General features: G+C 36.5%; 3 protein-coding genes and 2 pseudogenes across 7 annotated transcripts; 3 read left to right on the top strand and 2 right to left on the bottom strand.

Annotated features, from left to right (window-relative positions):
• Positions 1-14,157: 14,157 nt before the first annotated feature.
• LOC113181186 (meiosis-specific protein MEI4 pseudogene) lies at positions 14,158-15,251 on the bottom strand (annotated as a pseudogene).
• A 58,574-nt stretch (positions 15,252-73,825) lies between these two features.
• Lgr5 (leucine rich repeat containing G protein-coupled receptor 5) lies at positions 73,826-196,859 on the top strand. Of its 3 annotated transcripts, XM_026386656.2 has the most exons (18): positions 73,826-74,037; positions 128,223-128,294; positions 143,942-144,013; positions 154,775-154,846; positions 170,168-170,383; positions 172,534-172,605; positions 175,373-175,441; positions 176,859-176,930; positions 180,527-180,598; positions 180,872-180,940; positions 181,070-181,141; positions 184,659-184,724; positions 185,689-185,760; positions 190,428-190,499; positions 191,300-191,425; positions 192,549-192,694; positions 194,320-194,403; positions 195,772-196,859. In XM_026386656.2, the coding sequence occupies exons 1-18, from the start codon at positions 73,826-73,828 to the stop codon at positions 196,857-196,859; spliced, it is 2,724 nt and encodes a 907-aa protein (XP_026242441.1). The 3 variants fall into 3 exon arrangements, with proteins under 3 accessions (XP_026242441.1, XP_026242443.1, XP_026242442.1); XM_026386658.2 differs by lacking the exon at positions 170,168-170,383; XM_026386657.2 differs by lacking the exon at positions 176,859-176,930.
• LOC113181212 (securin pseudogene) lies at positions 145,872-146,889 on the top strand (annotated as a pseudogene).
• A 20,766-nt stretch (positions 196,860-217,625) lies between the features above and the next one.
• Zfc3h1 (zinc finger C3H1-type containing) lies at positions 217,626-266,738 on the bottom strand. 3 transcript variants are annotated; one of them, XM_026386624.2, is made up of 35 exons: positions 265,886-266,738; positions 260,678-261,094; positions 255,096-255,160; positions 252,034-252,232; positions 251,593-251,816; positions 249,751-249,874; positions 247,589-247,686; positions 245,324-245,533; positions 244,965-245,129; positions 244,317-244,454; positions 243,622-243,743; positions 243,098-243,247; positions 240,777-240,951; positions 240,457-240,588; positions 239,545-240,087; positions 239,339-239,448; positions 238,390-238,521; positions 238,176-238,297; positions 236,767-236,868; positions 236,403-236,522; positions 234,544-234,727; positions 232,927-233,113; positions 230,867-231,055; positions 230,032-230,269; positions 227,076-227,181; positions 226,793-226,991; positions 226,163-226,257; positions 223,031-223,141; positions 222,655-222,759; positions 222,376-222,541; positions 221,188-221,288; positions 219,673-219,774; positions 218,977-219,016; positions 218,642-218,704; positions 217,626-218,512 (listed from the first exon to the last, which is right to left on the bottom strand). In XM_026386624.2, the coding sequence occupies exons 1-35, from the start codon at positions 266,481-266,483 to the stop codon at positions 218,375-218,377; spliced, it is 5,970 nt and encodes a 1,989-aa protein (XP_026242409.2). In that variant the 5' UTR covers positions 266,484-266,738; the 3' UTR covers positions 217,626-218,374. The 3 variants fall into 3 exon arrangements, with proteins under 3 accessions (XP_026242409.2, XP_026242410.2, XP_077654573.1); XM_026386625.2 differs by having other exon boundaries at positions 252,034-252,229; XM_077798447.1 differs by lacking the exon at positions 223,031-223,141.
• A 71-nt stretch (positions 266,739-266,809) lies between these two features.
• Positions 266,810-281,236, top strand: Thap2 (THAP domain containing 2). Its single transcript, XM_026386601.2, has 3 exons — positions 266,810-267,401; positions 274,027-274,222; positions 276,404-281,236. Exons 1-3 carry the CDS (start codon positions 267,331-267,333, stop codon positions 276,791-276,793), a joined length of 657 nt encoding a protein of 218 aa, XP_026242386.1. The 5' UTR covers positions 266,810-267,330; the 3' UTR covers positions 276,794-281,236.
• The last annotated feature ends 226 nt before the right edge of the window (positions 281,237-281,462 follow it).

Below are 281,462 nucleotides of genomic sequence, written 5' to 3'. Positions count from 1 at the left end.
TTCTCCCTGGCAACCCCTCTTCTTCACAGCCCAGAGTCAGACACAAGGCCTCTCATGTGGCTCAAGGTTACAGTGGCCATACTGGTGATTCTAAAATTAGGAGTTTAATGATACAAAATTGGCACTAGGCCTCTGTCCTTGAGTTCTATCTCACAAAATGAGAATCTTTGGTTTTCTGAGTTGAAACAGCTTCTAAGAGGGTAGTGGTCTGGCTGTGACATCAGTCATTCCCACTGGACAAATACAGATGTTGCCATTTAGGTTAGCAACATTTTTTTCTCAGTTTAATCTTCCCCCAAAAAAGAAACTATAAGCCCACCATTAGAAAGGAGTATACTTTGGTATTTGTTCTGCCTGGTTGAACATTAAGCCACATCCTTTCAGCCAGTTCCCCTTATAATGAATCTACAGCATAATCCCTTGGTATTGATGGCTGTCTGTTCATAGACTACATTGTAATCACTAAAGGAAGATAACTATCCCATACAAGGATCAATACATGATCTTGGACTTATTAACATGGTTTTATAAATTGAGCTAGACTGCAAAAGATTTTCCCTATTTAAAATCAGTATTTCTTTAGTGACTATTATATACATATGGCACTGAAATTTTTGTAAATGTATGAGTTTATTTGTTTGTGCCTCTTCTTTGATTTTTTATCTTAGATTTACTGCTCCAAAAAGAATCTAGACCATAGTCAGATTTTTTTTTCTGCAAAGGGTCATATGATAAGTATTTTAGGCTGTGAAGACCTTGCAATCTTTGCACAACTACTTGCTTTGTTAATGTAGTGTAAAAGCAGCCCTAGACAATATGTAATCAAGTGTGGCTGGGTCGTAATAAAACTTGACTTACAAAAATAGATAATAAGTCAGATTTGATCCAAAGGTTACAGTTTACTGACCCCTGACATAAATCAAAGTGTTAATGAAAGCAGGAAAATATCTGTTCCTGTACCTCTAGCACCTAGCACACAGTGTGCATTCAAATATGTTGACAGAAGAATAAAAATAAACTTTCAAAGAACCAAAAAACTATTCTGGATCAATCATAATAATAAATGCATAATGTTGCACACCTGTCAGCATAGTACAAAGTAACTTGTCAGCAGGGGACATTTGCTGATGACTGGAACTGAAATTTATTTTATACCAAAAACCAATCTCTGCCTTTTATTCTTGATTTATCACTGGATGGTCTTTGTTTCAAAAATCATTAAAAGATGCATTACATTTAGGCTGTGGCCCTGCATATATTTGTTCTTTTATAATGTATTCCAAGTAGAAACAAGAATATTGAAGGGCTGTTTCTTTTGCAAGTGTTCACACTCACATGTTGTTTTAATTTTTCAGTTTCATCAAGGCAGGTAGGCTGCCATCTGGTTGATTTTTGACAGCTCTCAGTATCTCAGTGATTTTAGCTAAAACTTTGGCAAATTTTTTTTTCTTTCTTTCTTTCTTTTTTTTTTTTAATGAAGGCAACCAATGTTTTGACAAAATTTGACCTTGTGTCCCTAGAGAAATTATTGAGTTGTTAGAACTTGTTTTCAGACCAACTTTTCCCAGAAAGGATTCATATCTTCACTTCCCTTTCAGGAATTCTCTCTTTTCAGTCAGCTGTCACAGCTCTAAAGGGAGAGTTTTTAACTTTCAATGTGAAATAAACAACATGGCATTGCAAATCATCTTTCCAAAATATTAAGCATAATATTATCTTCTTAAAGGTCATAATACTTCTTAAAAGGCATTTTAACTACATACCCTACCATAAAAATGATACCTAGATGCCAAAATAAAGCAAATAAGAATTAACATCTTCCAAAATAAATTATTTTTCCTCTAGTTAAGTAGAAAAATGTTGGATTTAAAGGTTTTCAGCCAAAATTTCTTGTAAGCAGAGACTATACGATTTCTTAACCAAAAATCTGGGTTTTCATGAGAGAAAAATGTACCTGACTCACAATCCTTTTTCTAAAATATCTTCTCTTCAAAAATTTTTTATCCAGATGCTTCATGAAGAGGAAAACTAGCATCATTCTTAAAAAAGTAAAAAAACAATCCTGCATTCCAACCCAGACAGATCTGACTATTGGAAACACCTGGTCAGATTGTAAAGCATACAGATAAGTAGGCCCAAGTCAGGATCAGGCAGGGGACTAGGTGGGTTTTCATAGGGGCACTCTCCAGGTGTCCCTGGTGGCATTTCAGATTTTGGAACGTTTGCACCAGAGGACTCTTTACCCGAAAGATTGCTATATCTGGACAGGGCCTCAATGAGATCAAAAAAGACTCCAGATTCCTTTCCTTAGCAGTGGGCAGATTCTCTTTTGGTCCTTTTGATCTTCATCAAAAATGAGATGCCAGCCACAAAACTTTATTTGCTCCTGCTGTAAGCCCAGCATCTGTCTTAACAGCCACATACCCTCTTTCATTGTCTACCTTTCCCAGTCTCTGAAAACAGAGATGATGTTCAACACAAAGAAGTGTACTTTTCATAAAGCCACAAAATAAAATGTCTGTTTCTGGTTCCAATGTAACATAAAACCATGTGTCAGTTTAAACATCTCATGCCTTGATTATACACATCAGCATGTGAAAACATTTCTGGAACCTAAGTGTGGAATTCACTGCAACAATGTGTGATTCTACCACACTTGTGACCTTCAGATGGATAAGCACTACTGATCAAATTAAAGCAAAACAATAAATGCTTACTGAGTGTTGGTATGAGCCAGGCACTAAGGAGATAAACAAAAACTTATTTTAGCAAGTGATTTCAGTGTCATGATTGATTCATTTGCTCATTAAATTTCTCAACAAGTAGAAAAGTTCCCCCAAGGAAATAGTATTTTAGTGAAGTATACTATTTAGATGAGGGTAAAGGTTGGTTGCTCTTTTCCATATTGCTGAGATTGTAAAGCTCTTTTTTTATTGTTGCAGATTCAATAAAACTGCATCCTGTTTTCATATTGAATATGGCTGATCTTATGTATTTTGATAATTAAATCAAGTTTCCAACAAGAACTATTTATTTTCTCTATGGAAAGCTTAGGAGCCTGTAATCTTCTTTTCCCCAGGCTCCTAGGCTCAGCTTATGGGAGAGTCCATTCATACAGAAAGAGATGAGTTGGAGAGTTAACACACCTGTTCTGAAGGTGTGACCAAGGCTGAAACTATGGCAGCAGCAATGAGGAACAGGTAGGGAGTCACTGGAGAAAAGGGAGAAATAATTTCTTTCTTGTGGAGAGTTGTGATTCCCTATCTACCAAGAGAGAAACATTGAAGTTGTGTCTCTGGTGTGACAGAGACAGGGAACAAAGATCAAAATATAAGCACATTGCCTCAGGGCCAAAGGCCTTCATGTGAGATATTGAACAGGTAGCAGAAAATAACATTCCTGGTTGAATTGTGGTTGATTCTGCCAGTGATCAGATGGTTACTCTGTTCTCAGAGAGATTTGTTCATGCTTCTGTGGTCCGGTACAGACCTGGTTGGGTTGACTCTGCTGATCTTGGCTGGTGGTTGAAGCTTTGGCTGCAACAACTGAGCTGACTCAGCACTGCTATTGTGGTCTCAGCCTCCAGCAGACTCATTCTTAGGGCAGGGGCAAAGTGAAGTGAGGGAGTGAAAACTCACCAAGCCTCCTGAGGCCTGGCTGAGTACTTCGCACAGCTCCGCTTTCATACATTTTATTGACCAAAGTCAGTTAAAATTCTCTTTCTCTGAGAAAAAGAAAATCAGATATCCTTAACATTTTAGAACTGAATGGAATTTTTGTAGTTGTGTTCTCAACTCTTTTCACTTACCAGAACCTAAAGCATAGAATGTAATACCTCAAACTCTAATAGCTAATCGTTATAAAGCCAAGAGAAAAATAAAGATTTTCCAAGTTTTAGAACCATGCCGTTCCATCATATCATGCCAATGGTACCCTGCAGAGTTCAAGCTCTTTAAATAGTGTGTATAATAGCTAATGACATCATCCCATCTACAAGTGAGAAGGCTGGCTCGTGGGCCACTTCCCAGCAACAGCTCACCACAGAGAAGGTTGACAATTGCTACTGGAAAGCCGGTCACTCCCACCATAGGTCATTTTTGTTTTGATTTTGGTGGGGTATTCTGTTGGTTTGGTTTGGTTTTTTTGAGAGGGAAGGGAAATTGGCTTTTTCCCACCCCCCCCCCTACTATATTGAAAAAAAAAAAAATACCTGACTACAGCTCTAGTTGGTGACTCTGAGTATAAAACAACAATTAAAAAGTGTTGTTTCTAATATTTTTATTCAAACCTTGGATTGATTACAAAGAAATCTTTCTGAAGCTAGATTCCCTCATAACTCTTTATTCAAACAAATTACTTTTACATTTTGTTTCTTGGAGCTACTTCCTAGCTAAAACCACCTGTGTGAATATTTTTGTACATGAAGTTGAGCCTTCAGGGGGCTCATTCATTCATTCGGTGACTATCCATGAAGAATCTAACATGTTCCAAGACACACACTATTACTCAGGAAAAAATACAAGAGAAGCTCTCTCAGGTCACTGGAGGGAGAAGCTGAGAAATTAATCGAAACTGAGATTCTAGGGAGTAATTAAAAGAACAAATTAAAACACTCTGTCCCAGAATTTCATATTTGACACCCAAAACCATTAAAGGGTCTGAACTATCCAGCATAGCCAAGCATAAACTGCAGGGAGAAGGGCAGAGTAAGAAACTGCAACTGCGAATTAACAAGACTGACTCGTAGTCCTTCCAAATGCACATCTGACAATATTCTATGATCAAATACTGACTCAAGATGGGAAACTGAATGAACCAGAACTTTTTTTTTTTTTTTTTTTGGACTGGTGATCAAACCCAGAGCCTCTCACATACTAGGCAAGTGCAAGCACTCTACCACTGGGCCACATCTCCAACCCCGTGATGAGAAAATAATGGAGTTTTAGAGAGAACACGGGTTTTACTGGTGTCTTGAATTTGAAGTTACTGTAGATACAAAAATCTATCTAAATGTGAGAGAAGTTACATACCTACAAGCAATTAAATGCAGCCTAAATTCAATTTTCTTCTATTTTTCAAATTTGTCTTCTTAAACTCATGTGCATGGAGAAAGGAGAAAGAAAAAAGAAAAAAAGGTAGCTATATCATGGGGTCCTTATATTAGATTTAACAAAATTGACTTCTTTTCAGGGGTTCTAACTGCATAGTGCCAATCAGGCCAGTTTTTAATAACAAAATCACCCGACCTAGTCTTACTTCAGATGCGGAAGCGGCAGAGGACATTTTTTTAAATACTTACCAAAAAGCAAACTGTCTTTTCGGAACCTCCTTTTCCTCAAAAACAAAACAAACCAGAGTATCAGTTTAAAGCAAACCTGGCTTCATTTGAGGTCTGGTGTGAAAGCCATCAATGTGGTAGTTCTGCTCTATTTAATCTCTTGATATTTACACTCTAAATTCAATTGTACATTGTTTTCAATTGTTCAAACCCACGTACCAGAAGCAAGACCCAAGGTGAGGAGGCAAACAACCCACATTAGTGAAATGTTTAAGTAAGCCTCGTTTAAACTTTTATTCTACTGTGGCAGCAAAGTTTTCATTGTTTTATAGTATGATCATTAATTATAGCAGGAAACATTTGAGTAATGCTGACAACACGTTGGACACTATCCCAAATGCCTTACGCATAGTCAATCTTCACAACAACCTGGAAGGTCAGGACTCTAATGATCACATGTTAAAGGGCACAAGTATGTTCAGTAACTTGCAAAGGGTTCCATGGCTAATGAGGGGCAAAGGTAGAATGTAAGCCCAAGTGGTCTGCTTTGGGGACTTGTTCTCACAGCCCGGATGCCCATTTCCTATCCATCTTACAAATACGATTTCTCTTTTGCTGTTCTTTGTATTTGAAGATTTGCCTATAACTGAATCCCCCTGGAGCTTAAGATATGAACCCCCTTATGTATACAGTATACTAATCCAAACTGCCCTGGCCAAACCAATCCAGATGCCAGCCAGGAGTCACAGGTTCCCATCTTTGCTAAGCTTCTAATTTAAAAAAAAACAATGACTGCTGAGAGTTAATGGAATTTATCTGCTGGGAAGGAAGTATGAATGATAAAGGAGAACAGAGCGAACTTCCCCTCACAGCTGTCTCCTTCCTTCTTTTCTGTAGCACCAAGGAGTCAATGACTGCCTGTCAGAAAAAGGTAAAGAGGGGTGACAAAGCTGTGTGGCTGCCATGCTAGCAATGTCACACTGAGAATATATATTCATCCCCATTTCACAGAGAGAATCTGGCTCAGAGGACAACCTGCCCAAAATGGAGTAGGAGTTGAAGCCCATCTCTGGTTAACTCCAAAGGCCATGCTCTTTCCACACTGGGAAGGAGCAGGGTCAGAAGGAAAGAAGATGGTCTCCTGATGATATCTGCACATCTCATGGAAACCAAACTTCCCTAATGTAAAAATGATATGAGTGGTTTTCCATTTTGTTTTCTGACTGGCAATATGTTGAGAAGTGGCTTCATGAAGTAATCTCTAGGCAACATAAATTCAGCAAACATCAGAATAACAGCCACATGCTTTGTTAACTGCCTTTGTTGACCTGGAATTTGTTTTTTTTTTTTTAAGCATGTCTCAATATGACCATATATACCTGACTGACCAATATTCTCATTTTAAATAAATTCACTCAAAATAGTCACTTAACATTTAAAAATGGCTATGTGTATTATCTCTACATTAATATTTAATAAGAAAGAGAAGCATTCATAAGAATAAATAAGTAAAAAGCATCAAGGGTTTCTTTTTCGAATATGGGGAATTGAACCCAGCAGCATTCTACCCCTGAGCTACATCCTCAGCCCTTTTATATTTTTATTTTGAAACAGGGTCTCACCAAGTTTCCCAGGCTGACCTTGAACTTACAAACCTACCACCTCCAAATCTAGAGTCACTGGGAATACAGGCACACACCACAGTATCTAGCTTAAAAGCACCAATTTTTAAATTCAATGAAAAGTCTGCATAAGATTGTTTTGAAAATAAATTGGATAATACATTTAAAGGGTGCTTAACACAATGTCTGGCAGGTTACAAATGACCAATAAGTGGTAGAGATTGTTATTAGAAAAACACCATAAAACTCAAATATTTAAAAAAAAATCAAAGCACTACTGACCACAAATACATTGCTATTTAAATTTTTTCATAATATTTTAAACAATTTAAATTATAAGTATTAACTATTTCATGTAGATAGCAAAGTAATACACTTGCTACTTTTCCCCTTGTTTTTATATATTAAATATTTTTATATGTTAAGTATTTTTTTAAAAACTTTTGTTGCCTGTATCTATAACACAAGTGTTTTTATTTATCATTAAAAATTAATTAGTCAGATTCTAAAAGTAATAGCAAGTAATTCTAACTGGTCTCAGAATAACATGGTGTCACTTTCTGCTTTTTTTTTTTCCTGAAAAAGGTTTCACTATGTTACCCAGGTTGGCTTCAATCTTGAATCCTCCTGCCTCAGCCTCCCAACCAGCAGGCATTACAGGCATTACCATACCCAGATTTTAATTTTCTGCATTTAAAAATAATAGCTTTCAAAGGTTCTGAAGACATCTTTTTACCGCATTTTTTGTTTCTTTGTTTTCCAAGGCTATGAGCATGCAGAAGATGCTGATTTTTAAAAAGTGAAGTTCTGGATCTATTTGTAAACAAACTTATTCTTTTAATGCAATCATTGGAATCATAAGAATTACAGTGACTCCATACACCCATCAAAACCATAGCAATTTGTGGGCTGTCTAAACCACCCTGGAGGGGAAGAAAACAAGATTCTGTTGCATTTGTGACCTCTAGAGGCCAACATGAACGTGATATATTTTATTCATTCAACAGTGCCTCCAAATACAGTGTTCAGGAGTTGGGGATTTATAGGCATTAGAAAACTGAGCAAACTCAACAGAAGAGAAGTTCCATTTGAGGAGGATATGTTGCCTTGAACCAACAACCACAAACCACAAATAGAAGTTTTAAATAATAATTTGAACAAAACTCAGACATTTGGAGAGTCCTAATGGAAAATGAAAGCCTTGTCAACCTCACAGTGGAGACATCCAGACTAATTACTTACGGTGAGAAATCATCATGCGATGAATACAGTGGAATGCACTCTCTGGGTCCTGGAGTCAAAACTCAGTTTCAATACTTGCTAGTTACATGTGTTCTGGAAAAATTGTTCACCAATCTGAGCCTCACTGTACTCATCTATAAATCAAATAAGCATAATAAAACCCACCTCGAAGTGCTTTGGGTAGCTTAAAGGAGATAACATAGATTATAGATGTATTTTGAAAATTGCCAAGTATTAAATCAGTGATACATGTTTTATTAAGATAGTATTTATTCAGATGTTTCCTTTTACCTATAAATTATATGCTTTTTCACCACACTGATTAAACCAAAACAAAATATTGGTCTAATAAATTATTCTTTAAATTATAAAGAATTTTGAAGTAGGCGTGTTCTCCTCTCTCTGCATTGTACTCTTGCACATCATCATCCTTCCTAACACTAGCTGGAATCAAGCATGGAGCAGCAGTGACTTTGCTGCCCAATTAGATTTATTATTTTTTATCTTAAAGATGTAAATAATGATACAACCTTGAACTATTAGGATATTTCTTCCCTTCTCAACATGTTCAGAAATGGTACCCACCTACCTCCCCTCATACACTGCTTGTGCTCAGCATCTTTCTTCAAGGGCTAAATTTTCTAAACTACCTTCTTTTACAGTGGGAGCAAAGTCTGATTATTTCAGTTTGCACATTCATACAGTCTATCTACCGTATAGAAAAGATCTAATAGAATACGGATAACTAGTTGCTGCAAAGTCTCCTTGTCCCTTGTTTTTTTCCCATAAGGCAAAATCCTAATCAGGGACCTCTCTTTAGCATTTAACAAAACTATTCACTCTCTGCCCTTGACTTTTGGACACCACTAAACCACTTTCTTCATATTTCTTAGGTGACTCCATCTCAATTTTCCTGTCTAAATCTTCTTTGGCTCACACTCTAAATACTCTTGTCACTTTCTTCCAAGTTAATATGTTAGCTGAGGCAAAAGAAGCCAGTCATAGAACAAATGCCTCTTGATTCCCCTTCATGAATTATCTAAAATAATCAAACTCATAGAAATAGGATGGAACTGTGGTCCCAGGAGCTGAGAGGAAAGGGAGGTAGAGAGTGGCTGTTCAATGGGTATAAAGTTCAGTTATACAAGAAGAGTAAGTTCTATAGATCTGCTGTCTGACAAGGAGCCTGCAGTCTCCACAATTAAATAAATAAATAAATAAAATATTAACAGAATCACAATACATTTAACTCACCCCACCCTACTCCCAACTTCCCAGGGAACTGAGTAAAATCATGACATTTTTAAATATAATTAATTAATTTAGCAAACATTATTAAATGTCTATAATATCCCAATACCATGCTAGTTACAAGTGATACAATGATGAACAGCACAGACTCAGTACCTGACCTCGTGGATTTTATATTTTTGTAAGGATATAAAGAGAAACAGCCAAAGAAATACCCAAGACAACTATACATGGCATAAAAGGAAAAAAAGAAGATTATGAGACTGAGCAGCCATCAACAAGTTTTTTTCCGAAAAGGGCCACAGCAAATATTTTAATCTTTGCAGACCATGTAGTCTCTATTGCAACTAGTTAACTCTGCTATTAAAGGACAAAAGCAGTGATAGGCAATACATAAATCAGTGGTTGTGGCTTGGTTCCAGTAAAATTTTATTTTATTTTTTTTATTGGTTGTTCACAACATTACAAAGCTCTTGACATATCATATTTCATACATTAGATTGAAGTGGGTTATGAACTCCCAATTTTACCCCAAATGCAGATTGCAGAATCACGTCGTTTACACATCCACAATTTAAAAATAAGCAATGGGCCAGATTTAGCCTGAGGGCCACAGTTTGCCAACCCTTGAAATAGAGAAAAATTGGAGTTGGTCAGTTTAGATATAAAGGTCCAAGAATGCATCTCAAAAAGGAGGCATTTGAGCTGAGATCTGAAAGAAAGAAAGAGCCATACTACTTCCCTGAGCCCACTGACCCTTGAACTGGCAAAAGCAAACACATATGTTTTATTCTTTTGTAGTTTGGATCTGAAAGATTCAAATGATAACCCACACAATCTAGAAAGTCCATAGCTTCATAATGCTAGACAGACACCAACCTCTGCATCCCTAGTGTGGAAATTCACAAACAAAGAGAAAAGTCACTCAATTTATGGAAAAATTTAATAGTTTAAGCCAGGGATATGGACCAATCTGACAAATTAGATAAAAATTCCACTTTATACAGACTAAGTGAAAGTAGAAAAAAGAATTACAGAGTCCTTTATCTGTATTTTAAACAAGAATTGAAAATACATTGAATCTATGTAAAGATTATTTTGTATCAAAAATCTTTATTATCATAGAAGCATCATATTTTACAACAGACTACTATAGAAAATTGAATTGACTTCTTTGTTGGAAAAAAATGCAAAGTATAGGATATGAAGAAGTATAACTTATATATAGCAGCAATTCTATACAGAAAGAGCATATAAAGCAATAATCACCAGAAATTATACAAATTTTTCCTTTTAGTCTTGTTTCTTCAATCAAGCTAAATTCATGGAGAGTATCAAGTTTGAGGTCAAGCTAAATTCATGTAGAAAGAAACATACCTAGGCTTTTAGTGATGACACTGCTGAATTTAAAGGCCGTGGGCAGGGTGAACTATGTTTATCTAAATTAGGAAAGGGAAGAGGGGCAGGAAAGAACAGATAATACACAAAGAGAAAAATGTTCAGTAACAGAGTTCTCCTGAACAATACTAAATGTTTACAAGCTCAAAGATTGTGATCAAGAGATTCTGTGTTCATTTAAGTTATCATTCATATCCAAGGGCAAAAAAAATCTGCTCAGATTCAAAAAGTGCACCACTTCTATAAACTAATTATTCTAAGTATTACTCTAACCAACTAAGAGTTGAACCAATAAATGAAAAAGCATGCCGGGAACTGTGGCATATGCCTATAATTCCAGTGGCTGGGGAGGCTGAGGTAGGAAGATCTCAAGTTCAAAGCCAGTCTCAACAAAAGTGAGGTGATAAGCAACTCAGTAAGATCCTGTCTCTAAATAAAATACAAAATAGGGCTGGAAAAGTGGTTCAGTGGTCGAAGGCCCGAGTTCAATCTCCAGTAAATTCTGTGCGCACCCCCCCCCCCCGCAAAAAAAAGAAAAAGCACCACACACACAATTGAACAACTGATAGGTTCAGAATATGGCTACCTTATCTCCTTTCCCACAAGCTCTTAAGCCATATGGCTTTGCTGTCCCCTATTGAAGAGTCTATTTCTCCACATTCTTTTTTTTTTTTTTTTTAATTCTCATCTCAGTAGGTTCTTTTCTAAGGCACGGTCATCCTAAAAATTGTTTTACCTCTCCAAAGGGCATGTCCTTTCCCTCTCTGTCAACCAAATGAGATTCTCATATAATCAGAGAGTTGGCATATGCAACCAGTAGCTCTCAAATTATGACAAATTACATGTGATATGGTTTAAATTCAGCACAACTCTGGAACACTATTATTATAAGTTCCACATTTCATACCAAATGGATCATATTATAGCAATAAGCTGCTTTTTTAATTTTTTAATTTGAATTTTTAACTAACAATAATTATACATATTATGGGGCATAGTATGGCATTGGATGTATAGTATGTGTAATGGTCCGGTCAGGGTAATTGGCATATACATTGCCACAAGCGTTTGTTATTTCTTTGACTTGGGAACATTCAGAATCCTCTCTGCTATCTACTTTGAGAAACACAGTTAATTGTTATCAAACACAGTTGTTCCACTGCGCTATGTAACCCCCGAGATAGGAGGCTGAGGCAAGAGGATCACAAGTTCAAAGCCAGACTCAGTAAATTAGCAACACCCTAACCAACTTAGCCAGACCCTGTCTCAAAATTAAAAGGTTGATAATATGGCAGTGGCTAAGCCCCTGGGTTTAATCCCCAGTACCAAGAAGAAGAAGATGAAGAAGAAAAATTACTTCTAAAATAAATAAATAAATAAACAAATAAATAAATAAATAAATAAATAAATAAAGCCCTTCTAGTCAACTGCAAGCTGCTCTTGTTTGATAATGATGCCAGAAGGCGTTTGTACTCACTGAAAAACCTAACTGGTCATGTCCTTAAATTTAAAACTTAATCTCATAAAAATTACTCTCCTCAACACATGTATCACAGAACATCAATCTGATTCAATTAGATACTCCAAGAGTAAAAGAAGACTTTGTTCAATAAGTTCAAAAACTTCTTCACAAACAAAACTGAAAAGGTCCCTCTCATCCGTACCTCCTTGTTCCTCTGTGCAAGATTTCTTCTGGAGATATAGCCAGCCACAGAAGTGCCGAATCAATGGGTTTGTAGATATGCAGCTTCCCTAAAAATCTTCAAGAGGCCTCCAGAATGGCTTCACCAGCATGTACTCCATCCCGCAGCGAGGAAGGGTTCCTGGTCTCCAAGGCCTTGATGGTACTTGACATGATACAACTTTTTACCCGTTACCATTCCCATATGCAAAGTTTTTATCTGCAGTTATCCAAATTGTTTCCCTTCACATGCTTTTTTGATTTTTCTCTTTGAATTTTCTCTTCATATTCTTTGATAATTCTTCTATTGAAATCCCTGAGTTTTTCTGATTATTGGTTTGTAGGATTTCCTTATATGTTAAATTTTTATTGGTTGTTCACATCCCAAATATTTTTCCCAGGCTATTTATAATGTCCCACACAAGACAGAAATGTTTAATTCTAATGTCATAAATTCCACTTATTTTTGTCTTTATGTTCTGTGTTTTTTATCACCTTATTTAAGAAATCTTTTCTAACCCTGTTGTTGAAAAGATATTCTCCAATACTTTTATAATTGTTTTATCATTTCATTTTTATTTCTAGATCTTCATTCAAATGGGAAGTCGTTTTTGTAGGTGGTGTGAGTTTGAGAACTGTTTTTTTCCTCCAAATATTTTGCCAATTTTCACAATAATGTTTATTAAATAATTTATCAAGTCTTCAGTCATCTTCCAGGAATTGGCCAAGTTCCTATAAACACATGAATTTCTTTAAGATTGTGTCCTATTTTAGATTCTATTGTGATATCTATTTGGCATTTTTAGTATCTGTATCACACTGATTTACTATTCTTAGTAATATATCTTAGTATCTGGTAAGATGTTTACCCATTTTGTTCTTTTTATTAAAGAATTCTTTTAGATATTTGTGGACTTATGTGTGACCAATTCACTTCCATTGCACTTTTTTTTGGAAAATTCAACCAACATTTTTAATAAGTATAATTCTGGATAAATGCTAAAATTTGTAGAAGTATCCCTAATGACTTAATTATATATAACTGAATTACATTTAAACAGTCATAGGAATTTTGTAATATATTCAATTAAGAATCAAAACAAGTATTTGTTGAGAACAAGCACTGAACATTTTAGAGAACTAATTAATACTTTCAAAAAGACTTGATGAATATGTTGTTATATAAAATTAAAGGCCACAAGGTTTCCAAACGTTAAATCCCTCTAAGATGACACCCAATGATGTAAGTGCAGTTGCATAAGAAATATGTTTTAAAGATTGCATTTATAGCTAATTATTTTAAACACACTGTATTGATAAAGTCACAAAACTGTGATCTCCTTCATTACCTTTTAGCATCTATTACATGAAAATCTTTCACAATTTAAATATCTGTTATGAGATAAACAATGAATGGTCCATTTTAGAGAATAATAGACCTAGACTACATTGAATGACATAAGATAAAATCACATGGGAAGGAGGACAGCATCCTCCACTGAAACAGACTAATGTCATATATATATATATATATATATATATACATGACTCATAATCTGTTTATACAATTTTAGACTAAATAAAAACTTTAAGTTGAATTAATTTTTAGAGATCAATCTAAAAGCACTCATTTAAAATATTCTTGAAAATGTTTAAGCTCAAGATATTCTGATACCTGTAAATAGTTAAGGAAGTGAGTTATTTTCAACAGTTTCTATCTCTGCTGCGTTCAAGAGTATGCCCAATCTCCATAAATAAAAAGCAAACAGAGGAAATGCATCAGAGAGTTGGAAGATATTCCATCATGTTTCTAAAGAAATCTCTTAACTCTTGGTCATCATGCCTTGATTAGCAGGGTGCTCTTTGGTTTCCTTTTGAAGAAGCTGCCCTACAACCCAGAACAAGGAAAAATATTTCCATAGCATGTCACATTGGAATTGTCTTGCATGTCATTAATGGACCCCAGATCATCAGCAAAGCTGTTTACTTCTGCTAAAAGTAGAGATATAATAGATTTTCTCAACAAGCTACAATTTTCTAGGGTTATCAGACTCTGAGAGACGTAATACTGCACCTGAAACTGGTTTATTTGGTTATTCCCTCAAAAAACCTGTAGTAGTACTTTCTCAAATTCTTCCAACTTCTTGGAACACTTTTTAAAACTATCATTAGATAAGTTATAATTACTGATCCATTTAGGTAAAGTACCAATAGCTTCTATCCAAAAGCTTGAAAAATGAAGTTTGGGATTACAATAACAAGTGGTCAAGTCATCCAGCAACTGACAAGTAGAATCAGAGACTGTGGAAGAGTCTTTTTTTTCCAAGTGGGTTAGTCTGTTTTCACACCACCGGATTCTGCCAAGTTCTTCCGTTCAAGCAGACACTGCAAGAACTGCCTGTATGAAGACAAAGGAGTTTCTGGGGTAACACGAGGTATTTTCACAAGAGGTAGTAGCAGGAAAAGTGGGGCTGCACAGCTCTCCACAAAATACTGAGACAGCTCAAAGGTTCAGTTCTCTGCTCATTTGATAAATCACATCCAGAATCTTCCATCAGAGTTGATATATTTTCAGAACTTCTAGGTTTGTGAGCCAGCACCTAGGAAGATAAATTTCCACTCTTAAATGATCCTGAACAAGGCTTCAACTCTGGTTCTCCATTTCGATTCCTGCTCAGACACCAGCCTTGCAAGATGCTCTCTGTATTCTCTACTTTTGATCAACTACTAAATCCAGAGCCAGTTTTGAAGTTCTCTAATACCACTCTTGAATATCCATCTTGGCTTTTGTCCCCCAAGAAATCCACACACCTGTGGGACAGTGTTTCAGAGAATCCAGCCAAATGTACTCTCAATTCAGTCTGGACTTTTTATTTTAATTACTTTTAATGTTGTTGTTGATGATGCTGTACTGGGGATTGAACCCAGAGAGACTCAAAACACTGAGACACACCTCCAGCCCTTTTTTATTTTTATTTTGAGACTGGTCTCTCTAAATTGCTGAGGCTGGCCTGGAACTTGGAATCCTCCTGCCTCAGTCTCCTGAGTCGCTGGGATTACAGGCTTGCACCATTGCACCTGGCTATTTTTTTTTTTCTAATTTAGGAAGAATTTATGTCTTTTTAATGTTAAATCTTCCTTCCACGAGCTGGAATCTCTCTCTCCCTCTCTACCTACCTAATTAGGTCTTCTTTTGGGAGGGAGGGGGTAACCACGAATTGAACTCAGGGACACTCTTATGTCCTTCAACAACATTTTAAAATGTTCCCCACAAAAGTTTTTTAATTTTTAGAAAAGTTTCTAAAAATTGTATAGATCTTGTTTTTGCTATCATAAACCCAATACTGTGGTTTATTGCTTTTTTAATTGGCTACTGATATAAAAAAAAATCTCTATTGATTTTTTAATTTCTTGATTTGCATTCAGCAACTTGCCAACTCTTTTTAACTTTAATAGTTTGTTGGTTCTCTTGTACTCTCTACAAAGTAATTAAATCCCCTGTACATACTGACAGTTTTGTCTCTTCCCTTAGAGTCATATCCCTATTTCTTTTCTCATATTTCATTGGCCAGGACATTGTGTCCCTTGTCAAACAAAAGGGATCATTGCAAGTATCATTGTTTGTTACTGACCTTAAAGGGAAGGCTTCTAGAATTTCTTCTTTCCGAATGATGTTTGAACATTTTTACCAGATCTGCCACTTGGGCAATACAATGTCTAATGGTGTGTTTATTAATAAAGAAATTGAAAACCTCACTTTGAGAGACAGAATTTCTTGCCAATAGAACACTGAGCTCCAAGCTAAACTAAAAACCGGAGCACATTTTCCCAACTTAAAATAGTTTTAATTGTGCTTTTACCTCCCAGTTTTTCTCGTTTCCTTTTGCCAAATTTTGATCAGGGGAATAGAGTATAACAGTACTAGTAGCCATGTGAAAAAGGGATCAAAACTATTTATGGTTAGAGCTATAGATGAACAAATTCTATACATGCTGTTATAATTAATGTAACCTAGTTTTCATTTTTACATATTTTTAACATTATATTTTAAGAACAAATCAGTGTTTGAATCCTCTACCTAGAATGAACTAGTTATGTGATTTTAGACAAATTGTTTAATTTTTTTAAATATTTTTAGTTTTAAATGGACACAATATCTTTATTTTATTTGCTTATTTTTTATGTGGTGCTGAGGATGGAACCCAGTGTCTCACACATACAAGAAAGGAGTTCCACCCATGAGCCACAACCGTAGCCCCACATTATTTGATCTTAAATTCACTTCCTCTTATAAAATGTGCATTATATACATTCGGTTCATAGGGTTGTTGTAATATGAATAACAATAATAATACAAGATTTTTGTGAGAATTATATGATCTCAAGATTACAACAATTAAATGATGCCTGGCATTACCTATTAGTATTGCATAAACATTTTATTTGAATCTTAACAAAAATTCTACAGGCAGACAGGGCCTACATGAGTCTGTATTTTTCTACTCACTGTATAAGTGGGAAAAAATAAATTCAGATACAGAGCTAATATGCAGTAGATATACAACAGCACCCTAACTTGTTGAAATACTTTCATACAGATGAGTAAATAGTCATTGCCTAAGCACCTCAAGTACCAATTCTCCAGCTTCTCTGAAATCCAGAGACCTCTTCATGATCCAGAAACTAAAATGCTAACTCCTGACTGGCAGTAGAAGTTGAGGACAGACCACTTAGTAACCATGAGCTCCTGATTATTAAATATTTTGAATACCACATTTGTTTATTGTAAATATCAGGCCTAAAATTTAAATCCAGGTCTTCATGACACCAAGTTCTTATTAGCATAATGAAACAATTAAGGAGGAAAACAATGGACAATAGTTGCATGCATAGGGTTTTTTCTCTTTTTTATTTTTGATTTATATATGATAGTGGAATGCTTTACAATTCATATTACACATATAAAGCACACTTTTTCATATCTCTGGTTGTATACAAAGTATATTCACACCAATTTCTTTCCTCATACATGAACTTTGGATAATGATGTCTATCACATTCCAACATCATTTCTAACCCCATGCCCCCTGCCTTCCCTTCCCACCGCTCTGCCCTATCTAGAGTTGTCTATTCCTCCCACGCTCCTCCTCCCTACCTCACTATGAATCAGCCTCCTTATATCAGAGAAAACATTCGGCATTTGTTTTTGGGGGACTGGCTAACTTCACTTAGCATTACCTTCTCTAACTCCATCCATTTACCTGAAAATGCCATGATTTTATTCTCTTTTATTGCTGATTAATATTCCATTGTGTATATATATATATATCACTTTTTTTATCCATTCATCTATTGAAGGGCATCTAGGTTGGCTTCACAGTTTAGCTATTGTGAATTGTGCTGCTATAAACATTAATGTGGCTGTGTCCCTGTAGTATGCTGTTTTTAAGTCCTTTGGGTATAGATGGATGAGTGGGATAGCTGGGTCAAATGGTGGTTCCATTCCCAATTTTCCAAAAATATCTCCATACTGCTTTCCTTATTGGCTGCACCAATTTGCAGTCCCACCAGCAGTGTATAAGTATACCTTTTTCCTCACATCCTCACCAACACTTATTGTTATTTGTATTCATAATAGCTGCCATTCTGACTGGAATGAGATGAAATTAGAGTGATTTTGATTTGCATTTGCAATGCATAGGTTTGTTTTTTAAAAAAATACACGACAACAGTGGAATGCATTACAATCCTTATTACACATATAGAGCACAATTTTTCGTAACTGTGTATATAAAGTCTGTTCATGCCAATTTATGCCATTATACATGTACTCTTTTTGTATTACAATTCTTTATACACATATATAACACAATTTTTCATATCTCTGTTTGTATATGAGGTACGTTGGCACCAAATTCAAATCTTCATACATATATTTTGTATAATGATTACCATCACATTCCACCATCCTTGCTTCCCTTTCCCTTCCCTTTCCCTTCCACCCCTCTTCCCTATCTAGAATTAATCTAATCCTCCCATGCTCTCCCTCCCCTACCCCACTTTGAGTCACCCCCCTTATATCATAGGTTTTTATTAAGTAAAAAATGTGAGACAGTCCTCAAGAGGGAAGAGAATCTCTAGAGTGTCTTGCAATGAATGGAATTAATTGGCCAAATGAGAAGTTTTAAAAGTTCAATATAATAAAGACTGAGCACTAATTAAAAAATGCATTTTCTTTATATGTTTTATAGCAAAATTAATGTTTTACCATAAAATTGAAGTTGTCATTGCTTTTATAGTTCCTATTATATGGAAGCCTTGGAAATATCTGCAAAGGCTGTCGGGATGACGGTAACAACCACTGTTTTGTTGTAGGTTATAATTTTGAAAAGTGTCATATTTTCAGCAGGAAATTTAAGAGAAATTGTATAATTCAAAGTAAGATAAAAGCATATTACCATCTATTAAATCTCCAGTATTAAAAGTTATAAATTACTTGTAAGATAAAATAGCTAGTGTTAATTGAGAGGCCCTCAAGCAAATAATATACAGATAAATAATAATAGGTCACCTTGAATTTGGGTTTCAAAAGTCTATAAATTTGTAATTTGGGATACAGGATTTTTTTCTTACTGTAAAAATTTTCTACTTTTTTTTCTAATTACTGGCAAACATGTCATCTCTCACTTGAAATTGTAACCACTTTGAAATAAAGTCATTGGTCATATTATTTGTATTTTCTCAGAAGAACTAGCACTCGTTAATGGCAGGTATTGATTATAAAATAATGGACAGATAAATTAAATGACAGACAAACTAGCAAAAATAAATTGATTAGTGATGATAAGATTTCTAGGCTAGCCCAATTCACTTCCCCAATTAAACTCAATAAACATTTATTGATCCTCTACTCTGGGCTAAGTACTTGAACCCTGTAAAACTACAAGACCTACAGTGTTTGTACCAATTAATCTAATCTGAAGTCATAGTGAGTCTTTTCTGAGTTATTTTGAGTACTCATATCTCTGAAGTAGAAAAGCATGTCCTTATTTGATAGTTAATATTTTCCTGAAAGGAAGACCCTTTCCATATTTCCAAATGTGGAAAGCTACTCTTCAAGAAACAAACACAAACTCTCTAAAAACTAAGGGGGAAAAGATACAAAAACCCTTATCGGTAAATAATACGTAAATTTGATGGTGCTTAGTTTACTGTTCAAATCTTTATCTGATTACAATAAAAGATTGCTTCTCATCATGCAGTATTTTAAAATAGAGGGAAAGCTCTTCCAGGGAATTCAATGTCCTCTTGACCTACCTCTACATGTTAGTTTAAAATAACAGTCATTTGCCAGCCAATTCAGCCATGAACTGTGACTAGGACCACAACACCCCGTGATTGGCCATCTGAAATGCTGCTGATAAATCTTCCATTAGAACAGGTTACACTGCCATCATTAACAAGTCATCAGTCAATCTGCTGAAAGTCATTTTCTATATCATTTCCTCTCGGAAGGCATGAGGGTCACATAGCACCATTGTATTAAACGTCCCTGGGAAATCTGAAAAATGTTGAAGGTGAAGAGTTGGACATGGTGTATTATTTCCAATTTACAGGATATTTTGAATCTTACACAATCAGACTAGCACACATGGCATTCTCATCATTAGCATCAGAAGTTCCATAAATGCACCATGCGAAGTAGAAGGTTTTACAGTTGCAATTTGCTTACAGACATCAAAAAGAAATTTCATGGAGAGGGGTCGTGGCTTATCGGTAAAGCGTTCATCCAGCACATGCGAGGCCCTGGGTTCGATCCTCAGCACCACATAAAAATAAACAAATTAAAAAAAGTGTAAAAAATTTTTAAAAAAGAAATTACATGGTAGTTATCTAATTCACTTTTTTTTTTTTTTCTCATTAGAAAGCCACTGTAATCCCCAGTGGCTTGGCAGGCAGAGGCAGGAGGATTGTGAGTTCAAAGCCACCTCAGTGAGACCCTGTCTCTAAATAAAATACAAAATAGGGCTAGGGGATGTGGCTCAGGGGTCGAGGGCCCCTGAGTTCAATCCCTGGTACAAAAAAAAAAAAAAGAAAGAAAGAAAGTCAAAGCCAGTAAACAAATGCAAGCAAGATACAAATAAATATTGCTGACAATTGCTATCAAGATCAACTCAGAATAACTGATATCACTTGGCTGACTGTTAATGGGCTATTTTAGTGAAAATTAGCCTATTACTAGCTTATCTGAGTGTCTCTTTTGAGCTTATTCCAGTTAAAGCTTAATTTTTAGGTGATATTTGAAGATAAACTCCCTAACTTTTCTAAAAATTGAGAGATGTCTACATATGTGGATTGTTGGTTCATGTGGAATTATAGGACATTTTTAAAAAATCCCTATTTGATGCTGTATGGATTTGAAATATTTTTCTTGGGTTTCAATTTCTATAATCTGTTTCCTGTGAAGCTAACCATGGCCAGTTTTCTTATGAAAGAGAATCAGTTTCAGGGAGTGACAAAGCCCAAAATATCAAATTTAAGTCCAAAATAAGCAGTCATCATAAAAGAATAATTGATTAATAGATCTTGGTCATTTTGAAATTATTAGCATGCAATTTGCTGACCACTTCTCTAATAGCCACCAGTTCATGACTTGGATTCCTGGAAAATATTATTAATGCAGCTGTTCATGAACCTTTTAAGAACCATAAAAAATATATTTTATGAAAAAATAAATATTTAACATTATCATAATGTCACATAAAATTTCGAGGTGTCTTCCAGGACAGAATATGTTACTGATTTTTCTCCTGTTGAGCAGATTGCTCCTTCTAGGTCTGTTTTGCCAGTTCTATCTCAACTTCCTGATCTCCTAGCACTTAATTGAAGTGTTGCAGAACATACCTTTAGACTCTCTGTAGACACTGATCAAATAAACTTTAATGACTTTAAATGTCATCTAAATGCTGACAATGCTGAAACTTAGACAACTCTCCTAAATTCCAAAGCCATATATCCACTTGCTTCCTCAGTATCTTCATTTGAATATATTAATAAACATCTCAAGATTTACATATGCAAAACTAAGGTCCTTGGGTCTAACCCTCCCTCTCCCCTGCAGCCTACTCCTCTGCAGTCTTCCCCATCTCAATTAATGGCATTCAGACCAAAAATCTTGAGGTCATCTTTACTTCCTCTCTTTCTCCAACAGACAGCATGCAATGTATTAGAAATGCTTGCTGGCTCTACCTTCAAAAATAGTGGAATGCCACTGGCAATGGAAAGGGTAGACACGCACACATACACACACACACACTCACACACACACACTTAGAAAAGTTTCATCAATGGTACTTTAGCCAAAGAAGCCAGACACAAGAGAGTATGCAAAGTGTAACTCCATTTGCATGAAGTTTGTGAACTGGCTAACATAATTTATGATGACAGAGATTAGAATAATCATACCCTCTAGGGAGTTACTAAGGGCATTGACTAAAAACACACAAAGGAAAGTTGGGAGAATCAAAACATTCTATACTTTTATTTCAGCGGGTGTTCACAAGGACACATACATATATTAAAATTCATCAAACGGTTCACTCAAATTTTATTGCTTATATATCATACCTCAAATATCTATAGAACATGTAGAGCTGGTGTCTTCAAAAGGTAAAAAAAAAAAGTGGAAGTATTCCATAATACAATAGGCTCTTTGAAAAGATTAAGATGTAATTCACATGCTACCCAGTGATCTAAGCAAAAGTCAAAAGTTAGCATAGGATAATTTAAGACAGGCCCGTGGGAAGCCTATTGTCCAGTGGAGTGAACCCCAAGACATATAGAGGAGATCATGAGATTCTTGAAAAGGTTACACCAACAGAACTAGTTTGAACTGAAAGAGGTTGATAAATAAAAGAAGGCTGTTATCTCTTAAAATTCTACAGGTAGGAAACAAACTGTTTAAACAACTCAGCTGCAAGTACATGCTAATCTTCATGAACAAGTAAGTTGACCTCAAAAACAAAGCCACAAATCCAGAGAGTGGAGCCAAAAACCATAGAGTATTATTCCTAGGAGTCTAGAAAACACAATACCATTCATTCATCTGGATTTCAAAAATGCTTGAAAACGGTTACTTCTTTCTCCTTTCATTTACTCTCTTTAAAAAAAAAATTATTTTTCAAGTGTAGATGGACACAACACAATGCCTTTATTTTTATGTGGTGCTGAGGATTGAACCCAGGTCCCGCCCATGCTAGGTGAGCACTCTACTGCTGAGCCACAATCCCAGCCCCAACTCTCTCTTTTGTCTTAAGCTCTTATTCTATGCCTGTCCCATCACTGCATTTCAGGAGTGCTGACTCGTTTCTTGAGTTTCACAAGGTCACAGGAAAGGCTTTAGTAGCTGACTGGAGCAAGACATTTGTCAGTATGGAGGATGAGTGAATGATTTAGATGAGATCTTTTGTTGCTGAAATGGGTTGAGATTTTTGAGATGTTGGAGAACGCACTTGAGATCAGGTGAATGCATTTTGTATGTAGGACAGATGTGAAACTTTGGAAGATGCTGGGGGTACTAAGTTAGGTAAAATAATGCTCCCCAAGGTTGTTCACATGCGAATTCCTGAAACCTATGAATATATCACTCTGCCTGCCAAAAAAGACTTTTAGTATGTTTCAATTAAGTGTCTTAAGATGTGGAGATTATCCAAGATTATTATCCAGGTAGGTTCTAGTAATAAGTAAGAGGGTCTTTATAAGTAGAAGAAGGACAGGAGGGAGACAGAAGCAGGAATAGAAACAGAAACAGAGAGAGAGCAATTTGATGATGGAAAAATAAGCCAAGAGCCAAGGAGTAAAGATGGCCTCTGGAAGCTAGAAAAGACTAGATGCTTCCAGAATGCAATTCTATGACCTCAATTTTGGCCCAGTAGGACTTCAACCGACAGAACCCTTAAGACAATTAATTTGTGTTGTTTTAAAGTAGTAAGTTTGTTATACATTACAGCATTACAGAATATTACTCTCCTGCATCTTATTTTCAATGTAACAGCGCAGTAATCCTTTATAAAACATATGTCGGATCACATCAGTTCTTTTGTAAAATCCTCCAGTCTCAAAGCTGCTTCCTTCTTGCACAGAGGAAAAAGTCAAAGGCCTCATCTCCATCTGCAGACACGTCTCTTCCTCGCACTACTCACAATACCTTTCCTTCGCTTCACCTCCTATGTTCACTCTCCCCTCCTCAGTGCACCCCAGCCACGTGCTTTAGGCTCCTTCCCACCTCCAGACCTCTGCCCTTGATATATAACTAAAATATTTGGCCCTAGAAAAACAGCTTTCTTTCTCTATTCTCTCAGGTCTTTGCTCAAATGTCACATTCTACGTTATGATTTCCCTAGCTTTATTTAGAGTGGGGTATTCCCTGCTCTAGCCTCTCATACTCACAAGTCTCCTTTCTACCTTTACTATTTGGGTTTCTTTTTTATGGCACAAATCATCTCCCAATTTGCTCTAATTTTCTTATTTTGTTCATTATCTTCCTTCTCCCAAAAGAATTAGAGCTCTCTCAGAATCAAAACACCACCCAGAATATAACAGACACTCAAGAAATGAGTGTGACATAAATGAAGTTAATATATTACCTTTAGCCACTGTTATGAATTTCGCTAATCTCCTTCTCTGCAGAACCAATCTTATATTGATTATAGAAATGTTTCTTCCCCCAGCCAAGGTCTACATATGGAATAACCACTAAATATATATTTATGGCATTTTATGCTCTTTTTTTTTTTTGGTACCATGCAATTGAACTCAGGGGTGCTTAATCACTGAGCCACATCTCCAGTACTTTTTTGTATTTTATTTAGAGACAGGGTCTTGCTGAGTTGCTTAGCACCTTACCATTGCTGAGGCTGGCTTTGAACTAGCAATCCTCCTACCTCAGCCTCCTGAACTGCTGGGATTACAGGCATGTGCCACCAAGTCCAGCTCATTTTTATGCTTTTTAATTGTAGTAAAATATTACTAATGTAAAACTTACCAACTTAATCATTTTTAAGCGTGCAGATCAGTGATATTAATTATATTGACACTGTTGTGTAATCTTCACCACCATCCATTTCCATAATCATTTTACCTTTCCCACCAGAAACTTACTCTCCATTCTCTCCTCTTATTCCCACCCCCTAACTCCTGGCAGCCACCAATCAATCTACTTTCTGTCTCTATGAATTTGACTACTTTCAATACCTTATAGAAGTGCTATCATACTGAGAGGGGTCAGACAGATGTGAAGGGTGTTAACATGAGGGTGGAGGGAATAATTCTATAAAAGTGCCCACTGTACTGACCCCACATGCTTTATTTTCTTTATATTTATTTTTTAATTATTTATTATGATTTGTTATACATGATGGCAGAATGCAATTCATTTCATATTACACATATAGAGCACATGTTTCAAGTCACTGAATCCACACAAAGTATTTTCACACCATTCGTGTCTTCATACATGCACTTAGGATCATAATGTCTAACTCATTCCACTGTCATTCCTACTCCCTTGCCCCCTCTCTTCATCTCCCTCCCATGTGCCCTATCTAAAGTTCCTCCATTCCTCCCATGCTCCCCCTTCCATCAACATTATGAGTCAGTATCCTCATATCAAAGAAAACATTTGGTCTTTTGTTCTCCAACTCCATTCATTTACCTGCAAATGTCATGGTTTTATTCTCTTTTAATCGCATGCTTTATTTTCCAAGAAGCAATTCACCTGCACCCCTGTCTGGCTTAAAAGGACAAAATATGTCACATTCCTCAGCAAACTACCTGTTATCTGCAAGGAAATGCAGGCAGGAAATAATGATAAGAGGAACCCAGTTTAGTTGAAGGGAGTGCAATCTCAGGATCATTTGGTGATTCTATGTTTAATTTTGTTTAAGAATCATGCTGTTTTCCACAGAGGCTGTCCCGCTCCAATTAACAATGCACAATAATTCCAACTTATCTATATCCTATTACTTTCTATTTTTTTAATAGCCACCCTAAACAGGCTTAGAATGTCTTTGATCTGCATTTCTCTAATAATTATTGATGACAAGCATCTGCTCATGTGCTTATTGGCTATTTTTATATCTTCCTTGAAGAAAAGCCCTTTGCCATTTCTTAATCCAACTTTTCTGTTGAGTTTTATGATTTATTCATATATTCTGGATATCAATTCTTATTAGACACATGATTTGCAAACATTTTCCCCCATCTAATGGGCCAATCTTTTACTCTGTTGATAGTGTCCTTTGATGCGCAAAAGTTTTTAATTTTGATAAAGTTCAACTTATTTTTTTTATTGCTTGTGCCTTTGGTATTGAATCCAATAAATCATTGCCAAACCTAATATCATGAAGTTTTCTCTGTTTTCCTCTAAAAACTTTATAGATTTAGCTCTTATACTCAGGCCTTTGATCCACTTCAAGCTAATTTTTGTATGTGGTATCAGGTAAAAGTCCAACTTCTTTCATTTGCATGTGGATAGCCAACCTTCTTAGCACTATGTAAAAAGACCAAGCTTGGGGTTGGGGTTGAGCGCTTGCCTAGCATGTGTGAGGCACTGACAATATATATGTATGTATATGTGTGTGTGTGTGTCACATATAAATAAATTAAAAATAAAGGTACATCAACAACTAAAAAATATTAAAAATAAAAGATCGAGCTTTTCCCACTGAATGATCTTGGCACTCTATTTATGGCATTTTAGTTAACTGACCTCTTAATGAATTCTGCTGTATAAAAATCTTATATAATGAAATCATGGTTCCTTACATGGAATAATAAATTCATTTCTTATTTGGGGTGGATACAAGCCATGCACCTTTGTGAACAGAACAGAAAATCACAACCCTTTCTTTTTCACTCTCTCACTTCTATAGGATTTGACTTTTAAAAGTTCAGCACACTTCATTATGTGTTACCTATACCCATAAGATGTAAATAGTGTTGAAAAATGTAAGAAAGTTGAACAAATGCTTAAAGAAATAAAACCTAGAGAGGAAAAGATTTCAGTGTGTTAGATTCCTAATATTAGTTACTTTTGGCCCCTGAAGGTCAATCCACTCATTTGGGTTTTTTTCCTTATATCTCCTTGGCTTCCACCATCTACCCCTCCCCCACTTCATCCTATAACTTCAAGAGATCCCATTAGCCCTGTGGATTGTAAATCAATACATTTTATTCACTTAGCTACCTAAAGGGAAGCAGAGGACTCATAAAAATAATACTTTGTGTATTTATTTAAAGACAAAGTTAGAACCTTATTATTTGTAATTTTTAATTTCAATTCAATATTTATGTGTGATTTGGCCAAAAACATAGATAAAAGGAATGACTATAATAGTAATACATTAACAGCCATAGAAGTAAAGGAAACTAACATGATTGAATTTTTATAAGGTACTAAGGACTTAATTTTAAATTTCATTTAATTCTCAGAATAACCATGTAAGATGGGTACTATTATTATCCCATTTTAGAATTGAAGAGATGGAGCCTTGGAGAATTTTTCATGACCACCCAGGTCACAGAATGAATTTAAAAGGCTGTCTTTTTAAATTTTTTTTTATCTATGCATAGAATTATGTTTAGTAGTAGGATTCATTGTGACATATTGATACACACCCATAATTTGATCAGTTTCATTCCCTTTCCAACCCCCTTTCCTTTCCTGTGATCCCCTTCCTCTGCCCTACTGGTCTCCCTTCTATTTTCATGAGATCCTTTGTTCCTTTTTTCTCATTAGCTTCCACATATGAGGGAAAAAAAAACAGCCTTTGACTTTTTGATTTTGGTTTATTTCACTTAACATGATGCTTTCCAGTTCTACCCACTTTCCTACAAATGACATAATTTCATTCTTCTTTATGGCTGAACAAAACTCCACTGTGTGTGTGTGTAATATTTTCTTTATCCACTCATTTGTTGGGCCATCTCAGCTGGTTTTATAGTTTGACTATTATGAGTCATGCTGCTATAAACATAGATGTGCATCAAAAAATGGTATAGCAGGGTTGTATGGTAGTTTCATTCCTAGTCTTTTGAGCAACCACCATACTGATTTCCAAATTCATATTCTTCCATATGAATTTTAGGACTATTGAAAAAGATAGTCTTAAATTTCCATAGTGGAAATTTACATTTCCACCAACAGTGCCAAAGTATCCCTTTACCCCCACATTCTTGCCAGCATTTATTGTTACTTATATTGTTGATGACCATTCTAACTGGAGTGAAATGAAATCTCAGTGTAGGTTTGATTTGTATTTCCCTGATTGCTAAAGATGTTCAGCATTTTGTCACATATCTGCTGGCTATTTTTATTTTTTCTTTTGAGATATGTTTGTCTAGTTTCTTTGCTCATTTATTGATTGGATTATTTTGTTTCTTGGTGTTGAGTTTTTTGAGTTCTTTATATATTATGGAGATTAATCTTCTGTTGTAAGACTAGTTAGCAAAGATCTTCTCCCATCCTGAAGGTTTCCTTTTCATACTTTTGTTTCCTTTGCTGTGTAAAAATTTTTTAATTTGAATGCCATCTCATTTATTAATTCTTGGTATTATTCCCTGAGCTTTAGGAGTCTTATTCAGGAAGTCATTGCCTGTGCCTATATGTTGAAGCATTGCCCCTATGTTTTCTTCTAGCAGTTGCAAAGCTTCTGTTCTAATTCCTCAGTCTTTGATACATTTGGGGCTGACTTTTGTGCAGGGTGAGCAATGGATCTAGTTTTATTCTTCTTCATATGGGTATCCAATTTCCTCTGCACTATTTGTTTAAAAAGGTGTCTTTTGTCCAACATATGTTTGTGATGCCTTTGTCAAGGATCAGATGTCTGTATCTGTGTGGGTTTGTCTTTGTGTCTTCTATCCTGTTCCATTGGTCTACATATCTTTATTTATTCCAGTACCATGATGTTTTTATTACTATAGCTCTGGAGTATGATTTCAAGTCAGGTATTGTGAGGCCTCCAGCATCACTCTTTTTGCTCAGAATTGCTTTGAATATTCTGGGTCTTTATTCTTCCATATGAATTTTAGGACTATTGAAAAATATAGTCTTAAATCCAAAGCATGTGCTTTTAACACCTACACCAGTATTTCAATTGTGTTAATTAGTCAGTTACAACTTGCACATGTTTGAAATAATTGGTATATAATGTGTAATTCTGTATTACTATTTCTTTATATTTTTCTTTAAAATCAATACTTCTCTTTTAAAAATATTTGCTTTCAAAGGTATGAAAGAGAATTAGAAAAAGGTTTTTTATTTATATATGACAGTGGAATGCATTACAATTCTTATTACACATACAGAGCACAATTTTTCATATCTCTGGTTGCATACAAAGTATATTCACACCAATTTGTGTCTTCATATATGTACTTTGGATAATAATGATCATCACATTCCATCATCATTTGTAACCCCATGCCCCCTCCCTTCCCCTCCAACTCCTCTACCCTACCTAGTTCGTCTATTCTTCGCATACACCCTCCCCTTATCCCACTATGAATCAGCCTCTTTATATCAAAGAAAACATTTGTCATTTGGTTTGGGGGGATTGGCTCACTTCACTTAGCATTATCTTCTCTAACTCGGCCTGCAAATGCCATGATTTTATTCTCTTTTATTGCTGAGTAATATTCCATATATGCCACATTTTTTTATCCATTCATCTATTGAAGGGCATCTAGGTTGGTTCCACAGTTTAGCTATATTAGTGATAAATACTCAGAAAGGGAAACGAGGAAAACTCCCCCGTTTATAATAGCCTAAAAAAACAAAACAAACAAACAAACAAAAAAAAAAAAACCTTGGGAATCAACTTAACGAAAGAGGTGAAAGATCTATATAATGAAAATTACAGAACCCTAAAGAAAGAAGTTTAAGAAGATCTTAGAAGATGGAAAGATCTACCTTGCTCTTGATAGGTAGAATTAATATTATCAAAATGACCATGCTTCCAAAAGCAGTATACAGATTTAATGTAATTCTGATCAAAATTCCAATGACATTCCTCAGAAGAAAGGTCTTTAATGCTATATAAATAAACTTCCAAGACTCTAAAACCTGTTTACCCTCTTTAAAATTAGATATTCAAAGTATAAGAAAAATATTACAAATGTAATTAACACGAAACACCATATGGTCTTCAGAAAAACTAAATGAGCATTCGAAAGGTGTGTTTTACCCACTATCTGATTTAATGTTCCTTAAAGGCTATAATCATGTCAAAAAGATGAGAAATCATTTCGTGTCCCTTCATGGTACCTGCTCCTCATCATGGGAAACATGTTACCCTACATTGTGCCCATGTGTGCTATCACACCAACAGCAAGCCAGTTTGGGACAACTGCATAAATGATCCATCTACAGCAGACAAAATCCTCATGTTTGCTTTAAACCTGCAATGGTTAAGGTAATAGTCTGGTGGAGGGAAGAAATAAGAGGTGGAAAAACAGGTAAAATAGTAGGTTTAGGACTCTTTAGGAAGAAAACGGAATTAAGAATTCAGACACAATATTGTAATGAATATAAAACCATGATAAGAAACAGATTTTTAACAAACAGATCCTACAAGTGGATAATTTATTTTTAAACATAATTTAGTACTAGCAATAAATACTTAAGAATATTCACCCTACAAACTGACCTAGTTTCAAGACTTAGAAATACACAGCTCCTCTCACACCTACCCTGAGAAACTTCAGTGTTCACCCTCAGATGCTTCACCAAGAAGTCTGTAGTCTCTTTGCCTGTTCTCCCTATAAATATGGCAAGTATACTGAGAACCTGTAAGTGGAATTAAGTCTGCTGTCTAGAAAAACTTTGCATTTTATATTTAAAATTTGTCTTGTTTAATTTCCACTATAAACATAAATCAACTTCATCAAGTAGTATTTTAAGTACCCCTATATATTGCAGTCTATGACAAAAAAAATCCCTGCAGTGGAAATAATATTGATATCAACATGGATAAACCTATACTAATAGAAAAATGATACTAGGTAATCCTATAATTTTTTCTAATAGTTAAATGATTATGATAACTCACAAGCAGGATCATCAGAAATGAATAAAAAACATAATTCAATTTAACTAAACTTAGAAGAGGCACTTACTTGAAACAGATGAGCCAATGAAGAGTTGGATACATTTAACATGACTAGAAAGTATAATATTTGGAGAACTATTCACCAGGTAGCTATCTTGGATGAAAAGAAGAAGGTCCCAAGAGGATAAGGAAGCCTATACATAGATTCGGAAGACAACGTCAACATTGGAGCCAACCTGAGACAAAGGTAGAACCCCCACGTAGCCACTAGGAATTTACCACATAGTTTTAGCAGCAGCCAAATGACCTTCTTTCCGGAGGCCATGAAACATGGTACTCCTGACTGAAGACGGAAGCCAGAGAAGGCACCAGATCTGTCCTAAAGGACGTCGTCTGCATGGTGTCCTCTAGTGGCCAAAGTCTATCACTGCATGTTAAAAATAGAAACCTTACTCCATAAACTCAAGAATCAGCTCTCCGATCAGCAGCTGATACTGGGTAGTCAATCTGGAGATTATTTCTCAAGTTTCTGCACTGTTTTCCACTTATATTTATATCAATGGACAAAGCAATTATACCTGAAAGCATTCTGATTTAGTGGTCAAAAGGAGGTGGTACAGCTTAAATAGCCTATGACAGTAACATCTTGCTGTGCCCTTCTCTGGCTTTCAGACTGGGTTGCTTTCATGAATGAATTAGCCTTTCTTTTTCTCATCTGACATATCTTTAAAATGGGCAACAACTTGATAAAAGTAATAATAATTTTTTTACATCATAAGATCACTTCATAGTAATCCTATGAGATGATAAATATCATTAACTAAACTTGAAGCCACCCTAACTCAGAATCTTTTTCTTCAGTTAAGGCCATTTTTGGTGTACGTTTTCTGTTATTTGCAGTGATCACCATCCTACTGATACTCTGACTACTATAAATGAGTGTTTTAAATAACATTTGTAATCCTGCCATAAGCTGGACTTTAGGATTTTAAAGTTATCCAAGTATATACATTATCCAAATCAATAATTATGCCCCTGAGAAAACCAAGGTCAATGGAGCTTAAATGCCAGGCCACGCAGCTGGCAGAGCTGGGACTGCTAACACCCAATATCCCTGACTCAGTCCTGCGCCCTTTTGTCACAGAGCTCTTTCATTCCTCTTCTCAGTCTGTAAGAGTCATTACAAATCATACCCCAGTCCAGGGAAACCCAGAAGCCAACTGCTTCCTCAACACCTTTTACACACCTACCAATTAATCACTTTTAGGGGGAGGAATGGTTAACACCAGTGCTGAAATTATAATGAAAAGATATTGGAAGAACCATCAAGAAAGCAAAAGATCAGTGAGTTCAATGCACAATTGAAGTATTGCTTATCAGAGACTGATGCACAAAAAAAAAAAAAAAAAAAGAAAAAGAAAAAGAAAAGATGCAAACAAATGGAGGAACCATTTTATCTCCCTAACCAACTGATGAGACTGCCTCCACCTACTTTCCTGTCTTCATCCAGGCCTGTGGTCAGGCTCACTAGCCCTGTTACTAGTCCTTTGACACCACTCTGAGTTCCCTCTAACTTGTCTCCTGCTTGTCTTTCCTTTGGGGGATATAATTTTAACAGCATCACCATTTATACCATGGTTAAACCCAAAATCTAGAGTCTCCTTATCTTTCTTTAATACCCCATACCCAAACCACTAGCAAATTCTGTTGGATTTATCTTCAGAATACATTCCAAATCCAGTCACCTCTCACCAACTACACAGCTATATCTTTGTTCCATTCCTTCATAAACCTTCTCTCTGCTAACAACTACAATGGCCTCCTAACTCACAGGAGGCACTTTTAACTGTTATACCTAAAAACATGCTAGACAATGTCACTGCTGTGTCCAAACTCTCCAACAGCTATTGTCACGTTCAAAATAAAATTTAAGCTCCTTACCTGGGCTCAGGAGCCCACCTTAACGCCTTTTCCATCTCCTTGCTCATTTCCCTCTACACTGACCCACCTCCTTACTGCTACTTGAAAATGGGATGCTTGCTCCAGGTTAGGGCTTTTGCCAGTGCAATTTCCTCTGCTAAACAGCTTTGTCCTTCAAGTTTTCCAATAGGTGGCTTTCATTTCACTCAGATCTCAGTCCAAATGTCACCTGTCAGAGAAGTGTTCCCTAATTTATCTAAATTAGAATCCTCATCTTGCTTTATTTTCTCTCAAAGAATTTATCATGATCTTAAATCAAGTTACCTATTTCTTAGCATATTTATTGTTTGTCCCTTGCACTAGAATATAAGCTTTGTGGTGTCACAAACTTATTTTGTTTGTGACGTTTCTCCCCTAGAACGGGGCATAGCACAGTATCAATAAATATTAATAAAATGAATTCATGACTCCATATGTCCTCTGAAGTTCGGTATAATGCTCAGTGTTTTCCATTTGGAAACATAATTCATGCACTGATTAACTATTTTTAGATACATCATCACAATTTGTGATTCTATCCCTTTCACTTTAAGGACTGAAAGGTATTGCTCACTTGCTGAATGTTAAATTAGTCTAATGGTGGAAATTGCTTCTCAGCCATCTCCAACATTTCTTCTATAGAAAATTAGGTCTGAAAAATATTTTGGCCTTCACAGATTGCCGTCACCACATTTGAGATCAACTTAGAGGGTTGAAGGCTGGAGCCAAAATTTGGTTCTAAGAAAAACAATGTGCTTTCAGTTAGTATGGCTATGTGGCCGTAGGATGGGTGAGCCTCCAGGATGTCTGCACTGCTCAGCTTGCCTTGCCATCTACTGTTAAATATGGCCCCCAGAAGATACTGAAGAAATTATTCTATTGCCGGTCCAAACCTCAGAACCATCTAATAAAGTGTGGTATGGGTGTCAAACTAAAATGTAAGATTGAATTAAGGCCTGTGGGCATCATAATATGGTCCTATTCAACCATCTTAAGCAAAAATCTTTTAATGGGAATATCCTTGCAGGTGCACAAAAAGTGATTCACTTTCTGCACCATTGCATCTCCACAATGCAGAATCTCACATGCCTCACTCATGGTTCCATTGATATTTCCTTTCAGGAGTCACTGCCTTAGTAGAACACATTTCCTGGCTGAAGGCACATCCAACATCCAACACAAGGCATAAAATAATCAGTCTTATAGAAAACGTATGAAACAAAGAATTTTTAAAAAACTCCTTTTGAAGTCTCCAGTAATGAAAAATGTGTCATTTATTTCTACCGCACCTTTCTTAAAACTATTTATGGTTGTTGTTTAACGTAGAAAAAGTAACTGGCAATTACTGAGCCGTTATTGTGCGTCAAATACTCTATATAGGTGACTTCATTTGATTTAATTCTTACAACAACGACTTCCAGACAGGTATCAATGCCATTTTACAACACAAAGCAAGCTGAGAGATCTCAAGAGGCCTGCTCTCCAAACCTCTATATCTCCCAAACTTCCCCACCTCAGTCGATATCACCACCTTCTCAAGCTAAAAACCTGCACATGTCATCCCTGACACTTACACAAGCCTTCATTCCATTGTACCCACCAGCCTAAACATCCATCATTATTACCTGGACTATTGCAAGAGCCTCCTAACTCATCTCTCTGCTTTCATGCTTGCCCACTCCATTCTCTAACCCAGCAACTAAAGTGATCTCTAGGAAAAAATAAGCCATAAAACAAGACAAACAAAAGTTGGCTTAAACATTTCAGTGATTCTCCACCATAATTAAAATGGGACCCAAATTATATTACCCTATTCACAAAACTCACTTCATGCCCTTCTCTCCATTCTCTTTAACCATCAGGACTATCTTGAATGCTCTAACTTTGTAACTCCTTGATGGTTCTGACTCTGGAACTTTCTCCACGCAGATCTTTACCTGGAAAGTTCACGTTCGTTCTGTTCTCAGCTGGGATCTCACCTCCTGCTATGGTTTGGATATGGTTGGAGTGTTTCCCTCGATGTTTCCTGTGTTGAAATGCAATCCCCAATGTGAGGGATTAAGAAGGTGGAAGCTTAATCTGACTGTGGTGTTCAGAGGTGAGGCGATTTAGAGCGAATTAGGTTCAGAAAGTCTTCAGGGTGAAGACTCCATAATAAAATACCAGTTACTTTATAAAAATAGAGACAAAAAGAAACACACACACACACACACACACACACACACACACCTGTCTCTTGCCATATGATGCCCTGTGCTGACTCATGAAGGCCATCACTAGATGTGGCCACTCAACCTTGGATCTCCAGAACTGTGATGTGAGATAAAGAAACTTTTTCTTTTATAAAGTTTCTCACTTCAAGGATTTTGTTATAGTCATTAAAAAACGAACTAAACACCTCCTTGGGTGGTCTTTTCTAATAGCATAAAGCAGCCCTACACTCATCTCCCAAGGCAGTCCCTGCAACTTTATCAGTACACAATAAACGTTAGATGAAAACTGCCTATGCTTTCATCATTTGTTGCAGAGCCAAGATTAAAATTCAGGCATCCATCCAAAAAAAGTTCTGTGCTATTCTTTATTTTCTTTTAAGACACAGAGAGAAGAGAGAGATAGAGAGAATTTTTTTAAATATTTACTTTTGAGTTTTCGGTGGCCACAACATCTTTATTTTTTACTTTTATGTGGTTCTGAGGATCGAACCCAGTGCCCTGCGCATGCCAGGCGAACACATTACCGCTTGAGCCAATCCCCAGCCCTCTGTGCTATTCTTAATTCTATATAACTTTATCTTGGAATATTATAAGTTGTAAAATTTACTATTCACTTTACATATATAAGACCTTCCTTAGATTAAAATTATACCTACTCTTCAAGGCTTGTTTTATTTTCACAATGGTGTTTTTCTTCATACCCAATCAAGTTCAATCACTCCTTCCTATTAATATTAACATCTCTATTATAGTTTATTTTTGAAAATTTGCTTACTTTGTTTTTTTTTTTCAATCTAACTCTCCAAATAGACTATAAGTTGTTTGAATATAGGGGTCATATCTGACTCTTGTTGTTTCACCCAGTGCCTTTTGGATTACCTTGAACATAGAAGCTATTCAACAAATTCTTGCTGAATTAAATTATTTTCGCTCTGTACAAAAGTCTCATTGATTTCTGTTTCATAATATTAATAAAAATCACTCAAGAAAGCAAAACAACCTGTTTATTGACAATAATGATATTTTCAGGAAGTTTGTTGGAATGATTAAGGTTCAAGCTCACTAGTCCACACATTCTAGAATGAATTCCATGGGGAATAAATTGTATCTCACTGACTCAGAACCTATAAATATTTTTCAAGTAATATCGACACAGGATGTTGAATTCCAAAAACTTTTGAAAACCACTAGTCTTTCACATTCCTCCCCAAATGTCACACAGTGTAAAACTGATGGATCTTTTGTGACCTGATGACATTTGTCTCCATTCCTAAATTCATTATAATGGAAATGCGGTCTTCTATCATCCTGCTACAGTTGGTATAAATTCACTAGATACTTTTTAAAAATATTTTGGGAACACACAGTCATGCAAACCAATGTCTGCCTGTCCCAGCAGGGGATAGTAAAAGACTTTTCAAACACCAGATGGGATTTAACAGTGTTAGTAAAACAGAAAATGCTCCAAGAGTGCTAGGTCACTTTGTGAACAATTCAAAGCAAATATATTTGTTTCCATTATACATACTTTTCTTTCTTAAGAAATTATAAAGCTTTCCAATAAAAGTTTTATCATCACCCTCTGATGTTTGATTTCTCTTAATATTAAACTATCATTATTTACCCTTTTGGATGCTATGCATTGATTGTGTGTGTGTGTGTGTGTGTGTGTGTGTGTGTGTGTGTGTGTGTCTACGCTAGCTTTCTAATTTTACCACAGGTCTAGAACATATCAAGTTCTAAATCAGCCTTCACCTGAATTACAACATGTTGAATGTTCACCAGAAATCTAAAGTAGAAATATTCTGTCCAATGTGACTCTTTAGTTTGTCATATTTCACTTTAACCTTGTTCACAATTGTTCACATTTTGACATACATTTTATAAAATGGTAATTGATAATAACAAAATGGGACCTAAAAACACATTATTATCTGTTTGTTTTAAAAAACTGATTTTCTTGGAATCCTCTGGGAATATAAAATTATGATCATGAGCTAGAGTCAATTTTCTATTCAAAGTATGTAGAAGTGTATTTACACGTTTAACCCTTTTCCCCAAAAAACATATGACTTATACAATTGAATTGTATTGTTTGTTTTGTACAAGTAACAAGCTTCCAGTTTAGGGACAAGAAGAGGAAAGTGTCTGCAAATGCTTTCACCCTATTTTTTACTCAGATTAACATTAGAAAGAGGTTCTTTGCCTCAGTGCATGCCAACTCCTAGTAAATGGTTACGAAAGAATGTAGTTGAAAGTCATCCTGAGATTAAATTGTAGCTGCATTTAATATGTTAAGTATATAATCCACAAACAAACAATAGGGCAATTTAATTAAAAAAAAAAGCGTTCTTGTATCCTAGGCATGTCTGTGAACAGAATTGCTCATTTTCCTTCTTCTGCATTATACTACTTATCTTAGATAAGGAAGCAGTTCAGAGCAAGAGAAGGCAATAACAGTAATCAGAGGCTGTTAATACCTGTTAACTGACCTGATGACAGACCCCAAGCCAAAGTTGTCAAGATTCTGGGTTTGCTCAGATACAGAATCAAGAAAGGGTCTCTGCTCTGGGCACGGTGGTACATGACTGTAATCCCAGGAGCTCAGGAGGCTGACAGGGGGATTGTGAGTTCAAAGCCAGCCTCAGCAAAAGCAAGGAGCTAAGCAACCCAGTGAGACCCTGTCTCTAAATAAAATATGAAATAGGCCTGGGGATGAGGCTCAGTGGTCAAGTGTCCTTGAGATCAATCCCTGGCAACCCCTGCCCCGACCCCTCGCCAACCCCCACCTACCGCCCTACCCCCACTCCCACCCCCTCCCCCACCTAAAAAAGAAAGGGTCTCTATTCACTGTATCTTCATTCTCAAAGAGCATGAACATCACAAAAAAAAATCAAAACGAATGATGCCATTCTCCTACTTAAATTCTTCAGTGGCTCTCCTCTGACCTCAGGAGAAAGTCCAAACTCCAGAATACTGCCCAAAGCCCTTTGTGAGATGGACTTACTGAATGCTCCAGCTTCATCTCTCCTCCAGTCCCCTTTCACTTTGCAGCTGGGCAGCAACAAGCAATTCCCAAAATCATGTGTCGCCTTCAAACCGCAACACCCTCCCCTCACTTTTTCCTGACATTGTTGCCTATACCATAACTCAAGCTGCTCCTTAGAGTTCAGCTCCCCACCCCCAGGGGAAATCCTATAGCCTCAAAGTTCTGGGGGGATAGAAGTGCCTCCTGCAGGGATGGCTTACCTGTCTCTGCTACTGGTCTGTATTTAGTCCTCATAAACCCAGTGAAGTAAGACTTATGACATTTTACAGATTAAGAAACCAAGATAGGGGCTAGAGATATAGCTCAGCTGGTAGAGGGTTTGCCTCACATGCACAAAGCCCTGGATTCAATCCCCAGCACCACAAAAAAAAAAAAAAAGGAAAAAAAGAAACCAAGACTCAGAGAGAAACATACTTGAAGTCACATAATTAGTAGTAGAAGAAGAAATTAAAACCATGTACCTTCCTTTAACCATCACACTGTAGCCACCCAAAGTGGTGGCATTAATCCAAACCATTGTACACTCTTACAAAAGAGATTTTATATACTTATTAAAAAATACATACTATGGCTCAACACATATTGGCCCTCATGAACATCATTAATATTATTAGCATACTACTGTTTGGTCAGTTCACTTCTTTCAAGGCAAAACTTCAGGAATTTCTGCCAAACCCAGAATCTTTCTGAACAATGAGATCAGTCAGAGGTGGTATTTTTTTTTTCAAACTACTTCCCCTCTTTTCTTTCCCCAGAAATCTTTAAGACTAACCTGTATCATGCTTCCAAAACAGACAAAATGGGATCCCTCTCAAAGGAAATTCCTTTTCACCTCCATTCACCAGTAATTATTCCTTGGTTATTGAGGGCTACATTAAAGTCTAAAAAGAGTATGTGTATAGTGCCGTTATTCTATCACTGTTTTAGCATGATACTCATCTTGATCCTTTTGGTTTGACTTAGGCCCATTATATGTGAGGCCAAGGTAGAATGGATCTTTACAAAACTCTTTATTTCTTCAGGGATGTGAAACTGAATCTTATCCCAATGGCAGCGGCATCTATTTAAAGACAATCTGATTTTGTAGGAACTTAAATGGAAAACAATGAAAACAGGAACTGTCTGCTATTAAATATGTTTCCTGAAACCCAAGCTCAGTAAATTGAGTCCTCTTGATTTTGCTGTTGTTCCACCTTGGGGAGCCTTGTTTAAATCAACAGGGTTTTGTGAGTGGAGATCAATAGCAGGATTTTAGGTTTCACAGAGAAAGAAAGTTTTCCAAGAGAAGAATCAACCAGTGCACAGCAAGCACACAGTCTTAATAGCAAATACACTTAGAACTCTGAAAAACTGTGTTAGTTTACTGAATCCAGGACTCATTCCCCCACACTGAAAACTAAGTGCAAGATTTAACATAACCTGGAATTTTCTTTGCAAGGTGGTCCAAATTTTGAAATACCTCTTGCATTACAGGTCCAAAGAGCCTGCATGAAATAATAAAATAAAATCTCTGGTTATCATCTTATCCACAGTAGCAAAATGGAGTTGCAGTTTACAACTTTAAATTTCCCCAAGAGTAAATTTAACATATTTAGTCATTTAAAAAATTCCAATTTATAAATGGCTATACAACTTTCTGAATTGGCTCCCATACTGGCGATTCAGTTTCTTGATTTAGAATGCAGTTTCATTTTATAAGTGAAAGAAGAGTATGACACTAGACACTGAGCCAAATTAGAACTCCTAGATATAGGAAAAGTAAGATTCAACATCATAAACACAGGGCTGGGAATTTGATGATGTGGGAAGCAAACAGAAAGGAATAGAGCATCTAACTAAGGGGATGGTAGTCTGGAAGAGGACACAACAGAAGGGGAATCTCCATCCATCCCATATCATTCCTTTCTAATCTCACCCCCCCCCACTGCAAGTACAAGCCAACAATGAATGACCCTCAAAGGATTAGGCTCTCTCCATCTACTCTCACCTTGTGATCCTAGAAGCAGCTCAAGGAGCTACAAGAGAACACAGGAAACCAAATGAAATCAGGGAAACAATATATGAACAAAACGAGCTCAACAACTAGATAGAAACAATTAAAAAAATTCTGAAACTGAGGAATATAATGAGCCTATCTGAAAAAAATTTCACAAAGAGTTTCCACAGCAGACACCCAGAGGAACAAAAATGAAAAAATTAAATAGTAAAAGAGTGAAGAAAGACAAACAGATTTGTGAGACACCACTAGATCTGCCTTAAAGGAAATGCTAAAGGAAGGTCTTTAAGTGGGAATGAAAGAACACTAATGAACAAAATGATAATGTGTGTATAAAACTCATTACAAAGGTAAGAATGTCATCAAATTCAGAATGCTCCAATACTGTGATTTAAAAGTTAAAATACAAGGTAGTAAAATAACTATAGCTTACAAATTATAGCAATAATTTGTAAGTGAAAACACAATAAAGAAAATTCAGTCATTTGAATTATGACATCAATAATATAAAATGATGAAGGAGAAGAAGATAAAATATACAGCTTTGAGCAATCCTTGGCAAGAAAAGTGAAGCAGGAGGCACCAAGAGGCACCAAAATACCAGACTTTTAAACTATACTCCGGAGAAAAAGTAACAAAAATAGCATGGTATTGGCACAAAAATAGACATGTAGACCAATGATACAGAATAGAAGACACAAAGACCAATTTACATAAATACTGTTATCTATACTAGATAAAGATGCCAAAAACAAACATTAGAGAAAGGATAGCCTCTTCAACCAATGGTACTGGGAAAACTGGAAATCCATACATAGCAAAATAAATTAAACCTCTATATTACACCATTCATAAAATTAAACTCAAAGTGGATCAAGAACCTAGGAATTAGACCAGAGACCCTGAACCTAATAAAAGAAAGAGTAGGTCCAAATCTTTATCATGTCAGATTATGCCCCAACTTCATTAACAAGACTCCTAAACTCAAGAAATAAAATCAAGAATCAATTAAGGGGATGGATTAAAACTATAAAGCTTCTTCTCAGCAAAAGAAATAATCACTGAGGTGAAGAGAGAGCCTACAGTATGGGAATAAATTTTTACCATACACAAATCAGATAGAGCACTAATCTCCAGGATAGATAAAGAACTAAAAAAAACTTAATACCAAAAAAAAACCATTCAATAAATTGGCTAAGGAACTGAACAGATACTTCTCAGAAGATATATAAGCAATCAACAAATATATATGAAAAAGTGTTCAACATCTTTAGGAGATTACATACATGCAAATCAAAAGTACTCTAAGATTTCATCTCACCCCAATTAGAATGGCAGTTATCAAGAATACAAGCAATAATAATTGTTGGAGAGGATGTGGGGGTGGGGGGAGGGGTACACTCATACATTGTTGGTGGGACTGCAAATTGGTGCAACCACTTTGGAAAGCAGAGTGGCAATTCCTCAGAAAACTTGGAATGGAACCACCATTTGACCCAGCTATCCCACTCCTCAGTCTATACACAAAGGACTTAAAATCAGCATACTATAGTGACACAGCCACACTAATGTTGAATTCACAATAGCTAAACTGTGGAACCAACCTAATGCTCACAAATAGATGAATGGATTAAGAAAATGTGGTATATAAACACAATGGAATATTACTCAGCATTAAAAGAGAATAAAATTATGGCATTTGCAGATAAATGAATGAGTTGGAGAATATTATGCTAGGTGAAGTAAGCCAATTCCAAAAAACTAAAGGCCAAATGTTTTCTCTGATTAGTGGATGTTAACCTATAATGGGGGAGGTAGAATGGAGGAACTTTGGATTGGGCAAAAGGTAGAATGGGAGAGGTTATGAGGGTATGAAAGATGGTGGAATGAGATGGACATCATTACCCTAGGTACATGTATGATTGCACAAATTGTGCATCTCTACACTGTGTGCAACCAGAGAATTGAAATGTTGCACTCCATTTGTGTACAATGAATTGAAATGCATTCTGCTGTCATGTACAACTAAGTAAAACAAATAAAAATATAATAAAGTGAAAAAATATAAAAATTATTATAAGATAGAGTCCCAAATACTAAGGCATGGCTAATACTTCATATGTAGTAAATAGAATTTCAATGCCACACATAGTGGACACTGGTTGCCTAATAATAAATTAAAAACAAAATAAATTAAATTAAATGGAACTTCAAAACTGTGTATATATACCACAGTTTCTTGATTCATTCATCTATTCCTTCCCCTTTTTAAAACTTAAAACTTTGTTTATAATCTTTCTTGTCACATAATGAAAGAATTCTTCTAACATATTTGTAAATAATTTTTATCCTTATTAAATAATACTAAAATAAATTCACTTTAATTTTAATTTCTCACCCAAAAAATTAAAAAGTAAAGTTTACAGCTTTGAGTGTAGTTAAGTTGCCTATGGAAGCCTTATGGTAACTATAAAGATAAAACCTGTAATAAATAGGAAAAAAAGATTTAAAAAATGTAATCAAAGAATACCACTATTTTTAAAAATCAAGGGCTTCCATGAGATGGCAGACCAGAGGAAGGCAGCATTCTGTGTTTCTCTGTGATCCAGAAATCACCTAGTCAGAGTACTGCAGCTCTGAGAGTGTTAGAGGGCCCCTATACAGCTGCTCTCTGGAGAAATCACCAGCGCTGTAACCCTGTGCAGGGCTCCGGACCTCAGTGTTCCAGTAGGACCCTGGCATTCAAGCAGGACCCAAAGCCTGAAGTTCCAGTTCATGCAAGACTCAACAAGCACCTTAGCCCAATCACCTATCAACACATCTGCAGACTGCCAAGACTTCGCTCAGCTCCCATGCAGGTCACTCAGCTGCTACCTACCCACAGCACAACACTATCACCTGGCTCCCCCAACCTCACCAGACACCCCAGCGCTAAAAGCAGACCGCCGCCATTTTGGCTCAACATTCTCGCCATATTAGGTAGGGGCAGTTCCCAGATTGGATCTCCAGGGCCAGTGGATTTTCGCAGAAATCACCAGGGCTGTGACCACCAGTGAAGAAATCAGAGCCTCTGGGCTCTAGCAAGACTCCAGACTCCAGACCCAAAGCCTGCAGTTCTAGCTCACACACGGCTTACAAGCAGCTTAGCAGAAACACCTATCAGCACATCTAAAGAGCTCCAGACTGCACACCGCTCCCATACAGGTTACTCAGCTGCTACCTACCCACAGCACAAGGCCATCACCCAGCTCCCCCCATATCACCAGACACCCAGGTGCTAGAAACAGATCAACTCCATCTTGGAAAACCTTCCTCGCCATTTTGTGGTGGGCGTGGCTATCAGATCAGATCGCCATTTGAGCAGGTACCTGATTTCCAAATCTACCCCCTCCCCAATGGCGTTAACTCGGCCACAGTGGCCACCCAACACAAGATCAGCTCTCAGTTGGACAGGAGTGCAGTGCGAACAGGGCGCCACCCAGCTGGTATGAGCCTGGAGGTGAGAGGTCCCACAGTTGGGACCTGATAAATAAGAGAGGGGAGGGGACTAAAGTCTGGAGCATAACAGACAGGTCAAGATTCAAGAAATCTCCAGGCAAGAGAGAGAGATGATACTAGGGCCTAAAATCAGACAAGTGGTCACAAAAAAAGACCCGTGAGGCTCAATTTCCCTGCTGGGACTGACTGGTGGGCAACACTCCCACTTCCAGATGTTCCACACCAGGTCCAGTCTTCACACCTTGGTTACCTACACCATCCTGAGGGCAGAGACACCTACTGGATAAGACAACCCCACCTACTGGATGAGAAGAGAAAGAAATGGATCTCTAAAAGTGCTTTTTTTCTTTTCTTCTTTCTCTTCTACCCTTCTATCCTATGGCCCTCACATCCCCAACATATGTAAAACCAAGAACTTGCATGAAATAGGACTTTGAGGACTGAGTCACCTGAATAATAAAATATAGAGGAATTGCATAAGCCCTTTTTTTCTTTTTTTCCATTTTTTCTTCTTATTATTTCTTTTTTCTTTTTTTCTTTCTTTTTATTCTTTTTTCTTTCTTTCCTTTTTTTTCTTTCTTCTTCCTTCATCCTCCAAATTATACTATTTTAACATCCTGTATTTTTCTAAAAACATATGTGTGTTTGTTTTATGTACTCTACTGTCTTCCCACATAATTGTCTACCCCAAATTACCTCCTATCTGTTCTCCTGCTACTAACCCTCTTTGCTAGATTTCTCCTTCATATTTCCTAAGCTATATTAACTCTATACCCTCACATCTTCTCCCTTCAACATATCATCCTACGCCTGAACCCCAGTTCATTGTCCACTGCCAGAAACTGTAAACCTTTTTATGAAACTACTGATTATATTTTAAATAATAATTGAATCCAACATTTCTGGACATTGAGACTAAACTGTAAATGTCTTAATAACAACAATTTGTTCATAGGTGATGTATTGTTGATATTGGGATCTGTTAACATTGTCCTTCCCCACAAAGGAGAGATTTTGGACTCCTACAAGAGCACGACAAGTCTATAAGGTAACAATAATACTAACACACCAGATCCACAGAACTGGAAAGGAAGACACATAAGCAACATGAAAAGACAAGGGAAGAAAGTACCACAAACAAATCAAGACAACACATCATTAGAAGAATTGGCAGCTACAGCAGAAAAAATGACAGATAAAGATTTCAGGATATACATGGTTAAAATGTTTTGGGATCTCAAAGAAGACATAAGAGACAGTTACAGGCAGTGAAAGATCACTTCGACAATGAGCTACATAAACAAATACAAGAAGCAAAATATCACCTCAACAGGAAGATAGGTTCTAAAACAAACAAACAGAAATCCTTGAAATGAAAGAAATAATAAACCAAATTAAAAACTCAAATGAGAGCATCACCAACAGAGGAGACCACTTAGAAGATAGGACATCAGACAATGAAGATCACATAAATCATCTTGAAAAGAACATAGACCACACAGCAAAAATGATAAGAAACCATGAACAAGGTAGGCGGAACTGTGACCACCAACAGAACAGGCTCAGTGGCCTGTGGAGGGGCAGAGCTGCCAACCATGCCTGCAAAGTAGGCGGACCTGCGACCCACCAGCAGAGTAGGCCCAGCAACCTGTGGAGTGGCAGAGCCGCCCCACGCGCCTGCAAGGTAGGCGGAACTGCGACCCACCGGCAGATCAGGCCCAGCGGCCTGCTGAGGTGCAGAGCCGCCCCCTCCCCTGCGCCTGCAAGGTAGGCGGAACTGTGACCACCAACAGAACAGGCCCAGTGGCCCTCGGAGGGACAGAGCTGCCAACCACGCCTGCAAGGTAGGCGGACCCAACGGCAGAATAGGCCCAGGAACCTGCAGAGGGGCAGAGCCTCCCCACTTGCCTGCAAGGTAGGTGGACCTGCGACCCACCAACAGAACAGTCCCAGTGGCCTGCAGAAGGGCAGAGCCGCCTCCCGCGCCTGCAAGGTAGGTGGACCTGCAACCCACCGGCAGAACAGGCCCAGGGGCCTTCAGAGGGACAGAGCCGCTGCCCACGCCTGCAAAGGAGGCGGAACTGCTACCACCGTCAGGACAGGCCCAGCGGCCCGCAGAGGGGCAGAGCCGCCGCCCGCGCCTGCAAGGTAGGCGCACCTGCTACCAACCGGCAGAACAGGCCCAGCGGCCTGCTGGTGTGGTAGGCACATTGCCCCAATTGGAGGAGGAGCAGAGCCCCTGCCCGCGCCTGCGAGGGAGACTTTGCAACTATACAAGAGTAATACAAATATATAGGGGGAAAATTCAATAACACAACAGTTTCAGCAAGCAGAAAGAAACGCGAACAGTATGAAGAGACAAGGAAAGAAAGGACCACAAGCAATGCAGGTCAACTCAACATTAGAAGAGGTAATATCTGCAGCAGATGGAATGTCAGATAAAGAATTCAGGATATACATGCTTCAGATGATCTGGAGTCTCAAGGAAGACATTAGACAGCAAAATCAGACAATGAAAGATCACTTCAACAATGAATTACATAAACAAATCCAGGAAGCAAAAGATCAACTATACAGGGAGATAGAGGTTATAAAAAACAAACAAACAGAAATCCTACAATTGCAGGAAGCAATAAACCAACTTAAAAACTCAATTGAGAATACTACCAGCAGAGTAGAACACTTAGAAGATAGAACATCAGATAATGAAGACAAAGTATTTCAACTTGAAAAGAACATAGACAGCTCAGCAAGACTGTTAAGAAACCATGAGCAGAACATCCAAGAAATATAGGATAACATAAAGAGACCAAACTTAAGAGTCATTGGGATACAGGAAGGTATAGAGGTCCAAACCAAAGGAATGAGCAATCTATTCAATGAAATAATTCGAGAAAACTTCCCAGACTTGAAGAACGAGACAGAATCCCAAATCCTAGAAGCCTACAGGATGCCGAATGTGCAAAATCATAAGAGATTCACACCTAGACACATTATAATGAAGATGCCCAACATACAGAATAAGGAGAGAATTTTAAAAGCTACAAGAGAAAGGAAGCAGATTACATTTAGGGGTAAACCAATCAGGATAATAGCTGATCTCTCAACACAGACTTTGAAAGCTAGAAGATCCTGGAATAACATATTTCAAACACTGAAAGAAAATGGGTTCCAACCAAGAATTGTGTATCCAGCAAAATTAAGCTTCAGGATGGAAGATGAAATTAAAACCTTCCACGATAAACAAAAGTTAAAAGAATTTGCAGCTAGAAAACCATCTCTCCAAAAAATCCTCGGCAAAACATTACAGGAAGAGGAAATGGAAAATAACAATGAAAACCAACAGTGGGAGGTAGGACAGTAAAGGGGGGAAAATAATCAAAGAGGAAAACAAACCATGTTCAGTATCATAAATAAACAAATATGCCTGGAAGAACAACCCATATCTCAATAATAACCCTAAATGTTAATGGCTTAAACTCACCAATTAAGAGACACAGGCTAGTAGAATGGATCACAAAACATGACCCAACAATATGCTGCCTACAGGAGACACATTTGATAGGAAAAGACATACATAGACTGAAGGTGAAAGGTTGGGAAAAATCATATCACTCATATGGACTGCGGAAACAAGCAGGAGTGTCCATACTCATATCAAATAAAATCGATTTCAAGCCAAAGTTAATCAAAAGGGATAAAGAGGGACACTACATACTGCTCAAGGGAACCATACACCAACAAGACATAACAATCATAAATATATATGCCCCAAACAACGGTGCAGCTATGTTCATCAAACAAACTCTTCTCAAGTTCAAGAGTCTAATAGACCACCATACAATAATCATGGGAGACTTCAACACACCTCTCTCACCACTGGACAGATCTTCTAAACAAAAGTTGAATAAGGAAACTATAGAACTCAATAACATAATTAATAACCTAGACTTAATTGACATATATAGAATATACCACCCAACATCAAGCAGTTACACTTTTTTCTCAGCAGCACATGGATCCTTCTCAAAAATAGATCATATACTATGTCACAGGGCAACTCTTAGACAATACAAAGGGGTAGAGATAATACCATGCATCTTATCTGATCATAATGGAATGAAACTGAAAATCAACGATAAAAGAAGGAAGGAAAAATCATGCATCACTGGGAGAATGAACAATAGGTTACTGAATGATCAATGGGTTTTAGAAGACATCAAGGAGGAAATTAAAAAACTCTTAGAGATAAATGAAAACACAGACACAACATATCGGAATCTATGGGACACATTGAAAGCATTTCTAAGAGGAAAATTCATTCCTTGGAGTTCATTCCTTAAAAAAAGAAAAAACCAACAAATAAATGATTTCATACTTCATCTCAAAATCCTAGAGAAAGAAGAGCAAAACAACAGCAAAAGAAGTAGAAGGCAAGAAATAATTAAAATCAGAGCTGCTGAAATTAATGAAATCAAAACAAAAGAAACAATTGAAAAAGATTGATAAAACTAAAAGTTGGTTCTTTGAAAAAATAAATAAGATCGACAGACCCTTAGCCATGCTAACGAAGAGAAGAAGAGAGAGAACTCAAATTACTAGCATACAGGATGAAAAATGCAATATCACAACAGACACCTCAGAAATACAGAAGATAATCAGAAATTATTTTGAATCCTTATACTCCAATAAAATAGAAGATAGTGAAGGCATCGATAAATTTCTTAAGTCATATGATCTGCCCAGATTGAGTCAGGAGGATATAGACAACCTAAACAGACCAATATCAATTGAGGAAATAGAAGAAACCATCAAAAGATTACCAACTAAGAAAAGCCCAGGACCGGAAGGGTATACAGCAGAGTTTTACAAAACCTTTAAAGAGGAACTAATACCAATACTTTTCAAGCTATTTCAGGAAATAGAAAAAGAGGGAGAACTTCCAAATTCATTCTACTAGGCCAACATCACCCTGATTCCTAAATCAGACAAAGACACTTCAAAGAAAGAAAACTACAGACCTATATCTCTAATGAACCTAGATGCAAAAATCCTCAATAAAATTCTGGTGAATCGGATACAAAAACATCAAAAAAATTGTGCACCATGATCAAGTAGGATTCATCCCTGGGATGCAAGGCTGGTTCAATATACGGAAATCAATAAATGTTATTCACCACATCAATAGACTTAAAAATAAGAACCATATGATCATCTCCATAGATGCGGGAAAAGCATTCAACAAAGTACAGCATCCCTTTATGTTCAAAACTCTAGAAAAACTAGGGATAACAGGAACATACCTCAACATTGTAAAAGCAATCTATGCTAAGCCTCAGGCTAGCATCATTCTGAATGGAGAAAAATTGAAGGCATTCCCTCTAAAATCTGGAACAAGACAGGGATGCCCTCTCTCACCACTTCTGTTCAACATAGTTCTCGAAACACTGGCCAGAGCAATTAGACAGATGAAAGAAATTAAAGGCATAAAAATAGGAAAAGAAGAACTTAAATTATCACTATTTGCAGATGACATGATTCTATACCTAGCAGACCCAAAAGGGTCTACAAAGAAACTATTAGAGCTAATAAATGAATTCAGCAAAGTGGCAGGATATAAAATCAACACGCATAAATCAAAGGCATTCCTGTATATCAGCGACAAATCCTCTGAAATAGAAATGAGGACAACTACTCCATTCACAATATCCTCCAAAATAACAAAATACTTGGGAATCAACCTAACAAAAGAGGTGAAAGACTTATACAATGAAAACTACAGAACCCCAAAGAGAGAAATTGAAGAAGATCTTAGAAGATGGAAAAATATACCCTGTTCATGGATAGGCAGAACTAACATTATCAAAATGGCGATATTACCAAAAGTTCTCTATAGGTTTAATGCAATGCCAATCAAAATCCCATCAGCATTTCTTGTAGAAATAGATAAAGCAATCATGAAAAACAAAAGACCCAGAATAGCAAAAACAATGCTAAGCAGGAAGTGTGAATCAGGTGGTAACGCGATACCAGACTTCAAACTATACTACAGAGCAATAGTAACAAAAACAGCATGGTACTGGTACCAAAACAGGCGGGTGGACCAATGGTACAGAATAGAGGACACAGAAACCAACCCACAAAACTACAACTTTCTTATATTTGATAAAGGGGCTAAAAACATGCAATGGAGGAAGGATAGCATCTTCAACAAACGGTGCTGGGAAAACTGGAAATCCATATGCAACAAAATGAAACTGAATCCCTTTCTCTCGCCATGCACAAAAGTTAACTCAAAATGGATTAAGGAGCTTGATATCAAATCAGAGACACGGCATCTGATAGAAGAAAAAGTTGGCTACGACCTACATACTGTGGGGTCGGGCTCCAAATTCCTCAATAGGACACCCATAGCACAAGAGTTAATATTTAGAATCAACAAATGGGACTTACTCAAACTAAAAAGTTTTTTCTCAGCAAAAGAAACAATAAGAGAGGTAAATAGGGAGCCTACATCATGGGAACAAATCTTTACTCCTCACACTTCAGATAGAGCCCTAATATCCAGAGTATATAAAGAACTCAAAAAATTAGACAATAAAATAGCAAATAACCCAATCAACAAATGGGCCAAGGACCTGAACAGACACTTCTCAGAGGAGGACATACAATCAATAACAAGTACATGAAAAAATGCTCACCATCTCTAGCAGTCAGAGAAATGAAAATCAAAACCACCCTAAGATACCATCTCACTCTAGTAAGATTGGCAACCATTATGAAGTCAAACAACAACAAGTGCTGGCGAGGATGTGGGGATAAGGGTACACTTGTACATTGTTGGTAGGACTGCAAATTGGTGCAGCCAATTTGGAAAGCAGTATGGAGATTTCTTGGAAAGCTGGGAATGGAACCACCATTTGACCCAGCTATTCCCCTTCTCGGTCTATTCCCTAAAGACCTAAAAAGAGCATGCTACAGGGAATGCTACATCGATGTTCATAGCAGCACAATTCACAATAGCAAGACTGTGGAAGCAACCTAGATGCCCTTCAATAGACGAATGGATAAAAAAAAAACGTGGCATTTTTACACAATGGAGTATTACTCTGCCTTAAAAAATGACAAAATCATAGAATTTGGAGGGAAATGGATGGCATTAGAGCAGATTATGCTAAGTGAAGCTAGCCAATCCCTAAAAAACAAATGCCAAATGTCTTCTTTGATATAAGGAGAGTAACTAAGAACAGAGTAGGGAAGAAGAGCATGAGAAGAAGACTAACATTAAACAGGGATGAGAGGTGGGAGGGAAAGGGAGAGAGAAGGGAAATTGCATGGAAATGAAAGGAGATCCTCGGGGTTATACAAAATTACATACAAGAGGAAGTGAGGGGAAAGGGAAAAATAATACATAGGGGAGAAATCAATTACAGTAGAGGGGATAGAGAGAGAAGAGGGGAAGGGAGGGGAGGGGAGGGGGGATAGTAGAGGATAGGAAAGGCAGCAGAATACAACAGACATGAGTATGTCAATATGTAAATCAATGGAAGTGTAACTGATGTGATTCTGCAATCTGTATATGGGGTAAAAATGGGAGTTCATAACCCACTTGAACCAAAGTGTGAAATATGATATATCAAGAACTATGTAATGTTTTGAACAACCAATAAAAAAAGAAAAAAAAGAAGTAGAAATGTGAATAAAAAAAAGAAACCATGAACAGAACATTCTTATGTTATCCCATATTTCTTAATATGGGATAGCATAAAAAGACTAAATTTAAGAGTTTTGGGGATAGAGGAAGGCACAGAGGTCCAAACCAAAGGAATGAACAATATATTCAATGAAATAGTATCAGAAAACTTTCTAAACTTGAAGAATGAATTGGAAATCCAAATTCAAGAAGCCTACAGGATGACGAATGTACAAAATCACAACAGACCCACACCAAGGCACATTATAATGAAAGTGCCCAACATACAGAATAAGGAGAGAATTTTAAAAGCCACAAGAGAAAGGAATCAGATTATATATAAAGGAAAACCAGTTAGGATAATGGCAGATTTTTCAATACAGACCCTGAAAGCTAGAAGATCCTGGAACAACATATATCAAGCTCTGAAAGATAATGAATGCCAACCAAGAATCTTGTATCCAGCAAAATTAAGCCTTAGATTTGAAAATGAAATAAAAACCTTCCATGATAAACAAAAATTGAAAGAATTTATAGTTAGAAAACCAGCACTAAAAAACATCCTTGGCAAAATATTTCATGAAGAGGAATTGAAAAACAGCAATGAAAATTAGCAGAGGGAGGTAGTACACTAAAGGAAAAACTAATCAAAGAGGAAAAACAAGTCAAGTAAAGCATCAAAAATAAACAAATATGGCTGGAAATACAAACCATGTCTCAGTAGTAACCCTAAATGTTAAAAATCATCAAATTACAAAGGAAGCCAGGCACAGTGGCTCACTCCTATAATTCCAGCTACTCAGGAGGCTGAGGCAGGACGATCACAAGTTCAAGGTCAATCTCAGCAACTAAGTTAGGCCCTGTCTTATAAGATAAAAAGTACTAGTGAAGTTGTTCAGTGGTAAAGGGCCCCTGGGTTTAATCCTTAGTACCTAAAAGAGAAAATAAAGAAAACCACAAGATAATAAAAGAGGAAAAGAAGATAGGAACTACAGAGCACTCAATAATTTCACAAAATGGCAATAAGAAATCCTCACCTGTCAATAATCTCTTAATATAAGTGGTTAAAATTCTCCAAAAACAGCACAATGGAATTGGCTTTTCAAATTCAACAATATGCTGTATAGAAGTTAGTTTTAAGGACACACAATCTGATCATGAAGGGATGAAAAAAAAGTTATTCCATACAAATAATAAGCAAAAGCAATCAGGAATGCCTATATTTATACTAGACAAAATAGACCTGAAGTCCAAAACTGTTATAAAAGACAAGTAAGGACACTAGAGAACGGGGTCCATTTACTAAGATGATATAGTTATAAATGTGTGTGTTTCCAACAAAGGAACACCAAAATATATAAAGCAAATATTAACAGAGCTAAAGTGAAATCGAAAACTATACAGTAATAGTAGGAAACTTGAATACCCTACTTTCAACAATAGCTGTATCATCCAGAATGAAAATCAATAAGGAAACAGAAAACTTTAACAACACCATGGGCCAAATGGACCTAACAGACCTAGAACATTCCATCCAACAGCAGTAGAACACACATTCTCCTCAAGTACCCATGTAACATTCTCTAAGATAGACATATATTAGGCCACAAAACAGTCTTATCAAATTTAAGAGAACTGAAGTTCCATCAAATACTACTTCTATCCATAATTGTATTAACCTAAAACTCAACAATAGGAGGAAAATTAGATCTTCACAAAAATGTGGATTTTGAACAACACAATCCTGAACAACTTACAGGTCAAAGAATAAATCAAAAGGGAAGTTAAAACACAAATTGACACAAATTAAAATGGAAAGACAACATACCAAAACTTTTGGAATGAAGCAAAAGCAGTCCTAAGAGGAAAGTTTATTATAATAAATGCCTACAATAAGAAAAAAGAAACCTCTCAAATAAACAATCTAACTTCTCACCTTAAGGCACTACAAAAAGAAGAACAAACCAACCCCAAAATTAGCAGAAGAAAATAAATGAAACAGAGACTAGAAAAAATAATAGAAAAGATTAATTAAATTAAGATTTGGTTTTTGGAAAAGATAAAATTGATAAACCTTTAGCCAGAATAAATAGGGGAGAAAGAAGAAAAGACATAAGTGATTAAAATCATAAATGAGAGAGAAAATATTAAAACTGATACCCCAAAAAGATAAAGGATCACAGAGACTGCTACAAAAATTAAATACCAACAAATTGAATAACATAGAAGATTTGGTTAAATACCTAAGAACACAACCTATCAAGACTGAAGTGTAAAAAACCAGGAAACCTAAACACACCGATAGCAAGTGAGGAGATTGAATCAATAATCAAAAACATCTCAGCAAAGAAAAGCCCATGACCTGGTGGATTCACTGGTGAATTCCACTAACATTTAAAGAAGAATGGATACCAATCTTTCTTGATGATTCTCAATGATCTCTCAAATGATTCCCAAAAAAATTGAAGAGAAAGGTGCACTTCCAAACTCATTCTACATGACCAGCGTTACCTTGATACCAAAGAGAGACACTAAACAAAAACTGCAGGCCAATATCCCTGATGAGCATAGATGCAAAAATCCTCAACAAAATACTAGCAAACCGAATTCAGCAGTACAAAAGGGTTATTCACCATGATTAAGTGGAAGTTATGCCTGGAACACAGAGATGATTCAACATATACAAATCAACATGTACAAATATCACATTAACAGAGGGAAATGTAAAAATCATATGACCATCTCAATAGATGCAGAAAAAAAGTTTCACAAAAACTCAACATTCTTTTAAGATGAAAACTCAACAAATCAGGGACTGAAGGAATGTCCCTCAACAGAGTAAAGTTCCAACAGGACAAGCCTATAACTAACATCATTCTCAACTGTGAAGATTTGAAATCTTTTTCTCTATACCCATTCTTGCCACTACTATGCAACACAGTACTGGAAGTTCTAGCCAGAGCAACTAAACAAGAGAAAGAAATAACATCCAACCCAGAAAGAAGGAAGTTAAAGTGTCTTTTTGCAAGAGACATGCCCTTAGATATAGAAAACCCTAGAAATTCTTTAAAAAAAACTGTTAGAACTAAGAAATGAATTCAATAAAGTTGCAGAATACAAAACCAATATACAAAAATCAGTAACATTTGTATGCATTAACAACAAACTGAAGAAAAAAATCAAGAAAACAAAACCATTTCCAATCAGAAAAAAAATAAAATGTTTAGGAATGGATTTAACCAAGAGGTGAAAGATCTGCACACTGAAAATATTAATGAAAGAAATTACAGACATGAATAAATGAAAATATATCTCATGTTCATGGACTGAAAGAACTAATGTCATTAAAATGTGTTTTCTACCCATAGCAATCAACAGACTCAACAACCCCTGTCAAAATTCCAGTAGGGCATTGTTCACATAAATAGAAGAAACAATCCTAAAATTTAAATGAAACCACAAAAAAATCTCAAATAGTTATAGCAAACCGAATCAGAAAAAGAAAGCTGGAGTCATCACTTCAACAAAATCTACCTGATTCTACAAAGGTGTGAACCCAGTGGGGAAAGGAGAGTCTCTCCATTAAATGGTGTTGAGAAATTGATTATCCATATGTAAAAGAATAAAATTGGGCCCTTATCTCAAACCATATAAAAAATTAACTATATATATATAAAAAATTGTTCATATCTCTGTCTGTATGTAAAGTATGTTGACACCCAATTCAAGTCTTCATACATGTACTTTGTATAATGATGTCCATCACATTCCACCATCCTTGCTAATCCCCTTACTCCTCCCTTGCCCTCCCACCCCTCTTCACTATCTAGAATTCATCTAATCCTCCCATGCTCTCCCTCCCTACCCCACTATGAGTCACCCTCCTTATATCAGAGAAAACATTCTACATTTGTTTTAGGGGGTTTGGCTAACTTCACTTATCATTATCTTCTCCAACACCATCCGTTTACTTGCAAATGCCATGATTTTGTTCTTTTTTAATTCTGAGTAAAATTCTATTGTGCATATATGCCACATTATTTTTATCCATTCATCCACTGAAGGACATCTAGGTTGAAAAATTGTGCTCCATATGTGTAATAAGAATTTTAATGCATTCCACTGTTGTCATGTATTTAAAAATAATAATAATAATATCAATAAAAAATTTCTAAACAAAAAAAATTAACTCAAAATGAATAAGACACTTAAACATAAGACTTAACCAAAAGAAAGAAAACATAGGGGAGCAGAGATGGGGAAGTTGGGGGAAAATCCTCGTCCAATGTTATGCATTCGGAAAGTGATAGATCAAGAATCTTAAACAGGTAGTCTGACTCCAGAGCCAGTACTCTATGCCATTGTGACCACATCTACAGAAGTTTTACAGAAGTATCCTTGGGAAAGCTGGGAATCAGAAAAATACTTTGGCTTTCACCCTAACGTAGTATATTTTTAGCTGAGTGAGAGCTTGAAAATCATCTAACCATCCAACTTTACAGAATGGGAGAGATCTAAACACTTCTTTGTGATAATGGAGATGGAAAGTCAGACAGAGCAACAATAGAAAAACAAATGGGACAAAGCAAAAGTATATAAATAAAATAAAAGAATAAGTGATAAAAAGATAGTCACTAAATTTAAGTTCTCTTTTTCTTAGGCACTACTTTTTTAGTATTTATTTTTTATTTGTAGTTGGATACAATACCCTCATTTCACTTATTAATTTTTATGTGGTGCTGAGGATGGAACCCAGGATCTAGCATATGCAAAGTGATCGAGCACTCTACCACTGAGCCACAACCCCAGCCTTTTATGTACTGTTTTTTAAACCTATCCAAAAGAACACAGGTTTGAGAATGTAAAATAGCACACCTACTTTGGAAAACAGCTTTGCAGTTCCTCAAAATGTTAAACATAGATATGACCCAGCAATTTGACCATTAGATCTCTGCCCAAGAAAACTGAAAACATATGTCCACCTATTCATAGCAGCATTATTTATAATAACCAAAAAACCAGAAACAACCCAATCACAAATCAAATAATGAATAAACAAAATGCAGTATATGTCCATTAAATGGAATTTTATTCATAATAACAAGTAATGAGTTGCTGATATAGTCTATAATATAAATGAACCCCCCCAAAATAGTAAGTTAAGTGAAATAGTCAGTAAGCAGGGAGGAAAAAAATCATATTGTGTTATCCCATTTACCCAAAATGTTCACAAAATCTAAGTCTGTAGAAATGGAAACAGATTAGCAGATTCCAGGAGATAGTGGCAGAGAAGGGAGGAGATAAGACCAAAAGTGGTGGCTAAGAGATAGAAGGTTTCTTTTTAGGGTGATGAAAATGTGCAAAAAAAAAAAAAAAAAAGATTATGGTGATGGCTATGCAACTCTATAAACGTGCTAAAGAATTGTTGAACTGTACGCTTCAGACAAGTGAACTTTATGGCATGTAAATTATATCTAAATAGGGATGCTTTAGAACGTTTTTAAAAGAGCATGCGCGCTTCCTACTTGGATCAAGGGGAGCAGAGAAGCAAAGGCAAATGTGTTTCATCCCTATCTTCAGTAACATTGGCACTTTTCATCTGTCTTCTGCTAAAAGCATCCATCACCACCAGCAGAGGGAGCTAAAATGATAGCTTTAACCAACCTCTTATTTCCAATCATGCATGTAAGAGAATTTTCAAATTTAGAGAAAATACAGGTTAGTTGAGTTTAATTCTGATTAACCCATACCAAAATGATTGAAAATTTTTTATGACAATCCATCTCTTTAAAACAAGTCCACAATGGTCCATTTATATATCTCAGCCTCTTGATGGCAAAATGTTCTCATAATATAAGAATATATAGATATAATATGATAGGATGTGACATCTAACCGAATCCTTTGGTCATATTTTCATCCTGAATTGCTTTAACGCAGTCAATACCATGCAGCAGAAGAACAGAGGAGTTGGCTTCTATCTGTACAACATTCTTGTGGAACCAGGCTACTTACATGCACTTCCCATCTTTCTCCATCTCTGAGACCCACTGGTTTGTGATGTCATCACAGTGCTGAGGATATTAGTGCAAAATAAATGTTGACTATTTTTGTTGTATTCAAGGCTGAGAAAACAGCTTTGGATATTTATTCAAGAAGTGTTATTGAATATGTATTCTATGCCAGGCAGTGTGGAGAAAAAAAGCAGATACAGAAATTCCCCTGGTCTGACTTACATCCATTGGGAGGAGAAGGATATAAAATAAATGTACAAATAAAATGCAATTCTAAACTGTAATAACTACTTTGAAAGAAAAGCACAAAGTAATTAGAGAAATGATAACCGAGGCCTAATTTAGATTGGGTGGTCAGAGAATAAGAATTTAGTATTTATACCAAATGAAGGAGACAATGTTCTAGGCAGAAGAAATAGTATAATGTGAGCCCTGAGGAAGGAAAAGACATAGAGGGGTTTCAAGAAGGCCTGGAGGTAGTAGCACAACCAAAAATGGTACTGACAGAGGTAAGAGAGGAAGGAGGAAGTCAAATCATATAGGGCCCTGTAGGCCATGTGAAGATATTTGCATTTTATTTTAAATATAATGGGAAACTATTGAAGAATTTTAGGCCCATGGCTAGGTTGTTAGCTGCATTTTTAATAGACCATTCTGGTCTTAGAATAGAAACTTGATCAAAGGGGCCCAAAAGCTGAGGTGGGAAGAGCACCAACAAGTTTGTTATGAATGGAATGTGAGCTTCAGCGACAATGGAAAGTTGCAGGAGTTATTCTAGAAAAACACTGATACTCCCCAGCCCATTTCATGTCATGCTGCAAAATCCATATCACAATTTGTGTTTGCCCCAGTTCCCTACCAATGCATCAATTCTAGTTGCAGCCTCAATCAGTCACCAACTATGAAAAGTACAGTCCAGAAAAAAATTCTGCTTTCTCCCTGTCCCAGGTTCTGCCTCCCCTCTAATAAAGAAAAAAAAATTCAACTCACTCACAGCCTTCCCAGAGAAAACATGTCTAATTAAAAAATGTCTACGTGCTTCCTAGAATCACGGCCCCTGTGGCACCAGCTGTTGGAGTTACAATGGTGCATCAAATGAGGGGAATCAATTTTACACAGATGAGTAAAGATATAATATTTCAAGCTGAGCTTTGGAATTAACTGAATTTACATGCATGTTGTAGTGGAAAAAGCATGGAATGTAATTTCAGAGGACAGGGGGTCAATTCTTACTCAACCACTTACAAGCTCTGTGACTTTCGGCAATTTACTCAGCTTCTCTAAATCTCTAGCTCCCTGGATATAAAACATAGATGATGATAACATCCCTCTCACAGAGAGGCTGCAAATAGGAATGAGCATGTTAGGTGCTCGATGTGCTCGATGCTTTTTCAGTATTATTATTTTTAAGAATGTACTTTCCAAAATGGACAAAGTTCCATCAAATCAGCTTCTATTAAAATAGAAATTATTCTAGAAAATTTTACATTCTTAATAACATCTCAATGTGATTGGATATGTTAATGTAACCCAACCAACTAAAATATTTTGGATAGTTCTTTCTCTGCATCAAAAAATAAAACACCAACAACTACTAAAGGAACTGGTTATAAATTTTTGATACTGGTGCTAGATGTTGGGAAAATAAAGACACATGAAACAATGGAACAAACAAAATATTGCCTTAATTTCTAAAGAATAAGACTAATTATTTCCAAAAAGCAATCAATAGGTCTTGGAAACAAAATAATTGTTCAGCTTACCTTCAAACACCTCAGCTCTGTCATTTATTCATTATATTATTTTAGAAAAGCCCCTTAAAGTCTGCAAACTTTCACTTATCCCACGGAGATAATTTGATAATAATTCATATTTTTGTTGTAAAAAAATCAAATAAAATCATGCCTATGAAACACTTTATCACAGTGCCTGGCACAAATAGGTACTGAATAAATGTCAGATATTGTCATTATCATTTTTATCTCAATATCTGAAATAAAGTCTTTTGCTTAGACAATATTTTGATGTGTTTCATTTATCTGTTTTGTTTGTTTGTTTGTTTGTTTGTTTTGTTTTGTTTTGTTTTGTTTTTTGTACCAGGGATTGAACCCAAGGGCACTTAACCACTGAGCTACACACCCAGCCCTTTTTATATTGCTAAGTTTCTTAGGGCCTAAGTTGCTGAAGCTGGCTTTGAACTCACAATCCTCCTGCCTCAGCCTCCTGAGTGGCTAGGATCACAGGTGTGCGTAACCAGGCCCACCTATCTCACATATTTTCAAATAGACTAAATTAGTCCACTTCTAGTAGACCCTAACCCCATCACTCTATCAAAATTGCTCCTGTTAAAAGTTATTAATGACCTGCACCAATGCTAAACCCATAGACAGTCCCTCTTCATCTTGAATCTATTAGGAACATATTTTTCCATTAATCACTCCTTCCCACTTGAAATAGCCTCTCCCCGTGGCTTCCAGACACTGCACGTTCTCCTCATTTTTCTCCTCCCTCGCTGGCCTCTGCCTCCTCATCTTTGCTGGTCCAGTTTCCATTCGCCAGCCTCCACAGGTGGCTTCTGTAAGCTCACCTGCAGTGTTTCAGGCTCAATCCTTAGATCTCTTTCCCTTCCAGCTGCACTCTTCCCTTTAGTGACCTCCAAAGGGAAGAATGAAGAGGCCAAATTCTTGTGGCCTCTACTACTACCTACATTCTGATGATTATCCAATTTCAAATGCCATCTCAGAGTTCTCTGACATATACTCAATTTGATATTCAGTATTTCCATTCAAAATTAACATGCCCAGTTCCAACCTTCTTTTTTTAGCTCCCAAACCTTTTCTTTCTATGGCCATCCCCATCTCAGTTCGTGGCAACTTCACCTTTCCAGTTGCTCAGATATCTTGTATTCACTGGGTGCTGAGGTGTGTGCCTATAATCAGCTTGGGAGTCTGAGGCAGGAGGATTGCAAGTACAAGGCCAGCTGCAGGAAATAATCAAGGCCATAAGCAACTAAGACCCTCTCTCTCAAAATTAAAAAAAAAAAAAAAGTGGGGAGGGGCTGGAGATGTGGCTCAGTAGTTAAGCACCACTGGGTTCAACCCCTGGTACCAAAACAAACAAACAAAAAAAAATCTTGAATTCTTCCTTGATTCCTCCCTCCTCACAAACCGCACAGCCAATCTGTCAATAAATTCTGTCAGCTTTATTTGCAGAAAATATTCAGATTTCCAACATCAAATCCAGCCACTTGTCTCCATTTCCACTGCTACCAGAATGGCAGGAACCAACACTTCGATTATAGTAGCCTTGCTTTTTGCCTTTTCTCTCTTCATAACTCATCTATTCCCCACCCAGCAGATTCATCATTTTCATGTAAATCAGATCAAGTCACTCCACTGCTCAAACCCCACTGGCTCTTCATCTCAAAGTAAAACCAAAGTCCTTATGTCAGCCAGCCAGGACCATCTTGAAGTCCTCCTTCCCCCTCAGTGCACTCCAGCCACACTGGAGTCAAACATGGCAGGCCTGCCCCAGGGCCTTAGTATTTGTTGTTTGCCAGTCTCTTCTGCCTGGGAAGTTTCTTCCATCGGACGCCTGTGTGCCCATTCCCCTGCTTCCTTCAGATGTCACCCCTCTAGGAGCTTTTCCCTGACCACTCCACTTAAAACCCGAATTCACCCTCCTTGCCTCAGGCTCCATTTCTCTCTGCTCCTGTCGTTTGGTTTGTAGTTAGTTGCCCCTTAGTTTTCTGTATATTTTAGTTACTGAATTTTTTTCTCTGCTTCTGTAGAATCTCTTAGAAATAAAAAAAGTGGAGATTTTTACCCAAAGTCTTGCCATCATTGGCTTTTAGTAACTGTTTTCAAATCAGTGAAAATAACAAAGGAATAGCTTTCCTAGGCCAGGAACAGATGTTCACTAACCTCCTAAATTCGATTAAAAGGTTTCTGGCACTAAAACAAGGCAATTTTATATTTTAAATATGTGTTTATGAAACAAAATCTATGTAGTATATACGAACTTACAACATTATAGAGAGGTAAAAGATAGACCTATATAGAGATCTATAGAAGAGAATATTAATGCTTGTGCATATGAATATTTATCTCTCTATATACATGCACACATATGCACACACATAGATATATACAACCCACTAGGCAAACACGTTCCTTTTATAGTGCCTCTTTTAGATTATACGTCACACCAGAATATAAACTTCAATAATGTGCTTTTTTTACCATTCTAATTTGACCACTTGAAGAACTATTTTATGTAATAGGCTTTCACTGCAGACTTTCTTTAGAATTTTGTCTCATCTACATTATGTAAAAAAAAAATACATCTTAAATGGCTTGTAGTGGAAAACCTCCCATATATGGTTTCTAAGAAAAATCAATTTTAGAAATTTCATTATATGTATTATCCATTTCCAACTCAGAATAAATTGAGTGATTTGGTTTTTTTTTTCAAAATGGTCTTTTCTTTTGAAATTCTCTTCCCCCCCCCTAAAAAAAAAAAAAAAAACATAACATATGCCTTTTCTTTATCATACAAACACCTGTTGGCTTTTCCTGCAAAAGACTTGCTGGTCTTGCCACATGTTCTCTCCTGAGGTACAAACACAGGCTCTCAGTGTGAAGGTTGAAAAGCACTAGCATTTGGAAGTGGAATAAAAAATATGTTGTCAAACATTTTTAATTTCTTGGAAAAATGCAACCTCTTCCGACATTTCATACATACATAAATCAACAGTATGAATCAACATTGAAAGTCAACGTTATACCTGTTAACAATTGAATGTCCACAGTGACTTGGTACTTGAGTGATCACTCAAGAGATTTTTAATACTTCACAGAAAACATTGATCTTGCTCTCAAAAGACTTCAACTTAATAAACATTTATGAAAATTCCGCTACTTAATTTAGTCACCCGTCTATGTTGGAGATGATACATAAACACAAACACCTTCTACACTATTCAAAGCAACCTTGAAATTGAGGCGTTAAATCCCTGTTTGGGCTCCACTCCCATTTATTAATGATTCTTTGACCCATTTTCTTGGTCTGCTTGCACACTAGAATAAGCCTGCTAACAACAAGTTGCTACCACAATTATACAGCCTCACAAGCAAAGAATAAAATTTTTATAAAGGAATGCTACAAGGAAAATAAAAGTGGATGAACAGTAAAGCTGCATCCCATTGATTGAGAAAAACAATGATTTTATTAGTGCTTGCAATAATTTTACTTCACCTACATAAAGAATTACTGAACAAAGTAATGGTACATACCCTTCTAAAAAATGTAGTTCATTTTTGGATTCCATTTTATTTTCTCATTGGTAAACTTTTTTTCCAAAAAAGAATAATGGAACTCAGCTATTTATTTATGTTTGTGATTGTGTGAGTGTGAGTGTGTGTGTGTGTGTGTGTGTGTGTGTGTGTACGCGTGCACGCATGTGCATGTGAGCACTTAAGCAATGCCTGCCACTTCTACTAGCTGAGAAGTTCTCAGAAGCCAGGGACCTTCTTCTTTACTCATCAGAGTATTTTTCCTGCCAAACACAGTTCCAAGCCCAGAGTAAGTTCTCAATAAATATTTAGCCAATGAATGAAATGTCTCTTTGACACTCTATGTGTCTAGCATAGTTTAAATCTATAATAGTCACCAATAAATTCTTATTGAATTGCAATAACAGAACAGTCATAGAGAAGGTGGTTTGGAAATTATCAATTTTTTTACTCCAGGCCTTCCCATTCTTGGGCTTCTTTCTAAAGCACTCCTTTGCTGCTCTTCTTTGGTCCTGCTAACTTCTCTTGCTGATCTCTCCCCTAAGTGTGAATATTTCTCAGTTTTCTCCTCTTTTTCTTCTGTCTTGGAAGCTGCATATAAAGTAAGGGGGCTTAACAGCATTTTAAAGTGAGTCCCCTTGAGGTCAAATTCTATATTTAAAGCTTTCTAGCTGTGTGATTTTGGACCTCACTTTCCTCATCTATAAAATGGGTTATCTATATAAAGAGCATGTTAATACTACCTACCTCGTGGGATTGTTGTAGAGATTAAATGAGATAATATCTGTAAAGTGCTTTAAACAGTATCTGATACATAGTTAGTGCTCAAGAAATGTTAGACATTTATCTACTATCTCTTCCTCCAGTTTCATGAATTCTTACACTACATCACTTACCTCTCAGTATCAGCATCAACCATGACCACTTCACCAGCCAGAATGCCCCAGGGGAAGGACCTCTGTCCCTGCCCTCTCTCTAAAGCACCAGACTGAATACTTGGCTGAATCCTAGGCCTCTCAAATGCAACACACCCAGAGGACTCCTCTTCCTCAAATCTGCTCATTGTTAATAATGTCACCTTTCCCCAACCAGCCCTCTTGGAAACTCTGCTGTGTGCCTCTGGCCCAGCATGTAAGACTATGTTCCACATGGAAAGCATATACAGACTGTCTCTCAGCTTCTCCCTTTAATCAATCCAAGTCCTTCTCCTAAAGAAGTCCTTTTAAGGCATCATCCTGATCAAGTTCCTTTTCTACTCAGTCATATACTCACATCTGAACTCCAGTTTGACTTTCTTCCAACCTTCAATTTTACAACTTTATCTTTTAATAGAACTTTTTAAAGCCCAAGAGTTAACTAAATTAGATTAATAGTCCCAACCTTTTCTGCCATCGTAATCCCTTTGCTCACATTGTCCCCTATTCCTAAATATCTTTCTCTAATAAGCCAGGTGTAGTAGTCATACTGTAATCTCAGTGATTCCAGAGGCTGAGGCAGGAGGATCTCAGGTTCAATGCTAGCTTCAGCAGCTTAGTGAGGCTCTAATTAACTTAGCAAGACCCTGTCTCAAAATAAGTAAGTAAGTAAGTAAGTAAATAGGGCTGGGGATGTGACTTAATGGTAAAGCATCCCTTCTAATTCCTGATTAAAAAAAAAAAGAAAAAAAAACTTTCTCTAATATCAATTACTACTCTCTGATTCCTCAGCAGGGTATACTGCTTCCTGCCTCCACACTCCAACGGCCCTTTGAACTTCTAATCAATTTCCCATATGCTACTCTTTATCATGGCAATTTGTCTAAAATTGAAGTCCTCCTTGCCAGATTGTGAGACCACATAAGGTATGGGACAGAGCCATGTTTGCTAACTGTAGGCTTAGAGAGGTCTTCCAAGTTCTCTGAGCCTTGATATCCTCATCTATAGGATTGCCGAGATTAAACTCTTACGAAGTCATAAATAACTCATGTTTATAAAGACTTTTAGTGATCATCTTAGTCAGTTTTTTTCGCTGCTGGACTAAAGGACCCAACCAGAACAATTGTAGAGAAGAAAAGGTTTATTTGAGGGCTCACAGTTTTAACCCATAGAAGGCCAGCTCCATTCCTCAGAGCTCAAGGTGAGGCAGAACATCATGGAGAAGAGTATGGCAGAGGGAAGCAGTTCACGTGATGATCAAAAAGCTGAGAAAGGGATCCACTTGCCAGATATAAGTATATGCCCCAAAGCCAGGCCCCAATTCCCACCTCCTCCAACCACACCCCACCTGCCTCCAGTTACCACTCAGTTAATCCATAAGGGATGAATTTACTGATTAGGTTAAGGCTATGACCCAATCCTTTCTCCTCCAAACCTTCTTGCATTGTCTCACATGTGAGCTTTTGGGGGACACCTCACATCCAAAGCATAACAATGATAAAGGGAAAATCTTTTCCCATTAAAAGTGTACATCTGTCTCAATTAGATAAATTAATGTAAACACTAAAAAGACTAAAAGGAAATAGATTAAATGTTACCAGAAATTATCATCAAGTAGTGAAAAATGTGGTGATTTTTGTTTTATTCTTTATTTATGCTCTGCGTTTTTACAACTTGCATAAGTTCATCATGTTACTCATCAAACACTGATTGAATGCCTTCAGAAACTATATTATGGTCTGAGGACACAAAAAAGATTAAGAAAAAGGAAGTACATTTCCCTAGAAGTATGTGACTCTCAGTACCATCAGTAACAGGAGGGAAAGATATTCCTGCTTTCAAAACACATCAAATTTCAGCCATTTTCCTGCCTGGAAAAAGCTTATGTAGAATAAAGAAACTTATAAATCTAATGCCAAAAATATTTGCCATAATATTGACACAAATCCCAGATTTCAGATTTTGAGAGTCCTGCATCTAGTCTACCACTGGGAGAAAGCAACACAGACAGAGACCACCACAGCTACTCTATGATCAAGAATTTCCGTCCAGTTCAAATCAAACAATCCACATTAAGCAACATTTGAAGCTACAAAGGTACATGTTTCAAGTCCACACCCTTCGTTTTGGAAACTTTTCTCAACTGCAAACTGGACGTGTCCAAAGCTAAATTTATTATCTTCTTTTCAAAGCCTGCTCCCCTTCCAGAGCTTAAAAATAGGGATGTAAAGTCAAGTACACCACAGATTCAATGTCAAGTATGCTATTTATCAGCAGAGGAACTTTGGAAATTTATTTAATAATAACCTCATTTTCCTTATTTGTAAAAAGAAGATAATTATATTTATCCCACAGGGTTGTCAAGAGAAATATATGAAGGGAAAAAAATGCAGCTATGGCACTTAGAATAGCACTTGGCCCAAATAAGAACCAAAAATAGTAATTATTTTGTGGTAAATTATCATAATCTGCCCCATCTTACAGGCTAGAGGCAATGGAGACATTGCAGTCACCCTGCCCTTGTGGCACCACAGTCACCAAGTCCTGCCAATTCTGTCCCTGAAATATCTTAAGAATCTTAACACCTGCCTCCTCCCGTGTCAACTGCTACTTACTGATTGAAGCGTTTCTTCTGTCTTGCTCAAATCAGTAATACTTCCTGCCTCCTGCTCCTACCATTCACCTCCAACTTCTCAACACTTCTCTCAGGCTATCAGAGTTCTCTTTTCCCAAAAATAAAATATGACTGTGCCCCTCCCAGGCTTAAAGATACCCTGGCCTCCTGTACCCAGGTCTAAGTTCAAGTTTAATAATACAACATAAAACACCCTTTCAACAAACCCTCTGCCTTAGTGCATCTTTCAGCTTGACTTTTCATGAGAGTCTCTGAAGCTTCACATACATTCATCATAATCTGGAGCCATGCAATCACTGTCTAAAAATTACATTTTGTCTCCATCCAGTACCAGGAATGTCCTGCCATTCCTCTTCACTTACCAAGCTCTTGCACATCTTTCAGGAACTCACTCCAAACACCATTTTTTTCTATAAAGTCTTTCTCTGAGGTAGAGTTAGGTTTCCTCCTCCTTTTTACCCTAACAGCATGTGTTTTCATCCCTCTTATTACACTGCATTTTGATTTTCTGTGTTCATGTCTCTTCTCAACTCAATGATGAATTAACTGAAAGCATAACTCACATGCATTTGTCCCCATGTTTCCAGTGCTTGGCCTCTATTGGGTGGGCGATCAGGGCCTTTGAATAAAGACATTTGGTTAAAATGGATATGAGGCATTTCTATAACTGGAAACTGAAACCTGCCAAATGTAACTCAGTAAGACTATTTCCCTAGCAAATGAAGGGAAAAATCTTGTGACATATTTTGCTTTCATGTGAAAACATGGTAAATGTTTTAAATACCTGTGTCATTAGAAGAAAGAAAGAAAGAGAAAAAAAGAGGGAGGGAGGGAGGGAGGGAGGAGGGAAGGAGGGAGGAAGGAAAGGCCTATTTTTCTGCTTCAGTCTTCCTATTTCTATAGGAAAGACTTTTTTAAGGAGATAAACCTTTAGGGAAAGAACGGAAAATCTCTTATCATTAGCATATATCGAGTACTTACTGCATGCAAAAAAATTGTTTATGAGATAGACATTACAGGGATTGCTGATGTTGGCAGGTCTGTAATCCCTTAGCCTGTGACACATTAGTCCTACTTCTACTAATACCTCTGCAAACTTGGTATAGTGGTCCTCATCTTGCTAGTGAAGAGCCTGGGCCTCTGGAATTGCTCCAAGTCCCACAACTTGTCAGTGACTGAACAGAGATCTGAACCCTGGTCTGTGAGAATCCAAGATTGAGTAATTCATATCACCTACTTGAAGTATGTCATGCTAGGTCAAATAGGTGACCTAGCCTATGACTTCCGAGTCATCTATACATGCTCAGCAATCCTGAGATGGGAAATTTAAAAATAGGGGTAGGAAAAACAGAGATGATCTGAACAAAGAAAGAATAAAGATTCTTAAGAAAAAGATTGGATCATCTCTTAGAAAATATATTTAGATTTTTTTTGAGACTACAATGACATTTCTTTCTGCCAAGTACCAACCTAAAATCTATGCAAAAGAATAATCAGTGAACTTAAAATCAAAATGTTTCTTGTTAAAGAACAATAAAAAACAAACAGGCTCATTTTATTAATCCACAAACCTAATAACACTCAATGAAAGGTTTCTGTAAATTTTAATTGCAGTAATCTGGACAACGTTTCGCTATGACTCATTGACTTGAGCTGCAGTATTTGTTCGATACATTTCATCTTGCTTTATGAGATTGTAATTGCAGTTGAATGCAACTATACCTACTCATTTAAAATACACCAGACTTATCAAAATAAAGCATTTGGAGAGATTGCATGCACTTTACTTGTTTATTTTACTTTATAAATCCTGCATGTCTGTGGAATAAAATCCATAAATTATTCCTTTAGGTGAGTTCTACCATTCCTTCTCCTTACCTTTACAATTTCTACCCCATATCTCTGTCTTATTCTTTTCTGGAATATTCTTACTAATTATTTTTGCTAATCTCTATAAGAGCATTAACTCCTAATATATAGAATGTTTTCTAGGAGACTTTTCATGAATAACTTGTTGAGAATAATAGTACTATAATTTCTGCCCTATAATCTGCAAAGGGAAGCCATTCTAGTGACAGCCACTTACCCCTCCCAAGCTGACCACTTACTTCCTGTCTCCCTTCTCAAGGTTTTGCTTTTGGTAATACTTTCCACTCTTTCCTCACCTGGCACATACAATCATTCCTTTTTCCTGCCTTTTTTCTTTTTCTTCCAAAAATTGTTTATGAGATAGACATTGCAGGGATTACTGATGTTGGCAGATCTGTAATCCCTTAGCCAAAAATGTCAGGGTCACAGATGCTAAATGCAGAATTCAGGAGGATTTTTTAAATAGAATATATTGAGAACGATATAGCTATAACATATAAAATCTTCAATGGAGCCCTACAATTGAACATATCCATATTTCTACAGAATTTGACCACACATAGAGTCATACTGGCTTAGTTCAAATTGTGCACCAAATACATCTCAAAAAATTATTCCCTTTTCAGAACTCTTAAAATTCAGAGTTGCAGATGAGGGATTGTGGATTTGTATATTATTGCAGGACTTAGGGGAAGCAATTGGTTAAAAATCCTAAAAGTGTAGTTTTAATAAGACTAGGAAAAGATCCATCATACTGGGCATATGGAAGAGTTTGTCTGGATACTAAGGCAGTATTTGGCAGAATTAAATAAAGCATGTGAATAAGCAGGACGATCACTCAATTTCAAGTGTTTTTGTTATTTTTTCTCATTAATTTTATTCTTAGCTTGAAAAGAAAACCTGCCCCTGGTTTACATGCGAGTTTGATTGGACACATGTTCTCAGGAAGCAGGCTGCATACCAGTAGGAGTATGTTCATTATCATACATGAAATTAGACAAGGGGATCAAAATGAGCTAAAGAATTGATAATATCATATACCACAGCCCTTTCTTTTAGAACATGTGGATATGTTTAAAGGTTGCCTTTATGTTGGATAAAATCAAAGACAGATCCAATTGATTTTACATAATAGGCTATTTCAAAGTAATGAGTTAGCTGAACTAATGCTTTCTCACAAAATAAATAATTCTGAAAGAAAATAGATCTTTATTCCTAAATCCTCCTCCTCCTTTCTCAATTAATTAGGCTTTGTTGGTGAAAGGAAGTTAAGAAATTCAGCATAAGCCTGATTATATCATGAATGTAAAATGAGCAGGGCAAATAATGGGCTCTATACTCTTTCAAACAAGTTAAATAAGTCTATAATAGCCCACCAGTTGTGTAAACACTATTTCACTATACTTGTAAAAGAAATATTGACTTACCTGTTAACTAAAATTACCCTGGCATGCCTTGGCTAAGCTTATTAGTAATTCTTGTGGTGTATGTGAATGTTTTTCGTTGTGGACTTCTATCAAAGATTAAAGAAATAGGAAAACATCCGTTTTAGGGAGCCCAGAAAGTAGACACATACTGAACTACACTTTAACAAAATCAGTTTTAAGAACTTGCATACACAACCAGTTTAACTCCACATCATGTACAATGACAAGAATGGGAAGTTAGACTCCATGTATGTATGATATGTCAAAATATATTCTACTGTCATGTATAACTAAAAATAACAAATAAAACAAAAAAGAACTTGCAATCTAAAAGGGCCCAAAAAGAGTAATTTCCATCCCAGCAAGAAATATTCCATTATTCAGTAGCTCATTAACACAAAGATACTTCCCAAAATTATAAATAAGAACATCAAATGCAAACAAATACTAAATGAACTAACTTTACCCTACTAACCTTATTATCACCTGTAAGAGGGGGTGGTCTTCTTCTCTGATTTCTCACCAGTACGTATTCTTGTAAGTAACTGGTAGTTGAGACAAACCCAAAATATATGTGTGTGTATATAGATATGTGTATATATATGCATATACATATATGTATACATACCTTTGTGTATAGATATATATGTGTGTGTATATAGATATCGACATATATTTCAGAAGGAAAAAAGATTTAAAATATACTTGTCTTTACTGTTAACAACAACAAAAAAATTCTTGTCAAGGCAAAGGGGCAAACACCTGTTATCCAAAATACTCAGGAAGCTGAAACAGGAGGATCCAAGTTCCAGGCCAGCCTGGGAGACTTAGCAAGACCCTGTCTCAAAATAAAATAAAAGGGGCTGAGGATGTAGGTTAGTGGCAGAGCACTTGCCCAGCATGCATGTACAAGCCTTGTGTTCCATCCCTAGAAATGAAAACAAACAAACAAAAAATAACCTATTCTCTACTCCAACTGGTTCTACTGCAGTTAAAAAAGACCTCACTTTTTTTTCTTTAACAAAAGTATGTGAATTTCTTTCACAATAAAATGAAAGTAAACGCAAGGTCCTATCCAGTTTAAAGTCCATAAGTGGCTAGACTTCCCAAGGTATTAGAGATAGGGTACAGGATTTAAAATCAAAAGACTGGTTGGAATTTTGGCTTCATTACTAGCTCCCTGGCTACCAGTAGGAAAACAACTTGCCTCTCCCATCCTCCAGTGTGGGGTAAGAATCATACCCATCTCTTCCAAGTGAGAACACGTGACTACATAAAAGGCTGAGTCAATGCCTTTTCACACAATTTGAAAACACCACCTTGTAAACTAAATGGTATTTTCAACAGAAACAGAGAGACAACTGCTCAAAAACCTTACTGAAACTTTTTTTTTAGTGTTCAAGAACTCTGGTTTATTGTATTTTCATCTTTATTATATAAGATTCAAAGATTCGAATACAGCCATTGAGGCAATAAAGTCACCATCCGCCACACAATTTTTATTTTCAATTCACATGATTTTTTATTATCAGGAGGACAAGACCTTGAAGACTCTTGAGGCCTTTCTCAAACTTTCATGTTTTCTGTGTTTTCAGGTTTTTACAGAGTATGTTTGTCCACAAGTGATCACAGCTGAATTCCCGCTGGCCCAAGCAACAAAACAAAATTAACTTGTTCATCCAGTCTCCAGATGATCAAGCAGAAATGACTTTAGATCCAGGTGTTTAAAGAATGACCTTAGGATTTCGCTTCTCTCCTTGCTTGTGCTAATGTTTCATTTCCAATGAGCTTTCTCCCTGCAGCAGAAGAGCATCCCCCATGAGCTTCATATTTTTGTCCTTTTCATCAAGCAGAAAGAGAAGACTGTCTCACCTCAGGATCTAGGACAACACCTCACACAGGTGTGGATTGTTCTGTTCAGGTCACATTCCTATCCCAGGACAGAAGATGTAGTCACATGATGGACAGCCCTAAGGTTTGAGAGGAAGTTTCCCAAAGAAAAACTGTGTTTTGCTCTTACCAAAAGAAGAGGGGGATATGTTGACTATACAAAAAAGAAAAAAAGTAACGGATGTTCATTACTCTTGGGATCATCCAGAATATCTGTCTTCCCCATAGAATTGAATCAGATATTTCTCAGCTCTACTTGCATTTGTTAACGAGTTTAAATTCCCCCAAAGAAGAGGAGAGGCACTAACATGTTGAAAATCTGCTCTAGGCTAAGTTCCAGATATGGAACTACCTAGGTAAATGATATCCCCTTTATAGGGAAGGTAACTGAGACTTACCTAGGCTCATTTTGTGTCTGTGATCAATCAACCTGAAACTGGAAGAACCTAGATTCAAATATAGTTCTGCCTGACTCATCCCCCAATCAAAGTGCTATGCTCCTTTTAACAGCCTTGGTGTCAAAGAAAGTGCCCTTTCGTGCTCTTAAATGAATCGTGAGTGAGCACAACCAAATCTGGATTAGTCAACAAATATTTGTTAAGAACTCATTGTTATGAGCTCATAGTTTGAGTCTTGCAGGTAAAGAAGACACAAATGGCCTAGTCCCTTCCTCCAAAGTGGTCACCATAAAGTTGAAAAAACAAACCTACTATGTATCCAGGAAAACTCTAGGTCTAAATCTTGTGGTATTTATAACATACCTTCAATGAGACACTCACCCTTGGGATTACTGTTCAGAGTCAGTCATTCTTTTAGATTGCAAGTTTCATGAAGCATCCCAGTCATATTTCCACAAATATCTGTGGGAGGTTTCACAGAAATGATGTCTTGAGTTCCATTTATGAAACAAATAATGTGGAGTTAGATTTTTCTTTTTTATGGAAGGACAGGCAATTAGTAGACATCCTATAAATGCAAAAGGAATAGCTGAGAGAAGCAAGAATAATGTGAAAATAAGCAAAGAGTGGGAGTGAATGCAGTGTACCTGGGGCAAGAGAGGGAACAGGACAGAATTGAGCACAATTCTGATTATCCAGAAGCCAGGGGTAACTCACAGTTTTCAATGGCACTGTCAAGTTTTACCAAATTCTGGGCCGCAGTTACTTTTTTGCAAAATGAGGAGAAAGTGGAGTCTATAATTATCCCCAATGTCTCTCTTCTTATATCACAGAGAATCACAAACTTGCTGATAAATGGACTTCCTCAAGAAAAGAGCATGTTCAGAATACAAATTTAGATCAAGGAATCTATGTATTTCTGAAGTTCCACGGGTGAAGGAATAGACAGGATTGCAAGATAAGTATACTACACACACACACACACAGAACAACCTTCCCAACTGTAAAATTCAGACAGAACTTTATATGGAAATTCAGGTGGTCAGCCTAAGTAGAAGATTAAGAGGGACCTTGAAATTCAAAAGAGTTCCCTGCCTTCAGGAAGCAATGAGGCATTGTGCCTGGGAGTGAAAATTGTACATTTTTGTGAGTTAGCTTGGCAGGCTTGGACTGACACCTCTTTGAGCGGCTCACTCGGGTGTGAAGAGGGCAACTTTTACCTCACTGAGGTCTTCTCTCCAAGAAAGCCCTGAATTCTTTTCCTCCTGTCTCCTGCAGATTCACTGTAGGACAGTTTTTATTAAGAAACGTGCGTTTTTCACTAGCGCTCCGCAGAGGTGCTGGGAGCCCAGTGCTACTCATCTAGGTGGGATGGCGCCTAGTTCAAGAGAACCCTGAGACATTAAGGGATGAAAAGTTCCCGGAACAAAAGAAAACAGCCATCCTGCATCATTTTACTAACTTTGGATTCTAAACACTTTTTTAAAAGTCACTTCGACTTCCTCACCCCGGATGAGTTAGGAGAGTAGCACGGGTGTGCTCGCTCTCCACTGTATTTATTTAATGATTAGTCCAGCGCTTTGGTTTTAGGGCAAAAGCAAGCCAGACAGTGCTCTGACGTAAGGACTAAAAAGGCCACCCATCGTTTGCCGAGGGTTCTTGCTTTCTAACCCCCGGTAACTATTTTTCTAGATTAGAGTTTAGTCTTTTTTAAAGTTCTCCATGCCTCTTTTCCATTATTTGAAGCGGGCCCGGAGGAAACGTGCCTTATCCTTCCTACCCTGGGTCTCAATGTCGCTCTGAATCGTGTCCCTCTCAAGTCTCGAAACTGAGTCTCCAGAACGCAAAAAGGGGTGAGGGTGGGGATCCCCTGCCTGGCGCGTGGCGCAGAGCGCTGGAATCCTCCCGGCGGAGGCGCAGTCAGAGCGCGAACTCGCCAGCACCTCGCACCGCCCGCCGCCGCCCAGCCAGGTCTCGGGAAAAGAGGGAGGGGACAAGCGGAGGGAAAGTGGGGCCGGGCTGGGGGTGTCTGGAAAGCTGGGCTGCGCTGACGTCACTGGGCGCGCAATTCGGGATCCAGCGCTTTAAAAAACGAGCGTGCGAGCGGAGATGCTGCTGCACACAGCTCAGACCGCCTGCAGCAGCAACGCGCACCGCTACTGCCGCGGCTGCATCAAGGGCTGCTCCGGGGGCCAGCGTGGCTGCAACGTGCTCCGCGATCCCCGCGGAACTTCTCCTCGGCGCTCCCGGCGGGGGGCAGGAGCGCAGTGCCCAGTGTTACAGACGCCCGCTGAGTTTCAGAAGCCGGAGGAGCGCCGCCTGGCGCGCCGCAGTCCACAACAGTCCCGGCGTTGCCCTCGGCTGGCGTCTGGCTCGCGGATCCCTGCCTTGGGCACCATGGACACCTCCCGCGTCGGCGTGCTCCTGTCCTTGCCTGTGCTGCTGCAGCTAGCGGCTGGAGGCGGCTCGCCCAAGCCCGGTGCGCTACCGCGGGGCTGTCCCACACACTGTCACTGTGAGCCCGACGGCAGAATGTTGCTCAGGGTGGACTGCTCGGACCTGGGACTCTCGGAGCTGCCCTCCAACATCAGCGTCTTCACCTCCTACCTGTAAGTGAGCCCCCACCTCACTCCCAGAAGGGGGCTAGAAGTGGGAGGGAGCTACTCTGAGTCAAGGCTGGGAGACTTAGCGTCCTCCTGCTTTGGAGGGGGCGGGCGACTTTGCCAAGGGCATCCTGGCTAGACCAGTTTCGGCTCCCCGGAGAAATGCACGTGTTTTAGAGGTGTGTAACGAAATGGATTCACTGCGACCCAGGGAAAGAGCTGGTGCGCCGCAGCTTTGCAGTCCAGAACTAGGCACGTCGCAGGGCACATTCCTCCTAATGTACAAGCATTTGTGTGCAGAATGAGCACGAGTGTACAGGCATTTTTGTGCAGAATGGGCTTTTGTGCCCAGGAGGCTGAAACCCAAGAGCAGGATGCCTGACTGGTCCCTACCCCAATCCCCCGGTTTTCATCCAGTTGCTTTCCTTGAAGAGATGGGCTATAAAATGTCCCACAGGAGAAACCTAACATGCCCAGCTCTAAGGGACTTGCTCTGCATCCTTAGCACTGTAGCGCGACATAACCTTTTTTTTTTTTTTTAACGGAGTGATTAAAATGTGGCAACCACAAACCCCGATTAGGGCTGCCAGAACGTTATCTTTACCTTTGGCTGCCCGAGCCGCCCTTTGAAGTACCGATGGCCGCAGTGTAATCTTTAACCATCTCCTCCCCCGGGGGAGGAAAGGGAAGTGGGCTGAAGGCGGCCAGGCGAGTAAACAGTGGCGCCGACTTCCAAGAGGGGGGTCCTGAAACTCTCTGTCTTCCATGGGGGGAACCTCCCACCCTTTCTTTTCCTAATACCAAGTCCAAAGCCCTGACCTCGGGAATGAGGCTGAGGCTCATTTTATAATTCTGTCTCTGAGAAGCCCAGACCGGAGAGTAACAGGTGGTTGACTGGATGAGGTGGCTCAGAAAGGAACTCTGTTCTCGGGGACCAAGGTGACTACTCCCCCCAACTTCCTGTCAACCATCTGGAGTTCTGTTCCTTGGGGCCAAGAGCCCAGGGTCGAGGCCACCCTGGGAAAAAGCTCTCCTGGCCACGAGGTGAAACATTTAGATTTTAATTCAAGACCTTGCAGTGAGCCCATCCCATACTCGTTTAATCTGTTTCGGCTTCTCTGATGTACCTTGGCACGAGCGAGTTGGGATGTTTGTGAACTCGGTTTTTCCTCTGTTTAGTTGCTTTGTGGAGGAAAGAAACAGAGGCTTACGCAATGTTTTCTGCCAGGTAGTGAGTTTTTCTTTCTCTGGAGACAGGATAAGGAAGAGAAAAGAAAAAGGGGGGAAAATATTGCATTTAAAGAAAGGCAAAATCCTGATAAATTTTAGTATTGGTAGGTGAGAGTCGCCTCCTCCACGACCATAAAACTGTTTGGGTCGCTTTTCTTCATCCAAGCAGGATATAAAATTATTTTCCCCACCAGGTTTTCCCTTCAATTACACTCATAGCATGTGGTAGTGATATTTTTCCAGGGAGGGAAATCTGTTTTCAAAAATGATCATCCTCTCAGAATTCACATTTCCTTCAGAACAGCTGTCCCTGTTAGGAAACAGAATATACATCCCCAACCTTTCTGGTTTAACTGCTAATGTCAGTGACTCAAAGATAATGTGTTCTCCGGCATAATGAATTTCTAAGGCCAGGTTGGCAATTTTACTTAAGAGCCTACACTATTCTTTCCCACCACCCTGAAGAAATTCACTGTATACAAGGATGTTCAACCTTATGCCCCCAGCCCCAACATTTACCCACTATTTAAATTATACGTTAATTATAAAATATATTTAAGAGTACGGCTAATAAATTTATGCATAACATTGGGGCATTTTTTTCCTCCTACTTACAAGAAGAACATTTGTTAAGCTTCTGTTACTAAAAGCCTAAAATTATGCTTTAAACTATTTCCCATCGTACCTCAAATCCATTTAGTAGTATCTTCCCTGTGCTCAGGAGAACTTACTGCCACCTACTGCCACTGTTCACTATCTATCATTAATAGATAACCCCTTAAAGTTAAGATACAATTAGAAAGTGAATTAGTCTTCACATTATTCTTATGCTATTTGATGCCAGCTTGTATCCTAGTCTAAGAGGAAATTTTCTCTGTGCCCTATAAAACATTAAACTCAGAGTGTCTGTGTAAAATTAGACAGGGAATGTTAACCACTTGCTTCTGGTCTCTGAAATTTCAAGGATTGTGTGTGCTGATTGTAGATATCAGTCCTAAAGTGAAGAACTGGCCAGATACTCCTTAATGTGTGATGTCATGACTTGTTCTCCCTATAGAGTGCAGAGTGCCAAGGACCATGGGGTGTTCTTTTGTCATGGATTGAGAGTTGTGAGATTACAATCACAGAAGCTCTGTGCAGACATTAAGGGTAGATGATGCCCTCTTTTGGTTACACCTAGTATTATCTGACCATTTCTGCCTTCACTTGGTTAGTCATAATCTAAAACAGTAGTTTTATTGATTTTCTTATTTTAAGAAATAACTTCATTTGCTCTTGAAAGGGGACATTAAGTTATGTTCCCACTCCACTGGGGCCAAAAGCTTTGATGGGAAAATTTAAGTAAGTAAAGACTAATGTGGTTAAGAGGCCAGAACTACTGTTATTGTTTGTAGTAAGTTATCACCATTTATTTAGTCAAAATATTATCTCCTAATCCTCCTAAAGAAAGAACAAGCATTTTATTTCCTTCCAACAGATTGACATGGTAAGTTCCAGCTGACCACTTTTGGAAAATAGATTTGCTGCAATCTAATAGTTGTCTAGTGAAACCAGCAGGTAAAGAAAGTTCTCTAAATCTATTCAGAGAAGGCAAGAACTGTTTGTGCATCATTTTATAATCTTTCTTCTGAGAAAAGCTAAATCTTAAGCCAATCCAAACATTAATATTAGCTCTCTTTTCTTACCAAACTCCATCCCCCAGTAGATCTGTAACCAGACCATTAACTGTAATGGAAACTCCTAGAAGAATCTCAATCCTAGTCTCTCCCCATCCCCTGTCTTTTCCCTCAACTTCTTCTCCTACCATCCACCCCGATTGGTTATAGGCTCTCATTTTGCTAACAGAAGTCAGTGAAGTTCACTCTGCAGAAAATAAGGACCCCACCAAGGCTAAAACATAAAAAGAGACAATAATTGTTTACAATGCTTAATATATCTCAATACACCAAGAAGGATCAGTCAGAAATAAAGTAGGTCTAATCCTATTATAGATAAGTTGTTTTAGTCCTTCAAATACAAAGGATTTTGCTCCTAGGGTCTTAAAAAGTAAAATCTCCTATGTTACTTTGATGTGTCTTTCATCTAGTTAGTGTGGCATCAAGGTAGAAAAGTAAATTTCAGTGAACAGCCTAATATAGTAAATAGACTTTTCTTTATTGGTCTAGAATGCAGATTTTCCTTTTAAACAGAAACTAAGTTTTTCTTTGCTGTTGCTGAATGGCATAAACATTTTATCCATAAGCAAAGTTATGTTATATGAACCAAAGAAACCAAGAGAGATTTTAAAATTTTACATAACTTGATTACTTTCCCCTATGTCATTTTGAAACAAAATTTGATTTTATACATAATTAGTAAAACTGATGTTAATAAGAACTGATCAAAAACCTCAATTAGTTAAATTAAGAATGGCCCTGGTATCATATATATGTTTTAAGCATTAAAGATGCAGTTTCAAAATTCAAAAATATTTTAGAGTCTTATACGAAAATAATGTAATATATTTCTTGTTTCCTTCTAGCTGAGAAAAGTACTTTAAATAAAAGACTATGTTCATACTTTAAATAAAAGACAAAGTTCGTACTTTATAAATGGTTATAAAAGGATTTAGATCAATTGCAAAATTCATAGAAGTTACAACATTCTTTTAAACTTTGTCTAAAATACAATGATATCAAGAATTTTCTCCATTTTAATAAAGTTCATTCTTTTTCTCCAGGATTCCTGGTGGGTTTTCCCATAGACTTTTTTGTTATGGGGCAATTATTGAAACTAATTAACTAAATTTGTCTGAGTAATTTTTTTAATAGTGAATTGTGATTCAAACAATTTTGTAGCATAAATTTGAAATAAATACATTACTGAATATGTTCAATATGTGCATGACAGAGTTCATGTGACAAGAAAGAATTTTTACATAATAAATGTGACCTTTAGTTTTTTTCTTCTTTCTTTCCTCTGCATTTTTCAAAGCAAAGACATTCTGATGAAGCAACAAAAGGTAACAATCATAAATGAGTAAGAAGATTGAATAAGAAATAACCTTTGTGGTTAAATAAAATTGTTTTGATAGTGAGACCATTCATACTTGGATGTGTTTAAAGAAGTTGAGAAACATAAAATCTGCCCATGATTTTAGTTTTTATCTCAACTGTTTGATCACTTTTAAATTCCAAAACATATAGCTGTCAGAAGCAGACAAATAACGTCAAGAGCAAAGGATTAACCCAATACAGCTATCATGAAATTAAAGATATTACAGAATATTTATGGTATTATAACTGATATATAATTTTTACTTACCTTATCAAAGTGTTTTTATATTTCTTCTATCATATTCATCATTTAATTACTTTAACCATGTTAAAGTAATAAGTATGGTTTCCAATTAAAATAAATTATATGCCATAAGATATAATTGAAAAACAGTAGAGAGTTTTGTATTGCACAATATTATATTTTTTGTTATATTTATATAAATTTAGAATACAGCTAAATGATACATTTCCATGTGAACAACCCTCATGTGGATTTTTTTGGTAAATTAAGAAATCAAATTCTTCCCAGTAAGATTCAACCTCCTCCCTCCTACCACAATGTTTACCTTTATGGCATCCATTTTGGTAGTAGGGAGATGAATCAAACTGGCACTAAAGCCAGACTGAAATATTTTTTACCAAATAAAATCAGCTGATTATCTTGTCCTGTTTCTCTGTTTGATGCATTTAGTAGAACTTCACATGTTAAATCTGTCCAAGGGTTCTAATCCACTGTAACTATTTTATTCTCAGTTCTTTCAGCCTTAATCCACATTTTTATTTATACCAACTACATGTCCAATTTCACCTGTGGAACTCATTATATGTGAGGAAAGGAGATATTGCACAGGTTATAATGTGGAACTTCTCATTAAAATTCTTCTAATTTAAAATTAATTTGGTTCTTTACATCTTCCATGGTGGGAAGAAAGTCCATTTTGAAATATGTGGCATTTTCTCCCACCTCTTCCAGTAAATATTCCTGTTACATTGGTTGAGCCCAATGATAATGCCTTATTTGAAAATGTAAGATAGAACTTGAGTCATTTGGTTTCAAGAAATGGAATAATAGGATTCAGTGGTCATGCTAAGTCTCTCAACAGGGTGGTAGCTTTAGTGGGGAAGCTGTTGAAGAGATGCTTCCTCATACCCTCAAAAATTACTTCCAGTCTGAATGTATATGTCTAGAACTGGAGAAGCTGAAATTTACTTTGAGAGTTTGCAAAGGAACCAGCCATGACTGTGAAAACATCTTCCTTAAGTCAGATGGAATAATACTCCAGGATGTAATGAGAGGCTTTCTTTCCTTCAGAGTTTATTCTCCTCATTTATCTATGAGTACACCTCCAGGGTAGGAAATTTTCTACTTTATATTCCAAATTTGTCAGAGTGCCCAACTCTTACGGGATATCCAGTAAATATTTGTAATGTTGAATTTAATATAATTGGCTGAATCAGCTACTGAAATCCTAGTAGCTAAAAGGGGTCTGAGAAAGATGAGAACTACTAGTCTACAAGTAGCAGAATAACACAAGGCTCCTGGTATCCCACAATTGTGGCCCAGTACCATTTGAAATTTCATTGAATTCTATGTAGCTTAAATGATGCAGTGAGTTGTTTATTTTAACACACATAATAATTTATATACCCAAGTTTCCTTATTATTTTAATAAAAATAATGAAAATAAAAGCTGAAATTTATACTGTGCTCCCTGAGTGTCAGGAACTATGTTGAATGCTTGACTCAGTTGTATGTCTGTAAATTTTTTCCAAGGACATTTTCGTTGCTCTAAATACTTTTGGAACTCTTTGAAATTATATTCAGGACTAGTCTGCAAATGAGACAAGAAAACCAGTCTTCTAATTTACATTTATGCCTTATAATGATTGTAGTTGGTGCTGAAATATTTTACCATATTTTTCTTTTCAAGGACACAATTTATGCCAGGTACAATGGCGCACACCTGTAATCCCAGCAGCTCAGGAGGCTGAGGCAGGAGAATCTGAGGCAGGAGTTCAAAGCCAGCCTCAGCAAAAGTGAGGTGCTAGGCAACTCAGTGATACCGTCTCTCTAAATAAAATACAAAAAGGGCTGGGGATGTGGCTCAGTAGCCAAGTGGCCCCGAGTTCAATCCCTAGTACCACCAAACCTCCCCCGCCCCCCAAAAAATAAACAGAAAACAATTTACCAAGCTTTATTTCTTTAGGGACTTCCAGAACAAAATATAGTTTCTAATTTTCAATAAAATCAGCATGATGTGATCTAGTTTAGGGCCAAATATTTTAAATTTGATCGGTATGTGTCTTTTTTTATGTCTACTTTCTTACTATCACAGAAATCAATTTTCTTGTCTAAATTGTGTGTGTTTTAACAGTAGACCAGTGAGACAGTCTTCTGAGTCAACCAGAAATCTGAACAAGACAGAGAAAAGTCTCCTCCTTCAAACAAAACACCTTTCTGAATTTCTTCAGTCCTTTGCTGCTAGAAACCTGATCTACATTAATCATTTGTGGTAGTACTGGGTCAACATGAAGTATCAGTGTGTGACCAGTTAATTATAAATTATATTCAGTGCAAAAAAACCCTCATCAAGTAATTGCTGATATTAAGAAAATTTGGGATACATTGGGGCACAATCTCTAAAATCTCTTAAAATGACATTCTCATCTTTTAGTTTTCTATTAACCCTAACCACTTAAAATTATTCAGCAATTTCTAATTTTCAAGTGTCTCACTTTTTATTTGCAAGCCTTTTTTTTTTTCTTTCTCATATTCCTTTTATCCTTCTTGCCTTTAGAAGAAGTTTCCCTTCATCTGCAGACAAGGACTGTGGTGGTCAAGGGGGAAGAAAGCGATCTCATGCACACACTAGCACACACCAATGAGAAACACGTCCCTTTGTGCCACCAGCTCGGCGGAAATGACACATACATACATTGACAGGGCACGGCAGTGGAGAGCCAGCCCTTTAAAGGGGAGAGACGGAGGGGCTGGCTGTGTGAAGGCACCTTCAGTTCAGTTCAGAAGCTGAAATGCAGAAGACAATTGTCCTGGCAAAGGGAGCCCAACTCCAGCTGAGAACGCGTGCTCTGAGCTGACCTTCCTCGTCAGCCTGCCAGCAGAGATTAAGCTTTCCTCAAGTGGTTCCTTGTTAGCCCAGCCTCTCCCCAGTGTTGCTCATCTTTCACAACTGGAAGCCAAGTGTTTCAAACTGTTACTCAATTTTGCAGCCAAATTCCTTTATTTCCTCCTTCCACCTCCTTGTCTGCCTCTCTCTCTCTCTCTCTCTCTCTCTCTCTCTCTCTCTCTCCTCTCTCCCTCTCTCTCCTCCCTCCCTCTCTCTCTCTCTCTCTCTCTCTCTCTCTCTGTCTCTCTCTCTCTCTCTCTCTCTCTCACACACACACACACACACACACACACACACACACACACCATTGTGGTCACTAACTTCACATATCTGCCTTTCCAAAGTCTTCACTATGCAGAGAATTTTTTGTGTGTTACTTAAAAACTGGAAAACACTTTTGTCCCTCTTTTTTTCTTGAAACTTTGATTACATAGAGCAAGGGACCTCTAAAAAAGATGTCTATTTGCAAAAAATAACCTTCCTTTGATCAAAAAAGCCGCAAAAGCGTACTCCTCAGGAAAGTAGAAAACCACACATGATCTCAAATGGAAAAAATATGAAGAATTCGCTGAATATTTAACCTTACCAAATAACAGAGATATTATTTTAAAGTTGGTTGGTTACTGTGGGCTGTGTCAGAACCTTCGTTGTGTTGTGTTTGGGTTTACCCAATGTTATTGTAATGAGTTTATTGGTTCAACACACATAGTGCTTGAAGTTTTTAGGTAATAAATTTTCTTGGGAAGCACTTGCTTGAAGGAGCTCTGTTACATAATCAATTGTTCCTTAAATCTATCAGCACAAAAATTACCTTTCAGATTCTGTATACATATGTGGTGAAGGTTATTTGATTATGAAAACCAAATAAAAATGGTGATTAAGAAGATACATTTCTTAATCACCATTTTTGTGTAAATGAGACTTTCACAATAAAGGTTTATTTCATGTTTGTTGAATGAATCTACAGAAGGAATTTGAGTCTCCTAGTAAAGTCTGAGATAAAACTCTTCCTTTTTATTTTCTTTTCCTACTTCCTACCTTGAAGGGATCCTTACCAGATATGCTTGTATTTGGCAATAAGCCTACTCTACTTAAAATGGTTAAAGTGTTAACTGCGCAGTAGAAAAAAAGCCTAGAGAAAGAATGGCAAGAGAAATAGAAAAGCTAACCAAGGAAGTCTGCTACCCATGGAACAGTGCTGACAGAACTGAGAGACTGAGCCACTGGACTCCGCTAAACACCTGCTCCCAGATGGTACACTTCTCCACCCCTCTCCATCCTTTACTGACAGATGTGGCAGAGGAGAATCAGGACACATTTTCCTTATCTCCACCCCCCATCACAGGCCTTCCCACTACAAGACAAAGGGAAGTTTAGAAAGAAGCATCTTTGAGATTAAAGTATCAACTCTAAGTGCACCAAAGTTGGGGTCTTTGATTTTTAACTTAGAGAAGCCACATCACTCTCCGTGTGGTGGAAGGTCTTAGCTCATCTGCAGCCCCCGTTCCCCCAGCAGCTGTTGTTCTCTGGGACTCAGTGTAACAGAGCACAGGAAGAAGTTCAAGATCTTTTTTCATTGAATCTTCAAGCTCGGTTTAGCAAAAGGAAATCCTAGTTAAACCAGATTCTCCCAGGGTGTAAACATATCTCATTTGGAGAACTCAAAAGTTTTAGCAACATGATTAACTGACAGCAAGTGTCCACCTTCCACCTTACAGCTGCTGGCTTTCCAGAAAAATACCCACCTCCCCGGGGTCTTGCAGTTGTGGGAAGTGTCAGGTGGACACCGTCTGGTCCCCAATGACTGTTACGTAGTAATTTGAACACCCTTTTGCCGTAGCTGTAGAAGTGTCTCAGAACTTAATTGTATACTGGGAAGGAAAGGCTAATTTGGGTAGCTTTTTGTTAATTGTAATAAAATCAATTCAGAGCTTGAGTTAATAGCAAACTACACTGAGAATAAGTTCTACAAAGAACTGAAAGGATAATCTTTTGTCCACAAATCGCCAGAATGACTAAGCTGTATAACTAAGGTCACGTTACACAGTACTGAATTGAAATTTAATAGTGATTGCTTGAACACTACCCTAATTTCCCAAATAAATAGAATTAAATCATTGATATGAGTTGCTGGAGGCTTCAATGAGTCAAAAGCTATGTCGACCTATGGAATGTAGAATGGAGGCCATCTCCAATCCCTTCATTTCACTGATAGTGAAATTCATGTTCATAAGAGCTAAATGATGTGCCCAGTCACATAGCTGGCAAAGATGGAATTGGAACCCAAATCTCCTGAAAACCTCAGTCCAGAGCTCTCTTTTCTGCTGTAATGATAGACATTGAAATAAATTCTGAAAATCTCAGTCACTTTCCTAGGTGATGTCAAATGCCCTGTTGCTTTTGCATATTATCATCAGTGTTCACATCTAGCTTTATGTCTGAATTTTAACCTTATCATTTTATTTTGGTTCACTGCAGATACACCCAAAAATCTGTAGAGCAAAAAGGAATAATCAGATTTAATTTGAGGAACACATCATTAATTTCCCAAATTTTTGTTCATAGTTAAACATGTTTATTGTAATTTACATTTCATTTAGTTTATTCAGCCATATTGAGTTCACCTAAATGTCTTTTGATATCTGTTTCCTTTCTACTCTAGCAATGATGTTGCATTAGTTCAGGGTCTCCTGATTTTTGGCCTAAATAATTGTGGCAGTCTACTTCCATGGTCTATGTAGACCCCCAACACACATGAACACTCCCTGCCACTCCCCACTAGTTCGTCCAAGATGCCTCTCTGGTCATGTCTCTTTTATATTCCACCCTTCAGTGGTTTCCTGTAGCTTTCATGACCAAGTTTAATATCTCTGTTTTAACATCTCTGTTTATCCTACCAAGCTGGCTTCTCTTACATTATCCCCTGCCTATGACCCCTGCTGCCTGTTCCCCCTCCCCATTCCTTTCTCTAACCATATCAAACTACAATTTCCCTATTTCGTGCCTCCAAATGTTCACATGTGCTGGCCTCTGCTTTGAATGCCTTTCTTCTTTTGCATCTTGCTAACTCCTGCAAGCTTTTCTATATTCACTTCAAACCCCACTCCTTCTGGGAAGCCATCATGACCATCACTGAGAAGCCCATCTTATGCCCCACTAATGCTGAGCCTGCCTTAGTCAAAGCACTCACCACACATAATCGCCACACTTGATCTTCATGTCTGTTTCCCCTACTGACTGTGCCCCTTGAATTACAGATGTGGCTTTAACAAAGAAGAAAAGAACCTTCCTGCATTTTGGATCAGAACCCAAAATTCTTGTGTATTCATGGTGTTTTTTAAATGTTCTGTATTGTGTTGTGTTCTAACATCTGGGGACCTTACTGATCCTGGAGAGATTTCTCCCTTCTTGGGCTAGCTAATTCCAAGAGAGAGCAAATGCCTCCTCTACCATATGTCTTTCATATGCAAACCAACCAATCCAAAGCCCACCCCCAACCACCTCCTTTATGGACTTTTGCAGGGCTTGAATACTTTATGTCAATATTTCCTGTCCTAATCACCCCAAAGCCAGATACCAGACAAGATGGGACAGCCAGTACACCTTAGAACCCACTGAAATTTTTCAAACTAGCCAATTCTTAGCAAGTTTACCCTGCCTTGTTCATTCTTTTCTATGGAAAATATAATAAAGGCTCTGTGCATGTTCTTCCCCCATTTTCCTGCCATCTGACTGACCTTGGTGCTTCCCTATAAGGCCCAGCATAGCATGGGTGCCCACTTCTCTTGGGAACTATAACTAGAAAGCTGTCTTTCCAGTAGCAGCCATCTCCTTATCTGTTGTTTTCACCATATCTAGATAATATCAAAAACTACATTTTGAAACACCCCAAGCCCATGCCCATCTTTTCTAGGCTTCTTCAAAAGGGCACAGGGACAGGGAACACTAAGGAGAGTCAGCACCACTTTCTCTCTAAAGGACACTCTCTGGTTCCTTATGTTCTATGTAAAGCTTATATGTCATCCACTCCTAAGATACCAGGCACTGTTTTTCTGACCACGAAGAGACTAGTTGATATAATCTCTGATACAATTTTATAATGTGATGACAAGAGAGATTTCTTTCCTCCAAACCTGGAAGACTACATACTGTTGGAAAAATTCCCGAGACAGAAGAGGAAAAAAAATCAAAAGGATACTATTAATTCATTTACTCTCAGCTTCTCATTTGACCTTCAATTATTACTGTTTCTACCTTAGAGATCAGAACATCCCTTGATGATCACAGCACTATCTTGAATGACCTTGGCAAGCAGTTCTGTGCCTCAATGTTTTCATCTGTAAAGTGGCAAAATTGGAAAAATAATGCTTGCAAAGCACCTTGCATAGCACCTCATATATAGGACATACCTTAAATGTTAGGTGCAACTGTTTTTATTGTTGATGATGTTACAGTTGCTATCACACTAAACTCATACTTTTCAAATATACCATGTTGCCTCTTAAATTTTATTCCCCAAAATATTAATTGCCCTCAAGATTTACAAGTATGAATGTCACTTTCATTAAACAAAATTTTATAATGCTTTTTTAACAAGTAGAGAATAGCAGAGAAGTGCCTACTAGGTAAAGAAGATTGGAGAAACCAAGAAGGGACAGCTTCAAATGCATTAAGTGTTACCCAGTATCTGTTATAAATAAAGATATCATTTCATCTCTGGCCCTTGGCATTAAATAGGTAAAGATTCTGTGTTTTCAGTGTATTATTATATTTGTGCATGGGTGTGTTGACACTGCTAACATCTCCAGGATAGCTGATAGCTGAATGAATGCTTGATCATGGCATAATGTTAGAATTCCACACCTCAGACATGATCCAATGAATGACCAACAATTTGCAGTCCTAAGGTTGAATTATTTTCTCTTTTTCTTTAGCCCCATCATCTTTCCTGACTATGTAGAAAAAAAATCAGCTTGGTATCTTCTTGGTCTCTTAGGACCTTCATGATCAGCTATTGATTTGCTACAGTGGCAGGTGAGAGATGATGGACTTTAAGACTGAAAGAAGTTAGATAATTTAACCTTTTCTTAGGGCCAAAAAGTGCATTCAGGAAAAATCAAGATTTCAACACAACAAAAAAATGTGTTTCATTTTTTTTTGTTTTGTTTTAATATACCAACAACTACAAAAAAAATTATTCTCTAAAGACCAAAACCAGTTAAAGGAATAGGCTTTTATCTCTGTGAAAATATACCCAAAGAGTTAAATTTTCAAAGCAACTCCAATAGCTGTCTTTGATAATGACACAGTTGGTTCAACTGAATTGCATGAAGAATCTTTCATCAGTGACCATGATGAGGCTAAATTTATTCCTAGGGAAATAATAGGTACTCATGATGTGAATCTATGTAAGAGAGGGAATTCAAAGCTAAATAGGGGATCAAAGTCCCACTTGAGCTTGTATTTTGAGCAGGAAGCCTCTGAAAATATGCATAGTGTCCCCAAAAGAGTGGAGAGATGGCTGAGCAGCCCTTGGACCAGTCTTTTCCACCCAGGGCCTCTAAATACACCCAGTTTTCCATCTCTAGAGACACACTAAACCCCTCTGCAAAAGAGATGTGTGCTTTGCCCACAACCTTTGATATCAAGACAGCAGGTTTGTAAAAGACAAAGGAAATCTCCTTATATCTTACTACATGTGAAAAGATGATTCTGAATTCCTGAGTGCCTATTAAGTTAGTAACCCAAGAAGCTGCTTTATTTTAAAACTCTAAAGCCAAAATGGAAGGAAGTTTCAGGCACACATTGATTACTTGTTATCCAGCAGCACAGATTGAAGAAAGGGACTCTGAGCCCAGCTTTATTCAATGGTTTAAATCATCACCAAACCAAAGAGAAACAAAAAGCAGCAAAAGTCAAACAATGTCAAGAAGAGTCAGAAAGGTGTCTCTCTCAGACCAAGGACAATTCTTTATATAAAAAAAGAGGAGGAGAAAAGTGGCAGCCCAGAAGAAATGGTGGCAAATTAGAAAGGAATAAAAAAAGAAATTTCAAGGTGAAGCAAAGGACAAGACAGAAAAAAGAGCCAGGCATGGACCAAGCTGCCATGCCAGTCCTAGACCTTGGCTACTATCTTCCCTGTGGAACTGGCTCACCCCAGGGGTAGGTTCAGTCCTTCAAGGGGCCCAAAATGAGTTTCTCTCTTATGCGTGCACATACACACAGACACAGACACAGACACACACACACACACACACACACACACACACACCTTTGCATTTACATGTGAAAGAAACACAGAGAAAACACACATTTTGGAAATAACCTTGAAATCTCAAAACAAATGGATCTGCTCTATTTATAGTATGATAAAACAATAGGCATGCTCCTAGGAGCTGCTCAATAATTAACATTATGGTGTGGCAAAAAGTAAAAAACAAATGCACTAGATTAGAAGTGTCTATCTGTGGCTCTCAAACTTGTCAGTACATTTTTACCACCTGGTAGCTAATTTAACCATCTTGAAGCTGAGATCACACGCCAAATCAAGCAAAGCAGAATCTCCAGGGAAGGAATGACGCATCAAAGTGTCCTGTAGCTCCCAAGGCAAATTCAATGTACAGCCAAGTTTGAGAACCACTGGTCTAGATCTCGCCAGAATCAGCCACAGAATCTCGGGCAAGAAAAATTTTCTCCCTGCCTCAATTTTTCACCTCTGTAAAATAAGGGAGGTGAGCACATGCTGTGAGTTCTCCTCAATGGATAGTTCTACAAGTCTATTAGCTTGACTTTTGTGGGTATTGTAACAGGACAGGTGTAATAGGATTGTACAAAATAGGAGGTTTCCACACATCCACACCCACTCCCATTTTTTTTTCCAGGAAATCTGAAAGAATTGTTTACTCTCCTGCAGTGAGCATTATTTAAAATGACTTTATTTGTTTTACAGTTTAGAGGGCCTCCCTAGGTAGCCTCAGGAGCCCATTCATTTCATTAACATTAAATCAACAAGCAGACCTTCTTTCTGCCTCTCTCTAGCAGGATTAATGGATTTTGGCATGATTTGTGCATATAGCAGCAAAACCTCGTGCTGAGAAAGCTAGCAGGCTTGACTAATTCCCAGCAGTGCTAACTTCATAAACTTATTTTAAGCTTTTAACTTTGACTGAAGATTAAAGGTAATGACTTCATGTTACGTTTGAATGTATAATGTTCAAGATGCATCAAAAAATTATACAAACAGAACAAACTCTTTGATAAATTAACATATATGTGGGCATATATAGGCATGTGTTCTTTAAAACCTTTTTATTTGTTCTAATTAGTTATACATGACAGTGGAATACATTTTGACACATAAATGGAGTATAACTTTTCATTCTTTTGATTGTACATGTTGTAGAAACACGCAGGTCATGTAGTCATAAGTGCACATAGGGTAATAACATCCGATTCATTTTACTGTTCTTCCTGCCCCTACACCCCCTCCCCTCCTATGCTTATGAAAATATTCAATTCTGTGCATGTAAAAAAGGATTCTCTTAAATATAGAGAGATTTCTGCCATAAATATCCATTATTCTGAGTCGAGCTTTGACAGTTGTATGAGGACTTATGGTTAGTTAGAACATCATAAATATGCTAATAGAAGATCCAATGTTATGAAGCTGTAACATGACAGAATGTTGAACGTGAATTTTTTTTTTCTAAGGAGCAAAATTGTCTTACTCCACAAAACCAGTTATCATCCAAAAATAATCCCACACATGACTATGCAGACACAGCTTTCTAGACATCCTGAAATTAAATTCAGAATTCAGAGAAGTCTGCATGAGGAAGGGGCAGAAAAGGGGGGAAAATACAATATTTCCAGCCCATCTGACAAGACTACATGAAAAGCTTTTGATCAAAGGGTCTTAAGTACACTTTACTGGTGTGACAAACAACATTTTTATCCCTTTATTAGATTTATTTTTCTTCTAAAAACTGCAGTGACCAGGCTATGGTTTGTGAAAGAAAGCTGGCAGGGTTGTGTTCTTTGATTCCTAATTAACACCTTCAGTCTCAAAAGAGAACCAACAGAAATACCATAAAATGTTGCAGCTGCATTGTGATTCCGCTTGGTTGGTTTGTTAAAAGTCGGCTGGGCATTGGCAGCTGCGATAAAGCGAAAGCTCAATGGATGTTTTGTATTGTGCCCACTGAAGTGAAAGAAGGCAACCATTTTATTTTTCAAATGGGCAGCTGCAGAGGGAGGTTTAAATGGAGCTAAATGCAAGATTTACTGTTAATTTATAGTAAATAAATAATGAAAATAAAACCTAACCTCCCAGTTTTTTTACAGTCACATAACAGAAACATTGGTGAGAAATTATTAAGGACAATAATTTCGACGTTTCTTAGCGACCGATTTGGGAGATTGGGCAACAAGGAATAGCATTCATTTAAAATCAAAATAGCCTTTTTGAAAGAGCCGAGCAAGCCAAAGCTTTAGAAAGTGACATTTCCACTTTAAAAGGTAAAGATATATCTTTCCTGTCTTTGGTAACCTAACTCCCTCGTCCCACTTTATTGAAACCCTAAAATTTGTTCAGATGGAAGCCGAACAAGTTTCCATACACCCCCAACCTCACTTTTATAAAGAGCATGGAGTTGAATTTTGCCTTGGGTAGGGGAATAAAGGAGGCATTTAACTCTGGTCAGATAAATCTCACTCACGTTCAAAAATGCAATTAAGGAAATATGTAAATCTAGATGTTTCATCAAATGCTAGCTAAGGGGTTACTAGTTCTTTTTGAATACAATGACTGAACTAAAGAACTTCAGTGTCTGTGTAAGAACCATTGTCCAAGCCACAGTCCCTGTTGGAAACACAGTCCGGCCTGGCCGTGGGAAATATCTATACATATTTGACACCGGCCCTATTTTTGAGAGAAAGAGGATGGAAGAGAAAGTATGGAGATTTTACTGTTGCATTCTAATCAACCATGATCAGCCTAATTTGCTTTGATCAGGAAGATAAACTAATTTTTCTATGAGCTGGATAAAAATAATTAGTGAGTGAAAGCTTTCATCTTATTTCAAAAGAGCTAAAGTGAAGGGGATCAGAAATTGATGGGAGCTAAGTACATGTTTTCAACTCATCTGAGGGCATTGCTCATTCCAATACTGATACTGACATAGAAGAGGAACTAGAGATAGTTTCATGGGCTGCAGAACCACTAACAATCCAGGGATCTCCAGCACTAGGCAACTAAACAAAATTGCTAAAGGTGATTCATAATTGGTGTTTGCAGTATACAGTCCTGGTCTTTGATGGGGACATCTCTATGTTTATGTGTAAAGGTACAATTATCACCTAGTTCTGAAACATTGTGGGCTTTTTGCCTGCACATCAGCTTTTACATTTAAGTTGTTGGGGTAGCAGGTTATGTTTATTCGAACCCTCAGCTGCTGCTCCTCTGGGATCCTGTGGTCCTGGATACGCTAGAATGGGATCGGAGACCAAACTGAAACAGCCACCCAGGAACCTGACTCCGCAGATGCTTCGGCTTCACAGTGTGCTTCACTGTTTTTGTGCCAGTTCCCAGCTTCAATAGTGCCGCTTCCTCCCCTCTTGGTTTTTCTAAGAGTCCCAAACACATGTAGTTATTAGATGAGAGGGAAAGATTTGGGAATATGGGATTTTGTTTCTTTGAAAAAAGTCTACTATTTAGTGTTACTTTGTTTCTTGTTGATGCGACCTTTGCATTACTTCCTTTCCCAAACTGTTGTACTAGATACAGTATCTGTGACTCTACTGTAAACTTAATTGCTTTTTTGGCTACTAATCTCCTTTGCTAGGGTTCTTAGATACCAAAGTGTGCATTTCAAGTCAGACTTAATGTGTCTTATTTTTAAGTGGATCTTTTAAAAGGGTCAGAGTTCACCAAGTTTGAAGGCTAGAGAGAAACTATTGTGGAGTAATTCCAAAGGAAAACTAGAAAATACAATTTAAAGGCCACTCTTCTACCTTGTTTTAAAAATTACTTAAAACCTGTTTATTTACTTTTTCTCGTTTCTCTCCTCTTGTTTAAAAGGCTGGAGTCCACAAGTATTTTAGCTCCTTTATCATTTGTTTTAAAAGTTCTTAGTAATATAGGTGTTTAAAATGCATCTATTTTCACTTTCTTGCCAGCTTTCATAAGATTTAGAAAAAAGTGGTAACTATTAGGAATAAGAAATTAATATGTGGCTTGGAGGAGATCTTAACTGATATCAGCTACATGTTCTTGCATATTCACACAATTAATATCTATCGATCACCTATTTATGCTACATGCTGGGGGTATAACAGCACACAAGATGGACACAATCCCTGCCTCTGCAGGGAAGGCAGATGTTAAGCACATACTTGATTTAAATTACAAAGATTGCAAAAGGATTCCGATGGAAAACGAGAGTGCACTAAAAAAGAACTTTGCCCAGTGATCAGGAAAGATTTTCCTTAGAAAGCAATTTTAATCTTAACCTTGGAGAATGGGATGGAGTGAGCCACATAAAAGAGAGGGAAAGAGTGTTCTAGACACTTTTCCAATGAAATCTGAGCACCAGCTGAGTTCTCCTGTCAGCATTCTACAATTGTAATATACAGCTTGATGCCACAGAGCAGCAAACACCCGGTACCAGGGGAAGTCTTTTTGTCAGAGACAAAAACCATCATCACACTCAAAGTTGAAAATACTCCAGAGAGTGACATATGCCCTGCTACTTAAAGTTCATGGAATCAGACCTATCATTACTAGGAGAGGTCATAGGGATATTTTCAAAAGAGCTGTGTGGCAAAGGGCTCTACAGTTGTGTCCCCATCTCATAAATGTATCATCTGCTTTACTAGCTTATAGTTTTGCCAGACTTACCTCATTAATTTGCACTTCTTCTGAAGCATAATTATGGACTCATTTATTTACATCCATAATAATAACCTGAAAAGAAAATATGGTGATCACATTGTATAAGACTGTACATTTTCCATGCATTATATGGGGAAGCCAAACCCCTAGGGCCAGACACATACTGAGCCTTACTCCACATTGTAAGTCTGAAGCAAGATTTTCTCTCTGTCCTCTCATTTACAGTAAACTTCCCCAATTTGTGTTCACAAAGGGGAGTTAGTCAGACCTAAATGTGCACATTTATTCCTTTATTCAATTACGTACCTTAGATTTATGCATCACCTAATATCAGGCAGGTTCTAGGCCTAAAACCCAAAGATCTGCTCTCTGGAGTTTACAATTTAATGGAGGAAGATAGACAAAACAAAAGCAATTGAGGATAATAGTTAAGAGCCTCAGTCTGGAGTTGGTTGCTTGGCATTAAAATCCTGGCACTGCCCCTTATTAACTTGAGTGTTTAATTCCTCTGTGACTTCAGTTTCCTCACCCACCCGGGATTGTTCACAAGAAGTATTATTTGCAGAGCACTTAGAACAGAGCTGGGAGTCAGTACATGACGAGGTTACTCTTCTTACTAATAGAACTATAAAGTCCTGCAGAAACAGAGACAAAAACCATCATCGCACTCAACGTTGAAAATACTCCAGGGAGTGACATATGCCTTGCTATTGAAAGATGGGCGGTCATCAATCACCACTCGGACTGGGCATGTTTTCCAAAAGGCAGGATCCATATCAGCAGAGACTCAGGAATACGAAACCATGTGGAAGGACTTTTTTCAGATTTGTTGAACTAGAGGCAACCTTGCCCAGAAATGAGAGCTATGAAGACAGAAAATTAAAAAGAGCATCCCAATGGTCTCCCAACCTCCTAGGAAGACTCTGAGAGTTCAATGTGGAGAAATTGGCTAAATTTGTTAAAGCTCAGTTCCAATTATGACTACTGCCTGACAAACAAAGTTTCATGTCCTTAGTCAAGTTTTGCTTAAATGGCTGGGTCCCCACAGTACAGCAGTCCTCTGAAGCTAAAGGTTTTCATCTTGACCTGTTATTAGTTAGTTGAATGACAAAGGGGTACTAATCACCATTTGTGATCTGTTATGTCACCTGCTAAATGAGACCTTATCCAGTATACATTTAGTGAAAACATTGCCCTGGATTAACTTTATATACAACAAGGAATGCTTAGCTTATAAATTAATACCCCAGGCCACATTTAATCTATGGGCACTTCATGTCCATGAACCAATAGAAAAGTGGGAACAGGGTCAGATGGAGATCTTCCATACCTGGCTTCCTTTCTCATGAGTCATCAAGCTTTAATTCTTGCTTCTTCCTTCCATAGTTAATAATCTTCTTTCTGGCCTTAGATTTCCTATTTAAAACAGAGTTAATTTTCTTCCTTCTTCACATCCTTCCCCACCTATCCCAAGATAAGCAAATGGATGAATGATTTCTGGATAGGACTCTTGACCCCACTGTTATCTCGAAACTCTATCACCCTCACTACTGAGGGCCTTCAGCCATATTGTGTCTGCCAGAAACAGGATCATGATGGCCCTTCCCCAAGAATTGTTCCTTATCCATGCTCACTGCCAGAGCCTCTCCATTTGGAGGCTATAACCTCACTTTTGTTCCTTTTCTGGGCAAGGAAATGTGGCTGGAATCCATAGTTTAGCTCTAACTAGACCTCCAGGTTTCTGATGACCTCTGAGTCCACTCTAATCCCTTTTATGACTCTTCATGGAAGAGTCATTTCCTGCCTCTTTTCCAAAGAAGACTTGTCATTCCATTTGTTTTTATTTCCTGGGACCTGTGGTTTGCTCACTGAAAAAAAATTTTATTGAGTGTCCCATGCAAGATACTACAGAGGACACAAATGAAGTCAGTGTCAGTTAACTCTGTCTTAGAAGTTTTAAAGTCAAAAAGGTTGGGATCATTCCAGCTGTATTAAATTCAATCATTTGGCATGTTACCTGATAAAGGAATTTTCACCTAAAAATAACATCATCATTGCATTCTGTTTCTGTCCCTTTAATCTATTTATCATCATGTTCCCCACCACCAAACATAGTACCTGCAACATTCGGGTTTTACGTAAGTATTTTCTGCAGTTTCCTCAAACAGCTGCCCTTCTTTCTCCTTCCTCTCACTGCCAACATTCTTGAAAGTACAGGCTATATTCACTGCCACCGTTTGGTTACCACCCACTCACTCTTTCACTCTTTTGAAATCAGCCTGCCACCCCCACCATTCAACTGTGATCACTCTTAAGTGCCACCAATGGCCTCCTGTTGTCAAATCCAGATGGTCTTTTTTCAGCCCTCAATCTTCCTGGACCACTCTGGAGTACTAGACTCCTCCCATCCTAAGTAGGATGAGTACTCTATAGTTCCAGCCTCAGGATGTACAAGTTTGGAAATCTGCCAAGTTTATGGTTGGCCACAGGCCAAAGCTCAGTTTCCTTATCTGTAAAATGGAGTTCATAAAGCTTATCATTTGTGTCTGACAGACGCCTGGTTAGTCTCCTGATTCCTCTCCTAAACTCCCTCTCATTTCACATGTGCACCTTTGCCAAATTAATCTTTCTAAATGTGATGATGATCATGTCACCTCCCCTGCCCCCCAAAATTTCAGCAACACCCAGAGACCGGAAACTCCAAGTGAATGGCCCTTCTTCCAGGATCTCCACCATCGGTTCAGCCAGGCACAACTGTGCTCCAACCATAGAACCATACAGCTGTGTCACTTGGTCCCTGACTGACTCTCATTTAATATCTCTTTATCTCCAGTGTCTTATTTAGTAGAATCAAATGTGGGGTTAATTTAAAGCTAATGATCTTAGCTAGGGGGCTGGGCTCAGTGGTAGAGCACTTGCCTAGCATGTATAAGGCACTAGGTTTGATCCCTGGCACCCCATAAAAAAATAAACAAATAAAGGTATTGTGTTCATCTACAGATAAAAAAAATTATAAAAAAAAAGATCTTAGCAAGGAAATTCTGTGATTTTTAGCCTTATTTTTCTACATTTTCCCTTAAAGTTTCTTCAGGCATATCAGACTGGGTCCTGCTTCTCTAACCTTATTCTGCTTTCCTCCCTCTATCTCTCTGACTACACTGGCTCCATTCCCACCTTCATGTATAAAAATTCTTCCTTCAGGCTCTGCTCAAGTACCATTTCCTCATCCATGGCCAGGAGTAATCATGAATGTCACTCATCATCTTTTATGGTGCTTTTGGACCAGACAGTTCTCATTTGGATCACTACAATCTTCTTCCCACTAATTTGACTTTTGTACTTTGGCCAATCTGTCTTTCTCTTGCCATGTTGGCTGTGCCACACCTTACTTAAAGATCCACCAGGCCTGATCATTGTCTGGTGCCTGCTTCAAATTCAACATCTTATCTAATGCTTCAAAGCACTTCACTAAATGTTCCAGATAACATCAGGTTTCTCAACTTCCAACTACTCTTTAAGGCAAATTTAAGTCAATGTAACTGAATCCATTCTAAGATCAATTTACAATAATACTGAAGAAAATCTTAACGCAAGATAACTGGTCACTTGTGTACTTGTAAAGATTAATATCTCAGTAACAAATGCCTCTGTTGCATTCATGATTATTTATCTGCAAGTTATTAAAATACATTTTAGCTTATGTGAATTATAATAGCATGCATATGTAATTTATGTGTATATGTGCAATATCCGGTATATCAAGAGACCTTTCACCTTATCTGGCCTTTAAACCAAAAGTGTTTGAAAGCCTACATCAGCAAAGGCAAAAACAAAACATTGTCTCAGAGATTCACTGATGGCCTTAAATGTGTCAATTTTAACCAAAGTGATATAGACACCTTTGCCAGAATATGTTAATATATGGAAGACTTTAATGCTATTTTTAAAATATTCTTTAAATCATTTTGTTGTATCATAACACCATTTATTTTCCTTCACAACACTTATCATTGTGATTAAATAATTATTTGCCTTATGATCAATTTGTTGTCTCTTTTCATGACAAATATCTCAAGAAAGAATCTAGAAAGATAAAAGCTGTCTGTCTTGTTCAGTTTGAATCCCCCTGAGTCTATACATTGCCTGCCACATAATATGTGACAAGTAAATGTCAGTTGAGTGAAAGGAAGAAAGAAGTTGGGAGGGGGAATCAGTGTGCTCCCAGATATTTATCACAGAGCCAGGAACCATGCACAGAATAAACCTGGAACTTCATGTGAGGTTTGCAAAAACCTAAGATGACCTCAACCCACTAGAGCTTACAGTCTAGTCCCAGGTGTATCTGGCTTGTTCAGAAGCATGTATCATGCTGTACACTTAGTTTTTTCAATAGGTGAGAGGGGAGATGGATAAGTATGTTGCTTGATAATTACATTCAATGTCATAATTGTTTTGATTCATTTCAGTAGTGATAGTCAATTTGAAATCTCTTTGAATATAAAAAGTTGGCATGAGATTTTTTTTATGTTAAAAAAAATAGCGTAGGTTAAAAGAAAAGTTTTCCTAGGAAGCAAATTCAGAGTTGGAAAGAGCTCTGAGGTCAGAAGGTGTCCAGTGGGTAGAGAGATTGGGGAGTGAAGGAGGCAGCCTTAGATAGAGGGGGCTGTTGTACTGAGATGAGTTCACAACAAATCCCAAGCCAGTTCTGCAGAGAGCTCTGAGGTTGGGGAGGATCCCTTTCTGGTGCTGATAGGTTATTGGGTGTAGGGCCTTTCTTCCCTCCCTCTCTGCTGGAGCTATAGCTGTGGGAATGAGAGTTTCGGTACTGGGCAGCACCCATAGTATCTCTTATTCATGGTATAGAAGGCCTTAGTCTGGAGAAAGGAAGGAGCAGACATCAGAGTAGACTTCCTACAATGAACCAGTGCCACTCTGAAAATGGCCAACTCTCAGAAGGATCCTGAAAATTATTTCAGACTTTTATCCTTTTCTTTCATTTCTTTCCTCTTCTGTTCCACAACCTCCTTAAGCTTTCTAGCCAGTTCCTTTCCTCTCTTTATCATATGTTGGGCATTTTTCCTGCCCCAAAGAATGTTAATGCTCCTGGCTTTTCTTTTCCTCTTTTAAACAAAACTCTGAGTGCTGAGGATATAGCTCGGTGGTAGAGTGCTTGTCTAGACCCTGGGTTGCATCCTCAAAATATTAAATAGAGAGGCAATAGATAGATAGATAGATAGATAGATAGATAGATAGATAAAAATTCTCTCCTAAGACTCCTCTGCAGCTTGGAAAATAGCCTCTGAACCCTACCATACTAGCTCACTTCCATTTCCCACCCAGCTACATAAAATTTCTCTCTTTCTACCTTTTTATTCTTCTTGTCCATCAGGTAAGCCTCCTGCTACTTAACACCTGGAAAAGTGTGTTTCTCAGTTTCTGTATTAGAAACATACCTCAGAACCCTCTTTTCAGGTAACATAAACTGATTAACTGGAAATGAGAAAACAGTCTCTAGTAATCCAAAGCACGGAGCTTATCAAACGGCCACTTCCTAGCCACTTAGAAAAATCTAAGTAAAAAATAATTGAGTGAAACAACAGCAGCAAGGGTGTTTTGTTGGTTTTCAACTATAAATGATTAGAAGACAGCAGTTGCACCTGCTCTGTGCTCCTTTCCATTGCACAATGTCTAACGCAATGTTAGAACTCAACAGGATGAGAGAATTTTTTACCCAGCACTGCACCTGGGAAGACTGGCAGGCTGCCACAACTAGATGGCTGGTGTACTTCAGTGATTCCTGTCCCTTTATGTAGAAATAGAAAGTCATGAATTACAGCATCCAGACAGACTGCTATAAGGATTATCCATTGAATAGAACGGGGTTTTTTTGTTTGTATTTTTTTTAATGAGGACAAAATATACTGGCATAATCCTTCTTTATGAATCAAGAAGAGAACTGAAGGAGCAAGGAGGATTATGAAATTATGTTACTTCTGTATCATCAACCCTGAAAGGGCTTAACATTCCTTCATTTCATTTTAGCGAAGATTCTTTTTTATTAAATGGAGTTCAAAATTTTATTAGGGCTCTTACTAAACTTGCAGTAATTCAGGTCTCCTTGCTTGGTAAATAAAACACTAGAAGGTATAGAATCGAGGACATCATGCAAAGAAAAGTCATCTTGTATTGACACCTTTAACTTGAATGGCAAGAAGATGAAGAAATGGAAAGTAAATGATTATATTAAAATCATCTACTTACTTGGGAGATGAAAAGAAAGTAATACAAAAAAAGATTTTTTGCATCTGTGATTCTTCATGATCACACTATTTTGCTGTTGGGTCCTCTTGCCAAAATCCAAAATAGAATCTACAAGTGATTAATATTTTCCTCTGTCTGCCCTGACATTTTATAAGTTGTATCTAAGGAATATCTGGCAAATTATAAGAAACTGAAAAATTAAAGGTCTTCCTTTGATATTGAAGTTCTGGTGGTTATTTTCAGGTTTTCCAAACTTAAGGAAACTGTGGAGTTAGGAACATACGTATGGCTCTTTGGGGAGCTATTTATTTAGTGAAATTGGCAACACGTCTTCCTTGGAAATAAGGAGAATGTGATTCGCTTTAAAGTTTCTGTGAATCTTGAATGATAATGAGAGTTATATTTGAGGTAGGTTCTGAATAGTTGGAAGATGAGGAAAGAAAATAGAAAAGTAATGTGGACCAGGCTTTTTTAAAACTGTAAATAGCCACCATTTATGATGTGCCAGACTTCCCATATGTTAACTCATTTATTCCTGACATCAAGTTAGTGAAGTTTGTTTCTATTCCATAAATAATGAAATCAGAAAAGTTATGGAATTTTCCAAGGTCACAAAACTAATAAATAGTGGAGAGAGGGAAATTGAAAAAAGGTATGTCTGATTCCAAAACCAATGCTTTCCCCAGGACTCAAAGAAGAATTTCCAAACATGAACTTTGCCTTAATATCAGTGGTGTTGGCCATTTTAACTTGCTTTCAGAAGGCTGAAGTTTTAAAGTTACTTTAAAGGTAGTGAAGGTATCTGTACATTTGAGAAAGACTTGTTCAAGATTTTACTGATGTTCAAGTACCTTAGGAGTGAATCTTTCCTGCAGAACTGGGGGCACAATAAATGCCATAGGACTCAGTCCTAAAGATACAAGACACCTTCCAATCATTGTCATTTTTAATATCAGCATCAGGAATGGTTGGTTGGCATTCACCTGTGTCTCTGATATCATAATTTGTGTGTGTGTGTGTGTGTGTGTGTGTGTGTGTAAACCAAAGCTGTTTCATTTGTCTGTTTTGCAGTTAATTATGGTGTTTGTTAAGGAAAATGTTATTTGCATGCTGCTTCAGTGATAACCAATAACATCAAATAATATCTTCAAATGATGGTAGAGATAAGCTATTATATTCGGTGGACCTAAAAGACTAGAATAATTAATGCCAGTTTGGCACATTGCATAGAAATTACATGGACAGAAATCTGAGCTGGCATAATTCTGAATATCGAGCCTAGAAGTTCACAAATTCACTGTAGGTGCCAGAGATCATCCTCAGGTGAGATCCCTAAGCAAGTGTACTTCAACTTCGAGGAAATCCAGAGTATTCTGTTCTTTAAATCTACAAGGCACACACAAAGATTTCACAGAGCTTTATCTGAATTCTCATTCTCACAATGCTTCTACAAAGCCGAGAGAAATGCTTTTAAAAATATTACTTTGGGGACTGGGGTTGTGGCTCAGTGGCAGAGCACTTGCCTAGCATGTGTGAGGCACTGGGTTCGATTCTCAGCCCACATACAAATAAATGAACAAAATAAAGGTCCATCAACATCTAAAAAAAAAAAAATTTAAAAATATTATTACTTTGACCAAGGAACAATAGGTAATACTAATGTGTGACAAGCACCTTAATTTTCACTAAATATCGTTAAAGTTTAAAATTGGTAATCAATGCGTTAGGCTTCATCCATTTTAATTTGTTTCTGTTTCAATTGCCAGAAGCCGTGTTGTAAATAATAAACTGGTAATCAAGACTCTAGGCAGGTATATGTCTGATAACATGGAAATGAAATAAAATAATATCTGTTTTAAATAGTAACAGTTGTAACATTGTCAGTCTAAGGTTCCTATTGGAACTGATTACACTTGATAAAAAAAAATAACAAGCTGTGACAAACGAAAGGGCAAGGTTGTAGTAATTCACTGAAGAATGTCTACTCAAAGCATTGTGGCAAAAAAAAAAAAATGTCTTGTTTGGGGAACAATTGCAGAGTTGAAATAATAGCCCATGAATACCCTGGAGAAATGACTATGTACCCAAGGTGAATGCTAAAGCCTTCCCTCTTGAATGAGCCTTTTAATCACGGCATTATCTAGGCTCTGACAAAGTCTTCAGTGGTTCTACCTAAAGATTAATGGGAAAGGGCGAAACTCTGAGTTGGCCTATTTGCAGAAACAATTTTGAAGATTTACTGATGGTTGACAAATGCCATTTAAGCTTTCAAAGCTAGCCATATGCTTTTGAAAAGGACTTAAAGGAAATCCTCCCACTATAGAAGACAGACTGTGAAGGATCCCTGTAGTAGCCTCTGGTTTTGGGGGTGCATGGACCTGTTGAGTTTCTCTTTCCTGCTTTTTCTTCCTCCCACATCTTTGCTGAATTCCTAAAATGTGGAGCTCAGAAAAAGAAGACAGGAAGCTTTCCATTAAGTCACTCGTATGTTCAAAAGGTACCCATGTACTTCTGTTTGTCAGTGGAAATTACACAAAGTCTTGCCAGAGATTTGTACATGCAGAGGATATTTTTCTCAATTACCTCTCTATTAATGTAGGTGCTATAAATAGCCCCCGTGTTGAAAATGAAATGTTAACATTGTTCAAATAAGAAATTGGTGCTTTTTAAAGGTTTCTGGATTTTTTTTCAGCTTCTCCATTTTAACTTAAAGTTTTTGTTGAATTTTAATACAGAGATTATTTCAGACTTCTACCAGGACATAGTCATGTATACATTATACATCAGACCTTAATGAATAGAAGCAGGTTTCTTTTTAAATTATTTTTTCACTTCCTTCTATGCAATTTTGCTATTTTATCTTGGCCCAGATAAAATGTATTTCCAAAGAGATTATATTCAAATTGTTTCTTCATAGGGCAAAAGCCTGACTGCAATTTAAAATATTATTCAGTCATCATGTGGGTTAGAATTGCCTTCACTTTGTGCTTTTAGTTCTCTCCTCCTGGTCACTTCAGTGAAATCTGGAGGTGATTTTGTAAGCAGGACGACTCCTCCTGGTGTCCTCTGGCTGCTCCCCAGAGTGATGTGAGAGGAATCACTTGGTGCTGGGCAGCCCCTCACTCCAGTTGCCCTGTTCCTGCCCCGGGTGCTGCTGGGAACTGTGGGACTTGGAAGCAGCCCGCTCTGGCCTTGTTTGCCCATTTCCCTGGGCCACTGACAGTGATCTGACAGAAAGCAACACTGACACAAAGAAGCCGAGAGAGGCAGGAGATGGGGGTGAGGCCAAAGCAGAGAAACTGAGAAAATCCAGTCAAGTGGAAGCTGAAAGGATAAATGCATGAAGGCTTAGAGCCGCTTCTCAGCCCACTTCAGCCGGCCACACCTCCCCCAAGCCCTGGAAGAAATGCTCCACTTAACTGCCTAGGTAACAATTAAAAGCCCAAACGCCATGAAGGAAGGAAGGGTTTTACATAAGCACCTCCAGTCCCTCCCCCAACAGCTAGAAAGCCTAGTAGTTAGCTTTCTTTTAAAGGCTGGAATCTGACAAAAGGTTACCCTAACCGGAGTCACATCGCACAACACTGTACCAGCCAACAGCCCGTTCCCAGTCCTCTTCTCTCATCTGGAGTACCGGAATGGCTCCTTATGGAATGACTGTCCTCCAGTTTGTCCTCCAGGTCACAGCCAGGGTGACATTTCTGACTCTGCTAGAAAATTTTAAAAATCTTTAGTGACTCTCCAAGGTACCAGCAGCATCTAAAAGTGAGCCTAGTTTATACTGGGTCATGAAATCCAAGCATCTTGTCACATATGGACAAAGTCACACCCTTTTCAGTTCCCTGTCAACTTGATCAATGAGAAATTTCACCGAGGTTGATGCACTCAACTCCCTCTTATCAAAGGGAGAACAGGCTTCAGACGCAGTGTGACCTGAAATATCTAATTGGGAATCTAACTATAAATTTAATGCCATTATTTAGTTTTCATTATATATATTTTAAAATTTCCTTCTACTTATGACAAGTGATGCTAATGTGTCACATACAGAAAGTGATCAAAGTTTTCCTTTTTTATTAAACTCCCCTAGGTAATTGTAAGTCAATTTATCTCTCTCTCTCTCTCCCTCTTATTCCCCAGATAGATAGGTAGATAGATATAGATATATATACACATATACATCTATATACATATACATCTTTAAGTGTTCAGATGGATATATACACAGATACACAATATGTTTGGGGTTGGGGGTTACCAGAGATTGAACTCAAGGCACTCGGCCACTGAGCCACATCCCTAATCCTCTTTTGTATTTTTTTAAATTTATTTTTTATTTTAATTTGTTATATATGACAACAGGATACATTACAATTCATGTTACACATATAAAGCACAATTTTTCATGTTTCTGGTTGTATACCCTATTTTGTATTTTACTTAGAGACAGGATCTCACTGAGTTGCTTAGTGCCTCACTTTTGCTGAGATTGGCTTTGAACTTGTGATCCTCCTGCCTCAGCCTCCCGAGCCACTGGGATTACAGGGGTGTGCCGCTGCACCCAGCCACAATATGTTTTTGAAACATAAAATAAGACCTGGAGAAGTAGTGCAATGGCAGAGCACTTTCCCAGTATGCATGAGGCCCTGGGTTTGATCCCCAGCACTGAAAAAAAAAAAAATTTAAATAAAGTCAAATAATCAGTTACTGTCCTTATGTAGTAGAAAATAACTATGGGAAACACCAAGCTTTGAGACAAAATCGAACCTCCTTACACAGACTATCCTGCTATCATCTTACTTCACCCCAATCTCCAGGCAGGCTCAGCTCCCTCTGCTGTTTCTCATACTCCTTGTAACAAACCACTGGAGTTCCCAGCACATGCTGGACTCCCTAACAGAGCACGCGCCCTTCTGCCTAGGTTGTCCTCCTTGCTCTTCTCCACTAGGTCATTCCTCTTTGTACTTCAAATTCAACACAAGGGTCGTCCCTTGAGAAAGTCTATCTGCACCTTTATCTCACCCATCCTACCCACGGTGTCCTGGACTGAAGTGGGGTCCCTCCATTGAGCTGGCACAGAATCTTGGTCACATCTTCACTAACACACTTATCACTTCTGTAACTTTGTAATTATTTGTCCCCCTTTTTATTGTGTAAACCCCATAAAGACAGGAATTTTGTTCAGGTCTCTGACACAACTATCTGGCATATAGTATTCAGTAAATAATTAGAGATCTAATAATTGCAATAGTATAGTAAATGATTTGTAAATGCTGCAGTTGATCTTAGTGGGTTAGAAAGAGCACTGTGTCAAAACAAAGAAACAACCCAAATGTCTGATGAATGGATAGATACAATGTAGTGTATCCACACAATGACATATTATTGGGCAATTAAAAGGATTCATTGGTGATAGAGGAGACAACATCAATGAACCTTCTGTGTGATTCCATTTATATAAAGTGTCCAAAATAAGTGAGTCTATAAGGACAGAAAGTAAATTAGGGATGGCCTAAGGCTGAGGGCATGCCTGGGTATTGGTTAGTGATGCTGGCAGATGTGGGGTTTCATTTTTGGGTAAACATTATTCTAAAATTAAATTTGGGTGATGATCAAATAACTGTGCATATGAACATCACCAAACTGTATATTTTAGATAGGTGAATTGAGTAGTATGTGAATTATATCTCAATAAAGCTATTTTTAAAAAGAGTGAGAGCTCTAGGTAAGATTACCTGGTTATGAATTCTCCACAATTTACCAGTTAGTGATCATAGGTAAGATATTTAGCTTCTTTGTGATTCAGTTTCTTTCTGTAAAACAGAGGTGATAATAGCATATATGATAAAGTACCATTGTAGAGATTGAATGTGCCTAGCACAGTGCCTGTGAATAGCAGTACTTACTAAATAATAGCAATTGCTAAAAGAATTGGTAGTATATTCTGAATAATGAAGGGGGAAAATACGACATATCCTAATATAACATTAACTGTTCTAAGTATATTATAACTTAGTTCTTTCAAAACTGGTAATGTGCCTGCAGAGTATATAATATTCTTGTTTATAAATAATCCTGAGTATACAATGTATAATTCATAACACTATATACACACACACACACACACACACTATAAACCATTTAATCTTCAACACAACCCTATAACATTGCTAGTGTCATCCCTATTTTATAGACAAAAATTCCGATGCACATAAACTGTACCTTGCTCAAGTTTTCATGCCTCATACATGGCAGAACAGAAGCCCTCTGAGCCAAATTCAGTGGTGTATGCCTGTATTCCCAGCGGCTCAGGAGGCTGAGGCAGAAGGATCATCAGTTCAAAGCCAGCCTCGGCAAAAGTGAGGTGCTAAACAACTCAGTGAGACTCTGTCTCTGAATAAAATATAAAAAAGGGCTGTAGATGTGGTTCCGTGGTTGAGTGTGGGTTCAATCCTCAGTACAAAAAAAAAAAAGACATCTGAATCCCAAGTCAGTAGTCTTTCTGGTACAGCATGCTGTCCATGTGCAAGTGTACCCACATATACACACTCAACTACCTGATAGTCACCCCCCCGCAAGAGAGAACTGCCTGAATGGCTGTGATGGGTTCCACAATACTTTCCTTATTCAAACACATTTCCCACATCAAACTACCACAACAGGCCGTCTTGTCTTGTCTGATATTTTACAATAAGAAATATTCTTTTGAAATGGAAAATAGGCAGAGGCTTTGTCTGGAGAATGCTGTTAAACAAATATAACCTGAGAAAGAAGAGGCCTGGGGGTCTGTACCACCAGGGTGTGATCCTTGTCTCTCAACACCAGCATTATAACACTATTAAGAATACTGGCTAAAGGAAAGCTCCTAACATCTGACTTCAATCATTGTAGTCAGTAGCAAAAAAATGTGTTACACATGGTGTATGCATACCACAGCACGAGTTGATTGTATGAAGCACATCCTCTGATCAAAAAAGGACAATGCAAAACTAATCCTCAGTGGATAGCAGAATCCACTTGGAACATCTGGGAGCGAACTTTCTAGCTGCAGGTTAAATTCCCTCTTCCTAAGAGTATTCAATAAATCTATAGATGAGTCCAGATATGCTACCTTATAAATAATTCATAAGTGAGAATGATCACATTTTAGTGTTTAATGCTCACGAAATCTCTCCCTTTGAAGAGATTATAATTTAGTCTGAAAGATTTTTTGACAGTGACCATATCTTATTAAATCTTGCATTCTCAGCATTTATCACTGGTCTGGAACATAGAAGTTTCCCAATGTTTGTTGAGTGAATAACTGAGTGGATGAGCAAATGAATTATGATTTGGGAGGAAACCGTATACGATGTTTATAAATTGACATTTCCCAACATTTTAAAATATTTATTAATTAACTGAATAATGATGAATGGATTTTTTTAAAAAAAAATTAGTTGTATATGGACAGAATATCTTTAGTGTATTTGTTTATTTTTCTGCAGTGCTAAGGATCCACCCTAGTGCCTCACACATGTTAGGTAAGTGCTCTGCCACTAAGCTATAGCCCTAGTCTGATGAATAGATATTAAGTGAATTGATATGACAAGCTGAATTTTCAGAAAGATAAAAATGAAAAGGTTTTTCATTAATTTCTACTTTCCTATTTAATTCATTTTTAAATGTTTTTAAGCTTTGGCTTTAAAAGATGGGTAAATTTGGAGTGATACCTTAAGTCATACCTATTTTTCAGAATATAATTGTTCACTTTATGAGATTACTGGTGTTTTGTTATCATACATGAAATTACAAAAGTCACCACCACAATAGGCAGAAAAGCAACAAGTCCTCAGATCTAGCTACTTCAGCCTCTTATAACAGAGCCAGAAGTGAAATAGGACTCCGAGTGTCAAATACTACTGTACAAATCCTAAAACTAAAATCTCTTCAAAAAGGAGCCATGGCAGTCTTCTACATCCAATTTTTTTCTTTCATGTTCATGCTTAATCCTTATAAGCTTGATTAATTGGCTTTGAATATATGTTGCAATTACATAAACTCTAAATATTAAAAAAAAAACTTTCTTCATTCATAGCTGCAAGACTCATCAATTAGTAGAGAAGTAGTAGACTCAATCAATAGCAAAGAAGAAATAATTCCCAAATAAAAGCCAAAAGAATAAAAGAAATTTCTCTATAACCATTTAGAATGCAGTTAAGGAATCCTGCAGACATCACTCAGCAGTTTCAAAATACGTTCTAGAGCAGGTACTGGTGTTTGCATGCTGGTAACCATGAATGATCAAGACAAAAATTCAATTATTTTTAAGAAGGGGGTAAGGAATTTTAAAAATTGCTTAAATAGTTCTATATGGAATTTTAACACTGAAAATATTTTTGAATTTCAGGAGGATAAACTGTAATTTAAGTGAGAAGCCCACATCTATGGAACATTGATTTTTAAAATAGACCTGGTAAATGAAAAATGAAATTGTTTATTTGGGCATTTGAGGTTTATAAATGGATGGTTTTCTTTGAAAACCTTTAAAAATACTAGCATTAGTTAAAATTGTACAAAGCAACATGATAATGCATTCTAGATTATGTCCTTGCCTATGTTCAATTTCGCATGACAATCAATTAACGTTAGCCTGTACGGTTTCTGTCAAAGGATGTTAAAAACTATAAACAATGTGGCAACTGATCATCTGCAAGAATGAGGCTGATAAAAAGTGAATTATATAATGCTTGAACTTGGAAAAAGAGGAAAAATACATCATAGCATAGAGTTACTTTAAAGCTTTAATGTTGGCCAGAGGAGATTAAATTGCCTTTGGGGTGTACAGATGCAGAAGATTCCGTTGGTGTGCTTTTCAAAGCAGAGACAGATGATATTAGGAAACAAACCATGAGGGTTTCTGCTTTAATCTGTCCACATTAATGTTTTGATCTATGACTAATTGGAGTTGCAAGTAGGGTTCAAGAAGTTTCTTACAGCCAGTCTGAAGCTAGCAGACATGTAAGTCTCCTAAAAAAGATCTAGGAAAATTGTTTGACCACAAAAGAAAGAGCATGGGAAGAATCATTGTAATTCAAGCCTGTTAGTATGTCTAATGAAAAGTTAATACAGAAGATGCACAAAAATGACCAAAAAAATCCAATGTTCCATATCAAGAGAGAAGGAAAATAAACTAAAATATGCTGCAAAATCTCCCAGTTTAAATCATCACTTCTTTTTTAAGGTACTTAAACACAAAAGAAAAAGAACCATCGTTCAAGACATCTACTAAACCAAAGATGATGTCATTTCCCTGTTTAATATCCGAGAGTAGCTCCCAGAGCCAGGAGAGCCTGAGCTCCTCAATGTGACGCGGAAGGCCAGCTTGATCTGGCTCTGGCCCTGGATGTACCAGGTCATGTTGCAACACAAGCACTTCCATTCAACTCTGCCAACCTCCTTGCAGTTTCTGGAAAGCAGCCTACTCTCATGCCTCAGTGCTCTGGTGCATGCTGTTCTCCTACCAGAAATGCCCTTCCCTTTCTTCCCTCCCTTTATTTTAACTGACACATCTCATCAGGACTCGGCTGAAGTGCCCATGCCCCCAAGAACTCCAATGGTAGAAAGGCTGTGATTCATTGTTTTAATACAAGTAGAAAGACAGTTCTTTTTGAGTTAGGTGGAGGAAGAGATTAATTCCCAACCAGCTAAGGTCTGGGAGAGACTTCATGGGGACCTAGGTTTTATGGGAAGGTAGATCTGGTAAGTCTAGGAAACTTTTACCTTGTTAATCTTGCTTAGAAAGTGAAGAACTTGATTCTGTTCATCACATTTCTTTCTTGGACATTTTATTCCCCCAAATGTTGAGACACTGAGCTTGGAGATTACGATAGAAAAATGACTGCTGTGTTGAAGATTGGTACACAGGGTTCCTTCATCTAGGAAGGACAGAAGATCAAATAGGATTCACATGTTAATGAGGGAGGATTAGGAAACTGTTTTCACAGCCAGAGCAGTGGGCAGATTGCAAAGTCACCCCAAACCCACCAGCTAGAACACCAACAACTCCCTCTGAATTCCCAACTTATTATTCTCACTGAAAGAAAAGTTACTAAAATCCCATCTGCTTCAAGAAGCCCTCTCCTACTAAAGAAAAATGTGCTGACAGTTTTATGGACTTGTGGCAATTAAAGACATGTTCTTAGAATTATACAAACTTATAAGTGGTATCACTCTGGTTAAATTATTTAACTTGCACCCAAGCTGTGTCTACTCTGGAATGCAGCCCTCGATGAGGAAGATCCCATCCACATTAAGGGACCCAGAGCCCTACTATTAAAAAGTGTCTACAAGGAATTGTTCCATACTGAAGAAGTTTGGGTCATTGGCAGTAGCACTGGCCATGATATAGTAGTGACCATGGTGAAACCAGTAGAGCCCCAGATACTTCTGGGTCTCAAGTAGGAAGTGCCTGGTTATACACCTGAGACCGGGGGGGGGATCATTGATAGCATCTTGACACAACACACCACAAGTCGAGCAGGACAAGGGGTGGGCTACAGTCATCACACTATAGTCAAAAGAATTTTTTTTTTCCAATTTGAGACAGGGTCCTGCTAAGTTTCTTAGCGCCTCACTAAGTTACTGAGACTGGCCTTGAACTTGGGATCCTACTGTCTCAGGTTCCCGAGTCACTGAGATTTTATGGCATGTGCCATGTCATCATGTGCCACCACTTCCTGCCAAAAGAACTCATTCTTGACATGCTGATGCATCCTCCCAATCAAGGCTAGAGCTTCCACAGTGATTTGGGGAAGAAAATCTGTTGGAAACTAAAGTTCCTAAGTGTGAGTAGGCACAAAGTCATGGAAATAATATAATGTGGCTATTTTTATTCAGATTGGCATGGATTGGAAAAATAAAACATTATACCTACAACAAGTAGATATTTGAATAACTGGCATGCAGTCCCAGCTTAAGAAATAGATCAGAAAAAAATATAACAAATTAAAAGCATGTTTATCTCAAGTGGCAGGAAAAAAAATTTTAAATTTGAAAGCCATAAACCAACAAAAACAATGAGAACAGGAGAGAAAAATTATAACAGACAGGATGTTTCAACAAATTTGTCAAATGACTTAGCAGATAAAATGGCATGAAGTGAGTCAACAAGCATGCCAATTCCTGCCAGGAAACTCTAGAAAGGGATACTCTTGAAAATTAAGGAACTGTTGAAAATAGGAAGATGCACTGAGATTCTTAGTAATAAGTAATTAGACATATCCTCAGCTCACACAGCCAGGCAACTGTTCCCACAACACTGGCTTTCCACCACAAGTGATCACCTTGGTAGAAGACTAGAGATTTACAGTCTGAAGAGAGTCTAGATGAAGAAATGCAAACAGTTGCCTCCGGGAAGTGAGAATCACAAGCAGAAAGGGTAAGTCAGGGACTCAGGGCTTTGGTTTTGGTTTTGTGGGGTTTTTTCATGATAAGGTTTGTAGTCCTTGAAATAGCATAGCATACACGATAATATCGGATGAAAAATCATGCATACATGTATATAATCATGTATATTATGATAACATGTTGGATAACGTTTTAGTCACCTTTTTTTTTTTTGCTGCTGTGACTAAGAGATCTAACCAGAACAATGTTAGGGAAAAAAAGTTTATTTGAGGGCTCACAGTTTCAGAGGTCTTAGTCCATAGAAGGATGGCTCCATTCCTTGGGGCTCAAGGTGAGGCAGAACATCATGGTGGAAGAGTATGGCGGAGGGAAGCAGCTGGAATGGTGATCAGAAAACAGAAAGAGACTCCACTCTCTAGTTAACAAAATATATACCCCAAAACCACACCCGATTTCTGTCTCCTCTGGCCACACCCTACCACTTCAGTTACCACTCAGTTCATCCCTATCAGAGAATTAATTCACTGATTAGTTCAGTCTCTCACAACCTCATCATTTCCCCTCTGAACCCTCTCACATTGTCTCACACGTGAGCTTTTGGGGGACACCTCATATCCAATCCAGAGCCGATAATACATATGTTATATATGTAATTATATAATGTTTATTATGTATATTTATTTCGCTTTACCTAAGGATAAAATTCTGAGTTAAAGAAGTAAAATAAAAGAATGTTTCATACTTTTTGAAAATACATTTAAACACACAATTGAACTAATGGATAAAATCCATATCACCAGTGATAACAAATTTCACTAATTTTAATTTTCTTCTTAATATTATGGCCTCTTCTCATGGCAATGAACAACCAGGAACACATTCGGTAGGATTGCCACATATAGCCACACAGCCATACGTGCCCCAGTTCTAGGGCAGCTGGAGTCTGTAATGAGGTCCCTAATATGAGTAGGAGCTCTCCACTTCCTACTGTTTAATTTGTAGTACGATTTTAAACTCACTTTCTCATAGTCAGTTCAACACTTGCCTTTTGGCTCTTTGGTGAATCATTGAAATGATCTTGAAGTCCCACACTTGACTCAGTTCCTTTAACCTGTGCACTATAAGGATCAGAGCATGAGCTTTTCCATTTTGAGGTTCCCCCCTTTTCTTCCTCTTCAATCTTTTTTCAGCTACTAATTATACATTTGATGTATACATTTTTAATTTCTGATTATATTATTATATTTTATTAGTATTATGCTATTAATTATTATATTATTATTGTTGGACTTGGCCTAAAAAACTTTAAATGTTGTTCTTATTTGTATGTTTATTTAAGGTTTGGGACTTATTTAAACGATAACAGTAAGTGTGCCTTTGGTAGTTTTAAAGAGTGTATCAGTGAGGCACTTGAGAGCATGTAAATGAATGTTCCAGAGCAGCTGGTAGGAAAAGGCACACAGCCACCTGTGTGACAGCAGTGCCTTGGATGGTGAGTTGACGAGCCATGCTACTGGTAGCTAAGGTGAAGTTTTATGCATTTCACAAATTAATTCAGGATTTGGTTTTTTTCACTAAGTATCTGTGTTTTAGAAATCTCACTTCTCTAATTGTTGATTCTGCTCCCTCTACTGGAACCTTGGTTAAATTGAATGGAAAATCCAGTTTCCTGAACTGACCTCCAGAACTGACCAATCAGTCCCCGAGAAATGAAGACAAACATTAAGCTAGGAAATTATTCCCATAGCATAATTATAAAGTACCGTTATGACAGGGGAAAAGTTTTTTTTCTTTCATTTTTCTAAAGCAAGACAGTACTCATAGGATTATTTTAGTTTAAAGGAAAGGAATATTTAAATCAAACTCTTGGGTAGTTGATATAATTCAGAGCTCATAGCAGTTTGTTCTTTTGGAGAATTACATTTCTGATTTGCTATTCTGTTTTGAGGTTAAAATCCTTGAAAGCATTGCAAAAATAAGCTCATTATGTATATTGCAGGCACTTCAAAGGAACTCAGAATATGCTTTTAAAATAGTGCATTCATATTCCCATCCACTGAGGTAAGGACAGTAGAGATTCCTCCATTTTGAAGAGGAAAATTTTCAGTTTAGGGAGCTTATGTGTCTATGCAGGCTCACACACTGCCTAATACCAAAACAGGGAGTAGAATATGCGCCTTCTCTATTTGACGTTAAGATACGATTTTATTTCTGCATCTCTATTCAATAGGGAAGTAACTAAAAAAATTAGTCAGTGAGCTTTATTGGGGTCCTTTCATTTTTCTATCGTTTGTTCATTAATATCTTTTGATTAAACAGACTAACACTATAGCATGTGGAAAAAGTATATTTTAGCCAACTGTTTAAAGAAAAAACACACTGCAGGTACAATGTTCCTTAATCTGTTTGCTATGCTAACTCCCAGACTCACAAAAGCATATGTGTTCAAAATAACCCTCTGAGAAATAAGAAAGGAAGGGGATCTGCCAGAGAAGGCAGCATTCATTAGCCAGTCACTCAACAAGAGTGTTTACTGAGTGTCAGCCATGGGCCAGATGCTGTGCTCAAAGCTGGTGATTTAGCACACCCACACCCTCACTGCATCTCAGAAAGGAAGACAGAACTAAAGAAAGATGTGACCCCAACATTTCCAAGTGAAAAGAATCAGAGAGGAGATGTGAAGGCAGGGGAAGGCAGAAGGGAGAAAAAACCTTTTAGATTGGAAGGTCAAGATGACTTATCTGAAAAAGTGGTACATAAGAATGAAGGGGGACTAGCCATGGAAAGGAGGTGCCCCCATAAAAAGCCCTGAGAAAGGAAAGGGCCTGAGGTATAGGTGATGCATAGTGGTGACTATATCCAAAGTGGAGTGACACAACTTAGGACAACAATGGAGAGTTAGGAACCAATTATTCAATGCTTTGTCAATCATGCTCAGGCATTTGAAGAGGAAATAGGGAAACATTGGAGGATTTTAGGCAGTACCAGGGAATTATTTAGCTGAACAATCCTATGGGGGGTACAGGAGCAGAAGCCCGAAGAAAAGAAGCACTGAGAAGTGAAGAAGGAGTGAATTTAAGCAGGCAGATGTGACTAGAGGGAGAGGGTCTTGTGCCAAGCACTTTACCTGCAGTGTCTCCAGCCTGCTCAACTCTAGCAAAGCCTGGACACAGGAAACCACAGCACAACTCCAGATCCTTCCCTTGAAGAGGAAATCTCCCTGGAAAGGGACTTCTTGTGTTGACCTCAGGACTTACTGGAAAAAATGAAAGACAGTCTGTTTTGACTGGAATGTAGACTGTATGGAAACGTTTGGGAAAAAGAAACCTAATCCAGTGCATTAGGACTGGGACCATGGAGACGTCAGCCCCCTTTGAGTCCTGACACTGTGCCGACTGTTCACCTACACTGCATTTCAGCCTCACCCCAGCAGCTTGAAATAGTTGTTACAATACAACAGTAGGAACTTAAGGCCACAAAAGCACAACAGTGACCAAGGTCTATAATGACTTGATGGCTGAACTGTCATTTGAGACTCTGGTTTCTTTCTCAAATCTGTTATCAGTTTTTCCTTTCATCATATGATAGCTAGATAACAACATTCAGGCTCCAATCTGTGGGTGACAGGCAGCCAACAGAACCATTTAGAACCCATGGAATGAGGGCAGATGATGCAGATCAGATCTGCCTTTTTTCAATAATGATAATCCAGAGCTTTTGTATTTGCTTTAGGGTAGAAAGATTGTCCTGCTGTCATGGAGGGTTCCCATCGTTGCACTGTGAACTGCAAGGTATTTGTTTTTTGGTTATTGCATAGGATAGGAAGCCTATGCAATAACCAAAAGATGAAGGGAATTTCTGCCTGCATAAAATAAAATAGACCTAGTTCTTTTAATGAACACTTCTGGAAGGTTTTCTTTGAAAAATTATGTTGGGAGTCTTTTCTATGTAATTATTATGGAGCCATTAGGTACAGTCACAGCTCCAAAATTATTTAACAGAGACTCAATGACACAGCCCCAGGGTCACTCCCTGAATCATATGTATACCATATCTTTATGGTCTTATCTATATCCTTATGACTTTTTTCTCTGCTTTGTATTTTATATTTTCATTATCCAATTATAAAGTAATAAAATTATCTGCTAAAAGGATTTGTGGCGTAAAAGGTGAATGAGGAGGAAAGGTCCTTCTAAATTCCCTCTTTTGAAGAAAAATGTCATTAGAAACTTAATTTTTCTGTCCTTGAAAAGAAAACTAATAGTGTCCTGTGTGTTATTCACGTATACTAGTTCGATGATTCTCAACCAGGTGTAACTTGACCCCAGAGGACATTTATTTGGCAATGTCTGTGAACTAGTTTGCTAGGACTGCTGTAACCAAGTTCCACAGATTGGGTGGCATTGACAACAGACACGAACTTCACCATGGAAGCTGGAGGCTTCTAGAGGCTGGAAGTACCAGATCAGGGTATCCACAGGGTTTGGCTTCTTCTGAGGTCCCTCTCCCTGGAGGTCGATGGCTGTCCCTCTGTACCTGTGTATGTACATTTTCTCTTCTCATGAAGAAAACAGCTATATTGGATTAGAGCCCACGTAATTACCTCATTTTAACCTAATCACTTTTTAAAGACTCATCTCCAAATACATCACTTTCCGAGTTACTACGGACTAATATGTCAACATGCAAATTTCAAAGGAAGACAATTCATCCCATGGAAGTTTAGACAAGTTCTTGCTTACCACAGCTGGAGAGGGGGCCACTGACATCTAGCGCCAGGAATGCTGCTAAGCGCATTACAGTGCGTGGGATGCCCACAGGTTGAGGAATGCTCCCCTAGCTCCAAAGTCATCTGTTTCAACTTTCTTCTAAACTTAAGGAAAAACAAAATATATTAAGTTTAAGTGAACATTAGGATTGTGAGTTATAGCACAAGCTTAGAAATCTGCAAATATCCATGTTTAAACATTATACACAGAAACCATATTTCTTACACTAAGTTTCAAAACAGCTTCTTGGGAACATAGTATCAGTTAGGTTCTGACATTATCATATCCCTCGAGACAAATCTGTAAGAATTGGTGGGCATAAAAGTACTTCCATTTGTCTAGAAATTTATAGACAAAATTTATAGACATGTTCTATAGAGATGTCATTTGTAGGTGTTATTTATAAATTTCTAGACAAATGAATGGAGAAATATCTATAAGTTTCTAGGCAAATGAATGGAGTTGTTTTTATAAGAAGAAAAGGAAGCATAATGTAAAATATTGATTCCTTTATCCTCAAGGAAAAAAATTGAGATAATTTTGTATGGACCAGGAAGGGGGAGAGAATAAAGGCAGAGGGCAGGGAAGACCATTAAGAGCCTGTGGCAACTGCTTGTCCTTCCCTCTCAGACAAGCCAGAAGCTCAGGATTCCAACCAGAATTCCAGAGTCTGGGACTAGGAGATGAATCAGGAACTGCAGACAAGGAGTCAAGAAGAATCCAGAAAATGATGCCTGAGGCTAAGTGGAAGCAGAGTAGCTGGTCCAGGAAAGTGGTCCGCACAAGGACTCACTCCAAGGCGCTGGCAAAGAGGTCAGAGCCATTACAGACACCACAAGGTGTCAACATGTTCAGACATGGGGAAAGGAGGCACCTCTTTACATTTGTGGAGTTTTTTAAGAATGAAAAAGATCAAGAAAATATGAACTTGAGTTATAGCCAAAAAAAAAAAAAATGGAAATTAGTTCATTCCAGAGCACCATGTAGCAGCAAAGAAGCAATCCCTCCCGCCGACACCCCACTCCCAACCCCTCTTTGGAACCAGAAAGACTGGGCTCAGACCCACACTCTATCACTAACTGTTTGTGTCACCTTGGGAAAACTACTCTAGTTCTGCATGCTTCTGTTTCTTCATCTATAGAATGGGTCACTGTCTGGACTCATTAATTAATTAGATTAGGGGTATGTGTACACGTAAAGTGCTTGACACAAGTAATATTATCTATTATTATTCTGGAAACATTTCAGAAATATAATCAGTAAGACTGATGAGAGTGAGGATAAATAATAGGATGATGTGAAAAAAAGAAACTGAGTTTTCCAGTTTGGTCAACTAAAAGAGAATGGGAATGTGTTTATCAAGAGGAGGAGACACAAAGAGAAAAGCTGGTTTGGAGAGAAAAAGAAAATAATGAAAAAATGTGTTGGATTTTAAGTAACTTATCAGTTAATCACATGACGTTCAGAAAGCTATTGAAAGAAAGGTCTATAGCTCAGGTATAAAGTCAATGCCAGAGACTGTTCACGATGTTGATTCCATGTGGTCAGATGAAACTGCACAGGAGAAAATGTACGTGGAGGAAACAGAGAAAGGCAAAAGAGATGGAACTTCAGAGTATTCCAAGATGCTTAAGCTTTTTTGATGATGTTGATGATTGGACTTTAGAGTTTATAAAGCACTCTTGGAGCGGGGCAGGGAATTGTTTGTCCTTGAGAGCTTCTGAGATATCTAAAACTATTACACTAAATGATTGAACACAACTTTCCATTTGATTCTGTTATTACTGTTATTTGGGTTTTTAAATCTGCTTTCTCATGTCATTACAAGACTTGTTGAGTGTGCCTACCATTAGTAATTTGTTGCTATGGGTTTAAAAGCAACACAAACAAACAAATAACAAGATTAAACTTCCCTTCTAATTAGGGCCTTTTCCTCTGAGAAAAGCACATGAATGTTGTTACTGACTTTGTAGGCCTCTGGTTCTGGCTGTTCAGAAAGTGTTTAGTTTGCTATCCTTGTTCTTGATTTGGTTTGGTTTAGTTTGGTTCGGTTACATGCTTACTTGGCTCTCTATTTTGAAGATGGAAATCTCAGAACATGAGGTTTCTAGAAAAGTGATCTACCCACAAACAAGAACATGTACCTTTTTTCTTATTATTTGTATAAATAAAGCAGACGAATGCTCATTGGCTATTTCTGCCTATTAAGATTAGAATGATAATATATTTTTTTTCAAATGAGCTTTGGTTTAAAACTATCTTTTTCCTGTAATCCCAGTGGCTTGGGAGGCTGAGACAGGAGGAACATGAGTTCAAAGCCAACCTCAGCAATGATGAGGTGCTAAGCAACTCAGTGTGACCCTGTCTCTAAATAAAATACAAAATAGGGTTAGGGATGTGGCTCAGTGGTTGAGTGACCCTGACTTCAATCCCTACTACCTGCCCCCCCGCAAAAGACTATCTTTTTAAAGTTTCCACTAAAAAAATATTAATGTTGCCATTTAATAAGGTACCAGTAGAACATAAGCCAGCTGCCTCTAAACACATTTTAATTATCTTTTAATTTTAACAAGATTATTCAAGATAATTATAAATATCAAAAAGTTGGCATGACTCTACCTTTGATATATCAGCTGCACAGGCAAAAGATGATATTCTGTGATATTATAAAAATTAGGATAGCAAAATATATAGTGCTTATAATGTTCCAGGTACTATTTTAGGTGCTTTGCATGTAGTAGCTCAATTATTTATCATAACAATTTTATGAAATGCTATCATCATCTCCATTTCACAGAGGACACAGATGAAGAACTGAAATACAAAAACATTAATAACTTGTTCAAGTTTATTCAGCTCAGAAAGGCAAAGCCAAGACTTGAAGGCAAAATTATTTCAATATCAACTCTTTCTAAGAAGACCTTTGAATCTCCAAGAGGAGTATTAGAAGATGAAAGGTTACTAGCCTTTTCATTACATATCAGTGTATAGTTTCACTTATAATAAGTATACCTTATTTCTAATTTGAAGGTCATCAAATAAGATAAAATGGTCTGCTAGCATTTTGCAAACAAGAGTATCTTGAAGGGCAAAAGTCATAAATAGTTGTTCAATTATTAGATTATTATAAGTGAGGAAATTTAAATTAAAGCCACAAGGATATACTATTATAGACCTATCAAAATGGTTAAAATTTTAAAAAGAAATAATACTTATTTTGATGACTATTAATGAAAACATTTAGATATGAAACATTTAGTATTCTCATAGACAACTTCATGGAAATATAAATCAATCTAACCACTTTAGAAAAGTATTTGATAGTATCTATTTGAACTGAGCATAGGGCTATAGCTCAGTGGTAGAGCACTTGCCTGGCACGTGTGAGGCACTGTGTTCAATTCTCAGCACCACATATAAGTAAATAAATAAAACAAAGATCCATTGATAACTAAATATATATATATATATATATATATATATATATATATATATATATTTTAAAACCGAGCACATACATATATCAAGACCCATTCCTAGCATTTCTCTAACAAAGGCACACATGTATGTTCAACAAAAGACATGTTTAAGAATGTTTATAGCAGCACTGTTTATAATAACACAAACTAAAAGCAACCCAAAGGTCCTGCAACAGTAGAGTGGATAAATGCAGTGTGGTATAATAGTAAAATGAAATATATTGCATTGAGAAGAAGCTAGTATGTAATAAACATAACAAATGAAGAAGCTAGATGAACATAAAAACTATGCAAGACATGATTGCATTTATAGAAATACCAAAAATAAGCAAAACTAATGCAAAGTCTTAGAAGTCATGAGATGGTTGCTCTTAGTGGGAATTAGTGAATTGGAAGGAACATGAGCAGGTTTCTGGGGTAATAGCATCGTTCTGTCTTGATTGCACTGACTTATGAAGTGTGCTCATACTGTGAAAATTCACTGGACTAGACACTTAGGATTTATGAATTTCACTTCAATAGAAGTATCTTTAAAGGATGCATTGTTAGGATACAATGGCATGAGGAAAGTACCTGAAAATATCATTATTCATCTTATAAAATGATACCTTTTCTTTTGAAATTCACAAGAGGGTTTTTCTCTAGAAACATATTTGAAAAGTTCTGGAATGATTTCAGCCTGGATCCATTGTTTAAAAAAAAAAAATCCAGCAGAGAGCTAAATGCTGTTGGATCTCCCAACACAAATTTTAAAATCATCATTCTTAGGAGATGATAGAAACTGCACTGTGCTGCTAAAGAGGAAAATGTTTGTCTTTGTAGAAGAGATTAAAGAAGGAACCTCACCTTCTGTTTTAGCTATGTTCTTACTATTAGAAAGAGCCTCCTTGATAATCAATTCACATACCCAGCCCCAAATATAGACAGTTGCATGGCTAGATTGTAAGATGGTGGACTGAATGCATACTGCAGTCATCCCCCTCCCCCACAACAAATTCATAGAAATGATAGAAAGGAGCATAAGGGCAGAAAGGGACTTTTCTTTCTTTCTTTCTTTCTTTTTTTTTTTTTTTAGAGAGAGAGATGTTTTTTTCAATATTTATTTTTTTTTAGTTTTCGGCAGACACAACATCTTTGTTTGTATGTGGTGCTGAGGATCGAACCCTGGGCTGCACGCATGCCAGGCCATCGCGCTACCGCTTGAGCCACATCCCCAGCCCTGAAAGGGACTTTTCAATGAATGAGAATCTTTGATGAATCTTGGGGACAGAAAGCATATAGTATCAGCTGGAAAGGAAAACCTGATTATAGGCAAGAAATCATTGTGGAAGGTAGCAACCCAAAGAGGGTGTTCTCCCAAGTGTTTTATTCCAGAAATTTTCTATAGCTTATATTCTTAGAAGCAACACAGTCATTTGATGAGAAACGTGGTTTTTAAAAAGACAGATTGGGTAAGATTTTCTCTTTAGTCATAGGAAGGCTGCAGTAGAAGAGGACTCAACTCAATACAAGTGACTCCTATATGCAAGAGTCTTCTAAGAATCAAAAATACTGTGATGGCACAGGTGTGGCGGTACACACTTCTAATCCCAGTGATTTGGGAGGCTGTGGCAGGAGGAGTTCAAAGCCAGCCTCAGCAAAGGAAGGTGCTAAGCAACTCACTGAGACCCTGTCTCTAAATAAAATACAAAATAGACCTGAGGATGTGGCTCAGTGGTCAAGTGTCCCTGAGTTTAATTCCCGGTACACCCCTTCCCCCCAAAAAAGTACTATGATGGAAAAAAATATGGCCACTAAGGTATTGGGAAAGACAGTCACATATACATATTTCTGTATAATGTCATTAAATGTGTGGGTGGTGCGGGAGGAGAGTGAACAAATCATTTCTGCTACTAGTTTTAGTGTTCAGGGAAGACATTCTGGAGAAGATGACACCTGGCCTGAGTTAAAAGATGAAATAGAATCGCTATTCCAGGTGGGTAGAGTTTGTATGCCTCAGATAAAGCTTGTATGCAATGCTAATAAATGTAGGCTCCATTTAGAAGGTTAAGGGACATATCCAAGGGTCTTAAGTAGGGTGGTGACTTGGTTAGTTCTGTACATTTTGATAGATCTCTCTAGCTGCCATTTGGAGGGTAGGCCTAAAGAGTCAAGCCTGGAAGCAAGCAGTCACAGAGTTAGGAGGCAATTCCAGATGGAGCTGATGGGGGCCTTCATAGTAAGAAAAAAGGGATATAGGAGGATGAAAGAGAGGAACAGGACTTGGGTAGCTGCCAAGCTTTGGGCTTTGTTGACAGAAAGATGGTAGTGGCATTAACTAGAAACTGGATCTACAGAAAAAGAAACACATTTGGAGTAGAAAATGATTATTTCCATTTTGGTCATGGTACATTCCTGTAAGATTGCTAGTGGACATATCCAAAAGGAAATTGGATATATAATTCTGAAATTTAGGAGAAATATGGATTTGGGGGGGATTATGGACATATGAGTGATATTTAAACCCTTAAGAGTAAGTAATAACCTCCAAGGAAAAGGGGTAGGGATTGTAGAGTATTAGGCCAAGGGCAGAACTCCAGAGAACACTGACATTTACAGGGCAGATAGGAGAAAATTCCACCAAGGAGTCCATAAAGTATAAGTTTGAGAAAATATAGAAAGAATCCTGATAGTGGTGACTTGGAAACCAGTAGAATTCAGAGTAAAAAAAAAATCAGATGCATTCTACTGTCATGTATGACTAAAAAAATAAATAAATAAATAAATAAAAATTAAAAAAAAATCAGGTCTAATGCAAGAAAGAAACTCAGTAAGCCAGGTGTTCATTAGACAATATGGAGGTTGGAGATTGCCATTCCTTGGGAGAGCAGTTTCAACATGGTGTCAGGGATAGAAACCTGTGCACTGTGGGCTGAGTGGGAATGAGAAGTAGAAACGGAAAATGACAACTCCAAAGGGAAGGAGAATATTGGGTTACAGCTAAAAGGAGACACGAGATCAAAAGATTCCCTTTTCTTTTTGCATTAATAGTGGAAAAGACTGGACCATGGGTATAAAGGAAAGAAGTTAAAAATATAGGAAATCCGAATGATTCATGGTGTGTCTTATTCCAACTGCTAGAACAATTAGCATAAACTGAGTGGGTTAAACAATAAACATTTATTTCTCCCAGTTCTGGAGACTGGGAATTCCAAGATCAAGGTGCCAGCAGATCCAGAGGGTGGTAAGTCTGCTTTCTGGGTTTTCAGATAGCCATCTTCTCATTGCTTCCTCCCACGGCAGGCAGCAGAGGTCTCTCATGTCTGTTCTTATGAGGACATTAATCCCATCATGAAGTCTCCACCTTTATGACCTAATTACCTCCCAAGTGTCCCATCTCCAAACACCACCACTGTGGGGATTAGGAGTTTAACATATGTATTTAGGGGAACACAAACATTCGATTCATAGCATGGAGAAATGTGCTGTAGCATACTATAGGGTATAGGACCCCTGGGGAAGGCTGAGCAAGGAGAAAAGTATGGGTTTAGTAAGCATGGGACAAAGGAGAATAAGAATTTGGCCTATTTCATCTTTGGTGGTCCAAAGAATCCTAGTTATTTCCATGAAGTAAGAGGAAAGGTGTCCCGAGGGCATGATGGGAGCAGTTGTTGATTAAGAAGTTGGAGGCAACTAGTAAAGATTGGCAACAGTTCCCAAGGGAGTAAGTTGAGCAATAACAAATAACAGGATTGTGCAGCAGTGTTGAGAACCCACAAAGACATGAATTTATAGTCACTAATCTGCACATTTTTGAGTTTTTCTTTTCTAGTAGCACTCAGTACCCTGGACTAGTAACAGAGAAAATGAATTATGGTGTTTTTCCTGAGCTACAGTTTGGCCAGAAGAGTGAAACAAAAGATGGGGGTTGGGGAGGTCAGAGTGTTGGTGAGACAGTGATCCAGATGATCAACATGTGATCAAAGCTGAACTGTTAGGCTGAGAAGTATCAAAGAACTTTGATACTGAAAGTATCAAAGAAATAGCAGTTGAAACAGAGAAGAGTTAAACTGGAAAGATAGGAGCTTGTGTCAGAAACACAGGGGTCTGTTGAACTAGATCTTGGGATGTGTGGGCAGGTCATGGGAGAGCAGTAATTTTGAAATAGAGAGGCTAATGCATTCCAGGGAAAGAGAATCACACATGTGAAGACAGATACAGAGGGGAAACAGCAAGAATTTCCATGTAACTGGACCACACACTGCATGGAGCAAAGTTGCGTAAGAACAAGTCGGAAACATACGTTAAGCCAGTTTCTGAGCTGCCTAAGGTGTCTGGGCAACATTTCCTTGAACGGGCCAGGAACCATCAGAAGTTCTCAGACAGCAGTGTAAGGGCTGTCCTGTTTGGCTTCAGTGGGGCAGGTTGTGTCTGCACAGAGGCTCCTCCACAGGGGTTGAATTCTAGGCAAAATTTTGTTTGCCAAGCCATTCACCTTGCTCTGCAAGTGCTTCAAGCAGGGGAAGAAGACCCCTTCTGTAACTCTTCACAGCCTCCCTGTCTTGGGAGGGGGAGCCCTTTTCCAAGTCATCTACTCAGCCAATCATGTTTCCATTGGCTAGCAGAGGCTCTGAGCAGACTGATGACCAGATGGATTGACTGATCCCGGTGACTTCTCTGGCCACCATGTAGAAGATGACCTAGAATGAGGAGACCCAGCAATCATGGAGAGAAGGACAGGTATCAGCTTGACAAGAACCTGACCAAAAGTAGCCAAGAAGAGGGCCAGATTTGGAAGCAAGCTCTGTGGGAAAATTAACACTGGGTGGCTCCTGGATGTAGGAATGATTGGGCAAGGAAAGAGTCGAACACGATTCAGATTTTCTGTTCACTGTATTCCTAGAATAGAACCTTGTTATAATTAATGCACAATTATTATTTGTCAAATGAAAAAATATATATATAGCTGGAAGTAACAAAAACATTTTCAAGGGAATGATATGCTCTGCTGGGTTGGATCTCATAGAAAATCACAGGAAATGATGCCTTCAATCATCTCCATCCTCTGAAATGTTGGATGAGTTCAGAGAGCTCACCTAGAAATGACCTCCCATGCAATGGTTGTCAGCCTTGGCTGAAAGTTCAAATCACCTGAGAAGCTTTTAAAATTCTCAGCACCCACATTAGATGAATGAACTCAGAGACTGCAGGGATGAGACCCAGGCATAAGGATGTTTTCAAAGTTCCCAGGATGATTCCAGTTTATTGCTCACTGCCCCTCTGGAACTTTGCAACCCCTGCTCCAGATTCCTAGATGTGATTATGGACATGGCATGGATAAGAACTGGGTCCACTCCCATTCTGTTTACAATAACCAGTTTTTCAAAATTAATTCCTTCCAGGCCTGGTGGTGCATACCTGTAATATCAATAGCTTTGGAGGCTGAGGAAAGGAGGTTCAAGAGTTTGAGGCCAACCTAGGAAACTTAGCAAGACCCTGTCTCCAAATAAAATAAAAAGGGATAGGGGTGTGGCTCAGTGGTAGAGGACCTCTGAGTTCAATCCCCAGTAAAAAAAAAAAAAACTCTCTCTCTCTCTCTCTCTCTCTCTCTCTCTCCCTCTCTCTCTCTCTCTCTCCCTCCCTCCCCCCCCTCTCTCTCTCACACACACACACACACACACACACATCTTAGCCAAAAATTTAAAATTTCAAGAAATCTATTATATAGCTTCACTAAGAATCTGAATCATAAGCAAAACTTGGTGAAAACAGGAACATTTTAAAAGAATAACTTAAAGAATAAAGAATGCATAGGCATGATAGTTATTTTAAGACCCTTCATTTGCTTCTAAGTTTATATATGTGCCAAGGATCAAAAGTACCAAATAAAAGAAAAGGAAAAGGTTTTAAATAATTTAAGTATCAGAATAAGAAGACAGTAGACCCTTCTATCCTTAAGGGATAGGACCCTCAGTGGGTGCCTGAAATTTTAGAGAGTACCAAACTCTGTTTGTTTTTTCCTATACATACATGTAAATTCATAAATTAGGCACAGTAAGAGATTAAAAATAACTAATAATAAAGTAAAACAATCATAACAATATTATATATATATATATATTAGTTGTTGATGAACCTTTATTTTTTATTCATTTATTTACACGTGGTGCTGAAAATTGAACCCAGTGTCTCACACATGTGAGGCAAACACTCTTCAACAGAGCCACAACCCCAGCCCAATTATAACAATATATTATAATAAAAGTTATGTGAAGTGATATCTCTTTCAGGGTATCTTATACTATATATACTAAAGGGAGGGTAGAGTATACAGTGTGGAAACAACAGACAAAGGAACAATTCACATCCCAAGTGGTGTAGAGCAGGATAGCACAGATTTCATCATGCTATTCAGAACAGCATGCAATTTAAAACTTACAAATCATCTATTTCTGGAATTTCTTGTTTAATATTTTTGGACTTCAGATGACTGAAGGTAACTAAAACTGTTACCTTTGTAAAGTGAATAAGGGGGGTGAATATAAAACTGTATTTTATAAAGAGTAGAAAAGTTGTTAGGAAAAAAAGAAAAAAAAAAAAAAAAAACCTAAGACCAGTAGAAACTAGGTAGGTCCTGGCCCTGAGGTTTTCCCACTGCATACTGCACTGTGACATAGAAGCCACCTAACCTTTCTGAGGCTCACTTTCCTCCTCTGTGATGAGCATCCTTACCCCAGAGATGCCAGTCCTCACTATCAGCTGGACATACTCTGATTCTGTTATTTTTAACTCTGAGTTGAACAGGTTAGAAGTAACATAAGCCTTGTCTTTCTTGAGATGAAAGCAAGAAGAGCATTACTAATTAAAGAATGGTTCAAGAACTCATCCTGGACCATGGCTGTTTCTGACCAATACACAACAGATAAGAATCTGAGAATCATGGTTTAGAAACCTGCATAGTAATTTAACAATCTCTGTTGAATCACATAATAAAATATTGAGGCTTGTTTTTTCATATCTTTGGGTGTCTATCTCATACTAGGGATTGAACCCAGGGCCTCTTTGAGCATGCTAAGTGCTCTCCTAGTAAGCTACATCCCCAGTCCTCTTTTTTATTTGCTTGTTTGTTTGTTTGTTTTGTTTTGAGACAGTCTCACTAAATTGTCCAGATTGGCCTTGAGCTTGTGATCCTCCTACTTCAGCATCCCAAGTTCCTGGGATTACAAATGTGCACCACCACACCCAGCTATCTTTGTATTTTGATTTCACATTTTTAGTAATCAGGTTTTACTATATTTTATAAAATGTATGCTCATAACTTTAAAAATTATAAAAATTAGTCTTTCTCCATCAGTAATTTGGGACATACTGAACTGGAGGAACAAGATTGCCTTTAGCATCAGTGCCAATGTGCATTCAGAAAGGAAAGAGTGAATGCAGAGTAATTGATTTTTGCCCTGCACATTTTGAGTTTGATTTTAAAGGCCCATTTCATTCGATCTTAGGTTGTTCTAATTGACAGTTATTTTCTGCTGTAACTTTATATAAACTGTTAGATGTTTTTTAAAAGAAAACAGCATGTATTAGAATCAGGAGATAAAGCATTGATTACAGTGGTGTTAGCTCATCTCCTAAGAGAAGTGACAGTATAATATGCCAGGGAACACAAAGAGGTTATTAATTCTTCCTGGGGAAGGTAGATACTTTCCTTTATAAGAAGAGAATTAAGACACTCTTTTCTGAGTGGGAACAGCTAATCACAGGGTTTCAAACCTTTAGCATAGGGACACCCTTATTTAAATACAAGGAAGCCTACAGAGTAAGTAAATTTCCCTAAGATCATGCAACTAGCAAACAGGAGACCAGGATTCAAACTGAGACGTGATTCTCAGATTTGCCTACATTCTCTGCAGCCCTGGGCTCCTCTACCATAGAAGCTGTTTCAGGGAGGACCACAGACTGAATGCTTACAGAAACTTCCCTTCCGGAGGCTGAAATGATGAAATAGGGCAGTAAATATTTTTAAAATATGTAGTGCTTATGAACCTTCTCAATATATAAATACCCCTGGTTCTATTTGGAGATTTCTGCACATAGACAAGATCAATATTTGTCCCAAGCTGATTTGCACATCACAGAGAAAAATATAAGAGAAAAAAATCAGTGTTGTTCATACCAGCCGACTTAATGTAGAGGCTCGTTTGATCTTGAATACTAATAAGTATTTCCAAAAGCAAACATCCTAGGTCTTTTAGAAGTGGGACAACCCTTTAAAATAAGAGAATAACCTTGATAATTATCAAGTCTTTGCAGAGATGATATAGTCACAGAGAAAAATCCATAAACTGCATCAATCAGTTAAAACATGGCTATTTAGTGAAATAAGCAACATTGCTATTTCAGAGAAATATTTGCACACACACACAAAAATTGAAGTTGGTAATTATTTGGCTGTTATCTAGACAATGCCAGAAAAATCCAGATTTTTAAAAATATGGGCAATATAGATTTTTTCTATATCTATGTCATTGTCTATTTTTAACTTGAGAATATTGGTATTTATTTGACTTCGTTATTATACACTAATGGGTATTAAAATCAACAATAATTCTGATTTGGTTTTGTGAGGTTGTTTTTCCACACTCTAAAACATTCAACAACAAACATTCAATTTTATCCTCCTGGCACATGTTTGCCACCTTTTAAAAAAACAGAGACTAAATGAGCGCTCCGTGCTAAGCATCACTGATATCAAGTTAATATTTGATAAAGGAACCAAGCTTTCGATACCAAAATCAGCTGGGCAGGTACAATGGTGTGTTCATTTTACTAACAGAAATGATTCAGATTAAAAAGAAGCACATTGTCTTCTCTGACCATCAGCTGGTAGGGACCTCACTGAATTTTTTCTCTTAACATTTTTCTGTGTGGTATGCAAATCAGTTTGGGTCAGCTATTAATCTTATAAACCAGGGGCATTTACATAATGGGACAATACATAGGCATTTTACATTCTTTTAATATTTGTTGCCCTGTTTCAGAGTTTTGGGTGCCTGAAGTGAAGCATCTATAAGCATGCAGATGAGTGTTAAGAGTGCAGGTGCGTCTGAGATTGTTACAGCAGTAGTTCTGAATCTCCAGGTTGGAGCAACAAGTCATTTCTTAAGTGAACCTGTAGCTGCCTATGAGAAGCCTGGGTTGGTCTTGATTGGAATCTGCCCAGCTGTCAGTGTTCTGGCTTCTGAGATGCAGACGGCATACACCAGTGATGCATAGGATATATGAGAGACAGCAAGAAATAGAGAAATAAAAACACAATAAAATCTAATTATACGGAGTTTCGCTTAAAACAAAAATTGATTGAGTTCTGCCCAAAGTGGCTTGTTGTTTCCTGTGCCAGGAACTACTGTGCGGGCCCAGCAGGAAGTGTGCTACAGAGCAGGATCACCTTACAGCCTCGTTTTATGGTTCATTTCACTTATTTAATGCAATCTGAGAACCTGCAAAAGGAGCATGTTAGGAGGAGGGAATAGTCTTTTTGTCTTGTTTTGTTTTAAGTTTCTTTGAATCAAAACATTTGTTTTTGCAAGGTGTTTAAACTCCCAGAGAAACAGGACTTCTAGAGTTGCTAGATGGAGACATTTTTCTTTGTCACACAAACGTAAAGCGAGACGCATAGCTGTGTAGAGAGTTGAGTCCTGTCTGTTTCTTTTGCTGTCTCTACCCATATCATCTTAAACATGAAGGGTTACCACCTAGCCCATGAATGGTCTAAATCATTTTGAAGTCTAAATCATTTTGAATTCCACGTGAGCTCTTCCTAGAGTCTCCGATTTGACAGAGAGCCCATGATGTTGGTGGGTGGAGGAGTGGGGTGGAGATTTCGGGTTGGAAAATTGCAATTCATTTGTCAGGAAGAGGAATGAGTTCATTTCAACTGTGATGCTTGGAATGGTGTGAACTGAACAGCTGGATTTCCTTGTGGCAGTATACACTGCTCCTCACACGCTGTCTGTCTTCCCCTCCAGAGACCTCAGTATGAACAACATCAGCCGACTGCCCCCGGGACCCCTGCACAGCCTCCGCTTCCTAGAGGAGCTGTAAGTATCACTGGAGTCCCGTTGCATCTAGTCCACCGGGGACACGTTCTTGTGTGTGCCTCTTGTACTTGCTGTGGGAACCAGATAACACAAGGCAGAGAAGCTGTCAGCACCAACCACTTTGGCACATGAGGAAACACTTAGTTGAGACGGGGGGAGGAAAAAAAAATTGCTTATGATTCTGGAAATCAACTTATAAAAGAGTTTACCATGAGGCTACAACTTTCTAAGGTGAGACTGAGCCAAACAAATTAAAATTTTAAAACAAAGGCTGTTTAAAAGAGCTGGATAGCTCTTTGGAAATAGTTAAGCAGCAGGATATTAAAAGTTTGAATACTGGTTCATGTTTATTAAAATAGCAAGTAAAGCTATAATCAAAACCAAAACCTGCTGCCTGGTTTCGGCTTGTGACTGGGAGAATTGAGTCCACATTGCATAGCACCAAAACCTCTTGTCCTAATCACTTTTAATTACTATTTCCCTACTTTTAAATTTAGCTTCCCTAGAGGCTTCAACAGAAAAACATGAAATCCACGGAGGACTTAAAGCTGGGCTCTCTTAAATTCACTATTAAAAAATTAAAAAATTTAAAAATAAAAAAGGAAGAAGCTAAAATTAGTTAATGATACACAGAGGAGCCCTGATTAAGCCTAGTAATCACTTTCCAGAAGATGAAAAAGAACTCTATAAACCAAAAATCTGCGTTTCAATATTCATTTGATCCTCTTACCCTGTGGAGGGATGGAAGCGACACACCGCCAGTCCTCGGGAAGAGCGTTTGGCACCATCAGTTGAGGAAATCCTCTGACTGTTGATTAAAGGAATTGTTTAGGCAATGGCCCCTTTTGAAAATGCTTCCTTTATAAATCCTAAAGTCGGGGTCCAATTTGGGGGTAATTTAAATTGTTGATGTACCACACAATCCACCATGGAAAGAATGTCCCATCAGAACCAAATTGGGCTACATTGATCATCTCTTCAAGAGGGTGATATTTTCAGATTTCCCCATGCAAGGGTTTTATCTATATTTCTTTATATATTTTTTAAATGCTATTGTTTTTACTACTAAAATCAATAGAAAATGACCAATTTCTTCTCGAGGGGCATGGTAGGGGATCTGAGACTACATAATCGTACAGCGAATTTTTAACATTCAGAGAATGGATATTCACTCTGAGTTCCTGGCTCCTCTTTTTCCCTATTCTTTTCTCTCAAGTCATTTCCCTTGCAAGGTGTGAGCCTTCATAAAAGCTGAAGCCATGTGTGTCTTTCACTGCTGGCACCTAATCAATAATCAATACATTTTTCATGAGTGGACTAATGAGAAAGTTAAACATGTAAAAGGAGCTTCTTACCCATGTTAAAAGCATTCGTTAATATTTTAATGATTATTTTAAGTAAATTTCAAACGTCAGAATTTTTCTTATTTCCTTCTCATTCTCCGACCTTACCACAACGAATAGTCCTGTTTGCCCCTCATTTCTAAGATATGCCTCCTTTCTTATCCTTTTCTCTGTAATTTCCTTCTAACATCCTATTTCAAAATGCTTCCCTTCTCCCCCAACACACACCTCAACTTTAGAACACAAACTGAATCCATAAATAATTCACTTTCCCAAGGACTTTGTTAATAGAGTTCCTCCCTCCATGACCCAACTCATTCAAAATAACTTCTCTGTCTTCATGAGTTGAATGCTAATTCTGTTCAGATGCCAGTTTTTCAAAAGATAATTGGGAAAAATCATAAAAAGTAGGCTAGGAGATGAGGAAGGAGAAATACCATTCAAAAATTCTGTTTTTCTATATTGTCTTTTATTTCTCTCTCCAGAAACTTCATCAGATATCTTGACCATAGAACCATAGAATTTTAGAAACAGAGGGGACTCTTTAAAGACTATTTATTCCTTCTGTCCTAGAATTCCTTCTGCTGAGCTAGCTGACTTGCTGAATTTAAAATGAAGACTGCTTTTCCATATATACCTCTGAGCTGCATCTAAATGATGTTTTGAAGACATCACAATGGGTTTCATTGCAAGAAAGGATAGTATTTAACCTGGAAAAATGATCAACTGTGCTTGGTTTACTTTTTTGTTCCCAAGGCTAAATTAGGGAATGAAGATTTTTATTAAAAAAAAAAAAGAAACACTCCTTTAGCAGAGCATTTTAATTATTTCTTTATTATGTGGCTGATTTTCTCTATTAAACTTAGCTCTGTTTAAGTCCATATTTTCTTTTTAGAACATAAGATCTTCAAAAATGATAATATAACAGCAATCATAGCTTACTCTGTTCCAGTGACTGTTCATAGTGCTTTGTGCACATCATCCCACTGAATCCTCTTAACAACCCATCAAGGTAGAGATTATTATTCCCAGTTAACAGATAAGAAAACCAAAGTACAGAGGAAAGAAGGAACTTACCCAAGATAATGAAGTCGGTGTCACAGCTCAAATTCTGGCCTGGGTCAAGGCTGATTCACAGTGACTTAGAAAGCTGTGCTTAGACAAGGGAGGAAGAGTTTGATTTGTCCTGGTTCAGCTGTGCCTTGCTCTTTCCCAGTAGTACCTAATGCAGAAATTTACATAGTCCAAATCTTTTCAGTGTCCGGGAGAATGAGTCATGTAATGATAGGTGTGTATGTATGGGCCCATGTCTGCATCTGTGTGGGGGAATGAGAAAGAAGGCAAAGAGAGCCATTTTCCCAGGAGGGAGAGGTCAAAGATTCAGGTTATTGATCTTCTAGCATCATATATTAGCTGAGAAAAATATTATCAGAATTTTCAGATACAGAGTATCTGAATGTAGCATTGTTCAATGGATTTAAAACTTTAGTTAACATTTTTATATGTAAAAATAGATGCTTAAACACCATATTTATGTGGTATTTTACTTGAACTAACATCCAGAAAGCCAGATATAGATGCTTAGATACCTGTCAGGGTGTGATATGTGTGCCTTTTATGACATAATTAGGAAACTGTTTGAAATTGTAAAGTCTTAAAATTACCAAAAAAAGTATAAAGTCATTTGGTTTATTCAGCTCGTGTTATGTTTTATCACTTTATGCATCAAATAGGAAACTGCTACTGCTACTGTCAATTATATTAAGAAAACACAACTGGAAAATTCAGCCTTTAAAAATCAGTATTGATAAAACCAAGTTACCACCCTTTCCCTTAGCTCTAATAACCCAGTGTATCATTTCTCTAATTTTCTTCATTTAACTGTGTTATAAACTGGGTAGACAGCCATGCTTTGCCCCTCAACTATCACGAAAGCCTAACAAAGGTGCCATAGTTCAAAGCTCTGGAGATACAGAGTTAATGTTTAAAACAACATGTAACTGGATAAAGTGGCTATCTGGAGCAAATATTTAAGAAGAATAAAAGCCTTCACAGTAAATGGTCTCCTCCACCTCTCTCTCTAGTGTGCATTCTAAATTAAATTACATTCTAGAGTAATTGCTGCCTGGGCCACAAGTTTTCAGGTCTTGCTTGTTATTTGCTATTTATTGTTTTATGATTCTGCAAAGTGACCAGGTGTGCATAGGCCAATCATTTTACTGGTGACGATGTACTAGGACTAAGAGGAGAGTCTTTGCTTTTGAAAAAAGAGAGAGAGAGAGAGAATCTAAATGTAGGGAGACTGGGCTGCACCTGAGAGAAGAGTGCAGCATCTAGAGCCAAAACCCAGAATTTCCTATCCTGGCCCTGCCACTCACTAGCTGGTAATCCCTTCAACCTCCCTGGGCCTTGGAGAATAACAGTGAGAGCCTCTCTGCCTATCTTTGAGGCTGTTTCTGAGGATCAAATGAAATGATGTTGAAAGAATTTTGGTAAACTATAATCTACATATTGTTGTATTCATAAAATGAAAACACCTTTAAAAAGATTCTAACCTCTTCCTGTTTCATGAACCTAATTTTGCAGGAATCCCAGAAATCTGGGACCTGTGAAGGAAAAGCTATTTCCAGCTCTGATCGCTAATGACCATAGCTAATGTTTGCAGATAGTTCTTTACCAAATTTTCACAACCTGAACAAGCATTGCATTTATCTCTGCCAATACCTCTCCCAGCTCTTTAAGTTCAGTTCTGCTAAGGACGTCATATTCATGCTTCGTGGACAAATAAAAGATCTTACATTTGGCCCTAAGAGTGTGGTTTACATGTTAAGAGCTAATGGCAAATGGTACTTACCGCTAGCATCTACAAATAACAGTAAACTTAGATTAGTAGTCTCATTAAACCAGGGAGGACTCAGTTGTTTCCATTTTTAAAATAGTCTAAGTTAAAGGCTTTTATTTCCGAGTAGCATTTTAAAGTCTTCCCAGATTTTAATGCTATTGGAATCAAATACTCGATTTAGAAAAGAAACATGAGATGCTCTAGGGAGGTCTGTTTTTAAGTTATTGTTCCCTGGAACTGTTTGCTCATATTATGGTTGGCCTTGAGGAATCTCTATATAAATAGCAGATATCTATTATTACAGATGAAATTTCTAATGAGAGACACTAGCAAACTTCCTGAAAGTGTAATCTGTGCTTGCTGCTTGTACTTCCTCGCCATGTTACTGAAAATGGTGAGAGCTGTCCTGCCTGTCTTTTGAGTTTTGTTTTGTTTTGTTTTTCCTGCGGATCAAGTGAAATGATGATGAAGAACTTTGGGAAATGATAATGCACATATTGATTGTATTTGTAAAGCCAAAACACCTCCATGCCCATGAATGATCTTCATTGGGCTTGTCACAGTGATTAGTTTCCTGTTCTCATAATTCTGGCAATTGATTATAAATGCTGCTTCCTTAAAACTCATGGCAATGATTTTGGTTCTCTTCCATATCTATCCATACAACTAGACATACGCATTTAGATAGCTGTTATTGTGTGTGTGTGTGTATGTGTGTGTGTGTGTGTGTGTGTGTGTGTGTATCTTGTGTTGACAGTTAGGACCCTATTTTGAAAGTACCCTACCTCTCTGCCTCCTCTTCTTTTTCCCTTTGGCATTCCATTCTCCCGGATTCCTATAAAATGTAGACATTCCCCAAATTTCTTCACTTAATTTTATTGTCTCCTTTCTTAGTTCTTTTTACTTCCTCCATTCAACATGCATTTATTGTACCACTGGGAACGTAAGAATGAATAGAACTTGCTGTGGGTCATTTAGCAAGCTCTTGCCTTTGAGGAACTTAAAATTGAATGTAGAGACAGATAATCAGCAATGAAAAGCACATAAGATATTTACTAATTGTGACACACAAGTAGTGAAGAACACAAACATGATTTAGACAAAGAATAAAGAGGAATGGCCAAGACGGGGAAAACCTCACTCTAGGAAGATGACATTTCTAAACTAAGATCAGATCATGTAGGGCCAATCCAGTTATGTATTCAGTACAATGGGGGGGGGATGAATATAGGCAACTAGTGAAACAATATGAGTTATGATATTAAAGATTTCTCTGATTTCTGCATACAAAATAGATCAGAGAATTACAGAATTATAGAAGCAGAGACTCATTAGAAGGCTGTCATCATTGAGAAGAAACCGAAGACTATGTTTCCTGTATAGATGACTCCCAAATCCATGTTTTCAGTCCAGCTCTCTTTTGTTTTTGATTGCTAGACCAGTGGTTCTTAAAATGTGGCATCATTAAGAACAGCATATAGAGCTTTTAATAAAAGCAGCAGCATCGGCACCGTCTTGTTATTTATCCTTCATCTAAATTTATTCTTTATCTGTGCTTGTTAGAAATATAAATTCATGTGCTCCATCCCAACCTAGGAAATTGAAAACTCTAGGGATTTAGCCTAGGAAACTGCCTTTAACAAGTGATTGCAGTGCATGGAAAATTTTGAGTACCACTAACCTAAGCCAATTGTTCTTGAAAATTAGTGACATCCAAATTACCTGGAGTATTTGCTAAACCACACTTTGCTAAGCCGCACCAGGTTTCTTCAGCTGGTTGGTGGTTGGGAGAAGAACGTCAAGAAATTGTATTTATAGGAAATTCCCAGGTGATACCAACACTGCTAGTTCAGCATCCACACTTTGGAAATCCCCAACTTCTTAAGGGACACCTCCATCTACTGTCCCACCAATACTTTAAAACCCAACTTGTGCAGACACAGATTAATTCATGCACCACATCGCTGACAAGCTTCCTCTCCTGTGTTTCCTAATTGCCACCAGCGTTGTTATTATGCCACGTCTGTAACTCCATTCTTTCTCTCTTGCCCCCTACCTCTAACCAATTTCCAAGTCCTAAAGCTCATGATTCTACAATTTTCTCGCCCATTTGTTCATTTTATTTAATCACCACCTAGTTCAGATTCTGTTGTCTCATATGTATAACTGTTAAAATCACGTCTCCTAATTCTCCCAACAATCAATGAATGAATCATTGTCTCTAGGAACAGATACCACAAAGGTTTTCCAAGTGATCTTGTAAATTTTAAACTGTGAGAATTATTTCTAAGTTTTCCATTTTCAAATCACAATCACCTAGAATACTGTTTTAAACTAGTAAAGACAAGAGCTTATCCCCAGAGATTCTAATTTGAAGGGTATCAGTGGGGACCCAAACATCATTTTTTAAAAGCCCTACGTGTGAGCTGAGAACCACTGTAATATATGGAAACGTCAAAGCAAAGAAAGAGACTCATCAGTTAATTGAATGTAGGGACTAAAGAAGAGGTCCAGAAGACTCAGAATAAGGTCACAATATTAGGTGCCAGGTAACGGGTGAAGCACAGAGGCAGGGAATTCAATAATAACTGCTTCTAGACTTACTTCATGTAGAGTGCCAGCAGGACATCCAAATGAGAATGTCAGTAAAGTCATTGGAATGGAAGTCTGGAGCCTAAAAAAAAATGTTCTAGAAAATAATGATTGGGAAGTAGTTACAAAGAGGTAATGGTTGAAGGCGCTGAATAAAGAGAGAGGATCTGCTTTTGTTAAAACAACCAGCACTGCTTACTAAAAATGCAGATTCCCAAATCTATCCCCCAGGAATTCTGATTCTCTAGATTGGGTTTGGGAGCTGGAGAGCTGGGAAGTTTAGACTCCAGAGGTGAGAACACTAAACTTTTGAGCACCAATAGACAGGGAGAAAAAAAAATAATGTGAGGATGAAACTTCAGGAACTACATTTGGAAGATGAAAACTAAGAGACGGCAAGAGAGGAAGAAAGAGAGAAGACCAGTCATTTCGATGGGAGTGTCATTGTGGTAAGGGTGTAAGACTGTACTGAATCTGGTAGGCATGGCGGGAGTTTAAACAAAAAGCAGTGGATTCTTATAGCCAGTGACACCTCCAGTGATGTAGCTATCATGTGCTTGTATTTTTCCTGTTTAGGTTGGTCACTCCTGCCCAGACCAACCTGCTTTTAACCAAAATGATGGTTTAAGATCCAAGTTTTGAAGATGAAATGCTATGCTTGAACTAAATTCTCCTGTGTGAACTTTTCTATATAAATGTGAGCAAACAACTTCTCTTAGGCACACTTTGCCATCTGTAAAAAAGGAAATAATAATGTTTGCTTAATATGATTATGATAATAATTAAATAGCAGTATGTATATAAAGCACTTAACATTGTACCTAACACAAGTTGTTTAATAAATGGTAGCTACTATTTATGTGCTCCCAAAGCACTGTACATGGCTTATTGAACATGTTAAAAGAAATTTCCGGATCTAAATTTGATATAGAATAAAGAAGAAATATTATTCATCTGTTTCTAATCTGGTTATGTAATGACTAACCAACTTGGAATAGTTATGCTAGACCCAAAGAAACTGCAGCACTATGGTCAGCTGTCTTTGGAGACAAAGTCAAGATTCTTGACCTAAGGAGTCTATCATCTGATCAGATAAATACACAGTAAAGGGTAGAAAAAGAACCTCTGCAGGAAGCGTGGTATAGAATATATCTTATAGGAACACTTACTGTGGACTAAGGTGATTAAGGGAAAACTCACAGATGAGCTGAAATTGAACTTCATTTGTCTGTAGTTAAGAAATCACAGGTCTTTGTGCCCACTACAGGATCTCCCAGGTACCCTAAAAAAAGTTCACTTATTCAGTTCAATGGTTATAGCCCTCCACAATTCTTAGCCTTTGAACCTTGAAATTCTAATATTCTCATCCTAACTAATAACAGAAGCAAAATGCTGAGTTCATGAATATATAGCTTAAGAAAGAAAGTTTTGGGGCTGGATTTACCCAATTGCAAATGATTAACTTATTGAAGTGGGAGGAGTAAATTCCAGTTTTTGAAAATCACAAATTGTCAAGGCTTACTAGGAAAGACATTTGCTCTCCAAGGGAAGACAAACAGCTCAAGGGATGTCATGATCCTTTTAACTCAGGCTACCCTCATTTGTCTTTTATTTTAATTTTTCTCTTTAATATTTTTTAGTTGTCAATCTATTTTCATTTTATTAATTTATATGCAGTGCTGAAAATCAAACATGGGGCCTCATACATGCTAGGCAAGCACTCTACCACTGAGCCACAACCCCTGACCAACTCATTTGTCTTTTGAAAGTCAGTGATTATACTATTATCATAGTTTTCGTTAACTTTATTTTAGAATGATATTTGTTTCAAAATGAGAATATTTTGACACTCATAAGGAATAAAAGATTTTGCAGAAATTTCACATTTAAATGATAGTTTAGCAGCAATTATTCAAGTGAATTATAAACTCAGAAAAGTGAAAAATTCTGAAATTATAACAGCTACCAAAATCAGTCCTGGAAAATCACAAAGGAAAATTGTACCAGAAAACTAGAAATAGACAAGAATCATCCAGATCACCAGAATGAAATAAAAAGGTGGGAGGGGAGCATAATACTTAAGCCTGATGTCAGCCCTCATCCAATTTCTATAAAAAGTTAATTTGGCATTTATAGATTGTGTGTCTTCTAGGTCTCATGTATTTTGTAAAAATCAGAAAATAAAGCAATAATTTCCAGGAGCCAGTATGAGTTTTCTAAGGTGTCTGCAGTGCCTTCCTTTTAAATCATAAGCATCATCTTATTTAAGTTTAGTCTGCTCTGATTAAGTAGCAGTACTACTATTGCACACTTTCTGTGTTTTATAAGAAAAGCCCAGGTTGTGTTTAAATGAAATCAGGAAAGACACAATGTTTTCCACTTTATATAAAATTTTTCTGCACTTTGATATCCTCATCTATAAAATGTGGACAATAATAACCCCAATTTAAAGTATGGAAAAGTGCTTTTTTTTAATTGTAGTTGTACACAATAACTTTATTTTATTTATTTATTTTTATGTGGTGCTGAGGATCGAACCCAGGGCCTTGCAAGTGCAAGGCGAGCTCTCTACAATAAGGGAAGTGAGGCCCAGGGAAATTAAGTGGTTTGTGTAGTCTCACAGCAAGTTAATGGTGAAAAGAAAGAAAGCCAAAAAGGGAAAGGAAAAAAAATAACTAAATTAGAAGTTAAGAGGTTCATGTAAGAATCAACCCAGGAAGCCCTCTCACTTAGCTTTGAAAATGATACTTACCTGAAGGGGCCCATGTTGAACAGTGATTCTCTGCTCCGGAATTTCCCAGGAGTCCTACATGGAGAGGAGGGTCAAATGCCCCCTTCCATCCTCAGAACTCACCTTACATAATATATGCACTTCTTCCTCTCTCTCCAGGCCCATCCATGTCAGGGAGGAAAAATTAGACCTCCATTTTAAAAACTGAAGCTTATATATATATTTATATATAAGCCTATATATACACATATTATATATATGTGTGTGTGTATATATATATATATATACACATATACATATATACATATATACATATGTATATACTTTAACAATTCAAAGAAACTTGTAAATTCATGTTTAATTGGTTATTACAGCACCAAAACATCTATTTATGTAATTTATTGGAAGAAGAATTATGTCAACTGTCTTTTGTAATGTAATGATTTTTTTTTCTCTTTTTATGTCAATTAAGTCAGTAAAACTAACAATGCTGGGACAAAATGAGTCTCTCATGTGGAACAGTATCTTTCAGGATAAAAACATTTAAAATATCATAAAGTATGCATAAATTTTCTTATTAAATATTATTGTAGAAATGAAGATAACCAAAGAGATAGTTCCATGAAATAATAATTTTAGAAACAGAATATTAAAAAAGAAAACCTCTCAGCCAAATAGCATGTGGGGTCTCTAGGATTACAAAGCATTTGCTTGGAGATCTGTTAGTCAAATCCTCACAGAAGGGAAAGATTTGTGTGTGGTACTTATTATTTATGTACTAGGTACACATTTGAAAGTGTAGGGCTTTTTTACTTATAAAGTTGTATGTATTTCAGTGTTTTTTTTTCAAATCTTTATTTATTTATTTACTTATTTTTATGTGGTGCTGAGGCTCGAACCCAGCACCTCATGCGTGCTAGGCAAGTGCTCTATCGCTGAGCCACAAACCCAGCCCCAGTGTTTCAGTTTTAAAAGTACTAAAACCACTTCAGATGGTAAAGAAATGAAAGGAATGATTTCCTTCCATTGTTATTTTTGTCCATGAAATAGTCTGCCACCAGCCCAGCAAACAGTTAGTAGCATATCAATTATTTATTTATTTATTTATTTAGCTTTAGGACAGAAAACAAGGTCAGTGGTTCCACAGATTTGTTCTGAATACACACTCAGAGACAGTTAAACTCCCTACCCAGGAAAAAAAATTGTAGAATTTCAGAAAATGTAACAGAGGAATATTTGTCTAAACAATAATTTAAACTAACTTAAATGAATGTGTAAAAAGTTTTTATTTTTCTCCTTTTCATTTCCAAAGCCAATGTCTCAAAAACCATCATGTTACACAATGACACTATAGTGGCAGTAAGAATCAAGAAGTGGGCTGGGGATATAGCTCAGCTGGTTGAGTGCTTGCCTTGCATGCACAAAGCCCTGGGCTCAATCCCCAGCACCACAGGGAAAGGGAAAAAAAAAAAAATAGAGAAGAATCTATTGGAAGTCTGTGTTCTGGAATTCAAAACTGTACTGCTGAAGACATGACCATGAACAGGATAGTTAGAATATTTTGACTGATATAACAGTTACTAATCAGTTTAGTATGATTAGCGAAGCTATCTTTTAACTAATTCTAGTCTGTTTTAATTCAGTAAACAACTCTGCTGTGTCCTACGAAGTGCATCCCCCGAGGTATTACATATGCTACTTTGGACATCTAATCAAATGCATGTGGGTTGTGCCTAATATGCTCATAAGTATAGAATGTTGCTCTCTTTGTTTTGATTTTGACTGCATACATTCACCTTGAACCAAGTGATGTATCAGGTCAGATTTTTCTTCTATACCAAATTCTGACACTTCTCACGACCTCTACCACTGCTGCCCTACACCAAGATCTCCTGTCTGAATACTCTAGTTACTTGGTGATATGTTTCCACTCTTGTCCCCATAGTCTAATGTTCCCTTTAAAGGGTTCCACCAGAAGGGCATTTGCAAAACAGATCTCATTGCTTTCTGGCTTGAAGTCCTTGTTGGGGTCCCCAAAGTCTTGCATAGAGTGGCCCTGGACACCTCTCTGACCTTCCCTCCTGCCATCCTCCTCCTTGGCCATCCACAGCAGCCATGCTAGCCTCCTTACTGGTTCCTGACGACACCAGGCACACTCCACCTCAGGGTTTTTGTTCTACTGTTCTCTTCATATCCACCTGAGTGGCTCAGACTTCTGTTGAAATAAACTCTTAGCAGAGGTGTTTCCCGTCTTGCTTGAAATGACCACAATCATCAATTCCTAAACCTTTGCCTTGATTTTTTTTTCCCCTTTTGGTACTAGGGATTGATCCAGGGATGCTTTACTACTGAGCTACATCCCCAGTACATCCCCAGATCTTTTATTTTTTATTCTTTTCTCTCTTTTTTTTTTTTTGAGACAGGGTCCCTCTGAATTTCCTAGGGCCTTGCTAAGTTTTTGAGGCTGGCCCCAAATTTGCAATTCTCCTGCCTCAGCCTACAAAGCCACTGGGATTGCAGGCATGTGCCACCATGCCTGGCTACCTTGATTTTTCTTAATTTGGAACATTTCTCATGTTTTATTATCCATTTATCTTTTTATTTCATGACTTTCTCCCCACATTAGACTGAAAACTCCATGAGATCAGGACTTTGGCAGTCTGGATTTCACTGCTTTATCACTGACCCTAAGCAGTGGTAGCACAGAGCAGACCCTCCAGAAATGCATGTAGCATAGAAAAAGAGAGCATGAACAAATGATTAAATACATTTCTTCCCTACTTAGAGTGGCTGTTAGGAAACAGCAGCATGCACTGCCTGTGACAGTCCAGGTGTGTCAACTGCCAGCTAACAGTGCACAGATGAAAGGAACATAAAGCAAAGACAGTGAATGCTGAAGATTGGAGCAGCTTTGCAAACATGATTCCTTGAGGCCAGTATCTAGGCAGGTGTGATACAGCCTTGCCAGTTCAGTAATCCTTCAGTCATCAACTTGTTTGCAGAAGATAACAGGAACCCATACTGATTCAGCTATTCATCCAAAACAGACTGCAGGGCTACGGGGCAATTTGGTTTCACAAAGTCATCCAGGGGCCCAGGTGACTGGCGAATTTTTTGTTGTTCTTTTGCCTTCCATGAAATGATCTCCACATGCTGAGGCTGTCTCGCCAGTATCACATCTGCAAGAAAGGGGGAATAAAGGATATTGGAGGAAAATAGCTTCCTTTTAAGGAGGTGACACATAAACTTCACATAGTGCTTTTGATCACACTCAAACTTAGTTAAGTAACCATGTCCTAGTGCAATATAGACCCGAAACTAAGAATCTGGCTGGGTGGCCAAGTACTCAGCTAAAACACTGGGAACAGAAAATTATTCTAGAAGAAGAGGAAGAAGGACACTGGGGGATAGTGATTAGTTGAGTACTATGAGGCAATCTACTGTGTTTCAGATGCTGTTCAAGGCTCTATAATAGATACAAAGACAATCCCTGTGTTTTATGTATTACAAGACAGCCACATACCATAACACAAGGTAGACTATAAAATCCATAATCCAGGCACAAAGCACTACCAAAGGTGTTCAAAGTCAAGGGATTGGAATCCTCAGAAATGAGGTTGTTTTGAGGTATGGGAAGGAGCACATTTTGGATGGAGCAAAGAGCTAGATGGGAAAGAGTGGAGTTCTTTTTTTTTTTTTTTAAATATTTATTTATTTTTAGTTCTTGGCGGACACAACATCTTTGTTTGTTTGTGGTGCTGAGGATCGAACCCGGGCCGCACGCATGCCAGGCGAGCGCGCTACCGCTTGAGCCACATCCCCAGCCCCAAGAGTGGAGTTCTAAGAAGAGCAAATCTCAAGATCTGATTCAGCTCTAGCATAAAGGGAGTTGTGGAGAAAGAAGCTGAGGACTTCTTTCCATTTCTTTTATTCTGTATTGGAAATGGCTAAAGGGTTTTTGAATGGGGTAGCAGTAAGATCAGATTAGGCCATATAAAGACCATCAGTGAATATAGAGTGAGTGGGAGTAGGGAGAGACAGAACAGGGATAGAACTGATAGAAGGTCAGCGTGTTTTCTTATAAGACAACTTTGTAGGAAATAAAAAATAAATAACTAAAACACTACTGAAATCACCTCAGTCAATATTAAGCTGAATGATGAGTTATTGACATATATTTATTGAATGCCTGCCATGGTTAGACTAGTAGCTCTCCGACGATCTGACCATGGACAGGAAGAAGCAAATTTCTTCCCCACAATCCATTCTCACAAATATAGTTGGAAACAAAAGTTGTGGAAAACAATACTTCTGACAAGGTATTCTCTTTGACATAGAGGAGACTCTATGTTTTTATTCTTAATTCTATACTGAGCCCCTAATTTTTTTGTTTGAAAAAAATTCTTTACATTTCATGAGCAAGGCAGGAGGAATACAGTATAAGAGCTCTCTAATCCTTCTAAGAGATTACCTCTGTTAAGGGAAGGAAAACCAGGCACAAACACAAATAACCACAAGAAGGTAGGGGAGCTGTGGAGGGACCTAAGAAGCCATCTTCATATAATTAGGAAGAAAATGAAGTGCAGAAATATTAATAACTTAACACACAAAGTAACAGTGCTGAAGATGCAAGATAGGCAGAACTTCTCAGAGAGATCTAAGTCCTTTCTCATGTTATTGATCTTTTTTTAAAAATCAGGATTACATAATCATGGTAGATACAATGTTAGTTTAATTTGAATTGAGCAATTAATGCTTTTAATACTAATGCTTTGCAGAGGTTCTACTCATGAGATAATTAAAGCATTTATTTAAATATTCACTTATGGTCAGTCTTTTATCAGTGGCTGTAGAGAGGATGGCTTACTTCAGTCAAGTCAGTGAATCTTGGCAACTGAATTATCTACGCTTTGAAGATAATATCAAAAGTATATGGGAGGCTGAGGCAGGAGGATCATAAGTTCAAGGTCCGTTTGATCGACTTAATGAGACCCTGTCTCAATAAAAAATAAAGGAAGAGCTGGGGGTGTAGTTCAGTGGTAGAGCACCCTGGATTCAGTCTCTAGTACTGGGAAAGAAAGAGAGTAAGTGAGAGCAAGAGAGAGAGCGAAACAAAGAAAGAATGAATGAATGAATTTTTTTTTAAAGTATACATTTGAGGCTTTTAGGCCCTTCATAAAAAGCACTAGTCAAATGGACCAACTCTACCCTTATCCCTATCCCCCATTTCCATCATAAAAGCCTGGGGTGTCTTGATTTTCATTTCTAACCACCATCCTAGGATGTTATCCATTCCTTAAAAGATTTTGTGCTCCTCTGAGTCACATGGTTGTTCTCTTGTTTTGTGGGACAGTCTAACATCCCAGGATATGACTCTGAGATGTTGAGTAAGTACTGAACCAGATACTTGAGCTACATGCCTTATTGAACTTTTTGTGTATTTTCCTACCTGGACTGTTTTCCACTTAGAAAAGTATCATAACGCAAGCTTTTAAAATGTTATCAGTGAATGGCAAAACTTTCCATTAAATAAAGCCACGTTAATGTGTTAATGTCTTCCATTCTAAACTCTTTGTTATAATTTTGTAAGGCATTGCTCAATTAAAACATGTTAAATTAAATTAATTTCTGGAGGTTTAGAAAAAAATTGATTGTGAGGGTATGCATTCATATTTTACAAGCTTAATAAGAACGTTGGGTATTATGTGGTATAATTGCAACTGAAATAGTCTTATGTTTGACTATTTTATTCACCATTATAAAGAATAGTAAAAATTATGTGATGGTCATATTTTAACATTATAAGTTTTTGCAAATTATTATATGATAATAACTTTGGTTTGAAATTGTTTAAAGGAAGGATACATACAAATATATGTATACACATGCATACTGTAAGCTATTAAACGATTTATTGTAAAATAGATAATGTATTACATTTTTTCCTTAAGCCCTTCTGCCAATATTTGGATTTAAAATTTATAGAAATTTCTTACCATATATAAAAAAAACAAGGTTCTTTACAATTGTTTTGGCATTTGTGGTTTGAACATAGATGTACTGCATTTTTTAACAACTAAATGAATTCCACATGAAGAGAGCTCTGCTCACTCTCTTTCCTCTCCATTGAAACCCACAGACGTCTTGCCGGAAACGCTCTGACATACATTCCCAAGGGAGCATTCGCTGGCCTTTACAGTCTTAAAGTTCTGTAAGTAAACCAAGTATTAATGGATGTATTTCTGATTATAGTGTCAAATGGCTGCTGATTAACTTGTAAAGATTGACTCCCTCTAATAGGCTACCAGGATGCTTCAGAGAATTCATTTAAAGTCAACTCTTCCTTCACTGGTGCCATAGAACTATACTACATTTGGCTAAATTTGTGTGCGAAAAATAAAATTTGCATCTCTCTTTCTAACTTTAATATCTCAAATTGTTTGCTGCTAAGTAAGTACCTTACCAAGTCAAGCTTTTAAATGAATATTTATCTTTCCCTCTGTTTTATAAAGTTGGGAATGTGACTCATATGATCTTGATCACTGAATAAATTGCTATGATGCTGACATAAGATCGAAGCTTCAAACCAATTTGAAGGTTGTTTCCTTATGATGCTCTGAATAAAAACCCACTAAAAACTACCAAGTTTGTGTTCTACTTGTGAGTGGATATGTGAAATCCTAGTGCATAGCAAATGTAGGCATTGTTTAATTAAGAAATCTTAAATCATTGAAAATTATAAATGTAGTTTTCTTATTAACGTCCAACTTCCCAATTGGTTTCCTAAGGGGGAAAAAAATCATATTTTTGAATACTTATTTCTTCTATTACCTATTCTTTCATTTCTTTCAGGTTTTTTTCTGTGTAGCAACACCTACATAGAAAAAATCAATAGTGCAAATTGAAAGTCATTCTAGGAAAAATTTCATCTCAGAAAAAAAAAATCCTGATTTTATTTTTTCTTTGAGATTAAAATTTTTGCCTCTTAAAAAGCATTATGTCTGCTTACTGAAAATTGCATTTCAGTTGCCTGAAGTATGAAGGTTTACAAAAGTACTTTAATTCAATTTAATATTTTGTTAAAAATTAAATTCAATAGTAGAACTATTAGTTGGTCTGCTTAGGTGATGTGGTTTGCTTTCCTTTCTCAGTTTAGATCATTTTTGCTATTAAGAAGAAATATTTTTAAGTTGTCATATTGCCAAACGTTAATGCTAATCCATCTCATAATATGATTCTGAATTGTAGCATTAGGACCAATGTGCTCATATCTCCAGGAACCCAGCAAAATATTTGAAACTATTCAAAATACATCTTGAAAACCAAGTTTAGATAAGACAACTAAAGTGATTTTTTAACAAAATTTATAGTGTGTGTATGAGCTAGTTTATGTGTATGTGTGAGTGTATCTCCAGCCATCATAGTTATATTGGAAATATGAATATATTATGTGAATGCATATGAATTATGTAAACTATTTTAATTACATAGAAATATCACTTAAAATTCTTCTCATGTTTGAATTACTCAGATTTTTTCCATCACAACATTATTAAATTTTCTAGTTATGCCATCATAGATTTCTAATTGTACCATATCTCTATTGACTATTTCCCACAATACACAAAAGGTATGTGATTATGGAGACATGATCTGTCTTGGTCACTAGTATACTCCCAGCTTCTACAGCCGTACCTGACTCATAGCAGACACTCAATAAATTTTTGTGAAATGAGTGATTCATATCCATGATATAAAGAGAACAAGAAAGCTCCAGACTTGTCAATATTCTGTTAATTTTGTATGATACTAATCCAATGCTATGTGTTTATTACTGGAATAGCTATTGTACATGAAAACAAAAAGATGTTTTCATATCTGAAACAGGCATCCACCTGCAAACAGGCTTTGTTTACCCAGAGTGCTTATGCATACACTTTTTGCTCCCTATGGTGCATTTGCCTGAATACCCCAGAGAACATTGGTTTAGTCTGATTGAGAAATAAAAAACCACAGATACTATGGTTTGGATATGGTTTGAGTTTGTCCTCTAAACATTCATGTGCTAGATGCTGGATCCTTGTGTGGTGGTGTTAAGGTAGGAGAATCTTTAAAAGGTGGGGGCCTAAAAAAAAAGGTGGGGCCTGGTGAATGGTTTTTGCTTCATTAGGAGTGAAATTTTCAGAAGGATTGATGTAGTTCTCACCAGGACCCTATTTAGTTCCCAGGATAGCCATTTAAAAACAAAAACAAAAAAGGCAAGCCCAGCCTCCCTGAAGCTCTCTTGCTTCCTGTGTCACCATGTGATTGCTCTGGCACCTACTCCTGCCATTATGATGCCATCCTTCCCTAGGCCCTCAGCAGAGGCTCAAGAGATGAGACCACCAATCTTGAACCTTATGGAGAAGAGGCATAGGTGCAACTGGAGAGAAATCCAGAAGGGCTACTCTGATCTTTGTTGATAAGGAAAATGGAGAACCATGTGCCCTTGTGGCTCCTGAGGATGGGCTAAAGCAGGGACCTGGACCTGGACCCAACCTTAGTTGGGAGATCTCAGGGTTCAACATCACATGGTGGCAAGATGCTTGATGCTCCACCAGCCTTACCTAAAACTGCCAGAGAGGCTGTGGGAACTGTCAACAGAGCTACAGAAAAGAGAGTAAAGACCAATGGATCCCTCCAACAAAACCAAAGTTCTCTTTCAAAAAGATGACCGAGAAGACTGTTAAACTAAAGAGCTCTTGTCCTGCCTCCAATGACACCTATCCAGAACTAGAAAACTTCTTTCCCTTCAATCTTTTAGAGTTTGAGAATTTTGACACCGGAAGAGCACCAGACTGCACACCTCCCCTTGGGTGGAGTGCCTATAACGATCCTTGACCAGGAGAGGACTTGAAAAACTATTGCAGCTGGGTCCCCTTCACCTATAAAGAAACCACCATGAACCCGGCACTGTGGCAGTCCCCTTCAAGCGTTCTGTCCACCGTTGAAGTGGAATTGCCATCTGTTTGCTATAACACATCCAGTGTAGGCAATGGAAATGGAGTTCCCTCCGGTGGAATGGTTTGGCTGAGAAACAAAAGCTAAGAGAAATAATACAGAGAAAAAAACCACCGAACACAGAAAAAGCAGTTTCAAAAGCGGGGACAAGACGGGCAAGCTGGCAAGCTGATCAGACAGATCAAGCTTCTGGGCAAAATGGAGCCTGTGCCTGCTTTATTTATATCAAGAAACATCAAAGAGATTCTATAGAATGTTCTTTTCCAAAAAAAGGTTAAAGCTGGGCTGTACAGTTACCAATGGGTTTCGTCCATCTCCAGAGCTACTATGAGGAACCTTCCTAGCAGAGCAGAGGGAAAGGTCACATGCATTGGGCAATCTATTGCCATGGGAGAGCCACAGAAAGTTCCCAATGCCAGGCCTCCCTCCCTGGCTTCCATGCCCAAAGAAGATCCTCGTGTATTTCTCATATGGTGTCCCACAATGAATATTTAAATTTCTTAGAGCTTTCTAGTTTTTGTATGTTAGTTTTAATAAAGCATTTGTTTAACAGGAAAAAAAAAGAAAAAAGAAAAGATTTAAATAAACCTCTGTTCTTTATAAATTTCCCAGCTTTGAATATTTATATAGCAACAACAACAACAAAAAGGTTCTCTCACAAGCCGACCAGTTAAATGTGCCTTTTCACCAGGAAAAAGAAAAAAAAAAAAAAAAAAGGAAGGAAGAAAGAAGCATGATATGAAAATCTTCCTTTTATCCACTTCTAATTAATCAAGGTTTCCTATCCTCTATATAGTCAGGGAGTCAGCAAAGGCTGGTAGTGGGATACTCAAAGTAGCATTAAACAAATTATTACTGGAAACACAAAGATCAATAAATATGGTTGATGCCCTTGAAGAGCTTGCAGTCTAGAGACAGATTGTACAATCAAGCTAGTGGGACCAAGACAAACAGATCACCTCTGATTCTTGGGGAAAATGTATCTAAAGATGTGTTCAAAGCTGGACACAGTGGTACATGCCTGTAATCCCAGCAGCGTAGTAGGCTGAAACAGGAGGATTTTGAGTTCAAAGCCAGCCTTAGCAACAGTGAGTTACTAAGCAACTCAGTGAGATCCTGTCTCTAAATAAAATACAAAATAGGCCTGGGGATGTGGCTCAGTAGTTGAGTGCTCCTGAGTTCAATTCCCAGTATAAAAAAAAAAAAAAAAAATGGGTGCAAGCGCCAGGGAACTTTGTGGTTCATTTAATCCAGGCCAGTGGTTCAGACTTGACTTCCTGGGAGAGAAGGTTTTCCAGAGAGTTTACCCAGGAGCTGAATTTTGTAACATGACTTGGAATGAGCCTCCCAAATAAAGTGACCAACTAAGGGGACAATATGCTCAGAGACAGAGGCACAGAGTCAAGACATGGCATGGGGAGTAGCTCCAATAGAGTTAGTACTCCAGCATTCAGGAGGAGATACATGATGGAAACATTTGGAGAAAGCTTGGAAAGATGGAAAGAATTCTTGTTGCAGGAATCCCACATGTTATGTATAAATGGATAAGCCAAGGAAAAGATGTAAGGAAGGAAATGGCATTTTCAGACTTTACAATTTAGCTAGACCATTATCCAAGTCAAGGGGAACAAGATCTTTTCTTTACATTGCCCCTTAATGACTAACATTCAATGAGTGAGCTCAAACTGTAAAAGATCTTGAAACTATTTTGGCATATAGAGCAATGGTTCTTAAATATGGTGATTGTGGCAGTAACCACATGTTTAGGAAATCTGTGGGGGCATCTTTGGTTTATGATTGACATGTAGTAAACTATACTGCAATATCACATAACCCAGAGTAGAGAGAATTCTCCCACATCCTATTTGATTTCTCACTGCCCCAACACACCAAATATAAATCAATAATACTTGAATTCATGATTATACTGAAAGATTTTATAAGAAGTTCTGCATAAACCTAATAATTTGTACAGGAAATTTAAGTGGAATAAATATATTCTCTCAAAATCATTGAATAACTGAGTTGTTACCTCTTGACTATTCCTGTATTGTAGGACTTCTAATCACATATTTAGTTTAAAATAGTGTTGGTACAATAGAATTACCTCAAAAGCCACAAAACAAATCAGAAATATAAGTAAATGTGAAACTCCTTTGAAATAATTATTAAATTAGCAGAGAAGCAAGACACAGGGATCTCATCTCATTGGATTTAATTAAGCAAGTTGCTTTGTCAATATTTCACATTACTTTAAGATATCAGGGGTACAACCACATGAAATTTATGTTGTGACAAAATGATATAATTATTTATTTAATTGGTGGTGACCTGTTGCTTTTGTTTTTGGCGGGGGGTGGGAAGGGGTTGTTAACTGGGGATTGAACTCAGGGGCACTCAACCACTGAGCCACATCCTCAGCCCTATTTTGTATTTTATTTAGAGACAGGGTCTCACTGAGTTGCTTAGTACCTCACTTTTGCTAAGGCTGTCTTTGAACTAGAATTCCTCCTGCCTCGGCCTCCCAAGCCACTGAGATTAAAGGTGTGAGCCACCGCACATGGCAACCTGTTGTTTTTTAAATATTACTCTTCCACTACTTACCCCGTCTACCACCCAGCTTCTATGAAGGCAGTTCTGTGACTGTTTATTTTTCCAGATCAACTTCGATTTCCCATTTCAGGTGGAGGAATGTGCTCTCCCTGTCCTTTTGAAGTACTGGCAAATGAATGCTTGCCTCAGCATGTTATCAACTCTCAGACAGGATAAATGTTCTCTGTGGTATTTCAACACTGTCTAGTCCTAATAGGAAAGTATTTTGACAATACTCATAGTATCTATGAGAAACACTCAATTGTGAGACTATCCTTCCCTGTTTGTGTCATTTGTTCATGTTCTGTACTCCAACCTGTGTAATTTGCCTTGTCATGTTCTCTTTATTTCAATAAAGGTTATTTTCTTCTTTCCCTTATAATATGTGAGAATGGTCGTTATTATATATCTTAAATAATTTTTATTCTGGTTTCCCTTTAGATGTCTACTACATGTTCCTTTTCTTGCACAGAATGGCTTCTGATCATGTTATTTTGCTCACACCGACCTTATTCATTAAAAGTAGAAGCAAGTATCTGACTCGTTCATAAAAATGTCTTCTAGGATAGTCACATGCAAGCATCATGTGTACAGTGATACATAAGTCATTACACTACAAATTATTTTTCTATATTCCTCTTTTGTAATGCAGTTAGGGTAGTACATTATATTGATTTTTTTGAAATTATGTGCATAGATAGGCTATATTTTATGAATTTCACTTACATATAAAAGGCTTTTTTATGAAAAGGAACATTAGATCCTATAGGGTTAAGAAACAATGCTGGAGATAAAATACTAAACGAAATAGATCTGTCCCTATCCTCATGGAAGCTCTCTCTTTTTTTTTTTTTAATTTTTATTGGTTGTTCACAACATTACAAAGCTCTTGACATATCATATTTCATACATTAGATTGAAGTGGGTTATGAACTCCCAATTTTACCCCAAATGCAGATTGCAGAATCACGTCGGTTACACATCCACAATTTTACATAATGCCCAATTAGTCTCTCAAATGTTTTATAAAGTTCCAAAGTCACTGGTAGGAGACAGAAATAAATTATATCACAGCATGAGGAGAAAGATAATATGAAAGTAATATTTATTTGGGGCCCTGACGTGAGTAACAGTGTATGGTAAAAGAATAGAAAGGTAATAGTCATCCAGTCTATTAAGATGGAGAATAAAGATGGCAAAAGCGTCGTTGGCTAGAAGTATTTTATATGTAAAATCTTATCACTGTGACATTTAAAAGATTAATAATTTTTAAGACTATTATCCGTGTTAATATTGGCCCTAATAAAAAATTAGCCATTGGTTCTGTATTGCAAAATACATCATACAATGGAATTCTGAAGCAGGTTATCCTCAAAAAAGGTTTATTTTTGGTATAAGCCATTCAGTCAAGGAATGGCTCACCCTGCTGCCACTCAGCACCAAAACCAAGGCCACATAGAAGTGATGAATAAAAGTAACTATAGGAAAGAGTTCGGGCTGGGGATGTGGCTCAAGCGGTAGCGCGCTCACCTGGCATGCGTGCGGCCCAGGTTCGATCCTCAGCACCATATACCAACAAAGATGTTGTGTCTGCTGAGAACTAAAAAATAAATATTAAAAAAAATTTTCTCTCACTCTCTCTCTCTCTCCTCTCTCACTCTCTCTTTAAAAAAAAAAAGAAAGAAAGAAAGAAAAAGGAAAGAGTTCGTCCAATCCTATGTAGACCCAGACTAGAGCTTTGATAGTTACTTGATATCTATACAAAGGACAATTAAGCAGAGGGAATACCTAAGAATCAGGCCACTGATTGTCACTAACTCTCTATGCAACAGGCTGTTTACTCTTCCTCTGCTTCACTGTACCAGTTGTTATTTCCGTTGACAAAAATAAAAAATAAAAAACATATAGATGCATGAGGAAGCTGTATAAAATACTGAATATTTTAAAGATCCTCAGGAAAGAAATTAATAAATTATGAAGTCATCCTTTGTCTCTAGAAAAAAGTGTTTCATCTTCTTTTCCTACCCATATATGAAGGATAAAAATAAAATTATAGCCTACACCCATGTTCAGGACATGCTACATTATGCTTCTATCCCACGTATTCAGTAAAGGGTATTTGCAAAAGAAATCAGCTACCATGTGAATGCTTTTTGTTTTAATTGCACTCTGTAGTGCTATAAACTCTTTAATTGTTTTCTCTCCCACTGAAATATCTTAAACAAAAACAGAATTTTCTAATTAACTCACTGGAGACTTATAAGGATATAATAGAGATAACTTGCTCTTGTTTTGTCATTTGAAAGTAATTAAACAGAAGTTCTTTATTTAGGGAAAGATCAGGGCTTCGTTGATTTTTTTAAAGTTATATTTTTGGTGTTTTACTGGAAGCTGTAGTTGAAAATTAATCACTAGGAGATAGCTTGGGGTAACTCTTAAAGTTATCATTACTAATGCTCATTTAAGTCCCATTTTCTGAAGGCAAATATATAAAGCAACCAAGAAAGTTTACAACTATTCAATTAAGGAAACCTGTCTTATCCTCTACTCCAGTTTTCAAGATATTTTAGAAAAGCCACATTTTAAAAGTTTCACTGTTTTGTTAGCAAAGCATAAAAGGACAATTCAATGCATACTTTATACCAGTAATATAATACCTACAAAGTACAGACATTAGTTAAACCCATCATATGTAATGTATCATTTAAATCGATCATGAAACTAATGAGTAACTTAGAAAATGTTTTTGTAAAATGAAAATTATATAATGAGTTGAAAGTTCTTGTGAAAGTGCAAAATAACATAGAAATCTAAACTTTTGGCATTCAGTTAAATTATGCAAAATATGGAGTTACAATTCTCCTAATTCCCTAACTACAGAAGTATGATCTCTCCCTAAATTTCGGCTTTATTCATAATGAACCAATATATTTGAAACTCTTGATTTAAGAAATTTTAGCTGAATCCAAGTCTAATATAATGAAATGAGTTTAGTAGAACATAAATAACAATTGTGTTCTTAGAAAACAGAATCTCAGGCATAGTAAGAAAAGCATAAATTTTATGATCTCCTGTGTTTCCTGTCTTATGAGTACCTGAGAAAATATTTGTATATATGAAAGTTTTATAAGTAGTTTTATAAATTCTTTCATATTTTAATCCTCAAACACCTTTTCGATTGGAAGATATCATTTACATTATACAGACTAAGGTCAGAGGGGTTAAATGGGTTTAATAGCCCAAGACTCAAAACATAGGGCATATGTCCAAGCCCAGTACAGCTTCAAGCTCAGGTGAAGTATTCTATTAGAAATAGCATAGCACAGGTGGTTCTCAGTGTGGTGTCCTGCTCAGCAGTACCAGCATTACATGGGATCTTGTTAGAATTTCAAATTCTCTGACCCCTACCCAGACCACCTAACCAGGAATTGTGGGGGTGGGGCTCAGCAGTCTGTTTTAACAAGACTTCTAATGAGTGAACCCTAGGATTTGAGAGCCACTGTTAGTTTTATCTTTGCCTGACTTGATTGAATTGTCACATCCAGTACAATCCCACTATGTCATTCATTTTAAGGAAAGGTTTATTAAAGTATATAAAAATTGCCAGCCTTTATTGAATGCTTATCATGCAGCAGGTATTGTTCTATGTATTATCTTCCTTGAATCTTCACAGTAAACATGTTAGGTGGGTCTCTCCCCCCTGGTCACTGAGGCATGGAGAGATTGGATGATTTCCCTGAGGTGACAGGGCTGATGGTAGGGAAGAGGAAGTCAGGCAGAACCCGTGCACTTAACCATTCTATACACCATAGGCCTGAGATTGTGCATCCAGCAAGTACTCCTCAAGAGAATGCAGTGGGAAATACCTCAAGCTTTGGAGTTAGACATACCTGGAGTTGACTCCCAGTCAGTCATTTCATGAAAATAAACTTTCAGTTGTAGAGGTGAGAGACCAGGCAAATTGTTTTTGAAATCCAAATATAAGTTTGTGACCTAATAAGTTGAAATATTTCTTTAAAGTTTCTGCTTTCCCAAAATAGTCTTCTGCCTCAGGCTTACATGGACCATGAAATGTTGAAGAAAAAAAAAATGTGCTGCAAGATTATTATGTTATAAACATTTATGAAAAAGGTAGCAAAATACAAGGAATCTAATGGGATTTTTTCCATGCTATTTTCCCACTAGCAATGATGTATTTTTATTTCATTGTTGCCAGGTGTTTCCATATGGTAGTCTCCATGTTCTGAAAAAAACAACAACAAAAAAAAATCTGTTCAACCTTGGAAAGCAAAGGTACAAATACTTCACAAAAAGAATTCAGTTTATACCAAAATGTGGCCAAGCACAAGAAGGAAGATGGTCTTTAAGTAGTTTCCTACTCTTGTTTGCTTTTTCTTTTGTCTATGCAACCCCCATAGTGATCCTTTAAAAAACACAAATCAGGGGCTGGGGCTTGGGGCTCATCGGTAGTGCACTTGCCTGGCATGTGTGAGGCACTGGGTTCAATTCTCAGCACTGCATATAAATAAATAAAATAAAGATCTATCAACAACTAAAAAAGTGTTTAAAAAATTTTTTAAAGAAAAAATAAATCAGATCACATCACTTCCCTAATTAAACCCTCCAACCAGGTCTCTTAAAATAAAATCTTATCATGGCCTGTAGGTCCTTCATGAGATGGTCTCAGTTTCTTTCTCCCAGCCTCATGCCCTCACTCATCCCTCCTCAGTCAGATTGATCCTTTGCTAGTCCCTTAAAGTGAAGCAAGCTCTGGTTTCAAGACCTCTGCAGGGTGCTTCCCTCTTGCTCAGTAACTCTCTCCAGATGTTCACATGATGTGCTCCCAACTCCACTCTGATCTCTACTCATATATTCTCTCTTCAGAAACACCTTTCTTAAACTACCTTTCAAATAAAAATCTTACCCCATTACCATCTATCCTAAATCCATGTTTTACTTTCTATTCAAAGAACTTCCTCTTATCTCACGTTATATATTCATTTGTGTAATTTTATTTATTTTTATTTATTTATTTTGGCCCTGGGAATTGAACCCAGGTCCTATTAGCCACTGAGCCACATCCCAAGTCCTTTTAATATTTTTGAACTCACTCATTTGCCCAGGCTGACCCCGAACTTGTCATCCTCCTACCTCAACCTCTCCTGTTGCTGGGATTGCAGGTGTGCACCACCACGCCCAGTTCATTTGTTTACTTTTAATTATCCACACTCTCCATGGGAATTTAAGCTCCCAAAGAGTGTAGAATTTGTCTGATGTGCTGCTGTTTTTCGGACACCTGAAACAATGCACAGCACTCTTATGGTCAATTATGTTAATTATTAACTTTCTTTAATATTTTTTTTATTTGTTTTATATACAGTATGCTGCAGAACAATCAGCTAAGACAGGTGCCCACGGAAGCGCTGCAGAATTTGCGAAGCCTCCAATCCCTGTACGTATAACTGCAATTGCAAAATGTTCAAGATCGGTTTGGGAAGGAGCATTGACATCTTCAGTTGACAATTTTACTTTGATCCCTAGTTAATGGTCAGATCTAAGAAAATTGTGAGTGAGAGTCCATCAGAGCAACAATTGTTCACATGCTCACTAAACACTAAGATCTATGGGTGTATCCTAAAGTTCCTCTACTGCCAAAGCATCCCCATAACTTCCCACAGACATACAAACATGTTCACAAAGAATCCCACGATACATACCTTCACACACCACATGAACAACAGACATACAAATATGCTCTATAGCAGCATTGGTGTCCCCCACTCTGAATCCACACTTTTTGCCTCAGGACTTTCCCTCCCACCCACCCCCCCACATGCCAAGTTCAAATCACTGAATAAATAAAATTAAGTTATTCACAAAAGGAATATTCTTGCCAGGGAGAAATTTTGGAACCTGGGTTGTGATCAGTTGTTTCAGTGATTACTTGGCAAGTCTATGCCACAACTATTTTGTCAGAAAATCTTCCTCTCATCAGAATGTGTAATTGTTTACAATATATTGCATGATTTCTGATATACACATGTGTAATGTATGCTCTGATTTTACTTATACTGGAGGTCCTCATTTGTCAAACAAAATACTGCTGTCTGCTCTTGAATGCTGTGTGAGATAAATGCATTAAAAAGAGGTAAAGGAATATTGCAAACTGTAGTTTAAAGTTTTGATAAAGAATTCCTTAATGAAACCCTACATATAGCTTGCTTAATGCCTTTTACTGAGGTGACACAAGAGAAGGGGACATGTGAGATTTGGAGATAATACTTTGATCCTTTGATCTTTTTTTTTTTTTTAATGAAAGAAAATCTGTGCTTGAGATCATTTTAAGCTTTTTAATCCAGTCAAACAAAGTGACTTCCTAGGTTTTCAGCAGCCTATAGATAAACAGGCCCACAAGGGCCCCTTTGTGGCACGGGATGGTACTGTTGCCTTTTCAGGAGCCCCTTAGTGACAGGACAGTATCACTTCTCTTTTGTTGCACGGGGTTTTACCTGAAGGAAAGGAGAAGCAAAACAGTCTCCAGTTGGGTTATCTGTGTAAGGGCTCTGGGATCTCGTGGCTAAACTGAAGTGCAGATAATGGCAGTGGCCAATAGGATCTGGAAACAGCTGCGAGGCAGACAGTAGATAGAAGGATAAGAGTTTGTAACCAAAAGCCCCTATCAGCTGAAAGAAGATCACAAATAAAAGTGAACTCTTTGAGAAAGAGAAAACCATGAATCTTTTGTTCACTTGAACTGGGTGGTGCCTCCCTGATAAAAGTGTTCAGATTTAGTTTCTTGCAGTCCAGATATTGACTATTCACCAGGTGTCTCTTGCTTTGGGTATCTGGTTCACCCAAAGAATTACATCCCGGAACCTTCTAAATAAATATAAATATGTGCGCTGTATGAAAGATCAAGGGCTGATTTTCTAGAATGACACTTTGCACATTTAAACTGAAGGATCTAGACAGACACTCAGCCCCCAGTTACTGCTGGGTGGCCTCACTGGGTTGTGTCATGTTCTTCAGGATCCCCTTGCCCAGAGTACAAACAGTGCAAGGCAGGAGGTGTTGGCAAGATAAGGTGATGTGCCATTTTTTCTTACTGATATTTTTTGTGATGCTTTGATACAAGCATTAAGATTTGTCAAAAAGCATTCTACAGATGGGTGCAGTGGTGCATGCCTATAATCCTATCAGCTTGGGAGGCTGAGGCAGGAGCATCACTAGTTCAAAGCAACTTAGTGAGGCACTAAGTGACTTAGTGAGACCCTTTTTCTAAATAAAATATTTAAAAGGGCTGGGGATATGGCTGAGGGGCTAAGCAGCCCTGGGTTCAATCCCTGGTACTTAAAAAAAAAAAAAAAAAAAAAAAAAAAACCTACACTATGGTTTAACTACCAGCCCTGCAGACTGTATTGTACTAGCTGGAGGTGAGCCCTGTGTCCTGGGCACACACCAAGCCAGTTTGGAGGTTTGAGCCAGCCCCTCTAAAGTCATTCTGTTATCCCAGGTTTAAATTATAATTCTTCTGCTTCCTTAAAGCAGTTCCAACATAATGAAATATAAAATTATTGTTTTTTTAGCTTAATGGTCATTACAAACAGGCATCCCTTGACCATTCTTCATTCATGTCCTGGCTATACTTTATCCTCTGTGCTAATCCAGAAGCCTCCATTAAGTGAATCTTCTCTTCTTGGACTAGAGCCCACCAGTAGATTACCACTTTGCCTTTTTATTAACAGGGCATCTCTTTTTTTTTCCACTTTCATGAATTCATTCTTTTTCCCCTACTTTATTTATTTTTTTTATATTATACATTTGCACCCTCACAAGCACTCCACACTCAACAGGGTCTATTATGCATGGCTAGCCTTGTAATTTCTCTAGTGATGATACTCAATGTCAGCTGCAAATAATCATCTAGAGAGTTCAAAAGCCTAGGCCACAACCCATAATAATTAAAAATCAGAATTTCTGAGAATAGACCCAAAAATCAACCATTTTTTCTTTCTTTTTTTATTTTATTATGTTTTTGTAAAACAAACATTGAATCACTGAGCCATATCCTCAGCCTTTTTTTATATTTTACTTGGAGACAGACCTTACCAAGTTAATCAGGGCCTCACCAAGTTACTGAAGCTGGCTTTGAACTCACGACCCTCCTGCCTCAGCCTCCCAAGCCACTGGGATTATAGGCATGTGCCACTGAAGCCAGCTTCTTTTTTTTCTTTCTTTTCGTTTATGCAGTACTAGAATTGAACCCGGGGGCACTCCACCACTGAGATACATCCCTAACCTCTTTTATTCTTATTTTGAGACAGAGTCTTGCCAAGCTGCTGAGGCTGGCTTTCAACTTTTGATGCTCCTTCTTCAGTCTCCCCAGTAACTGGGATTATAGACATGCATCAGCATCAATGTTTTCTGTTTTTGATACTGAGGATTTAACCCAGGGGCGGTCAAGCACTAAGCCACATCCCCAGCTCTTTTAAAATTATTATTATTTTTAGTTGTTGATGGACCTTTATGTAATTTATTTATTTATATGTGGTGCTGAGGATTGAACCCAGTGCCTCATGCATGCTAGGAAAATCCTCTACCACTGAGCCACAACCCCAGCTCCCACAGCCCTTTTTTACACTTTGTTTAAAGACAGGGGTGAGTTGCTTAGTGCCTTGCTAAATTGCTGAAGCTAGGTTTGAACTCGAGATCCTCCTGCCTCAGCCTCCCAAGCCACTGGGATTACAGGCATGCATCACCACGCCCAGCAGCATCTTTCTAACTGACTTAATTATATAGTTATGAGTTTCTTAAAGTGAAGATTAGGAAATAAGATGTCCTGAAGCATTTTCTCCAATCATCTGCAAACAATTCTTCTGACTTCTTTTCAAATCTGAAATAAAAACAAAATTCATACTTCACATTCCAATATGAGCTAATAATAGAATATAAAAATCAGGCATTGCCTTGTTTATGTTTATTGTAAACAGCTCACATTTGCCTATTAATTAAACTGAACAACATAGGACAGATAAAGAGGCCACATGGTCTATTCTTCCTGCTGTTTAAATGTGGTTCATGGACCAGCTCAATCTTAGCAAGAATCTTCATTTGAACAAAATCTTAGATGATTTTTATGCAAAATTCATTTGAGAAATTAAAATTTCTACTGTTCTACTACACTAAGTGGACTAAAAACCAAAAATGATTGAGAATTACCGAAGTAGATCATTTGTATTCTTTGCTCCACCCATATAGACTTAGCGTCATTGAGTGAAGTTTAAGAAACCTAATATATTGTAATTGGTAACAATGCTGTAAGTGTATTCAAGTTTCAAGGGATGTAATTTTCCATTTATTTCACATAAACAAAAAATTTTTGTTCATAATGAAAACACATAGGTACATTGGCATTTAACTCTCTCCTGATGCTTACAAATTGATCTACTAAAAAATCAGGACACAGGCCTGTGTGCCAGAGCACAGCAGCCCAGATCCTACCCCTGTACAATGTGTACATTTGGCTTCTGACATGGCAATGACTGCCCAGACACTGACTAGATTTTTTGTAATGTAATCAAATATAACCTAATTTCCTTTCTGTTTTTTTGGAAGGGAATAGGAAATGTAATCAGAATTTACAGTGAGTTGTGTTTCACCAAGAAACTTTTGGCATTGTAGACATTTGTGAACTAGGGTCAGATTACAGTGATTTGACGGGGATTCAAAACTTAACCCTCCAGTACCCTCTTACCTTTGTTTTCATAGTTAAAAAAAAATAGATCTGTGAAAAATCATTGCCTGATTTGTGATGATCATCAATGCATTTCAAGCATCTCACTGTCATTTGTGAAGTTCAAGATGACCAAAGAGAATTACATGTGCATGTTTGTCCAATTAACCAAAGTATTGTTTAAGAACTTGGTTTTCATTCCAAGTCTGCACTAGCAAAGCTAATTGCAGAATATGCACAATCACAGAGATACTGGGTTGGTAAATAGAAAGTGAGGGAGAATTAAACATATCTTTATTAGTGTCTCTATTTTCCAATTAGCTAATAGTCACCTTCAGAATACAAGATTATATTTTAAACTCATGTGTAATTCCTGCCTGAAGCAAGATATACCCATGCCTTTTTTTTTTTTTTTTTTTTTTTTTTTTTTTAGTTACCAGGGATTGAACCCAGGAATGCTTTACTACTGAGGCATTTCCCTGGCCCTTTTTATTTTTTTATTTTGAAACAGGGTGTTGCTAAAAAGCTTTGAACTTGAAACCCTCCTGCCCTATCCTCCCAAGTCACTGGGATTACAGGTGTGCACCACCACACCTAACTACCTCCATCTTATAGTATCATCTTCAAGGCGACGGAGTCTACCCTTGCGCCCTGTGAAATGTCAGTGACTTCATCCAGACTCTTCTTTGGAAGTTTTTGCTAATAATCGAGAGAGAGAGAGAGAGAGAGAGAGAGAGAGAGAGAGAGAGAGAGGAGAGAGAGAGAAAGCAAAAGGAAAGGGTGAGGAGGAAGTGGTGGGGTTCACAGTATTGAGCAGAAAGTAAGGCAAACCTAGAACAGCAGCAGTTTTAGTTTTCTTCTGTTGCTCTCAGGACCCTACTGAGTGTCAAGCCCAGGGTATAGCATGAGGCAGAAATAACAGAGGACAAGTGTAAGCAAAGAATGGTGAGATAAACAAGAGGCTTAAAAAAATCAAAGTGGCTAAAAAATAAAAATAAAAAAAACAGTGATTTTACTATTGGTGACATTCCTTCCACTATAAGTCTCCAGAAAGAGAGGTCACAAGCCTAAACAACACAAATATACTGTGCTACTAGTTTGTTTTGTTTATACACACACACACACACTCACACACACACACACACACACACACACAAATGCCAGTATATTAAGTATAGCATGTTGGGAGGGAGATATACTCAGAAGTTCTAGAGTCTATGAAGTTTGGTTGCTGCACTAAGAATTTATTTTCCAGAATCATACACAAATCAGCACCCCATGAATTCCCTGCCCCCTCAATTTAGACATAAGGGACATATTATTTTCAAAGGGAAAGACCTTTCTACACAATGTTTACAAGAAGAGAAGCTAAAATCGAAGCATGTTCTGCAAGTAATATTTGGAGAAAAAATTGAATAGTTTATGTAAGAGGCCATGCAAGCAATATTCTTCCATGAGATTATCTGCCAGAGCCATGATAAGTTGCCTTCATGGCTATCCTGACTGACAGATAAATAAAGAGAAGGTGGGAGTTGTGAAATAAGAAGTAAAATAAAAATATTTTTAACCTCCTAAGGTAAAATGAAGGTTAACCTTGGAAAGCAGATTGGACTCATTGGGTGCTAAAGGGATGAGAGTTGGGGAAGGCATATTGTGAGTGGGGCTGTGTTTGGGGATAGATGGGGGTCTGTGATGAATTGTAGATGAATTTCACCAGTAGAAAATGGGAATATTGTAGAGATGGAACCAGAATGCAGAACTGATTAAATGCCCAAAGTCATAAGCACTTTTACAACCCACTTCATCCTCAGCAGGCTCGAAAGGTCAGTACTGACACTATCCCTTTCCTGGTGATGGGGAAGCAAAAAAGCCAAGAGGGTGGCTGACCTTCCCAAGGTCAAGTGGCTTGCAATGGAGTTCAGCTACAAAGAAGCTTCAGACAAGAACTCTGGTCTGTCAGACCCCCAAATCTGCCCAATTCACCACCACATTTTTCTTAACATCTTGAATCACCTTCGAGAAAGAATGGGCACTAAACACAGGGAGGGAAAGCTTGACAGGAACACAAGTATAGACAGTGTTGTGAAGATTCAAAAAAAGATAGTTGTAATGCTGAAAAATGGAAATAAATAAACCGAAATTGGAAAGGGAACAATATCAAAATGTGTTTTGTCTTTTAGGTGTTTCTCTATGCAATTGGTTGTCTATCCCTATGAGGTAGAAATCATCTCTATTTTCCTGATGAGAAAACTGTAGGTGAGAAAGGAAAAGGTGTCTTGCCATCATTACAAAGTAAGTGTTGATTAGACAAAGACAAAGTCCCAACCAAAGGAATTAGTATGCAACCACTCATGGGGGTGAGGTGCTATTAACATTAAGGACCAGGAAACAAATCCATCAAGAATCAAGAGGCTCAAGGTGAATAAAAGTGCCAGAAGAAACTTGGAAGGCAGGTGAGGACCAGGCCCTGTGAGACCCATTGGGAACAGAACATGATGTCAAGGATTTCAGCCTATATTATAGGGTGGACATCCACTGGAGGGCGTTCAGCAGGGTCTGTCCTGTTGAAGCATCTAGTTGAGAAAAGAGAAAGTTGTCAGAATGGAGGCAGCGGTGATGGAGAAAAGGAGATGGATTTGAAAAATATTTAGAATGTGAAATTGCCAGTGTTTATTAATGAATTTGCTCTGAAGAATAAAGTAGAAGGATATGTCAAAGATGATTCCTAAGTTTTGGGTTTATTCAACTATGTGCTTAATGTAGCCAATCCCTGGGATAAGAAACACTGGTAGAGGACAGTATGGGGATAGGGAGGTAGAAGAGGAAGATAATCAGTTTGGACTTCAAACCTTGTGTTTGAAGAAGAACAACTAAATGGAGATGGCACAAAATTTGAAATCCAGATCTGCACCTTAAAAAAGCAGAAAAGTTGAAACTTTGGTTAAGTCCCCTAACCATGCATTTCTCTTAATATTTCATCATGATTTATTTGTCTGACTATGATAGAGACACAGACTGTACCTGCTGAGTTTTTTGCTAGATCCCCAGCACCAGGAGGGTTCCCAGGACAAAGACAGCCCTCAAGAAGTACGGCTTAAACTGAAGATCCAAACTCTAAGTGGTGTTCTTAGGTGGTACTGAGGATCCGCTTATCTCCCCAGCTTTTACTGCATTTAACCTGCATTTACTCTCTCCCTGGCTCCGGACTCTAACTGTGTGCCCTGGCTTTTCCCACATGCCTTTCTGGGACTGAGAGTTGAACCCAGTGATTCCTGAAGGGATTTTAGAGTTGATGTATCTACCAGAATTCATTTTCCTATTGTCTCAGCTGAGGACTCCCTGCTTTAAGAGTAGGGATACAGGAAAAATTTTATGATATTATGTCTCAAGAGGTTGATGGGATTTGGACAGGCAGGGGGATGTTTATGAATACAGAGTCCAGAATTACTGTGGGAAAGAACTAAAAATGAGAATTGAGTGGACCAAGAAATAAGAGAAAAGTCTGGCAGGTTTAGGTGGGTAGAGAGGCTTCAATAACAGAATGGGAAGTTTGGGTTTGAAAGGAATGATAGTATGGAAGTATGGATTCCTTGCAGGGAAATGACATGGAGTGCAATTTAACAGAGATTAACCTGGCAGCAGTCTACAGGATTAATGGAAGAGATAAGAGATCAAAGCCAAAAAGTCTAGCTCAGAGGCTGTTGCAGTAATGCAGGTGTGAAGAGATAAGAGACTTAACTAGACAGTCCAAGTGGAGAGTCTCAGAGATGAAGATGAATGGAGAGGGCTGGTGAATGATTGGCTGGAAGGCAATAGAAGATTCAAAAACTGCCCCTCAATTTCAAACCCTAGTGGTACTTGGGAGACTAATGGTGCCCCTGACAAAAAGAGGACCTTTGTTTTCTGCAGAGAAAAACAAAACTCAAGAAGTCACTGCTCACAATACTTTGACTATAGATCATCTCTTTGTTGAAAAAAAAAATTCACAACAGTGGTGACCACTAAGAAACTGAGCAATTTAATATGATTTGACTTAAAAAATATATTCTTTGGAGCTAGAGATGTCACTCAGTGGTGGAGCACTTTTCCAGTATGTGTGAGACCCTGAGGTTAATCCCCAGCACCACAAAAATAAAAAATGTATAAATATATATGGAGGGATGGATAGATAGATAGATAGACAGACAGACAGATAGATAGATAGATGATAGAGTCTTGCACTCCTTGGCAATTCAGAGAGACAGGGGTTTGATTCTCTTAGACACTTTTCATTCAGCTCCTAGTCAAGACAACTTACTAACTAGTCTCTAAATTATTGCACTTTAATAACCTGAAGACTTTCTTTCCCTAAACTGGAAAGGTGGGAAATAGGTCTAAAGCAATGCTTCCTGGAGGACACATTAGGTTTCACATGGTGAAAATCAAGACTGAGGTGGAAATATCCCCTCTAAGCACTCATGGTCTTTACATGAATCCATTTGCTAAATTATCTTCCTAGGATACAGGAAGTTTCCCATATATAGTAAATTCATTAAAAGGTGAAAGTCCATGTTGGGGTCACTCCATAAATATTTAAAAATGGTAATCACTACAACAAAAATAATGCTGATATTATTGTGAAGAATTCGTTTAAATCAATTTTAATTCAATCTGTAAGGGTTCATATAGATGAACGTCTATCCTGATGATCTTGTGGTAGGATTTAGGTCTAATGACGCACTGATTCCAGTGCAATACAACTTCAAAACAGCGAAATTTCATCATAGTTTATGCACTTTGTTAAATTGTATTATATATAGATTTGGAACTACATGTTTTTCATTTTATTTAAAAAGTAAAATAATAATTGGGAATGCTTTCACTTTTCAAAACTTATAAATGAACTAAATCTCTGAGGTTCTCCCAGCCATGTATGACTTTTTTCAAGGATGGTAAGATGATCTTACAAAATGTAAAATGCATGTACTATATGACAGAGCTTTAAAACTTACAAAGGGCCAATTCCAGGGCTTGGAAAGCCAGCCTCAACAATTTAGGGTGGTCCTAAGCAACTCAGTGAGATCCTATCTCAAAATAAAAACTAAAAAGGACCAAGGATGTAGCTCAGTGGTAAACTGACCCTGGATTCAATCCCCAGTGCCCAAAAGCAAAGCAAAACAAAACAAAACAAAAAAACTTACAAAGGAAAACTCTTCAACTAAATATAAAAATGCAGGGTCAATCATGAAAATGCCATGCTCCCTAATTCTGCTTGCTACATAAGAATCCCCATAGTCTGTCTAATGCAGCTGCAACATTCTTCACACTTTTGGCTTTTTTCTTTCCTCCCAGTCATCCATGTTAATAATTGACATTATTACAGTCATCTCAGCAGAGAATTAGCCAAGATCAATGGCTTATCTTTTGTCTAACGCTTTCTTCTTTGTGGTTAATGGCTCATCAAAGACATTCTCAAACAAAGATATAAGTTTATGTGATACATGGGCAAGGTGTCATATACAAGATAAATAAAGGACCATTTTCTGGAACAATAGCAAGAGTGATCTCATAGTCTTTAATCCCTACAAAAAAATGCCATTTATAAATCAAAAGTTTCCTTTAGAAGTATGCAGCAGATAAGCATACTCTTTCTTTTAAAAGAGGAAATTTTCACAGTTAACCCCTTATGTATAAATCTTAAGAACAAAGACTTTAAACAAAAAGAAAATGAGCTTTTTTTTTTTTTGCCATTGCCTACACATAAAAGATTAAATTTTTGCCGTCATCTTCCAGCTCTTTGCCACATAAAACACATTGATATTCCAGAATGGCATGCACAAAACTTAAATTCACTGTTTTATTTTTATTGCACATAATACTGAGTAGTATTCTTCCCTGCTCTTGCATAGTCATCATCTTCCCAGTTGCCCAGGCCAGAACGTAAGTCACAGAGCTTTTGTTTTCTCCCTCTCTGGTCACACCTGGTGAGTCACCAAGTTCTATCAAGTCAAGTTATTCAACATCCCTCAAATTAGGCCCTTCCTCTCCATTCCCACATTACTTCCAGGCATTCATCTTTCTCTCCTTGATCACTGCAGTTGCTTTGACCATTTGCTCCCCTATTAGTCCCTCCTGCCCATTGCTATCTATCATGATGAGCTTTCCACACAGCTATTCTTAGGGTGTCTGGTCAGGAGTCAGTATGATACCCCCACTCCAGAGAAAGAAACATCTTATGCAGACCCTGAAGATTTCTTGGATAGGGTAGGACATTTCTCATAGGCTGGTAGCCCAGAAGCCTTCCGGGATTGACATTATCCAGACTCCAAGCACTTAACTTTGGAGTTCTTAAAGCCTGTTGAAGTAAACTGGATTGCCAAGGCCAGGTCCCTGAGGTGAGGAAAAGCAACCCAAGTCCCATGAGAGACTGTGCCCTTGGCCAAGCAACTGGAGCAGCAAAATCCCTTAGGCAGAGAACTGAGTTATTTCAACATAAGCCCAAAGGTCATAACAAAGCCATTTCTCACCAGTGGTAGCCCTCTAAGTAACTTTACAAAGACTCATCAGAATTCTGTTCTTGCACCAGATGATGTCATGTTTCTCTCCCACTATTTCAGTCTTTGGGGTCTCCATTGCCCCTATGCTGGTCTACACAGAATATGAGCACGTCTTTTTCTCTGTGATGGAGCTTGCTATAACAGTCAACAAAACATGCAGTGTAGCTGCTGAACATGCATATTAAGGGATATTTGATGAGGAGAGAAGCAACAGTCCTGCTAGTTCACATGACAAAATGAAAAAATGACAATCTCCGATAGAGAATATGGAATTGCAAAAAATTGAACTACAGTAAGAATAAAAAGAAAACTTTTTTAGAGTGGGACAAAAGTGGTACCACCCCCAAAATCTGAAGATTTTTCCTTAGATTATAAAGTCTATCACTTGTAGAATGCAGTCTAGTTTACCATATGCCCATTACATAGGTGGTTGTAGATGACACAGGAAGTAGCCTAAATTTTGTTTTATGATTTCACTGTGGTTCCTTAAGCAGTATAAATGGGGTGCCATTTCCCATATAGTGATCACTTTTCACATTGTTTTTCAAGATAATAATTAAGAAGTTTTATTTGTCTGAATTGAAGGTGAAGCCTCTCACACTGTTTTTTTCAATGTTTTACTTTGCTCTGACTAATGGGCGTGTGGGTTTTGTGCTGCCTGTCACATTTTGATGAATGCATAAATGTTAAGATCATTTCTAGGAACTTTCTCTGAGAACATACCATCTCTCACATGTTGCCACTTCTCCTTTGACTTAAGAAGAAAGATGTTATAGTCAGTAACATAACAGAACCACAACATTTTTCCCTATTGTGTAATAGGAATATGTGTGTGTATGTTAGGTACACAACGTGACAATAACACTAAAGGCTGAAAAAAAGGAGTCATTTATTATACCTAATTGCAGACACCTCTTGACCAGTTCTGTTATGAGAAATGAAACAGCCTGCTTTTCTCAGACCTGAAATTCACTGACAATCTAGCACTTAATTTAGTCAACATTTGTCTGAATAAAAATTGACTTTACTTCTTTTTTTTTTCCTATGGCTCAATGGTCAAAGACAAAAAACACAATTTTTACCCAGCTTCAGATAATAATAACTTAAAATAATTAAGTTGTATAAGTCTTTTATGTAAGTCCTATTGTATTGTCTCCTTTAATCAGAAAGAAACACTGTAAGAAAGAGAGAAGTTATCCTCATTTTATAGATGCTAAAGCTGTGGTCTATTGACTTATTCATGGTCCCAGCTACTATAATGACTTGATCCTGGGACTTCCATACCCAAATCTCGGCACTAATTCACAGATATTAAGCTGCCTGCATGCACGCGTGCACACACACACACACACACACACACACACACACACTCCTTTTGACTTGCACAAAATAGAAATAATAATGAAGCATTTAAAAAGTGGAAGTATAATGTCACTCGGTTGCTCCTGATAGATAATAAGTATATAATTGAGCCATATTTTATATGTGTGTGTTTTCTTGTAGTGTATAGTGATGCTTATCTTAAACTTCACTGCTTAAATATTGCATTTTCCAAGCATATGAATAGAAAATGTTCAGCTGCCTGAAAAAGACCAGATTGACACAATATAAGCCTTTTGTTTACTCATTGAATAGGCACAACTTGTGCCCTGCCAGCTGCTTTGCCCACAGTCTTAACCTTGTTCCGTAAGAACCACCTGTACAATAGCTGGATAATTAATTCCATACTCCATTTCAGACTTGGGATATTCTGTCAAGATTAATTCAGTCATAGAAGAAGAGACTAGAATGGTGGCTACCAAGGGTCTACAGGGTTGAGAGGGAGAACGGGGAGATGTTGCTTCAAAAGTAGCAAGTCTCACGTAGCATGAATAAGTTCTGGCAATCATTGTAGAGTATGGTAGTTATAATTAATAGTACTGCATTGTGTATTTGAAAATTGCTAACAGATTAGACCCTAAATATTCCCACCACAAAAAAAATGGTAAATATGGGAGGGATATTAATTAGTTTGATTTAATCATTTTACAATGTAAACATATAGCAAAACATAACATTGTACATAAGTATATACATTTTTATTTGTCAATTATACCATTATAAAACTAGGAGGGGATGGCCTGGGGTTGTGGCTCAGTGGCAGTGCACTTGCCTGGAATGTATGGGAAACTGGAATCAATCCTCAGCACCGCATAAAAATAAATAAAATAAAGGTATTGTGTCCATCTACGACTAAAAGCATATTAAAAAAAACTGGGAGGGGAAAATGACATCAAATAATGGCTTTTAGTGTGAACAGTGTACAACACACTAAATTAGGTTGGAACCATGGAGGCCAGGTGGCCATAGGTTCTGAAACACTTCATTTTTAAGTACTATCTATTGAGAGCTTCTTAAATGAAGAAACTGTGTAGTGGAAATGCTGCATTCAGGATGCCTGAAAGTCTGTGCTATGGACTATTAGGTCTGGGGTCTTAGTATTTGGAGTGTTAGGACTCTGAACAATTGCTCTGACTTATTTTATTTCCAACAGCCAATTTGTATGAGATAATAGTGTGGAGGTCAGATTCCATCCTTTTTTTCTGAGGAAGACAAAGTGATTCATAAAAGATAGCTGTCCAGAGAAATGCACTCATTAGCATAGGGAACTAATACTAGGACCACTTCACATCAGTAGCCATTTAAAATATCTAAAAGACAAGCCTCTGACTCGATGCCTTTTCTATTAATATACTCTAACATCTACACTGAACTGTGAGATTGGTCATTTTCAAGGCTTTTAGGAGCCACTTATAGTTTCAATGTACAATCAACAGGCAATAATCAGACAATATGTCAACTGAAACTCAGAGGCTCAGACTGTATTATAAAGTCCCTAGTCTTTAGTCCCTGCAGTAGTTAAGGAGAGTTTGCATATGTGCTTTTCCTCTAGTCAAAAGCAATCACCTCCTCCTTCCCTAACTTGAACATGGGCTGAGCAAGTTGTGGCTGGAGAAACAAGGAGAGATGGTGTTGAGTTTTCCTAAACATTTCCAGTTTCATTTGTCAACAGAACCACGAGATGTTGGGAAGCTTTTTGCTGTCTATGATGATGGTTAGTCTGTTGGAAACTTAAGTGTCTGTGGGTGACAACACCCAACTCTTCAAATTCGTTCCAAGTTCCCTTATCTTATTTATAACCAAAACTTGGCCCAGGGCCTTTAAGGTGTCACTTTTTTCCATTCAGTTGGTAGACATAAGAACCAGAGAGGACAATTAGAATGACATTATGTGACCAAAAGTGAGGAAGCCATTTTCCAGAGAGATCAGTTCACTACCACAGAGAATTCTATTTCTAAACTGTTTAAATTTGGTTTGCAGGAGATTATTTTGTGATCCTGGTGTGCTTCCTGCATCTGTTTAGTCTTAAATGCTTCCGAAAACATTTTTCAAAATCCTCTCGTGATTTTCTAATCCTCCCTAATACATGGACTGCTTAAAATGCAACTCTTCCTAATTTTTTCTTTAATCCTAGCTTTGAAAATGCAAACGTGTGATTCTTAAAAACAGATTGAAAAGAAAAATGAGCGAGGGTCATTGGAAGCATAGCTGAGTGATGCTGATTCTATTGTACATGTGTCTCAAAGAAAATTTCAAACTACATGAGTGTTGTCAATTCTATGAGAAAAGTGAGGGCATTTTAATTACAGCCACAATGTATATTGGATCAGGGTAAAATAAAGTATTGCACTCCCTCTGCTGGCTCTGAAGTTCTAACAGCTCATTATCCAGACCTATTTTTAGAGGTAGTTCCCCACTTTAAAAAAGAAGAAAATACTGGAGTGTGGAAAAAGGAAACAAGATCTGGAAAATTGACAATTTTATTATTAGTTTATAATGTCAGAGAAACAAACATCACCCAAGGCAAATGATTAGGATGAGCAGAAAAGCCAGGAGTTTTTAGGCTCTTCAACATAGCACTAAGAAAAAGGGAAGGGCCGCCTCTCCTTATCCAGACCTAAAGGCCTTTAAAAATTACTGAATTCTGTCAAATACTGAAATAATATTTTCTCAAGCTTAAAGAACAAACTAGTAGATTCAAATGTTAAATATGTTCAAAAGAGCCCAGGAATATACAGGCATTCATTTGGCTTGGGGTGGAAGAGAGAAGGGAATGTGACTATCTGTCACCTTTAGTCAGAGGTGAAAGCTGAAGATCATCATACTGAAACTGTATACCTTGGGGAGGCCACGTTACCCACAAGCCTGGAAGAAATACCGCGGAGTTTTAGAGCCAGGAGGCCTAAGAAACACTGGTTCCTAAGAAACACTGGTTCCTAAGAAACACTGGTTCGTGAGCTAAAGGGAGAATCCATCAGTTGAGGAAAATGGTGCAGATGTCAGGGACCCTGAGTATCTCAGCTGTTTCACTCTAGTTGATGGGTACATGCAGGGATTTCGTGCCAAGTCCAGCTTCTGCATGGTGTTTGCTCTCTTTTCCATTCTCATTCACTCTCTTCCACAGGCGTCTAGATGCCAACCACATCAGCTACGTGCCACCCAGCTGTTTCAGTGGCCTGCATTCCCTGAGGCACCTGTGGCTAGATGACAATGCCCTGACAGAAATCCCTGTCCAGGCTTTCAGAAGTTTATCAGCATTGCAAGCCATGACCTTGGCCCTGAACAAAATACACTACATACCAGACTATGCATTTGGAAACCTCTCTAGCTTGGTAGTTCTGTAAGTTTTATTGATTTTTCTCTCTCTTCTAACAGTTTCTAAATTCACTCTAGCCCTTGGCCTTAAAATGCTGGTCCTTCAAAACTTGAATGGACACATTTTATGGGAGGACAACTCCCTGCTCCTCTCCCCAAAATGAGTTACAAATGTTCCAATTGTGTAAATGACTTAAATAACATTTATCAAGCACCTGATAAGTGCCAAGAACTGCTAGGCATGCAAAAATAATAAGTTATGACCTCTGCTTTAGTGGAACCCATTGTATATTGAACAAGAAATCACAGCACTATACAGTTAGTACAGTAACCAAAGTTATTTGTTTAAAAGTCCTCATTTTTTATAATAGTTGAGAGCTCAGGTCAAACTGAAAGATGCCTTATTATTTTATAATATGTATCAGTAATATTAATACTCTCTATTAAATACTTCTTGAGTCAAGGAAAGAGAAAGAAGAACCATCACCTGACAGCAAGTTATGCATTTGTACAGCTTTTTTCTGTTAGGTCTAGATTTCATTACTTTAGTATATCAAAATGATTCTTGAATAAGTAATGTTAGAAAAATAATCAGTCTCCTTTAAGGGTGAAGCAGTATCCCCCTCATGTATAATAGAGTAGCCAATCAATGTTGAGACAGGAAAACAACTACTGTTCAAAAGGCTCTGAAATCAATTGGCTTTAGTGTATTAGTGAGCTTTCCCTCACTGTAACAAAATACTTGAGACAAACAACTGAATGGAGGAAAAAGTTTATTTTGGCTCATGGTTTCAGAGGTTTTGATCCATGGCCATTTGGTCCTGTTGCTTTGTGGAGGACTTGTGGCAAGATGGCAGATCATCATAGTAGGCAGTGTGTGGTGGGGCAAAGCTGCTCACTTTATGCCAGCTGGGAGGACTAGGTCCCAATATCCCCTTCAAGGGCACTTCCCCAATTACCAACTTCCCTCCTAAAGGTTGTACCACCTCCCAGGAATACCACAGGGAACACTCAAGATCCAAACCATAACACTCTTGAGTGTTAACACTTCCTCTGAGGAAGGTCTGCACCAATCTCCTTTTGCTCCATGCTGCCCACTGACTCACCATAACCTTCAATCCCCCACCACCAACCACAATACCACCACCACCCCACCCCCAACCACCACCACTACTCCACCCCCAACCACCACCACCAACACCCCACCCCTGCCACCTTTGTTAACAACTTGATTACATGTTCATCTCTTCCACTTAGTGTATTCTTTGAGAGCTGGTCAACATCTTATCCATCTTCTTAGTTTCTCCTCAATCCCCTTCCTCATCTATCACACATAGAAGATCCTCAGCAAGTGTTGCATTGGTCTCCTGTAAAACCAAAACTTACTTATTAGAATACAGATCTTAGTTTAAAGAAAAAGAAATTGGGGGACAAATATTCATACTGAATTCCAGATATTAAAGTGATGCTACTGACCCACCAGAAGCTGCTTTAAATTTTTTTTTCTCCACTAGAGGGGATGGATTTACAGAGATTCAGCTATTCTTTTTCACCATATCCCCCTTAAACCCATTTTCCAAAATCCCTTTGGGAGTTGGTCCAGTTTTCAGCTGTATACACAGCTGTTCTCATTGGCTCTGACCTGACTTACCCCAATTGAGCCGAAAGTGATAAAATTATGCACATTAATACTGTGTCAAGATAACTAATCTTCTTGGGCAGCCGAAAAATCATTCCCTGTGGCCAAAATCGTGGTTTCCTGTTGACCTGTGGCCCAAGCCTTCAGCTTCAATATGATGTGCTTAGTACACCTATGACCTTCCCTTTGTCCTCCACTTGTCAATGATGATCCGTATCTCTGCTTCACATTCTCTAGCTCAAAGCCGTAGTAAACAAACTAAAACAATAAAACTGAAAAACCTGATCTTACAAATATAGATCATGTTGCTCATATTATTATATGAGGTATCAAACCCAAACAGTAAAACTGTGATTGTCTTTTAAATTCTTTATAAGCAAATGGGGCATGTAGACTTTTTTTTTTTTTTACAGTGTTCATTTCTCATAATTAGAGCATTCTTCAGCATAAGTTTCTTTGGATTTAAGCAATCCAAATGTGCCTAAATTTTCCATGTGCAGTGTGCCTTCCTGACTGTCTATAACGTTCTCCTGCAGGCATCTCCATAACAATAGAATCCACTCCCTGGGAAAGAAATGCTTTGATGGGCTCCACAGCCTAGAGACTTTGTGAGTTGACCTTTATTTGTTTCCCTTTTTTCAGTGTTTCCATGAATATTCTGAAAGAATCAAAATAGCCTTGAAGCCAACTTGCTGTTTGGTTTGGTTAATTGCCTGAGCTTTAAACAGATATCTACAGTGGAGAGTTTCTCTCTCTCTCTCTCTCTCTCTCTCTCTCTCTCTCTCTCTCTCTCTTACACACACACACACACACACACACACACACACACACACACACCCTGCAGAGCTAAACAATAAAAGTGAGATTTTATTTTAATCTAATGAGACTGATAAATTAATTAGAATAATTATAAGTTAAATGAGATGTTCTCTACTGAGCAGTGACTGTTTGCTTAGGAATGTGTATTCTCTTCCAAAGATCAATTCTGTATTGTCTCTCAGGCTCACTATTCAGGAGTTTGGTCTTCCCTACTGATGAGTGGACATAGACTAGGCGAATGCCTGAGTTTCCAATCCAAGATGAACAGGCATTTCAATAAGAAACAGGATTCATGTTAAAGCAATTCCAAGAACTGCAAAGTAGTAATAGTTACCATTTATCTCACTATATCTATAATCAACTATCACATTGAACCCTTGGCATACATCATCCCAATAATTTTTACAAACATCCTATGCACGTAGCCATTTCATCCTACCTTAGGATGGCATCCTATTTAATGAGGGTAAGTTATTTTACCAACATTACATGTGTAGTCAGTAGCATAACAGGGACTTGCTTCCTTCTTTGACCTAAACTTCATGTTTACCTCTAGATACTACTTCCAAAGAAAAGGTCCAAAATTCAGTTCGTTGTTGGTACCTATAATAAAAATGAGTCTGGCCAGCTGAACATGACCTAGACCCTTTCCCAAAGTCAAGGTGGAGGCTCTCACAGGTCACACAAGGGTCCCAGCCTTTTCCCAAGAGAGGAACTGCTCTTTATTGCCCTGTTGAGTGGGAGAAGTTTAATGAGGGTGAGGATCCTGAGTGTGCTGGGAAAGGAAGGTGGCTGTAGACATGGGCTCATCTCCATCTCCACATTTCCATATTCAAGTGTATTAAACCACCCAGGGCCACTGAATCTACTACACTGGCTCTGACCAGGAATGCAGGAGGAGGTGACAAAGTTTCCCATGGCCTTGGGGCCCATTTTTCATTTGCATACAAAGCTTACCAATTTGCACATGCTCAATTTAGCTTCTAACCAGGTCTGTGTCCACTAATTTCCGGAAGAACCATTTGTTATTGGTCTTTTTATAGCCAATGAGCTCTAACAGGGTTACATAAATCACTCTGTTTCCCTTGTAAATGTCAAAGATAGACTTGTTCAGGCAGGACCTTGATGTCAACTTAATAGCATAGATGAGCATTTCCTATCAGCTGCTAGGAAAATCTAGAACTTCTTTCTTCTCTACACAGGATTGAGCTGGGGATCTTAACAATGGAAAACACCTTCCAGTCCTTTCAACAGGTCAATAGAAAAAACAAACAAACAAACAAAACACGGTCTTTGATGGGTATTTGCATGGTTTTTCTTTTTCCTCAATCCTGGGTGAAAACCCACGTTTACATATAACACCATAAAACAAAACATTTTAGGACAAAATTTGTAGAGGTCTTATTGACTCCTCCTTCTTGCCCAGGGCTACAGAGGATCAGTAAATTGGTTATTCCAACCTCTTCCTTTCCCTTACTAGAAATCCAAGTAATTTATAAGGGTCCAATCCTTGTTTAATCAAAAGAGAGCATCTGGAGAGATTTACAAACAGGAAGAAAATTTATGTCCACAAAAGACATGAGTTTCCTGCCTGCAGTATAGCTTAAGGATGGTTTGTGCCAGACAAGTAGGAATCTTGATTCATGTTTAACTCAGCCAAATTATCCTTCTCTTAAAATTAAATAGCAATTCTTCTCCACAGAGGAAGATCTAACCACATCTGATTGCCTGACCAAAAGGTTTCTGTGTCATCTGGGAAATCTTCCATTCCCAGAGACCAGGAGGCAATTACTCTTTCATACGAAGATGTAGGTATAAGGTGGAGTGAGTCCATAAAGCACTCGTGAGTAATGGAATTGAAAAGCCATTTGTGTCATAACAGATAGAGAAATTAATGACTTGAGATGGTCTGTCCTTTCCATCTCTCTGTGTGAGGAATAATATAGAGCTTTGCCTCACAGACCAGTGAAAACAACATGCTTCTGATTTGAATCATTTGTGACTCTAAGGAAACTCTGGACTAGATGTTCCTCTTCCCAATATCTGTATCTCATAAACCTCTCTAGAATCAGGTCCCATCCAGGACTTCAGGCTGAGAAAGATGCAGGCTTTCCTCAGGAGTTAGGAATAAAGCAACCCTCCAAGGCATCTTGTCCCCAAGAAGGGGAGGAAACAAGAAAGGGGATGCCATCCAGAAGCCTGAGTACAAATAGAAGCTGCCAATGTAGAGAGCCAGGCTCAGATGAAGAGCTCCATCAGCCTGCAGTCAACATGCCAAGCTAATGCCACTGCTGCACATTTCTTCCTGTTTTCAATGACTTAGACCTGTTGAGCTTAGATTCTGAAATTTCTCTTAATCAGTGTAATGACCATTTAAATGCAGATGCCTGTGGAATCTGTGGTCTGCAAGCTAAGAAAACCCTCTTTATAAAGAGAAGAAATGAGGACTTTCATCAGTGATATGAGTCCATTGGAACAACATGTTAACTTACCTTGTGAAATATAGTTGCTGTGAGTTTTGAAATGAAAAACAAAGTATTATTTATTCATTTTCAGAGATTTAAATTACAATAACCTTGATGAATTCCCCACTGCAATCAGGACCCTCTCCAACCTTAAAGAACTGTGAGTATTTGGGAAAATTTTAGTAGAAGAATTTTGTTCATCGTGAATTTATTTTTAAAATATACACGATTCTTGTACATAATATGACTTCCTGGAAAATTTTTGAAGTTTATGTAAATAGTGGTTAAGTATCCTGGAATATCTCTAAGCCATACTCTTTTTTCTTTTCCTAAGCCATACATATTTACATACATTCAATATAGTATATTGTATTATAGCATATAATGTAATACATATTGTAAATTTGTAGTAGAGCTATAATAGAATGCAGTTATTTGCTGAGCATTTCTAAGAATCCAAACATTTCTAGGTTGCATGAGTATAAAACTGAATATATAAAATAGCATATGTCTTGTATAATGCTAGGTGCTTTCACATACATTTCATCATATACATTTTTTCCTTAAATGCTGCATGAACTTCATCTCATTTAAAAAACAGTTTTATGAAAAGAAAGCTAACTTTCAGTCATTAGAAGATATATATATATATATATATATATATATATATATATATGCTTTTAGATGATATAAAATCAACTTTTCTTCATACCTAAAAAGATGAATAGCTTATATAAATAATATTCTAAGCAAATGTAGAACCTTATTATCCTGGCAGTGAAAAATAAGATACACAGTCAGAGAAGGTAGATAGGAGCTTATTTATAAGAAACAGCCAAAAAAAGAAAGAAAGAAAGAAAGAAAGAAAGAAAGAAAGAAAGAAAGAAAGAAAGAAAAATGAAAAGAAACAGCCCTCAGCAGTTGCCTCAGGAAACCCCCTGTGCAGCTCAGCCAGGCAGCCTTGCCTGTACTGCCACTCACTCTGACCAGCACAGGCCCATGAAGACCCAGAGATCACTGACTCTGTCCCTCTGCCATGCAGGCAACCTTAGCACCCATAGATGAGAAGCCATTTTTATTTATTACAAACTCACTGAGCCGGGGCACCTTTCTTCAGGTCAGGAAATTTTGTCCTCATAAGAAGATTATTTAAATCTCTACTTCACTGCAGCTTAAGTCAATTTTCTCTTCTCCTAGCTTCAAATGGGGTCAGGAGGAGTGATCCTAATCCTCTCTCCAAAGATAGTTCCCACTCCTCAAGCTGCTATACAATGGCACTCTATTTGGATATTAACAGGTGGATTTTCTTTTTCTAATATGAGCTTGTAAGTTTCCATTTAAAAAAAAGTTTTTTTCAGAATCTCTCTTCCTCTTTCAAGACAAGGCACATGATTTCTTTTTCTCCTAAAGAATAAATGAGTGTCCATAAGTTTCAAGCCTCAGAAAGGAATTTAAGTTTGTCCTCTGGCTATCGAAAGTGATGATTATTACCATGGTGGGGGTGAGGGGAGCTATTAAATAATTTTACCCCACACATGATTTTCTATAAGCTGGTTTTTTCCCCCCTCTTTTTCTAGAGGATTTCATAGCAACAATATCAGGTCAATACCTGAGAAGGCATTTGTAGGCAACCCTTCTCTTATTACAATGTAAGTAACCATGGTGCTTTTGGGTTTGTCCATATTGAAATATAGTATATATAGTACTTTTAAATATGATGTACTGTCCTTTGTTTGCCTGTGTTTTGTCTCAGCTGATGTAATAATCTATACAGAAAAGTGTATCTGGAGACATCTTTTCAGGTTTCAGCTGAATACTGAAATAACAATTTTTTTTTAAGATCTATGATGTACATTGCATTTTGCTTGGATGCTTCTGATGTCTATCACATTTCATGATCTTATAAATGCTTTTGGATATCTCTTTTTTCTAAGGAATAAAACTGATCTTTACTGCATCATTGTTAAGGCCACATAGTCATCCAGGACTTCAACCCAAACATACTAGAAATATAAATTATCATATGCACCACCATTTGACCCAGTTATGCTATTCCTTGGTATATACCCAAATCAGCATACTACAGTGACTCAGCCACATCAATATTTGTAGCAGCTTAATTAACAATAGCAAAGCTATGGAACAAACCTAGGTGCCCTTCAACAGATGAATGGATAAAGAAAAATGTGGTATATATACACAATGGAATATTACTCAGCCACAGAAAGAATGAAATTATGGCATTTGCTGGTAAATGGATGAAACTGGAGACTATCATGCTAAGTGAAATAAGCCAGTCCCCAAAAAACAAAGGCTGAATGTTCTGTAGATGCTAACACACAATATAAAGGTTGGGGGTAATATAAGTTCATTGGATTAAACAAAGGGGAATAAAGGGAAGGAAGGGGAATGGGATTAGGAGAGGAAGTAGAATGAACTGGACATAACTTTTCCTATGCTCATATATGAATACATGACCATTGAAACTCCACATTATGTACAACCACAAGATTGAAATCCAAATTAGATTAAGTTATACTCCATGCATGTATAATATGTCAAAATACACTCAACTGTCATGTGTATCTAAAAGAACAAATTTTAAAAATTAAAAAAAGAAATATTTAACCTTAAAAAATAAAGAATAAATAAATTATCATATGAAAATGATAATGGGAAAATGGGACTTGGCAAGCAGTAGACTGCAACCTAAGTTGGTGTGGGGTGGAGAGGCAGTGTTTTATGCTAAGTCTACTCATTATCAAGCCCAAGCATTGAGTCACAGTTAGAACAACAAAGATGTAATTCTAGAAAGGTGCATATGTTCTAGAAAGGTGTGTATAAAGATTTATATGCTGTACAAGAATAAAATAAGGTTACAATTACAAAGCATAACTAGTTTTATGCTTCACATTTAGCACAGACAATTGATTACATATAGGAAGATGAAAATGTACTAGTATATTATTAGACTAGAAATATAAAGAGATAACCAAAATTAGACTACTCTTAGTTAAAAGACACCTGTCCAAGCATGTTTGGGGCATGGTATTGGCCCAGGGTCATTGGTGAGGAATCTCAAACACAGAAAAGGAAGGACAACTGTTGAACATAGACTCTAGGGGCACTTCTTGGCAGATGTTCATCCTGAGCCAACTAGATCAAGAGGCTTTCTGGAACCATGTGGCATTTGTCACAAGTGATCTGGAGCCCCAATTAACCCTGACAACTGGAAAAAATATTTTGAACTAACAAACAAAACAAAGCATTCATCATCTCTGAAATGTTCTGGCAGTATCTAGGTAAACTAAGGGTTTTAAATTGTATTGACCAATAAACATTCGTCCTCATTAGAGGGTATTTACATATTAAGAGGTTGGCAAATTGCATTGCCTTTGCTCCACTTTCCTTGAGAGGCAGAAGTTTTTAATCACTCTTTTGATATGCTAATAGCTCCTGAAGAGGACTAACAGCCCCTGTAGTTATTAGAGATCTCAGCCATTATTTGATGGTGGTGGCCACTTTCTCCCTGAAACTTTGCTCTCCTAGCTCCCACATCCTTTTCCACCTCCTGTCACAGCCAGCCCCTTTGGTCTCCCCCATCTCTGTGCATGCTTCTCATGTCCTGTCCTCACTGCCACCTCTGCAGTTACAATCCTACCACACCTTTTTCTTCATGCCTGCCCAGGGAACTCACATTTGTACATGTATATAAACACAGTTACATCCACATAGCATATAGTATAATCAAAAGCCAATGTGACATTACCAGGAAAATTCCATTTTTAAATCATAAAGCATATATTCGAGCTCTACTCTTTCTCTTACTGATTGCCTAATCTCAAGGGAAAAGAAGAGGTTAGAGGGTAGAACACAAGAGGACCAAGGTATTAGGTAACAACTGTAGCCCAGGTACTTTGCCAGACACTAAACAAACATTGGCTCTTTTAATTCTTTTTTGTTGTTGTTGTTATCTTTTAAATTTTCTTTTTTTTAATTTTTTTTATTAGCTACACATGACATTACAATGATCATGGCAATTCATACATGATCTTGGCAATTCATACTATTTTAATTCTTAACTTAAAGCATACAGCTAATGTTTCATTGTTTTTAACAAATTAGAAAATTGAGGAAATGGGAAAATGGGAGGTAATGAGCCTCAATTCTCTCCTCCAAAGTGAAGAAAATAATGTGTGAAATGGATCAAAGTTGCTGCATGGCTCAGTTGATGTGTGTCTATATGGAAATGCTTTGTCAAGTGGAAAGTAATATGCTATTATTTATTTGTTTTATCCCAACTGATTCCAAAATCTTGTAGGGCAGGAACATTTTGCCACGCCTCTTTAAAAATCCACCATGCTTACATGCATAGTGGATACCCAATGACAGCTTCTTTAATAGTTCAGTCTTCCAATTCCCATATTGCCTACCCTCACGCTTTGAACATAGCAGACATCAATAAATATTTGTTGAATTTAACTGAATTAACAAGCTGTCTCAGCTAAGTATATGGGGCTCCACTGACCAGGCAGTTCAAATTTATTTCAATTAACGTTGAAAATATCTGTAAAATTATTTTTAAGTTCTAATAATATTTCACCTTTTTTAAAATATTATTTTCTAGTTTTAGTTGGACACAATACCTTTATTTTAATGTGGTGCTAAGGATAGAACCCAGGGCCTCATATGTGCTCTACTGCTGAGCCACAACCTCAACCCCAATATCTCACCTTTTAAAGTAATAATTAACTTGAGAAAACTCTAATGTTGAGAAAAAAACCATTTTATCTTATATAATTTAGAGAGTCTTGTGTTATGATGATATTTAACCCACAGATAGAACCTTCAGTGGATATAGATATATAAACATCTTTCTTTAATGGTACAATTACCAACACTTTGAATTACCTTTTTGCCACTCATATGTTGGTGCTATACAGGTGTTGGAGGCTGAGAAGGTTTTTAAGTACAGTTACAGTTAGTTCACTTGCTTTTTTGCTTAATAACTATCATTTATAACTGCCTTGCTGTCAGAAATTTTAAATTTGATATAATATGGATTTCTTACCAAATGTCTCTAATAAAAGTCAAAACACTTTTGAGGTTTTCCTGGAATCAAATAATCAGGAATTTTATGTAATATAGTATAATTGGAATTACATAAATACATGTACTTGTTGAAATTTCAAACATATTCATTTCGAACAGATATTCTAAGACATTGGTGTTTGCATTTTTTTAGACATTTCTATGACAACCCCATCCAATTTGTTGGGAGATCTGCTTTTCAACATTTGCCTGAACTAAGAACACTGTAAGCATCTGTTTCTGTTTTTTGTCTTGTTTTTGTTTGTGTTGTTTTGTTTTGTTTTGTTTTTGTTTTTATAGTACTGATCTTGAATCCAGAACCTCATGCATGCTAAACTGAACTATATCCCCAGCTCCAAGTACCTGTTTCTCTCCTGTCTCCAAGGATTTCTGTGAAGATCAAATGAGTATTATAGGTTGAAGTGCTTTGAAAATGACAATAAGAACCGCTCCTTTCTGGAATCTTGTCCCAGTAACACTTACATATTTTTCCTTCTAGGACTTTGAATGGTGCCTCACAAATAACTGAATTTCCTGATTTAACTGGAACTGCCAACCTGGAAAGTCTGTAAGTACTTGAGTAGGCTCTTAACTTTGGCCAGAACATACACTGACCTTATGCCTGATCAGCCTTAACATCAGTGAATCAAAACATGTCATTGTGTGATATGTGAATGTCTGGTTTGTGTTTTAACAGGACTTTAACTGGAGCACAGATCTCATCTCTTCCTCAAACCGTCTGTGATCAGTTACCTAATCTCCAAGTGCTGTGCGTATCAGTAAGGCGATAACATTGTGTAAATAGACAACTTCCATTTAGGAGTAAAATGGTAGCCATTATTTTAATAAGCCTTTAAAAGGGGAGAAAGTTATTTCCTTGCAGGTCTCTAGAAGGTCAGTCCTCCTCCGTTGGCTGCTTTGGTCCAGGCTCTCTACCATGACCCTGGTAACCATGACCTTGTGCCTTTTGTTTCCAAGTGCCGACAGTCATCTAGGAGAGTTCCAGTTGGCATGTGTTCCTTTCAGAAAATGGATATAAACAAGCCAAAATTACTTCATTTCCTCCACTAAAGGTTTTGCAGAGCATAACAAAATAGCATAATGGATCAACAGCCCAAGCTGAATGCCAAAATAAAAAACTAAGTTTTCAAACTGACACAAACCTTGGTAAAGGTGACCAAACATTCTTCTTGTGTAGTTGTGGGTACCGTGTTCTAATGTTTCACCTGATCATTAAACAGCTTGCTTATGTTATTCTATTGACTTGGGACTTTTCCCACTTCCTTGTCTATGTTTTATGAAAATGGAGTTATAGGGACTTGAAGAGCCTGGTTTTGACCTTCTACTTTCAGCCTTCTCCCTCAGCCCCCCTCAACTCTACTACCTTCCTCCTAAGCATTTTGGGGCCTTAGTAGAGGAGACCTTGGTCCCTTGCCATGCCTCTGCTCTCACATAGTAGATACCTATCATGGTTCAATGCCTGTAATTCTACCACAGGCTTTACTTAGCTGCAGAACAACACACAGCACTATATTTGCTAGGTAGAAGAATGGGAATATCTGCCACATGATTCTGCCTTCTCTCATCACCAGGCTGCCCTGTCACTGTGAAGCAGACCAGGTATCCCCCACCCAAAAGATCCTACCATAGTTAAGCTTTTCCAAAAACCCCCACCATATTTGTAACATATAAGCTTACCTTCTTGTCAATAAGATTTTACAAAACTTGTCAACAGGATTTCTGCAGAGAGCATTGTGGTTTGAAGCTTCCTCTTTCTTGTAAGTGCCAGGTTTGCAGACAAAAGGTGTGGTAGAGTCTGTCTCAAAGAGAGCTTGTTGCTGTGCTGAAGATACTATCTCTATTTTCTCGGTAAAAAGTTTTAAAACCTCTGTCTAGCCTAAGAACATGGGACAAAGAGTAATTGTTAAGTTCCCACCCACTGGGTATGAAGTTCAAAGAATTTCCAGACTCAGGGCCCAGAGATTGTTAGGCATGAGCCCCTCTGGACTGCTGCAGCTTAAATAAACCTGCTTCCTGAAAAATCCTCAGGTCCAGCCTCATCTGTCCTGCATTAACTGTAGATACCCCAGTTGCTCAGTGATCTGGTAGTACAGTAACACCACATGGTAGGCTTGGAATCAGGCACTCATGTCTGAAGGAAGGGAGACAGAGCAAGTCTCCCCTTCTTTATGCCTTATGAGGTGTAGCTCAGAAAACTGAGAATTAGGAATGTCAGAGTTATTGCAAAGTCACATTACAAGAAAATAACAGAATTTGAATTCAAATACAGTCAGTTTGAATAAATAGGAGAAAGTGTCTATCCACCAAGTAGTAGAAGTTTGGGAGGCAATGTTAGAATTCTGCTTGTGAAACCCTGAATAGATATAATTAACAACATTTCTTGAGGAATCTGGATCAATAACCTGATTAATATTTCACATAATGTAACTAAAAGAAAGGGAGCTGGTGTTTAAATTACATCTGTTTCCTCTATGTCACATAGTGAATGTTAAGCTGCCAGGTACAGAAGAGTAGAAATAAAGGCCAACTGGCAAACTCATTAAGAGCAAAGACTCCTGAACCTATTTTTCTGAAATATTTTTTTGAAAGACCCCAAAGAACCCAAATACATTAATGCAATATCTTGTTTTCAAAGCACTTCAACTTGTAATGTCATTTGCCCATTAGGATACCCCTGAAAGATCAGCAAAGCAGGTGTCTTCCTATTTAAGGAGAGAACTGAGAAAGACGCCAATGCAGATTAACCAAGTTGAATTAATAGAAGTGGAGACTAGAACCAGGTCCGTGGCCTTTATACAGGATATTTTATGTACTTGAAAGTATGTCTGAGACAGCCCTTCCTTTGGTTGTAATGTCCACTGAGTACCTGTGACGTGAGGAAATTTCACTGTACAGGTGTTGTTTTGCCTCCAAGTTCCTTCACCCCCTTGGGAATTGTTTGACCCACACTTCAGGCTATATGTGACTTTCCCCACTTACTAGCTGGTAATCTTAGGTAAATCATTTCATTATTATATGTCGATAATCATAGTATCTCCTTCATAATAGATAATCCAAGCAAAGCTATAAACATGGAGCCTTTATATAAAAAGTGCATAATCAATGTTAGCTATGAAAACTATCAAGTAGAAGGTAGATAGAAGGCAATGCAATGTCTTTATATGGAAGATTTTATGTACCCTCTACTAAATTGTATACAAGAAAGGCTTGCCCCCTTTTCAGCCTATACAGATGAGTAAACCAAATTATCATCATCTTTGATAATACATGTGTCCATTTTAATACATTCACTACTTTTCAAAAATACATACTACGTTGTTAATCAGGTGTATTTTTGCATAGATGTGGAATTTTTTGTTTGCTTTGGTGTGTTTTGTTTGTTTGGAATTTGGGGGTTGTCTTTCAAACTTCTAGTATGAAATATAAATATGCATCTGCAAATACCTTTATTCAAACTATTTATGTTTAATAACTGAATTCTATTCCTATCTAAACCCCATTTCCTCAGAAAATGTAAGATAAAGTGATCCACTATAAAAATAGAGAAATTTTAAAGTATCTTAGAAAACAGCATGAATTTTTTCAGTTGCTTACTGGTGATCTAGTTTTAAGAATTAGAATCAGGCAAGAAAATGTGTTAGTTGATTAGCTAATAACTTATAAAACATCAGAAGGTTTTTAAAAATCTATCCATGTTACCAGTTTTTTTTAACTTTCTGCAAATTACCATGGCTTGTTTTAGATTAGCTATATTATACTATAAATATGTCCAGATGTTTTTGTTATTCTGTAATTTGTTGTGTTTTGGCTGAAGACTTTCTTAGATTTCCCTCTCCCACCTGTAGTGATTGATTTCAAAGTTAGCGCTATGTTTTGAATTGTTGGGTTTTGTTTTTAAGTTCATTAGAAAACAATGATTTCTGTTAGCTAGAGAGATATAGAGATTCTCAAAGATAGATTATTTAATTTGTACTCATTTCAGTAAGATAATAGCTAGAACATTGTAGATCATCACTAATGAAATATAAGTAAATTATTTAAATCAATTAAAGAATTATAATATTTACATTTCAGTAAATATTGGAATCCATTACTTAGTCCAATAATGCCTATGACTACCTGCTGCCTGGCAGGGCTGTGGAAGCTTCTAGGGTCAGCCTATGGTGGGGGGGATATAATATCTTATATTAGATATAAGATAGAGAGAAAAGGAAGAGAGAGGCATGTTTCCTCACAATTAATGTGTAACATGTTGTGTTTTTCAGAGATCTGTCTTACAACCTGTTAGAAGATTTACCCAGTTTTTCAGTCTGCCAAAAGCTTCAGAAAATGTACGTCTATGAGAGTCCCTAAGTTACCTGGCAAAAAAAAAGAGACCAAACTCAGGTTTACTATGTGGCTCACTGGCAAGACACGAAATGTATTTTTTCTTACATATATAAAGTGTGATCTTGTCAGCGACTAGACTTACTGGAAAACAGACCATAATACTTTATGATGCTTTGTACTATAATATCAGCACAGCATTTATTATACATCTGCTTTCCCGCCCCGCCTCCCCACCCCACCTCTGTGAAGTTGTGAACTGGGGTTGTCTAAGCTTTGGAATTTTTCTTCTACAAGTAGAACCAAATGTATACATCAATGATTTGGTATTATTATTATTTTTTTTTAATATAGGAGGACTTGGGTTTGTTGTTGTGTTTGTTTCACAACTGCCAGCTTTATAGGAGATGCCATATTTGTCATAGTTGAAGTGCCACAGATGCTACTTATGCATGAAACATTTTTGACCTAAGTAAATTATTTGAATCAATTAAAGAATTATAATATTTAATTACATCTCCTAGAGAAAATCAGCCCAATGCCTTAATAGTCAGACTTCACTTTCACCAAAACAATATTAACCATCTACCCTTTCAAATTTGCAATTTTCTCTAAAAGCCTTGGAGTGATTAAGACAGAAAAATAAAGCAAATGTATCTTTCAAAAGGTAAAGATTTGACACTCCTGAAGACTTTCAAAGAATACAAGAAGAACTCTGAGGGCAGGGCCAGGAGAGGCATCCTCAAGTGTTTGTAAAGATGATGGCATGTTTGGAATATGAGTTTATATCTTCCCAAGGGACTGAGCTGTTTTGAAAGAGAGCAGCTTATTTAAGTGCATAATTGTAATGTTCATTTTTAAACAAACAAAAAAATGTTACTTAATAGTCACAGGTAACCCCTCTGTAAAACTTTGTAATCTTTGAAATCTGTAACTTTGAAATCAGTCTTCGGAATTCTGTCATTTCAGTGACTTCCGACATAATGAAATCTATGAAATTAAAGTCAACACTTTTCAGCAATTGCCTGGCCTCCGATCTCTGTGAGTACCACCTCCCAGCACCCACCACAACACAGAGCACTTTCCTTCTCTTGGGGGTCATTCCCTAACATTTTCTCTTCATTCCATACTCACATTATAGGGTCTCGGTGCATATATTTGATATGAAAAGGCAAATATTTTGCTTCTGATAACTTCCAGGAATAAATTCAAAAGTAATAAGTTTACAGTTCTGCTCTCTGCCAGTGAGCAGACATGCAACTTTGATGAAAAGATAAGGAACCAAGCTGTTGAAGAGCCTATACAATATGCTTCTGTTCAGCCTAGAATTGGCAGTTGGCACAAAAATGGGATGATCGCACAATTCTTCCTGCCTGATTTTCCTTCCTAGTTTAAGGTTCTATGTGTCTCAGAGTGCTTAAGGGGGTGATGGTAAAAAAAAAAAAAAAAAAAAATGCAAAATTCAGGTCCTCAACTACCTCATGAGTTAGAATCTCTGCTGTGGGGCCTGGGCATCTGCATTTTAACAAGATCCTTAAGGTTAGAGCATAACTGTCCAAAAAATACTTCTATTACTCAAGAAATTATAACTTATAATTATCTAATTCCATTTTATGATTGAAAACATTGCCTGTTTTTAAAATTAAGAAGTGGTATTATTTAAATTTTTACTTTAAAAAGAAAAACAGATAATTTTATGAAATGACAATTAAATTTTTTCTATTCTAACATTGAATTCAACAAGATTTTTGATGAATGTGATGATACTATAATGTTTAGAATGAAGTAGTATGTTTGTTAAAAACCTTTTCTTCCACTGACATCTAAAGTTTTTCTTAACTTTTGAGCAACTCTGCTTTGGTAAAATACTATCACATCTGAAAACATTTTAAATTTACCTCATTTATTCACTTTCTTCTATCTCCCCCCACCCAAAAACAAAAACAAAAACCTCTTGTGTGTTCCCTTTTCTTACTTTTGGGTTATGTCTACTTGTGTAGTTATTTTACTTGTGTGTGTGTGTGTACATTAATCTACTTTTATTACCTGTCCTATCCAGCAGGTTTGAGTTGTGGCTATTTTCAAAAGTCAGTTCTCCTTTAACAGGATGACCTCTAAAGATACCAGAAGAATGTCACACAGACTCCAAAGGCTAAATTGGAGTCCCCCTGAATTCCTCTTTCCCTTAGACTTCACATCCTGTCACTTCCTAACTCTGCCAACTTCAATTTCTTCTCTCTCCACTCTTCCACCAAGGCCTAGTGACTCATCAGGATCACCATCCTCCTCCTTCTCCTGTTTGCCACCACCCATTCATTCTCCAAAGAGATGTAAAAGTGTAAAAGCGATCTTTCTTACGTAGAAGTCCACAACTTCCCTGCTTGGGACACCTTCTTGTTATTCCCCTACCATCTTCAAGATCAAGACTCGATATCCCACCTCTCTCCAAAATCTGATTCCAAACTCCTGGTTCTGCCTCTTCTGTCTCCCACACATTCCCAGTCCCATCACATGGGCTGCTGTTTCTCCCCTTCCCATTGACTGTTGGATTCCTCCCGACACTTCACTTGTCTCCTTGACATCCCACAAGACTGATGGTCTGTCTTTGAGCCCACTCCATTCTGATGCACTTTGCACATTCTCTACTGTAGGACTTAACATTGGTATTGTCATCGGATGAACTATGCCCCACCTAAAACAAGAACTTTTTTGTCTTCTTTCTACAGGGTTTAGTGCAGTGGCTCTCTCATTTATTTACTTAAGAGTTCAAACATGAGAAAAGATCAGGGACTCCAGAGCTAGTATGCTTGAGATTGAATCCAGCTTCTGAGATTACTTTGTGACTTTGAGCAACTGACTTTTCACATATATCTCCACTTCCTCATCAGTAATACAGGGATAATAATAGTATCTACCTTTTAGGGGTGTTGAAGGTTATGAGATAGCACATGTAAAAAATGTTGCAATTGTACTAACGCATAGTAAGTATGTAACAATGTTGTTATTATTAGAGTAAGTATATAGCCTTTCAGAGTATATCAGTGAGGATCCTGGCAGGAAACAGAATTCACCCCCAATAGTTCAAATAAAGGGTCACCTACATAGGTGGAGCAGTGAGCAAGCAAGGGTATTAGGTCTGCAGAAACCAGCAGCATCACCAAGACCAGGGCTAAAGAGATACTGGGAGAAAATTGTGTTTCCAGAGCAAGAAAGAGCTTGATCATGGAGAGACTTGCAGTGGTTGAAAACCTGTGTAGATTCCAAAACAGGGAAGGAGCAGACCACAAGTGCCCTGACCTGGCCTCTCCCTACTGGGGTCTCCATTGGGAAACCAAACGGAGCAGGACAAGGGAGTGGAAGATGATGCCTTCAAGGCTGCTGCAGAGATTCCAGCATGTGCAGACTGGACAGAAAGCACCATTATTTGAACATCTAAATTTGTACTTCTTTACTTAAAACCCAATCAAATCACTATAAAGCCCCATGGCAGGATCAGTTTACATTCCAGATATTCTACTACCATGCGAAGCTCCCCAGGATGCCTATGCTCTTAATTCTGCCAAGAGACTTTAACAGATGGTGTTACTTACCTCAGTAGGTTTTCATTCCTGGAGCAGCTCAATGGAAGACAGTTGCCATTTGTAAGCTTTCCCACCTGCCATGCTTCTTACCTGCCATCTTCTGTTCTGAGATCAGTGCAAAGACTTCTTATTTCCTCCAAAAAAGGAAGAAAGTCCCCTTAAGAAAACTTTAGAATGGGAATGTGAATATTCTGAAATTACATTCATCCAGGGTAACTCAGGGACCCAATGTTATATACATCTTCACCTGAGAAAAGTTGTCTTTGATCTTTCAATTTTTTCAAATGCCTATATCTTAGTTACCCTTACTTTTTAAACATTTTAAAAATAAAAATCTTAAATTCATAGTCCTTTTTTTAAAATAAAGAATTTCTTATCTCTAATGACTTATAGACATTTTTATAAAAGAAATTATTTCAACTTAATTGTCTACATTTCACTCTGTATATGGCAAGCGAATTTTATTTTCCCATAAACCATAGTTTTTCTTGGCTATCGAATAATTTTAAGGCAGGGGGCTGGGGTGGTGGCTTAGTGGTGGAGTGCTTGCCTAGCATGTGTGAGGCACTGGGTTCAATTCTTAGAACCACAACAAATAAATAAAAATAAAATTCTATCAAAAACTAAAACACTAACGCACTATAGGGATACGGCCACATCAATGATTATAGCGGCACAATTCACAATAGCTAGACTGTGGAACCAACCTAGATGCCCTTCAATAGATGAATGGATAAAAAAAATGTGGAATATATATACAATGGAGTATTATGCAGCAATAAGAAACGACAAAATCATAGAATTTGCAGGGAAATGGATGGCATTAGAGCAGATTATGCTAAGTGAAGCTAGCCAAGCCCTAAAAAACAAATGCCAAATGTCTCCTTTGATATAAAGAGAGCAACTAAGAACAAAACAGGAAGGAAGAGCATGAGGAAAAGACTAACAGTAAACAAAGACGAATGGGGGGAGAGAAAGGGAGAGAGAAGGGAAAGGATTTGCAAATGGTAGGAGACCTTCAATGATACACAAAAGTATAAGAGGTTATGATGGGCAAGGGGGAGGGGGGAAAAAAAGGGAGAGAATTGAACAACAGCTGAGGAGGCAGAGAGGGAAGGTGGGAGGGGAGGGGAGGGGGGATAGTAGGGGTTAGGAAAGGTAGCAGATTAAGACAGTCACTAATATGCCATTATGTAAAAATGTGAGTATGTAACAGATGTGATTCTGCTATCTGTATTTGGGGTAGAAATGGGAGTTCAAAACCCAATGGAGTCAAATGTATGAAAGATGATTTATCAAGAGCTCTGTAATGTTTGGAACAATCAATAAAAAAAAAATAAAAATAAATAAATAAAAATTAAAAAAAAAAAACTAAAACACTAAAGTTTAATTTTAAAAAAAAGAATTTTAAGGCAAATATATATGTTTGCCCCTATTTTAGTCATATCCTAGGTAAGAATTTTCTTTTTATCAGAAGCCAGGCATGGTGACAAACATTTGCAATCACAGCCAACTTGGGAGGCTGAGGCAGAAGGATCCAAGTTCCAAGCCAGCAGTAGCAAGTTTGCCTAGAGTGTATGAGGCCCTGAGTTTGATCCCCAACACAACAGGAATTTTTATTTTTCTTATCAGTATCCTTTCCTGGATGTTTTCTTATAAGCATCTTTTTGTTTATTTCAAGGTCTGACATATATAGGTGATATGCACAAATTTTAACTTGTGTTTCATTACATATCCAGAGACATTTTTTAAAATTTACTTGCTTGTAAGAAGAAGAACCTCAAAAGTTTGTCTCTTCCCACTCTCCTACCTCGACTCATTTTAGAAAAGCCCTAGTAAAATTTTACAGCCATTTTAAAGTCAACCTTTTAACAAGAAGAGAATAAAAACCCAAAATATCTACCTGAATGACTTGGCCTTGATTGCTTCAAACAAAGTTGATTTGAAGTTCTCTCTTTAGTCATTTTATATTATCAGTGTCTTTATCTGAAGGACAGTTTGATGAGCTAATTGTGCTTGGTCTGTACAGAAATTAAATTTTGATAGAGAACTGAATGCATATGGTAAAACCTCACATGTTCTTTTTTTCATATGTAATCGTCTCTTTGGTCCTTTCTTGAAAAACAGGAATTTAGCTTGGAATAAAATTGCCATTATTCACCCCGATGCATTTTCTACTTTGCCATCACTAATAAAGCTGTGAGTATTTCATTACTTGTTTATGGCATGTCTTTTAATAAATGGGGACCATCTAGATAATAAAAAGTTGATTTTGCTGAAGACACAATGTGTTCTCCACCTAGAGCTATGTCACAGTCGGGGAGGAGCTTCCTGCTCCTACAGGGCCATATGGGCCCTTAAGTGGATAATTGAGATCTGAGTGACAGCTGGTTCTGATTATTCAGGTGAAGTCCATTTTTGCTGAGTAATCAGGTGGAACGGAAGAAGATGTCAATTCAGTTCTGAAGGGCTTCCTTTTTTATTGCTTGCCATCTTGACTAATGGAAAACCTTCCTGTGCACCCCCCTCTTTATTTTTCCCTCCTCTTCTTTCCATCTCTTGCTCCTTTCTCTCCCTTTTTCTTATCTACTAGGGAAATAAGAATTGTGTAGAACTTAGGATAAGATGGGAGGGAATAAAGCCCTGACTTTTTTTTTTTTATCTCTACTTCCTATTAATTTTCAAATAAATGTAACAACTTCCCCCTTGATTTTAGATATCTCCATTTGGCAAAATGGAATCAAATGCAGAATGATTTGGATGCAATTAAAACTTTTTCCCCTGCAATTCTGATTGCAAATAGAAAAGTTGTCAAGAGCTAAACCAAAAACGGTTACTTTTACCATTAAGAATAAAGACACACACACACCAAAAAAAAGACTCAGGACTCTGCTTAGAAGTTTTTATTGAGCAGTTTAATCATCTTTAGAATGCTTTTTTAACCTAAACGTTTTATGCTAACACAAACTAAAAGCCAATTGTTGTTTGATGTTTTGCAGGGACCTATCGTCCAACCTCCTGTCCTCTTTTCCTGTAACTGGGTTACATGGTTTAACTCACTTAAAATTAACAGGAAATCATGCCTTACAGACCTTGATATCATCTGAAAACTTTCCAGAACTCAAGTGAGTTTGTCATTAAAACTAATAAGATACGTTTGTAGTCATGTGAAATAATAGACATGTTATAGTGGTTTTCTAAATTTATGAGGTCACGGGACACTTTTGAATTGCATTTCATGCTCTCAAGTCCCCCACCCCTGGACATGGTTAGAACAAGCCCTGAAGTGGGATGAAGGCATCCTTCTCAAAGATGCCTCCCAGAATTAGAGAGTTCATGGAAAGAGTTTGAAAATCATTGATCCATGGGAAATAAACTAGGACAGATAATTAAATAACATTATAGTACTCTGTTTACAAATTTTAATTGATCTAGCTTGTGTATATGTTATACTGAAATGTGCTAAATTAATGTTTGGGGAAGCTGTGCGCTTCAAAACCTGTTATGCTTATTAGCCGTAAAGAAGTATCTTAAAAGATTATATATGTATATATGTGTATACATACATATACATACATATGTTTTAAACACAATACTTTTTAATATATTTTCAATATCATTAAAATAATATAATGCCAAAAGTTAGTTTGTAAAATGGAAGAGAAAAAAAATGTTAAAAATGCTCCTCCAAACAACATTTTTATGTGTTTTTTCTTTCTAGATTTTGTTTCATTTATTTAATTATTAGACTCAAAATATGCATAGATATTTATATCAAGTTTTAGCTATTTAAATAATGTTACAACATAATGTTACCATAGTTTTCCTAGCATTTAAAAATTTTTTTGTATAGTCGTAGATAGACAGCATGCCTTTATTTGTTTAGTTTTTAGGATGAACCCAGTGCCTCACACATGCTAGGCAAGCACTCTGCCACTGAGCGACAGCCCCAGCCCTTGCTAGCATTTTTTAAACCCTTTTATTATGGAAATTTCCTATCCTGTGAGTGATGGAAGTTGACTCACTCAGCTTCAGCAATTACCAACATTCCGTGGTGATAATTTTTATTAACTCCATTATTGTTATAAGTAGCACTGTAATGAACATCTTTATGCACAGAATTTATATTTGGATTGTTTATTTAGGTTAAAATCCTAAGGTAGAATCATTGGGTGAAAAAAAAAATGACAAACACTCCATTTAATGACCCATCTTTCAAGCTGTGTTTTTTGTCTTGTGCTTCTAAAGGATTATAGAAATGCCTTATGCTTACCAGTGCTGTGAATTTGGAGTGTGTGAGAACATCTATAAAATTCCTAATCAGTGGAATAAAGGTGACAACAGCAGTGTGGATGACCTTCATAAGAAAGATGCTGGGATGGTTCTGGTTCAAGGTAAATCCTGCTAGGTCAACAGTAATAAAATTGAGACCAGAAGAGTTGAGAAAAGTCATCAAACAGATCATCTGAACTCAGACCAGTCTTTAAGTAACCAACCCAGCAAGAATCAAGCCCCCTTTGAAAGACTTGCAGAGGAAGAGAAAGCTCCCTCTGGGTTTATTCTAAAAGTTCATCTGTTCTGTTGGTGAATTCTTAACATTTATATTCATGGTTAGATCTTCCTTATCACGAGTTGTCCTCAGGGGTGATTACTGATATCGGTATTTCCATAAACTTTTAGAAAGGTACCATTCCTGTGGGGACTTTTTTCAACCATGCTGCTGTGCTTTTTTCTCCAAAAGACAAAATCTATTTTTAGTCTTATGGCCTGGGGAGATTCCTCTGTATTTCAACAGAAGGACTTAAGAATTCAGCTTCTTATCCAACCAATTCTAAATCATTCTCCCCACTCACCCCCCACACAGGTATCTGTCAGGAAGGTGGAGTGAGATAATGTCTGTGAGGCCCTTGGCTCTCCTTGAAGTAAGACGTTACTTAGACAGACAGCAATGCACCTCAGCCACACCTGTGGTGATGAGGAGGCGCCTCAGGCAACACCTTCTCTTTTCCCTGCCAACTCTGCGAGTTTGCACAGGGTTTGAACAGAAGGACTGCTCATTCTTTAGGCCTTAATGATTTGTTGATTCCAAAGCAAGTGTGATTCAGTCTGTTTTAGGATTACCTTAACATTTCTCCCTGTGTGCGTATTGACTTAAGGAGCTGATATCTTGGCCTTTGGCACATTTTATTTTTCTTCCCTCCCCCTTGTTTTAGGCCATAGCATGAATCTTGCTCTGGTTCTTGCTTTGTTTTTGCTCTTTTGCCTCACACATTCTAATTTTTACTACCTTCAAGCATTTAAAAAATTAAAGTGCCTACTATGTGTCAGGCACTATACTAGACCCTGGAGGTACATAATAAACAAGAGAAATAAGGTCCTTCATAGGAATTATTTTCAAGAGCAGTAATTCTCAACCCTGGGCCCCCTATTAGAATCACACAGAAGCTTTCTAAAAATACTGGTGCCCAAGTCCCACACAATACCAATCAAATTCACATCTTTAGGAAAATGTATTAGACTGTGAATCTCCTATTTCATGAATAGTTAAACTTGTTCTCTGTTACCAGAATCCCCCAAGGAAGACTGAAAATTATTGTCCCTGATTCTCCCTTTTGTGCTCAGAGAATACAGCCCAGAACCTTGGCACTGTGGCTACTGTAGTGTCCCCTGCACTGTATGGAGAGGCCCATAGTCGTCCTATAATTTAGGTTAGTAAGAATTAAGGCCAAGACTTCCAGGGAACAAGAACAGAATGAGAGTGCTTAGATGTTATAACCTAGAGTCTGGAGTCACTCTCCCTCACCCCTGGAATACTACGTCATAGGAGCTTGAGTAGAACTTCCAACACAACTTTATAATAGACTTTCAAGAAAGCTAAAGCCCAGGGAAAGGCAGGTTGTCTTGCCTTCACTTCCCTTTGTGACAGATTATATCTGGAGGGCGACCCAAGATACTCTTCCCTGGAATTCAGTCCCTGGAAAGGAGACAGAACTAATCACTCCAGGTCTTCTTCCTGCAGATGAGCGTGACCTGGAAGATTTCCTGCTGGACTTTGAGGAAGACCTGAAAGCCCTTCATTCAGTGCAGTGTTCACCTTCTCCAGGTGAGGAGCATAGAAATGCCCAGCTGTAGCATCCACTATTGATTCTAATGCCATCAACACTGTGGCTACACTTCATAACTAAATCCGGTCTACCTTGTGGGTCATCAGTGTCCCTCTTGGGGAACAAGGGTGTAAACTACTTATAAGTGTTCATTTCCTGGAATTGTTCTCCATTCAAAAATGGGAGTTTTGTAGGAAACTTATGATTCAGGTCATAGAAACTAAAGAATCAAGCATGTATTTAGAGGTATATGTTATTCTTAAACCAGTTAGCCTTTTAGCCTGAAATGGCTTGTTTTCTATAATCACTGACTTTTAAAAAGTGATTTAAATCTTCTCTTACAGAAATAACTATTTGGTGAAAGCAAATAATGGTTTTTATAAATAAGTTTGGTGTTTTTTTTTTCCTCAAAGAATTCACTTAATTGTCCTGTTTCCAGAAACAGATGAGCCAGTTGAAAAAAGACAACTGGCAATGGTTAATATTTTATTTTCAACAATTAGATCAAGTCTGTTCCCTGTGTTTGTCACCTTCCTGTAACAAAATAACTGAGATAATCAACTTAATAAGGGAGAATGTTTATTTGGACTCATAGTTTCAGACCATGGTTGCTTGGCCATATTGCTTTGGGTCTTTTGCAACACAGTATTTCATGGCTGTAGCACATGGAGAAGGAAGCTGCTCATCTCATGGGAGCAGGGAAGGAAAGAAACAAGAAAAATAGAGGCCAGGGTCCCAATATTCCTTTCAAGGCCACGCCCCAAATGACCTAACTTCCTTTCACTAGGCCTCACCTCTTAAAGTTTCCACCCCCTCCCAACAGGGCCACAAACTGGGGACCAAGCCTTCACTACATGGGCCTTTGGGGACCATTCAAGATCCAAACTATACCATTACCTAACAACAAATGTCAATCTAAAACTAGGATGAGACTTTCATGAAATGTGTATTCATACTCCCCATACTTGATACCCTAATGTTATGAAGTATTTCCCTAGGATTCTCATTTTCTTCCTGTAGAACCCTTACTGAAGCATTCTGAAAAATAAAAAAAGAGCAGGCTATATAGCTTTTCACCTGGTCCCAACACTGCTATATTTTGGAGACCTTTAATCAAGTGACTGAAGGCCCCATTTTCATTCTCTGTGTACATGAGTACCTGGTGTGATCAGTCAGGGAGGCAGAAACTCCAAGGTGATCCCAACAGTGGTTTGCGAAAGTGGAGCATGCCATGCAGTACTGTGAGTTATGATGGCTGTTACTGGCCTTTATCTCTTGCTGTCCTAATAAGAGAAACAAAAGGACAATTTGGTAAGAGTTGTCAACTCTAATTTGAAACACAGCCTTTTTCTTCCTTGAAATTTCAGGCCCTTTCAAGCCCTGTGAACACCTGTTCGGTAGCTGGCTGATCAGAATCGGAGTGTGGATCATAGTAGTTCTGGCGATTTCTTGCAACACCTTGGTGATTTCAACAGTGTTCAGATCCCCTCTGTACATTTCCTCCATAAAACTGTTGATTGGGGTCATTGCAGTGATGAACATGCTCATGGGTGTCTCCAGCACTGTGCTGGCTGCCATAGATGCATTCACTTTTGGCAGCTTTGCGCAGCATGGTGCATGGTGGGAGAATGGGGTCGGTTGCCAAATCATTGGGTTTTTGTCCATTTTTGCTTCGGAATCATCTGTTTTCCTGCTTACTCTAGCAGCTCTGGAGCGTGGGTTTTCTGTGAAGTGTTCTGCAAGATTTGAAATGAAAACTCCTTTTTCTAGCCTGAAAGCAATTATTTTGCTCTGTGCCCTGCTGGCCCTGACCATCGCCACAGTTCCCCTGCTGGGTGGCAGTGAGTACAGTGCCTCCCCTCTCTGCCTGCCCCTTCCCTTTGGGGAACCCAGCACCACTGGCTACATGGTGGCTCTTGTCTTGCTCAACTCCCTTTGCTTCCTCATAATGACCATTGCCTACACCAAGCTCTACTGCAACTTGGAGAAGGGAGACCTGGAGAATATCTGGGACTGTTCCATGGTGAAACACATTGCTCTGTTGCTCTTCACCAACTGTATCCTTTACTGCCCTGTGGCTTTCTTATCCTTCTCCTCTTTGCTGAACCTCACATTTATCAGTCCTGAAGTAATTAAATTTATCCTTCTAGTGATTGTCCCACTTCCTGCCTGTCTCAATCCCCTTCTCTACATCCTCTTCAATCCCCACTTTAAGGAGGATCTGGGGAGCCTGGGAAAGCAAACCCACCTCTGGACAAGATCAAAACACCCAAGCTTGATATCTATTAACTCAGATGATGTTGAGAAACAGTCCTGTGACTCAACCCAAGCCTTGGTAACCTTCACCAGCGCCAGCATAGCCTACGACCTGCCTTCCAATTCTGTGTCATCGCCAGCTTATACAGTGACGGAAAGCTGTCATCTTTCATCTGTGGCATTTGTCCCATGTCTCTAATTAATATGTAAGGAAAAGTTTTTCAAAAGATGGGAACTTGAAAATGTGAGATTGAGGACATCAGAGCAGTAGCTAAGAAGACTGGGGTGAAACTGGGTTTAAAAACCAAAAAATAAAATAAAATAACCTCTCAGAGTGATAAAACTGATACCTATTGATACTTGAGAGTGAAATACAAATCTAAATGCTGCTTGTATGTTGTTGAGCTAAGAGATAGATCAGTCACATTACTGATATTGACCCAGATCAAAAAAGCAAATTGAAATGCTCTTTAATAAAAGAGTCTCCATGATTTTGCATTCTCTTTAAACTCACCAATATGAGTTCAGTGGAGAAGACTCACTTGCTTACAAAATGGGTTTATTTAAACTCCCAAATCTCTTAAAATACATTTGAAAGTATTGGGAAAGTGAAGGTTTGAAACAGCTTACATTACTTATAAAAGACTATGGCCCACAGGATTTCATTTTAATGACTGTATGGAGATGCTTTAGTCTGCCTTTCCCTTTCCTCAGAGAAGATCCTTCTCAGTCACCAGTTCTGGATAATATAAGGCAGTATTAAGTCATCTATAGTCACATCATTTTTACAAATACTGGGTTTTAGGACTCAGCACTCTATGGTTTCACTCTTTATGGAATAAAACTGATTACAGGGGCTGGGGCTATAGCTCAGTTGGTAGAGTGCTTGCCTTGCGTGCACAAGGCCCTGGGTTCAATCCCCAGAATTCAAAAAAAGAAAAAAGAAAAGAAACCCACAACTGATTATAAATATTTTGAAAGGCAAATTAACTGAAATTATTAAATTATTCCAAGGCAATCATGTACAGGCAAAGTTTGTCTTGTCTAACTCAGTTTAAGTCCTTGGTGTCCAAAGCTCAGAAAGGAAGTCCATTGCAGGCAGTGAACATACCTAAAAAAGATAGCAAGCATGTGGGATTTTTTTTTTATTAATTTCTGATTGAGTGCACATTTTTTGTAAAAGACTTTATCATTGATTCAATGGATGTGCACCTTAAGATAATGATCAAGTGCATACATAACAAAAATTAAGTCCGCCCATAAAACTTCTCATGCATGTATTTCTAGTCCCTCTGGCCACAATTTGGACAATGCCTTGGACTCAATAGAGACTTGGTAATATTTTATCTTGTTTATTTACCTTGGTTTTAGCTACATTCTCTCTGGATCAACCACTTGATGTGAGGAACATTACTCCTCTGATTATTCCATATTAATACATACATGTGTTAGATATTATAAGAGACAAATTATTAAATATGAAGAGTCAAAGGATTAAGTCTTAACTTCTATTATCCTACATTAGCTTCATTATACCCAAACAAAAAGTTATTAGGTAGATTTATTTTTATATAAGCATGTTTATTTTGATCAGATGTTTTAACTTGAAATTTAAAAAAATACATTTATGAGATGTTTTATAAGATGTGTAAATATAGAACTGTATTTATTACAGTAAAGAGTCAGTGACATTAAAGACCATGATAATAAACCATGTACAGTGGCATAGCCTTCCATATATATTGTTTCTCTGTCCATTTTCTTTAAATTCATCAACTGTATGTAATATATGTAAATATATAATACTTGTAAATAGATTCCAAATTTGCTTTTCTATTGGATACAAAATAAATTTGTAATAAAATGTGTGACTATAAAACAAAATATTTTCGTGTCTATTTATTTAACCCACAAGGAGACATACCGTCCCCTAATGTTTTTAACTTGGGAGGTTAAGTACATTTGCTATGTAAGTATTTGCACTCTCATACTTTAAATACATTAGCCATATTAAAAAATAATTTTTTCATAAGAACAAACCAAAATATTTTTGCTAGGTCCTGGATTGATAAGTCATTTTGTCATGACATTGGTAAAGTTTATTGTTCCTAGTGATAATTTGGATTTTATAAGTCAGAACTTACACTGGCCCCAAACACTTTTTTTAATGTAAGAAGAAAAAAAAAAAAGACACACACAATTAGAAAGGGATGTATGAATAACAAATCCATCTTAAATTATTCAACATGGACACGAGTTTCCTATAAATTCTTCCTTTAATGCAAACATATTTCATGACCATGTCAAGGCCAAAACAATAGGACCTGTGATTTTCAGGGTATGAAGAAATTCATTCCTCCCAGTAAGTTCCCAAAAACATAAGAAATAAAATTATTTTCCTAGCTACCTGTGCCAGACCTTTCAGCTTCAGTAGTGATTGCTGTTCTCCCTGTATGGGTTGCCAAATGAAACAAAAGTACTGGTAGCAGGTTCGGCATTATGGCTAAGTTCAGTCCATGTTTACCGAGCACCCCCAAGGTGCCTGGCACTGTGTCCCACCCATCCATCAGGCTTAACCGTATGCTTTAGCCTAAACCTAGTTAACAGTTAAGCCTAGTTAATGAGGTCTTCTTGTACAGTACATGCTTGGACTTCAGGTAAATCAAGGATTCACTCCTCTTAATATCACCCCTCAGCCCAGGCAGCAGAAAACTCTAGAGAGCAACATATCTCAGTATTTCTTCTCAGCATACTTGTTTTTAGGCAACCAAAGTTAGGAACAAGTCCTGGCAACCCCCTCCTATCTCTCTTGCTCAAGAAAACACAAGTCAGTAATGTAATTAAAAGGAGGAGGAGGAGAAGGAGAAAAAGAAAACATTTATATCCATGCTATTTTCTTTAAAAATAAATCCATAAGCTTCATTACTTTAATAGCAAACACTAGTTGCAATACATCTCACGCTAAACACTACTATATTAAGGGTCTGAAAAATGTTCTTCAATATACAATACAGCACAAATTGAAACTGCATCTACAAATAAATCTACAGGGAGAAAGGAAAAAATATGTCATAGAGATAGACTGAACCACAGTAAAAACAATGTAACAAATCAAAAGAACATAAAGGAATAATCTAGCCTAGAATATGTGGTTAACAAATTTATGTTTTCAAAAGTGGATTCATGGGCTGGGGATGTGGCTCAAGCGGTAGCGCGCTCGCCTGGCATGCATGTGGCCCAGGTTCGATCCTCAGCACCACATACCAACAAAGATGTTGTGTCCGCCGAGAACTAAAAAATAAATATTAAAAATTCTCTCTCTCTCTCTCTCTCTCTCTCTCTCTCTCTCTCTCTCTCTCTCTCTTCCTCTCTCACTCTCTCTTTAAAAAAAAAAAAAAGTGGATTCATTCACTTGAAAATATTGTGTGCCTACTATGGGCAGTGCTGTATGCACTGGGGATAACTAAACAAGGCCTAGAATTTGCATTCAGTGGAGTGGAGGTAGGCAATAAGCTTATTACAGCAATTCCTGATACAAACGTGTGAAAGAACTGAAGCTATTTCAAACAGCATGAAGGATCCTGGCACATAGTGCACGCCTATGATCCCAGCATCTCTAGAGGCTGAGGCAAGTGTATCACAAGTTTGAAGCCAGTCTGGACAATTTAGCAAGACCCCACCTCAAAAAATAAAAAGGGCTCAGGATGTAGCTCAGTGGTAGAGCGCCCCTGGTTCAATCTCCAGTACCCAAACAAAAAAACAAATAACATAAAAGGATTGACAGGCATGCTAGTTTAAATGTGGCGCTCAAGAAAAATTCTCTCTGGAAAGATACCGTATACTGATTTCATTTGTAAAATATTTGTCTTTGTTTTTGCATTCAACCAGTTACATCAAGAAAACGCATCATTTTTAGTCCCTCTGTTCATATGTTACCTATAACAAACAATTTTGAATGACATTTTAATAGAAAAATATTATATATATAATATATAAATATAATGAGCTGGCTATTACTACATGTAATTCTTTTTCTCAACTCTTCCTGAAGAGAAAATCATTCTTTTTTTTTTTTTTTAAACAACAGTTTTATTCTCCCACAGTACTAGAGGCTTGACGTCTGAAATGAAGAGTTCTAAATGTGAAATAGAAAACATCCTTCATTTAGATTTGGCCCAAAATAGAAAAACAAAGTAGTAGTAAAGGAAATAAAATTAGCAATACCCTTTTAATTTAGAACCAGAAAAGCTCTAACATCTGAAAAAATAACAATGTCCTGCTTCTTTTGTTAATCTTACAATTACACTTAGCTCAGGGGCCCATTAGCCAGCATGAGAATGTCTTAGATAAACAGATGGATCTCACTGTGACCATACTTGTTCCACTCATATTCTTCATTCAGCATTTGGAAATTTTATTTTATGGTTAAACTGTGCAGACAAAAAGGATGATCTCTCTCTAGGCCATTGAACACTGATCATTTTCTCTGTCAGACTCATGGTCTTTAAAATACAGTTAGGATTAGATCTTTAAAATACAGTTAGGTAGCTTTTCTTTGCAAGAGAAATGGTGAGTATGCTACCACACCTCATTTCCTCCTTATGAATCTTTCTAAAAGTGTTGAACAGAGAGGCTGGGATGTAGGTCAATAGTAGAACACTTGTTTAGCATATGCAAGGGCCTGAGTTCCATTCCCAGCACTGCAAAAATAAATTAAAAAAAAAAAAGATTAAAAAAAAAAAAGATATTGAACTCAGATTCTACACTGACTCATTTGCCTCAAACACAAGTTTCAGCAAGTCTGACCTTTGATGCATATGGGGTAGGATGATAAAACTTTAGCTTGTTTGGATTCAGAAACCTGGTAGAAAATACATGTGTTGAGCTAGAGAAACACTGTGAAATACAAGTGAAATTGGATAGCGAAATGATATCCCATCTAAGAATAGTCAAAGAAAATGGAAAATGCTTCACCTGGAGGAAAAAAATTAGATATTTGAATAATGGAAATTTACTGAGTGCTTTTCAAAGTATGAACTTACAGCTGGCCAGGCAGACCTGGGTTCAAGTTCTAGTTCTATTGCTCTCTGTATGAACTTTGGGTAAAGTATTTAATCTTCTCAGCTTCAATTTTCTCCTCAGTAAAATTGGAATAAACCACCAACTTTATTGGGTTGGGAATATTAATAACTCAGTGTATATAAATGTCTCAGCACAGTATCTGCAAAGCAGCAAGTATTCAATAGCTGCTTACTGTCTTTGCCCACTTACCAACATGCAAATCAGGCTTTATCATTTTACAGGTGGAAAGGCAAAGCAAAAAAATGAGTTTATAAGGTTAAAGATGAGGAGGAGCTAGTGCTAAAACACAGGTTCTATTTACTAGCACTTGAAAAACAACCACACAGCAAGCCAGCTTTCAGAGAACAAGAACCAACTGGTGAACAACTTAGGGAGACCAAATTAAGCTCAGCTGAGAAATATTCATTCAGCAGGTGTCTTGGATACCAAGGAAAGTCTACCACATCAAGTAAGAAGCTAGACTGAATATCAGTTGAATTCCCAGTTCCCAACATTCTAGATGAATTCTTTCTAGCCTTCTCAGAAGAAATGTCAGGCTTGGGAAATGGCTGCGGAAGGCAGAGACTCTAAATCTGCATCCTGAACCTGGAGAACATAGTTCTGTGTCATTAGAGGGTGAGCAGTTGGTCTCTTAGTTTGGTGAAAAATAAAGACCTGGGATTTAAACTCACTTGTCATAGAGATCTTGGTAGAGTACCAGGCAAGCTTCTTAATTTCTCCAGCTCTTCACTGATGCTGATCTTTTCCCTCAAACTACTGATGAAATATCAACTCTCTTATGGCAGGTTATAGCAGGTTGAAATCTGTTCTTTCTGCCACTGAACAGCTAAAAGTCAACTAAGCCAGAGTCATAGCTCAAAATTGTAGAAATATTAACACTAACAGGCAATACATGGCAAAATTGAGATGCTTCACAATTAGTTTTTCTCTTCAGCTGCATAAAGTCCTTGTCTATCTCTCAATTTTCTGCCTTTCTCCTTCTTTCCCTTCTTGTTTGATCCCAAGCTGTAAATATTAGAATATTTAAGTGAAATATTTCATAACTGTGGCTAGTTGGCTTTTTTTGATCATAAGAATAGAAAGTTATTTGGAGGACACCTGTGGCAATAAAAACAAAGATGCAAATCTCTTAGTTAGTTAGAGATGACAGAACTGGGGCCTCAGGACCAAACCATGGGGTGTTGAAGTAGAAGGCTTATATCCAGCCTCAGGCTAAAGTATTCTTTTTGTCCCGGGATGTGGTTTCCACCCACAGAGCCACCACAGAGAATCTCTACTAGATTGCCTACTAGAGCTGTGGGATATGGACTATGACTGGAACCCCAGAACGGCAGAGCTATCAGAAATATGCAATGCCTGCCTGGGAAACTGCAGGTACCAATACTCAACTCCAACCTGGTTTGGATATGGTTTGTTCCCACCAAAACTTTTCTTGAAATTTAATTGCCAATGTAATGATCTTCAGAGGTGGTGAGAGCTTTAAGAAGTGATTAAATTGTTGAGAGGAATTAACACCTTTCTTGAAGCAATGGGCTCTTACCACAAGAACCATGTGTAATAACAAGTTTGGCTTTGTTTGTTTTCTCTTGTTCCTCCACACATACCCACTTGTCCTTCTACTGTCCACCATGAGTTGAAGCAGTGCAAAGCCCTCACTGGCACCATGCTAGTGAACATCCTAGTCTTCAGAACCATAAACCAAAATAAATTTTTCCTTGTACGTTATCCAGTCATAGGAAATGAACTAAGTCAGAAAATGGGTGCTACAAATGGGGCACTGCTATAACAATCCTGAAAATGTGAAATCAGCTGTATAAGTGGGTAGAAAAGGGCAGAAGAGTTTGGAGGAGAAAGCTAGAAAAAATAGCAGAGCTTTAAGGGTGATTTAATGGTGATTCTGGTGAGGGCTCAGAAGACAAAAAGACTAGGAGAAAATCTGAAACCTCTAAGAAATAACTTAAGCAGTTTGACCAGAATGCTGATAGACGTATGGACAGAAAAGGCCATTCCCACAAAGTCTCAGGTGAAAATGAGAAAAGTTTTACTGGGAAAGAGAGTAAAGCCATTCTCATTATAAAGTTGCAAAGAACTTGAGTGCATTGTGTCCAGACCTAGAACTTTTCAGAAGGCAGAACTTCAGAGGGATGAACTAGGATTTCTGGTGGAATAAGTTTCCAAGCAAGATACAAAAGGAGCTTTAGGGTTACTTCCAATTACATATACTAAGATATGTGGAAAGGGGATAATTTAGACAATTTATAATTAAAAGGACCATGGTATAAAAATTTAAATATAAAGAGCAAAAAACTATGAAAAACCATGTAAGAGTGAGGTCAAGCAACTGTTTTTCCATATTTTTAATTGAAGCATTATAGTTGTATATAATCATAGGATTTGTTGTTACATATCATACATGCACACAGTATTACAACAGCAACTGTTTGTTAAAGATATTAATGTGAATAGAAAGGAGTAAAGTTCTATTCATCTGTACAATGGGAAAAATGCCCAGAGGGGTTTCAGAAATATTTGAGACTGTTCCTCTCACTATAGACCCTGAAGCCTAGGAGGGCAGAATTTTTCCAAGGGACAGGTCACTCCACAAATTCACAAATGGCTCCCATTGTAGCTCAGACTACTATCTGGTGCATGCAACAGCAAGCCTTGGTGGTATCCATGTCCATACACTGCTAATTACATAGGTTACAGAATGCACAAGCTATAGAGGCATGGCTTCCTCTGCCTAGACTTCAAAGAATGTATCGAACTGCCTGGAAGCCCAGGCAGAAAACTTCCACCCACAGAGCCACCACAGAGAATCTCTACTAGATTGCCTACTAGAGCTGTGGGATATGGACTATGACTGGAACCCCAGAACGGCAGAGCTATCAGAAATATGCAATGCCTGCCTGGGAAACTGCAGGTACCAATACTCAACTCCAACCTGAGACAGCTGCAGCATGAATGGAGCCCCACAAAGCCATAGAGACAGAGCTGCCTAATGTTTCGGAGCCCCAAACCCCAATGTGTCTAGGAGATGCCTGGCACATAGAGAGAAAAATTATCCTTCTGCTTTAATTCAAAATGTCCGCCATCTTGGGTTTTGGACTTGTTTGGAGCCTATCATCACTTTCTTTCTTTCTTTTTTCTGTCTCTTTTGGAATGGCCATGTCTACTCTATGCCTTTCCCGCCATTATAGACTGGAAATAGATAACTTGTTCTTATTTCACAGTATCACAGCTGAGAGAAATTTGCTCTTCACCTTATATTTGATTCAGATGAGACTTTGGACTTTTGAATGAGTGTTGGAATGAGTTATGACTTTGGGATTATTGGGATGAAGTGAGTGTATTTTGTAAGTGAGGGGGACATGAAGTTTGGGGGACTACAGGTAGAATGCTCTGGTTTGGATATGGTTTGTCTTCACCAAAACTCAACTCAAAATTTAATAGCCAAAGGTTCAAATCTCATACTGGCTTGAAGTGTTCCAATAAATAGCATCCTTTCTCTCAATCTAAGTTCTAAAGAAGTGAGAAATTAAAATAATAATAATATTAAAAACAACAAAAACAATACAGATACAAAGCAATCTATCGTGTTTTCCTAATAATAACCTTAACCTTGGTACCCAATATGGCTTAAATATCTTGGCAAGTGAACTTTCCAGAGTTTGCCATATTCTCTTCCCAGTCACCAGTAGTATTAGATCACAGTCTCCCTACACAGAGGAGAGACTCTATACCTTTTCCAGGGAGCAGCAGGATTCATGATTTCTGTGGACAGCCTACTTCCAAGATTTAAAAAAGAGAGGGAGAAGCTTACCCAAACAGGCCAGATTTCTCTCCCAAAGTCCCCAAAAGATCAATCATTCCTGCTCCCCCGAAAAAGAGTGAGTATACTAAGATGTGAGGATTGTGACATTAATGGAACTCCCTCTGCAGGGAAGATAAGAGCTTTTCATTGTTAATAGCTTCTATTTTATTTTTAAATATATTTCAAGTGATGTTTAACTGGAAAACTGATCCCACCATAATAGTTATTATGAGGATTTAATCATTGCCAGGTGTGTGTTAGGTGCTTTACATGTACAATACCTTATTTAATTGGGACACAAGCCCATGAGATGGGTCTTGTTATCATTTCTGTTCTCTAGATGATGAAGTTATAGCACAAAGGCTTATTAATTTGCCTAAGATCCCTGTCTGGTATAGAGTGAAGATGGGTCCTAGAGATATTTCTGTCAACAGCTACTCTAATGATTTTCAAAGTACGGTCCCTGGGAACTTGTTGGAAATTCATGTTCTGAAGCCTCAGTCCAGTCATAATTCTGGAAGTGGCATCTAGCAATCTGTGTTTTACCAGGCCATTCAGGTGATTCTGTTACAGGCTAAAGTTTGAGAACTACTGCACCCTGCCGCCTACAGGAGCAAGGTATTAATAGGAGGAACTAAGCTATCACTCTTAGGGCAAGGGAGAACAGTTAACAAAAGGAAAAGAAAGATGGTCACCCTAAGTCTAGAGAAAAGGGGAGGGGAGGCATACAGAAGAAATTTGATTTTACACTAAAAAAAAATTTTGAAATTAAAAATATTTTTTAAAAAAGGTTGCAAATGTTGGCTATTATACATTGACTAGGAAAAAGATTTACTTGGTCAACATCTCTATCCTTATTAACCTTTACCTATAAAGAATTTATGTAGCACGCATTTAGGTTAATGTAATTATTCCTGAAACATTCCGCCAGGCATGGTGGCACATGCCTGTAATTCCAGTGGCTCAGGAGGCTGAGATAGGAGGATTACAAATTCAAAGCCAGCCTCAGCAATGACGAGAGATCCTGTCTCTAAATAAACTATAAAATAGGGCTGGGAATGTGGCTCAGTGGTCAAGTGCCCCTGAGTTCAATTCCCAGTACAGGAAAAAAAAAAAATCAGAGTGGTTACTTTGAGGGGAAACATAACACAGTGACTGTGTATTCAGATTCTGCAGCCAGGTATCCTGGGTTCAAATTCCAACTCCAACCCTTATAGGTTGCATGACCTTTGGCAAATTTCTTTACTTCCCTTTCTTCAGAGTGCTCAGCTATAATATTGAGTTGATAAAATATTTACATTATACTCTGTGTCAACAAAGTCCACTTTACAATTGCTACTGTCTGCATATCTATGTATCCTCAACATTCCTATGAATGTTGAAGTACTAACCCATAAGATAATATTGGAGGCGGAGGCTTCATGGAAGCTCTGCTCTCATTAATTTGATTAGTGTCCTTATAAGAGACCCCAGGTCCCAGCTAGTTAGCTGGCTCTTTCACCATATGAGGACATAGCTGGGAGTTGCCATCTGTGAAGAATGGACTCCCACTTGACACCAACTTTGCCATCTCCTTGATCTTGGGCTTCTAAGTCTCCAAAAACTCTGAGAAATAAATGTTGGTTGTTTATAAGCCAGCCAGTTGATAGTATTTTTGTTGCAGCAGCCTGAAAGGACAAGGACACTAACTGTAAAAGTCAAAAAAGAAGTAAAATAGTTTATTGTGATACACAAACTTTTTAGAAAAGTTTTCATTTTCACTGGAGGGATTTACTGTTAATATGTATCTGACACTTATTTGAATAACTTCTTAAATTATAATCTCCATTTCATAGTAAGAAAATGATCTTTTTTTGGAGGGGGCTAACTAGGGATTGCACTCAGGGGCACTCGACCACTGAGCTTCATCCTCAGCCCTATGTTCTATTTTATTAAGAGACAGGGTCTCACTGAGTTGCTTAGTGCCTCGTCATTGCTAAGGCTGACTTTGAACTTGCAATCCTCCTGCCTCAGCCTCTCGAGCCGCTAGGATTATAGGCATGCACCACTGCACCTGGCTAAGAAAATGATCTTGCTTGACATTTTAATCAAAACTTGCTAATTTCCAGGTATGGTGGTGCATGCCGGTAATCCCAGTGGCTCAAGAGGCGAAGGCAGGAGGATCACAGGTTGAAGCCATCCTCAGCAACTTAGTGAAGCTATAACCAACCTAGTGAGACCCTATCATAATAAAAAATTAAAGGGGCTAGGCATGTGACTCAGTAGTTAAGCATCTCTGGGCTCAATCACTGGTATCCCCCTCCCCCGCAAAAAAAATAAAAACAAATTGCTAATCACTGAGGTTTGCTGTAAACAAGGAAGTGGCCCCCCAAAAAATAATAAAATTTTTAAATCCTGTACTTTTTACCCAAGGCTTTTTTTCTAACAAGAGCAGAATTGGCCCTCTGGGGGTATAGAGGGCCTATGATCTAAATTAGACCATATGTCTTTGTTTCTGAATAACGTAACTTTATTTCCCAATGGAAAAACAAGAATTCTTGATATGTTGCTTTCTTGTAATAACTAGAGAAAGATTGGGCAGTTGACTCTTGCCTGTTACAATCTTTGGAATATTCAGTTTTTCCTCTAAATATCTGTGTAGTATGAACAAAAGTTTAAATATTTTTCATGTTTGACTGGGGGTCCCTAAAACAGCCAAAATTCAATGGAGATGAATGACTCCTCTTCTATACAATTTATTTTTGTGATTTTAATTGTTTATGGCTTACCGGATTTAGAGTGTGTTGGGCTGGTTTAGTGTAACAGATTGCATAGGTTAAAGATACCAAGCTGATGAAGAAGCAGGTACTATGAATTGAAGCAGAAGGATGCATTTTCATTTCAAAGGGAAATGGTACAAAATAATGGAAGCTTATTTCACTATTTGCAGGCCTATTGATAACAGGAGTTACAAGAGTTGCAAAAGTTTTTCCAACATTGTTTTATAATCATTATTTATTCTTCGGTTCAGTATCGAAGGCCAATCTTTGACATGAGAAAGTCAGAATACCCAGGAGATATAACCTGGAATAGAGGAATCAATTTGATCCACTTATGAGTTAAACATCCTTCTTCAATTTTTGATACAAGTATGAATTAAAAGACTGCTGGGACAGTTCTGTATTCAAATATCTTGGAATATGAAGGCTGTCTCCACTGACTAGATATTCTTTGCTTCCATACTCTTCTGCCTTCCCCATCCAATTAAGACTAAAATCCATTTCTGCTTCCATCATTAGCCCTACAAGTAGACTGAACATCTGTTTGTGGTCTGCAATTCATACACTCTTAGCTCCCTTTCCACAGGGACTAAAAAGGCTCCCACCTGTGCAAGTTGCACCTGGACCTATTGATGAATTTGGTTGCTCAGAGAAAAGCACTTCCATCATTGTAGCAGTCAGGTTCCAAAATCACCTCTCAATGATCAGTACCCACTGTTATTTGCATTTCTGCGTGATCTCCTCTTATTTCATACAAGGGCTAAGCTGTGTGACCAATAGATATCTCAGTATGTCATTTCCAAGATTAGACTATAAAAGACTAAAACTTCTGGTTTTGGTTCCTTCCCTGTATATCAGCTCATGCTGATGCTGAAGGAAGTCAGCTACTCTGCCATGGAGCTATTCAGGTAGAGCTAAGTAACCATCCGTGTGGTGAGAAACTGAGGCCTGCAAAAAACCACATGAGCCTCAGATGACTTGATGGCAGCCCTGGCCAATAGTTTGATACAAGTACCTAGGAGACCTGAGTCACACTCTGTCTCAAAATAAAATATAAAAGGGCTGGGGATGTAGCTCAGTGATTAAAAGCCCCTGGGTTCAATCCCTGGTATCACCTCACCGCCTCATGTCAAAAAACAAAACAAAACAAAAACTATGTGACTTGCAGCTATTGTATTTCAGACACTAAAATAGATGTCCAGTAATTTGGGACATTTCTTCATTCTTTTCTATTTTAAACAATGGAAATCCATGCATTTCTCTCTAGCCTACAATAGTGTTTCTGAAATTTTAATATGCATAAAATCACATGGGGAACTTATTAAAATATAATTCGAACTCAGTAGGTCAGGGTGGAGCCTAAGATTTTGCTTTTCTAGCAAATTCCCAGAAGTGCCCAGAAATACAGAAGATAAGGAGCAAAGATCTAGATTACTGTAATGTTTTCCTTAGCACATTTCCTACACTGGGGAATCTTCAATGGGAAAAAAAACTGTACTATCTTTTCATGTCTTTGCAAGTGTCATCTTCATTCATCAATACTATTTTGTTTCCAAAGCTTTCTTAGAACTTTCATTTGCCAAATAAATATTGGTTCAAATGAAATCTTACTTGATTAATTCATATTCTGTGTCTCTACTTGTTCTTCAGGTCTTCATCTAATGAAAAGTTTAATCAAGTAATCAGATTCTGCCACCCTATCTTCTTTTATTATACCAAAATACTTCCCTAATCCACATTCCAAGTCATCCTTCTTCAAATAGCTTCTACAATCACTCATCTAGTATGACCAGTTGTGGCTGTTATTTACCATGTTCCAGCTAGATACCGTGCTAAATCCTTTGGCTGTATGCTATATGTCTTCAGAACTCCAAGTGAGATAAGGACTACTATTAACCCATTCTTAGAAATGAAGAGTTGTGAACTTTTTCATGATCATACAGCCAAGTCTGTAATCCAAGAGAAACGTGAAGAGAATTTAAGCACAATGAAAAAGCTTCTCAGCCCTATCCACTAGGCATCTAAACATGCAGCTCTCTCGTTGCCCATTCTTCCACAATTCTCGCCTTCAACAGAAACTGATTACTTTCTTAATTAATGTAGCTGCAAGAACATATCTCTTTTTCTGACCTAAGTAGTAAATGACCTATCAGCAATGTTATTCCTCAGGCACAGGGCCACAGGTGTTGGGCTGAATTAACTTACAGTATTTCAGAAGACAAGAACCTCCACTGAATCTGAGGTCAATTTTTAAGAAGGGTGGGGGTAGTTGATGAGAATGTTAAATATCTGAAAAACCCAGGGTTATCTGATTTCAAACACGGTGAATCTAGCTGTTTCCACATTTCTCTTTCAACTCTTACCTCTGCTTTCCTCTTGAGTCTCACTCCCAGAAGGGTCTAACAACACTGTGTTGAGGTACTACTTATTAATAGTCTAGAAGCTTCTGGCAGGCTTACACACTATTAATTGATAATAAAAAGAGTGAGACCCTTTATCAATGATTCCCTCAACGGTCTCATTTATTGGACCAATTTTACTCTAGGGTTTTTAAGTTACCAAATAAGGGCATATATTTAGGACTCAACCTCCTGAGTTTGTCATTTACTATCTTTGTGACTTAACTTTTTAATATTTTTTAGTTTTAGGTGGACACAATATCTTTATTTTACATTTATGTGGTGCTGAGGATCAAACCCAGTGCCTCATGCATGCTAGGTGAGCGCTCTACCACTGAGCCACATCCCCAGCCCCTAATTAACTTCTTGTGACTGTTTATACCGGTAAAATGAATTCAAAGCAGCCTCTTTTTGGGTTGTGAAAATGTAAATGTTAGTAAACCTCAAGCACTTGGAATAGTATTCCTTAAGACATGAAGTCTCAAGAGTGTTGATTTTTAAATGCCCATTCCTGAGCCTGTCTGATCAACTAAGTCTAGAAACTGCTTTCAGTTTTCCTGTTCCAAAGAACTAGAGACTTACAGAATGGAAAGGGCTTTAATGTTTGTTTGTTTGTTTGTTTTCTCTAATTTAGATCTTAGAACAAGTTAGGATCAAGCTGTTAACTTCACTCTACAGTCTGCTTACTTGATGATGGCATGGCACAGGTATTTAGTTGTCTCACAAATTTGTATTCCTTTATATACTTGAATTTTTATTGTCTATCTAGTACCTAACACTACATTTTTGAGCTATTGCAGTAACCAAGTGTCTTTGCTCTGAACAGAACAAAAGCACACACATCAAGCTTCTGAAAAATCACTTGTGTGTGTGTTGTTTGTAAACCTAGGGCTGCACATATGCAAGGCAAGTACTCTAGCATTAAGCTATATATTCCCAGGCCCTGAAAAGTAGTCTTAGGAGACGGGTGGTGTATCTTCCTTTTCCCTTCCATATCAGAAGGGATAACCCTGGAGAACCTCCTAAAATCATGAAAACCAACCCATAGGGTGCTGTTGTACAATTGAGAAAAGGGCCCACCCCTGCCATAGAACTTGGGGTCCAAGCAATCACTTTGTGCAATCAGAAAAGGCCCTCTTTCTACCATGCCTATTTTAACAGTTCCCAAGGGTGCTTGATGAGCTGATCCATTTCAGCCTTTTGGCTATGTATTCTTGTGCAGGATGTGACTGGTACAACCATATGTAGTGGCCCTTTTGGGAATGGAGGTCACATAGGACAGAGCAACAAGATTGAACCTAGGTCTATCATGGAATGCCACAGTAGGCAGTCCTGTTCCACTGACTTGGGACTTTCACCTCATGACAGAAACTTTTTACCCACTGTTATTTCCATTTTTGTTAGTCCTAACACAGAAGGCTCCTTTGCAGGAAGCTCTGGATTTATTCTAGACTATTTTGATAAATACTCTGCTAGATCATACTGCTTTTATTGAGAACCACATTTAATCAAGTAAATACTACAAATTATCCTTGGCTCCTGCATTCTGCAATTTTTATCTCTGTCCATCACTGGGATCACAGTTTCAGTCAGGCTCGGCCTAATTACAATAAAAATCATAGCTTAAAAAAAGAAAGAAGAGGCAATTCTTTTTAAAGTGTGCTCCTGGGAAATTATCTTAAATGCAAACTTTATGTAAGTCCTCTTCTCTGATGAGATCATTTTATGACTTTTGCCTACAAAAATAAGTAAGTTTAAATTGGTCAATACTGCCATGCCCTTCATAGACAACTCCAATAAAAAGTGGAAAACAGCCTGGGTGATTGGCTGCTCTTTTGAGTACTGAATTAAGAGGTTGCTTTTATCCTTTATTACATGCAAAAAGTAGTTTAGCTAACAGATTCTCAGAATTGAAAACAGAGATAGGATTTTCATAGATCCTCTTTGACTTAAAAACCTAAGGTCAAGACCTTCTTTGAATGGATAATTTAAGCTATAATTTGGGGCAATAATATATAAAAAACAAGCCACTGAATTTAGATGGCAGTTTTGTTTTGTTTGAGATGCTGGAGGTCAAACTCAGGGTCTTACCTTTGGCAGTGGATACCCTGATTATTTCCAACAATGTAAACAGATCACCAGTCCTCTACCACTCAATTCCTTTGGGCTATTGGCTATCATTCTCTTTCATAAGGCTTACTTCAGTAGGTAAATATATTTTACCTACTGAATTTTATCCATAGTCCATGTCTCCACACCCATCCAAAAACTGGAAAGTGAACCTGGAGTCAGGATGTGACACTCTACCACTGAGCTATATGCCTAGCACTTTTAATTAGTATGTGTGGGGAGCGGGTACTTGGGATTGAACCCAAGGTCACTCCCACACACTAATCAAGTACTCTACTGCTGAATTATACCCACAGTCCTTTTTATTATTCAATTTTGAGACAGGGTCTCATCAAGTTGCCCAGGCTGAGGTTAAGAGGCATTTAAATCCTCCTGCCTCAGCCACCAGAGTAGCTGGATTACAACTGTGCACCACCATGCTCAGAACTTGGGTTTCTTAGAGATAGCAATTAACTCATGCATGAGCATTGGTAGGATCAACTGACAAGTGATGAAAATATGTCCAAAGGAAGCAAACTGTTATTTTGTAGCATCTCTGCCATTTTGGAAAATGATTCTAAACTCAAAACTCTTTTGTCTTTAAAGATAATTTCTAAACACCCCTCAGGTTAAGTGCATGTATTTCCATATTTTGTAGATTTGGAGATGGAAAAGGACATCAGCAACAATGAAATGGCCTGTCATGATTATACAGTTAATGTAGAGCTAAATTAAACACCCAGATCCTTGAAATATGTGCTTTTTCATCACATTGGTTGACTTGCCTATATTTCCTGAAACTATTTCTTTGTAGCTCCATTTCAACCAACACAAAATAAATGCCAAATCTATCCTCAGGCAGACTCTTAAATTTGACTGTCTGATGTGCCAAGCTGACTATGTTTTGGCCTTGGCAGTGGATACCCTGATTATTTCCAATAATGTAAACAGATCACCAGTCCTCTACCACTCAGTTCCTTTGGGCTGTTGGCTATCATTCTTTCATAAGGCTTACTTCAGTAGGTAAGAACATTTACAAGATTTAATTTGCCCTTGATTTTGGATAACCTGATAGTTTTGAAGCTTTCTGGATTACCTGTGCAAGGTCTAATACGGTATATGCTCTTGTACAATGCATGTGCCAGTAATTTTCACATTTATATTTAGGGTTTACTTAATTCATAGAAGAGTTATATTTGTTTATATTTTGGATTGCCTTCACAATTTATTAAAGTCTTCCCAAAAATACTGTTATTCTATGGCATTTAGAAAACAATTGACTTATTCTGAATATTCTATTCCATTTCCCATGTATTAAATTCTGTCTTTCAACTGGATAAATAATTCAGACTCACTGACACTAATCACAATCCTATCACTTAAGACCAATCACACTGGCCGCAGATATTCTAGAACCTCTGCTTTCTTGATGAGACTATATATTCCAAGCTTTTTTTTTTTTATTCCAAGCACATATTCCAAGCTTTTTTGTTCTTCAACTGAAACATTTTATTTCTGGCTTTACTTAGCTTCCAGTTAATTGCAAACATTTCTGGTACTGGGCTAAAACAGATCATTTGGAGAAATCAGTTTGAAACAATGAAGACACTGGGCAATCTCCAGGCAGTTCTTCCATATTAATAAAACAATAACCATATCTCTTAAGAGTAATGAAAAACAACTGTGTAGTTTTCACAGAGCACTGAAATAGTGCTTTGCAAGTTGTAGATACTACTAACTGATGGAAATAGCACATTATTCATGGATTATTCAAGAAGTTAGAGGGGAAAAAGCTGAAGGTAGTAGCAGCAGTACTAATTACAATCAGACTTTCCATAAGAGGGCTCGTTTTAAGTTGGGTGGAAGATTCCTCTAAATGCATGGGGATTTTCAAGCACATGTTGCCTCCAAAAGGGCTCTCTTCTAAACAGGCTATTATTGAGTTTTATACACCTTACCGTATTGTCAGTTGTGAATAAAATTTGCAAAAAGCTTTTTAGAAAAATTTTAAAATATGCACAGGTTTCTAAACATGTGCAAATCCTTCTACAATAGAGGTTGCAATAGCATGTAATTTTTAAAAGTAGCATTATTGGCTTCAATTTTTGAATAACATGTTATGAGGTCCCTCTTTGAAGGGGACTTAAATGAAAAGTAGAGACACACGCTATATCCATTTTACCATCTGTGAAAGAAGGATATGGCTTTCCGTTACCTATCTCAAAGGAGTCAGTTAGAAAAAGCTGAAAAATGTTTTCACATTTAGTGCATCAAACCACATTCAAAAAATTCTATGTAACTATTACCAAGGAGAATTATGTGAATGGTGGTGTAAGATGCAAGAAAGTGCAGGGCAGACCAGCAAGACCTTAGGTGGCCATTCACTGTCCCTCACTCCCATAGTAAAATACAAGTGAAGAACACCTGCAGAAAGTTAAGCGGACATTTTGGCGGCCTACAGAACAGAATCATAAAGAAGGTCTTCGCCCCCCCCCATTTTCTGCTCTATCATCTATATTATGGAGCACCAGAACTTGGAAAGCTTAAGACCCAATTATAAAATTATGAGGGACAAAACCCAAACCAAGAATACAGCATTAGAAATGTTCCTTAGAAGTCTAACATTTTGTTCCAAAATGTTCTGCATAATAATTACTGTTAATCTGAACTGAGTGGCAATGATTTACTTGTAAGTATAATCCCAAAACATGAAAGATCACTAAAATTGTATTTGCCCATTCTTCCCTTGTACTAATGTTAACACAAATATGAAAGCAGACTTAAGGAAATTATGACTTATCTGTGAACACAAGACAGCTTTAACTGAGAATATTGGCCCTGCTTTTTACTCTAGTGACATGTTCCTACTTTTTCAATAACCTGGAAAATAAATATTTGAACTACAATCTCCAATAAATTCCTCTATATTTGTTGTTAGTCTTAATCACCTTTTGCTTGTCTGCTTAGTGCCTTTAACTCTTAGATGTTGCACCTGGAGATTGTTGCTTACTTTATGATCTAGGTTTATATGCCCTTTAATTGAAAGCAAACCGCCTTAGATAATCCTGTGACAACAATGTTACAAGGTCCATTTTCCGTTAAAAGGCAAATAGAAATATTAGGTTGTTCTCTAAAATGAAGAAAAACACATAAAAATACATCATAATCTACCATTCCATTTCCTTTATCAGAGATAAAACCACACTGACTAAAATGCTTCTTTTGTGTGTCTTTTCCCTCCAGTTAGGGTTGAGAGATGCAAGAATTAAAATTCTCAATGACTAGTGCTTTCTTCCTGTATGACATTTCTTTACCGAAAGATTTCAGTCGTACAATACGTTCAATATTTTTATATTCAAGTTACTTTAACAGTCATATCAACTTTGATCCAAAATTCTGCTTAATAATTCAATCATTATATATACTGAGAGCCCTTCATTAAGGAAAAAAACTGAATATGGCATAACAGGAACATATTCCTCACTCTTAAATAGTATTTGCTATTTGTACATGGAGGTCAGAGTAAGTTTGGAAAGTGACAGGGAAAAAATATGATGTAAGATGATATTTTTAAGGCGATATAATTTTTATAAGATAACTTTACAGTTTTAAATAGCAACAAGACCACTGATCAAAATGAAACAGGACCTATTCCTACATGATTGTGTGTGAGATGTGAATATCAAACCCTGGAGTTTTTACAGTGTATAGCCTGCATGGATGGACTCTGGAGTTGAATGGACCAATTCAAAGTACTCTTTATTTAAAAAAAAAAAAAAAAAAAAAAAACAGGTCCAATAGTTATTGCTGATGTAACTGTTGGTGCAACAAAAGCTCAAAGCTTGGCACTATCTTCTAAAAACCAAGACATTCTAGTTAATATCACAACCATTAAACCATGGGGAAACAGACTACAAATATCATTCTAAGCACCTAACTACATTTTTCAAATAATAAGAGTAGAAAAAGCTATTATGGTTAAATATTCAAATGCATACAATGAAGGGATGGATATCTCTCTGAGATTCCACCCCAAATTTGTTGATTTTAGAGAAAAATCAGTAAGTTTCCAGGTCTTTTTTTTGGTTAAACAAAAGACACTAGAAAAATTGTTTCTATTCTTAACCCCACCAAATAGCACTTACTAGACAAATACATACTGCTTGGTAGACATATGATAATGCTTCAAAACATGGTTTTATTTTAAGCATTACACAAATGAAAAGATGTGCAAGTGTGTTATGTCATGGGCTGCTACTCTGTCTCTAACAGATTGCATGTAGCAAGCTGTACCAAATTTTAATAGTTTGTATCATTAACTATTTTTCTGTCAAAGTGTAAACAATTCAATACACACTGAACAAAACAAAAATTAAGGTCTCCTTCGTATTTGGCCATATTGATATTTAACACAGCATGTCACTGAGCAAATCATCCAAACTATAGTTGGGAGATAGTTTCTAAGAACTGATTTTGAGAGCAATAAGTTTAATGGTAGTCTAAACCTGTCTATTCACAGTCCTCAAAACAGAACAGAACCCATTTTCCCATTAATTAAAAAGTCACTGGATTTTTTTTTAATGGAAAGTAATTTCAGAGTTAATAAAGTATTGACATTTTTTCAATATGGTGAATATCCATATTTCCTACTTTAACCCATCCCCACCAGTGTGAAAAGTGAATAAAGACAGCAACATGTTTTAAAAAGTTAACTTATATTAAAAATATTTTTATATGAACAACTTTAATACTACAAAGTAGTATTTCAATACAAAGCAGTTCAAATATTAACTGTTCTTTAAACTGTTAAACTTTATTATAAATTAAAATTTCTTTACAAAAAAATTGCACATAATATTTGACCACTCTTAGGTTCTGATGCACTGGCATTTGCAATAGTTTCTTTAATCTTCAAGTTAAACAGTCTCGGCAAGGAGTCCAGAACGTAGAAAGGGCAATAAACAACCCTGTTAGAACATTCAAGTGCAACTAGCAGACTTGTGGCCATGGCAGTTACACTTTCCTTAAGATGGACTGCTTAAGTTTTAAATCCTGAAATGAAGAATCTCAAAAGATTTAAAAAGGAAGAACTAAAAGGGACTGCCTGCTTTTTAACTGTAAACACAGCCCTGGAAATTAAATCCCAAACAAGAATCTCTCAGGCATCAGAGAGTGTCAAGTGAATCAGGAATAGCACAACATAAAGGGAGAAAGTAAAAAACAAAACAAAACAAAAACAAAAACAAAAACAAAAAAACACAAAGTAAAATTAAAATAAATGTCAGTCACTTTCAGGAGCTATACTTACGTACATGATGTTATGAGAATCTGGAAGGGCCTAGAAGCAGGCCAAACAGGAAGTTCATTTATCCAACTGAAGAGGATCATGTTCATTGCTTCCGGTTTTAAGGACAGGATATTGTAGGGACTTGAAATGATCATTATTGTCTGCTTTATACAGACCTTAGCCAGGGATCAGCCTAATCTTGAAGAATCATTCAAATAATTTTGGCAATTATTATAAGGACTTAGAACTGACTGCACCCAGTGTTCAGTGATTCTTGCTTTCTGTTTTGTTACTGTTTAAATTTAAGAGCTCATTTAGGCTGACTCCAATCTCTTGGCACTTGGAAACTAGTTTTCTCAGGTTATCAGTTTTACCTCCTTCTGATGCTTCAAACAAGAGTTGCTGTAAAAGATAGGGAAGTATAGAAATAAGACATAGCTAGAGTTTGAGCATTACCACATCAATGGATATGGCACATGCAGAAAATTTATAGGAAAACATCAAGGTAAAATAAAAGATAAAAAGCATTACATCTTTCCATAGTGATGCACAAAGAGGTAACTTCTGTAAGGCTCTCTGATATAAACGGTGGACCTATAAGATAGATACACACACAATTCCATCAGAAGACATGGTGAAAAAAAATACCTTCATAATCCTATCTGTTTTAAAAGAGTGATACTTAGCAAAATACTAACATTCAAGACATAATGGTTGTGTTGTATTTTGTAGTTTCCTAACATTTATTAGAGTACTTGAAATGTTAACGTCTATGCCTTAATCCTTTTAAACTGAGAAGTCAATAAAAGGGGCAGAGCAGCTAAAAGGAAAAAAAGAGACCCATCTGATATTCAATTGTAACTTACCTCTCTTTGCCCCTTTAGAACAATCTCAGCAGCAATGGCTCTAAGGAAAAAAAAAGGAATATAGAAAAAGGAAAAGAAAAATTTATATATCTTTGCACAAAATGAACCACCACTGGCAGAATACTGACTGTGGGAATCTGAGTACAAAACTTCCTGAAAGTAACAGGCTACACTTCCAAGGAGGGTAACCTACAGTGAAAAGAAAAATTCAACAATTTTTATTAACTTTACAAGAATAGAGCAGACCAAGTGTTTTGAACATCAATAACGCTCATGAAAAAATATATATTCATAATTACTAGTGAAAAAAATCCCTGCCCCTAACACCTTTAAAAGAAAGAAGAAATCAGACTATAACAGGGGGAAAACCCCACATTTGAAAGAAAATGGTCTTAAAATGTCTGTAAACAGACTAATTCACTTGTTAAAAGTTTTGTTATCTAAACATTCTCCTTCAAGGAAAATTTAAAAAAAAAAAAAAAAACCTGTCCTTTTTTTGCTTTTAGAAGCAGTTGTTAATAAGCACTCACACTCTTAGCATTAAACCACAGCAAGTGCCAAAAACAAATCTAAATTAGAGATCTGTCCAGAAAGGGAAAAAAAAATAGATGTCATTTCAAATGATTTACCTGTCTGGAGCAAACCTTATACATAAAAGCAATAGCTATAAAAACATGTACATGATTGTTGCATTACATTTTCCAGGTGGCCAGGCATGTTGGGATATTATATGTAAACATCTTGGCTTGAAGTTTCAGAATCTGAACATTGCTTTCTTCCCATTCATGTTGAAGTAGCCTGTAAAGTATATTCAGGAAAATGAACAAAGCATTGCAAGTACAGGGAACCCCATATGTGCTCTATGAACAGAATGTCTGGTGAGGTATAAAGTCTGGTTAAATTCCATCAAGGCTATTAAGCAAATATTTGTAGAATGCTTCTTATTACCCCAGGGAAAGGAAAGTGTAAAACAAAATATCAACAGATCAAGTCAAGGTCTATGCTCATCTTCAACAAACTAAAATGAGGATGAGGGAAGAGACAGAGATGACCACAAGAAATAAGTACCAAAACACAAAGTGAGGATTTACCAACAAAACCAACAATCACCTGTATTCTAAAACACCTATCATGTTAAAAAACTAGTCAAAATACAACCATATTTTCTGTTTCACATGTTTTATCAAATGTTTCATAATTCAAATTTCTCTTATTAGCCTCTGCAGATCAGCCTGTTTGCTAAGAAATTTAATTATAAAGATAATGATTACTTCTGTCACAACCTGTGGCCTTTGAGGGTTTTTTTTTTTTTTTTTAATTCATACCATTTTACCAACATATGTGCTAAGTGGCAGGCAAATACTTTAAAATACAAAGAAATATTTGGTAATAATAAACAAACTTATAAGATACAACTAACACAGTGGGAATTAATGCACAAATGGAAGCTGAAGTATTCACATGTTAAAGTATCTTTTTGGAATTAAAAACAGTTGTTGAGGGTGAAAATAGGTCTACTACATCAGGGCAGAGGAACCACAGAGAAATGCTCAGAAATTTCCTTATTCTAATTGAATGTATGAATCCCTAGATCAATGCTTCTCAAATGTGGTTTGAAGATTTAAGTTTTGGAATTCACATTTTAAATGAGAATCCTAGAAGATTCCAATACATGTTAATATTTGAGATTAAATGATCTGTGAAAATATGAAAACCTCTTAAGCTATTACCTTTGCCATGTAAAATATGTTTATTGCTTGTAACACACATGTGAGGACAGGTTGGTATGTGCTTGAGGAACACAGATGAACTTTCTTTAAATTATTTACCCCCTTACAATCTGCAGTTTTCTAAAGTGACCAGATTTTTAACATTGGGTTGGGGTGGGGGGGTGGGGTACAAAGGATTGAACTCAGAGGTTCACTGAGTCATATCTTCACCTCTTTTTATTTTTTAAGACAGGGTCTCCCCAAGTTGCTAAGGCTGGCTTGAATCTATGATCCTCCTGCCTCAGCCTCCTGAACCACTAGTTTACAGGAGTGCATCACCTTGCCAGGCTACATCAGACTGTATGAATAGGTAATTTGGCTTAATAGTTCTGAAATTAAAGTAGTATATATCCATGACAAAATAGTGGAAGTACAGACTATTTTATAAAGTTTTCAAGAATCATTTTATAAGATGGACCAAAAGAATTTTCTTTCTTCTTACCTCAGTGCAAGTCCAGAATTAGTTGGCATAACTGAGCAAAACCGTTCCAAGGTTTTGGAATGCTGGGTCTTTGGAACACAGCTCAAATAAAAGAAAATAACCTGTAAAGGTTGAGGGGGAGAAAAAAATGAACTCGACCAAAATGTGAAATCCAATTACCTATGTGTTTTAATGAGAAAACCAAAATGGCCTTTAAGACATGAATGTATAAATTATAATAATGTATGATGCTGTTATAATTCCTATCATTAATTATATTAGTGACTTTCCAAATATGAATTAGGAAATATGATCTAGTGATGAGAGCCATGGACAGAACACTGACAAGAAGCCAGGAGTCCGGGTTTTCATCCCTGAGTCTACCTTTACTTGTGGTATAGCTGGGCAAGTCATAGGGCTATTAATACCTGCCACATCTTGCTCATGGAATGCCCGAGTGTAAATGACTTAATGTCCATAAAGTGGTTTGAGATCCTGGGATAAAGAATGGCATAGAAGTACAAAGCATAATAATTGGTTATCCTGATTAGCAACAGAAACACCCCATAAAAAACAAAAACAAAAAAATATATATGTTCTAGTGTATACTGAGCTTCAGTAGGATCGTTTGGCTTACGTACACTGCACTAAAAGGGTCTGTGAAAATAAGCAAAAAACCCTTTGTTTCATTACCTATGGTAAGACACCGTTTTGTAAATATATCATTAATCAGATTCTCCTCTTAAAATTTTAAACCACCTGATTTCAGCTTTCTTACGCCTTATGTACAGTTATCTTTGCTTGACAAAATATTAACAGAAAGAGCGGCTACAATAGATAAGCCCATTCTTATTTATTTTGAAGTTTCAAAAGTTTTTCATTCAGTAAAATTTTTAACTACTCAAGCAAAATATTAAGATATTATCACCACAGAATCCTTGGTTTGATCTTTCAAATGTTAACATCCTTCAATTTTGCTTCAATGTTAAATTTTCTTCAATACAAGACAATCAATATGCACATTTATCTTAAGTGAATCTTAAGGACACTGACTGTTCCTAAATTTTGAAGAAATAAGAATCACAGTCAAGAGCAGTAAATGCTAGGAAAATGGTCCTAAGAAAAGCTCTCTTAATATAAAATAGTAGTCATTTTTAAAGACGCTTGGTTCTGTATAAACATCTAAAGAAAAAAGTTTTAAGTTCTTACCCTGTTATGAAATTCATAGTTGGACCAGTAATCAGCACTGCTAAAAGGAATAGGGTATCGGGCAGGGACTGTAACCAAACATCTATTCACTAAATCAGTAAAAAATTTGAATTCTTGGACTTTATTTCTGGATCCAGCAGCTCTATTATTGGCAAAGACAAGATAACTGCCAAAAGAAAATATTATAAATTTAGAAAAATTAAGTCCACAAAAGCTAATCCCCTTCCCCCACCCTATCCCCTTATTCTAAAATCCCATTCTTAACAGAACAAAACTTACTCCATCCAAATCTTCTGTACTATATCAGATCTCATGGCCACTCCTAAGGCTGCCTCATATGCTTCCACTGTCTCTTTAATACTTGATTGAAGAGGATGACAAAGGCTGTTTAAGAAAGGAAAGAAAATACATGTCTACAGGTCAATTCTATTAAGCTAAAGAAATGACAAAGTATATTTTTAAACATCACAGATATTATTACAATGAAATCTTTCTTTTGATCTTTCTTCTTTAGTATGTAATAAACCATAGCACCTCTTCAATTCTGCTTCAGTGACTAACACGAGATTAGTTCTAACACAGTCTAATTTGGTAGTAAATAGCAAAATGCAGGACTAGAATGCAACATTTCTCTCCATGGTGGATAATGGCTCACCAGTAAATCAGCCACAAATAAGGAACTTGGTGGTTAAATATGTCATCATCAAAATTCCCTTTACATAAACGGGCTGGAATGTCAATTGGTCCTGGGATATTTAAGAGATAGCTGAGAAAAAAAAACAAAACCCAAATATAGTTTGAAATTATGTCTGTACACACACAGATTATCAAACAAACCATCATAATCTAATTAAACCTAATTTAAAATACAAAAGAACAAATGAAACTAGCTATTATCTGAAATTTTCTCACAAAAATGTATGCTTTCTTGTGGCAAAAAAAAAATGTACTTTAAAATTTACAAAACCTGGTATATAAAAAAGATCTCTCTCACACACTTAACACACACACCCATATGTTTAATACTAGACATATCAAAGTATTGATAAGGAATTGTCAAAAAGTGGTTCATGATCAAATAAAGTTTGGAAATGTTGTGCATTATTTCCCTTATGAAAACCACAATACATAGTAGGATATTAAAAGTTCTAAGAAGCTGATCAGTTTAAAAAAAAAATCTACTGGACTGATGAATTCAGCTTTCCTCCCAATGTATATGAATCTGTGTATATGTAATACTTACCAGCGTCCTCAATAACAATGTTTTTAAATGAAATACACTGATCTTAAACATAGAAATCCAGTACAATGATTTACCTTTGATTTTTAAATGACTGAAGGTAATGAATTTTAATAGATTGGGCTGGGGTGGGGGCATACACAAGAAACAGGACATATAGAAGTCAGGTTATCATCCTGACTTTATCATAACTAGTTATACTATCCTGGGTTAACCACTTCACTTCTAGGGATCTTAGCTTACTCAACTGAAAACTGAAGTGAGTCAAAAGAAATAATTTTCATAAATCCAATTCATGAAAGACTATATATAATCCAAGGTTAGCTTCAGTAAAATGAATTAAATCCAAGTTCATTTTTCTAGATATTCTCTTAATCTTCAAAATGATATGCAATAGATGAAAACTGCCTCATCCAGTTCTTTCTGGCTGTCACCTTATACTACATGTCACACAGAAATAGTTGATAGAATTTGATTCCAGGTAAATATTACAGTGCCAAGTGTTTTTCTTTATAATTTCTACTCATAAAATTAAGTATTTTGAGGGCTGGGAGGATAGCTCAGTGATAGAGCACTTGCCTAGCATGTGTGAAGTTCTGAGATTGATCCCTAGCACCTCCTCCAAAAATAATTTTTTTTTCAAATATTTTAAACCTGTTAAGAGCACTGACTTTTATTAAAAACTAATTATATTTATACATTTTAAATATGTATGGATAATAAGAATGGCAGTACCAAAAATACTTCCTCCACTGCCATTCTCCTTAAATCTAACTCAGAAGACTTCGTAAATTAATTGAAATGCATTATTTTTGTGTAGACAAGAGCTGAAGTACTGCCTTAAATAAACTAAGCACAGGCTTTTCCTAACTCTTGGTGAATTATGAATCAGACTATTTTATAAAAGAATGACTTGGTAATGATAAATTATTAATAAACAATGTTTGGAGGTAACCTATTTTCAAATTTTTATCGATTCTGTTATTTATTCTGCCTAATTAAGCTGACATCAAGAAGATCTGAATCTTTGATTAGTTACCAAAGCAGAAACTGGCAGCATCTTCTTTTAAGCTAAACCAATTACCTCCATGCCCAAGGGAAAACCAGAACCAGCAAGTCTGTGAAGAGTTTAGTTCAGCCTTGAATTAGTCCTGTGCCTAAATTTCAGAAGTTAAAGCAATCTAATTTAAACAAGGGAGAAACTGGGTATCAGAAAGGTGAACAATCTCTAAATTCCTTATAGAATAGTTTGATTTTTTCCCTTAATTTGCATTTAAAATTATCTTGTTTGCAACATGTTAATCTGGATGTAGAGCAGAATTTCAAGCACAGCAACTAAACTCATTGTAAATTAAACTGGTTACCAAAATAGGACAGATGTAAAGATTCAAGTCTGGGTTAAGTAACACTGACCTCAAATATTAAAATTTCCATGTTCACAAAAAAAAATTCTGGGGTAGAATGACCACTTAATAAAATCTGAGTTTTTTTTTTTTTTATTTGCTTTTACCTAACACAGCTGGTTAGGATAATGGGGTATGGTAGAAAGGAAGGTAGTAGCACCAAAGAAAAATATTTGCAAGCATTAGACATGTTAAGGTTTTATTTTTACTCATCAGAATTTTCATTAAGAAAAATGTAGGAGATATCCAGTTTAGGTGTTCCCTCTTTCAGTTCTTCCTAACACACAGTAATATAAGAAATCATGACAACATATTTTCCTTTTGATGCGTTTTACTTTAAGATCAGCAAACTATGCCTATTTTTGTAAATCAAGTGTTACTGGAACATAGCCATGCTTATCATTTACATATTATCTGTGGTTGCTTACTCACTACAACAGCATGGCTGAGTAAATAAATCTAAAAGACTACAGGGCCTTAAGCTTAAAAATTTACTTTCTGGCTCTTAGGAATGTTCGCTGACTCCTATAGAGAGAAGAGGAAGGAAAGAGAACTTCTAAAAAGAACCTCTCCTAAAAATCATTCTTTATGAACTTTTGTGGCCTCTTAATATTGGAACAAGAACTCTCAGCAAAGCACACAAAAATAATAAATACAAATACAAAGCTCTATAATGATACTGAGAAACTAATGGTTGAGAAAAGAATCATCTAAACTTCTTATTCAACATTTCAGAGGCTAAAACAGCTCTCTTTAGAATTAAAAAGAAAAGAAAAAGGCAGATATATTACTTAAATCTACTTTAGATTGTCAAATAAATTATAATTTTTTTTCAAAAATCAGAGATTGATCAGGATAATTAGTTGCTATACACTATAGTATGAGTGCTAAAATTAACAACAATAACAAAGTAGAAAAGTTACCTTAGCCTTCCTTTGTACACTGCCTTTAATCCAAAGAATGTAGAAATATTTTATACCTCATTTCAATTTTATTATTCTAATGCTCTCATAATAGTTGTATAAGTGGGTGTTTAAATATAAAAATCAGTCTAAAATATAATTTGTTCCACACAAAAGAATCACTTTTCCACTAAGCTATATTCTCTCTCATTTCTCTACCAATCAAGAGTTCTACAACTTACCGAAACAGATCCAAGTTACTATACTTCTCAAACCCAGGCTTAAAGAAGGATGCAATAAATTTCCGCAAAAATGGAAGAAGATTATCGCCTCGATTCTATTTAAAAAAGAGGGAGGGGGGATATATATCAGGCTTACAGTGTTTAATTAAAATATTTCAAAGGAGGAGAAGGCCTTTAAAAAAAAAAAAAATCACTGTTTAAGTTTCCTGAATTGATAGGTGATAGAGTTAAGTATGGGATACATTCAGCTAACTTCTGTATTCTAATCTCTGAATTACATCAAACCAACCATTAAGTAGTATATCATCCAATACTACCACAGGGTCAAATTCCATCTAACAAAACCTATTGAACATATTATCACATGTCTGACACTGTGGTAGGTGTTGGAACTGTAAAGGGGAATAAGACATAGTTCTTGCCCTCAAGAAGTTCTTAGTGTACTATGTAAATCAGCTATAAACAAAATTACAAAGCACTGTAATAAGTGCAACAGAATAACTATGAGAGAGAGAATGAATACCTGATACATCTTGCAAAGGGCAATACTAACAGGAAATGCTTCCCAAGGAGGCTACTGATAAAGAAATCTGAAACAACCCATTTTAAGAATTAGGAGTAATTTTTTACCTGCAAGATGAAGAATTTGCACATATGATAAAAAATCTCTGCATTCTGAGGATATTTTTCAAATGCAGTAAGCCACACTGTTCTGGCTCTGTCATGCTGATTTGTTTGCAAATATAAAGCAGCAAGGGCTTCTAATAATTGGCAGTTTGTGGGACATGATTCCAATAAACATTTACAAAGCTCCACTGCAGCCTCATACCTTAACAACAACAACAAAAAATGTCTAAATACATGAAAAGATCAATTTTAACATAGGGGTAACTGCCTGTCAATTAAATTTTACCTCTCTAGGAGCTGGTGCAGGGCAATCATGTTTGTATAAAGTGGAAGGCAGACTTCTATTCTTTCCTCAATGGTAAGGCTCTCATCTGTACAAGCTTTCACCGCATCTACCCAAAAATATCATAACAATATGAATCAAACGTAAAATCAGTTTTACTATGCTATTTTAACTCTAAGAGACAAAAGGAAAAGATGTCTTATCTCTTTGCTTACCCATTTTTTTTTTTAACATCAAACTGCTGCCTTTTATCTGAAGGATTATCTTCAAACTCCTAAAATTTAATCCATTACTCTTACCTTCTTGGTAAGAACAGAATCATTCCATATAAACTCTTATTCATGTTTTCACTTAAACAAGTATCTCTGCAATTACCCAAAATTTCTTAAAACTCATCTCAAAAGAAAAAAACAGAATGAATTCTCTTTTTCATATTTCCCTTATCACTTCAAAGGAAATCTTTCTCTGCTGCTCCAGAGCCATCAAACATCTTCCTATAACCTAGATTCTTCCTTTGCTCCTTCAAAACACACTTTTCAAAATAAAGTTCTTTACCTGATCTAACAACTTCCTATAAAATACTACAATGTTTTACTTTGCACAATGTCACCATCTCCTCCTTCCCCAGTGGTAATATGACTTCTCAGATTTGCAGAGTTAAGTGAACATCATCATTCTGTATCTGAGCTCTTGAAGGATTTGTAAGGATTCATATCTAATCATACCTTTAAAACATCACCATATCTACTCTTTACTTGATTAGCATGTGATAATATTCTTCCCTCTTCTAATTTCTTCCTACTCTGCTTTCAAGAGATTGATTATATTTCCTCTTAAGTCTCATTCACTGACTTTAGTCTCCCTTTTACTCCTTACTGCTATGCTCTTAAATCTCCCATCCTCAGAAAAAATATCTCATAGCTTCAGCTACAGGTTTAGTACCTAAACATCAGAAGTGTTTCAGATTTTGGATTTTGGGTGTTTTGGAATATTTTCAAGTATATAATGAGAAACCATGGGGATGAGACCCATTTTTGAACACAAAATTCATATTTATTTCATATACCTCAAGGTAATTTTATACAGTATTTTTTTAGTGCAACTGCATTTTGTCTATGACCCATCACATGAAATCAGTTGTGAAATTTTCCATTTATGGTATCTTGCTCAAAGTATTTTGGATTTTTGAACATTTCATATTTTGATCACATTAGGGCTGTTCTATCTGTACTGAATAATTTATTTTAAGAGCACATTGAAAACCGTCAAGTACTTTTAATATATAAACTTCTATACTAATAGCTCTCACATCCATTTATCTATCCATAATAGTCCTTTTGGAGTCAACTTTCTCATTTCCATCTGCTAAGAATCATTTCCACTTTTCCACTTAGATGACCAATTAGTCACTAATACTAATAAACATAGTAGTTTTCTATTAATGTCACTTTTCTCAGTCTTAAATTTACTTATTAATTTTGTGTACATTTAAAAAACAATTTTAGTAGATGTACACATACTTTCATTTTATTTATTTATTTTTATGTGGTGCTGAGAGTAGAACCCAGTGCCTCACACATGCTAGGAAAGCACTCCACCACTGAGCCACAAACACCGACCCTGTGTACATTTCTTTTTTTGTTCTTCTTTTCCAGATATTTTTGTTGGTGCATTATAATTATACATACTATAGAATTCATTTTTACTTATTTGTACATACATAAAATATCTTTTCTAAGTCTTAAAACCTTTGAAATCAGCTGGGATTATTCCTTCTCCTCTTCACTCACATTTATTCTGTCCCCCCATCTCTTTGTGATAACTTATCTCAGTTTCTGGTGAGTTTTCTGACCTGTGGTAAAATTTCTCTGAATCACATTCTCTCTTCCTTCAAGCATCCCTATTGCCAATCGTATCTACCACACTTTCAAAGTCAACTGGTATCATTTCACTTACCAAAATTAATCCCTTCATTATCTAGCACAAAATTCCCACTTTATAGGAACTCTATTCTTAAAATTTCCCTTCAAATGCACTATACAAATTACTATTTACTTGTTGCTTTTATTTAGCTCTCCTAACATAAATATCCCTTCTTCTCTCTTTTTTCACTGCATTATTCAACAAGAATTTACTAAACTTACTAATACATCATAGGAACTTAATCAGTCGAGATTCATCATAGGTTCATAGAAAATACTGATATAAATAATACAAGCATCTTTGAGAAGGCCCACTATGTCACATCATAGTCCTGCTTCAAGGTCCAGCTCCAAGATCCAATTCTTCTATGAAGTCTTTTCTGATCGTATCAACCTACAACAATCTCTTCGCTTTGGGTTCATGGAATATATCAAATAATTCTGTAAGTCACAGATCCCAGTTTCTTCTGTAGCATACAACTTATACTACAAACTAATAAAGAGCTATATGGCATTGTATATTTAATAATTATGTCAGATGTATGGCTTTTATCTTCTGAGTAGGCTATAAACTGTTTAGGAAGGAAAAGGCTTTATGCCCTATATCTGTCCAACAACAGATATATCATTTAGAATACAACAGCAATCAAACTCATTGATTGGTGGTGAAAATATTAATTACTTGAGAAGACATCTTTTTAAATTTCCATCTTAATAAACTGCTTTTAAAAAAAGTACCTAGTTTCTCTGATGCAATCAACACCATCAAACCTATGTAATACATATTATCTATATACTCAACTCATCTCCTTTTACCATATTCAGAAATGTGTAATTTATTTATTCAGAAATTGTGTTATGTAAGATGCCAATGCCCTTTTTATCCAATTCAATCTTTTTAAAAAATTTACATAATAAACCATAAAACTAAACTTATAATATGCAAATTTATTCCACTTAATTTTGAAGAATCACAAGTAAACTGATGTTCTAATTTATAATAGTTGATATTATAACTTATAAACATTTATACTTACCTTCAAAAACTGCTAACAACAGGTCTGGATTAGTCTTTACATCTTGAACTGCTTGCCATGGCATTACAAATGGTTCTGTGTTAACTATTCTTGAAGGATTAGCATTAGACGGATCATAAAATTTTGAAGGGAGAATGTTGAATTCAATAAGATGTATGTAGGCCAGCCATGCCAAACATCGATCACTTGTTTTAAGGTATTCAGCTACTATTTCATCATTAGCCAATTTTAATGCATTCTAGGTAAAATTTAAAAAAAATTGAAAGTGCTTTTTTAAATCACTCGTTTACTATAAGATTCAAAGGTAAAGAATAAAAGAGTTAACTTCTTTGAAGTCGTTCTCAAATAACTAAATGAACATTCTGATAATTACAGAATTTTTAATGAAAAAGCTCTTTAGAGATATGATACTAGATAAAGATAATTTTTACTATCTTAAAACTTATGGCATAGTAAATGAAGTAGGATCAAATTTTTGTACAATTTTAAGGGCTTAATACTTAAAATCTAGTAAGATAAAGACAAAATAGTAAAAGCACACCCAAAAACCATATGAATATAGATGATTTTAATTATGGATTGATTTTTCTCTTATGATTTGAATTTTGAAGTTATCTGGTGGGTACCTAACATACAATCTCTCCATCTGAACTTTATGAACATTCTATAGAGAAACTATCCTCATCAAAGCCAGTTATACAACATATTAGTAAAAAGCAAAACAAAGATTCAATTCCAAAGCCTGTACTCCCACCACCAGACAAAGCTACCCATAATGTCCCAGACCCTTTAAAAGATTGTCTCCAAACTGAAGTGAAATATAATAAGTGTTTACCTGTAAAATTGCAAGTGCACTTTGGCATCTTCCAGTAAATATGTGCAGCTGAACTCTAAACAAAAGAGCTTCCAAAAGCTGAAAGGACAGAATATCTGATGTTTCACGTTTGGCTGCTCCCATCAGAAACTCCACCATTCTCTCACATACGTAATCTTTTTCTTCAAAGGTGCTTTCTAGGTGTAGAAACTGCCCAAAGGGGTTTCATATTATTAATCCTACTTTATAGGAATAAACTAAACCTACAAAATTTTCATATTTCATTAAGAAACTGTTTCTTATCAAATCTTCGATTTCTGCAAAAGGAAAATTATAAAAATGTATAAAACATCTTCCAGTACTATTCCCCAGATTTCCCCTTCTATCACATCTTGGGAAGCAAAATCAGTTAAAAAATTAATAACATAGATGTGCTCTCAGAATCAGTACTGAAGCAATTTCATCTCTTTCCTAAATCAATAAGTAAACTGCAGCAAAGCCATGATGGATATCCAAAAGCTCACGCTTATGATCCCATACAATGTGCATTGCTACTTAGGTATATGTAATTGTCTTTTGAGAATAGCATCTACATTAGAAATGCATGGCAAAACAAAATAAAGATCATACAATTTCAAAAAAAAAAAAATTACATCTCTAGAATACTCTACACTATAAAATCTTGTGGTGATCAACAGCATCAATTGTGGTGACAAGCCTCCAGGACAGAAATAAAGCATCTTTATTGTGTACATGTGCAAATATGTAGCAATAAATCCCACTAACAGGCATAATTATGCAACAATAAAAAAATTTTAATAAGTAAAAATGAAACACAAAAATTTTTTAAATAATAAATACAAAATAAAATCAAGAGACTGGGGCTAGGGCTCAGTGGCAGAGCACTTGTCTAGCATGTGTGAGGCACTGGGCTCGATTCTCAGCACCACATATAAATAAATGAATTAAGTAAAGTGGTCCATCAACGACTAAAATAAAACTTAAAAAAGTAAAATCAAGCAAGCTTAACTATGCAAATTGATTTCAGTATCTAAATTCAAAGAGTAAGAACAAGCTCACTCCTTAAGGGATACAATTTTACCTATGTGGGTGTGAATTCCAGTTAGAAAGCAAATAATAAATCTGGGCCTCAATGATGCATGACTATAGCCCCAGCTACTTGAGAGGCTGAGGTGGGAGGACTGTTTGAGTCCAGGAGTTTAAGGCTAGACTAGGCCATGTATTAAAGACCCCATCTCAAAACTAAGGAACAAAAACAATAACATATTTGTGGGATTAAGAAAGTAGCTCAGGGATAAAGTGTGTGCTTCGCATATGCAAGGGCCTGGTGCCAATCCCCAGCACATTAATAAATAAACAAATAGACAGACAGATAGATAGATAGATCTGATAGCAATAGATCTATCTATCTGAAAAAAATATCTGAATCTAGTGGTTTCTGAATTTAGCTGATAAAAGTTCAAATACTACTAAATATATATTCTCTTTTGCAAATTGATTAAGTAAGGATAAGAAAAATCCTATTCTCTCAGAGAAAGGAGGAAATCAATTTTTTCACCAAATCTTTGTATCCTGGCAAGGTTAATATTAGTGTGAATTACAGATTAGGGTTACTTCCATAAGCAATTAAGATAAATAGTAAAAAGACCAAAATGAATAAAAAGAATAAAATGCTTCCTGACATTCATGACAACCTTATACATGCCTTGAAATTTATAATGAAAAAAAATTCAGATGCTTTGCAAAAACTACACATAACTTTGCTCAAACCAAAACTGTGTAAGAATAGACAGTTGTAAAATATTTAATAACTTTATATTTCTTCCTTACCAATAATGTTAACAACAACAACAAAAAATTCACATCTTGATTAAGTATTTTCTTCTTATGTGGCCTAAATTGGAAGTTGCTTTGCGGTTACTAGAAACTGAAAGTAAGGTGATTTATCTATATCAAGATAAAGCACATAATCTATTAAACTATATATAAATTTTTAAGATGCCCCAAAGAGTTATGAACACACAAACACACCAAACAACTATGTTATCTTTTCTACTCACAGTCCAAAAGCTCTGATAATCAGGAGCATATTCAACAGCTGTTTCACACATTTCCTGAACCTCCTCTTTGGTTCCTCTTTTTGAGAACAATCTGAGGTAATGGCACCAAATTTCTGGATTGTCCTTGTTGTTTTCCAATGCTCGAGCCAGTACATTTAAAGCAGAATCCAGGGATTCTGAACACAGTCTGTATGTTTAAAAAAGGCAGTAGGAGTGTGTTTTTAGAAAAATGCTTGAAATTTTAAATAGGTTTAATCAAATGAGCCAATCTTTAATTCCACTTTCTATCAGAACCTACCAAGAAGCCAGACAGGATCACAACAGAGAGAAATACATTAGGATTTTAAATCATATCTGTCAAAAAAAAAAAAGACCCAACAATTTCTTTCTTTTTTTTTTAGAGAGAGAGAGAGAAGAGAGAAAATATTTTTAATATTTATTTTTCAGTTTTCGATGGACACAACATCTTTATTTTATGTGGTGTTGAGGATCGAACCCAGTGCCCCGCGCATGCCAGATGAGCGCATTACCACTTGAGCCACATCCCCAGCCCCAACAATTTCTTTTTAAGTGGATGTTCAGTAAGCATTTACCCGATTAAAAACAGTGTTATAAAACCACAAAGATTATCAAGTTCAAATGTGATCTATGTCCATATTCTGCAATACCTTTTATGATTTACACTGTTTGGGAACAGGAAAAGTTAAACAACTCTCTCTCAAGGCCAGCTATTGCCAGCACAAAATATCAAAGCTTTCAATATAATAGTTCTTTTCAACAGTCAAGGGCTTGCTATCTCTTGGAGAAGATAATTCTCTCTCATGATTCTACTCATAAAATACTGTACAATACTTTTGGCCTTCGCTCAGTAAATGACTCAGAAGAGAAAATATGGTAACTTATCCCATCAGCATGGAAATGACACAGAAGGAAAGTTAAATAAGCACCATATTCAGGCATGGGTGGTTTAGTGGCACTCTACAGTGCTGCTTTATAAAAGCTTTTATATTAAATTTTAAGATAGATCTATCAGAGTAACCTATTGAAAAAATCCTGATTATTCTAGTTCACAATTACAGTTATAGTGCTGGGGATGTAGTTCAGTGGTAGAGCACTTGCCTTACATATGCAAGGTACTGGGTTCAATCTCCAGCACTGAAAAAAATTAATAATATAAATAAAAACACAAATATATACAATTTAAGCTGTTTCCATTATTTTAATATAATTTAAGACATTGTTACTTGACTTTTAAAAATTCTTTTACCACTCAGAATTTACTATTTTAATATAAACCTACTTTGAAGTAACATCATAAAAACTTTAGAATAATTTATTACCCATACACAAATATAAGATCTAAGTCTTAAATTTTCTAATGGCTTTTAAAAACAATAAAATACTTTTGTCACTGTCAAAAAATAAAGACTCGGGGCTGGGGTTGTGGCTCAGCTGTAGAGTGCTCACCTAGCATATGGGAGGTGCACTGGGTTCGATCCTCAGCACACATAAAAACAGACTCTTCTGACACTTGGATAACCTGATTACCATAGGCAAAATAAACCTCAAATTTAAAAAATACATGTGCAATACTTAAAAGATTTGAAGCTGACCTACCCCTCATTTTGATTCAAGTACTTGTATGCAAGCTTGAGCCAAAGTTGTACATGAGAAGGATTTTCAAGTACACTTGCTTCTAAATTAGCAATGTCATCAGTTTCATTTGTAAAATATCTGACATCATCTGGAGTGACAACCGTATCCAAAGCTGGAACATTTATTTGGTTCTCTGGCTGGAAGGCTATAAGGAAAAGTGTCATTAGCTTTGTACTTTATCTATATAACCAAGAAAAACAACTGATCTCATTTTTAAAAATAATCTAAAAACCTAAAGAATCTAACAACATATAATGGGGAACAATATTAACTGAATTATATTATTAAACTGTGTGCATGTACAATTATATAACAACAAATTCCAATATTATGTATAATTATAATCACCAATAAAAATATAGGAAAAAAGATTCTAATGACATTTAATAAATCATAGCTTAAAGTAGAGTTCTCAAACAATTTATCATCAAAACCTGGACATCTCTGAGAGTGAAAATGGCACTATTAATGATTACATTACATCACATCAACAGATTAGGACTCTGTTGGTAAACTAGAATTATGGCTCCCATTTTTAATGATAAATGATATCCGATAATTCATTAGCTGTAATTTATAATTAAGAAATTAACTGAAAGTTAAAATTTATAAAGATGACTTCTACCACATCTAGGGAAGTACTGCATTAACTTAAATAAGCACATGAAAGTATAATTGGATATATAATTGGATAGGTATTTGCTAATCCACAAATAGTAAATAAATTATCCAAACTTGAAATAAGAATGCCAGATATGCTTGACAATTAGGTACCATTCATGTTATTTGTTTGTTCGTTCGTTCATTCATTCATTCATTCATTTTGTGAACCTACTAGACGTCAAAAAACAAACTGAAAGTAAAATAGAATACCTGTCTTCGAGGAAGGAACCAGCCAGGCAGTGGTTCTAAAATGAGAGCAGTACTATTTCCCTCACCCTACTCAAGTATTTTTGGAAATACATGAAGAGACGCGTTTACTAAGAAGCATTTCTTACATTTTCTGGACAGAGACCATAAATGTAAAACATCCTTCAGCCAGGCACGGGGCACATGCTATAATCTCAGTGACTCAGGAGGCTGTGCAAGTTCAAGGAGGAGTGCAAGTTCAAGGCCAGCCTCAGTAACTTAGCAAGGCCCTATGCAACTTAGTGAGAACCTGTCTTACAATAAAAAATTAAAAGGGCTGGCTGTGGATATGGCTCAGCAGTTGAGTGCCTCTGGGTTTAATCCCTGGTACCAAAAAAATTAAAAAGAAAAAGAAATCCTTCAATATCAGGAACAATTCACAATGAATAACTACATTGCAAACACCAATGGCACTGTTTTTATTTATTTATTTATTTATTTATTTATTTATTTATTTATTTATTTATATGAGCTCTCTTATTATTATTATTATTTGCATTACAATTCTTAATACACCTTTATACCACAATTTATCATATCTCTGTATACAAGATATGTTGACACCAAATTCACATCTTCACATAATGGCACTGTTTTTAAAAACTTAAAAACACCAATGACATCAGTTTTAAGAAAATAAAATTTTTTTGAAAAACACTAGGCTAACAGGGCTGGGGGTATGGCTCTGGTAGAGCGCTTGCCTAGCATGTATGAGGCACTGGGTTCAATCCCCAACACCACATAAAAAAAAAAAAACAAATAAAATAAAGGTATTGTGCCCATCTATAACAAAAAAAAATATGCAAAAAACAAAAATAAAACTAGGCTAACAGATACACTGAAAGATTAGCCAAGTATTTAGATGAACCACATTTTAGAAATTCTGGATTTTAAGTTACATAACTTCTTACCATACTTAATTGGTCCTGTAGACTGTTCATCATCACTACTAAAGCTATTCTCTGACATAGGTTTTCTCCAAAACTTTGGCTTCCATTTTCTTTTATCCTTGTAGGTTGTAAATGGAGGTGCTAAAATAGACAGAAGATGGGTAAGTGACATGACTAGTTTTGGTTTTTTTTTTTTAATGTTTTGAAGGCTATTCAAATAATACTTGAGTACTACTACATGTACTCTATTGTTAAAAATAACCTTCATTTTATATAAAGAACATAATGCCAAAAAACTTTGCTGTCATATGGAAACTAAAAGGTCTCTTTTAGATACACACACCTACATACACACACACACACCTACACACACAGACATACTTACTATGACCTTTACTTTCATTGATATTGCTAACAAGGAGAACAGCCATCTGGTCCATTGACATTCGATCTTTGTTTACTCCAAAAAGTTTCTCAACATATTTTTCTGAAATAAGAGAAATGCTATTTTCATTAAAAAAAAAAAAATCAATTGCAGCAACTATAGTAATGTAAGAGTATAAAACAAAGAACAGCTAAAGAATTAAAGCATATAAAGTACTAGTCAATAACACCAATGACCTCTGAGAGGGCAAGGCTTACATTGCCTTAACTATTATAGCAAATTCTACCATATTCTATACCCAATTTGAACTAACAAAAAGTATTTCCTAAAATGAACTTTATTTAAATAAAATGAATTTTAAGTACCACACTAGGAATGATAACAGATTCAGTGCATTTATCATCATTCTGTATTGTGACAACACTAAATTAGTAAATATCAATTAATTCCCTCATGGTTTATTAATTGGCACCAAAATCTAAAGAAAAACTTAACAAAGCTTGCTTCTCACAATGACTGACAGTAATCTATACTTTCTACAATGTCAAAGACGTTTCTATTGAATTATACAATTTGAAATTATACCATCTTAACTTCCAATCTGCCTCTATTTTTACTTTTCTTATTAGAGCTTTATAGTTATACACTGCCCCTATTATTATTTTTTTCTTCTCATCCTTTTTTTTTTTTTTTTTTTTTTGGTACCAGGGATGCTTAACCACTGAGCTACATCCCCAGTTCCCCTCCCCGGCATGCCCCACTTTTTTTTTTTTGGATACTGAGGATTGAACTCAGGGGAGCTCAACCACTGAGCCACATCCCCAGCCCCTTTTTATATTTCATTTAGAGAGAGGGTCTTGCTGAGTTGCTAAGTGCCTCGCTAATTTGTGAGGCTGGCTTTGAACTCACAATCCTCCTGCTTCAGGCTGCCAAGCTGCTGGGATTGCAGACATGTGCCACTATGCCCGGCTCTACACTGCCCCTATTTTTAACAATAAATAAAAATAGGGTTCTAGGTTTAAAACTCATTAGTAAAATGTTTATACAAATAGGTCAATATTTTCTTCTAAATAAACTGAACATGACCTCTGTCCAAAGATCTCTCTGTAATGATGGAAATGTCTTAAATCTCTGCTGTCCTATTGGTAAACACCTGCCACACATGGCCACCGAAATATGGCCAGTGTGACTAAGGAAGTAAATTTTATTTTTATTTAATTTTAATTAATATAAACTTAAAGAGCAACATGTGGTTAGTGGTTACTATACTGCTCGGAGAAAAATCTAAAAGTGCCATAGGTGAATTATTACAGTTATTTAACAATGTCAACAACAACTGTTTTATATAAAAGTTCATATTTTCTAAACTCAAATTTTCACTTAGGGAAAAAAAAGAAGTCCTTAAAAACCTGCTGCAGTAGCAATTTCTTCATCAGTGCTTGTCTCTGAACAACCAATCAAAGACAGATTATATGACAGAATGTCCTGGAATAGCTGTTTTCGGCTAAGTGTGTAGTCTTGAGTATGCTGCCTAAAATAACAGAAAGATATTACACATATCAAAGTTAAGCAACAAAGACCTTCTTTTAAATGATTAAATGTTCACAAATAAAACCTACTCACCACTGACAATCATCATCATTACATGTTCCTGTTAAGTTGAAACGGCAGAAACACTGATCCGGTTCAATCATATTACTGTATGATACTGAGCTTAAAGGAAGTTTTTCCTTTGTTCGATAATATGGACTAAATCTAAGAAGAATGAACAGCCACATTATGTTCCATAAAGTCCTTTAGAAAACTAGAAAAATTTAAACTTTTCTTTCTCAGTTAAAATTTCTGTGCTTTGAGCATACTATTTTGCTAATTAAATTACTAGCAAAATAAATCCTAGAAACAATATAAAGTGGTAGGAATAAGATACTTTTATACTGGGAGCATAAAAGATTTGAATAGAAGATAAAAAAACAACATTCTAAAAGTAGTGTTTGTTTACCACATAAAATGCTATAGAATATTGGTATTTCTTGTACACATTACTAGCCAAAATATATAAAACCAGGAAGAGTCCACACTACCTAGCTAGTGCTCTACAAGTTTACCAAAAAACAAACAAAAAACCCATTAACAGTTACACAACTTCTAGTAGTCTGAAACATTTTTATACAATATCCTACAGAGTTAACCTTCTGAGAATGTCAATCAATCTGATAAAGGCTAACTAATGCACTACTTGGATTAAAGAGGAGAATAATTCAAAACTCAAAATTAAAAATTCTTACAAGACCCCAATTATTTTTCCTCAAACCCTTAAATGTTAAAAATCCAGAATCCACATTCTATCAGCAGCCAGAAACTGGATTAAGTAAGAACTGATAAACCAAAGAGTGAGCTTAGCCTCACTTCCTGATAAGGTTCAAATACAATAGCAAGACATTTTATTTTCCCTAAAAGGACAAGTCCATTTTTCAGTGGCCATAATTCCATTTTTTTATTATCATCAAATATTTAAGGTAAAATATTAAGAGAACCAAGAAAATTGAAATTCAAGCTTATCTTTCTTTTATACCTGTAGGACTTAAAAACTAGAAGAGGACTATGGTAGGGACTAAAAGGACATGGTTTTACTTCTGTTGTTTTACTCTGTGCTGTGACAAAATCCACATCCAAAGAAATCTCCTACAAAACAAACAAACAAAAAAACAATAATTCTATTAAGGCAAATAAGGGTATGTTAATTCTAGATTTTATAAAGAATATGAAATGTTCACTTACCTGACCACACAAAATTTTTTCTGTAATGCCTGTGGTGGTTTTTAAAATCAACTGCTTTAAGCTGTCAGCTTTTGAGTATAATTTTTGCAATTCACCAATTTTTAACCCTAGAAAAAGTTCTGGCTTTTCAACAGTATTTTTAATAAGTTTATTTATACATTCTTTGTTAGGTGTATCAGTATGTTTAAGGTTAGGTTTAGTAAAAGCATTAGACTCTAAGAAAGATCTTCTTCGTTCTCTGTTTGAGCCAGACAAAATTTCATCATCACCATCATTTTCTTCAGTGTCCAGGGTTAACTTATCTTGTGTCAGATCATGAAGCGAGGGTTGAGGTAAAGAAAATTCAGGTTCTTCTTCCACAACTGGAGCAATGTTTTGTTGTTCCTTTGCTTTAAGGGCTCGGGCTTCTTTCAATTTTTGAATTTTCAGGGCATATTCATACTCTAGCTTTTGTAATCGTCTTTTTTCCATAGCAATTAGTTCTGCTGAATGCTTTCTTGGACTTGATATTGGAGAATTGTCCAGTCTCATCATTTTATTTGGCTGAGGGAGAAAAATTATATAAATATTTTACATTCCTGCGATTTTATAAACAATTTCTAGCAAGATAACTGTGCTATCCCAATAATACACGTGCCAATATTACTTAGCTAATAAGAGAATAAAACAGTTCAATATTAACTTTTCAGCAGTTTTGCTAGCTAATCTATGATATACAAAAAACTAAAGTCAAAAGACAAAAATAAATGAAAAATAAGCATCAAAAAAAATGTGGATGACATTTAAAACCAGCTTTAATCTTATTCTCATTGAATTTGCAGGAATAAGTTTGAATTATTTTACATCTCTCTTAGCCTCAGAAGTATCATAAAAATCTTCTGCTTTCCAAAAATATTTCTACAAGCAACTTACTCCAAGGCGATCTTGTTCCAGTTTACGTTTTCCTATTTCTTTACTAGCCACTGCCTTTGCCCGAGCAAGCTCTTCTCCATATTTCAGAGTCAAAGCTTTCTTAATTGTAACACGTTGCTGAACTTTGTGAATCTGAAAATACAAAAATTTCAAGATATAAATGAAAATCTTTGGAGAGGAAATATTTTCTCAAACATAGCAGCTTTAGGGTATTAAATTGAAAGGAAAAAAAACTATTCCAAAATTATGTCTCAATGAAAAACTAAAGTTTACACATACTTTGATGGCTTTATTAAAAAGAAAGAGAGGGGGACCATTACTTGTTCTTGAAGCTTCTTCAAAAACATTTTGTTAACACTGAGAATTTTCTCAGTTGCTTGAAGCTGTTCTGTAAGTTTTGTGATTTTTGTTTCAGCATTTCGAACAGATTCTTTCTTCTTGGCTTCTTGCTGTACTAGATTCTTTAAAACAGATTCGTCTTTCATCAAGAGAATCCTAAATGGAGAATAACAAAATTCTTAACAATGTTTTCTAAACTAGCAGACTAATACCATCAAAACAAAAATTTCAAAGCAGCAACATATTTTATAAAACATTACGTATGATGTGCAACTGAGAACATAAAGGGATAAATATTTTTATTTTCATCAATCACACAGGTATTCAAATAGGCAAATGCATTTTATGAAAACAACCACAGAACTGATTGTTCTAAGAAATCATTTAAGGCACAGTTAATTTATATTAACTGAAAAGCTTACACTAAATGTTCAAAGTTGGTTGAATCTGACTCTAAGGAACCTCATGAGAACTTGAGAAAGTTGCTATGTTTAGCTTCATTAATACACATACACCACAAAATCTAATAAACATAATTAAGTACATTTAATTAACTTATAAATCTCTAACGCATTTTATCCAAAGCAAGGATACAAAGAAGGAAAGTCTAATCTTTAAATGATCATACAGATACACAGAAGTTTTGGACTAAAAAAAGTAAAAACTAAACAAAAAAACAAATTTGTGGATATGAAGAAACTTAAAATAGATTTTGGACCTTTTAAACTACTAAACATCATGTTTTAAAAAATAAAAAAAGAATATCTTCCCCACAAAGACCAAATTCAACAATCACAACTACTGACATTAGAATGAATCATAAAAACAGAGACTATTTAATAGAAAGGATGGAGGCAGAAGGAAATATGCATGTGCATAAAGAGTCTTAAAAACACTTTTTGTTTGTTATAAAAGTTATCAGTCTAACTAGCAGGATTTTTCTTTTAGTTGTACATAAAATGATGTCACATCTTACATATACAGTAGTGCAAGAAAATATCCAAAACTGAGTATAAACTCTATTTTTAAGTGTATTTTATTTTGTTCTGAATACTCATTATCTAAGGTCTTGCTCAAAAATGGAAAATGCACTTGTATATTTAAAAAAACCTTATATATTCACTATCTCCTTAAGACAGCTATAATGCCTTATAAAAACATCCCAAATTACCTTCTTTTCATAATTTAAGAAAAACTACCAAGGTGGCTATAATGTTAGAAATGAGGCTATAAATTCTACTCCTTTCTCCTTAATTAACTACAGATGAACAAACTTCTAATGGTTGTTTTTAAAGTTAATTCATCACTGCACTTTTTGCTATTGTAGTTTAAAATTCAACAACTGGTCGGTTACTAAAAAGTCCTATTATTTTTGCATAAAACCCCACTTTTATATTGCAAACCTAAAAGCAGACTAACAGAACAAAGCTCAGAAATACTGAGGGTAATTAAAACAATGTTGTTTTGCATCAGCTGATGATGTCAGGGTGGTTAGAGTGAGAAAAATATATAAAAAGATACACTTATTTCTAAGAAAAAAAGGGATTAATTAATTCAAAATGAGCCTTTCATTTTCAGGTTTTGTTTTTACATTACTGGGGAGAGAGCGCAGGGACACTTTACCACTGAGTTATATCTCCAGCCCTTTTTAAAAATTTTTGAGACGGGGTCTTGCATGTCACTGAGGCTGGTCTCAAACTTGGTGATACTCCTGCCTCATCCTCCCCATTAGCCAGGATTACAGGTATGCATCACCACACAAGGCCATTCAAGTGAATTCTATAATCGACATGTTACTCCTGAGAGGTTTTACACATATTCTCAGCAACAGCAATTTCACAAAATGCATAAGAAGATCATAACTTCATTTTCACACGTCATAAAAATACCACAATTTGACCAATGTATCTCTTACTGATCCGACTAGGCAACAAATATTTCCAACAATCAAAGCTTACCTTTAATAATAAAAATGCACTTTCAATGAAATAGTTTTAAAAATATGACAGAGATTTTGAAGAAAACTTCCCAAAGAAGGGTTTTAGAAATGCTTGTAGCAATGAGTAAGCCAGGTATAAATCCAAAAAAGATAATTTTTCTTTGAGGACTTGGTATTTTATTTAAATGCTAATTCTAGTAATTTATGTATAATTCAATAAAATGAAACACTTTTATAATTCTACCAATTGTAAGAATTTGTAATCCTATAATATGCTTATTAATGACATACATCACAAAAATATATCCCTCTTAATATAGGAACATTTAGAAATAAAGCATGTAATCAGATGATAAGACTCACCTGTGTTTTTTAAGTTTGGCCTCTGCATCTGAAACCTGCTTAGTTACCATTGCTATTCTGCCAATTCCGTCAATTTCCACATCAGAATTTGCTGGTGATGATGAACTTGTCTTCAACTGATCTGATTTAATCAAACGCTGCTTCTCACGACTAAAATAATATAGATGCATTATACCAAAAAATAAACTAAGGCTATTTTTCTTTAAATCATTTTTCAAAAAATAAAAATATTAATCACATTAATTATAATGATGACTAATATGCAGCTCCAAGTTTGCACTCAAAGTTGATAGTGTAGTTCTTTTCTGACTGCTTTTATCTTTTCCTAAGATATCTCAGTGCCTCACTGCATTTAACTCTAAAGATGATCATCTGGCTCCCCCATCTGTGTAAGTCATAAAAACATAAACTTTAGGATGAAAATCACCTCACTAATTTTCCAGCACCAATAATGTTTATATAGACAAAAGAAAGTTTGGTTAACAGCATCTACTTTAAAGCTGAATTATATAAATGCCACTTACTTGGCAATCTCTTCCTTTAACAATCTATATTCAATCTTCTTTTCTTCAGGCAAAGCTTCAGGTGTTCGCAAAGGATCATTTTCTTTTTCAGATTTTGGAGGTACTTTCGGTTTTGAAGCTTGCTAAAACATATTTGAAGTCAACCAGATCAACAGTTGTTCAAAGACCCACGCAAGGTTTACATTTTGCATTGCAACTCAGTATATACTAACATATTTAGATATAATTTAATATCTTCACCATTTTCTATTAACTTTTTAAAAAAAAATGCTGGTTATTAACTACCCAATCAATTTATAGTCCACCAAATACTCAAGGCCTAATGTTTGAAAATAATTTAACTAAATCATATCTAAACAACTGTTGCAACTGAAAAAAAGATAAACACTGTATTTTAAACATACCTTAATAAAAATTGTCTGGCTAACATAATTAAATTCTAAAATAAATTTCCTTACTACACAGGATAATTACTCAATTTTACTGTATTGAATAGAGAATAGTTAATTGGAAACACACAGAGGGGATTTACATGTTTCATTATATAAAGTACACATAAAGAGCACAAATACTTTTTTCCACAAATAAATGTATTAAAATTCTTTAACTCTAAGATCTAATTTTCAGGAAAAAATAAAAATTTTAATGACTATGGACAAATTCTCTTTCTTTTCTCCTTTCATTATAGCACTTACCTCAGCAGTTCGTCTAGCTTCTTTAATCATGGACTCTAATCCACCAAAAACACTATTTGTTGACTTGGAAGCCTCTCCATCAGATTCACTATCATCTGAATCATTTAGTGTTACAACCACTGATTTATGCTTTGGAAGCTACAAAGACAATGAATTTATTACTTTAGATAATGAAAGTCTATTCTTCCAACAATTAGGCATGTGGCCTTGGACAAATCATTTAACCTCTTTGGATTTCAATACACAAAAATAACAAATGACTTCAGGTAGGTAGTGTTTGGCTCTTTTCAGTTATATTAAATAATTACTGTGTCCCAGTCCACCAGTACTGATTATATGCCAAAAAAAATTAAATATTCTATATTTTAAGTCTTTCCAGACATTACTATGATCATCTTCCTCATTAACTTTTATCTTTCTTTAAATAATCATAATGCAGCTAAGTGGTAGAGTACTTCCCTAACATAGATAAGGCCCTTGTTTAATTCTCAACACTACAAATAAAACAAAGAATCATAATGCCATCTAAATTATTTCCCAAACACACTATCACCAAATAAACTAGACAGTGGGGAACAGGACAGCAACCTTCAAACAAATTCCTCACAGGTCATTTGAATAAAAGTAACATTTGTATTTGTTTTTTACCGAGATGACAGTTCGTGGAAGACGAGGTCCTCTATGAAACTTTGGATTCTGTATTCTGGGCTGAGATACTGTATTAATACTGACTATTGATAGATTGCTTCTTGGCACAGGCTGTGAATTGTTCAGAAGTGGAGGTGAAGGTGGGTCACTATTACTGGATGTTTCCTAAACAAGGAAGAGATTTGAAATACTTCTAAATAAAAAGACATTCTGTCACCTTTAAAGTTCTCAAATATATTATTACACTTATCCCTTCTTTGCTGAAAAGCCTAATAAATTCCAAATAATCAGAAAAAAAGGTAGGTCTATCTTAAATGAAGCTCAATGGCACCACCTAGAGGTTCAGGTTCCTAAATTACCTCAGGCTTAAAAGCTCTTTTATTTGCTAGAGATTTAAGCAGCTCTTCTCGAAGTAGCATTTCTTCCTCCTCTTCCTCATCTGCAAAGGGTGGTTTTGGAGGCTGTTCTGGATCTTCAGGTGGGAGAGGTGGCAAAGGTGGCAGAGGAGGTAGAGGATCAAGAGAAACACACAAGCCCTCTACATAAGGCTGGCTCAAAGATGGCATAGACTATAAAAAAAAAAAAGAATAATTAAATGTAAATTTATCAATACCAAATGTTTATCTGAAGCAATTAAATTAGAAAAAAGCAAACCTTATATTATTATTTTAGCTGTCAGTGCAAAACCAACCCAGATTTCAACATCAACTATAAAAATGTATTATTTTTGCAATTAAAAAAAAATCAATATTTGAAACATTTATAAACTTCAAGATAATTATACAAAACTCTCTGTTCCTACTCTTATCTCCACTTAATACTCTAGAAGATACAGGAATTAAATTATATAGTGCTGAGATTGGGGATGTAACTCAGTGATAAAGTACATGGGTTCTCTCCCCAGCACCCCCACACACACCAAAAAAGGCCCACTTCATACAGTGTTGTTTTTTCTAGATGAAAATAAGTAGAAATATCAAAACCAAAAATCATACATAATACGTAAATAAGAATTAAAATCATAAAATTTTAAGAATTAGAAACTAAAATTAGGAACCAAAGTGAATCCAGGAATAATAGTTCAGGGTAACTTAAAAGTCCAGAAGAATCATCACTACTCTCTTAAATCCTTATAAAATGGATTTTTAGAGTTTATCCATAAAGGAAACTAATTTCACACAAATGATTCCCTGAGTTAGGAATCATTTTTGCTTCAGAGAGCTTTTAGTAATTCTCTTGGTATTTAGCTCATTCATTTCCCACTTCCCAAAACAAAACATTTCAAGGAAGAAAAAAAAAATGTAATTTTTGTCTCTCTCTCTGCTCCAATATTCCCCTCACTCACTGTAAGTATTCTAGGAAGACACCAGAGCTCTACCTAGGAAATGAAAAATGAAAAGGTCTCTCTTACCTAATGAAAATCTCTAGGTTCTCTGAATCTAGAAATTACTTCAGAACTTTTACTTTGTGATTCCCTCACTTTCTTTTTAATTTTTTTCCTTTTCCTAATTGTTTAATGGAATTGATAGTTCTTTTAAGAGGAAGACAGAGAAAAGAAATTAACTTCCATAGGAAATGCTTTTGCTATGTTTTCAAATTAAAAATAACTGTATTCAGGGCTGGGGAAATACCTCAGTTGGTAGAGTGCTTGCCTCACATGCACAAGGCCCTGGGTTTAATCCCTAGCACCACAGAAAATAAACAAATAAATAAAATAACTGCTTTCATCAAAAGACAAGGAACAGAATTAATATTTGGAAGCATCCTATCACCTTTAAATGCCAATTTCTGGGGGGGAAAAAAAAGATAATCTGTACAACAGATAATTTTTATTTTGCTTCAGAAAAAGTTTCCTGAGTAGCTACTGAGAAGCAGAGAAGGAGAAAAAACATGCTAGGTACTTAAAAAAAAAAAAAAAAAAAAACAAAGTCAACATGCAATTAAAACTTAGCTATTAAAATACATAAATAAATATATATATATATATGCCTATACAGTGGAGCATGCCTGTAATCTCAATGACTTGGGAGGCTGAGGCAAAAGGATCACAGGTTCTAGGCCAGCCTTAGCAACTTAGCAAGGCCCTGTCTCAAAAAAAAAAAAAAAAGGGCTGATAATACAGCACAGCACAGTGACAAAGAGCCCTGGGGGATTCAATCCCCAGTACTGGAAAAGGAAGGAAGGAAGGAAGAAAGATCAACAAGATGGATACTTGCCAGTTTAAAAAAAAAAAAACAAAAAAAACTCACCTGTTTCTTCTATATATTTCTAGCTAGTAATTCTATCTAGCTATACATTTGGTAGATTTTTAATTTTTTTTTTTTTCTTTTCAGTACTGGGGATTGAGCCAAGAGGTGCTCTATCACTGAGGTATAACCCCAAGCCTTGCTATTTTGAGACAGGATCATGTTAAATTGTGGAGCTGACTTCAAATTTTTAATCCTCCTGCCTCAGCCTCTCAAGTTGTCAGGATTATAGGTGTACAATATTGCACCCAACTATGATTTTGATTTTTTTAAGCATTCTCCAAACCTAACCATTCATGTCAGTTCTTTGAAATAATTTAGAAAAGACATAAGACAACACAATAATTTTCTTAGAAATAATTATCAATTCAAACTTACAGAAACCTGAGGTGGTGGGGGCAAAGAAATAGATGGTGCTGAAGAAAAATACCCCAATGAACATTCGGAGAAGAATGGTGGTTGTACTGGTGAAGGTGCTGTAAAAAAAATTTTTTTGGTAAGAGTTTAGTAACATAAATACTTAACAAACATAGTAAATGCATGTTTGAAGAAATATAAGTATACATTGGTAGAGTGAAAATTATAGTTTATTAATTCCTGATAAAAATCAGAATTACCACAAGTTTTCTACCCAGTTAAAACTGTCATATCACCATAAAGTCAAGCATTCACATTAAGCTGATCAGACCCTCATAACTCACACTTTGTTCCACTTTTCCTCATAACTCTCTTTGTTCCCCTTTTCAGCTAATGATAGCAGGAAACAGCATGCTAAAAAATGTACTTTTTCTCCTTAAAGAACATTCTTTTTAAGAAATAATGAAAAGAAAAATTCCTTTGAATCCTGCCCAAGTATTGTCCTACCAGCCAAAAAAAAAAAAAAAAAAAGCTAGAAATAACAACTACTTAAACATTAAAAAAAAATTTTTTTTTAGTTGTAGTTGGACACAATGCCTTTTTTTTTTTTTTTAATTTATTTGTATGTGGTGCTGAAGATTGAACCCAGCGCCTCACACATGCCAGGCAAGTGCTCTACCGCTTGCCACAACTCCAGCCCCCACCTACTACAACATTTAACCCATTTTTTCATATTTTAGATTAAACGAATATTTCCTATTTAACCCACTTGTCTCACAAGTCAGTATAGACATTATCCACATGCCTTATATGGGGTTGACTAGAGGCCCAAATCTGAATATGTACCCATTTTAAGAACACTGTACTTCTTAAAAGTGTAAGTGCTTATATTAATACAGTAAAAAGTTAAAATCTGGCAAAGCTGAAGTATGTTCTCTGTATAAATTTTTAAGAACAATTTAAAATGCACAGATCATAAAGCTGTTTAATGAAATACAAGAATATTAATAATATTGTCAGTATTTGGGAACTGCAGTGAATCATCTCCAAGAATTTGAAAACAAGAAAATTAAAAATTGACCAAAGAGAAGTAAATTATAAAATAAAAACACAATCTAACCAGCCTAAAACAATAATCTAAAAATGAGCACTTTTGATAAACATTACCTAAATCAGATGCATTTTATTTTCTCTCTAGCCTACACATATACCAGAGTCAAATTCCAGTTTTGATACAGTCTCAAAATATGCCACAAGGAGAAATACACTGAGCAATCAAGCGATCTTCCAAGTACTCCAGTTCCTGGAATGCCAAATTTGACTCAGATGTGTTTTAAATTATTAAAAGAACAGGTTTCTCACAGCCAATCACTACTGAACCTCAAAAAAGCTGAGTCTCCCCTAGTCCTCAAAAACAGAGACAATGCTAGCCTATGCAACCTAATTAAGGTAGAGCACTGACCAGTCTGACTAGTTTAAATGAATATTTCCTCTTCATCTCACTTGTCTCACCAGTCAGTATAGACATTATCTACATGCCTTATATGGGGGTTGACTGGAGGCCCAAATCTGAATATATACTCATCTTAAGAACTCTGTACTTCTTAAAAGTGGTATACAGTAAAAAGGTCAAAATCTGGCAAAACTCGAAGTATGTTCTCTGTATAAATTTTTAAGAACAATTTAAAATGCAAAGATCATAAAGCTGTTTAATAGAAATACAAGAGTATTAATAATATTGTTCTAACTAGCCTTTCCACTCCAAAATCCTATAAAGCATCATCACTAGAAATGGGTAGGAAGTTTAAAATCATTAACAATTTTCTTTTTCTTTTTTTTAATATTTTTTAACTAAAGCAGAAAGAATCTTGGTTCTAAAGATAAAGGGGTGGCTGTTGTTGTTTTAAAAGAGTCATAGTCTCATCATTTCCACAATCTTCACTTTTTAGATCAAACTGTTAACACAGAGTTTAAACAATCCTTTTCCTTTAAATGCTATCTAGAATGAAACACTTGGGAATAAAAGGTTAATATACATTTGAGGTTTACTGAACACTAAATGTCTATGGTTATACAACTCATTAGCAAATCTTATTTTCATTATACATTTCTTTCATAGTTTTACGTAATGACCATTCTCTAATAATTATGAACAGGAAAATGTTTCAAATTTTGGATCATACCTGGAGAATTGGTTTCACTATCTGTATCCATAGCAACTTCTTCATAGTTATCATATTGATATATGCCTCCTCCACTATCAGTAGGTTGCTTATCTAAGGATCGCCTCAGGTCAGGATCTGATGACTAAGTATACAACATGTTTTTCTTAGTTTCAAAGCATTTTCTGTCTTAGGCTATTATTAGACTATAAATCATAAAAGAACTGATAATTATCTTCTAGGGAACAGTATTAAAAAATCATGATTCAGTTAGGTCTCCTAACCATATAAGATTTGGGAAATCCAATCTACAGGACAGGTACACTCCAGTGGACACTTTACGAACATGGCACTAGACAGAAAATGAACTCTAACAGACGAAATTTCCCATAGTTAGCTGAGCCATTAAATAATTAGCTATTCCTCTATAAAATAAGATCACACCGAATGAAAGGGGGGATGAGAATAAGAAAGACAGAAGAATGAATCGGATATAACTTTCCTATGTTCATGTATGAATACATGATCAGTTTAACTGCACATCATGCACAACCACAAGAATGGGAAGTTATACTCCATGCATGTATAATATGTCAAACACAGTCTCTGGTCATATATATCTAAAAGGAACTACAAAAAAGATCACCCCAAGTATTTTTGTTTTGTTTTGTTTTCAGTACTGAGGATTGAACCCAGGGACACTTTGTCACTGAGCTACATTCCTTTTCCTATTTTTTATTTTTAAGACAGTGTCTCCATAAGTTGCTGAGAATGGCCTTGAACTTGCTATCCTATCTCAGGCTCCCAACTTGCTGGGATTGCAGTTATGTGCCACCAAGCCTATCAACATCAAGCTCTTTAAAACCTAAGGCTTCTCTTTATGAATAAATGCCAGTTTTATGTCATCAAGAATTGTATTAGAATGTTTCCCCAAAATTATTATGTTTAAAAATTATGTATAAAGTAATAATATCTGAAAACTATAAACTCTGGGTTAATGTGTTTATGTATATGTGTTGTTTTCTGCTTAAAATGTTTGACTCAGAGATAGTCCTACAAACTAAAAACTAGCAAAACCTGTACAGATGGAAATAAAAGGACAATGTAAAAATAATCCTTATCTCCAGTGAAAGACTATATCAAAGTACTTTGTAAAAATTCAAAGTACGAAAATTCATTATATTTCTTAAGTAAACCTAACTCCTATCTCCCTCCAATTAAAAAACTCTTACTTTTTAATTTCCTCTATTTTTCATTATAAACATGCATTCACAAGTATTCTTTAAGCACAAAATTCCAAAACCCATCACTGATACTAGCATTAGATCAATATAAAATCTCCAGTAAACTTCCTAACACATAAAGACAGATACCTTCATTGACTTATACACAGTAATGCATAACAAACACTAAATGACTAAATACAAAACAGCCACAAGCACTAAAGTAATTAATTACATGATGATTTAACACTCTTTAAAACAGCCAATTCAATTAATCATGAAATACTTCTCATTCTACATTACTGAACAATGAAAAACTAATAAAATCCTATACTTAAGAAACAATCATTTCCAGAATACGTCCTCACCACAATTTAATAATCTTGCTTTCTTCTAAGTAGGAAGTGATCAAAAAGCTAAAAGCAGTCTTTGATAGCCAAAATTTTATCTTGTCATTTCTTCTACTATTAATATCTGTGAGTACAAAAGATTCATTCCCAATCATACCTTCTTTCCTCCCTAAGAGATATTTATAAAGAATCTCTAACACAAGCTACTTAGTTTTACTTAGTTGACTTTTGAGTCTATGAAACAAGACCATAAGGACACTTATATCGTTTTATATTTTTGCATTCCTTACTTTACTTCTTGATCTCCTCTTTCCACCAACCAATTTCATGAATCGATTATACTGCTCTTCCTGATTTGAGAGATCTCGAATCTTTCTGATTTCTTCTTCTCTTTTCCTTCTCTCTTCTTCTTCAGCTTGTTTCCGCTGATCCTCTTCTTTCTGTCTTTCCTGTTCTTTTTGTTGTTGCAGTTTCTTCCACGCCTTTGTTTGCTGCTTCCTCAATGCCTGTTTTGCTTTAAATGAAAAATACACAAACATCAGGTGCTAAAAGAGCTTTTAAATGTTTTTTCATTATCACTGACCCATGTATACAATTGCTCCTCTAAGTTCTGTTTTTACAAGACTGTCCTTTAAAACCTTAAAATTCCCCAAACTCAAAACTTTCTAAATGAAAATCCAGAAACTAATGATGCATGAATTCAATTAAAAGAATTTAATAAAAATAATCACCTGTTGTGCTAACTTTTTTGGCTGAATGTGTTTTTGTACTGGTTTTAACTTTTTGCTGTACAGTTTTTGTCTTAGTCAATTTTTCTTTGCTTTCTTTCATCACCTGCTGTTCTTTCTGTTGCCATTTTTTACTGGCTGACTGAAGAGCCAAAAGGCGAAGTTGTAACTCAGATAGCTCCTCTTCATCTTCACCGAGCTTCTTTAAAAACAAAATTAAAAAAAAAAAAAAAAAGTTAAAATATTTAAACAGTTAAATATTTAAACAGTTAAAATATTTAAATTCTATTACTTCATAAACATTTCATCAAGTCAAATTGATAACAAGATTAAAATTTAAAATTAGTTTTCAGGCAAATATTTAAAAGGCAACTAATTTACTTCCCATTGCTCAAGATCCTAACTTAATTTCTATAACCCAAAAAAGATCAATGAGTGGAGGCTTTTGTGCATATATTTAAATATGCAGGATTGGAGGAAGAGAGTACAAGTGACAGAAAAGGATGCTGTATAAAGGAAAAGTTATGAGTTAGACATGAGCATTTATAGGGCTACCTAAACTTGAAACCATAAAACTCTGATGGCAACAGATGGAAGAAGAAAAGGTTAAGGAATAAAGAATAAAAAGAATGAAGTGGTTCCATAATCATGTGATTTATTAAATTCACAAGTAATACAAAGAACAGATATCCTGCATGTCAAGGTTCAAGGTTCAAGCCTGCAAACTTTATATTTTTTTATTTACTACACTGTTGAAGCAAAAAGAATCTGTAGAAATTTGCTTACATATGAAAACTAAAATAGGAAGCTATGTTAAAAGCAGATCTTAAGGAACTTTTCTCCTAAATGACATAACTTCATATTTTTTTACTGTATGTTTTTTAATAGTAATTTTAACTGGTATATAAAAAATATACATATTAGTGGAGTACCATGCAATATTTTGATACATGTATACATTATGTAATGTTTAAATCAGGGTTAACCATCACCTCAAATATTTATCATTTCTTTATGGGAAGTCTTTCATAATTCGTTCTTCAAGCTTTTTGAAATACATAGTACCTAACTGTTCTCTATAGTCACCCTACTAGGAGATATGTACATTTGAACTGCTTACTCCCTTATTACTATAATTTAGTACCTACCGATCAACCTTTCTCCAACCCTTCCTCCACTACATTTTTGAGATAATTTTTAAAAATTAATCCATTCTCCACATTTTAACTACAATAAGCTAAAAATGCCAGGCTTCCCAAGCAAAGGTTCTTCTAAGAGTCCATGGATTCGGGATGGGTTGGGTTAGGATGGTTCTTTGAAGTTACAGAGCAGAAGAAAGCAGTCAGCTGGGCGCAGTATCACATGCCTGTAATCCCAGCAGCTGGGGAGACTGAGACAGAAGGATAGTGAGTTCAAAGCCAGCCTCAACAACGGCAAGGAACTAAGCAACTCAGAGAAACCCTGTCCCTAAATAAAACACAAAATAGGACTGGGGATGTGGAACTCAGTGTCCCTGAGTTCAATCTGCAGTACCAAAAAAGAAAAGAGAGGAATCAGATGAATCAGAGTTTAACACTGCAAAAGTTTAAGGCCACTGTTATAATTTCTTCTTATTAGTAAATTGTAATAATGTTTTTCAAAAATCCAATTATTTCTATTCCTAAGCATAAAGAAAACAGTAGATCCTACCTAATTAACTAACTTAATATTTGCTACCATAAATCTCTAACTGAATTACTATCATATACTTTTGTACTTCCATTTAACCAAACCAGAATACAGTTATTTCCACTGCTGGGAAATACATGTAAATAATACATGTAATAATAATAACTATCATAATTGTTCTTAACTCACTTAAACATACCCAATTCTACTGCTTTGTACTCAAGTTCTATAGCTATATTGTCCAATATGGTAGTACTGAGCCAAATGTGATTCAAATTAACTAAAGCTGAATTTAGAAATTTGTACCTAAACCACATCAATCACATTTCAGTTTCTTAATAACTACACATGACTCATAATTATCATATTGGAATGCAGCTATAGAACATTTCCATTATTATAGAAAATTATATTGGAATTATATATCTACAGTTTAATATTACTCCATTGAGACACTGATTACTCTGTGCAGCTGCTTCCTTTAGAATGAAAAATAAAAAAGAAATCACTGATTCTGTCACACAACTACAAGTTACGAAGAGTATTGAACTAGGTAGGATTCAGAAAACCTAATTCAATTCTTGCTTGCACACCTAATTTCTATGTAACTTTAAACAAGTCATTTTACCTACCAAAATGAATTTTATTTTACTTCATTTATAAAACATATATGTCAACTTGCTTTGCATAATTATTCTAAGGATATGAAAAACGTTTATGAGTGTGTATCTATGTGTATATGCATATGCACACCCATGTACATGTGTCTGTTATTCCTAAATTCAGGACCATCTTTCCTAAAGTTCCTAGGCTCTGATTCATTTCAATTTACTCATGACAACAAACTGAAGTCTCAATAGAAGAAATTACATATATTTCAGATCTCTAATGAATTCAACAAAAAGCCTTGAGTTATTGATGTCTATTACTATTTTAAACATAGTGTTTAATTCTTCTGCACTTTATTGTGTTGTGGCTTCACAACAACGCAGGCGACACATGACATTAAACTCCTTTTGTAGAAAACAGGCAAGCAAAGTTTAAAAAGTGCTTACACAGCTGACAGCTCATTCAGCTAGTAAGAGGGAGCAGCTAGAATCCAATACCATGTCAAGATCTACCTAACTCCAAAGCTTCCCCATACAGGATAATCCACAAAGAAAAAAAAAAAAGGAAAAGACTATCTCTCATCAAAATTAAGTTTCAAAAACGAAACAATTAAACAAACAAGAAAATCATCTACCAATGTGTATAACACTTCAATGTAACATAATTTGCAGAACCTAATGGAGACTCTAAGATATCTCTACACACTTTATCTTAAAACTTATGTCCAAATAGTTACAGAAATGATTTCAAAAGAAGAGAGATATCCAATCCCACAAGGCATATCTTACCTTTTCAGATAGAATATCTGAGGTACTAATTCTTCTTGTTAAATTTTGTTCTTTATCTTCTAATCCTTTAAAATAAAACAGCATCTTTTAAATATTCTAAAATATAACCATATTCAATCTAAAATAAAATAATAAAAATCTGAGCAAAAATATCTTTTTAAAAATTTTTTTTAAATCTTTATTTATTTTATGTGGTGCTGAAGATCAAATCCAGTGCTTCACAAGTGAGGCATTATGATAAATAAATTAATCTAGTTCTCTACAGTTAAAATGAATTTGACATTTAGAGATTATACTGGATGTATACATCATAAAACTGATCTTTTATTTATCTAGACCAGCACCAGCAGAAACAGTTTAAGTATCAACAAAATTAAATCCATTCCCACATTTTCCCAGAATTCTGGCTTAGGGCCCAGTTTCTGAAGTACTGAAGTATCAAACTTTACATATATATTATCTAATCTATAACAGCTTTTAAAAAATCACATCATATACAGTAGTATTGATATACATAATTTTTTGTTAAAATGGTTGAAGTTTAAAATTCAAAAATCTTTCAAGATGACAAACTCAAGTTGCAAAGCTAGAATTTAAACTAGTATAAACTCCAAACCTACTATTTTTTTCCAAAATACCACACCTATCACTGTTCCAAACATCTTAATTTGATTGTTCAAATGGGCCTACTTGTAAAAAAATTTGAAGTTCATTCAATAAATTAAGAGATAACTAACCAAGTACACTAGATAAAACAAATAGAAGGGTATCACCAAATCTTGAGACAGGTGAATTCTACTATAAGGCTTACTCTGCAAATGTGAATGTCACAATATGATTGATATATTAAAAAACAATTTGAGCATAACACAAGTTTCATATTTACTTATATAGGATTTGTCTCAATAACATACTAAAAGTGACAGAAAACTGTACTTACATGATCTGAGATATTCAGAAATACAGAAAGCACACATTAGCCTCTACCAGGTACCTCAGTTCATTTATGTGTTATGAGCACCCCTATCCACATCTGGTGTCACAACTTACTGATTTCAAGTACCACTTCTTATCCCACTTCACAGTAACAATGCATAAGGGCAAATCTTCCATTTCAACACACATAAACTTATGTTTCAAGCACTTTTAATTCATTTTATGTGTAAAGCTATGCTATTATTTTCCTTGATTATTATCTTTTTTCATATGCCACTAACAAAAGTTTTTGAGAAAATTCCCCTAGCCCCATTTTCCCCCATAAACCCTGTGGTTTCTGTTGTATAAATTTGCAGTATGGTGATTTTTAGGAATATATATGCCCCATTATAACAAAATTGACCATACTTCATTCAAAAAATACTAAAATAGAAATAACTATTGGAGAAAAATGGGGCAAAATAAAAAGACATAAAAATCATTCCGATAATAAGTATAGAAAGCAGTAGATTTTTCTCCTACATGAGAAATTTACTAGTTTATTAAGATCTCACTTGACTATAAAAGTGGCACCTCCCTCTGATACAAAACCAAACCATGTCCCTATTAGGAATATTACGAGCAAAATGACACCTTAAAAACAAGTACAAGGCTGGGGTTGTGGCTCAGTGGTACAGCGCTCGCATGTGCCAGACCTTGGGTTCGATCTTCAGCACCACATAAAAATAAATAAGTAAAATAAAGGTATTGTGTCTAGCTACAACTAAAATATAATTATTAAAAAAAAAAAAAAACAAGTACAAACCATAAATTTCAGACATAAAGTTTTACACTAAAATTATAAACACAGGTTATTGTTTAAATCGACCAACAAGGTAGTAACAGGGTAGTCAGGCATTGTCCTGTCACAATCATGGGTCTAAACAATAAAATTATTTCAGCTTTTACTCAAAACCTCCAAAATGCAAATTGGTCTTGTACAGTCACACAGTATTTAAAAAATTATTAACTAGGATTCTTAAATAAGTTGTTAGTAAGAGTCATCAGCATATACATGACAGTTAAAACCATAACAATAAAAATATACCAGGAAAATGGACCACCATGGACATGAAAAATAGTAAATTACACAGAAAAGTTATTTTTTTTTTTGTACCAGGGATTGAACCCAGAGGCATTTAACCACTGAGCTATATCCCCAGCTGTTTTTTTTAATATTTATTTTTTAGTTGTAGTTGAACACAATACTTTTATTTCATTTATTTATTTTTATATGATGCTGAGGATCTAACCCAGGGTCTCGCACATGCAGGACCGACCACTCTACCACTGAGCCACAATGCCAGCCACCTTCCCAGATGGCTTTTTTATATTTAATTTTGAGAAAAAGCAATTCTTTAAAAAAAAAAAAAAGAAAAAGAAAAAAAAATCAGTTATAAAAAATATACAAATGTGTATAGTATTTCAGAAACCCCAAAATTTCAAGAAAAACACCAGTGAATATAGTCAACATTACTCTCTATAGAATATTCTTGACTACAACTAGAATTATCTTTTGAAAACAAAACAGATTATGTTCATCCATGTCTCAAGACCCTATAACAGCTCCCTATTTCGTTCAGAATAAAAAAAAATCAAAGTTGTTACAGAGCTCTATATGACGTGCCCGACTTGACATCCCCAATTTCTTCTCTCTCACTATTCATACCTTCATTCTTCCTTAATAGCATAGCCCTCTTTACTCTAACCCAAATATACCAGATATTGATTTCTGCATTAGGGTCATTACTCCAGTTCAGTGAGTCTCAACCTTTAGTATATACCAAAAATCAACAGGAGGGTGGGATAAATACAGATTATTGAGCCCCACTCCCAAAGCTCACAATTCAGGGGATGTGGGGTAAGACCTGAGAATCTGCATTTTTGCCAAGTTGACAGAAACACTGGTCATTAGGGACCACACTTAGGAAAATGAGTGTTAGTGGGGCACAGTGACACACACCTGTAATCCCAGCAGTTCGGGAGGCAAAAGCAGAAGAATCACAAGTTCAAGACCAGCCTCAACAACTTAGCAAAATAAAAAGGGCTAGGGATGGGAAAATGCCCATGAGTTCAATTCCCAGTAACAACAACAAAAAAAGTCTAATAGCTAACTTTTCAAAATCAATAGAAGCCAGAAATAACTTCAGTATGGTGAGATTATTTAGAATTTGGTTAATTTTAAATTAACCAATTTAGAATTCTAAACTCAAGGAAATTACCTTTAATAAAAGACAGTAGACATAGTTTATCACTTAAGAGTCACACATTTAAAAAATTCTAAAGAATGTATTTTAGCATAAGTGATTCTAGATATATATGAAAGAATAAACTAAGAAAGTACTAAATAAAAGGAGAAAGATATACAAACACTTTTTTTGGGGGGGGGTATGTTGGGGATCAAACCAGGACTCTGCACATGCTGGGCAAGTACTCTACAACTGAGCTACATCCTCAAACACCAACCAGTTCTTTTATTTCAGAGAGAGGGTACAGATCTTGATTGATTTTTAGACATGTAAATTTTAAAAATTCATGTTATACTGGGAGTATAGTTCAGTGGTACAGCCCTTCCCTAGTATGGAGATTCTGGGTTCCATCCCTAGGACTCAGGAGGGGAAAAAATTAAAATTCACATCACAACTTCTAGAAGAACCAATGAAACCAGAAATGTAATAGTTAACTTCCAAACTAGCAAAAGAAAGAAAATTATATGGGGGGAAAAGAGGCAGGAAAAAAATCCAAATATCAATAATCATAAAAAATGTGAATGAACTACATGTTATACCTAAAAAAACAAAGACTGCCAAGCTAAATTACAAATTAAATTCATCTCTATACAATGTACAAGTGACATGAGATACGAAGAAAGACTGAAAGGCTAAAAAACAATATGCATCATATATACTTATCAAGAGAAAACAGTATAATTATTAATGGAAAATAGAATAGACTTTTAGAAAAAAAAAATCACTAGAAATAAAGTCACTACATAATATTAATTCTACAACCTCAAAGTATTTAAGGCAAAAATTGATAAATAATCCAGCTTCAAGGGTTGGGAATATAGCTAAAGTACAAATTTTAAGGACTAAAAAGATTTTAGTAAGAAAGAGGCCAAAATTAATGAATTATAAACCTATGGACTTATTTTCAGGGAAATTAATAAGAAAAAAGGAAGGAGATAAAACAGATACTTTTTATAGGTATTAAAGAGGTTAAAAATCCTTAAGATTAACATCATTATTTTTACAATTTACAAGAAATAAAGACATTACTAAAATATATATATATGCACACATATATATATATTTTACATAGTAAACTGCCTTAACAACAATAAAAAATATGAACAGTCAGTAACTTAAGAGAGTCCCATAGGGTTGGAGGCATAGCTCAATGTTAGAGCACTTGACTAGCAAGTGAAGGCCTAAACTAGATTCCCAGCATTACAAAAAAAAAAAAAAAAAAAAAGAAGAAGAAGAAGAAAAAGAGTCTTAGGAAAAAAACTCCATTTAAGTTCCAAAAGCTTTTACCAGCAAGATCTAACAAATATCTTAAGCTCAAGATCAGCCTCTGCAACCTAAAAAAGCCTGTGTTTCAAACTAAAAATAACAACAGCTGGGGATATAACTCAGTGGTAGAACCCTTACCTAACACATGCAAGGCTCTGGGTTCAAAACTCAGTTCCTCAAGGGAAAAACAAAAAGTAATACATATTTGTAATATTCTAAAAAAGGCAAAAATACAGGGACAGATTAGTGATTACCAGGCCAGCTAAAGGTAGAGGGAGGCATTAACTACAAAAGGGCATTTGTTAGGGGTTAATGGAACTCCTTTGTGTCTTAATTGCAGTGGCTGGTGATGGTTACTGACACCCAAACTATCTGCATTTGTCAAAATATGAAGAACTATACACTAAAAAGAGCATATTTTAATGCATATGACTTATCATGGACTCTTTAGTCCAGGCATACAAGGGTCATTTAACACTAAAAATCAATTAAAGGAGATAAATGCTCATCTCAGTGAAAAGGGGGGAAAAAAAAGATGTGATAAACTTCAATACCCATTCATGCTAAAAAAATAAAATTTCAAAACTGGGAATGAAGGGGAACATCCTTTATCCAATAAACTTAAAACTTACAAACCTACAAAAACCTTAAAACACCATGCTTAATGGTAAATGTTAGAAGTATTCCCTTTAAGTTAACAAAAAAGGTGCCCATTGCTATCACCTATGTTCAAAACTATATTATAACTTTTGGGGCTGGGGATGTGGCTCAAGCAGTAGCACGCTCGCCTGGCAAGCGTGTGGCCCGGGTTCAATCCTCAGCACCACATACAAACAAAGATGTTGTGTCCGCCGAAAACTAAAAAATAAATATTAAAATTCTCTCTTCTCTCTCTCTCTCTCTCTCTAAATAAATAAATAAATAGCTTTTGGTCAGCATAGGAAGAAATAAGACAAATTACTAAATAATATGAACATCTACAAAAAAGTATAGAAAAATTAATTAGAATCATTTCAATGAAGTGCATTTTCACAACATTACTCCTTTAGAGAAAGAAGTCTTATCACTAATTGAAATATTTAATTCCATTACCTTGACTAGATTCAGTAGTATCAGATTTCAGGGAAAGCTGTTTTGCTCCATCTTTAACTTTTTTTAACCGATTCTTATCTCCTGGTAAAGTCAATTTTTGCCTGAGTGGTTTTAATTCAAATGCCTGAAAAGTTTTGACCTGTGTTTTCTCCTCAGGAACTACTTCTTTACTTGAGTCTTTTGTAATACTGACAGTATCAGTGCTTGTTTGGTCCTCTAAGTTCAATGTTTTGGGATCTTCCTGTACATTCTCTTCTTTGTTACTCAAGGCTAGTTTTTCATCCTTATTGATGCATTCCAGTTCCAACTGTATTTGCTTATACTTTAAAAGTAAATCTTCAAAAGTTTCTTCCCCACAGTTTTCACTCTTTGATGAATAATTTTGTTTTCTTGATGGAGATCTTCCAAAACTTTTGGCTGAACAGCATATTAAGGAAACCACTTAAGTTACAGATGAATTTTCTCCATTATTATTTTTTAAAAGAAACTAATATTTTTAAATTACTACATTCCATTTAATATACACACTAATGCCTACTTTCATCATGCACCCATATTTCAATTTAACAAGTCTCCATATAAATAGTCCACTTACAAAGCCATTAGTGTCAGTAATTACCAATAATACCCACAGCTAGTCCACCTAGTTAGGTTACAGCATCCTCCTTCTGTAGGTCCCATGAGAGCCCATTAACAAGCGGGATGTTAAAGATACCTTTCTGAAGAAGAGGGAAGAAAATGGTTTGTCACAGATGTGGATAATTTACACTTCAGATAATCAGGAAAAATTCTTTCTTTAGTTTCTTCTCACATTTCAAATTTTTTAAAAAATAAGAAAATGAACACTGGCAATTAGTAGTTAGACCAATTTATGAATGAAAGACATCTTTTTCTTTGGTACCAGGGATTAAACCCAGAGATGCTTAACCACTGAGCCACATCCCCAAAACCTTTTTTTTTTTTTTTTTTTTTTTTAATTTTGAGCCACAGTCTCACTAAATTGCTCATGACCTCACTAAGTTGCTGAGGCTGGCTTTGAACTTACAATCCTCCTGCCTCAGCCTCCTGAGCTGATAAATTTACAGGCATGCACATTTTCTTAAAAACCTAATACATAACAAGCTCAGAGCTCATCAAGATGCTAACATTCATCATATTCACAACTTGAATAATTGTAAGTTGCAAATAAAAAATAAGGAAAATCCCTAAATAGCACTCAAAATGTATTTTCTAATTTCAAATAATTCATACATGTGAGAATTTTTATACCTTTTTTCCAGCCTGGAAATTACCAAGGAAAAAGACGAACACTTTTTGTGGTTTTAATATAATAAATCATTTTCAGATCATTTTGTAAGGGTTAGGATATAATATTATACCTCCTAAATACAGCAACAGGACAAGCAGCCAGCAAAGATTTTTAAATTCCTCTGATGACCAATCCAAGAATGAGAACCAACATCAAATATTAGAAAATAAATAAGCTTTACAATTGAAAATCTTCAGCAAAACTACTGTAACAAATCTTTTGTTCTCTGATCTCTTCAGTACTAAATTTCTTAAAAGAATACAAGTTTTTCAAAGGCTCTCTTACCTATGCTCCAACCAAACAGAATCTGGCTTGTCTCAATAATTCAAAAGAAGCTGTTCTGGCTGTGCTTATCCACCAGTGTTTTCAAGTCTTACTTTACCTGACCTCTCTGTAACATCTGACACTATAAACCATTGCTCTCTTGGCTTACATAACTTCCACTTGTCCTTCTGTTTTCTCTTACCTTTTTAAAGCTTCATGATTTCTTTCTCTCCAACTAATAATGTGCTCTCCAGTGAACTCTAGTAAGATTCTCTTTTCATTAGGAACATTCTAATGTACTTCTGTAGTTTTAGCTGCCACAGGTGAGGAGTTCAGCCTCTTAAGACTTTTGGGTTCTCTAGCACCCACAAACGATGATCCATACTGCTGCCATGGTATGGATACAAACACAAATCTAATAAGATCTCTCCCCTTGCATAAATCTCATTTAAGAGTCCAAAATCCTTAGCATAAATACAATGCTTTTATGATCTGACCTGTGCTTACCTTTCCAGTCTTACCTTCTTCCTGCTTATCTCATTTATGCAGCTTTATTATCTAGGTTTCTACTTGACCCCAATTCAAGTCACCACCCTTGTGAAGCCAAAACTATTGTATCCTTCCCTTCCCGTTCCTATGTACTCTTTTTACATAAACACTGCAATTATCTACATTTATAGCTGGCTTTTCAATGGGGCCATCTAAAGGCACAAATGAGTAATAAAAATAAAATTAAAGACCTTGGAAACAATTGCAAAGGGGAAAGATTCACTCTAACAAAAGAATATATAAAATAACTAAAGAACACAAAAATGAGGAAACAGAATTGAGTTATGACTGTAACTAACCTCCTTCAAGACTAATATCCTATCTCTGTCTATACAATATATAGCTAGGACAAACCAACACTTACTAGATCTAATTTTAAGCTTCTTAAATCTAATTTCTAACAGAACTTTTAAAAAAGAAATGCTTTCAAAAAACAGGTATTAAAATCTATCTTTAAAAAAAAAAAAAAGGACCGCTATTCAACCTATTCTGCTACAGCTGAAAATTCAAAGACTTTACTGATGAGACACACTAGCCTAATTATGTTAGCTCTCATCCAATTTGAAAGTTTAAAACAGTAGTCAACCAAGGGAGACTTAGGCTAAGACTGACAAAGTGTCTTATCATTATAAAAAATAAAAATGAATAAGTGAAGAGTTGCAATAGGTTCTGGTTTATTCTGTTTCTTTAAAGTTGAAACCAGCATATCTTCATAATTACAAAAAAAGAAACTATCACCGCCCCCCCAAAAAAATCTATATTCAGACTACCTCATTTGTAGATTACTAAAGTGAGCCATAGAATTACCTTCATTCTTTCTTTACACAATATTTGTAAAATGAAAAGCATTTTTACAATCACACAGTGGAAATATGAATTAAACTGAGTACAACACTGATATTAAAAGAATTTAAAGGTTTGTATTACAAATTTTGTTTGCTCACATTACACAAAAGTAGCTGGAAACTATATTTTCCTTGTCAAAATCTTATAAAAACCACCACCTCTAGGATGGATTAATGATATTTCATTAGAAAAACAATGAGCAGAATATCAAAACAAGTGTCCTTTTCTTAAAAGTACAGCATCTGGGAAAGGAAAAACAGCAAGATAGCTCGTTTCTGACAAGTTATTACAGAAATCAGTCACACAGGAAGACTGGATGCTTTCCTATATTTTTGTTGCAATTCCATATGCCTATTTATTACTAAAAGCATGTAAACAGAAAAATTAGCAAAGGTAAATGGCAGAGGCCCAAACTGGTACCAAATGAGCAGAAAGAAAGACAAAGATGATGGGTGTGGTGGCACATGCCTATAATCCCAGCGACTTGGGAGGCTAAGGCAGGAGGATTGCAAGTTTGAGGCCAGCCTAAGCAACTTGGCAGGATCCTAAACAAAGATAGGAGGTGGGTGAACACTCTGTTCTCCCCCATTTTCTTATACAAAATAGATTTTTAAAAAGCTTTGAGTGCCCATAATACTTTTTATATAACTCAACTTGAACCTTTTTAGAAAGCTACATTTACTTTCATTTGTCTCTCCAACAAAAATACAGTTTCATCTCTATCCTTAAATAGCCCTTTAGGTTTTTTTTGTTGTTGTTGTTTTGTTGTTTTGTTTTATTTGGATTCAGAATAAACAAATCTAGAGGAAAAAAAAAATCTTGGGCACAGGTTTTCTAAGCTCATTGGTAGAGCACTTGCCTAGCATTGTGTGAGGCACTGGGTTCCATTCTCAGCACCATTAACTAATTAGTTAATTAATTAATTAAAGGTTCCTCAACAATTAAAAAAAAAAGTTAAATACCTACATGATTTTTCTCTGAAACAATTTTAAAATACCCCTAACCCAATGTTTAGTTGCAGAAACAACTTTTTCAGTGCACCAACACCACAACCTGTTTTGTTTTTTTTTAACCTAAACCTGTCTTTCCCCTTTCATCATGACACCTGGGAAAAACCATTCTGACCCTAAGTATTCTATAAAAATAATTTTAAAGGTTTTCCAATTAAGTGTTGTTATATATAAACTTCATAATGAAGACTAGGCTGGAGTTGTGACTCATCAATGGAGCGCTCGAGCGAGGCCTTGGGTTCAATACTCAGTACCATATAAAAATAAATAAATAAAATAAAGGTATTGTGTCCAACTACAACTAAAAAATAAATATTAAAAAACTATTAAATATAAACTTTGAATAAATGAAAATATTAAAATCATTGCACCATAAGAATTACAATTAGTCATGAAAATCCTTAGTAAATTATTTTACAGTTACCACAGAGTCAAGACACAGTTCTATAAAACAAGAAAACTTGAGGTGATTAATTTCTTAGTATCAATTCTAACTCTGCAATGTTAAAAATCACTGAAAATAAATTCAGAGGAAATAAAATCTTAAGATATTTTGCTGTTTTCCTTCTGTCTTTCCATAATCGACACAACTAATATATTAAAATAAAAATGCTGGCAAAGTTTATTTTTCTCTGTAGTCCACATTTAGACAGCACTGCGAGTTATAAAATGCCCAAAAGTGAACACAGGAAAAGACACTGAGCCCCCCCCCTCCTTTTTCTTTTCCACTTTAAAAGGTAGCAGTGGGAAAGAATAACTCAAAAAAGGCTTTTAAAAAAGGAATTATCAGAATGATAGGATTATGCCGAATCAGACTTCACAATTTCCAATGTCAAAGTGCACACAATTCAAGTAACAGCATTCCCCAAACTGTTTACTATTTTTCATCCAACAATCTTAAGTCAAATTCACTTGAAATACTTACTGTACTAGTTTTAAAAAAATGCTAATGAAAACTTGTGCTTCTTACAATACTGATTTGATCGTATTTGATTCTATAGCTTTCAATCCATAACACATTTAATGTTAAAAAGCAATCTACCCAATAAAGCAATCTAAGAAACACTGCTATAGGGTGACACATGGAAATTACCAAAGAACAACTTACTTTAAGTATACTGACACAAGAACAAATAAGCGGTTCTGAAAAGTTACACTCATAGACCTAGTAATGACGCTTAAGGGAACTTTGAGTGACACACCCAGGGCAGATCGCCACGTTAAGGATACAGCTCTTCCGAGGTGGAGAGGGCTCTCGCCAGCTCTGACTACTGCTGAATCCGGATCCTGCTCCTCCTCCCAGAGGAGGTCTGCCCCCCGGCTTGCCGCCTCGGTCACCCCCGCCTCGCCCCCGACTCCAGCGACTACCACCCCGGTAAGGCCTGCCTCGAAAGCGGAAACGGTCCAAGGCGATGTGGCTGCGCTCCCAGAAAGACGGCCGCGGGCTGCTTTCGGACAGTGAGCTGGAAGGCATCCGCACCGAGGGCGGATGAGACCGGAATGGTTCTTTGGGTCGGTAGCTGCTATGTCCCCTGAGGTGGCCCCGTTCAGAGACGTGCCGCGAGCGTGAGAAATTCCTCAGCTGCTGCTGAGAAGAGGACGATGACGAGGAAGAGCCACCGCCTCCGCCGGATCCACCACCCCGGGCCGGGTGAGGAGGCCTTCTCCGCGGATAAGGTAACAGGCCGCCGCCACTGCTGCTGCTACTACTCCGGCTCCGTGTCTGGCTGTTGTTATCGTCATCGCTGATCTCCCCATCTTCAAGCTCCCCTTCTTCCTTCGGCGAGAGGCCACTGGAGGCCGGGGCCGAAGTATCAGCGGTCGCCATCCGGGGAGCAGCACCTTCCACACAACCTTAGCCCTCCGTCCGGGATCCGCCCGACAACTGCCTTTCTCCTCGGCTCCTTTCTTTACTAACAGACCCGATAGGTGAGGCCTTACCGTACTCAAGACACCTAGCGGGCTCTGCTCCCCAACTTGCCCGCACCCCAGCTCTTTCTCGCCGGACCGTCGCAAGCCAGTTCCCTCTCCTAGCGCCCCCTTGCTCCTCCGCGATCAGGGCTCTTCCGCCTCGCGAGATGGGGGCAGTGGAAGTGGCGGTGTCCGAGACGTCACTTCCTACAGCACGCAGGAAACGAGGTTCCCAGCTCACGCGATACTGACGACTATCGCAGTGCTCGCCGAGATATGTAGTCTCTCGCCTGTCATCGGGTTCGCCCTTCGGGTCTACGGTTCACACCCACCCCAGGCTAGGAATTGGGACAACTGGGTGCTTGCCGGGGTGGGCGGACCTGCTTATTGTAGATGTCAGAACGTTTCTTGGTAATCCGAGGGGAAAACACCTCTGTCTTTCAATTGCTCCGAGGACCACTGTCAAAGATACTCCCTTCTGGGAACCGGGGAGGGGGGTCCGCCATATTGGTGAAGGCAGACGAGAGCGCCTAGAGCTCCAGGATGGTTGGCTCTGCGGGCGCAAATCCGCCATATTATTAAAGAGAAAGGGAAGGTTGACCCTCCTTTGCAACCCTCCTTCCATACACACCCATTTTCCCACCCTGCTTTCGCGACTAAGCTTGCTGGGCCTTTCGCTTGCCTCAGTTGTCTAGCCTTTGTCGGAAGAAAGCTTAGCAGCTCAGAACAGGCTTAAGATAGCACCGAATGAGGGGTAAAGGGAAATGCCGACCAATTGCGCCGCAGCGGGCTGTGCAACTACCTACAACAAGCACATTAACATCAGCTTCCACAGGTAACCTGGGGAGGGAGTGGGGGTGACGGAAATGGGAGATGCTAGTCTGAGTATTGCTTGTGTAGAAGGAACAGGAGAATTCTAATTTTTACCAACTTTCCCAACTAGTAACAAGGAAGACATCATTTTTGTCCATTGTGTTTCTCAAATCTGTCCAATTTTTCCCTCAGGGAAAGTTTTACTCGTTTTCTAAAAGCAATCCAAGTACTGTACGGTGACTACTCCTTAGAGAAAGTGACAGCAGGATACCTTAATTTTCCACTCTTTTTGCTCCTAAATATTAGTCCATGTCTTGATAAGAATGACGCCATAAGGGAGAGGATCTTACTCCCTTCCAGTCAACAGTCGCCTTTTGAAAAGCCTGCTATGTTCCCATTAAAACTGGAGAATTCTCACTAGCTGAACTGACATGGGAAGCATTTAAATTTCTAATAGACACACACACACACACACACACACAATAACTGCGGAGGAACTGAGTCATAATTGATAGCTATAAAATAAAGCAATTAGTGAAAGAGCAAAAGATAAGTAAGCTTTCTTGAACAGAGAAATAGAAAGAACCGAGGCCTTATTTCTCCTTCCGTTTGCTGGAAAAGCAATCCAAATTCTTTAACTCTGTCAAATCAGAACTCTTGAAGGCACTTTGAAGACTGCCTGGCATATAATAGGTACTTGGTACATGTTCATGTTCTCTTCAGGTGCCTTCCACCTGCCCAAACAAAAGAAATATTAAAAAGTTAAATGAAAACAATTCTGATTTTATATACCTCAGAACTTATATAATATCAGTATATAGAAAATCATATCTTTAACCTTTTCCCGACTTCACTATTACTAAAAGCACACCCATTACTAAAGCTACCATTAAAAAAAAAAAATTCTTGTGATGTTTGTTTTTAAACTACTTAATGCAAAAGTAGTGCTTTATTCATTCATCCATCGAATATATACTGAATTCCTAATTGCCTGACATTGTGTTAAGGATTCAGAAAGTTAAGAACTAGAGTTTAGAATTGAATGGGGAGGAAAGACATAAATAATTACCTGTACCAAAAAAATTTTTGTTTTAGATAGACCTAACTTAGCCTTGGAAAGAACACTTCTCAAAGGATGTGACATTTGAAATGAGACCAAAGTATGAAAGACTTGGTCCTGTATGTTACTTAAGAATTCTATTTTATTCTAAGAGTACTTAAGAAGTCATGGAGAGTTTAAAAAGAATAATGACAAGATTAGATTTGCATATTAAGCCTCCTGCAGTGTGGACAATTAGAGAATTAGGTGCTAGTCAAGCATCATTAGAAATGAATTTGATGAGAAAGCAGCATATTATAGAATGTTAATTTACTTACTATTTCATTCACAAGGAAATCCTGCTACAATGTCAACTGAACTAAATGCTACCAATTAGTTTACTAACACAAAGAGTGCTGGATTAGGGGAGGTGAGAGTTTATAGCCACAAATTAAACTGTAGTCAATAGGCATCTACGCAGTGGCTCAGCTAAAGTTGCATGGTATTAATAGTAGGGGTGGATAGAATTGGACAGATTTGAGAAATGATTGAGGAGAAATTACTGGATTTGGTAATCTGATATGGAAGATGAAAGGGAGAAGTCCAGACACTAATTATGGTTTAAGAGATGATGGTATGTATGATAATGCACTTAGTCATGAAATTAAAATTTTTATGTGTATCCTGAGTAATTCAGGTCTTAAAGTAGAAATAACTATAATAAAAACAAATTCTTGTTTCATAAATAAAACCATTTAATTAACGCCTTTCCACCCAGGACATAGCAGACTTCTTTATTCCCCTGTACAAATGATACTGCCTAAGTCTACAGTCTCCACTTTTCTTACCTTTTAGCCTATTCCAGTCTAAGTCTCCTTAATAATCTGAAACTGCCCTTACTATATGTCTTTCTCCACACTCATTCTTCTAATAATTTCCTCCTTGAAATACTCTATACTTTTAGACTACTGACAATAATTGTGTAATTTTCTTCTTTGGCTAATCTTCAGATTTGTTCTGCTAGCCTTTTTCCCTACTCCCTAATCTAGATCTTCACACTCTTATCTCCTGCCAGTCCAGCAGATTCAATATTCATTGTGAATTTCCAATCCCACAAACAAAGACCACTTCTGTATTCTGATTTTCAGTAAAGGGAAACACCATCTACCTGGATACTTAGAAGTCAGCATCCCTTGACTTCTCACATTCCCTCTTGATCTGATTATTACAACAGCCTCTTAATTGGTTCAGTGCTTTCATTCATGCACTGCTAACCAATCTAATATAATCAGTGGTGTGTAGCTAAATGTTTAACAACTGGCTGTCCTGAAAAGTGGAAAGGCCAGATTTATAATGTTTACCTAACTTCCTGAAGTCTGGTTTCAAGCTGCCAATGTGACATAACTGATATGGAGTTGAGAAGAGATATATGATATACTATGCTGTAGTATTTCTACCGTAAAGATACTAGACATAAATAACATTAAAAGATTAGAAAATAATTAGGAAATTGGGGTATTTAGTATTTATTACTTTGGGATTTTATTTGTGAATTTGTATAAATCAATTTGTGGTAATGGTTATATTTAACAACCAGTTCAAAATTTCTCTGTCAACAGCTTTTATAATTCAGCCCTTGAATGGCTTACCAGTGCCATTTTGGACAAACTTCAAAAACTTGGACTTGGCCTTCCAGCATCATCTCATGTCATATCACATTTCCTGTCCCCAAGATACTCAACACTCTTCACTAATCCCATTTAGCTTCACTAGCTATTCCTATTCTTTTAAGTGTTTGTTTTTATACTGAAGTACTTTATCACTGAACTACATCCCCATTCCTTTTTATTTTTTTATTTTGAGACAAAATAGCACTAAGTTATTGAGGTTGGCCTTGATCTTGCCATCCTTCTGCCTCAGCCTCTTCAGTTGCTAGGATTACAGGGGTGTGCCACCATGCCCAGCTTGAGGGCTCCTGACTCATGAGCCCTTTCTGTTTTATGATTCTATATGGCCCTGTACATAGACTTTTTATAATATTCATAACAATTATTACTTTTATAATAATAATAAGTAAACTTTAGTATTTACCATGCACTGTGCATTAGTTAGGCATTTATGTTTAATTGTTAGAGCCATTCTTACCTTACTTTGTAGATAAAAACAAGAACTAAAAAAGTTAAGTTGCAGGGCTGGGGTTTTAGCTCATTGGTAGAGCACTTGCCTAGCACATGTGAGGCACTGAGTTCGATCCCCAGTATCACATAAAACTAAATAAACAAAATAAAGGTATTATGTCCATCAACAACTAAAAATGTTAAAAAAAAAAAAAAAAGCGTAACTTGCCTAAAGTCTCCTAGCTATTATTGAAAAGGAACCAGTATTGGAGTCCTGGTTTGTCCAAAGATAATGTTGTCAGTCATTTGTTGTCTACTTCTATTTGATTCTCTACCCCACTACATTATATATACACTCAGATGACAGACATCAAAACTGTTTACAGCCATGTCGTCAGTGCCAAGGAACATAAGAGACAGTCAACTATTTATTAAAGATGCAAGGAAGATAGCATTGTTCAAATTACTGAGTTATTTCCAAAACATCATGTTCATAAAAGCCTGGTTCTCTTGTTCAACAGATAAGAATATATCTGGTAGGGAAGGGGAGCAGGGGGGAATAGATGAATTCTAGATAGGGCAGAGTGGTGGGAGGGAAAGGGAGGGGGCAGGGGATTAGCTAGGGTGGTGGAATGTGATAGACATCATTATCCAAAGTACGGTTATGAAGACACGAAATTAGTGTCAACGTACTTTATGTACATCCAGAGATATGAAAAATTGTGCTGTATATGTGTAATAAGAATTGTAATGCATTCTGCTGTCACTTATTTTTTTAAAAATCAATTTAAAAAAGGAAAGAAAAACAAAAAAAAAGAATATATCTGTTACCACCATGTTAGTTTTTTAATATTTATAAGATGGTTTATTACTACTTAAATTTGGCTGATGGCTACATCTTCTACCCTTTAAATATACTGTGAAAAATTCAGATGACACATACAAAACCTGGTTAAGATTAATGCTATATAAAATTATACCAAAATCAAATATAAAATTGTTGATTATTATTCTATTTTAGAATGGATAATCTAAAGATTGTTTGATAATGCCACATTAGCCCCATTAGTTCATTTATTTATTGATTCAAAAACATTCAAGTGCTTAACAGGCACTATGGTAGATAATAATGATAGACCCAGGGATAAAGTAGTCAAAAACCTAAACCTCACTCTGCAGAAACTTAAAATCTAGTGGGGAGCTGGAAAGGTAAATAATTAGAATATAGTGATTTCAGTGATATATGATATAGCAACATCTAACCCAGTCTTCTGATAAAGAAAAAATGTTCTTAGTAAAATGGGATTCCTAAAAGTCTTAAAAGAAGCAAGCACAATATGGTCAAGTTAAGGTTCCATTTGACGCACTGGTTTCATAATCAAGGAACAGTTTTAAAACAGGGCTTTTAAAAAGAGAATAAGAGGCTGGGGATATAGCTCAGTTGGTAGAGTGCATGCCTCGAATGCACAAGGCCCTGGGTTCAATCCCTAGCACCAAAAATAAATAAATAAGAAGCTGAGCAGGGCATCATGGCACATGCCTGTAATCCCAGCTGCTGGGGGTATAGTTCAGTGGTTAAGTGCCCCTGGGTTCAATCTGTGGTACCAAAAAAATCCAGCTGAAAAATAACATCTGAAAGTCAGTCTTTCTGTATTTGAAGAGTTTTATGCAAATGAAAATACAGTGATTGTATTTATTTGTTTTGAGTCTCCATTGAGACCCCAAGAAGAAATTAACTAAGGTCTGATTTTTATCTTTGGATTAGGAAACATTTCCAAACCACTAAAATAATGAAACAAAGATTTTGGGTTTTAGTTTTGTTTAGTTTTATTTGGTTTTGGTACTAGGGATTGAACCCAGGAGTGCTTAACCACTGAGCCATATCTCCAGCCTTTTTAAAATATTTTTATTTAGAGACAAGGTCTTGCTAAGTTGTTGAGACTAGCCTTGAAGACAGGAGATGGGCAATGTTTACTCGAAATTTGGACTTTCATCTCTTTGTGTCTGTCATCACTAGCAATGTAAAACTAGGACTCTATAGGATAGTATAAAATCTATAACCTCCAAAGTCCTGAAGTTTCACTTCAGAATTTCTGAAGCACATATTTGATGTGGATTATTCAGCCCCACCACCACCACCACCCACAGTGCTGGGAATCAAACCCAGGGCCTCACACATGCTAGACAAGTGCTATATCATTGAGCTATATCCCTAGCTATGATCCTTTTTTTTTTTTTTTTTAGTTCTTTTTATATACAAGTCAGTTCATAATTAATACTTAAACTAAAGAAGAGTGGTCAGTCATCACAGTTACTAGCAGATTTTTAGAGACAGCCCTTGTATATTTGTTTCTTCCTTAACAAGTATACATTAGGTACATGTCAGTTATTTGGTTTTTGAGAGAAATATGAAGGAAAAAACATTGGTGAATGGCATTTTGAGTTTTTCTGATTTTACTTTCTGCTACACTATATAAATTGAGTTGGTTTAAAAAAAGAAAAAAAAAAATATATATATATATAGTTTAACTACATGGAAATAATACAGTGAATTAATTGAAATATTATGGGCACAGTGGCACATGCCTCTAATCCCAGCTACTTGGGAGGCTGAGGCAGGAAGATCACAAGTTTGAGGCCAACCTCAGCAACTTAGTCTCAAAAAATAAAGCCTGCAGGGTGGCGTGTGCTTGTACTCCCAGCAGCTCTGGAGGTTGAGGCAGGAGGATTGCAAGTTCAAAGCCAGCCTCATCAACTTAGGGAGGTCCTAAGTATCTTAGTGAGACCCTGTCTCAAAATTAAAATACATATATATGAAGGGCTGGGGATGTAGCTCAGTGATTAAGCGCCCTGGGTTCAATCGGCAGTACCATAAAAAATATAAGTAAATAAATATCTGTATCATATTAATATAGCAAATTTTTGTTGAGTTCCTTGTATTTGCAAGATACTGTGTTAGGTGTCTAAGATAAATAAATTAAAAAAATAATAATGATCCCTATTTTCAAGAAACAATTTATTTTACTTGAAATTTATTAAAATGGAAAAATTACAGAATACTGTGGTATTATAATTATGGAACACAGGAAGGAGTGCCAGAATCTTCCCAGACTTTTCTTAATAAAATTTAATCTTTACGCAACAAGCACAAATCACAGCATTGTGAATTTGCTGCTGCTTATAATAGTTCTACATAAAATTTATCTAGATAAGTTTAGTCATGTTTTATTTTACTATCCATGTTAAGAACTGGTAAGAAATGTCTCTTTTAAAAGTCTGTGAAAAATAAATCTGCTCAATCATTTTTTATAATTTTTTTAACAATTTATAAAACTCAGCATGAATTGGTTTCTTTTCTATATCTGGATATTATGAGTTTAAATTTTTTTATGTAAATGGGAGACACTTTTAAATTTTTTTTAACCATTTAGGTACAGCCAGAAGTATGCTAGTTGGAATTTGAGTTGCCTTTTTGGTTTGTTTGTTTTAAGGTTTCCTTTGGATCCTAAAAGAAGAAAAGAATGGGTTCGCCTAGTTAGACGCAAAAACTTTGTACCAGGAAAACACACTTTTCTTTGTTCAAAGCACTTTGAAGCCTCCTGTTTTGACCTAACAGGACAAACTCGACGACTTAAAATGGATGCTGTTCCAACCATTTTTGATTTTTGTACCCATATAAAGTCTATGGTATGTAATGTTATTTTTTTCAAAAACCATTTTTAGAAACCGTTCCTTTTTATTTATAGAAGATAAAATTCAGAATATAGAAAAATTCACATACAGCAATATGCCTCAAGAAAGTTATAGATCTTCCTCTTGTGTAATAAAGGCACAGGGTAGAATTAGAACTCAGATGTCCTGATTCCAATATTATTTCACCAAGCCATATTGTTTTACTATCCAGATTGAGCAGTCCTAATGTGAATTTTTGGATTAAGGATATTTAACTGATAAAGTTTATGGAATATTCCAAAATCTGAAAAAGATCTGAAACGCTTCTGATCCAAAGCATTTCTAACAAAGGACACTTGATCTGTATTGGAATCTTACCAATTATTATCCAAGTACTGATTATTATCAATAAATATACCATTGGTGAAACTTAGAAATAGTAGTAATACAACTCCAGCAGCATTCTGTTCCAATTTTAAGATGACATGCATATAATATGTCCCCAGTGCTTTAAGAGCAACAAATTCTAAGTTATACCAAAGGAAATGCCTCCCTTTGTTTAGAGGGAGGCATGACAGAAAACTTGACAGAGCTGAAGCATTCAGTCTAGACTTGAGGACTTAAGAGTCTTGGAACTTGGGAGGTTTTTTATCTTGTACAGAACAACTGTAATTGAAATTAAGAACAAAGCCATTGGGTTGATGATGAGTGGGAAATTATCAAATATTGAAAGTGATATTTTGATGGAAGGAGAAAATAAATAAAAGAGAGATGAATGAATGAATTTTTATCAAGTTAAGATCTGATCAGAGAAAGGTCACCAAAAAAAAAAAGGAGAATAAACACAAATAGGGGGTTTCCCTTTGAAAAGGACAGACTTCTTTTCTTTGGAAAGGAAAAACAACACTTTTCCCTGAGGTATTTGTGATGCTTAAATTTGTGAGGGGGGGGGCGGTGGAGAGGGGGAACCCCCCACCCCCGTGGGGGTGGGGGGGCGGATGCTGTAAGTGGATATGAGTATCTGGATGATTAAGGAGCTTCTGGTTTCCTAACATCACAAATGTTAAACAAGCTTCAGAACTTTTTCACTATTTTCAACACGTAAGCCTCTCACACTGCCTGGAACATAATATAGTACTTAAGTATCTGCTAAATTTAAAATGTACCTTATTTCTTTCTTTTCTGCACTCCTCTCCCAAGCATTGGGATTACACACAGGGGTGCTTTACCCACTAAGCCTCCCCACCATTTTTTGTTTTTTTGAAACAGGGTCTCACTAAATTGCTGAGGCTGTCCTCAAACTTGCAATCCTCCTGCCTCAGCCTCTCAAGTTGTTAGGATTATAGGTATGTGCCACCAAGTATGGCAAAATGTACCTTATTTCTGATATTTTGATATTCTATTCATCCAATAATAATCTAAGATAGATGCCGAAAATATAAACAGCAAAAAAGAAAGACCCTGCCAATTCCTTATGTAGAGAGCAATTGCAGTTTTCATGAGAACAGGAATCACCTGTCTTATTTATTCACCATTATTTCCCCAGAAATTCATAGTAGTGTTTCAGTGTTTATGTAATGAATGAAAGATACAGTGTTATGAAGATATAATCTAGGAATCATTTGATATTCTTAGAGTATATTGGACAAAAGTGTCCTGAGATTTCTGATTTAGGCAAAAATTTAGCCAGATTTTAAATCCATGAAGATATAACTGTGAACAATTAATAGATAAAGTCTATTTAGAAGCTTGATACTTGAGAATATGTTCCTTCAATTTGTATTTAATTTATCAAATTGAGAGAATAGTATTTAACTAAAAAGGAAATCAAAGCAATTATCACACAGATAAACAAAATGTCTACATTTCTAAATTGGCCTAAGTAGGAAAATTGCAAAGGATTTTTAAAGTCTCCATAGAATCATGCTCAGTAATTTGGAAGACACCTTGGCAGTCCATTGTTTATTTCAAAATCAATGTTTGAATATCTCTGGAGATAAAGGACAAAAGGTGACTAGAGTTCATTCAGCCAGGCAAGAAACTTGATCCATGATTACATGAAAAAGCCTGCTGTTTTCCCAGCAAACTTTTAAAATCATTTCTTAAAGTGTAGTTTAAATACTCCAAAACTGGAGTATTTACTTATTTGTGGTATTCCATAATTTATGTTCAACTCTCTAATTTTATTTGGCTCAGAAACTCAAGTCAAGGAATCTTTTGAAGAAAAACAACAGTTGTACTCCAGCAGGACCATCTAATTTAAAATCAAACATTAGTAGTCAACAAGTACTACTTGAACACAGTTATGCCTTTAGGAATCCAATGGAGGCCAAAAAAAGGATAATTAAACTGGAAAAGGAAATAGCAAGCTTAAGAAGAAAAATGAAAACTTGCCTACAAAAAGAACGTAGAGCAACTCGAAGATGGATCAAAGCCACATGCTTGGTGAAGAATTTAGAAGCAAATAACATATTACCTAAGGGCACATCAGAACAGATTTTACCAACTGCCTTAAGCAATCTTCCTTTGGAAGATTTCAAGATTGTTGAACAAAATCAACAGGATAAAACATTACCAATTCTCTAAATCTAAACAGACCAAGATTATCTTTTAAGTTTATCTTCCACAGAACTTGATGACCATCCTTCATTATTTTCAGAGGTAAAAATACTTACGGCAATTATGCCAAAATTTAGTATTTAATAAAGTTTTACTTGAAGTAACATAATTACTTTATAACTTATGAAAACTTGATTGCAAAAGAAAATAGAAAACTTTTTATGAAACTTTTTTTTTGAGAATGAATGGAAGTGCCTTACATGAGAATTATGTACTTAGAAATTTTGCCAGAAAATCATGTTTGCAAAGTTTATTTTTAACTACTGTTAAAGAACAGCTTATGACAAATATGTTTAATTTATGTTAGAAAAAAAATTTTTCCTGTACCAAAGTTGGGATATTACATTTTAAAGAAGATGCTAAGTAGGAATTACTTGCATTAAACGTGACTTTGAAATTGTTAGATTTGCATTAATTAAATTATGACTGGCATTGCTGTTTTAAAATTTATACAAACAAAACCTGAGGTACCAGGGCTGGGATTGTGACTCAGTGGTAGAGCGCTCGCCTTGCATGGGCGGGACCCAGGTTTGATCCTCAGCACCACATAAAAGTAAAGGCATTGTGTTGTGTCCATCTACACCTAAAAAATAAATATTTAAAAAAAAAAAAAACTGAGGTACAGGGACATTCTTTTATTTATTTTTATTCCCGTATTTTTCTTACCCGTAGAAGTAAGTTTATCATGGCCTTCCTTATATCCTTATAAAAATATTACATTTTAAAATAGGTTTTAAAAATAGTTATTTTTTGAACATGAAGTACCTTTGAGTTATCCAGACCATGAATGAGTCCTCAAGTACCTCACAGTAGAAAAAACTAATAGCTGATTATGCTCATCTTCCAAGAAAACATGTTTTAAATAATGAAAAATTCAAGATTTAGCTTGTTCTTAATAAAACAAATAAATGTGTACTACTTTTTTCTTATAATAAAAATATTACATTTCCAGCTTCAAAGCTGGTGCATTAATAAGCAAATTCCCTAATACCAAGTTCCCTATTCAGCTCTGCTCTCATGTGTGTTGACAGCAAAACTCTTGAAGCTTTTTGTTTTTTAACTACTTTTAAATTCTTTTGTAGCTCATTAAATTCTTATGTATCTCAGTAAGTATTGTGGGCTTCTCTTCCTTCTTTGTAAACTCACAGTAAAATGTAATCACAGAAAAGTATTTACCATTTTATATCTTCATAATTCACAACTTAAAATGGAATCAGTTTATCTTGCACACCAGATTGCTTTTTATCTCTTTTCTTTTAAGTGAACAAACAGCAACCATACTTCATAAGAGAAATAAAATGTAGTTCTGTATAAAAAATACATGTAATAAAACTATCCAAGGGCTGGGACTATTGGTGAAGCACTTGCCTCACAAGTGTGAGGCACTGGGTTTTATCCTCAGCACCACATAAAAATAAAGATTGTGTCCCTCTACAACTAAAAAATATTTTTTAAAAACTATCCTATGCTTATTAATGTATAAGATATTAGAACTATTCTTATGGTCACCACTTGAACAATTAAAGGGTCTACTTTATTTCATCAAATGTTTAATAAGAACGCTTTCTTCCCAAAAACTTTTGTCAAATCATGTAAAATTTATTAATATATGATAAAGTTATTTAATCCTACTTCAAGCTTAATACTACTGTAAGAAAGTAGCATATACATACATAAATTATTACAAATGTTTCCTGTAAAGAAATGACATTTTTTCTTTTGCCAACTGTTTAGATTACTTTTTTATTTTTATTTTTTAATGACACTAGTCATTTAAAAAGTCTCTTAGAAAAAAAAAAATCTCTTAGTTCCAGCCAGGAGTGGTAGTTTACTCCTGTAATCCAAGAAATACAGGAGGCTGAGGCAAGAAGATCAGAAGTTCAAGAACAGCCTTAGCAACTTAGCAAGATCCTGTTTCAAAATTAAAAGTAAGTTCCTTCATTTTTCCCATGCCCTCTCCCCCCCATTATGGATCAGCATAAACTTATCAGAGAAAATATTCAGCCTTTGGTTTTTTTGGGATTGGTTTACTTTGCTTAGCATGATATTCTCCATCTCCATCCATTTACCTGCAAATGCCATAATTTTATTTTTACTCTTTTAATGCTAAGTAATATTCCATTGTGTATTGATTGCACAAATGGTGTGACTCAACATCACGTACAATCAAAGAAAAGTTGTGCTCCATTTGTGTACAATGAAACGAAATGCATTCTACTGTCATGTATAACTAATTAGAACAAATTAAATGAATGAATCAATCAATAAATAAAAGGGCTAGGGATGTAGCTGTGCCTCTGAGTTCAATCCCCAGTACTAAAAAAAAAAAAAAAAAAAAAGTCTCTTAGTTCTCATGTGGTACTTATAAAAGTATTTATGAAAATCCTTTTGAAGACGGTATGAACCTTGTTAGTTATTTTATAACTATTGGACATAATTCTTTAGAATTATTACTGCATGTTTTTTCCTAATATAGTTTCAAATTCCTTTATATAATCCCAAGTGCCAGTATATAATCTCAAGTATCAGTATATAATCAACAAACACTCTGATAATATTTACTTTTAACTCAAAGTAAGTTGGGCAAATAATCATTTTAACATAAATTTTCCAAGTATAGAATCTCATGCAGTTCACCCCTCCCACTCCAAATACAAAACAAAGCATTAATGCAACCTGTTTCTATACACAGTATCTTGATAACATTTTAAAAATCATAAAAATTAGATAAAATACAATAAGCTTTTAGCAAGTGTAATCATAATTCACTATTATTTGACACCATTGAAATCAGCTACCACTCAGCAATTTTAGAGTAATTTCTTTTTGTTTTCACCTTATAATTTTCATATTGCTATACTGGTAACGTGCTCAAAATCCTTCCTGCATTAAATTATTTTATTAACGGATATCTGTCCACCTTAAGACAAACTTCATTCACAGAGAAAAATGTAAGAAAAAATGTATAAATCCTATATTCAGTTTACTGATAGATTTTAGCACGAACACCATAAAACTAACCCAAATAACTTTCTTTGGCTGAACACAACACAGATCCTGTGTTCATTTATTGGGTCTACTGGCAATTAACCAAATAGTTAAAGGATATGATATAAAGGTGAATATTGAGCTGGAGGTGTACCTTTGTGATAGTAGAGTGTTCTTAGCTCACAAAAGGGCCTATGTTAAATCCAAAAAAAAAAAGATGAATGTAATGTGATATTCTGCCCTTATGTTGCTCAAAGTTTCGTGAAAGAAATATTTATAATACCATATGAAAATGCTACAAAAGGTATAAAGTGCTTTGAAAAAAACTGGAAGTAGAAGTCAATGAGAACATATAATCAAATAATTTTCTTTTGAAATGAAACTTATTTATTTATTTTGAGATTGGGATCTTACTGTTTTGCCCAGGCTGGTCTTAAATCTCCTGAACTCAAGGGATCCTCTAAGGGCTGAGACGACAGGCCACCACACCCAGCTCAGATTTCTTCTTATAGACTTACCAAAGGAGGTAGAAGGACATTGGTGTTTGAACTGAATTTTTCTGAGCATGTGAGCATCTTTACCCTTTAAAATGAACACTGATCTAATCTGTAATAGAATCTTTGCTAAAAGGAAAACAGCTATAAAGAAAATATTACATCAAAGCTAAGTACTGGAGTTTATTTGAAATTTGATATTTTATACAAAATAACAAACCCTATTATAGATTTCTAAAATAAAGTAACTCAATCTTTAAAAAACAGTTGGCATCCATTTGTTCTCTTACTTTTTCTTTAAAAACTTAAGTGTGGTAGGTGGTAGTATCTGATTTTCATAAGAATCCTCTGTTGATTTAACTTATTTATTCAGACATTTACTGTGCCAACTTGCACTAGAAGTAGAAATGCCTTGGGCTGGGATTGTGGCTCAGTGGTAGAGCGCTTGCCTAGCTCACCTAGCACGTGCAAGGCCCTGGGTTCAATCCTCAGCACCACATAAAAACAAGTAAAATAAAGGTATTGTGTCCATCTACAACTAAAAAACAAATTTTTAAAAAAGAAGAAATATAAATGACTGTGGTCTAAAAAAATTCTAGAATGAACACAGGTCTTCTGCCTTCAAATTCCCTCTGCCCTCCACATTCTAACCCTTTAACATAAATCTAGTTATTAAAATAATACAAATCATCTAAAAATATATATATAAAATTTTATGTGTATATACAGATAATCTATGAGGTCATTGTTCTTTTCTGGGTAGACTTAATGTTTGTTTTATCTCATTTCTCAGTGTTAGAATACGGGTCAATTTTAATTTTGGTTTGATATGGAAAATGGCTCATCTTTATACAAGAAATAGGATTCTTTTGATATCTGGACAGTTGGAAGCTTTCTAAAATTAAGGATTTTGTACTGTATATTCAACAACTGCATATTGTATTCACAAAAATGTATTTGAAGTTTGTTAATATTAAATACTTTTTTCCAAGGAAATTACTGTCATGTCTGTTATTTCTATAAACTACAAACATTCCTGAGTTAAGTCCTTCCCCAATTTGACCCCCCTCCCCCGCCAGATTCTGCAGAATTCCTTCTTCCTAAGTTGAAGCAAATTGTAAAACAATGATCTTTAAATCACTGAAGAGGAATTA

Source organism: Urocitellus parryii, chromosome 5 (assembly GCF_045843805.1).
Source record: "Urocitellus parryii isolate mUroPar1 chromosome 5, mUroPar1.hap1, whole genome shotgun sequence".
NCBI lineage: Eukaryota > Metazoa > Chordata > Mammalia > Rodentia > Sciuridae > Urocitellus > Urocitellus parryii.
Note: the sequence above shows the minus strand (reverse complement) of the source record. Positions and strands in the feature narration are given on the sequence as shown.

Bases quoted from the DNA above. Each gene is read 5' to 3' on its own strand.
- Lgr5 (XM_026386656.2), top strand. From the start codon at position 73,826: ATGGACACCTCCCGCGTCGGCGTGCTCCTGTCCTTGCCTGTGCTGCTG. The intron at 128,295-143,941 runs GTAAGTATCACT...TGAAACCCACAG, and splicing joins CTCCGCTTCCTAGAGGAGCT to ACGTCTTGCCGGAAACGCTC. The intron at 190,500-191,299 runs GTGAGTATTTCA...GATGTTTTGCAG, and splicing joins TTGCCATCACTAATAAAGCT to GGACCTATCGTCCAACCTCC.
- Zfc3h1 (XM_026386624.2), bottom strand. From the start codon at position 266,483: ATGGCGACCGCTGATACTTCGGCCCCGGCCTCCAGTGGCCTCTCGCCG. The intron at 243,248-243,621 runs GTAAGTGGCATT...ATATTATTTTAG, and splicing joins TTAAAGGAAGAGATTGCCAA to TCGTGAGAAGCAGCGTTTGA. The intron at 231,056-232,926 runs GTGAGTAGAAAA...CCCTTTGGGCAG, and splicing joins ATTATCAGAGCTTTTGGACT to TTTCTACACCTAGAAAGCAC.
- Thap2 (XM_026386601.2), top strand. From the start codon at position 267,331: ATGCCGACCAATTGCGCCGCAGCGGGCTGTGCAACTACCTACAACAAG. The intron at 267,402-274,026 runs GTAACCTGGGGA...GTTTGTTTTAAG, and splicing joins ATTAACATCAGCTTCCACAG to GTTTCCTTTGGATCCTAAAA. The intron at 274,223-276,403 runs GTATGTAATGTT...TATTTGGCTCAG, and splicing joins GTACCCATATAAAGTCTATG to AAACTCAAGTCAAGGAATCT.